Source organism: Dipodomys merriami, unplaced genomic scaffold, assembly GCF_024711535.1.
Source record: "Dipodomys merriami isolate MVZ:Mamm:240054 unplaced genomic scaffold, mDipMer1.0.p SCAF_11, whole genome shotgun sequence".
Classification (NCBI taxonomy): domain Eukaryota; kingdom Metazoa; phylum Chordata; class Mammalia; order Rodentia; family Heteromyidae; genus Dipodomys; species Dipodomys merriami.
Window position 1 is genome coordinate 9,093,755 of NW_027202382.1, and position 232,165 is coordinate 9,325,919.

The following is a 232,165-nucleotide window of genomic DNA, read 5'->3' on the forward strand; positions in this document are numbered from 1 at the left end:
CGTGTGGAACTACAAGTCCCACAATGCCGTGCGCCCGGGCGCGCCGGCCGGCGCGCTGAAGCCGGATCTTCTGCGTGCTGGCAGCTGCGCCACCGGAAGGTTCGTGGAGGGCTGCTGACTCCTTCCTTTTCTTAGGACTTGCCTACCCGGTTTTCTCCGCCTTCATGGGTTCTGGTTCCTTTTTATTTACTGCTGGGAGCTGGTGGCTGACGCCTGTAATCTTAACTACTCTGGCGGTTGAGATCGTAGAATCCCAGTTCAGAAGTTAGCCAGGGCAGGAAAGTCCCTGTGAGACTCACAGCTCCAGGTACCCACCAGCAAATCAGAAGGCACTGTGACTCCAAGTGGCAGGGGAGCAGCCTTGAGCAAAAGAGCTCAAAGGCAGCGCCCAGGCCCCGAGTTCACACCCCGAGACCAAACAGGTAGAAATAGGATTCTCTTTCTAGAAACTAGATCTAATTAGTATTCCTTCATTCAGCCATATCTGACATCTTTCCATTCTTAGAGTGCATCCTGAAGGCCTTTGGCTTCTTAATGTTTTACTAGATGCATCTCCCTTTGGTACCTCACTGTTTCAGCCATGTTGAGTTTCTGACCATTCCCTAGGCATATCATGCTATTTAGGTTTCCTTTTCTTCTTCCTTCTTCCTTCTTCTTTCTCTCCTCCCTTCCCCTCCTCTCCATACAATTCTTCAGCAAGAAGGTGAAATGGCTAACCTGTGCTTCATAGGTAACACTTGTTTAAAGAACAAACAGGCTGGGAATGTGGCTCAGTGGTAGAGTGCCTAGCATGCATGACGCCCTGGCTTCAATTCCTCAGTACCATACAAACAGAAAAAGCCAGAATTGGCGCTGTGGCTCAAGGTGGTAGAGTGCCAAACTTGAGTGAAAGAGCTCTGAGACAGTGCTCAGGCCCTGGGTTCAAGCCCCATGCCTGGCAAAAATAAAAATAAAGAGCAAACAACAAATAATGTTACACTCCTTATCTGTCATATTCCATCAGTTTGTCATCTTGATCCTTCAGTTCTTCTGCGAGACCAATACAATTTTATCTCCTATATACTGTTTACTGGATTCAAAAAGGTTCACATGCATATCTTTCCTGCAAGACAATTTCGTCTTTACCACCTACTTACTGCTTTATAACAGGCCCTCCATGAATGTTTTCCTACTTCATATTTTCACTTACAAAGCAATTTCAACATAGTCGCTCAGTTGTCACTTATAGCCCTCAAAGGTAAGTGGTATTCTCATTTCACAAATAATTTGCCTTAAGTTTTTAATTCAAAAGTCATTAGGCTAAAATGACTCCTACTCTAAAGCCTAATTCATCAGAAAATGGAAACTTAAGTTTAACCAATCAGAATTTGACAAACTATTCTCTGTACTTTCTACTTTAACCAATCAAATATATTTTATCAAACTTTTCCCCTTCACTTCCTAGATACAGAGCACAAATTACTGAAACTCCTAAAACAGCCAAGGCAGAAAAGTCTGTGAGACTAACCTCCAGTTGACCAACAGTAAGCCAGCAGTGGTGTTGTGTCTCAGTGGTAGAGCATTATTCTTGAGCAAAATGTTCAGACAGTGCCCAGGCCCTAAGTTCAAGCCCCAGGAATGGCACAAAAAACAAAATCCAAATAAGCTCCTGATTTTAAGCTTCAGTAGCAGTGCACACGAGGGCACACACACTCACAAACATATGAGGATAAAGTTGAGGACAATTTGGTCTAGAACTTGTAATTTCAGATTTTTAGGTAAACTAAAACAAGGAATCTTAACAAAACTGACATTTGGTATGCGTTAAAGTGATAAGCTGAAAGGAAGATACTCTGACCTTCCTTTGCTTCGCCCCCTATTTACCAGAAGGGTCTGCCAATAGAAAGACAGTTGCCTCCATCTTACTAAAATGGAGCTAACCAGTGAGGAGTAAATAGCAAGTCTGAAGTCTGTCTGGACAGGCTGATTCAGCCAATACCTTCAGATAGTGCCTGGGTCTCTTGTGTAGGGTTGGAGCCTAACATAGGCACCAATTAGCAAAGCTAAATGGGTTGGTTTCACATGGACCAATGCAAGTTTTTCATCATACTTAAGGTTTATTTTATCTGGGCACTGGTGGCTCATGCCTGTAATCCTACTCAGGAAGCTGAGATCTGATGATTGCAGTTCAGAGCCAGCCCATGCAGGAAAGCCCATGAGACCCTTATCTCCAATTAACCACCAGAAAACTGGAAGTGGTGCTGTACTGGGGCTCACAAGGTAGAGCACTAGCCTTGAGCAGAAGAGCTCAGGGACAGGGCCCAGGCCCAGAGTTCAAGCCCCATGATCGAACAAAAGAAAAAGAAAGGTTTATTCTAAAATTATCTTTAATTAGTTGTATAAAGGGGTTTCTGTTCAACATGCATCTTAATTAGGGTCATCCCTTTTGTCCTTCTTCCTCTATGTATCCCCCATTCATCCTTCCATTTCCTAGTTTTCTGGTACTTTTGGGTTGCAATAGCAATAACAAAATACCTTAGACTGAGTGATTTATAAAGAGCAGAAAATTGAGCCACGCATGGTGGTATAGGCTTTAGTCTCCACACTGAGGAGGCTGAAGCAAGTTTTCAAGTTCTAAGTCAGCTTGGACTATGTAGTGAGTTCAAGGTCACCCTGGAGACCCTGATTCTACTGAGCATCTGCTTGCCTTTACTCCCATGTTTATTTTTTCCCATGTTTCTTTTAAAACACCATCACCTGTGTATACTTTTAACTTTTATGGTATCTCTGTTCAAATCAATGTAGATTTCAGTTCCTACTTCACTCTTCCCTCTGCAATGTATTAAAATCTTATATCAAATTCCACCTTTGTCTTTGATAACATGATACCAGAAATTGGGTCCATTGAACTCAGTGCTAATTGACAAATAATGAGAGCAGGGTACTAGACAAAAGAAAATAAAGGCTTGTTAGTTTTGTCAGGCAAAATAAGAAGGGAACAGTCTTCCCTGGGGAAAGTGAAGGGCTTTTTGATGAAAGCTCTCTGGTGTGGGCTTCTGGTTATATATACTGAGACATGACTTCCAATTGTTTGGTGGCCAGAGGCCCTGTTTATTACTTGATGTACTGTATTCCTTGCTGTGCAGAATGTTCCTTCACTCCTGAGATCAGCAAGATAAAGGGATGACTATGGTGACCTTTCCCAGAGCTATACAGACATCCTTCTTGAATTTTCAAACATTGGGAAATGGAAATGGGGAGAGAGAGGAGAGTAAGAAAAGGAAAACTTTCTTTTTAAAACATGTAACTGAAAGCATCCTGGTTAGTTTTTGAACTAAAATACAGTTCTGAACATGTTTAAGTGTCTCTTTTACAAACAAAAGTAAATAAGGATGTATATATATACATACATATATATATATATAATTGGAAGTTACAGTAGGGGTGATATGTAGTGTATTAAAATAAAGAAATGGAGGTCATTAGACTGAGCTCTAATGACCTGGGTTCTTCTATAAGGAAAATAATGCAGTCAGTTACTAGTGGCCAACTAGCCACTAGTTTTATTGTCTTTAACTTTCCATCCAGAACATTACAAGTAAGGCGACTGCTCAAATTTTAGCCATATAATTTTCTTTGTATATGCTGTTCCTGGAACTTGGCCTAGGCATTGTTGCTGAGCTTTTTGCTTAAGGCTAATGTTCTACCACTTGAGCCACAGCTTCATTTCTGGTTTTTGGTGGTTAATTGAAGATTCTCATGGACTTTCCTGTCTGGACTACCTTTGAACCATGATCCTCAGATCTCAGCCTCCTGAGTAGCTAGGATTACAGTCATGAACCATTGGTGCCGACTCCAAATAATTTTTTAGCTTTTTTCTCCTGAGATGAGGTTTTGCTATATTGTTTAGGCTGACCTCAAACTCTTGAACCAAGCACTCCTCCTTGCTTGGGCTTCCTGAGCAGTAGACAGTGGGAATTTGCTATTGTGGCAAGTACAATACATTGTTTGTTTTGCTCTTGCATCCACTTCGACAACCTTCAGACTTGGAGCTGATCTGCTTGAGTTTTAATGTGCCAAAGTTTATCATCCAAAGTGTGTGTGGGGGGGGGGTGCTTGAACTCAGGGTTTTACGCTCTCACTGGGCTTTTTTTTTTTTTGGTCAATAAATCTTCTGTGTCTGTGGACTCATTTTTCGAGACCATCAAGATAAAGGACTAGATCCAGGTGCTAAAGTTTTTCAAATCACTCCTGTTTCAGCATTTTAAATTCAGGATTTACAAGCTTATGCCATCAAGCGCTGCTTCTGTCAGTTCTTAATTGAAAAACTGAAACTATCTGTGGATGATTTTAAAACAGAAAATGAATATAGCTAATGACCACCAAGTGGCTCACAGGATGCTGAAGAAAGAGGCTAGAGGTTCTCCTCTAGACAACATCCTTGCACCAACACACTGATGCTGGACTTGGTTGTTGCTGAAAGACCTCTGAAGTCTTAAACTGGATGTGGCAGCTATGGCTATCACCCTCACTTACAGACTCCCTGAAGTCCTTCCTCGGTTTCACCTCTGTGGCTGGGGAGTATGTCACACAATTAGAGTGAGATGTCTAACAAGCAGAGTATAAGGAAATCTGGGAAAGCTTGTGTTCATCATTTTGATTTCCTATAGAAAGGCTAGAAAAGTAAAGGAGGAGCTATGTCAGACCATAAGGACTGTAACTGTAAGGCTCAAAAGTAGATAATTAAATGAAAAATTACAAACTTTAAGGGATGAACAAAACCACAGGACATTTCATTCTGGAGTGCTTTCTTTCTTCCCTTCCCTTCCATTTGTCGGGGGGGGGGGGGGGGGAGGGGAACCTGACACAGTTTTGCTATGCAGCCCAGGCTGGCCTCCAAGCCTCCAATTCTGGGTCCTCCTGCCTCAGCCTCTTCAGTGTGTTTGTCCCCAGGTCTGGTATGGATTGTGTTATTTTAAACTCCTTGAAAGCAAGCATATGCAGGAGAAATCTGGATGTGAATTTCCTGGATGTGAATGATGTACAAAATAAAATCTCAATTTCTTTACAAACCATTTAAGCTCTCTGTATGAATGGGGGGGGGGTTAGAAGTAAACGCTGTTTTATCAGAGAAGTGGGATTTGAGGTAAACTGTCTCAACGGGGGGGGGGTAGAGGGGAACAACCCCACTAATTCTTTTTGAGTCAGGTGATGTGGAATCTGACTGCAATGCCAGCGCTTAAAGAGACGGAGGCCAGAGGATGACAGTTCCCAGGGCTGTGTAACTGGTAGCCTGGGCTACATACTAACGCCAAATAGTTCCTTAAAGAGCACTTGGCACATCCTTCTTCACACACGAGGGTAAAAAGAAGGCATGGAGAGCTCATTACAAAACTACACGCAGCTCACCAAGGCGGCCGCGAGGTTCCCGGAGACGGAACAAAACCCGCAAGCAGGTTCCTCTCCACCATCCAGACAGCCGAGCTGTGCCGCACACCGATCGCTGCTGTTTTCTGGTCAACCTGCCTTTTCCCGCTTTTCACCGAAAAGAATCGGGGGCGGGGGGTGGAAACCAACTAGGAACATCCCGGAGGCTCCGCGTCTCGCGAGAGCATTTCCCCCCTCCGTTTTAAGGTACCGAGAGCGGAGACTGAGTACGGGCCAATCGGGAGCAGGGACCTGCTAGCCCCGCCCCCGTTGCCCGGATACGCGGCGTCTCTCTGTGGAGGTGGCGAGGCCTGGATGCCCTCGAAAGGCTCTGTGCCCGCAGGTTGGGCAGAAGGGTGGTAGTGGCTTCCTGGAGCCTGCCAAGCCTCAGAGAAGTTCGAGCGCCCGGGGGAGGGAGTGGGGTACCTAGCGACCACCCTCCTTCCGCGCCCGCGGAGGTGAGAAACCAACCCAGGGACGCTCTCTTCTTCCTCCTTTGCCGTGCCCGTTATCTGACCTCGGCGGCCCCGATCGCTCCCGAACCAAACAAATGGGAGCGGTGGGCCCTTGGGTGTTCATCCGGGCCCCTCGCCCCGCTTGGGGGTCGGCTGCCCCCGTGGAGGGGGGCACAGGTGCGCCGCCGCCGCCTCCCCTCCATGGCTCTGAGGAGAGCCACCGGGGTGAGGGATATTCCGGGTTATCAGGTTCCTGGGGGTCAGATGGGTTAGGGCTAACGCTGTCATACGTAGGCCTCGTGGCCACATGCATGCATGTCTGTACACGTGCATGCAGGCCTGAGGGTACTAGGGCTTGAACTCAGGGCCTGAGCGCTGTCTCAGCAGCTTCACTCAAGGCTGGCGCACCACCGCTTGCGACACAGCTCCACTTTTGGCTCCTTTTTGGTAATGAATTGACAGAGAAGTCTCGGGAATCCTAGGATCTCGGCTGTTTGAGTAGCTAGGATTACACCCGGCTCCACACTTCCGTTTCAGAGATAAGAGTGATGTGTCAGGATGTCCAGATTGTACAGCTGGTGGCTGTCAGATGCAGTTGTTTTGTTGTTGTTGTTTATGGTACTAAAGTTTGAACTCAGGGTCTTTTGTTTCCCAGGCAGGTATTGCGACACTGGAGTCATGCCTTCACCCCTGTTTTGCCTTGATTATTTTCAAGGTTGGGTTTCCCATTATGCTTACCCATTTTACGCTGCTGTTTTTCCTTGTAGCTGGATGACAGGCCCACCGCCATGCTTAGCCATTGGTTGAACTTGACTGGTGAACTTTTATGACAGGCCGGTATCAAACTGTCTTCTCCACTTCTCTGCCTCCCAAGTAGCCAAGATTACAGGCTTGAGACACCGGGCAGAAGTAGACCTTTTAATCTTTAATCATTATAGAACCAAAGGATTGTTTAACTCCTTACCCCGTGCCTATTTGGTCGAATAACTGTAGAGTTACTGGTATATGTTTTACTAGTTCCCCCCCCCCCCTTTTCTTAATCCCACTGGGACTGTCAAAGTGCTAACCTTTTTCTACTACACTGAAGCTGTGGCAAAGAAAATCACTTTCTGTATATTGTACATTTTCTCAAAGTTATCAGAGTAACAGTGTTAGGGTGTTAGAGTAACAGTGAGTAACTAACAGTGTTAGAGTAACCAGGATGGATTGTGCTGGACTTTACTAGCTTCTAGGGAAACTTTTTTGAACAGGCCCAATCATCTTTCCAAAAAGTCATTTCATAAAACTCCCTTTTTCATTTAAAATAATCTTATTACTTTGTCTTCAGAGTTGAAGACAGAAATAGAGGCAGGAAGCTACTTGGAATTGGAAGATTCTAAGTTCAGTATGAATTTATTCAGCGTGAAGTTATCATGCTATTTCTGAGTGGAAAATCTAGAAAATGATTGAACAATCAGATTTGGTGCCTGGTTTAAGGAACAGAAACATAGATATTGATGGAAAGAATATAGTATCCAAAAGTGATAGAATCCAAGGGGCAAATTAGAATAGAAATTAATCTAGAATGAGAGAGAGAGAGGATGGCTGTTGAGATTAGAGACCAGGATGGATGTTAGTATGTTTGAATGCTTCCGAGATGATTGAATTTGTGTCTCATCTTTTTTGTTTGTTTGTTTGTTTGTGCCAGTCCTGAGTCTTTTATTTTATATTTTGGTAGTCATGGGGCTTGCACCCTGGGCCTGGGCACTGTCCCTCAGCTCTTCAGTTCAAGGTGAGTCTGCTACCACTTGAGCCACAGCACCACTTCCGATTTTCTGGTAGTTTATTGGAGATAAGAGTCTGATGGAATTTCCTGCCCAGTCTGGCTTTGAATTACAATCCTCAGATCTCAGACTCCTGAGTAGCTAGGATTACAGGCGTGAGCCACCAGTGCCCAGCAGTCCTGAGTCTTGAATGCTGTCCCTGAGCTTTGAACCCACACCTCTACTTTTGGCTTTTTTTTTTTTTTTTGATAGTTAATTGGAGATGAGTCTCATGGACTTCCTCTATCAGGCTGTCTTCAAACAGCAATCCTTAGCTCTCAGCCTCCTGAATAGCTAGGATTACAGGTGTGAGCCACCAGTGCCCAGCTCTTCTAGCTTTTAAAAAAAGCCCGGGGTAGAGGGGTGGTTGGGAATGTGGCTCAGTGGTAGAGTGCTTGCATAGAATGCATGAAGCCCCAGGTTCGATTACTCAGTACCACATACACAGAAGTGGTGCTCTGACTCAAGTGGTAGAGCGCTAGCCTTGAGCAAAAGAAGCTCAGGGACAGTTGCCCAGGTCCTGAGTTCAAGACCCATGACTGGCCAAAAAAGAAAAAAAGAAAAAAAATAGTAGGAGATCAAGTTATTTGCTAATTGAGCAACATCCAAGGAGAAAAAGTTAAATGGACTTGTATTTTGGTAGGATAACAGGGAGATGAGGATGGAATAGTGTGATAGCCAAGTGCATAATTATGAATTAGTGTCAGGTTTGAGGAGGTTAATTCCTGTAATGGTACCTGGAATGGCATTTTACAAGAAATATCATGATTTCAATTTTAAATATCATTTTAAATTTATTTGGTTTTACTGGAGTTTAAACTGAAGGCCTGGCTTTTGCTAGATAGGTACAGTACCACTTGAATTCATGCCACCAGTTCTGAATTAAATGTAAGAGGGAAAGAAAGGTATGATGGGCCAGTAGTGTCTTGTTATACAAGATATAAAAAGAGAATTAAACTTTTTATTCTTTCCAAACAGGTTAAAGCAAACAAACCATGGCCAGTAACCACAAATCTGCAGCACCTCGCCCTATTTCAAGGGGTGGAATTGGGTTAGCGGGAAGGCCTCTTTCTGGAATTCGACCCTCATCGGGAAATGTTCGAGTGGGAACTGGAGTAAGTTTAAACAAGTCTGTTGAATGCTTCTTCACATACTATAGTAGAAGTTAGAATAATCTCTAAAATATTCTAATTTGTTGTTCCTTTGCTCTTTAAACATGTGTTTGAGTGGCTATTTTTTTTGGGGGGGGTCCGGTAGTGGGGCCTGAACTCTGGGCCTGGGCTCTTCAGCTCAACGCTAGCGCTCTACCACTTGAGCCACAGCACCACTTCCGGCTTTTTTCTTTTTGCTTATGTGGTACTGAGGAATCGAACCTAGGGCCTCAGGCATGCAAGGCAAGCGCTGTACCACTGAGCCGCCTTCCCAGCCCATGAGTGGCTATTTTTTAAAATAGCTTTGGGAGACACTATTGTAAGATGGTACCTGTTGTTACTATTAAAACTGTAATAATAATTACTCAAGTAATTAACATTTTACCAATTTTAAAGATAATATATAATTATACTAATGCTGGAAACACTGTATAAAATTAATTATAGCTGGATGCTGGTGGCCCATGCCTATAATCCTACGTACTCAGGAGGCTGAGATCTGATGATCGAAGTTCAGAGCCAGCCTGCAGGAAAATCTATGAGATTCTTTTTTTTTGGTCGGTCGTGGGGCTTGAACTCTGGGCCTGGGCGCTGTCCCTCAGCTCTTCAGCTCAAGGCGAGCGCTCTACCACTTGAGCTACAGCGCCACTTCCGGTTTTCTGGTGGTTTATTGGAGATAGGAGTCTCGTGGTCTCTCCTGCCCAGGCTAGCTTTGAACCTCGATCCTCAGATCTCAGCCTCCTGAGTAGCTAGGATTACAGGCGTGAGCCACCAGCGCCCGGCTGTGAGATTCTTATCTTCAGTAAACTACTAGAAAATCGGAAGTAGCGCTGTGGCTCAGGTGGTAGAGCACTTGCTTTGAGCTGAAGAGCTGAAGGACAGCACCCAGGACCAGAGTTCAAGCCCCATGGATGGCCAAAAAAACCCAAAAACCCCCAACTATATCATTGTGTAGAAAAAAGCAGTTACTTTTGAGATAAGGTCCAGAATGGCCTCAAAATATCAATCCTCTTGCCCTAGCTTTCCAAGTGCTGAAAATATAGATGTGTGTTGTCATATCAGGGCACATTTCTGCTTTTTGATATCCTCCACTTTTAAAAACACAAAAGTGAGAAAAGGGTGACATTGTCTAAAAAGAAATGTACTCTTAGATGGAAAGGGATGGGAAGGGGAAACAAAGGAGGAGGCAACAATGCTTGATAAGAAATGTTCTCATTAGCTTGCCCATGTAATTGTAATCCCTCTGTACGGTATTTTCACAATAAAAAAAAAGTGAAAAAAAAGAAATATACTCTTTACCTTACTTATATAATTGTAACCCCTCCTGTATATCACCTTTATTATAACAATAAAAATAAAATTAAAAAAAAAAACACCAAAAGTGAGCCAGGAGTTGATGGCTTACACCTGTAATCCTAGCTAATCCGGAGGCTAAGATCTGAGATATATCAGTTCAAAGCCAGTCCAGGCAGGAAAGTCTGTGAGATTCTCATCTCCAATGAGCTACAAAAACTCCCCAAACCTGGAAATGTATATAAATAATATATATCAAAATGAACTTCAGAAGCTGGGTGCCGGTGGCTCATGCCTGTAATCCTAGCTACTCAGGAGGTTGGCTTAAAGCCAGCCCAGGCAGGAAAGTCCATGAGACTCTTACCTCCAATAAACCACTCAGAAAACCGGAAGTGGCACTGTGGTTCAGTGGTAGAATGCTAGCCTTCAGCTGAAGAGCTTGGGATAGCACCCAGGCCCAGAGTTCAAGCCCCAGGACCAACCAAAAAAAAAAAAAAAAAAAAGAAAAGAAAAAGAAATAAACTTCAGGAAGTGGAAAACAAGGTTTTTGTCTTAGTTTTTGTTTTCTTTTTGTCTTGTTGGTTTATTTATCTGTCTTTGGGAATGTAATGGGGCCACAGAAATGGTGGGACAGAGGGTGAACAAATAGCAGTTGCTCTCACTAGATACTATGTTGAAAATAAACTCTACAGCTTGTGCACCACCATAGGAGGGAAAAACTGGGAGAGAGTGAGGGAAGGAGTGAAATTGTCCAAAAAGAAATGTACTCTTTACCTGACTTATGTAACTGTAACTCCTTTGTACATCACCTTTATAACAACAACAAAACAAATTTTAAAAACCTGGAAATGGAGCTGTGGCTCAAGGAGTAGAGCACTAACCTTAGGCAAAAATGCTCACAAACAGTGCTAAGGCCCTGAGTTCAAGCCCCATGACTGGCACTGTTAGTTATTGTGCAGTTTGAAGATATTGTAAATAACAACTACAAGTAGATTTAAACTTTTAATTCAATATGTTGTTTAATATTCATAGAATTTTAAATGTTAAAATTATTTATTGAATCATAGTATTAAATATTTCTGATACTAAAAATGTAAGGATTGTGGAAGGAAAGGGAAAAAAACAAATCATTTAAATAGGGATACAGGTGGGACCCATTGCAACAATGAGATGTACAAGTCGCTATGTTGAAATCAAACTTTACAACTTTGATGGGGGGGGGGGTCGGGCGCGGCAGGGGAGGATTAGGTGGGGGGATGGAGGGAGGATGGGAAGGGATGGGAAGGGGAAACAAAGGAGGAGGCTACAATGCTTGATAAGAAATGTACTCATTATCTTGCCCATGTAATTGTAACCCCTCTGTACAGTATTTTCACAATAAAAAAAGAATAAAAATAAAAATGTAAGGAATATTTTACAAATTGTGTAGAATTTTAATTTTTAAAGAAGTTATCTTTCCAGCCTGTTTGTAGTGGAGGCACAATATTTGTGGGTTTTTTCCAGTTTAATGAATGTATAATCTTGCTTATCATTTAGTTGCCACCTGGAACAGCAAGACCTGGTTCTCGTGGTGGCACTCTAGGGACTGGTGGAGTTTTGTCATCTCAAATCAAAGTTGCTGATCGGCCTGTAACTCAACAAGGTTTGAGTGGAATGAAAACTGGGATGAAAGGTATCTTATTTTATGAAGATAAATGCATTTTGTACAAAATTACTATAGTACCACACTACTAAATGAGAAATACAGCATCTTGTTCTTATTCTTTGCTAAAGTTGTAACAGAATGCATGTGAAAATACATTGTAACTAAAAAGTTATATCTACATATGAGCTATTTTGTTATTCATTTTTCTCATCAAGGAGCTTTGTTATCATATGAAGAAATCTGAAATAATTTGAAGAAAAGCCCAGGATTGAACATTAGATTTCTGGAATTGTATAAAAATATTCTGAATTTTTTATTTCCATTTAAAGATGGAAAGGTTGTCTGTTAAAGATGTTAAAGTGTCTATATTTATGAGAAGTGAATCAAAATGCTATTTTTTCTGGTGCACGCGCCAGTCCTGAGGTTCAAAGTTAGAGCCTGGGTGCTGTCCCTGAGCTTTTGTGGTCAGGGCTAGGCACTCTACCTACCACTTGTACCACAGCTCCACTTGCAGCTTCTTTGGTAATTACTTGGAGTCTCATGGTCTATCCTGCCCTGGCTGGATAGATCTCAGATTCTAGATCTGGAACCACAGCTCCATTTCCAGTTCTTTTTTTTTCGGGGGGGGGGGGGGGAGGGTCTGGTCGTGGGGCCTGAACTCTGGGCCTGGGCGCTGTCCCTCAACTCTTCAGCTCAAGGCTAGCACTCTACCACTTGAGCTATAGCACCACTTCCAGCTTTTTTTCCTGCTTATGTGGTGCTGAGGAATCCAACCCAGGGCCTCTCATGCATGCAAGGAAGTGCTCTACCACTGAGCCACCTTCCCAGCCTCCAGTTTTTTTTTTTTTTATGTGTTTTGTTGTTGTTTTAACATTGATGTACAAAGTAGTTACAGATCTCAGATCTCAGCCTCTTGAGTTGCTAGGATGACAGGCATGAGCCACAATGCCTGGCTAATTCAGCATTCTTTATGTAACAATCCTAAGAAAATTAAGATTTCCATTTCAGAAATTGTCCTAGATGTATTGGGATCATCCTGCAAATTTTGAGAATGTTGGCATATAATCTTTGACTGTGCTTTAGATTTGCTAGTTTAGTTGCATTTTGAAATGAAACACTAACATTCACAAATTTTCTTTTAGGTCCCCAGAGACAAATTTTAGACAAATCTTATTATCTTGGACTTCTTAGGTACGTTAAGTAAACATCTCTCTATGCAGAATCATGAATATGGTACTTACTATAGTAGTTAGGTATTTTAAGAACTCCTTTATATCCTAACAATTTCTGTTTAACTTGGTGATAATGCAGTATAGATGTACTGTAATAATATAATTAGATTGAAATTTTTTTTTGTGCCATTACCAGGACTTGGACGCAGGGCCCACTCTCACTCTTTCTTGCTCATGGTTGGCACTTTCCCATTTGAGCCACACCTCAGGCCCAGCATTTTGCAGGGTAATTGGAGACAAGAATTTTGCAGACTTTTTTCTGCCACATCTGGCTTTGAACTGAGATCTTCCAGGTACAGCTTCCTGAGTAGCTAAGGTTTTTATATGTATGAGAACCGTATTTTGTATTCATCTGTGCTACAACAAAATACCTGCGACTGGTTAACATCATAAAAACTTATTTCTCATAGTTTTGGAGGTTGAGAAACCCTCTGTTGAGGTACTAGAAGGTGAGGATTTGTTTCTTATGGATGGAATCATCTTGGTGTCCTTACAGGACAGAAGAGGTCTACCAAACTTCCTCTAGCACTAATCCTGTCCACAAGGGCAGAATCTTCATGGCCTAATTATTACTCTTACAGGTTCCACCTGTTAACACTCTTGAATTGGGGAATTCAGTTTCAAAATTAATTTGGAAGGTGACATAAACTGTCAGACCATAACACATTTAAGGTTAACTTTTTTTAATCTAATGATAAGAAAAGAAAGATATCTGTGTATTTATTTATGACACCTTAATCAGTACAGAGTTCTGCATAAATATGTATTTCATCATTTGCTGTAAACGGCCCAGTTTTAACTAATTCATAAGCTTTGTTGTATGTCTTTAAGTGTACCGCAGTAAATTAAGAAGTTTTTGTTGATGGATGCTGACGTCTCACATCTGTAATTCTAACTACTCAAGTGGCTGAGATGTGAGGGAAGATTGTGGTTCAAAGCTGCCCAGGCAGGAAAACCCATGAGACTCTGATGTCCAGTTAACCACCAAAGTGGCCACAAGTGAAGCTGTAGCTCAAGTGATAGAGTGCAAGTCTTGAGAAGAAAAGCTCAGGGACAGTATTCAAGCCCTGAGTTCCAGTCTGGTGACTGGCACCAAAAAAAAAAAAAAAACAGTTTATGTTACTCATCTCTCTTTTGCCTGCTCAGATAGATGTCTTCCTAACTTGCCTCATTATCTGTATTGTCTCTCTCTCTTATTTCCATTAAATTTTGTCTTTTTTTGTTGTTTCTTAGTCCTACTTCACTTCAGTGATTAGAGAATCTATGTCACTTTCTCATCAGTTGAGTAGAATAGGATGGGATATTCCTCATTCTTAGTCAAATAAATCATTGAAACTTTTCTCTTTTAAAAATGAATTTCACAAATCCATTTGTGTCATTGTTAACATTTATGAAATGTATGTTTTGTTTAGCTAGAAAAGGAGTCTTCTGCCTTAGAAGTACTACTGACTTTCTTTTTCTCCCTTCAATTAGAAGTAAAATAAGTGAACTTACAACTGAAATTAATAAACTTCAGAAGGAAATAGAAATGTACAATCAAGAAAATTCAGTATATTTGTCATATGAAAAGAGGTAAGTAATTTTACAGTTAAAATATATATAATCTTTTTTAAATTTATCATTAAATAATTATTAACTCAATACTCAATATTCTGTACATATAATACTGAATTTATAGTTCTTCATAATGTTCATCTCTTTATTTCTAAATGTATTCCATGCTTGCAGGGCAGAGACGTTAGCTGTTGAAATCAAAGAGTTTCAAGGACAACTAGCAGACTACAACATGGTATTTGCTCTTTTAATATACTTTTAAAATTGTTATTGTAAAGGTCATATACAGAGGGGTTACAGTTACATACAGTCTCACCTCTTTCTTCCTTTTCTACCAATCTGTTATTTTCTTAGAGAATTTCCTTTGAATATTTGTATTTTTTTGCCATTTAAAATACATACTTTAAATACCAAATAATTTAAGGATATATAGTTACTGTGAAAGATTGACACTATAAAAAGTATAGATAATAAGATGTCCCTTTTATTTTTCTTGCTGGTCATTGGGCTTGAAATCTGGGCCTGAGCAATATCCCAGAGATTCTTAGTTCTTACCACTTGACTTGCACTTCCTTACTTCCAGTTTTCTGGTGGTTAATTGGAGATAAGAGTTTCATGGACTTTCCTGCCCAGGCTGGCCTTAAACTATGGTCTGCAAATCTCAGCCTCCTGAGCAGCTAGGATTACAGGAGTGAGCCACTGGCACTTGGCAAGATGCCCCTGTTCTTGTCATACTCCTTTCTCTCACCAGAAATACCTTGCCTTAGTAGATTGATGTGTATTATTCCATTTTTTTTCCTGTGGTAGTGGGGGAGTTGTGGGAGAGGGAGGGACTAGGGCTTGAACTCAGGGCCTGGGCACTGTCCCTGAAATTTTTCTGCTCAAGGCCTGAAGCGTTAGCTCCACTTCTGCTTTTGCGTGGTTAATCAGGGATTAGAATCTTATGGCTTTTGCTGCCCAGGCTGGCTGAAGATCCCAGCCTCCTGAGTAGCTAAGATTACAGGCATGAGTCATTGGCACCTGACCCATTTTTAAAAAAATACATGGGGCCCACTTGCCTTTTTCTCCAGCAATATTAGATAATTAGCAAAAATGTATTGAGTACCAACAATTTAATTGCTTTAGAAATATAGTTATTTCTGTAGAGTGTTGCCATCATGAAATTTAAAAAATTTATGTAGTACAGAGATTACTTTCATCCTTATGTTTAATTCATTGTATATATTCTGTCAAAATGGGGAATATAATACAAACATTGTTCCACAAAGCATGCTCCCCATTGTGGACTTTAAAAAGAAATAGTTAATATGTGGGGGCGCACATCTATTTTCATAGGTTTTAGAGTTTAGTAAGCCAGGAGGATCATGAGTTGGAGGACAGCATAGGTGAATGAGTGAGACCTTGTCTCGAAAAACAGAGGAAGAAAGAAAGAAAGAAAGAAAGAAAGAAAGGAAAGAAAGGAAGGAAGGAAAGGAAAGAAGGAAGAAAGAGAGAAAGAGAAGAAATGATTGTCTTGGCATCCCTGACAGCCGCTTCAGTCTTTGTGGTTATGTTGCCTTCATGAAAATAGAGTTAGAACTGGGTGCCAATGGCTTATGCCTATTATCCTAGCTACTCAGGAAGCTGAGATCTGAGGATCATGGTTCCAAGTCATCCCAGGCAGGAGGAGTCTGTGAGACACTTATCTCCAATTAATCACAGAAAAAGCCAGAAATGTTGTGTGGCTGAAGTGGTAGAGTGATAGCCTTGAGCATAAAGGGATAGCACTCAGGCCCAAAGTTTAAGCCCCAGGACTGTCAAAAAGACAAAACAAACAAACAAACAGAAAAGAAAATAGAATTATAACAGTGTCAGAATCTTCTTCCTCCTTGTAGGCACGTTAGGCATATTAGGCAATAGTGTAATGAAAATGACAAACTATTTGACTATTCATGATTAGGTAAATTATGGTATATCTACTTAGTAATTTTTATTATACTTATTGTAAGATAAATTAAATAGGTAGGTTTAATTAGGTAGCCAATAAAGAGAACACCACAGGGTATTCAGGCAGGAAGAGAAGTTTATTTTACTGAACTGCTGCCCCGCAGTGCATGATGGAGAAGGGCATGGCTGAAGGGGCACCCTAACCCAGGCCAGGACTTATCTAGGCTAGGGATGGGAAGAGATGTGGCCAGGTGGGAGAAAGGTGTGGCCACATAGGATCCAGATGAGACCACAGGGCCCTCATATGGTCAGATGGGAGGCCTGTGACCAGAGGCGGCCCAGGATGTGACCTAGCAGGAGGGGGAAGTGAATACTTCCAGGTTGCCAGTTACCTAGTAATACAGATACTGAGCAGAAACTCAGCCAAGAGACAGGGAGGTGTCTGCCCAGGGCCTGCATGGTCTGAGGCAGACATTACACCATCAGTGACATTTTGCTGCATTATACTTCTTAAATGCACTGAGCAACACAAATATTCTTGATTAAATCCTAAGAAAATGATGTTCCCTTCTAAATATATTCTTAGGGACTCACTTGCCACACAATTTTCAGATCTCAGCCTTCTGAGTAGCTAGGATTACAGACATGAGCCTCTAGTGCCAGGGAATTGCTTAACTTTTTAAAGTGGGGTTGCTAGTATGCTGTTTGTGTCTTGCCGTATTGATTTTCTTTTTAACTTTTAGGAAAAGAAAGTTGTTTCACACTTTAGTGTAAATATATAAATTTAACATTTCTCTAAGGAAAGTAATACTCTGACAGATCTTTCTAAAACATATCTTTTGTATATATTTACTTATAAGCTTAGCTATCTTTTCCAAAGCAGGCAAAGCTCTTTAAGATATGATCTGCAAGATAAGGATTCATTCCTTATCACTTTTCCAAACTAAAAATGTAGTGTTACTGGCCAAATGCATAGGTAGCTTTAATTTTTCATATTGTGTTTATCTTAGCTTTATATATTTTCATATCCTAGAAAATAAAAAACTTGGAAATATTAATTCTTAAATTACTACTCATCATTTGGGAGTTTGAATCCCTATATTGTAATTTAGGCAGACCATTAAGGTTAATGAATTTGTTTTCTTTTTTTGTTTTTAGTTGGTAGATAAACTTAATACCAATACCGAAATGGAAGAAGTAATGAATGATTACAACATGGTAAGAAATATCAATATAAGCAATAGATACATATGAATCATTCTCTTAAACAAAGCAATTATATTTAGAAAGATGTGGGCTTTTGTTTTTTTGGTTCTTTTGGTTTTTTAGTAACCGTACTGGGGCTTAAACTCAAGAGTACTAATTGTTAGTTTTTTTGCGCAAAAGTGAGCCACAGCTCCACTTTTGGTTTTTTGTTGGTTGGTTGGAAATATTAGTCTCATGGACTTTTTTTGTAATCATATTTTTATTAATCATAATTGTAATCATATTAATTTTGTCAGTTGTGGGGATTGAACTCTGAGCCTGGGTACTGTCCCTGAGCTCTTCTACTCAAGGCGAGTGTTCTACCACTTGAGCCACTGCACCACTTCTGGCTTTCTGGTGGTTAATTGGAGATAAGAGTCTCATGGACTTTCCTTCCCAGGATGCCTTTAAACCATGATCCTCAGATCTCAGCCTCCTGAGTAACTAGGGTTATAGGCATGAGTCACAGGCACCCAGCTTATTTATTTATTTTTGCCAGTTCTGGAGCTTGAACTCAGGCCTGGGTACTGCCCCTGAGCTTCTTTTGTTCAAGGCTAGCACTCTATCACTTGAGCCACAGCACTACTTCTGGCTTTTTCTGTTTATGTGGTACTAAGGAATCAAACCTGGGGTTTCATGCATGCTAGGCAAGCACTCTACCATTGAGCCACATTCCCAGCCCCATATTTTTATTATTTTAAGTGATTTTACAAAGGGGTTATAATTCTCATGGTCTCTGACTGGGCTGGCATTGAATTGTTATTCTCAGATCTCAGCCTTTTGAGTAGCATGGATTACAAGCAAGAGCCACTAGGACCCAGCTTGGAGAGAGTTCAGTAAAAGTCTTGTGAACCTTACAGATAGGAATCATTGATTCTAAATTTTTGCTGTTATTGTTGAGCTCCCTTAGTTGCGCTTTTTCTTCCTCTTGATCTCCAAGGTGGATGCTTTAGATCTGTCCATTTAAACTGGTGTTGGACTTAGATATAACTATCTACATTTACTTGCATATACATTAGCTATCAGTATTTCTGGTTTGATTTTTGCACAAATGGAGGTGATGCACAAATGCTCAGTGGGCATAAACAATACATTTTCATAGTTTTATGACAAAGACAAATATGAATGCATATGCTACCAGATACAATATTGACTTTTGACTGATTAATGAGAATTTGTATTCAATGTTCTTAGATTAATTATTTGGTAGAAAACAGTAGAACATGTTAATATCCACTTACTTTGGTTATAAACATGTAGGTAAGAACATACAACATATAACTATGTAGCTTATAATTTATTTACATTTCTGTGAAAAAGATAGAATTTATAAATTGACTTAAATTTAGAGCTCTATAACCCAAATAATTTATTACATTATTATTAACTTCACAACTTATACATTGTATTTTAATGCCAGAAATAAAATATAAGACCTTTTAAAGTATTCTGTTATTCGAGGTAAGTTCAAATTTTAATTTGGATATACATGGATAGAATTGAATAGGTTTAAGAATAAAACTGATGGTTTTGAATTCAGCATGTTATAGTCTTTTTTTTTCTTTCTTTTTTTTTTCTCGTTCTGGGATTTGAACTCAGGTCTTGGGTGCCTTCTCTAAGCTTTTTCATTCTCAAGGCTAGTGCTCTACCACTTGATACACTGCTCCACTCTGGCTTTTTGGTGGTTAGTTTGGAGTTTCTTGCCCAGGCTGGCTTTGAACTATGATTCTCAGATCTCATCCTCCTGAGAAGATAAGATTACAGGTGTGAGCCACTGGTACCCCGCTCAATTTTTTTGAGCACTTGCATTCTTGAAATGCTACTTAAGTAAACTTAATTTACATTGGATCATTGGGAAGAATACTAAAGAACAATGAATATTTTTGGTTTGAGCTTATGCTTGGAAAAGACTACTTGTTAATGAAACAGATACTGTATTTTTTTCTTATTCTCCTTTAGTTCATAATCAGGATAACCTCTATAGAAAAAGTTTGATTTTATGATTACATTTTAAAATCACTAATTTCTTAACTGTTTACTCAGCTTAAAGCTCAAAATGATCGAGAAACACAAAGTATGGATATCATCTTTACAGAAAGACAAGCGTAAGTTCAACCTTTTTAAGTCAGATTCTTAAACTTCAGTAGGTAAACATGAGTAATTTCTTTTATTTTTATTTATTTTTAGAATTCATTTTTAAAATTATTTTTTAAGCAGTTGTACAAAGGAGGTACCATATAAAAGCAGTTTGTGAATACAATGCCTTTTGATCAGTGTCACCCCTTCAACATTCTCACCCCCCTTTAACCCACCCCTTTCTTTACTTTTCTTAGTTTTGTGGTATATACAATGAATTCTTTTTTTTTTCTTAATATATATTTTTTATTGTAAAGATACTGTACAGAGGGGTTACAGTTACTATAATGAATTCTTGACTGCATTTCCCCCCTTCCCTTCTTTATTTGTCTTCCCCTCTGAGCCATTTATTTCTTTGTAAAAATTTTTAACTTTTTCTCCTATTGCCTTTTAAAATTTAAAATAGATGTTTACAATGGAAATTTTATTGTTAATATATGTTTTCTTAATTTATCTCTAAATGGCTAAATTGTATACGGATAAAATGACCAAATTATATACATATGTTCTGTTCCAGCAACTTAATAATCTAAGATAAATAAAGATGTATACCATTTATGATTTTAACTCAAACTAATTTGAGGTATAATATTTTAGTTCCATTTAGTCCATGAAAGACACATTATTAGCAGGCTATTTACATTACCTTATTTGCATTAATAGTTATATTAGTAATCTGTTTCATATCTGTAAATAATGTGTGTTTTGTAAATAACCTGCCTAAAAATAGTGAATGCCAACTAGTTTAGACTGTGTTCATAAATGTTGTGATAATTAGCTTATTTTCAAAATTAAAACTGGATGTTGTGAACTGTGTCTGTAATCCCAGCACTTTGGAGAAAAAAAGGTTCTGGAGTTCAAGGTCAACCTGAACTATACCAGGAATTTGAAGCTAGCCAGAGCTACACGGAGAAATTGTAACCAGGGAGAGAGGGAATGCCTCAGGCTGCCATACATAATTCTAAAACTCCAGTGGTTACTTCCAACAAGATAATGTTCTCCTATGCTGGTGGAGCTCACTCTATATCAAGGTTAAACCTGGAAGGGCAGAGAACATCAAATAAGAAGCGCAAAGATCACCAAATATTCTTGTGTCCACACTCAGGCAGCCTCTGCACAGTTGCCTATCCATTTGAGGAGGACCACCTAGTAACCATACCTAATTGGATAAACCTCCAGGCCCCAACATCTTCCAAGCTAGCACAGCTTGTCTTAAGGGAACTGCCCACCTCACCCCTTAAGAGTAATTCTGCTTTGCTGATAGTCATTCTCTACTAAAAAATAAATTAACAATAAAAAATAGAGACAAACATGAGCCAATTCTGTTTCACAGAATATATGGTATATCAGCTTAAACATAATTTTAATATATTTATATATAGTACTAATTGAGGTGAAGGTCTACTAGCTGTAGTTTTGTTACATTAAAAATCTCCATGTCTAAACTATGAGCAGACTGATAGTACTTTTCAAACTTCAAACAATGAAAGACATTATTTTTGTTCACATAGTTCATGGGTATCTATGTATTTGTCTTCAATAAACCCATCATCATCTATGGCAAATGAATGTAATTGTTCAAATATTACTATGGTGTCATCAGAGTTTATATGTGGTATCTGTGAAGGAGAATTTGTATTTGCACTAAAGCCGTCTTCACAGGTTTCTACTTCACGCTCTTCTAGGCGATGATGATTGTAACTAAGCAGAAACTTGTACCATACTGGGCATTTGACAGCAAGTAAGATGAGGAGGGAAGTCACCAGGACAGTGACAACGACACCAACAAGGAAAGCCCAGCTTTTTCCAAGAGGTTCATGTTCTTAAGTGGAAGAGAGAGATTCTGTTAAATTCACAGAAGTAGAACAATCACAATTCCCGGTCCTGTTAACTGTCCAGTGTTGATATTAGAACATAAACTATAGCTTTACTTAGACAGATGTGACTAACACACTATATAAAAAGTATTTGATAGTGTGGTAAAAGAATACCTTTTTCTCAAATGGTAGAGTGCCAGACTTGAGCATAAAAAAGCTAAGGCTAGGGCTGGGAAGTTGGCTCAGTGGTAGATTGCTTGCCTCACATGCATGAGACCCTGGGTTCGATTCCTCAGCACCATATAAGCAGAAGAAAGCTGGAAGTGGTACTGTGGCTCAAGTGGTAGGGTGCTAGCCTTGAGCTGAAGAGCTGAGGGACAGTGTCCAGGCCCAGAGTTCAGCCCCCACAACCGACAAAAAAAAAAAAAAAAAAGCTAAGGCTAAAGGACAGTGACAGGCCCTGAGTTCAAGCCCCAGTACTGGTTCGTGCACACACACACACACACACACACACACACACACACACGAACACACACACACACACGAACACACACACACACACACACGAATTATGTCTTGGCCCGGTATGGTGGTACTTGCCTTTAAAGTTAGCAAGACCCATCTTTGTATGTAGGTCCTTGGGCTAGACTTGAAGGCTAATGTTCTACCACTTGAGCAACAGCTTTACTTCTGACTTTTTGGTGAATAATTGGAGATAAGGGTTTCTTGGACTTTCCTGCCCAAGCTGGCTTCAAAGTGAGCTCAGATCTCAGTCTTCTGATTACCTAGGATTCTAGGTATGAGCTACCAGCACCTGGCTAGGAATTGTTCTTACTTGTTTATAGATATTCACAAAGGGGAAATAGACATTCATGTTTATGTAGTATGATACCTCTAGCAATATTAACATTCAAAGCCAGTACATTACCTGGATTTCTTGTTGCATTGTTTAAATAACTATTAAAAGTTGAATTGTTAATGGACTGAAAATGAATGTGAAGATCTTCACTTGTAGCTGAAATCAGTTTTGAGTGGCATTCAGGTGTAAATGGCACTGTTTTGATGTTGTAGCTCTTCAGGTTGTCTGGATAGGTACACATAGTGAGGTTCTCATAGTCTAGTAAATAAGAGGAATAAGTTAATATTTATAGAGAATTAGAATGTTTTACAATAGCTTTATTTAGAAGGTTTGCTCTGTCTAAGGTCATTAACAATGAGAAACCCTTGATGTGTTTGCATGGCAACAGAATGAAGGAAGATGCACATTCTTGCTAAATTATTTTATAAATACAGCTGAAATGCAGTATGTGTTACTGTTGTGTTAGTAAAGGTTTTATTATTAAGACTTCAGTTAAGTGAATCTGAAGCAGAATATGATCTGTCATTAACAAAATAAGGCACTTGTCACCTACTCTGACAAGATACCCTGAAAATATACAGGAAGTAGTTATAAGAAAAGAAGTCTTTATTGACTATAGCCTCAATACCTGAAATGACATTGAAATTTCTTTTATTCTGGGATGGGGAAAGAAGAACATCTGTTCGGTATTATTTTTAATGTTTTTTTCTTTTCATGTTTCTGTGTAACCAAAATAATTTCCTAATGGTTGTGAAGGGTTTTGTTTGTTTGTTTGTTTGTGTCGGTCGTGGGGCTTGAACTCTGGGCTTGGGTGCTGTCCCTCAACTCTTCAGCTCAAGGCTAGTGCTCTACCACTTAGCCACAGCGCTGCCTCTGTTTTCTGGTGGTTTATTGGAGGTGAGTCTCATAGACTTTTCTGCCCAGGCTGGCTTTGAGCCACAGTCCTCAGATATCAGCCTCCTGAGTAACTAAGATTATAGGGTATGAACCACTGGCGCCCAGCTTTTTTTGTGTGTGTGTGTGCCAGTATTGGGGCTTGAACTCAAGGCTGGACATTGCCCCTTAGGTTTTGTGCTCAAGGCTGGTGTTCTACCGCTCATCGAGCTACAGTTTCAGCTGTACTTCCTGATTGGTTAATAAGAGATAAGAGTCTCATGAGCTCGCTTGCCTGGGCTGGTTTTAAACAAAGTTCCTTAGGCTTCAGTTTTCTCAGTAGCTAGGATTATAGTCTTGTGCCAGAAGTGGTATTGTGACTCAAGTGGTATAGTGCTACCCTTGAGCAAAAAGAAGCTCAGGGACAGCACCCAGGCCCTGAGTTCAAGCCCCAGGACTAGCAAAAATAAAATAAAAAACATGACATGAGAGATTTTCATGGAGTAAAACACCAAAAACAAATCACATTTTGGTTTTAATGAACTTAAAATGTGGTAGCTTACCTAGTATTACATTTGATGTGTTCAACCAGTTCTGTAAATTGAATAGTCTACAAGTGCAGTTCCATGGATTTCTGTACAAAATTATTAATTCCAGATGAAATAGTTGTGGTCTATCAAAGTAGTTCATCAGATTGTCTTGCAGATTGAGAACTTTCAGGTTGCTTAAAGGTACAAACACTTCTGGGTTCAGTTGTAATATTTTGTTTTGGCACAGATATAACTCTTTTAGCTTATTTAAGCCCATAAATGCATCCTTTTGAATTACATTGATGGAATTTCTACAGATATGTAAGATTTGTAGGCTGGACAGATTGATAAAACTATTATTATGTAAGATACTGATACTGTTCTGATTCAAGTAGAGCTCAATAAGTAAAAAGTACATCTGTAGCACTTTGATGTCTGCTAAGTTCAGAGTAATTTGGTTATAACTGAGGTCAAGTATACTAACATTATTACTGATATCTGCTGGAATCAAAGTGTAATTCTTTTCAGTGAAGTTATACTTGACTTCCTAAAAAAGAAAAAAATTAGAAATGCAGTGATCAGGAAAAATATTAACAGAATTTCTCAAATTTTTATCTAAGCACATAGGTATTAGAAGTCATTTGGGAAAAAAATCTCATCTTTTAGTATTACAGTGTGAAAAGGGTAGAGCACAGATTTTCTTTCCATTGGGGTGAAATTCTGATCCTATTAAGCACAGAGACTTCACTGTATTATGTTCATGTCCTCCAATAGCTATTATGTAATAATTAGCGAAATGCTATTGATGTTTCTTATTTAATTTAATTTTATTTCATTTTTTGTTGTTGGTAGAGCCTGAACTCTGGGTCTGGGCGCTGTCGCTCAGCTCTTCAGCTCAAGGCTAGCTCTCTACCACTTGAGCCATAGCACTATTTCCAGCTTTTTCTGCTTATGTGGTGCTGAGGAATCAGACCCAGGGCCTCATGCAATGCAAAGCAAGCACTCTACCAATGAGCCACCTTCCCAGCCCCAGTGTTTCTTATTTACATACAGAACTATGAGATAAATAATAATTTTGTGAATGTAGTCATATCAATACTCAGGAGGCAGTGAGAGAAGTTTCCAAGTTCAAGATCAGCCTGGGCTTCAGAATTGAGACCTATCTCAAAAAAAAAGTAAAATGCCAACATTTATGGAAAAAATTAATTTAAAATAATAAGGTGGTTGAGAACTAACATAATACCTAGGCCTATTAAATAATTAAAAAATAACACCTTATAAAAACTCTGTTGTATTAATATTAGTAATCCAGAAGTTTAATGGTTTTTTTCTTTTCTTTTTTTTCTGTGCTGTTACTAAGCTGGTTTGCTCAAGGCTAGAGTTTTACCATTTAAGCCACAGTTCTACTTCTGGCTTTTTTTGGCAGTTAATTTGAGATTCGAATCTCAGAGTCTTTCCTATGACTTTCCTGAGCTGGCTTCAAATAGCTATCTTCAGATTTCAGCCTCCTAAACAGCTAGAGTTATAGGCATGAGCCACAGGGTCTGGCTTTTTAAAAAAATATTTAAATAATCGTACAAAGGAGTTGTCATTCAACAAAGCAGTTTATGAATACAATGCATCTTGACCAATGCCATCCCTTTCAGTATTCTTACCCATCTCTCCCAGCCCACCCCTTCCCTCACTTTTCTTAATTTTGTAGGATATACATTGAATTCTTAACTTCATTCAAGTAATTTGGGATGTTTGTGTTTTTAAAGGAAATATTTACTGATATCAGAAATTGAGCCATGATTCAGTGTAATGTACCATACAAAGTGAAGTGCTTTGTTGATATAGATATGAATTCAAAGAAATCATTCTTGTCATGGCTGTCTCTGCAGTTGAAATAATAAAAAAAATAGTTATGTACTCAAACAATTTCTCTCCTAAATAAATGAATTCCTAAAAAGTTTCAATCCTAATAGCAACTCTTATTATTGTTGTTTTGTTGTTATTTTGAAACAGGGTCTTATCATGTACTTTAGACTTGTCTAAAACAGGTGCTTCTCTGCCTCCGTCTTTTTTTTTTTTTTGTCAGTTATGGGGCCTAAACTCTGGGCCTGGGCGCTGTCCCTCAGCTCTTCTGCTTGAGGCTAGAGCTCTACCACTTGAGCTACAGCGCAACTTCTGGCTTTTTCTGCTTATGTGGTGCTGAGGAATCGAACTCAAGGCTTCATGCATGCAAGGCAAGCACTCTACCACTGAGCCACCTTCCCAGTCTTTTAAGTTCTGTATTACAGAAGTGCATTTCCTGTATTTTAAATGTTCTTATGTCTTGTTCTTTAAATATTGTTCTTATGTCTTGGAACTAATCTCTGAACTTCTACTGAAAACTCACACATTTCTTGAATCAGGTCTCTTTTGTTGTTCTTGTTAAGAACTATTGGAGTTAGAACTCAGGTCCTTAGGCTTGCTAGGCCAGCACTACTGCTTGAACCACACCTTTAGCCTTTTTGTTTTTTTGTTTTTTTGATTGTTCAGATTTATCCCATATGGCCCTCTAGACCAAAATTCTCTTACTTATATCTTCCCAGAAGTTGGGATAACAGAATTTAAAGAACTCAGTTAAATTTGTATTTGGTTCAAAGAGTACAGATTTGAATATACTCAGGTAAGTAAAGACTAAATTTACATGGTGGGCTTTATGACTCTGTAAATCCCTTCTACTCTAGAAAAAGAAACCAGATTGGTTCCCCGCCAGCGGATGAAAAAATTAGCCAGACCCTATTTCAGAAAGCAAGCCAACACGGGGTCACATACCGATGTTACCAGCTATTCAGCAGACTTAGGTAGGAGGATGGATTTGAGGCCACCTGAGACAAAATTAGTGAAAAACACTATCCAAAATATTGAAAGCCAAAAAGACAGGGATGTATGGTTTAAGTGGTGGATCCTTGTGGGGCCATAGGTTCAATTTCCACTAAGGAGGGAGGGATTTTATATATATAATATATAGCTCAGTTTCTTAGGGTTTCTGGGTTTTTTTGTTTGTTTTTCAGCTATTTGCCTTTAGATATTTTGCTATATTTGCTTTTGAAAATGTTTTTACCAAATACAAAAAGTTCTTACTACTTATAAAAACTTACTGTTTTAGAAGTCTGGCTTTTGTCAGATAATAGTACAGAGATGGGCCAAAACAAGATCATCATGTATCTGATTTTCATAATGCAGGCCTGAGAGAAAAGAGAATATTTTCATCTAAATAGGCAGCTTGAACCTTAAAAGCTATTGAAGACATTCTGATTTCCTTTTTCCCTTTCAAATCTATTTTTTCTAAGAATAAATTAAATGTGAAATAAGCATGTTGCCTTTTACCATCTGCAATCTGATCTTTTTGTTGTTGTTGTTGGTCATGGGGTCTGAACTCTGGGCCTGAGCGCTGTCCCTCAGCTCTTCAGCTCAAGGCTAGCGCTCTACCACTTGAACTGCAGCATACTAATGGCTTTTTCTGCTTATGTGGTGCTGAGGAATTGAACCCAGGGCCTCATGCATGCAAGGCAAACACTCTACCACCGAGCCATCTTCCCAGCTCCTGCAATCTGACCTTAAACTAAAAAGCCCAGGTGGAAAAATGAGACATGCAAGGGTGGGGAACCTTTTTTTCTGCTAAGGGCCATTGGATAATTAGAACCTTGTCCGTGGCCCATATAAATCATCAAACTGGCACATAGCGCAGAGCAATCGGATGATAGCATACATTTCTGTTCTATCATGGACCAAATGATGAGACAGGAGGTTCCACACCCCTATTAGGGGATCTCATTAGCTCTAGGTCAAATAAAGGGCATACACTAAAGCAATTGAAGTGGGTGTACTTTTTAAACACATGCACGCACACACACAAACCATGAAAACCTAGAGGTGTATATATGTGTGTGTGTGTGTATACACACACACACACACACACATATATATATATATATATATATATACATATATATATATATATATATATATATATATATATAATTTTTTTGTTGGTCTTGGGACTTAAACTCTGGACCTGGGCGCTGTCCCTGTGCTCTTCAGCTCAAGGTGAGTGCTCTACTTCTTGAGCCACAGCACCACTTCTGGTTTTCTGGTGGTTTTTATTGGAGATCAGAGTCTCACAGATTTTTCTGCCCGGGCTGGCTTTTTGAACCATGATCCTCAGATCTCAGCCTTCTGAGTAGCTAGGATTACAGGCATGAGCCACCTGTGCCTGGATGTGTGTGTGTGTGTGTGTGTGTGTGTGTGTGTGTGTGTGTGTGTGTGTGTGTCTGTGTCTGTGTGTGTGTAAGTATGTTTATATTTTTAGGTTTAGCTTTTGGGCTGTTGACATTCATTAGCATATACTTGTAGAAGACGAAAATCTACAAATCTTCAGCTATCTTTCAAACACTTTCTATCTTAATTTCTAATAGCATCTCAAACACTCACTTCCTAACAGTTCACTTACTGTGCTCTATATAGTTTTGTTTTTTTTTTTGGTCGGTCGTGGGGCTTGAACTCTGGGCCTGGGTGTTGTCCCTCAGCTCTTCAACTCAAGGCGAGCGCTCTACCACTTGAGCTACAGCGCCACTAACAGTTCACTTACTGTTTGGTTATCAAAGCTATTGGTTATTGAACCATGTAGCAGTATGCAGTATTTTGGTATTTTTCCCTCTAAATTAATAGGCCTGTTTTTATTTTTGCTTTTTTGTATGTGTGCCAGTCCTGAGACTTGATCTCAGGGTCTGGGTACTGTCCTTAAGCTTTTGTGCTTTACCTTTGAGCACAGCTTCATTTCTGGCTTATTTGTAGTTTCTTGGAGATAAAGAGTCTCACAGACTTACCCAAAACACAATCCCCTGATCTCAGCCTCCTGAGTAGCTAGCTAGGAGCCACAGTGCCCAACTATGGCCTGTTTTTTTGATGTGCTTAGTTTTCAGGGTTTCTCCCCGCCCCCCACTATGTTTTTTTCTGCTTTCTGGATATATCCTCATCTTTGTCTTCAAACTCTTCTTTCAAGTTTTCTATTTCTTTCAATTTTTAATTCTAAAACCTTTTTTTTGCTCACTTAGTGTTTTCTTCTGTAGTAAGTTACTACTTGAGTTTTCTATTATCTATTACACTATTACAATCTACTATAATAGCTATCCCATGATATTGTTTATTTAATTTATTTTTTTGTCAGTCATGGATCTTGAACTCTGAGCCTGGGCACTGCCCCTGAGCTCTTCAGCTCAAGGTGAGCACTCTACCACTTGAGCCACTGCACCACTTCTGGTTTTCTGGTGGCTAATTGGAGATGAGAGCTCACAGACTTTCCTGCCCAGGCTGGCTTTGAACCGTGATCCTCAGATCTCAGCCGCTGAGTAGCTAGGATTACAGGCATGAACCACAGGCACCTGGCTGATATTATTTTTTATATGTAATTTTTGTTGTCCTTTTCCCTCCCTTGACTAGCCTTTCTGTTCTCAGGTTTGTTGGAGGCTTTCTTTACATTTCTATTTATACTTGGTTTTGGGCTTATGTAGAAGAGCAGAAAACTAAAAGCTTCACTGGAAACTTTGTTTAGGTCTTCTTCACTTGACCTTACTGTAGAGTGAACTTGCTAGACTGTTTTGGTGGGTTTATTCTTAAATGTCATTATATGTGAAACTTTTCTCTTGGGTTGGTTAAATTCCATAAAATGGCTTTTCTACTACCTGGATAGACAAGGCCAATAGTCTTCATTATAAACTAAGTGGTCAAAAATGTGTTTATATTTAATATTTAGTGCAGAAAAAAAATTGCACTAATCTCACATAGTGGAGGAACATAATCCGACTAGGCAGAGCCAGGAAAGAATTAGCACCTTTTCTTCTTCCTCTGCTTCCAGAGTATCTGGTAAGGCCAATTTTTGGACCATTCAAGAGTCTCTGAAATGTAAATCAGTTGGCTCTTCAGGTTTTTCAGCTGCTGACTTCGGAAAATATTGCTTTTCTAGTTAGTTTCCATTCATATATCAACTTTATAGTTTCTAAGTTTCATTGCTGCTAACCCCTGAAGCCCTTGTGAGTTTATACTTCTTTTTATCTTTTGTTCTCATTTAGTTCTCAGGGTTTGAGCCAAAGTCATAGTTAATAGGTACATTAAAAATGCCATTTTAAAAAGACATTGACATTTATTGGCGCACACTCCTCTTTGTGAATAGTTAAGATTTGATTTAATGATTTTATTCATTGCTTTGATGTTTTATCATTCTCTTTCTTTCTTTTTTTTTTTTTGTGCCAGTCCTGGGACTTGAACTCAGGGCCTGGGTACTGTCCCGGAGCTTCTTTTTTTTTGGGGGGGGGGTCCGGTCATGGGGCCTGAGCTCTGGGCCTGGGCGCTGTCCCTCAGCTCTTCTTCTCAAGGCTAGTGCTCTACCACTTGAGCCACAGTGCCACTTCCAGTTTTTTCTTTTTTGCTTACATGGTGCTGAGGAATTGAACCCAGGGTCTCATGCATGCAAAGCAAGCGCTCTACCACTGAGCCACCTTCCCAGCCCTCCCCGAGCTTCTTTTGCTAAAGGCTAGCACTCTACCACTTGAGCCACGGTACCACTTCCAGCTTTTTCTGTGTATGTGGTACTGAGGAATTGAACCCAGGGTTTCATGCATGCTAGGCAAGCATTCTACCACTAAGCTACATTTAAAGCCTTATCTTTCTCTTTCTACCTCTGTTTTCTCAATATCAACATCAGAGACTATTCATAAACAAGTCTCTACAAAAGGAATAGCCTGTCATCTTTAGAACCACATTATGGCATTTATTATAATTAATAAATATTTTCTAAAGAAAGTTTATTCCAATTGAACAGGAACCAGAAAAACTAATCAGTGAAGATTGTTTTCAAATTACAGAAGTCTACTGCCTCCTTAGTAGCTAGAATTATTATTATTATTATTATTTTGGGTCTGGACGTGGGGCCTGAACTCTGGGTCTGGGCGCTGTCCCTCAGCTCTTCAGCTCAAGGCTAACGCTCTACCACTTGAGCCACAGCACCACTCTGGCTTTTTTCTTTTTGCTTATGTGGTGCTGAGGAATCCAACCCAGGGCCTCAGGCATGCAAGGCAAGTGCTCTACCACTGAGCCATCTTCCCAGCCCCAGTAGCTAGAATTATTATTTCATTGATTATTCTACTGTATTTCCTCATGGTATTCATATGTTGATCTGTTTAGCCTTATACTTCTACTTTCTCTTTCCATAGTTAAACCACATTTTTGAGAGAAAGCTGCTCTGCTTCCTGGATTTTGTGCAGCTTGAATATAGAACATTTAGAATGAGGTCAGGCTGTCATTTATTCTAGACCATTGTCCAGAAAAGGGAATGCTTAAGTTCTTTACAATGTTCCGAGTTCTTTACAACCCAGGTTGTTTACCTGTGTTTAATGACCTTTGGAAATGGTTGAACAACTTGTTCAGTGACTTATTTTAATGTTTCTCAGCATGTGGTGATGTTCTTACATCTCTGGTGGGATACACAAGTGAGTGAGGATTGGTAAATAGGGAGTACTTTTTCAGACATATATAGGATAGGATGTTTAAAGGAAATATGAAAAATAGTTGGATTTAAATGAAGAATAACTAGAAGTAGATGAGGAAAGAAAGGCAAGATAATGGCTGTTAGCCTACGTAGAAATGGAGACAGAAGATGATCTTCTATTTATCATCTATTATATTTGTTTTTTTGCAATGTACTAAAAGAAATAAAATAAGAATTAGAAAAGAATATTTTTTGCCTTCTATTTGATAAATCTTAGAGTTAAAAGGAGCACATATGAACTCAATGGTCTGTTCAAGAAATCATTGAACAATTGTAAAGCATTACTATCTCTAAACCTCTGAGATACACTCTTTGGTCCACACTATTCATATTTTTTTTCACATATTTGTGTGTCTTTTAATAGAAAAATGATTGAGAGAAGGAATGAATGTTGGCCATCACAACAGTGAATAAATCTCTAGGCAAAAGCACCTATTAGCATTATTGGCCATTTTATAGAAATCATATCTATAAGAGTAGCAAGTAGGTAAATGATGAAGAAATTGACATTTCCTTCAACTGGAAAAAATTGATTTTAAAAGGAAATCAGGTTTTTTTTTCTGTTTTCCTTTTCCCACAATTTGAAACTTATATTGAAATATTTGAGTTTTAATTTTGGTTACTTAGAAACAAAAATAGAGAACAAATTGAATATCAATTTCTTTATAATTATTTTATAAACTTAGAGTCCTTTTTACATAACCTATGATGTATATTACAGGACAAAAAGGCTTTACACACAAAAACAATGTTAAATACTGTGAATACTGTGAATATATATATACATATATATAAAATTTTGTTAAGTACATTCTATATCTAGTTTTTCCCCTTCAACATTTTAGATATTTATGCCAGAATTCAGAATCTTTGGAGCATATGTGTATTTCAAAATAAAAAGCTCTTACACATTTTGTGGGCTAGGTGAAACGTTCTGTTCCAAAGAAAAGAAGTTATTTTGTGTTCCATTTTAACTCTGGGAAATATCCTCTGGAAATTTCCCACATATATATTGTTTCTGAGATTTCTATGAAAAATAGAATCACATTTTCTCCTATTTTATCACTTTTAAAGACAAATATTTTTGAACACTTAATTAACTTAAATATCTTTTTAAGTTTGACAAGACGACCTGTAAATATATCAGATCTTACCTTTTCCTTTTGTAACACAGGTTTGCTAATGAAATTTATTCTGTTCCTTCTTCGCCATTCGAAAAAAGTTTATCATATGATTGCATTTCACTTTGTTCTAACCTTTGTCCCCAGTGACCAAATGATTAAAAAAAAGCTGAGCTTCCTTAGCAAAAGATTGACTAGAATAGTTTCTTAAAGTCATCTCTGACTTTTGTAGTGTAAGAAGGTGATTTGTTCATTTAGGCTCCTTAATTACTATGCAGAAACATTAAAATATTAAGAATTTTACTTTGTGACTTAAATTGTGTAATATTATTGTATACTTTTGTTTCTAAAGTATTATTTGTAGTCATAAAGGTATTTGTGCTTAGAAAGATTCAAATTGAAAAGATACCATTAAGTTTTGTATTCCATTTCCTTTCAGCTTTGTTGTTTGCTTGTTTTATGATACCTTCCTTGGTTGTTTTACTGCCAAGTTGTAACAGGAGCAAAGTATTAAAAGATTTGACAGTTGCCCATTATATGACCTCAGAAAATCAGTTACCTTTCTGTACTGTCATTTCCTCTCTGTAAAATGGAATACTGTACATTAGTTAACATCCAACTCTACTCAACAGTAGTAGGAAGAACGGTGTTGGTAGTGCATAATCATGAGACTGAGAATGAAGTAGTTCCAAAAGATTAACTCTTCTAGGCAGGTTCTACTGTCAATCTACAAAACAGATCAGAATTAATAGTTTTCTGCTTAAAAGTTCTGTAGATGGCCAACTATGGTGATACATGCCTGTCATCTCAGCTACTTAGAAGGCATAGATGGGAAGAATTATGATTTGGGGCAAGGAAGTCATTACCTACTAAGACCCCATCTTTACAAACAAACTGAACAAGTTATTTTTTCCTCTCAGCTATTAGAAGTCATAAATAGGAAGATCACAGTCCAGGCCAGACTGGGCAAAAGCATGAAACCTTATCCAAGAAATAATTAAAGCAGGGGGCTGGGAAGGTGGCTCAGTGGTAGAACGCTTGCCTCGCATGCATGAGGCCCTGGGTTCGATTCCTCAGCACCACATAAGCAGAAAAAAAAAGCTGGAAGTGGCGCTGTGGCTCAAGTGGTAGAGCACTAGCATTGAGCTGAATTGCTGAGGGACAGTGCCCAGGCCCAGAGTTCAGGCCCCATGACTGGACCCCCCCCCAAAAAAAGAAATAATTAAAGCAGGCTAGGAGTATGGCTCAAATGGTGAACTACTATTATCTAGCAAATAAAGGCCCTCAGTTCCAACTACATTGCCAAACAAACAAAAATTCTGTAAGCTCGAATATCCATGTAAATTGTAGCAGCATAAACATGTTTGTTATACTGTCCTATTCAAAGCATACAGGAAGACATCACTGCCTGTACCAATAGTGAAGAAAAACTAAATTGAAATTCTGGTTGTCTGTTTTATCGGGTCCATCTTTTATTTGGTTATTATGGGATAAAGTTTGTAGAATTTCTGAATCTAGATTATGTTGGTTAGGGGTAAAAGTATATAGATGGTGTGAGTATATGTAGAGCCATTGAGTTTAGCTGTAAAAGTTGATATCTATGAGTGAGAGAAAGGAAGGTGTGATAGGTTATTCAGATTTTGAAACCCAAGAAGAAATTTATGATCTTGAGATTGAAAATGTATGTTAAATCAAGTTTTCTAAAGGTAAAACAATTATTTGCATGAAAAGGTGGCAACTTATCTCTATTTTTTTTAGGAAATTCTCTATTGTTGGCTTTGCATAGAAAATAAGGGGCACATCACTGATATTTCTTATTATGTAATATAGTTATTTCTTTTAATAAATTTTACTATTACTGCTTAACAGTGATACTTTTTGGGAAATTAATGTATTATTTTAATGTCAAAATATGGTAATAATTTGTTATTTTAATTAAATCAATAGATAGAAGAATTTAAGTATAATATTATTAATCAAAAGCTATCATTTCTTTAAAAAAACTAAAGTTGTGCTATAGATCTGCCTACCCCAGTTTAGCCAAAAATGCTTTTATGATTTACATGGCAGATTTCTTTTGGGGGGGGGCGGGTCTGGTCGTGGGGCCTGAACTCTGGGCCTGGGCACTGTCCCTCAGCTCTTCACCTCAAGGCTAGCACTCTACCACTTGAGCCACAACGCCACTTCCAGCTTTTTTTCTTTTTGTTTATGTGGTGCTGAAGAATTGAACCCAGGGCCTCATGCATGCAAGGCAAGTGCTCTACTTGAATTCTGTCATTAAAAGAACTTAAGGGAGATGTAGAAGACGTAACGTCGAAAAACGAACTTTACAACTTTGGCTGGGGGTAGGGGGAGGATGGGCAGGGGAGATGGGAAGGGATGGGAAGGGTGGGAAGGGAAAACAAAGGAGGAGGCAACAATGCTTGATAAGAAATGTACTCATTACCTTGCCCATGTAATTATAACCCCTCTGTATGGTATTTTCACAATGAAAAAACAAAAAAGAACTTAAGGGCTGGGAAGGTGGCTCGGTGGTACAGTGCTTGCCTCGCATGCATGAGGCTCTGGCTTCGATTTCTCAGCACAACATAAGCAGAACAAAACCAGAAGTGGCTCGAGCTGAAGAGCTGAGGGACAGCGCCCAGGCCCAGACTTCAGCCCCCATGACTGACAAAAATTAAAAAATAAAAAGGAACTTGAAAACCACTATTTTGCAGCTTATGTATATTATCATTTATGTTTCAGGTATGGTAACCCAAATGTATCTCTATATGTATAAGGCCTTAATAACTTTCTATGATAATCTGTGTTTTCTTAGTAAAGTAAAATGGACAGTAAAGAAATTGGATTTGGGCAGTGAGACAAAGGGTGAGCCAATTCAGCAGTGAAACCCACTAGACACTATGTTGGAAATAAACTATACAACTTGAGGGGAGGGAAATCAGGAGGGGAAAAACTGGGAGAGAATGAGGGAGGGGGTGACACTGTTCAAAAAGGAAATGTACTCATTACCTGACTTTTGTTAAGTATAACCTCTTTGTATATCACCCTTACAATAAAATTTATTTTTAAAAAAAGAGATAGGATTTGGGGATAGAAAAGAGAAAGGTATCAAATAAGTCTATGTTAATGGAGCCAAATTTTGATAGTGTAAGTAGTTTTGCTTGCTTTCTTTGAATCCAACTAGAAAGACCTTTCATTCACACACTATAGTTAAATATCTTATAAGTATTCTATAAAATGAAGACTGACCTAATGGAAATTATTTGCTTTTTCCTCAATATAATAACATGAAAATGTCATGCTTTTGATTTCAGAAAAGAAAAACAAATTAGAAGTGTAGAGGAAGAAATTGAACGAGAAAAACAGGCCGCAGATGGCATTATCAAAAATATGTCTTCTGAAAAACAAGCAAAGTACATAGAAATGAAAAGCACAAACGAGAAATTGTTGCAGGTAATACTGTTTGCTGCTATATACTAGCCATGTAGCAATCACTACACACCACAGCAGCATCAGCATCTCCTGAGGTCTTCACTACACCTACTGCCCAGTATCTGTATTGTAACAAGATCCTCAACTCATTCAAAAGTATTTAAAATTTGAGGAAAGTACTTATATTTGTAGTACTAGGGTTTGAACTCAGCACATTGTACTTGCTTGAAGGTGCTTTACCACTTGAGCCACGCCTCTAGTCCATAGCTTTGTTATAATTATTTACTTGTGTGCATATTTCATTTTTGCATGTCATAGAAATAGATTAAAATGCTTGTAATTTTATAGGCTTTTAATGGAATCATTAAAGAAATGTCATGAATCAGCACCATATGGATTTTTAACTTGTTTTTGTTTTTCTTCCTGCTTAATAAGCAGCAGGCATCTTATCTGCCATCTCCCTGTTTTGAATTATTGTCTCCTGATCATATTGCTTAAATAATCAATTTAAGGGCCTGATGAAGGGTTACTGATAATCCTTCCCCTAGTTCAGCCATGATGGTTCCTTTTATGCCAGATTACCTTTAACCAGAAAGCTGGCAAAGAATTAGGCCTGATAAGAATATTGTTTTAGTTCCTCAGACATTCTTTCACTGACATTTTAGTATCACTTGTTATTTTAGAAAAGGTTTATCTAACACAATGAAATATTAAACACAGTTGCTGCCAAAATACCCCCAGAGTATTTTTAATTTTGAGTGGGGCTGTGAGTAACCAGAGATCTTACCCAATTGGTGAATGTTGTGAGTTGAGTGTGTATGTGTGTGTATGAGAGATGTGTGTGTATGAGAGAGAGAAGAGGGTGAAAAGAGAGAGATAGAGGGGTATGTGTGTATATAGATCCTGGCCCTAAAATAAATTATAAAAAAGACACAAACATTTTGTAAAGATTTTAAATCATGATTTTAAATAATGATACTCAATTTGAAAGTTTTTGATATATAATGTTCTCAAAACACTGCAATGATTCACTATGAAAGGTTCTAGTTACCTTTAACATGCTTATGAAATGTTTTTTGAAGGTAGATGGCAATGATTTTAGGAATAATGAAAGAAATAAACAATGAAATCTTAATAAATTCTAGTTAATATGTAAGATACTAATTAAAGATACTTGCAAAACTTACATTGTCACATCTGTCAAATCCATATTTGAAATGTTGAAAATTCTTACCATAATGGATATTTATATTTTTTTTTCCTTAGGAATTAGATATACTTCAGCAGCAACTAGATTCACTGAGCATGAAAAAAGAAAGCCTGGAAACCGTAAGTATAAATTAAGTAAGACTTCTCATCGCACTTAGCTATGAAAGTTAATTCAGCTATTAATGGAATTCATCCAAATATATTTGCACATATTTACTTAGCAGTTTACTAACAAGAGTGAAATAATTTCCTTCCCATTCTGGACCACTGAGATCCTAGATTATTAATAAATTAGATGCAGTTATTGAATAGGATAAATCTTTCTGCCATCTAGGGCTCTGCCAAAATAACCTTTAAGATTATACAAAAATCTAATGGCAATTTAGATACACGCACAAGAAACTAAAAACAGATTATGAGATTGCCAGATTGTCTCCAAAAACATTGCTCCAGTTTCAACTCCTAAATATAATCCTGATGCAAGGATTATTCACCTTTTTCCTGCTTTAATATATAAAATTCACTTTTTGGTATTTTTTATTTGCTTGTTTTTTGAGATGATTGGTTTTATTTTTGTTTTCTGGATTTTTGCTTTATTCTGATTTTGTTTTGTTTGTCTTGATCTGGAAGGCAGTAACTTACATTCTTGTGCTTGGTAGCCATGTGCTGTATAAATGGAGCCATACTACAGTACCTTTTTTACTGTTGGGTAATTATTTTTCAAATGGAGTGTTACCTTTTTTAACCCTGGCTGGCATGGATCATGATCTTCCTGTTTAGGCCTTCTTTATGAGATGACAGGGGTACATCATCTAACCACCTTATTGAATGTGATGGTCTCACAAACATTTTTTGTTTGTTTAGGGTTTTTTTTTTAACTGTATTTTTTTGTGAGGATCGAACCCAGGACGTTGCACTTGCTAGGCAGGTGCTTTGCCACTGAGCTACATCCCAGCCCTCACTAACTTTTTTGCCCACCTTAACTTTGACCTGAAGTCCTCTTGATCCCTACCTCCTGAGTTGATTTTCATTTCTTTACACAGTCCATTAGCTGCTGTATTTTCATGTCATTGGCACTACACTATACTCACTGTACATCAATGTTCAGTTTGGTGTACTATGCTGCTTAATTTTCCTGATTTCCTATAGATTCAGGTGTAGTTAGGTTGTAGTTTATCTTCTGACTTATGGGAGAATGTGTAATTTGTAGTTCATTTTTTGATAATTTGCTAATAAAGAAATTACCTAATTAAAAATATTAATGTGATTATCTCATTGTCTACCTGCATATACACATACACATATTTCTTTTTCTTGACCCTTTAAAGGTTCATGGAAGAACCACATTTAATATTAATACAGCTGTCTTGTAGAATTTCACTCAGACAGAAGGGAGAGAGGCAAGTCTTTTTTCACTCGCTTAGTTACATAGGAAAAAGTATGAGTTTTAACTTATATTTAGTTTTGTACTGATAGTACTTTTTTTTGGTATCAGTGTATATATACTTAAAATAACAATAATTTTAAACTGGGAAAGTGAAAGAAGGGGTGACATTGTCCAATAAAGAAATCTACTCATTACCTATACTCATGAAGTGGTAACTGTCTGTACAATACCTTGATAATAACAATAAAATGATGGTAAGAAAACAGCATGAGTTTTAAACACAATTTACAATATTCTCAAAGCAACAAAATAAGTCACTATTTCTATTTAACTTTCGCTTAATTTCATTTATTTCGGGTTTATTGCTCAAGAAAACTGCCAATCAGCTAGTGTTTATTGAATATCTAGTTTGTGTTCACTACTCTGCAAAGTATCGTCATGCTTATTTCAGAGAGGTGCAAGAACATTGGCTTGCAAAAAACCTAGTCTTGTATATTTAAGAACAGTTTTATTAAGATACAAGGAAGTGCATATAATTTTAGGCAAAGAGAAGAAGATAGTATGAAAAAGGGAACCTCAAAACATATACATACTGCATTATCATGCCTTTACTTTTTCTTACTTGACCTTCTGCTCTGTTATATAAGCTATTTCTATAACCTATCACTTGTGGACTTTCAATTATTTCCCTTGTCTATTTTTCCATCCCCAGAAAAAAAAAAGAAAAGGAGGAAGAGGAAGAAAGAGGAAGAGAAAGGAATTTAAAAAAGATTTTGTCCTAATTTATGTTGTAGTCTTGATTTCAAATACCATTATTTCCTTGTGTGTATGTGTGCCTATCCTGGGGCTTGAACTCAGTGCTTAAGTTCTGTCCCTGAGCTTTCTTGCTCAGTGCTAGTACTCTACCACTTGAGTCACAGATCCACTGGTGGTTAATTGGAGATGAGTCTCAGACTTTTCTATCTGGGCTAGCTTTGAGCCTTGATCCTCACATCTCAGCCTCCTGTGTAGCTAGGATTACAGGCATGAGCCACCTGTGCTCCACTGTTAACTCTTCTATTTTTGTTAATTTGAAATTTTTTTTACATCTCATATCCCCAGTTCCTTCTTCTGTAAAATGGAGATAATAATATTCTCTCTTGTAGACTAATGTTTTGAGTGTATAATCCTAGTATTTGGCAGAATGACACGGGAAATTCATGAGTTTGAGACTAGACTGTTAAAAATCCAAACCCAAATAATAGTAACAAGACTATAGTGCCTGGCACAGAACAAGTGCTCATTGAATAATGGGTTTAAATGTCAAATTATCACCATTAGTACTACCATTATTCCTAGGTTTTTTTGTTATCAAATAATAGTTTTATCACAATGTCTATTTTAGATATTTTCTTTGTTTGTTTCTTTCTTTCTTTCTTCCTTTTGTTGTTGTTGTTGTTGTTGGTCATGGGCCTGAACTCTGGGCCTGGGCACTGTCCCTCAGCTCTTCAGCTCAAGGCTAGCGCTCTACCACTGGAGCCACCACGCCACTTCCAGCTTTTTCTGCTTATGTGGTGCTAAGGAATCAAACCCAGGGCCTCATGCATGTAAGGCAAGCACTCTGTCACTCTACCACTCTACCACTGAGGCACCTTACCTAGATATTTTCTTTTTGAACCAGAGAGTAGTGGTAAATTCAGAAATGCTCTACTTAATGTTGGCTTACTAATGATGCCATAACAGAGTGTCACAACCAGGTAGCTTAAAGCAACAAAACTAGTCTCCTATAGTTCTGGGGGCTAAAAGTATAATCAAGGTGTCCACAGAGCTTTGCTCCCCTGAGACATCAAAACTCCTTCCTAATGTCTGGTAGTAGTCTTCAGTCTTGGTCTTCCTTGACTTGCAGTTGCATCATGTCAGTCTTTGTGTTATCATTCAAGGTCTCTTGCTCTACCCAATTAATCTTTTTTCTTCTTATAATACTAGTCATGTTGGATTAGGGCCTAATGACCTCACCTTAACTTCCTGACTAAAATGGCAATAATGAGCTTTTCCTTTTTTTAATTTTTTGTTCTCAGGAAATAGCACACTCCCAGGTAAAACAGGAGGCTGTATTGATGCATGAAAAGCTTTATGAGTTAGAATCTCATCGAGATCAAATGGTTGCAGAAGACAAAAGCATGGGATCTCCAATGGAAGAGAGGGAGAGATTACTTAAGCAGGTAGAAGAAAAAATACCTATTTTCATATTCCAGGCTTTGTTGAGCATGTTGAGTTGTTTTATTGAAGTGGTATGAATTGACAAGAAAGCCAGTAAGTTGATTAAAAAGCAGCAAATAATTAGCAATACCTAAATATGAAGTACTTAACAAAAAAACTACAGAAAAGTCATTTTCCCATATAAAGTGTTCTTTACATTAAATCTTCATTTTGTATTATGGTTTTTTATTTGAGCTATTCTTTCATGTTTTGGATCTTTAGTTGAAAAAGTTGAGATTCTTAGCTGGGTACCAGTGGCTCATGCCTGTAATCTTAGATACTCAAGAGGCTGAGATCTGATGATCACAGTTCAAAGTCAGCCCCTGCCCCAGCAGGAAAGTCTGTGAAACTCTTATGTCCAATAAACCACCAGAAAACCAGAAGTGGCCCTGTGGCTCAAGTGTTAGAGTGCTAGCCTTGAGCTGAAGAGCTCAGGGACAGCACCCAGGCTCAGAGTCCAAGCCCCATGACCAAAAAAAAAAAAAAAAAAATAATCTTATAGAAAATAGATTCTGTTATTTGGTTGGGATCAAATTACTTTGCGCAGTTATTAGTATTAGTACCTCCATGAAGGGAATGGAATTACAATGTACTACAAAAATATGTGCCACAAAATCATGTATTTCCAAAGCGTTACTATCTGAAGTTTAGCTTTATAATTAGTATGTCATCTATTTAGAGACCCTTAGGAGAAGAATATATATTTGAATATAGCTGCAATCAGGAACTCTTTTGTGATCTTAGGGCAAGACCATGAACTGGTTCCAAGTGGTTTCCAGTCCCACTGGATTTCTTAGAGCCTTATGCATCCATTTAGGAGCTATTGAAGTGTTAGAATTATTCCTGAGTGATGTTAAAGTTTAGATCTTCTAAAATTTCTTGAAGAGAAATTATATATATGAGGTCAAGAAATGATATATGGTATATAGAAGCCCTAAAAGTTAATCATTACTTACCTGAAATTCAGTTTTAACTAGGCTTGCTAAATCTGGTAGCCTTATAATGGGTGGGTCTCAGATACCTTAGATCTTTCTATCAACTAAGATCCTTGTCTGAATGATAGCCCCTTGAGGATAGATGTGAGTGTATCTATTATTCTTCCTTTGAGAAAGAATAAAGTAATCTGAGTAGTTTCTTAATGATTTTCCCTATAAGGTTGATTTGACATTTTAACATAACTCTACAAGGAAATTCTCCTTTAGATAATCTAATAGTGAATTATCCTTTTTGTTGTGTGCCTGTACTGGGACTTGAACTCCAGGCTTCACACTGTTGCTCACACCTGGTGCTCTACTACTTGAGCCATACCTCCACTTTTAGATTTCTGCTGGTTTATTGGAGATGAGAGTCCCTAGGATTTGTTTGCCTGGGCTGGCTTCCAACTGGAGTCTTTAGATCTCAGCCTCCTGAATAGATAGGATTACAGGTCTGAGCCACCTGTGCTCAGCGTGAGTTACTGTTTAAAGACTTTTCTTTCTATGTTTTATAGGTTAAAGAAGACAACCAGGAAATAGCCAGCATGGAGAGACAGTAAGTACCATTATACTTGAATATTTTCTGTTTGTTTGTCCTCATCTGACACTAATAAGGTAAAAGAGTTCATCTTTTTTTTCTTTTGGGGGGGGGCCTGAACTCTGGGCCTGATTGCTGTCCCTCAGCTCTTCAGCTCAAGGCTAGCGCTCTACCACTTGAGCCACAGCGCCACTTCCGGCTTTTTTTTTTTTTTGCTTATGTGGTACTGAGGAATTGAACCCAGGGCCTCAGGCATGTAAGGCAAGCGCTCGACCACTGAGCCACCTTCCCAGCCCCGAGAGTTCATCTTTTTATAGGTATCTTTTCTGTAGTTCAAATTGATAATAATGATGCAGCTTTCCAATTTACTGCTTTAAACATTTCAGCATATAAGAGCCATTATGTAATATAATCACTTTTTTTTGGTGTTAGTGGAGATGGAATTCAGGACCTCCTGCTTGCAAGGCAGGTGCACTACCACTTGAGCCATGTCTCCAGCATCTTTTTAGTGTTGATTTTTTTTGGTAAACAAGTTGCTTTATTCACAGTAGTACTGATTATTTTTAAAGTAGGATCTTGCCCCAGTGCTATAGTCTTCCTTCTTTTTTTTTCAATTTTCAAAGAAACTATTTAATTATCATACAAAAATGCATAGAAAATATACAAATAAAGTATACATATGCATGTAATTTTCTTTTTTTATTGATTTTTAAAAATTAATATGTTTTTGATGGTGAAAATACCGTGCAGAAGGGTTACAATTACATGAGCAAGGTAATGAGTACATTTCTTATCAAGCATTGTTGCCTCCTCCTTTGTTTCCCCTTACCATCCCTGCTCCCCATATCCACCTTCCCACACCCCCCTGCAAAGCTGTAAAGTTCGTTTTTCCACATAATGCCTTGTACATCTCATTGTTGCAATGGGTCCACCTGTATCCCTATTAAAACAATTTGTTTTTTCCCTTCCCCTCCACAAATACAGTGAAAACAAGGGTTATAACATGGGGGAAGGACATACAAAGCAACAAATAAATTATCTTATAAATATGTTAGAAACAATAGCAAGAAAGAAAAACCATTTGAGTCCTTATCTTGGGGTTCATCAGTCTTCCTTCTTGTGCTTCTCTGTGATGCCTAGGATGACAAGTGCATGCCATTTTACTTTGCCTGTATCTGGGATAACAAGCATGCATCAATGCATATCACCAAGCCCAGCCAACTTTTTTGCCCAAGCTGGCTTTTAGCTGTAATCCCATGATCTTCACCATTCAGGAAGAATTACAGGCTAGAGCTACTATACCTAACATAACCTTTTATTAGTATTTTGTTGCTTTATTAGTATATCATTTATATCATAGAATTCACATATTAAAAGTATGCAATTCACAGCCCTTTAGTTTAGTTGTACAACCATAACCCCAATTTTAAAAGTTTTTTTCACCCCAGTATAATCCCACATTTTAACCCTTCTTGTCTGTTCTCTTAGCTCTTGGACAACAAGTAATGTACTTCATGTCTCTGTAGATTTGCCCTATTCTGGACATTTCTTAGTGGAATCATACAGTATATAGTCCTATGTAGCTGGTTGGTTTCATTTAGTATAATGTTTTCAAGATTCATCTGTGTTGTAGCATTATATCAGTATTTAATTTCTTTTCATTTCTAAGTAGTATCCACTGTATACATATGCCTTATTTTATCCATTCTTCAGTTCATGAACATTTGGCTTACTTCTATTTTCTTGGCTACTATGATCATATTGATGTGAATATCCCTGTGCTGTGTGTGTGTGTGTGTGTGTGTGTGTGTGTGTGTGTGTGTGTGTGTGTGTGTGTGCATGTGCGTGTGTGCGTGTGTGTGTGTGTGTGCGTGCGTGCGTGTGTGCGTGCGTGCGTGCGTGCGTGCGTGCGTGCGTGCGTGCGTGCGTGCGTGCGCCGGTCCTGGGGCTTGAACTCAGGCCCTGAGCCCTGTTTCTGAGGTTTTATGTGCAAGACTAACACTCTACAACTTGAACTACAGCTCTGCTTCTGGCTTTTATTAGTTAATTGGAGTTAAGAGTCTCACAGACTTTCCTACCCAGGCTGCCTTTGAACTGTAATCCTCAGATCTCAGCCTCCTACGTAGCTAGAATTACATGTGAGCCACCAGTGCCCATCCGATGTATAGTTTTACTTATTTTGTGTATGGATGGACTTGCTAGCTCATGTGGTAACTTTGTGGGTTTTTTTTCTTCCTAAGTTGAAGTTCCATCTAGATCAACTGATTGTACAAGACAAACGCAGGGGAAAATTTTAATTTGTATAATATTCTTCTAATGGTAGATTTTTTTCTTCATTTTCTAATTTCTTAGAATTTGGAAAGTAGTATGGAGGTTCCTCAAAAGACTCCACATAGAGCTCCCCTATGACCCAGCAATCCCACTTTTGGGCATTTACCCAAACGTTTACAAACAAGACCACACTAAAGCTACCAGCACGACTATGTTTATTGCAGCATTATTTACTATAGCTAAGATATGGAACCAACCCAGATGCCCCTCAGTAGATGATGAATGGATCAAGAAAATGTGGTGTATATACACAATGGAATTCTATGCCTCCATCAGAAAGAATGACATTGCCCCATTTGTTAGGAAATGGAAAGGCTTGGAAAGAATTATATTAAGTGAAGTAAGCCAGGCCCAAAGAAAAATAGATCCCATGGTTTCCCTTATTTGCAATATCTAGTATATGTCTGAGTCAAGCAGAAAAGGTCAGATAAGGTGATGTTAGGGAAATGAACCCTACTATATGTAGTCAAATGTTTTTTTTTTCTCTCATGCGATTGTTTCTAACACATTTATAAGATTATTTCTTTGGAGGCTGGGAAGGTGGCTCAGTGGTAGAGCACTTGCCTTGCATGCCTGAGGTCCTGGGTTCGATTCCTCAGCACCACATAAGCAAAAAGAAAAAAGCCGGAAGTGGCGCTGTAGCTCAAGTGGTAGAGCGCTAGCCTTGAGCTGAAGAGCTGAGGGGCAGTGCCCAGGCCCAGAGTTCAGGACCCACGACTGGACCCCCCCCCAAAAAAAAGATTATTTCTTGTTTCTTTGTATGTCCCTCCCCCATAGTATAACCCCTGCTTTCACTGTATTTGATGTTGGTATAATTTGTGGAGGGGAAGGGGAAAAACACATGGTTTAAATAGGGATACAGGTGGACCCATTGCAACAATGAGATGTATAAGTCCTTATATGGAAAACGAACTTCACAACTTTGGTGCGGGGGAGGGGAGGGTAGAGGGAGGGGGCCGGGGAGGATTGGGTGGGGGGCAGGGGGAGAATGGGAAGAGATGGGAAGGGGAAACAAAGGAGGAGGCTACAATGCTTGATAAAAAGTGTACTCATTATCTTGCCCATGTAATTGTAACCCCTCTGTACAGTATTTTCACAATAAAAAAGGATATTTTTCAAACTTAATTCTATGCAGACTTACCAAAACGCTGCTATAATTTATTCTCTCTCTGTGTGTTTCTCTCTCTCTCTCTCTCTCTCTCTCTCTCTCTCTCTCTCTCTCTCTCTCTCTCTCTCTCTCTCTCTCTCTCTCTGTTTTTAAATTTCCTTAGTATACAAGTCAAGCTTGAAAGGTTGAAGAAGTGTTTGCCTGACTAGGCAACAAAATGTTCTCTGAGAATACTTGCTCCAAAAAAGAGGAGTAGGAAATCTTTCTCTCTTAAATGTATAATGTGGTTTTCAAAATAGGGCATTTTCTTTTTAGATAAGATTTTTGAAACTTAAAAAAGTTGTCAAATCCTAATTGAGTGTTTTTACTTACTGACTTCTTCACAAATTCATTATGTAACATTTTAACAGGTTAACAGATATAAAAGAGAAAATAAATCATCTTAATGAAGAAATTAGGCAACTCGATCTGGATTTAGAGGAGCACCAAGGTAACAATTTTGGTTTATTTCTACATTTTTATAATGGGCATTAACAGATATATAACAATACAGATATTAACTGGAATCTCAATATCCATTTAAACACTGGAGATTTATTATTTACTTCTTTATGCTAATACTAACTTTAGCTACTGAAGTAGCTAAATTATTATTTTTTTCTTTTCTTTTTTCTTTAGTAGCTAAATTATTATAATTAAGGAAGGTGAGATTAAAATATATTGTAAATATGTCTGCAGATGTAACAATGAAATCCTCTCCTGTATAACTAATATAAACTAATTTAAAAACAAGCCAGTTGCTTGTGGCTTATGCCTGTAATCCTAGGTATTCAGGAGGCTGAGAACTGAGGATCACGGTTCAAAGCCAGCTCGGGCAGGAAAATATATGAGACTCTTATCTCCAATAAAAACCACTAGAAAACCAGAAGTGGGGGCTGGGAAGGTGGCTCAGCGGTAGAGCTCTTGCTTTGCATGCCTGAGGCCTTGGGTTCAATTCCTCAGCACCACATAAGCAAAAAGAAAAAAAGCCGGAAGTGGTGCTGTGGCTCAAGTGGTAGAGCACTAGCCTTGAGGTGAAGAGCTGAGGGACAGTGCCCAGGCCCAGAGTTCAGACCCTGCAACTGGACCCCCCCAAAAAATTAATTAATTAAAAAAAAAGAAAACCAGAAGTGGTGCTGTGGCTCAAGCGGTAGAGTTCTCTTTCTCTCCTTGAGCTGAAATGCACAGGGTGCCTAAGCCCAGAGTTCAAGCCCCACAACCAACCAAAAGAACAAACAAAAAAAAACAAAAAACCAGCCAGGCACTGGTGGCTCTCACCTGTAATCTTAGCTACTCAGGAGGCTGAGAATTGAGGATACAGTTCAAAGCCAGCCCAGGCAGGAAAGTCTGAAATTAATTAACTACCAAAGGTCAGGAGAAGGGGTATGGCTCAAGTCACAGAGCAATATCCTTGAACAAAAAAGCTCAGGGACAGTTCCCAGACCCTGAATTCATGCTCCAGGACTAGCACCTAAAAACAAACTAAAATTAAAACAATTTAATAGTAAGAAACTGAATGCATAAAAATGAAATAAGAGTCATAAGCTATAGTTCCCCAGTGTGGTTAACAATTAATTAAAATTAATTGGTAGAGTTGGAAGAAGACAGGATCAAGTCACAAATGAATACTGACTATCCTGATTGTCCTCTAACTGTAGATTTGAAGGATTGACACAGGGAACGGAACCCCTGAAGGGAACTTGGGTCTATACAAGTGGAAATTCTGTGGTGGGGGCTTAAGAACTGCAGAGTAACCATGGATGTGGGAAAAGGTTTCCTTATAAGCTCCTAGGTTAAGCAGGGAAATGTCAGATTCATAAGGTTCAGTAATCACAGTTTAACTAAAAAAGAGTTAGTACTCTCTAAATTTATAAGAATCTTATGGGTTAGTTGACAGTGTAAGAATCCCTGACCTCCTCATGGTATAAACAATACAGCTAAGGAAATTTCTTTCTTTTTTTTTTCTGTTGGTCATAGAGCCTGAACTCTGGGCACTGTCCCTCAGCTTTTCATCTCAAGGCTAGTGCTCTACCACTTGAGCCACAGCACTACTTCTGGCTTTTTCTGTTTATGTGGTGCTGAGGAATTGAACCTAGGGCCTCATGCATGCAAGGCAAGCACTCTACCACTGAACCACCTTCCCAGCCCCTGCTGTTCCTTCTTTTAAAACAAAATGTGCTCTTTAAAAATAGTTTATACTGCATTTTTAGCTGGCTCTTGAGTCTTTGTATTTATCCACAATGTATATTCTTTCATATGAAGCTATATTTCATTCTAAAAGGTGATACAGCATAGTGGTCAACCTCAAGGTTGTAAAGTACCTGGTACTTTATTAATCATTTGTGATAGCCATTGGCTGCCATTATGGTTATGGCTATGTAATTAGAGTTTGCCATACACATATTGACATTTGGGCTGTTTCTCATTTTTCATTATCAAGAATAAAGCTGCAGTAAATACACTTGTATGCTTACTAATTTGTTAACTGCTTCTGCAGAACAAATTTTTACATGTAAAATTCTGTATAGAGTAGTATTTGAATTTGTAACCTTCATTGATTTTGTAAATTTCTTCTCCGGAAAGGTTGAACCATTTTATAGAATCCGCAGCATTGAATGGAAGTGTTTACTCATCAATGCAGGCAATCTAAATGTCATCTCTTAACAATTGATCTCTCTCAGTTGACATCTCTTGACAGTTCTAAATCTTGAATGTGTAGTTTTCCAGTGAGCCACGGGGTGGGGCTAATTTTCTGGAAATCTGTATACTCATATAGGTCTGACATGTATGTACACTTGGCAAAATACACTCACAGTCACTTCTCTTAGAAGATTTGTGGCCCTAAGTACTTGCTAAAAGTTATTCATTTGTAGAGTACAATATTTTTCCCAAAGTGTATTAGACAATACAGTAAATATCATCTGATTATTAATGTATCACAGACATAAATATTATAGTAACAAATATATATCACAATAGAAGTATATTTAAAGTGTTATAGGAACATTGAATCTATCCTAAGTTCTGAAAGAATTCATTATAATTTACTTCATACGTATCTTTCAAGAGTAAAAATGTAGTATATACTTCTTTTTTCTGCCTATAAGTACATTTCTTTATTAGATTTTGAAGGCCTGTGTTGGGAAACTTTTTGTTTGCTATGTCAGGTAAAATTAAAAATTTTAAGGCAAAATAGTTTGGTTTAAGAGCACAACATTGTTCTGAGAGCAGAATTCCTTGACTCAGATCTAGTCTTTACTACTTTACCCTTTGATCTTAGATGTCTATTTAGCCTTATATTTATCCTAAGTCTTCACATCTTTTAAAAGAACAAATAATAGTGCCTATTTTTTTAGGCTTACTATGAGGCTTAGGTGATGGAGTGCGTTGGGGTGGGAAGAGAGGAGAGAGAAAACAATCAGTTTTAAAAGTTGCAATTAATGCTATCTATAAACTAAAACTTTTATAATTTTTCTGGATATTTTCCCAAGCATATGTTGGGCAAAGTACAAATAATGTACTTATTTTCAAAGTTTTATGTTGTATTTTCTATGATTCCAAATGGCATCTCTCCATTGCTATTCTATAGATTCTCCTACAGCAGAAAAAACCCACACATTTCCACTTAAAGATTGTTTAGTGAGGAATTATTGATCTTATAGCTGTGAACAAGTATTTTTTTTGCCAAAATTTAAAATACTTTTCAGAGCCTATGTGACAAGTTGAGTGATGCCTAAAACCAAAAGTTAGTCTAAATTTTTGTATGTGTTCATTTAACAGCAATTTAAAAGTACTTGGAATACCAATCTATTGCTCATTGCTCTGATGATGTAAAATGTAGGTGGAAAGGAGCAACTAAATATAAGAACAGAGGATTTTCATAAGTTTCTACACTAAAATTGTATTAGGAGCCAGGAACAATTATCTCTGGTTCACTGTGAAAATGCTAGAGAGGTTTAATAGCTCTGTACAAGTTAATACGCAGTCACTCTGGAAACAGCTGAAATCCTAGGTTGCATTGATAAAAATGGTTATATAAACTATGGAAATTGATAGTCTTCTTGGAATCCTGTTTCTTGGCATAATACTTTAAAAAGGATAAAGAAGGGCTAAAGCTCATTCTAAGTAGAACGATAAGAATCTAATAGGAAAATGAAGTCCTACCATATAGAAGGAGTAGAAGAGAGACTTAGCTGGCCTCAGAAGGACCAGTTGTGGAATAGAATCCAAGTGTGCAAAACTCCTCTGCTCTTTTGTTTTTATTCTCCATCTCCCTGCAACAGAAAGTTGCCCTTTCAACTCCAGAACTGACAGTAGATTTTCTGAGCTGGGGGCCTTGAGCCTAGGAAGTTACTAGTGCATGCCATATGTTCGATTAGGTAAGAAGATTGAGGTAAACACCTGTTGTAAAAAATGGTATTTTTCCAGAGACAGAACTACCTTATGAAGTCTGAAATTTAGATAGTTCTAGACTATAAACACTGAGTGAAAAGAATAGCACTTAATACCAGGTGTTCAAATGATGATCAATCCCTTGTGAGGGCCAAAAAGATCTTATCTTCCTTCTCCACTGGCTGTCTATGGCAGAGAGAATCAAAACATAGTGGTGTCTTTTCTGTAATCACCCAAGTGCTTCCCCCGACCTTTTTTTCCTGTCAGTCATAGGTCTTGAACTCAGGGCCTGAGCACTGTCACTGAGCTTTTTAGCTCAAGGCTAGTAGTATTCTACCACTTTGAGCCATATCTGGTCTGGAGCTTGAAATCAGGGCCTGAGTGTATGTTTTTCACCACTAGCCCTCTACCGATTATAGCTCCTCCCTCTCTCTCTCTCTCTCTCTCTCTCTCTCTCTCTCTCTCTCTCTCTCTCTCTCTCTCTCTCTCTCTCTCTCTCTCTCCCCCCTCTCTCTCTCCCCCTCTCTCTCTCTCCCCCTCCCTCTCTCCCTCTGTCTCTGTGTCTCTCTCTCTCCTCTCTCCTCTCTCCCTGTGTTGCAGCTTGAACTCAGGGCCTGCCTCCTTAGTAGCTAGGATTACAGTCATGAGCTACCATTGGTGCCCAGACTGTTTTCTGTTTGTTTTGTTTGGTACCAGAGTTTGAACTTGAAGCTGCACCACTTCAGTCTCTGTGTTATCACTCAGGGCTTCATGTTTGTTAGGCTTAGGTGTTCACCACTTGCACCAAATCTCCAGCCAACCTTTCTGCTGGTTCTTTTAGAGACGGAGTTTGTAGACTGTTCTGCTTGGGATGTCTTTGAATCATTGCTGTTCTGGATCTTTAGCCTCCTGAGTAGCTAGGATTATAGGATTAAGCCACTGGTTTTTGACTCTACTTTAATTTTACTCTACTTTAGGACTTCTCACATCTGATAGACAGCTAAGATACAGATCCTTTACTGAGAAATCCCAATATAGACAGTTTACAGGTGGTCTAGCCAGTTACCAGGTGGTCTAGCCAGTTATCTTAACAGAGGAATTTTTTTTAAGCTTGGCAATCTGCTGAGATATGTGGGAGCTCAGTCCTCTCTTATTCAGATGGCCAACATAAAAAAAGAGAAACATTTCTGCCGTTTATGTTGGCAACTAAGAAGGTGGATTTGAGGAGAGCAGGAGAGAGGAATCACCCAGGCTTTTTTTTTACTTAAATAAGTGGTTAGTAAAGACATTGTTGAAGCATGATAGGGAATAAAGAGAGGGATATTATCTTTGAACTAAATTAGGGATACACCAAATTTGAGGATATCCTGGGACTGTCCAACTAATTAGATAAAAGAGTTTGAAAATCAAGGAAAACTGTTCTTTGGATTTGATAGTTAAGGAATAGTAGGGAAAAGCCTCATTGCATTGTTTTGAAAAAAAAAGTATGACTAAAAACAATGCACAAGGAATTCCCATAGGTTGGAGGAAGAAAAACAAAATGATAATTCAGTTCTTATAAAGGCTAGAATGTAGACTCTCCTCATAACCCCCAATTTCTTGAGCACTAGAAAGTGGAGTTTCTCAGCCTAAAAATAACGATGCTGTTTTTTAGGAACTAAGGCATGACTGGCTCAGAGGTTAACAACTCTGCTATAGGATATTAAGACACGGTTAACAGCCTACTGACTTAAATATTTTTAAAAATATAAATTAATCACTTTATTCTCTTGGTTAAAATCTTTCAGTAATTTTTCTAATTTAAGTTCAAACTATTTATGGGTTTTACAATGTTTTGTTTTTTGTGTTACACTTTATAATGTAGAGTAAGCATTTCTTTCATAAGAAGAATTTCGCAGTCCCTGAACTTGATCATTGTACCTTGTCATTATACTTGTCATTATACCTTTCCATAGCAGGTTTTAGTTTTCATATGCTTTTATTTTAATAATTTGTTAAATCCCTAGACCACAAGCTCAGAGGGATGTAACCCTGCTAGTTTGCTTCTTGTGAACTATTCAGAATTGGAATGGAATTACACTCTTGGAAATTTAGGTTTCCTGTTACTGGTAGGGTCTATGTGTAGTTTGAATGGCTCCAGGTTGGAAATGGGAAGCCAATAAGCCCTTTGCAGTGAGACTAGTTTTCCAAATAGTAAAGTACAAATGCATTGCTGCTCTACAGGATTCTGTAAAGTAATGTAAACGAATCTCATCTAATTGAAAATAAAAAATACTCAGCATCTAATGGCATAAGGAGAGCCCAAGGGATATTACTAACTTAGAATATTATTAGAATTGAAATTTAAAACTTGATGTTATGTTTTGTATTTCTTTTTTTTTTTTTTTTTTTTTTGTCGGTCGTGGGGCTTGAACTCTGGGCCTGGGCGCTGTCCCTCAGCTCTTCAGCTCAAGGTGAGCGCTCTACCACTTGAGCTACAGCGCCACTTCCTGTTTTGTATTTCTTGTAGGTGAAATGAATCAGAAATACAAGGAGCTTAAAAAAAGAGAGGAAAATATGGATGGTAAGTGATAATAATCTTATAAAAATACATTTTCACATTGCTATTCATTTATACCAAATCAAGGATTTTGTTTTGTGATAATACAATGGCTTAAACACAAAAGTATGGACTTTCAAAATATTTTAAGGATAATTAAATGTCATAATTTAGGATTGCTTAGAGAATGTTAAAGAGGTCTGTATGCTTGTATTTGTTTATTGCAGATAGTTTTTAAAACTTGTACTTACATTCATAGTTTACCTAGAAGGAATCCTCAGACCTTTCTTTCTTTTTCTTTTTCTTTTTTTTTTTTTTTGTCAGGTCATGGGGCCTGAACTCTGAGTCTGGGTGCTGTCCCTCAGCTCTTCAGCTCAAGGCTAGCTAGTACTCTATCACTTGAGCCACAGTGCCATTTCTGGCTTTTTCTGCTTATGTGGTGCTGAGGAATCGAACCCAGGGCCTCATGCATGCAAGACAAGCACTCTACGGCTGAGCCAGCCCTTTCTTTTTTTTCTTTTAAACACTCTGTCTATTCAGCTTTAGTTAGTGGCCTGATTGACCTTCAACTTGGGATCCTTCAACTTCTGCTGCCCAAGTGCTGGAATTATAAACATGTACACCCATACCTTGCCCAGTCTACTTATTGACTAACTGTTGAATTTTTGTTAATTACTTCATGGTATTAACCTTTAGTGTCTTAAAATTGTTTTTTAGCTTTTGATAGTACTTACCTTATTGCCTTATTGTTCATTAGCCTTAACATCTTGTTCTTGCTACTTGAGACCATCATCATCTGTAACTTTAGTGGCCTTTGTTAGATTTTTTTTTTTTATATGTTGTGGGGCCTGAACTCTGGGCCTGGGCGCTGTCCCTCAGCTCTTCAGCTCAAGGCTAGTGCTCTACCACTTGAGCCACAGCACCACTTCTGGCTTTTTCTGCTTATGAGGTGCTGAAGAATTGAATCCAGGGCTTCATGCATGTGAGGCAAGCACTCTACCACTGAGCCACCTTCTCAGACTCCTTTGTTAGATTTTTTTCATTTTTTTTCTCAACATTATAAATAGATCCTTATCTAAATATGTTATTCATTTATACTTTTAAAAATTAGCACACATGGGCTGGGAAGGTGGCTCAGTGGTAGAGCGCTTTCCTTGCATGAATGAGGTCCTGGGTTCGATTCCTCAACACCACATAAGCAAAAAGAAAAAAAAGTCGGAAGTGGCGCTGTGGCTCAAGTGGTAGAGTGCTAGCCTTGAGCTGAAGAGCTGAGGGACAGTGCCCAGGCCCAGAGTCAGGCCCCATGACCAGGCCCCCCCCCCAAAAAAAAAATTAGCACACATTATCACTCACCATTTTGCTAGAACCTTAAGTTTTTGTAAGCCTGATGTCAGTTCTCATAGAGGCATGCTATTAAATAATAACTTCCACTTCTTTACAATCTTAGAAGATGACAAAAATTATCTCAAATTGATTCATTAACTTCTCTTTTCAAAACATTAAGTGTGCAGTCATGTAGTTAAGGAATGGTGAGTCATAACTGTACAGAGTTGGAAATAACTACAAAGTACCTACTATAGCATCTGGCATGTAGATGTCCCTTAACAAATGTTCATTTGTGTAATGAATGAATTAAAATAATTCCTAACATTAAGACTGCATGTCTTCCAGATTTTTCCCATTGCTGGTTATGATTCCCTGCAAACATATTTAATAAAAACTCACCCAATATAGTTGCATATACCTTGGAGGTATTAGAAGGCTGAGGTGGGAGAATTTCAATTTAGACTTGCTGGTGCTACATAGTGAGCCTTTGTTTCAAAAAGCAAACAAACAGAAATAAACAAATCAAAAGTGCTTTTTTGAAGACTATTTCAGTTAACAAATGTGTTAAAAGTGCAAGTCAAAAAATATTGAAATGGAAACTGTTAAAGAAGACTGACCACCGGGTGCCAGTGGCTCATGCCTGTAATCCTAGCAACTTAAGAAGCTGAGAAATAAGGATCGCAGTTCAAAGCCAGTCTGGGCAGGAAAGTCTGTGAGACTCTTAAAACAAAACAAAACAAAACAAACATTAAAACCCACCAGAAAACCGGAAGTGGCACTGTAGCTCAAGTAGTAGAGTACTAGCCTTGAGCTGAAGAGCTGAGGGTCAGCACCCAGGCCCAGAGTTCAAGCTCCACGACTGACAAAAACAAACATGTTTATCTCGTACAACAAGTAAAATGTTTATTATGTTTTTATTTTTTGGAAGTAATAATTGAAGAATGTAAATAAGAGCAAAACTATGTACCAGTTCTGTGTTAGACAAAAGAATAATTTTTAAAAATGTATTGATAATCATAATAGACTATTAAATTTATTCTGAGATTAAGCCAGCATTTGAGTTTTATAATTTCTGATGAAAATAGGTATTTAGGAATATTAATTTCAGAAAAAAACTGGTGGCCATAGATGTGTTAACAATTATAGATGTATCAAAGAATTTTTTTTATAAGAACATATCTTTTCTGGTCTGTTTTATTAGCTGTTTCCTTTGGGCAGATAGAATAACTCTCTAGTTCACTCATGTCATGGTCCTGAAAGTATATTGTTACTGAGTAAATTTGTATTTGTTTTCATTTTTTTGTTTTTTGGTCAGTCCTGGGGCTGGAACTCTGGGCCAAGGCACTTTCCTGAGCTTCTTTTGCTCAAGGTGAGCACTCTACCACTTGAGCCAAAGCACCACTTCCAGCTTTTTTTTGAGTAGTTTATTGGATTTAAAAGTCTTACAGACTTTTCCTGCCCTGCTGGCTTTGAACCAAGATCCTCAGATCTCAGCCTCCTGAGTAGCTAGGATTACAGGCGTGAGCCACCGGTGCCTGGCTTTCTTATTTTCAAAATTTAAAAATATTCCTAAGACCTGAGAGTCAGAGTTGATATGGTGTTAACTCTATCAACAGTGGACTGTTTTTCAATTGGCAGCTTTTATAGAGAGTTTTGAGGAAACGAAGAATCAGGAAGTAGAGAGGAAGGCTCAGATAGAAGCCCACATTGTGGCACTTTTGGAGCACTGCAGCAAGGTGAGTCCCCAGCACTGACTTGCTGGCCTCATGGGTGAGTACTGGTCACTAGGCCTGCTGGCCTCACTGATTTTACTGTGGCTGATTGTCCTAATATACCACAAACATGAACAATTCACTTGAACTCTTTTTCTCTAAATTGCCCTATTTGCCACTTTATGTCTTTGAATTCTTGATTTTAATATTGGCTAATTAGGACATAGAGGGAGGATGTCATGTGTAGTGTAAACATTCAGCAGTGAGGATCTTATTGGAATAATTAAGATTATCTTCCACTGCTAACATATCTAAGTTGTAGAAGGTTTACTCAGGAAATTGCACAACCTAGACATTCTGTTAGAAAATGTTAATATACTTATACATTGAATTTGTATCTTAAATAAAAAGATTCTTTTTTTTTCTAGATATGCCTATGATTATCTCCAAATATCTACCACAAAATGTTCTGAGCATCTACTGTGTATAGTATTAATTAATGGAGAGAAATACATGATCTTTTTTGTATATGTACCAGAACTGGGCCTCGGTACTCTCCTTTAGCTTTCTGCCCAAGGCTAGTGTTCTATCACTTGAGCCACAACTCTACTTCTGGGAATTTTTAATTGGAGATAGTCTTACGGATTTTCCTGCCTTAGATCTTAGATCTCAGCCTCTTGAGTATCTAGGATTACAGGTGGTGGATTTTTTTTTTTTTTTTTTTGGTCATGAGGCTTGAACTCTGGGCCTGGGCACTGTCCCTCAGCTCTTCAGCTCAAGGCGAGAGCTCTACCGCTTGAGCCACAGTGACACTTCCTAGGATGACAGGTATAGGCCACCACCAGCACCTGCCTCATAAATCAGTTTTTTTTCTTTTTTTATTTTGATTTCTCTACAAATATAGAATATAAATCATATGAAACAGTTATCCTCGATTACCAACCAGGAGCTAAAGATGATGCAGGAAGACCTCAATTTTAAATCTACTGAAATGCAGAAATCACAAAATACAGCTAGAAGTCTGACCTCAGGTAAGAAAACTGGCCTAGATTTTCATATTCTTTCATTTTTTTTAATTGGAACTTCAAAATTATATCATTATTATTTTTAAAAGGTAGGATCTAACTTCTGATTACCTCATGTCCTATTAGCTTATTAGTTTCTTTGGCATATTTTCATCCATTGAGAAACATTTATTGAGTGCAGATCTCTCTTAACTTATAATGGCTTTGACTTATTTGATTTTACAATGACTTGGAGCAATACCGGGAATTCTGTTTTGAATTTTGAACTAATAATATGTAGTGTATGATTCTCACAATGCCAAGTAGAAGCCATGAACCTAGGCAGTATTGCAATCATGAGGGTAAGCAGTTAATACATAACAGCATACTATATTGCTTAATCTTAACCTTGAGGTATGGTAAGTAAGGTAGGTCAAGTGTATTAAGTACATTTCCCACCAAGGATGTTTTCAACTCCCTATGGATTTGTGAGGACGTTGCCCATCATAACTGAGTATCAGCTGGGCTGGCTCCATGTCTGAACTCATAGTACCTCAGGTATTGTCAGAGATAAAGCTGGGAGCTAAAGCTTACTGAAAAATTTTAACCAGTAATTTAGTAGTGCTGAAGGGAAGGGGGTCCATGTGAACTGAATTCAGCTTCAATTTGTAGAAATGACTGGGGATTTTAGAAGGAGAGTGAGGGGGTCAGCAGGGTGTAAATGCTGATTAGGCTAGCTATCATGGATTTTAGGAAGTTAGGATTCCATCCTCCTACAGGAGTGATTGATTATACTTCAAAGATAAGGCCTTCACTTTATCTATCCATCCATCCATCCATCCATCTATCCATCTATCTATCTATCTATCTATCTATCTATCTATCTATCTATCTATCTATCTATCTATCTATCTATCTGTCTGTCTGTCTGTCTGTCTGTCTGTCTGTCTGTCTGTCTGTCTGTCTGTCTGTCTGTCTGTCTGTCTTTCTGTCTGTCTGTCTGTCTGTCTGTCTGTCTATCTATCTACCTAGCTACCTATGTGCATATACACATACAGAGGGTGGGGGTAGGATTCATAGTTGTGAAAACCTTTTTACTAAATAGTTTCTGAAAGAGTGATCACTAGTCTACTGTCAAGTATTTTCAGGAGGGAAGTTTGGGTCATCCTGGCCTCCTGGAACTGTGTAGGTGTTTGTTTAAATCTTTTAATGTGGATGGAGGGAGAATGAAACCATTTGTGTTAAGAGTCTAGAGTATTTGTAGGCCAGGTTGGGAAGAGGAGCCCTGGTTCTCTCAGGGAGAGAATCTTTATTTATACAGAGGTTTAGAAAAGCAGATCAGTTTTCTCAAGGAACTTTGAGCCTGGTGGTTGACAAACTGGTAATAGAATGAAAGAATGCTGTCATGGAAGTAAGCATAAGGAAGGCTGAGCATGACAGTGCACACCTGTAACCCTAGCTGTTCCCAGGAAAATCACAATTCCAGGCCAGCCTGAGCAAAAAGTTGAGACCCCCACCTCAACACACAAACCTAGGCATGGTGGTGGTCACTTGTAATCCTAGTTACATGAGAAGTATGGGTGGAAGGTTCAGGGTCTGAGGCCAGCTCTGGTCTACAGGTGTGAGACCCTATCCAAAAAATAGCTAAGACAAAAAAGGAATGTCTCACGTGGCAGAGGGCCTGCTTAGCCAGCATGTGCAGCCCTTTCCCCCTGCCCCAGTACCTGGGGAAAAAAAGCACACCAAAGGCCACATATGCACACCAGTCTTAGGTAATTAGTGGATGTCCTTGAGGATATATTTAACTCTAATGAATTCAGCAACACTCACTAGCATGCAAGTAGAGCAGCACTGTTCAAGAAAAATTTAATTCCAAATACATGCATAATGAAAAGGTTTTTTCAGCATGTTTTAAAAAGTAAAAATAGATGAATTTTAGTATATTTATTTAACTCAGGGTATCTGTTACCATTTTAACCTGTAAATGATCAGTGAGACATTTTAATTCAGAGAAGACACAATCCTTTTTTTAAAAAAAATTATTTATTTTTTGTACTAGTTCTGGGGCTTAAACTCAGAGACCTTGGGCGCTGTCCGTGAACTTTTTTTGCTTAGGGCTAATGCTCTATTACTTGGGGTGCAGCTCCACTTCCTGCTTTTTTTTGGGGGGGGGAGATAAGAGTCGTACAGACTTTCCTGCCCAAGCTGGCTTCTAACTGTGATCCTCAGGTCTCAGCCTCCTGAGTAGCTAAGATTACAGGCACAAGCCACCAGAGCCCAGCTAGAACACATTGCTAATGCTCAAAGGCCCTGTATGTGTCTAGTGGCTGCCATTGGGATGATGTAGGTGGAGATTAGAGATACATGTACCATACCAAGTTCAGCATAAGGATGTTAGGATAAAGTCATGTGAACAATTTGTGTGGCTTATAAGCTGATAGATTTTAATTGTGGGTGTTCTTTATGCTTGGTAACTTGAAATCAAGCTGTGTTTTTTTTTTTTTTTTTTGGTCGGTCGTGGGCTTGAACTCTGGACCTGAGCGCTATCCCTCAGCTCTTCAGCTCAAGGCGAGCGCTCTACCACTTGAGCTACAGCACCACTTCCATCAAGCTGTGTTTTAATTTGTGTACTTAGACTTCCTGGCAGTGAGATTATATGAAATGAAGATTTAATTATATTTGCTAATTTAAAATGTCTAAAGATTCATGAAATGTAATAACAATACCTTATCTAGATTCCCCAAATCCAAAAAGATCTTGGCAACAAAACCAAACCTGATTGACTAGTGTGGCTATTCATATTTGTAGTTGTCCAGGTACTTGCCTCCAACCCTGTTGAATAAAGCTATATGATAATAAAATGTACATTCTTCATGTAAAAATCCAAGGATTCTGTAATTGAAAACACAACTGTCCAAAAGTTTCTAAATAAGAGATTGTGGACCTGTAAATACATACTAGGGAATATACTAGGATACCATTGAATGTAGAGTGATGTACAGGTGTACTGCTGCTGTTATCTATGCATTTATGCATATTTTATATTGAGATTTGTTTAGAGATTGTTTGTCCTAGTTGTACTTGTATGTCTGAATTATATGCCAAGCACCAAGAGGAGGTACAGTCTAATTCAGTTTGCATAAACTTTACTGGAACTCTATTTTCTGTCATCATTAAACACACAACAAACTTCACTATTTTAACAATTTTTAACAGGTACAGAATTAGGGTTAGCTGTATAAATTAACATATTTTAACATAGTTGATCTATTGTTAGATAGCAGAAACTTTAGAACTTTTTCATCTTTTAAACTGAAACCTTATTCCCATGGAACAACAACTCACTATTTCCCTGTCTTCTGATCTCAGCAATCAGAATTCTACTTCTGTTACTATGAGTTTGACTACTTTGGTTAGGTCATATCAGTGGAGTCATATATTGTGTATGTGTTTTTTGTTTTTTGCGATTAGGGTCTTTATCATTTATCACGTCGTTAAGGTTCCTCCATGTGGTAGCATGTGACAGGATTTCTTTCTTCTTTGAGGCTGCGGAATTACATTCTATTGGACCAAATTTGTTTTTCCATTCAAAGACATTTAGGTGATTCTTCAGTGACACAAATATTCTTCAAGATCTTAATTTTAGTTCTTGGGACATGTATGCCTAGGGATGTTTTAAAATAGTTCATTCTCTCTCTCTCTGTCTCTCTGTCTCTGTCTCTCTGTCTGTCTGTCTGTCTCTTTCTCTCTCTTTCTCTCTCTCTCTCTTTGCTGGTCCTGGGGCTTGAACTCAGGGTCTGGGTGCTATCCCTGAGCTGCTTTTGCTCAAGGCTAGCACTCTTCCATTTGACCCACAGTGCCACTTCCGGCTTTTTCTGAGTGGTTTATTGGAGATAAGGGTCTCACAGATGTTCCTGCCTAGGCTGGCTTTGAACTGCAATTCTCAAATCTCCTGAGTAGCTAGGATTATAGGCTTGAGCCACTGGTGCCTGGCTTCATTTTTTTCTGTAAAGAATTTTGTGTTTTATTATTCCATCTAGTAAACCTCTCTTTTGTGTTTTGACCACAGTGCTTATGCTTTTTATTTATCTAAGGTTGATATTCAACAGGTCTTTTCCCTCCTATCAGCTATCTTTGTGTAACAGCGACTGAGAAACACTCATTTCTTACAGGCACATATCAATTCCAGGAAACAAATTCACTGATTAGAACTTAGTATTCCTTCCCTGCTTTTATACTATGTGTTTACAGTTCCTTTAAAAATGAGGCATTATGTGTTCTCAGAGATACACAGTTGAAGAGAATGACAAGTAGCTCCAATGGAGATAAAATACAGTTTATTACTATAATCAAGATTTGCCAGGAATTTTTCTTATTTTTTTGAGTTGAATTCTTTGACCCATACAGTTAATTTTATCTATTATTTTTTCTCATTTAAACCAAACCTAGACTTTTTCTTCCTTTTCTTCCCTTTTACCATCCCTTACCCCAAGAGATATCTCCTATGTGAAAATCACCATGGGAGGTTTATAGACATGTTCCTGTGTACCTTTGGAGATACTGAATTTTACATTTTCCCTTGTGATAGCCTTCTTTTTTTACTTTGGGATTGTAGGGACTCACCTGACTTTTTTAGGGTATCACATTTTTTTAATGAGGCAGTGTCACCTCAAGGAAGTAAAATTGCTTTTAGAGGGCAGAGGGTAGAGGAAAGAAATCCTTGGTACTGGTTTTATAATCTGTCACTACACAAATGGGTATCTGTGATATACAAATACGGAGGAGAGAGAGGCAGCTGGGCTAAAAATGTCTATAAAGGAATAAAAGAAAAGAAGCCCTGGTGTACAGCATGGACAGAGGCAAGGAATCTGTCAGGAGTAGCTTTTATTTGTATTTTTGGAAAGAAAACTCCAGGGAATATACAAATGTGCTGATGGTAGCATATTTCAGAAACATTTCTCCAGGTCAAAGTTGCTCCTGAGATTTTGCTGTTCTGTCCACATAGCTTGGTAAACTTTGTAACTTCATAGCATATCAGAAGGAACTAGACTGTATCCTCTTCCTGTCTTTTCCCTTCGAGAAGCATTTAGCTTTTCATAGGGACCTGTTGCTAAAGGAAGATAAACTTTACCCTATACCAACCAACCATTTTATCCTTTTCTCTAGAAAAATTAGTCTATATAGTTCTTAAATGTATTCTCCTAGCACATGTGAAAATTAAACTTGCACTTAAATTTACGTAGCTGTTTATTTCAGGCAAAATATCCATAAACTAAGTACATTTCCTTTTTTGAACATCAAAACACTATAGCCTTAGCGACTTGTCCAGTGCTTTGTTTTGTGTTGCAACTGTTTCCAACCCAAGCAGACATATAAATCCTGATTAAAATTATTTGCAACAGCATTTCAGTCCTGTTACATATGTGTGTATATGCATATTTGATGATATGTCAGTGTGGTTCAGCTTTAAAACTTTTCAGGGGGAGAAAGGAAATGTTCAAGGAATATTAATTTAATTAGACTAACTTAAAAAGATTTGGTTGAGCTGGATGCCAGTGGCTTATGATTGTAATCCTGGCTTCCCAAAAGGCTGAGATCTGAGGATTTCTCAAAGCCAGCCCAGGCAGGGAAGTCCATGAGACCCTTATCTCCATTTAGCCACCAAAAAGCCAGAAGTGGAGCTGTGCCTCAAATGGTAGAGTACTAGCCTTGAACAAAGATCAGGGACAATGTCCAGGCCTTGAATAAAAATCCCAGTCACAGCACAAAATAAAACAACACAAAATAAAACAATAAAAGATTTCGGTGAATAATAAACTTAAAAATCTTTTTTTACTCTTCTCATTTATTTAACTTGAATATTACATAATACTTAATATCACCATAATGTTCATATACAAATAAGATATATCAGGTTAAGTTGGTTCCCAAGAGGATACACTTTTTATTTTCCTTTCAGACAGTCAACGTTTACAGCTGGATCTACAGAAAATGGAGCTCCTGGAAAGTAAGATGACTGAGGAGCAGCATTCTCTGAAAGTCAAAATTAAGCAAATAGAAGCTGATCTGGAGACATACAATGATTTACCAGCCTTAAAATCATCAGGGGAAGAAAAGAAAAAGGTAATGCTCTTATAAAATTATAATAGAATTAGATGGGCTTTTTGGATTTTAATTTATATTTAGCTTAAATTAGTTTAAAGTAGAAATTGTGGGGCAGGGACAGATACAGTAACAGGAATTGAGTTATTGATACAGTTAATATTAATATGACGTAGAAGGATAGTTTTACTAATAGGTCTTTAAACAGTAATGATCTTGATAGAATTTTATCAGACTATGACCATTAAAATTATTTGAACCAAATATGACTTGTATTGACTTACTAGAATTTGTGATAGGCTGTTTATTACTTCTCTCTGGGTCTATCTAGAAATTACATCAGGAAAGAACCATATTGTCAACACGTAGAAATGCTTTTAAAAAAATAATGGAGACGCTAAATGAAGAATATGAGGCACTGAAAACCCAGTTGCAAGAAAATGAGACACATTCTCAGGTAAAAACTCTTACTTGAATTCACTTCTCTTTGTAGTTCATCTTTCCTATACTCATCTGTACTTTTTTCCCCCCAAAACATTTTTTCTTTGCCTATTTTATGTACATTCTAGACAGCCAGATTCTGTCTCATCTTCTGGGAGCACATGAACCATTTTCTTGCCTTTGCTAGGCTAGTTCTATGCATTGTTCTGGGCACAGCCATGATGATTACTAGGTAGTAGCTTTAAAATTTTTCAAAAGTTAAATAGAAACTTTTGTGATGCAGAAACTTTGAAAACCTGTAAAACTCTGAAAACTAATGACTACTATTTTATCAGAGAGAATTCTTGTTTCCATTTGGTCCATTTACATATACATCCCATTTACATATACATATGGTATGCAAACACATTTATATATCTGTACACATGATGTGCATAATTATCTATACATATAATCATATGTACATGTGCATAATTATATATGTAGATATGTTATGTATACAGAAATACTCATTTGTGGAAATGGTATTATAGTGTATGTGTTATTTGAGATCTTTTATTTATTTATTTATTTACTTATTTTTATTTATTTATTTTTTTTTGTCGGTCGTGGGGCTTGAACTCTGGGCCTGGGCGCTGACCCTCAGCTCTTCAGCTCAAGGCGAGTGCTCTACCACTTGAGCTACAGCGCCACTTCCGGTTTTCTGGTGGTTTATTGGAGATAGGAGTCTCACAGTCTCTCCTGCCCGGGCTGTCTTTGAACCGCGATCCTCAGATCTCAGCTCCTGAGTAGCTAAGATTACAGGAGTGAGCCACCAGCGCCCAGCTTAGAGAGATCTTTTATTTTTAACTGTGTTTCACAAGTACTTTACAATGTCAATGTGTATATATACATATATATATATTATATATGAATTTTTCAAATTCTCTCAGTGAGGTGTCCTGGGACTTGAAATTAAGGCCTGGGCACTGTCCCTTAGCTTTTTTGCTCAAGGCTAGTGCTCTACCACTTGAGTCACAGTTCTACTTCCAGCTTATTTTTGCTAGTTAATTGGAGAATAGAGTTCTGGGGACTTCCTTGCCCAAACTGTCTACAAACTGCAATCTTCAGATCCAGCTTGCTGAGTAGCCAGGATTATATGCATAAGCCACCAGCACCTGACTAAAAATGATTCATAATTGCTACATAATATTCTATTACATGATATAATGTATGGAGCCAGATTCCTGTTGTTGGATATTTAGGTCATTTTTAGTTGGATATTTAGGTTACTATGAAGAGCAGTATGATTGTTGAAATTCTTGGATCACGTCATCCTCATTTACATAAGATGCACACATTTGTAACTGTAGCACTTTTTTTTAATCACTCATCTTACTGATAATGATCTGAGTACTATGTAAAGTTTTGGACTGAGCTCAGTCTCTATTGTTCATTTTATCCCTAGCGCTGTCCAGTAACTTGCATAGTGATTGTTCAGTAAGTACTTTACAAATAGTTACTTTACAAATACACCAATTCAATAATTATGATCCAGGAAAGAATGATTATTGGCCTATTCTGTTTAGTCCACATTAGCAATTTGTATATATGACTTAATATATGAAGTACATGAAAATTTTCCTCCTTTTTTTATACAATAATATATTCCTCGGTAGAAAAAACAATGTCATATTAATTTGCCATTATCCACATACTACCAGTGTTTGAACTCAGGGTTTCAAACTTGCTAAGCAGGTGCTTTACCACTTGAGCAACACTTCCAGCCTTTTTTGCTTTGGTTACTTTTTGGACATAGTCTCCCATTTTTATTTTGGGCTAGCCTTAGACTAGGGCCTTATTTATGCTTTTTGATGTAGCTGGAACCACAGATGAGCTCCATTATGCCCAGCTTATGTGTTGAGATGGGGTCATAATTACTTTTTTGTTCAGGCTGGCCTTGAACTATAATCCTCTCGATGTCTACCTCCCAAGTGCTTTGGGTTGTAAATGTGTACCGTACCAGGCTGAGAACCTTTGCAGGATATTTTCCTTTTTGTTCATACACTAATGTTTATTTCACAAGAAGGGAAAGAATCCTGTGAATGCAAACACAATGACATTTGTCTGACATCAGCTTTTTCATTGCCTGGAAACACCATTTTTATAAAGAGACACACTATATATTCTTGAAAGAAGTCTCAGCTCTTCTTAGAAATGACTAATTTGCACAATTTATATTGGTCTGACAGTTATTCTAAAATACAAACTTAGATATAGAGTTGTATGTGCCAAAATTAGTTTGTTTGGAATGCAGCTGAATGGTGGAGAAGAAAAATAGGAAAAATATTATCTTAAATGTTCTTAGAGGGTTGGGATGTAGATCAGTGGCAAAGCACTTGCCTACCAAGCACAACATCCTGGGTTTGATCCCCAGTACAAAAAAAAAGAGAGGAAAAAATAGTTCTTAGGGAAAAAAATACCAATGTTTCTGAGCTGCTGCCCTTTGTCTGCTGCTGAGTGTAAGGTAGAAAGCACTGGACAAACACTATTCTTAATTCAAAAAAAAATTTTTTTTTTAATTTTTGTTGGTCATGGGGCTTGAACTCTGGGCCTGGGTGCTGTCCTTCAGCTCTTCAGCTCAAGGCAAGTGCTCTACCACAGCACCACTTCCAGTTTTCTGGTGGTTTATTGGAGATAAGAATCTCACAGAGGGGCTGGGAAGGTGGCTCAGTGGTATAGCACTTGCCTTGCATGCCTGAGGCCCTGAGTTCGATTCCTCAGCACCACATAAGCAAAAAGAAAAAAGCCGGAAGTGGCACTGTGGCTCAAGTGGTAGAGCGCTAGCCTTGAGCTTAAGAGCTGAGGGACAGCGCCCAGGCCCACGACTGGACCCAAAAAAAAAAAAAAAAAAAAGAATCTCACAGACTTTCCTTCTGGGGCTGGCTGTGAACCATGATCCTCAGATCTCAGCCTCCTGAGTAGCTAGAATTACAGGTGTGAGCCACTGGTGCCTGGCTACAAACACTATATTTAAGAGTTATCACTGGCTACCTTGTCGATTGCACATTAAATCAGCACATTCAATGAGAATTAATCTCCTTACTTCCTTTTATTGAGAACTAGAAATCATAAAATAAGACCCAATTTTAGACTCTTCTCTGTATTTCTTGTTGTCTCCTGTAAATCCTGCCCAGTCAATTGAACTCCTTTTCTCTCAGTCTTTTATCTTCATTTTTACTAAAAACTGGCTTTTGATATCAGTAGGGAATTTCTTAATAACATAATTTAAGGAAGTTATAGTGAAAAAAAAAACCAGATTTTCCAAAGTAGGTTGTGTTTCATTGTTTCTTTCAAGACAAGCCAGTACCATAGATGTATAATATAAAAGGAATTTGCCCTAGTGACACATGTGAGTTTTATATCATTATTTGTGTAGCACCCAAGAGTTCTGTTGCATTGTAAGAAGGCCACCTCTTTGGGTAAAACAAAGAGAAAAATATTTGTTACTTTGACTTTGTAAAAAGTTATTGGAGATTACTAACAAAGAATGCTGACTACTTCTCTGAGACCATCTTAACTTTTAGGATCTATTTGCTCTGGAGATGGATCTGATTTAATAGCATTAATGAACAACACATGTATTGATATCATTAATTAGTTATGAGTCATGCTTCTATCAAATTTCTCTCTTTAGAAGGAAAAATGGGATGGAGGCTACATCTCAACTGAACTTATATACCCTCAAAATAATTTTAAAACGAAAGTAGAAAGAAATATTTTTAATGTTGCTTCAATATCATAATTTTTTAAATGGTCATTGTTTTCAACGTATAAGCAGAACATTATTGTTTCATTTTTTTTAGACAGTCCCTTGCTTAGGGAAAAACTATGTGCATCTTAAAAAAGAAAGACCGTAACCCAGAGTTACAAGGTTAATTAAATCAGAAAAACAATTTAATACTATAACAGTAAAATTGTCTTCTGAGGAAGCAACCATCAATATAATATCCACATTAGCTTCCTGTTGATGCAGAAATTATTGTAACAGTGCCAGCTTTTTACAAACCCGCTTACAATCTTCACACTGCAGCTCTGCTCTTATCACAGTTGTGAAGTTAGACAGGAAATTTAGCCCTGGAAATAAGGAAGTTTTTCCTATGTGGCTGAACCTTTGACAGTGTTAGAATATATATTACTTTTGTGGCATTAGACTTCCAGACTTCAAGGAGAGATTCCCATCATGTCCCATTTTTCTTCTTTAAGTTCTTTTAGGAAAAGGAAAATCATAAATTGTCTTTCAGCTGGCATTTCCATTGGTACAATACACACTTTAAATATTTTCTAATTTAAATAAACATATAGAATAAAACCTGTTCTAGAATTCCCTATTGTATTAATGTATTTACTATTGTTTAATCTTTCCTCAGTTTTGTTTTTATCTACCTTAGCTTTATCTCAACAGAATGCAAGGACTTGATAAGATTTTAAGTTGAGTGTTTTTGTTTCTTATCCTCTGAAAAGAGTATGTAATGTATTTAGAACAAGAGCATCCGTTAACATATTTCTTTTGTGTTTTTAGCTTACAAATTTGGAGAGAAAGTGGCAACACCATGAACAAAATAATTTTGTGATGAAAGAATGTATCCTTTAAAATGGTGCAAATGAGTAATTTTGTTCTAGGAATTCAGCTATTCCCGTAGAATTCATTTCAGCACACATTTGTCTAATATATTCAAAACACTGAGTAATATGTGAGAATAAATCATATTTATTTTCCACTCTACAATAGTTGTGTGTATGCATATATATGTGTGTGAATACATACATAAGTGGTTGCATATGTTTGTGTGTATGTATGTGTATGTATTTACTTTTGTAGTGATTGCCAGAGTAATTGCCAATTTAGAGGGTTGCCACATAAAGCATACAGCCTAGTGATTAAATATAAAGATTTTGAAGTCAGGAGATTTAATTTTATGTATTAATTTTATTCTGTTTAATAGCCTATATTATAAAAGGCATTTCAATTCAACATGTCAATTTATGAGTACACTGCATCTTGATCAGTTCCATTGACAGAAGATTTAATTTTAAATATTGACTCTTACAAGTTGTAGAGTTTGCACAGTTTACATAAACTCTTTGAGCCTCAATTTTATCACTTTTAAAATAGTTATTATTTCCTTCAGATGGAGTTACTGGGAGATTCTGGGTATACTAATACATATTAGTTTGTTGTTGTGATGCTATACCTTGGAAATCTAGCCAGTGAAGGGAGATAACCAAATAGGGCCATGAGAAGTTTGATCTTCAAGTTCTTCATCCAATTCAACTTCACTTTGTTTCTACAAGGTGGTGCTTAAGTCTCATTTTCTGTACCTTCCCATATGATCATAGGGAGGCATCAGCTCTTGAGGACATGTATTTATAACAAACATCTTCGTAGAATTTGTCTCCTGCTCCCTTTGATTCCTTCAGAGAGAATGTTTCTTAGAGAACCAGATCCTGACTCAGTAGTAGCATAGGTCTTCTTTAGGATGCTGGTGAACTTCTGCTACCAGGCAGCATGTACCCAGCTTGCTTCCAGCTAGGATATGCTAGGGACTCTATTCCATTAGTAGTATAACTTAGTTCTTAGTCCCAGAATGTGTGATGTTCAGCACTCTAGTTTTAGGCAAGATAAAGTAGGTGGTTTTGAAACAGGGTGGATGCCAGAATGTTGAAACTTTTGGGCTTCTTTTTGAGTATTTAATTGTGCTGAGACTAGAATTAGATTGACATATCTAACATTAAATAATAAACTATTCACAGGTAAACTTTTTTGAAACAAATTTTGCTTGACCTTTTGGGCTTCAATTTATGCTTACTCTTTTGACTCTGTGCTATACTTTAAAATTTATCTCCTTTCTGATCCACAGATTATTTTATATTTATTTATTATTATTATATTTCATTAACTCCTTAACTTTTGTAATTAGTCATAGCAACCAAGAGTCAGGAGAGTGATTACCAGCCAATTATTAAAAATGTGACCAGGCAGATCGCAGAATACAATAAAACCATCATGGAAGCTCTCCATTCTGCTAGCAGAAACTGAGTCTGAAACAACCAGAGGCCTACAGAGATACTTTGTTGCTAAACTTCTTGGTACAAGCTGACTAAAAAGAAAATAGCTTACTCTTGAAGAGTTATACCTAAAGTTTCTGAATGCCATAATTTTTGTGTCCTCTTTGAAGGGAGCTATATCTTAAATAACACAATAGTTCAATAAAATGTTTGCATATAAAAAAGTGTCATCTCTTTTTCTGTGATGTTTATGTTTGTATAATGGGGTGATTAAAGTGTCTCCAAGAACCAAGAGGGAAAGAAATGGAAAATGATCGTGAAGATTCATGTAGCTTGTATGCCTCTCTGTGGCAGCAGGGATAATTGTTTCATGTGTCAACTCTAGGGTACACAAGGGCAGCATGATTTTATTTAACACTCCTATTAACTTTGTCCGTTATTGCTTCTGGAAAGAGTAAGATACGTGGCCGGTTTTTAGTGTTGAGTTATATTCCTTAAGAACCCTGTGTGTTCAAGCATATAAAGTTCATAAGTAAATATATAACATTTATGTATTATCCCAAAGTTTTAGAATTAAAACCTTTGAATCTTCATATCCTAAGCTTAATATTTTCTCACTTATAAATGTCATGAAGATGTGAGACTTGAAAGCAGTGCTGCATGCATGGTGGGCTTACTTTTTTCATGGATGTGCATCATTCTTGTACTCTTAGGAGAACTTGCAACTAGATTGATTTACAAACATAAATCAAAATGTTTAAAGAAATGCCAGACTGGGTAGAACTGTAGATGTCACAGCTCACGGGAGTCTGGGAGACATCGTAACTACAGATGTATCCTCCCTGGGGCGGGGGGGGGGGGGGGCAGGGATGAGTCACCTTGGCCCGCATAGTCTCTAAAACTGTTTTCCTTTTGTTCGTATTTCTACCTCTACATCTCAGTGTTTCTGAAAGACATGTTGGTTTCTTTTGTGAAAATGTTTTTTAAGGGTTATTATAAAAGTGATATCCAGAGAGGTTACAGTTACATAAGGCAGGTAAAGAGTGCATTTCTTTTTGGACAATGTCACCCCTTCCCTCCCGTCCCTACTCATAAATTGTATAGTTCATTTTCAGCATAGTGTCTTGTGAGTATCACTGTACATTTGTTCACCCTTTGTCCCACCATTTCTATGCCCCACCATAAAAAAACATGTAAATGAATGAGACAAAAAGAAAAGAAACAATCAAGGGGAAAAAAACTTCTTTCCATTTCCTAGAGTTATTTTGATAAATATTTTTTATATGATCAGAGTCACATAAGCATTGCATCTTTGTTTTTCTCCTCTAAAAGTGTCCTTCTTTGGTCTTATTGTGTGTGAAAACCTATAGTCCTATATAATTTATCATGTTCCAGTGTATTTTAGATCTAACTTTCATATATGAGAGATAACATGTACTGTTTGTCTCTCTAAGCTTGGCTTACCTCACTTAACATGATTTTTTCTAAGTCTATCCAACCATTTCCCTGTAAATGACATATTATTTTTTCTAATAGCTGTGCAAAAATTCCATTGTGTATAAGTACCACATTTTTTGGATCCGCTTGTCTACTGTAGGCATTTGGGCTGTTTCCATAACTTGGCTACTGTGAACAGTACAGTAATGAACATGGATGTGCAAGTGTCTTTACAGTATCTTGTGATGTTCTGGGTAGATGCCCAGGAGTGGTATGGTTGGGTTGTAGGGAACATCTATGTTTGTTTGTTTATGTCATGTGTGGGGCTTGAATTCAGGGCGTGGGCACTGTTCCTGAGCCTCTTTGTGCCCAAGGCTAGCATTCTTACCACTTAAGCCACAGCACCACTTATGGCGTTTAAGTAGTTAATTGGAGATAAGAGTCTCAGAGGGACTTTTCTGTCCCCACTGGCTTCGAACCATGATCCTCAGGTATCAGCCTCCTGAGTAGTTAAGATTACAGGCGTGAGCCACCACCACCCAACTTTGTGTTTAATTTTTAAAAATTTCTTTATTCAGATTAAGTGATTACATGAACTTCACAATATTGTGGACTAGTGATACTTAGCTAAAGTCACAAACACATTTTGTTTGTGTTTAATTTCTTGAGGAACCTCTAGATTGCTGTTCAGAGTGGTGGTTTGTATTCCCACCAGCAGTGCTGTGGGTTCCTTTTCCCCCACATCCTCACTAATGTTTGTTGTTGAAATTCACAATGTTGGCCAATCTAACTGGGGTAAGATGGAATCTCAGAGTGGGTCTCTTAAAAAAGAAAATAAAGGACACCAACAAAATGAGCTTTTTCTTGAAATATCATCTACATAGCATAAATTTTATTTACACATACTGATATTTTTTGTTTACTTTTTGTTTTTTGTGCCGGTTCTAGGGCCTGGGTGCTGTTCTTGAACTTTTTCTGCTCAAAGCTAGCATTCTGCCACTTGATCCACAGCTCTGCTCCTGGCTTTTTAGTAGTAAAGTGAAGATGAGAGGGTCACAATTTATCAGCCTGAGGTGGCTTTGAATCATGGTACTCAGATCTCAGCCGCCTGAGTAGCTAGCAAGACAGGCCTGAGCCACCATCACCCAGCTAGTTTCTTCTGTTTCTAAAGTGTTCTTGAACTTTCTTTTACTGTATCCTTTAATTATCAATTTTATGCATATATACTATTAATAAAGTTTTTCTTTTTCCTGAGTGGTAGAATTGTGGATGATTTACTCTTCTTCTAGCTTTTTGACATTTTCAGAATTGTTTCTGATGTACACATAATTAGAAATGCAATGAAAAAAGTTTTAAATATCTACTACTTAGAAGAAGAGGCTAGATGGTAGTAATTTAGATATAGTTTGTTCTCCAAGGCTTTGTGTATTAAAACTTAGCCCCATCATGAGGTATTATTAAAGTGGAAACTTAATATGACTATGGTATGTAGATGGTGGGGGGAGGAGTTAGGAAATCATGAGCGATTAGATTAAGGTCATTAGGGAGGAGCTGCTATTATTGAATCCTAGTAGATTTGCCTATTTCTTAGGGGGATGGGTGTGGGTGTGGGTGTGGGTGTATGTGTTTCTGTTTGCTTGTTTCATTATAACAATAGGAAATTTAACAGGAAAAAAAATTCCTTGTGGGGAGGGGAAGCAAGGTTTCCAACGTCTGCCCTAACTTACTCATCTTATATATGATATTTGGGGAATATAACTGAGCAGGATTTCTTTAAACTAGAACATAGTTTATCTGAGGGAAGTTCTTACGAATGTCTCTTCCTTCCTTTCAGAGCCTTTTAACAAATCCAGCAAGAATATTCTCTGTTGAGCTAGGATTAGAGATTAGTATCTACATGAACCAGCTCTTCCTCAGTTAGTCACATCACTCAGAGAGCTCCATTTGTGCTAAAATCACACCTTGAAAGTCATGTGGGAAGAAGTTGCAGACTGAACAAACATGTTGAGTGTTTTCACAAGTGAAAATCAGCATGGGAAGCCCAGCAAGTCTGTTTTTCCCATCTTTATATCAATAAAGAAATGAAATCTTTAACTTAATTTTTGTGTATTTTTTAAGCTAGGGTCTTAATATATAGTCTAAATAGGCCTGGATTCATAATCATCTACCTCTGCTTCCTGAATGCTGGTATTATAGGTGTATCACTGAATCATTTCTTTTTAATTTTTTATAAACGAATCTGACTCCATTACTACAATTAGAAATTTTATTGTGTTTTAATGAAGAGTATAGTGGATGTGTTTTTATGTACCCACAGTGCTTTTTTAAAGTCTAATTTTAAACTCTCTACTTAAAAATATGCATGATATGCTTTATAATACCCCTATGGAAGTTTTATATTCTAATTTTTTTTGGGTGGTGGGGCTTGAACTCTGGGCCCAGGTGCTGTCCCTGAGCTCTTCAGATCAAGGGGAGCGCAGCGAAACATCCAGTTTTCTGGTGGTTAATTGGAGATAAGAGTCGCACGGACTTTCCTGCTTGGGCTAGCTTTGATCCATGATCCCAGATCTCAGCCTCCTGAGTAGCTAGGATTACAGGTATGGTGCCTGGCTTTGAAGATTTTATACTTTGCTGCCTTACTCTTTCTCTCCTAATTCATTGTCATGAATGACTTCTGAAAATCTTACTGTGTAAAAGGAATAGGGACAGCCTGAGAAGGAATAACCACAGTTCTTCTGCTTGATCGTTTTGTCTTCCTACAAGTGGTTACAAGAGGGGAAAATACCCACTGGGAAGTCTAATATAAAGTAAGCATGAGTCCGGAGTCATGTTGTCATTATCTGAAAGAGATTGAGACACACGAAACAGGGCTGTCATAACAGAGAAAAAAAAACAAACCTAGAATAAGGTTAGCAATATTAATTCAAAGTAATTTTACTTAAAACTAAAGCCAGGTGTAGGTGTCTCACACCTGTAATCCTAGCTACTCAGGAGGCTGGCTGCTGAGGATCAGAGTTTGAAACTTGCTTAGGCAGGAAAAGTCTGTGAGATTCTTATCTTGAATTAAACAAAAATGAAAGAAAAAAGAAAAGGAAGAAAGGAAGAAAAGAAAAAAAAAAGCTACATATTGGAGTGTGGCTTAAATGGTAGGGTGCTAACCTTGAGCCAAAAAGCTCAAGAACAGTGCCCAGGCCCTGACTTGAAGCCTCATCTGCATGGCACACACAAATATACAACACACACACACACACACACACACTTTTGTGAAACATATTCTTGCTGTGAAAATACCATGGAAGAAAGACTTCATCAGCTACGATTATATTTGGCAGAAAGTGAACCAGGAACCATTACTAAGCCATTTAAGATTAGAAGACAATAGTTGAGCTAGCTACCCAAGCTGAAATATATCTCATTTTCTATGTTATCATTTTCAACATTAACTCACCAAGGCAGAAAGCCAAGTCTGACATGTAGGTGAAAATATCTGATAAATCAGAATTCTTTTTCTAATCAAATACATAGTTGGTGTTTGAAAGCCTTTGTCTTTAGCTTCTTGTTAAAATGAGCTTTCCCTGAGCATGCTGCAGCTGGGTAGGCTACCTTAATGATCCACAGCCCAAGCCCTACTCACAGCCTCCCACCCCCAACCAAGGACAAATCCATGTGTCTCAGGATTAGGGGGAAATGGTTAAGAAGGAGAGGAAAAGAAAACTGCTTTTCCAGCTTCTCCAGCTTCCCATGTAGCCTACAGAGAAAAAGCAAGCATCCCTTGGGAGGAAATAACAAAAGTGCCACAGTAGATGGATGGATTTAGGCTTCATCCTGGAGTGTGTTGGAGTTACTGCCTTTGTAAAGTAGAAGGCCAAATGAGATCTTCTCCTAGAGGCCCCTCCTCTCACATTTATTTTTTAACCCTATAATTTCCACTTTGCTCTTTTAAAAATTATTAGCATATATTAGGTATATTAGAGGTCATTTCATTGTGACCTACTTCACCTGCATATATATATATATATATATATATATATATATATATATATATATGTATTCAAACCACTCCCATCAGCCCTTTCTGCCAGCCCAGGAAAAAGCTCATGAGATCCCATCTTAACAGTAGAAGCTGTGCTATTGGTGTGTTCCCATCATCCATAAATGTGAGGAACATGGGAGACCAGAGAACCTATGTAGCAAGTGCAAAGCTCTGAGTTCAAGTCCCAGTATCATCATCCTCTCCCCCCACCAAAAAATGAGTTAAACATTGCCACATGGTGTCATGTATTTGTAATCCTGGGGAGAAGGAAGATCATGAGTTCAAAGCCAGCGTGGGCCGCATAGTGGGCTGGGAGTATGAGAGTGGTTGAGCACTTGCCTCACATGCATAAGGTGCTAAGTTTAGGCCTCAGCACCACAAATACACCACAAAAATAAACACAAAGTTAAGTATCAAGTTATTATAGAGTAGCAATTATATTCCCAAGTACATTCCCAAAAGAGTTGAAAGCATATATTTAGAGCAATTATTTAGAGCATTATTTGCAGCATTATTTGGGGCAAATGAAAAGTGGGAACAACCCAACTGTTCAGTTTTTGAATGGATCAATAACATATGGTATATACCTACAGTGGAATGAATTATTGTCATAGAAAGGAATAGAATATTAATATTATATCATGGTGAACCATGGAAACATGCTAAATAGGAAACCAAAGAATTTCCTGTTATACATTGTCTAAAATATTCACAATATTTAAATCCATACAGTAAATTAGAGTGGTTGCCTATAGAGACGGGGAATGAGAGAGTTGAAGTAGTGATAATCAAAGGTACAATATTTATTTTTAGATGATGAAAATGTTCATTGCACAAATTGAGAAATTTTAAGCTATTGTACACTTTAAGCGGATGAATTTTATAATCCATATTTCAATTTAAAAACCCTAACAAACACAAATCTATTTTCAAAGGTTTTAGTTAATATAGAAGATATTTTTAATAAGATTACTCATTGCCATCTTTTTTTTCACAAGATAGAGTCAAGAACATTGTGAGATGTAGTAATTGAAGAGTGCTTTATTTTATTTTGAGGGGTCTGTGTTGTCGCCACCACCAGTACAAATACTTGATATCTATAAGGAAAAGAATATAATACTTAAGGATCTGAACAAGGAAACATCCTAGTTCTCAGGGTGCTTCATTTCTCCAAGTACTCCATGTCACCTTTAAAAAAATCCCTGCACTATTGAATAGAAAGGTGATGGTTGAGAAATTTGGGGCTTTGGAGGGGAAATGAAATAAATAGTTGGTTCCTGTCTGTCACATTACCTTATTGTATGTTTATTACAAAAAATTCTTTTAAGTAAGGTCTTCCCAACCTTTTTATATCAGTTTAGTTGGTTTTCCACATATGTTCAGTTTATGTTGGATTCCAAAGACAAGTAATAAGCTTCCCTGACTTAAAAAGTTGAAAATTTGGCCATGGGCTGTTGGCTCACACCTGTAATCCTAGCTACAGGAGGCTGAGCTCTGAAGACTGCTGTTCAAAACCAGCTTGGGCACAAACATTTGCTAGATTTATCTCCAATTAAGCACAAAAAAAGCTGGAAATGGAGCCGTGGCTCAAGTGGTAGTGCACTAGCCTGGAGCAGAAGTGCTCAGGGGACAGCACCCAAGCCATGAGTTAAAGCCTGAGTTAAAGCCTAAGGACTGGTACTCCCCCAATATATATGTACATATTTATGTATGTAAACATATTATATATTATGTATATATACACATATAGATGTATATAAAGAGGCATCATGACTCCTCTAAGAAAATATGCAAAGAAGCATAAAAGTGGCAGAGTCGCAACTTAATATAAATTGGAATGTCTGTACAATGTTGGCAACTTCTTTCCAGTGCTGCACATGGAAGGAAGGAGACACAGCTACTCTCTTGGAGAGTTGGTGACTAAATAGATAAGGCTTTGAAACATTTTGAGCTTAATACATTTTAATGCATAAATATGCTTCTAGTCAAACAGCTATTCAGAAATAAAGTTCTCCAATCCTACAGGAAGAAATGCTACACCAATGATTTGCCACATCCCTGGCTAATAGGAAGTTTGTGAGTTACAGATAGGAGCAAAATATGTAAAAAAAAAAAAAAAATTAAAAGGCAAAGCAGACCAAGTTTTTAATTCATTCAACACAGTAGAGTGAAAATATTTCCATTTCAACATGTAATAGACAGAAAATTATTCTTATGTATTTTATGTTATTTTTCATTCTAAATCTCTGATGTACTTTCTATATGCACAGGAAATCTCAGTTCAGATTAGGAATATTTCAAATATTCAAATAGCCACACACTGGACAGCATGGATCTAGAACTGAGTTTTACATTCTCGTAGCAAGGGTATGAGTCCCTGGAGGAAGCTGAACAGCTTTAAATAGAGGAAGTCTGTTTTGGAAGGGAAAAACCTCCAATTTTCCTCTGTGAGATTACAATCTAAAGTAGGACTTTTTTGTATTTCCTTTGATTTTTCTTCATGTATAGCCATATTTTATTGAGGAATAATCTTAATTTACTCAAGAAGAAAAAATATATAATCACACATATGTAGGTAATAATATCTTAGGTATTTTTTTTCTGAATAAGGCCTCTGGAAGAACCTAACAAATGCTGTTTAAATTCTATAATTAAAAATATCAGATCTTCTATGAATTATGTTTGTATTTAATAACGCCTGTATTCAAACACACTTTCAGTCTATATTCATAAATAGGATGCCATTATTAATATTTTTCTCAGTTATCCATGTACACAACTAGAAAACTTTCATTATTAGAGATGGAAAGCTGTGGATTTTAAAGCTGTTCTTAGAAAGCTCTCTATGACCTACTGAATTATGACTTTTTCCCATCTCTCCTTTACTGGTCACTTTGTAGTACTATGATCAATAATTCTTATATATTACTGTCACGAAATAATACATCAAAAATCTATTTGAACATACTGCTTTATTTAAAGTAATGTTTACTTTAGAAACTAATGGGGGTTAGATTAAGTTACATATAGTTCTCAACATACACTTATTTTAATGGCGTGGCTTCTCCTTGTGAGCAGTGACACATCCCCGCCCCTTTCCAGACACGTTCTGACTCCCTGGGTCTTCCTCTCTACCTCATAGATCCCTGGCACTCAGATCAGCAGAGGAAGGAGTGGGGATGAAACTAAGTGGATTAGAACAATGGGGAAGGGAAGAAGTCAGAGTAGGCAAGGTACCTTGTGATCTTAAAATAACAAGCTGTGTTTTCCGTTGTGTCTGGTGAACTGTCTTTAAAGACAATTCCAAAAAAGAAGCTATAAAAACTTGGAGAATAAAAACAACATCCTTGACTTAAGGCTAAGAGCCTGCCCTACCAAATCGACTAGTTTAAAGCAACACACACTTGAATATAACAGAGAAGCAGATTTCATTATGTTTGGAAGGTGAAAATGGGAAGAAGATTAAGAACCAATCTTAAAACTTGAAAATGGTCATGGATAGCTTACAGTGCAACCATTTTAAATACTTGATAGAAGACAAAATATCCTCCAGCCCTCTACCATCTATTATCAAAAAACTTGGATATAAGAGAAATAAATTTCTACCTTTTTGATATATGGTGAAACTTTCCTGACAGCCTCTAAATTTTAAAAACGTTCCAGATTTTTACACTGTAGTGATATCAGTCAATAAATGAGAATTAAAGCTCAATGCAAATAAAATTTCCAAGTGGTGGTGGATAGATAATGAAATTCCCGGAGATGCCCACATCCCTCTAATTGTTAGAGCCTGCAAATAAGTTACCTCCCAAAGAGAGCTTTTGCAAATGTGATTAAATTATGGATCTGCGACAGCTAGATTGTTTTGCATTCCCCAGATAGTTTGAACATAATCATAATAAAAGAGGAAAGGGAATCAAAACCAGAGAGGAGCTGTGACAAGGCAGAGGTTGGGGTAATGTATTTTGAAGTCGAAGAAGGGGCCATGAGCCAAGAAATGCAGGCAGCCTCTAAAACTTGGAGAAGTCAAGGAATAGACTCTCCCCTCGCACTCCTTTCAGACTTCTGATTTCAAAAACTGTAAGATAGGGGGCTGGGAAGGTGGCTCAGTGGTAGAGCGCTTGCCTTGCATGCATGAGGCCCTGGGTTCGATTCCTCAGCACACCATAAGCAAAAAGAAAAAATCCGGAAGTGGCGCTGTGGCTCCAGTGGTAGAGCGCTAGCTTTGAGCTGAAGAGCTGAGGGACAGCGCCCAGGCCCAGAGTTCAGGCCCCACAACCAGACCCCAAAAAAACCCCAAAAAACAAACAAACCAAAAAAGTAAGATACTAATACATTGCTGTTGCTTTCAGCCAGGATATTTGTGGTATTTTCTTACAATAGTGTTAACTAAAAACATGGCAGATACCAGCCAAACATTATTTGGTGTTGGAGTTCATCTCAGCAGGATACAAGAAGAGTACATAATTTTCTTTCCTTGATGACTGAAACGATTAATGAGCCATTCCATGTAGCAACTTTTAAGTGGCATTTAGTGGAAATAGACAGGTAGTTTCATACCAGCTATAGTTTTACTCAACAGAGGCACACTGTTTATAGCTTAAACTCTAAGCAAAAAGTAAGTCTACATGCAAACCAGAATTTGAAATTCAGAGAGATCTTTCAAACCTTTCTTTGTCATATTCTTTACATTCAACTCTCTAGTATCTTGTAAAACTCCATCTCCAAAACATCACCTGATGAATCCATTCAGTTCCAGTTCAGTGATTATAATTCTAATTCAAGACACTGTTGTGTTTTGCTTGATATCTTAACTGATAATTTGTGTCTCTATGAGTCATTCTTTAAGAGCAGTCATGGTAATTAATCCAATCTTGTTGAAGAAAATATTAGAAGTTCAGTCAGTCCCCCCAAAATACAAAATACCAAAAGTCTTTACAGACGCCATTACCCGGAGTTCACAAGTTGCTAATATCTCATCTTTGCAGATATGTGTTATTACAAATATGACAACAGAAATAGACATCACAACTCTGAAAATGTCTTGTCTGTTTCCCTCCCCAAACTTAGACTTAAATTTAGTTTTATCATTGCAAACTGTTTCTTATGCTTTTTGTGGTTGTTGTTGTTGTTGGCTGTGGGGCCTGAACTCTGGGTCTGGGCGCTGTCCTTCAGCTCTTCAGCTCAAAGCAATTGCTCTACCAATTGAGCCACAGCGCCACTTCCAGCTGCTTATGTGGTGCTGAAGAATCGAACCCAGGGCCTCATGCATGCGAGGCAAGCGCTCACACTGAGATACCTTCCCAGCTCCTCTTATGCTTTTTTGTTTGTATACAAAATATAGAATTATTTTATATGCTTTAAATTTTTAAATATAAAGCATCATTCGGTACCTAGATTTTTCGTTTGCATATTATTGTATTGAAAGCAGTCCTTGTTGATTTCTGATTTCCACAGGGTCTCTCTGTATAGCCCAGACTGATCTTAAACTCAAAAAATCCTCCTGCTTCAGCTTCCTAAATGCTAAGATTATAGGCATGTACCACCATGTCTGGTCCATTGTTGACTTTTATAGATTCTGTGCATTTTTAAAATTGCTGTATGTTATGTGCCTCTTATAAATGAACCACAGTTGATTTCCTTCAGTTGTCATAATGGTGGACATTGAGGTTGCTTTATATTTTCCCCTATTTCTGTGTCCCATTGAGCATTTCTGTGTACATGCCTACAACTCTTTTATTTAAATCTCAAGTTGTGAGGTTATCAGGAATGCACATTTTCAAAGTGTCATGTCTAAAAAAGTTGTTCTCATTTATACTATAGTCAACTCTTGAATACGGTATTTTCAAACTTTAAAGGGTTTTGTTGTTTTAATGGTTCTTCCGTGATAACTAGTGAAATCAAATGTCTTTTCATATGATTATTGTTTTCTTCTATGACTTATCTGTTCATATCTGCTGCCCATTTTTTTGTCTTCTATTTTGGGAGTTTTGTTATTACTGTTTTGGATCCTAATCGTTTATATTATTTATGTTGCAACTATCTTCTCTCAGTCTTTTAAATCTTTGTATAGTGTGTTATAGGTCATCTAGAATTTTAATCAAAATAATATTCACTAATTTGATTGCTAAGTTCTAAACTATAAACATTGCTCTTACTATCACAAGTTGTGATATATATTATAGTGTGAATGAATTTGTTCTGAATACTTTATTTATTTATTTTTGCCAGTCCTGGGGCTTGACTTTAGGGCCTGGGAGTTGTCCCTGAGCCTCTTTGTGTTCAAGACTAGCACTCAACCACTTGAGCCACACCACCACTACTGGCTTTTTCTGTGTATGTGGTACTGAGACTTCCCTGTTTGAATTGCCTTTGAACCATGATCCTCAGATCTCAGCCTCCTGAGTAGCTAGGATTATACGCATGAGCCACTGGTACTCCATGATCATTCATTTTTAAGTGGTCTGTGAGGCTTCTCTCTCTCTCTCTGTTTCTCTCTCTCTTTGTTTCTGTCTGTCTCTCTGTCTCTCTCTGTCTCTGTCTCTCTGTCTCTGTCTCTGTCTCTCTGTCCCTCTGTCTCTCTGTCTCTCTGTCTCTCTGTCTCTCTGTCTCTCTCTCTCTCTCTCTCTCTCTCTCTCTCTCATACTCTCTCTGTGTCTTTTGGTAGTCCTAGAGTTTGAACTCAGGGAAGATTCATTTTGTTTCCTTTTTTTGACACTATTGATAGTACCTCAATAAGCATCCTGTATGACTTTATCTAAGCATGTGATTATTTCGTTGTGATTTCCTGGAGTAAGATTGCTAAGGAGGATATTTGCATTTTTAATTTTGCTATTGACAGATCTAGTAGTAGTCAGAGAAATCACTTGTAGCAAGAAATAAGAGAAGATTTTAACGTCTTCTTACAGGAAACATCACTTGTACACAGACCTATATAGATACAAATGTGTTATCTTTTTTTTTTTTTTCAAAAGAGAGGACAATCAACTTCTGGTAAGGAAGTTTCAAACAAAGAAGCATTCCATTGGGATGTGTCCTTTCTTTTAATTACCACAAGTGGGAAGTAGAGTTGGGTAGGAGATGGGGGCAGGGCCAGGAGACTTGAAGAAGAAAGAACACAGAAATAGAAAATTTCCCAAGTTCCCTTTCATCAATAGGTGACTTTCCCCTCTGGAGCACTGCTGTTCTAAAGCAGGATGTCTGAGCATCTTGGTAACGCACAATGATGGGGCTCTTGAGCACTTTTCCTTTCAAGCTCATTGACTTCTCATTGTATTTACTACTTTTGGGTAAATATTTCGTAGCGTGCAGCACGTAGTTGCATGCCACTTAAGTGTTTTTTCACTATTCTGTGAACAAGAGTGGGAGGAAAGGGAAAGAATCGAAGATGAAGACTCTCCATAAAGATACAAGTGATGCTTTCAAATCCTTAGACCAATGTGCAAAAAGACTTAGCGGAGCTAACTGCTCAATTCGCTAAGGTTGCTCGGCATTTTTTGGGGGAGAAAATAAAATACCATAGTTTGAGTTAGAAAGAAAAAAAGCACACACTTCCCCTCTAAATATATTTATCAAATTATTTCTGATAATAAAACACTAGCAGATGCTAGTTAGCCCTTTCTTTCTTTCTTTCTTTCTTTTTATCATCACTAGGACTTAAACTCAAGACCCAATGCTTGCTAGTCAGGCAGTCTACCACTGATCTATCCCTACAGCCCCGTTTTTGCACAGGATATTTTGAGATAGTATCGTAGAAAGTGCCTGGACCCACGCGTGGACTATGATCCACCTATTTTAGCCTTCCAGTCATAGCTGGGATGATGAGAGGAACTACTATGCCTAACTGCTTCCATTTAGATAGAATCTCACAGACTTTTTGCCTGGACTAGCTTGGGCATGCAACCTCCCCTAATTTCAGCCTCCCACATCCTTGGGAAGACAGGAATGTGCCACTATGCCCAGTTATTGGTTGAAAAGGGGTCTCATGTTATGCCTGGGCTGGCCTTGGACCATGATTCTTCTTAAATCAACTTCCCAAATAGCTGAAATTGTAGGCACTATTAGCACCTGGCTTATCAGTTAATGTTTTAAGAATATCACTATTAATAATTTCCATTAGGAAATATAAGTTCTGTACAGAATAAATATTATATATATGTAAAAAAGAAAATCAGCACAGTTATTTAAAAATATGATGGAAAGCTATGCTTTGCACAGTTGTACATACCTGTAATATCAGCTGCTTGGGAGGCTGAGCCAAGACGTTCAAGAGTATGAGGTCCATTTGGGCCACAGAAAAGATTACAGACATAATCTTGTCTCAAAACAAAAGTAGTCAAAAGATGAAAACTGGCCGGGCACTGGTGGCTCGTGCTTGTAATTCTAGCTACTCAGGAGGCTGAGATCTGAGGATTGTGGTTCAAAGCCAGCCTAGGCAGGAAAGTCCATGAGACTCTTATCTCCAATAAACCACTAGAAAACCGGAAGTGGCGCTGTGGCTCAAGTGGTATAGTGCTCGCCTTGAGCTGAAGAGCGCAGGGACAACGGCCAAGCCCCACGACAGACCAAAAAAAAAAAAAGATGAAAACTGGCTAAAATAAGTAAACGGTTCAAAATAAAAACCGAAAACTGGGCTGGGATACGCTCAGTGGCAAAGTGCTTGCCTGGTTTTGATCCCCAGTACCAAAAAAGAAAAGACAACAACACTGAACAGGAAAAGCACCTGATTAATCTGTGGTAAGTGAACTAATTTACACAAAAACATATTTTTCACATAAATTGATCTGCATTCTTACTAGCTTGCTTTGTGAACACTTTGAGAGATGTAGACACAGAGAATGTTTTTTCTTTTTAGTTTTGTTTTCATACTTTTGCATTTGAATTATTGATCTAAGATAAGAACATTCTAGAATATGCATCTATATATGATTTGAAATTTGTCAGCTTTTGAAAGGACTCTTCAGATTTATATTTTAAATAATACTAACTCAAGTGGATGACATACCCATGAGAAGACAGAGAAATTCTTCATCAGTTCCTCAGAAAAGAAAAGATCAGGTTTTAAGCATTCTTTTGCAGTAACACCGGGATTGTGTCTTTTCATCGGCTCTTGGCTTGGATGAGTCCTGGGCCTGGTCTTCATCAGTTTTCCATTGAACTGCAGAGAAGGGGATGAAGGTGGAGACTGGGCATATCTTTCAGTGTGGGCCTGGCTAAGAAGTGCATATCTCTTCTTTTAAGTCAAAATCTTCAAAGCAGGAATGATTAGTGGGTGGTTTAGGCTATGAAGCCAAGGAACTGCACACACCTAATTACCTGTGTCAGGGGGCATCTCACAACTTGGAGGAGAAAAGGAATCTTTGGAAATTATGATAAAGAAACATCTATGCAAATAATTTACAAGATCACCCCAGGATCCAAGTGGTTTCTTCATTATTTGCAGATTTTTCTGAGCTGGGTACCTTGGAAAACCACAGCATATTTAGATTCTGAAATTCAACACAAACGAAACAGAACCATGCTTCTCCCCAATTTGCTCTTCTGGTTTGATTCCTGTTTCTGTAAGACAAACCCTGGTAGCAGTATGCTTGTTAGTGTTTTGCATTGCTAGTCTGTTTGTATTTTAAGAGAAATTGGGATGGAAAAACCTCATGAAAATAACTTTTTCTTTCTTCCTTTTATTAGACCTGAAACTAGGGCTTGAATTTGGTACCTGGTATTTTCCCACTCATTCATTAGTGCTCTACCAACTGAGTCAACCTGTACAACTAGCTCATTAATGATAATTATGTAATATAGCTTTTGCAGACTTCAGTTCCTCATTTGTGAATGAAGAATCAAACCATGTAGGTAGAAACAATACAGAACTAAAAAACCAGAAATCTCTGCTCATGTCCTAACTCTGGCACTTACCATGTGTTTTTGTTCTGGGAATTTTTTAAGTTTTCTAGTTCTCTCTCTCTCTCTCTCTCTCTCTCTCTCTCTCTCTCTCTCTCTCTCTCTCTCTCTCTCTCTCTCTCTCCATGTGTTTTTGTTCTGGGAATTTTTTAAGTTTTCTAGTTCTCTCTCTCTCTCTCTCTCTCTCTCTCTCTCTCTCTCTCTCTCTCTCTCTCTCTCTCTCTCTCTCTCCATGTGTTTTTGTTCTGGGAATTTTTTAAGTTTTCTAGTTCTCTCTCTCTCTCTCTCTCTCTCTCTCTCTCTCTCTCTCTCTCTCTCTCTCTCTCTCTCTCTCTCTCTCTCTCTCTCTCTCTCTCTCTCTCTCTCGTGTGTCACATGTGCACCAGTCCTGGAGCTTGAGCTTAGGGTTTGAGCTTTTGTGCTCAAGGCTAATACTACCACTTGAACCATAGCTTCACTTCTGCTTTTTGGGTAGCTAATTGTTGACAGACTTTATACTGCATGGTCAGGCTCTTACTGGGATCCTCAGGTTTTAGCCTTCTGAGTAGCCAGGATTACATGTATGAGCCACTGGTGCCAAATTCTTACATTCTTTCGCAGTGATTTATCTGATGCTATTTCCATACTTATTTCTATATTAAAGAAAATAAATGTTAACATTAAGAGAGCCACAAAATTAGCAGATATAGATTGTAGAAGTTGCATATGTGACAGGTTTTAAAATAAAGCTGAAGTCTCTTTAGAAGTGCTTCAATTCAATTTCCTCTCTGCACACCATATTCTCCTTGAGTTGCTTGGCCTCTATAGCTACCTCTACCTGATATTGTCTCCTTCCTCCCATCCGTTTATTTACCAATTTGCACCTCAACTTCCCTCCCCAAATTCTCATACACTCTGATGACTTTCCTGAAAATTTTCATGAACGTTGAAAAATAACTGAACTCTCTAAATAAATAATAGCCCAATTAATTATGTATTTCAGCCCATAGCAATTTCTAGAAACTATTTTTTGTGCCATTGCTAGAGCTTTAACTCACTCAGGGCTTTGCACTCTTAAGTTGGCTTTTTTGCTCAAGGGTGGTACTCTACCACCAGAGCCACACTTCAACTTCAATTGGAGACAAGAGTCCCACAGACTTTTCTGTCTAGTCTGGCTCTGAATGATTCTCAGATTTCAGCCTCCTGAGTAACTAGGATTTACAAGCATGAGGTACTAATGCTCAACCAATTAACTGTTCTATATGCATAACTTGGTTTTTAAATGATTTATTCTTTTATTTCCAGTAAATACTAGAAATATATCACATTTTCTTTGATCTCCGACATTATTTATGTAACATTTCTTTCTCAAATGGGAATGGAACTTACCATTTTTTAAGGTTGTGAAAAGACTATATATTAGTGCCTGACTTGGGATATAGCATAAATGTCTGTTTTACTTTCTCTTTTAAAGACATATTCTCCAAAAATGAGTGGAAATAGAGGATGTTTAAGTTCTCCAAAATTAGGGATATGCTTATCTAGACAGTTTGTCTTGTAACACTGTCATCTTTGAATCATATCTTTTAGGATATGATGTTTGCAAAATGTTTCTAATTTTACTAACATTAAGAGAATCCTATGGTCACATGTTTAAAATGAAGTTAAAAAAATAGCAAATGATTTCTTCATTTCTCTCCATTCCCTTAAGTTTTTTTCAGACATTTGTGATGCATTTAGTTTCTCTTGTAATAATCTGTGTTCCATCCTGAGAGTCCCATGGTCTTAATTTGTTTTTAAATTTGCATATTGTAAGGTTTATGCTTTGCAAAGTTCTGTGGCTTGACAATGTATAATGCCATGTGTTTATGACAGCATTGTACAAAATAGTGTTATTGTCCTAAAATTCTACTGTGGTCCACCTACTTAACACTCCCCCCAAACTGGTCAACTTCTCATCTGCCCATTGTCACCATGGCTTTTGCCTTTACATTCAAATATACAACAAGTGTGCTTTCCAGGCTGCCTTTTTCCCTAGAGCAACATGCATTTAATATTCATCCATATTCTTATATCTATATATGGCTTTATATCTCATCCTTTGGAACACTGAATCGTTTTTGTTGTATGAACAGATCTTAATATTTAAAATATACCACCTTCTTGTTTCATGCATGCAGTGCTGTCTCATATATTTCTGCTATCAATTGTAGTTCTTTGGAATGTTGACATGCCTTCTTAATAGTCTCTGTTTCCTCCAGGTTGCTTTTCTTCAGGCTGTTTCTGTTGAGTTCTGTTTTTACATGACTTTCCTCAGTCTCTGCTTCCTGCTATCTGCTTAACAATGACTGGGGCACCAAAAGACTCCCTGGAGGCTGAGTATAAATTCTTTTTCTGGCATGGAGCCTCCCCCTTCCCTCCCCCCCTCCCCTACCACCTCCCCTCCCACCACAGCAAGATAGTCACCGCACCTGGACTGCTCTGATTCCCTGGAGTAGACTTTCTAGTTGGGGATAAACTCTTGCAAGATTTCTAGGAGGCCAAAGGGGAAAGATGACCTACAATTTAAATTTAGTTCACAACGTCAGCCCAATCCTACTGCCCATTACCATAAAAAAGATTACCAGTCTTCTTGGGTAGCTTCATGAAAATGTAATTCACAACACACTTCAAGTATATAATTTGTGCTTAACAAAATATTCACAGGGTTATACACATTTTTGGATGCCCGTATGCTCTGTATCAATCAGTCACTTTCCTCTAATCCTCCAGTGCCCCTTTAACCCAACCCCAAGCAGGCCTGTATTGCTTCTAAGCCTCTCCCCTCCCCTCTCCTGAGCTCCTCCCCTCCCCTTCCCTTCTCTCCTCCTTCTCTCTCTCCCCTTCTCCCTCCTTTTATTATTCCTCCTCCATCTCCTCCTCCGCCTCCTCCTCCTTCTCCACCACCTCCTTTTTTTTTTTTTTTTTTTTTTTGGTGCTGATACTGGTGTTTGAACTTCAGGCCTAGATACTGCTACTGAATTTTTTTTTTTTTTTTCCACTCAGGACTGTTGCTCTACTAGCTTGAGCCACACCTTCATTTCCTACTTTTTGCTCATTAATTGCAGATAGGAGTCTCATTGATTTGTCTACCTGGGCTGGCTTTTAACTTCAGTTTTCAAATCTCATTCTTCCTAGTAGCTACAATTACAAGCGTGAACCACTGGCACTGGGCCTAACCCACTTTCTGACTCCATGGGTTTGTCTAGTCTGGAACTTTTATGTAAATGGAATCATATACTATGTTCTTTTCTACTGGATCTTTAGCAAATATTTTTAAGCTCTTCTTATATTGAAGAATGCATCCGTTTTTTTCATTTTTAATTGCCAAATAATAGTCCATTGCATAGATCTATTTATTCAGTTGTCAGTTGAGGGTTGGGAGCTGTTTCTACTTTGAGCTGCTACAATGTTGCTGTAAACAGTCATGTGTAACTTTTTGTATGGGCATGTTTTAATTTCTCTTGGCTATGTATCTAGGAATAGAATCATTGGATTACATGATCATTTTGTATTTGAATCATTTGAGGAATTCTTGGTGTGTTTTCCAAAGAGCTGCACTGTTTATATTCCCACTAGCCATGTATGAGGACTCCAGTTCACATATCCTATGTGATACTGGTTACCATCTTTTTTTTTTTTTTGTCAGGCTTTATGACAGGGCCTGGATGCTGACCCTGGGCTCATTTTGCTCAAGGCTTGTGCTTTACCACCTGGAGTCACAGCTCCATTTCTGGTTTTTAAGCTGTTAATGAAGATAAGAGTCTCACAAGGACTTTTCTGCCTGGGCTGGCTTTGAACCAGGATCCTCAGATCTCAGCCTTCAACACTCAGCTTTACCATCATTTTTGTTATACTCAGTCTGTTCTATGTGATGTAAGATCTCATTACCTTTCCCTCTCAATTCTAGTTCTAATTTCTCCCTGCTCCACTTTCCCTACCATAAGTCACAAACTTACAACTTTACTGTTCTGCAGTCTATGTTGTCCCACGTGATCGCTTAGTAGGATCATTTCTGTGTCTGCTATATCAGCTAACTCTGGCCCAAACATTGCTAGCTTCCAAATTTTCCTGGTTTGTCTTTTTCTTTATTTTCTTTGTCTTTGGCTGTATGTTCTTAAAAAGTCATTTGTTGCTAGGCATCGTGGCTCACACCTGTAATCTTAGCTCCTCAGGTGGCTGAGATCTGGGTTGGAAAGTCCATGAGACTCTTATCTCCAATAAACCACCAGAAAACTGGAAGTGTTGGTATGACTTAAATGGTAGAGTGCTTGCCTTGAGCTGAAGAGCTGAGGGATAGTGCCCAGGCCCAGAGTTCAGGCCCTACAACTGACAAAAAAAAAGACATTTGTTTTCTTTCAATGAATTTTGATAGAGAGGAGTAGCTAATGTATATGACTAAATTGGAAGTTTATTTTCATTGCATCTGCATTGAGACATCTATATACATATAGATGAAGGAATGAGGCTTAACAAGTTTCTGATTTCTGAAAGAAGTAATTAAGGAGTGATGTTAGGAAAATGAACCCTTAAATATGTATTTTAATGTTTTCGTTTCTTTCATGCATGTGTTTCTAACGCATTTATAAGATTATTTCTTTGTTGCTTTGTATGTCCCTCCCCCACAGTGTAACCCCCGCTTTCACTATATTTGATGTCAGTATAACATGTGGAGGAGATGGGGACAAACAAGTCGTTTAAGGATTCAGGTGGACCTGTTGCAACAATGAGAAGTACAAAATGTCATGTCAAAACCAGCTTTACAATGTCGGTGTGGGGGGGGGGAGGGGGGTATAATTGGGTGGGGGGAGGGGGTAAAATTGGGTGGGGGGAGGGGGGAGGCGGGGAAGGGAAGTGAAGGGTAAACAAAGGAGGAGGCTGCAATGCTTGGTAAGAAATGTATGCATTATCCTGCCCATGTAATTGTAGCCCCTCTGTACAGTATGTTCTCAAATAAAATAAAATACAATTAAAAAAAAAAAGAAAAAAAAAAGAAGTAATTAAGGAATAAGGCATAATAAATTAAACATTACCCTTGAAAATAAATGAAAACAGATGCATACTTGAATTATGCATGGTGGTTCACTTAAAAGTATATGAATGTATCTGTGTGTGTGTGTGTGTGTGTGTGTGTGTGTGTGTGTGTGTGTGTGTGCACGCATGTGTGCCAGTCCTGGGGCTTGAATTCAGGGCCTGAGCACTGTCCCTGAGCTTTTTAAATCAAGACTAGTATTCTACTACTTGAACTACAGCTACACCTCCAGCTTTTGGTAGTTAATTGGAGATAAGAATCTCATGAACTTTCCTACACGTGGTAGCAAACCACAATCCTCAGAGCTTAGCATCCTTAGCTAGGATTACAGATGTGAGCCATTAGCTGCTGACTAAGCTTTGGTCTCTTAATAGCATCTTATACTACACTAAAAGAGATCTAGTTTGTTCAGTGAATAGGCAGACCATAGTAAAAGCACTATGTTTACACATAGTGCAAAAATGTGTAGGTATTATGAAAATGTCTCCATATTGTAAATTCCATTTTAAATTTAACACATAAAACGATTAAGTAAGTTCTTTCTGCTTATAGATTTTTCTGTTCCTTCAGGTTAGTAATTAGAAAATTATCATCAGCTAATTCTATGAACTTAATGCGAGACTGGAACACCATGTTGAGAAATCAGTTCTAATACAGCCTTCCTGGTGTTTTCTTTTGTTTTTAAGTCACAGCACAGATTCCATACTCCTGATTTAGTACTTTGTCAAATTCAGGAGAAAAGACTATCATCCATAAAGTGCTGATTTCTATGTTGAGCTGTCTTGGTTACATGCCTTATTAGAGTTGTTTCATTGTTTCTGCATCTGTCAAGAAGGGCTAACCATTGCACATCTGGTAGGAGCTGTTGGGGAGATGGTGCATAGCCTAACAGTCTTCCCACATTCATTTTGTTCTCTGTCTCTCATCTCTTCCAGGAAGGTTCTCAAGGCAAAGTGGACATGAGAGAAGATTGGTTTGTGGGCTCTGAACTTGGAAAGTACCCTGAACAGTGAAGAGGCCAGCATGCTTGCATTGAAAACAGCAAAGGTTGGTGGGATAGTTTTCCTAAGGCATAGTAGACCCTGTCAGTAGTTTGCAATACAGAGCTACTGAGTAGGCCTGGCATCATCAAGGGAGGGGCCTTCCAGATAGACTGCAATTGAGCACCCACTAATCTATCCCTGGGGAATAGAAGGCAGAGATTTGAGGCCAAGTTTCTAGTATGGGAGTGGCTATCAACACTATTTCACAGTGGTAGTATGGGCTTGTCCCTGTGAAAGAAGCCCATATTTTAAGGTAACAAGCCCATATTGCTGACTAGGTTTGTGGGAATGTCTTCAATATCATTAATAAACATATACACATGGATAGTGTAAATCTTATGTGCAAAAAAAACAGCCTCTCTCAGACATCTTTTCTTGGACATTGAAGCAATCAGTACTAACAGAACTGAACTGATGCAACAACTGTTTATTTCTGACTAGTTGAGCTCCTTTTATTTGAGTTCTTTTTGTTTGTTCATTTGTTTGTTTGTTTGTTTCTTTTTTTTTTTTTTTTTGGTCAGTTGTGGAGCTTGAACTCTGGGGCTGGGCACTGTCCCTGAACTCTTCAGTTCAAGGTGAGTACTCTACCACTCAAACCACAGCTCACTTCCAGTTTTCTGGTGGTTGATTGGAGATAAGAGTCTCACAGACTTTTCTGCCCAGGCTGGTTTTGAACCATGATCCTCAGATCTCAGCCACCTGAGTAAGGATTACAGGTGTGAGCCATGGGTGCCTGGCTTCATTTGGGTTTCTGAGGTAGCAAAATATATTCCCAACCAGAACATCTTCTAAATAGTCCAAAAGTCTCTATTTCATGTTCCAACTTGATTCACTTTTACAGGGATAATGGCTGGAGATACAGAGATATGCTCATAATCATAGCATGTGAGAAAGAAGAAATGGTCCCCAGTAATAGGCCAGGTACTATGAGAGAGGCCTGATTAAGCTTTTTCTTTGGGGACTATAGGAAATTATATAAGGGACTATATGAGTTATATTTGGTGATGTTAATGATTATGATGATGATGACAGTAATCACTATTATCTTTAGGTACTATGTTAGATGTTTTATGCAAATTATACAAAACAGCAACTGAATTTATCTTACTTTTCTCCCTTTGTACCAGCTCCCTTTGCCATTCTTTCTACCTTTGGTGCTGCTATAGTCTGTTTAAAAATGCCTTTTATAATTATTGTTTATTTTGTATATTTGTAAATATTTTAAGTAATATTTATAATATGCAAAATACAATATATTTATGTTACATTTACTTTATATATTTATAAATGTTGCTTAAATAGTATAACAGTAAACAGTACTGTTTAAAACCCATGTCCTGGGTCAAAAAGTACAAATAAAATCAAAAGAAGCAATGTTCTGTTGCATTCACTTCTGCATGAATAACCTTATTAACTTTTAATGAAAATTAGAGCTTTTTGGGGTTCTTTTAACATGATTATTTTTTAATCTTAACACTCTTCAGTGAAGTCATCTTTGAGCAGTTATTACTCTCATCATGTCTGCCAGCTTGACTCCAAAACCTTCCTCTTCTTTTGATCCAAACTCTGACTTTAAAAAGTAGCTTCGAGTTAAGAAAAGGTCATTTTCCCATTGTTCAGTTCTCTGAAAGACTTCATCCACCACTGAAAGACATAGCTGGTAGTGAAGAAATCATGTACTAGAACTTCAGATCCAATTGGAATATCATTGTGAACACTTGCATCAGTTGATCTTATTTAAAATACACAGTCCTAATAAAAAGGTGGCCTCTCTGTGCACAAACAGAATTTTCTAGGTATTGAATTGTTTTCTTTTTCTTTTTGCTCAAGGATGGTGTTCTATTACTCGAGCCACAGCTCCACTTCTAGCTTTCTGCTGGTTAATTGGAGGTAAGAATTTCATGGACCTTTCTGCCCACACTGGCTTCAAACTGTGATCTTTACATCTTGGACTTCTGAATAGCTGGGATTAGATTACAGGCATGAGCCACCAGTGCCAACCTCACATATGGAATTCTTAAAAAGGAGAGGGCAAAGGCAAGGGCTGGGACTTGCTCACCAAAAATCAGCTTGATGAAAACAAATAATAGTGTATAATGAGCACTAGAATTTAATTTCCCAGATACTTTAAAGAGAAGGAGTGCCAGAGTTCAATTTCATTTTGAACATATTAGAGGAAAAAAAATACTTTTTGGGGGTGTTGGTCATGGGGCTTAAACTCTGGGCTTGGGCGCTGTCCCTCAGCACTTCAGCTCAAGGTGAGCGCTCTACCACTTGAGCCACAGCATCATTTCCAGTTTTCTGGTGGGTTATTGGAGATAAGAGTCTCATGGAACCTGTTTCTGTGGGCCTGGCTTACTTCACTTAGTATAATTTTTTTCAAGTCTTTCCATTTCCTAACAAATGGGTCATTCCTTCTGATGGAGGCATAGAATTCCATTGTGTATATATACCACATTTTCTTGATCCATTCATCTACTGAGGGGCATCTGGGTTGGTTCCATATCTTAGCTATGGTAAATAATGCTACAATAAGCATAGTTGTGCTGGTTGCTTTAGTATGGTCTTGTTTGTGACCATTTGGGTAAATACCCAAAAGTGGGATTGCTGGGTCAGAGAGGAACTCTATGTGGAGTTTTTCACTTCTTTTTTTTTTTTTTTTTTTTTGCTGATTGTGGGGCTTGAATTCTGTCCCTCAGCTCTTCAGCTCAAGGTGAGCGCTTTATCACTTGAGCTACAGCGTCACTTCCTTTCTATGTGGAATCTTTTGAAGAACCTCGATACTACTTTCCAAAGTAGTTGAACAAGTTTACACTCCCACCAACAATGCAGTAAGGTTCCCTTCTATCCACATCCCCTCCAGCATCTGTTGTTATTAGAGTTCTTCATTATAGCCATTCTAACTGGGGTGAGGTGGAATCTCAGTGTTGTTTTGATTTGCATTTCTTTTATGGCTATAGAGGTTGAGCATTTCTTCATGTGTCTATTAGCTATCGTTCTTTCCTCTTCAGAGAAGTTTCTCTGTAAGTCTTTGGTCCACTTATTTATAAGGCAGTTGTTTCTTTGAGAATTTGTTGTTGGGGGATTTAATTTTTTGAGTTCCAAGTATATTTTAGATATAAGACCTTTGTCTTTTTTTTTTTTTTTGGGTCCGGTCGTGGGGCCTGAACTCTGGGCCTGGGCACTGTCCCTCAGCTCTTCAGCTCAAGGCTAGCACTCTACCACTTGAGCCACAGCGCCACTTCCGGCTTTTTTTTTATGTGGTGCTGAGGAATCGAACCCAGGGCCTCGAGCATGCAAGGCAAGTGCTCTACCACTGAGCCACCTTCCCAGCCCCGACCTTTGTCTTTTGTATGGCTAGTGAGTGAAGTAAGCCAGTGTCCCTTATTTGCAATAACTAGTATATGTCTGAGACAAGCAGAAACGGTCAGATAAGATGATGCTAGGTGAAATGAACCCCAAGATAAGGACACAAGTGGTTTTTTTCTTTCTTGCTATTGTTTCTAACATATTTATAAGGTGATTGTTTTGTTGCTTTGTATGTCCCTCCCCCACAGTATAACCCTTGTTTTCACTGTATTTGATATTGGTATAAGTTGGGGAGGGGAAGGGAAAAAATTGTTTAAATAGGGATACAGGTGGACCCATTGCAACAATGAGATGTACAAGACATTATGTCGAAAATGAACTTTACAACTTTGGTGCGGGGGTGGGGGAGAGGAGTGGGGGGGGAGCATGGGGGGGAAGTGGGAGGAGTATGGGAAGGGATGGGAAGGGAAACAAAGAGGAGGCAACAATGCTTGATAAGAAATATACTTGTTATCTTGCCCATGTAATTGTAACTCCTCTGTATGGTATTCTCACAATTAAAAAAAAAGACATTGAATTTCATTTGTTTGTTTGCTTGCTTAATTTACTGCCGTGTTAGATATCACACCTAGGCCCTTGTGCATGCTCAGCAAGCACTCTACAAGGAAGTTACATCCCATGCATCACCACATCTACTTCAATATTTGTGTTTAGAAAGTTGGAAAGTTGTTAGCCGGGCATTGGTGGCTCATGCCTGTAGTACTACTACTATAGCAAAGTTACTCAGGAGGCTGAAATCTAAGGATTGTGGTTTGAAGTTAGCTCAGGCAGGCAAGTCCATGAGACTCATCTTCACCAAACTACCAAAAGAGCCAGAAGTGGAGCTGTGGCTCAAGTGGTAGAGAGCTAGCCTTGAGCAAAAAAAAAGCTCAGGGATGGAGTCTAGGCCCTGAGTTCAAGCCCTAGGACTGGCACACAACAAAACAAAACAAAACAAAACAACACCACCAAAAAATATGTGTTACTAATATTTAGGGTAAGTGATTCAATTTACGAAGATGACAAATGTTAATTCTTAAATATGAATAAACCTAAGAATTTGTTTTCTTTTTAAAAAAATCAGTGTTATTGTAGAGTTGATATACAGAGTAGTTATAGTTACATGAGGAGTTATAGTTACAGCTAATGAGTAATGAGTACAATTCTTTTTTAATCATGTCTCCCCTTCCATTGCTCTCTCCTTGTTTTTCCCTCTCATCCCCTCCCATAAGATGTACACTTCATTTTCCAGGTAGTGTCTAGTGAATAGCACTGTTATATTTATTCATCCTTGTTCCACTTTTTACGTGCCCTCTCTTCCCCTCCCAAATACAAACTAACAAGCAAAACAAAAGGAAAAGAAAACAAAAACAGCAACAATGGAAACTAAAAAATGTCTCTTTTTTCCTTTTCTTGGAGTTCATTTCATAGAATATTATCTTATATGATCCCCTGTACATAGCTAGTGAACCTTTGTCTACCACTCGTATGCATATCCTCCTTTGGCCTCAATATGTGAATGACTAGAGTCCTATATAATTTATCATGTCCCAGTGTGGGTGCATACACACACACACACACACACACACACACACACACACACACACACACACACACACTTTCTTAAAAAATCACTCAGTGTGTTTACTTGTAGATTTATAAGTGCATTCTAGCTTCCACAAAAGAGGGAAACCATGAAGCCTCTTTCTTTGGCTCTGGCTAACTTCTCTCAATAGACACATGAAGAAGTGTTCAACATCTCTGGCCATAAAAGAAATGCAAGTCAAAACAACATTAACATTCTATCTCAATACAGTTAGAAGGGCCATTATCAGAAAAACTAACAGTAACAAATGCTGGTGGGGACATAACCAAAAGGGAACACTACTACACTGTTGGTGGGAATGTAAACTAGTTCAACCACTCTGGAAAGTAGTAAGAAGGTGGTTTCTTAAAAGACTAAACATAGAGCTTCCCTATGACCCAGCAATTTTACCCTTGAGCATTTATCCAATGGACCACAGACAAGGCTACACTAAAGCCACAAGCACAACCATGTTCATTGTAGCATTGTTTTTTTTCATTTTTGTTTTTTGTTCTTTGTTTTTCTGTTTTTACCATAGCCAAGATATGGAATCAGCCTACATGTCCCTCAGTGGTTGAATGGATCAGGAAAATATGGTGTATATACACAATGGAAGTCTACATCCAGCAGAAAGAATGATATTGTGCCATTTACCAGGAAATAGAAAGACTTGGAAAAAATTTATTAAGAAGTTGTTTTCAGAATTGATTATTATAGGCCAATTGTGAGAATTTTGCTCCTCAGGAACTGATATAAAATTATAGAAGTCAGTAAAGATAAAAAAGACAAAATTATGACTGAATTGAACATAATTGAAAATTGTAGAACATCCCACCCAATAATAGTAGAATTCACAAAGGCAAAAGAAACATTTACCAAGTTTGGTCACAGTTTGGGACATAAGGAAACTTCAACAAATTTAAAATAACTAAAATCATGCAAAACATGTTCTCTGATCCCAACAGTATTATACTAGAAATCATTTACAGAAAGAGACCTGGAAAATCCCCTAAATTTTTGAAAACAAAGTAACACAACACAAGTGACTCATGGGATAAAGGGAAACTACATGAAGTTTTGAACTAAAAGAAAATAAAATTGCACACTAAAATTTATAGGGTGAAATGAATGTAATCCTTATAGGAAATTTTACAGTATTACATTAAAAAAAAGAAAAATCTCAAATTAATGGTAGTACTTTCTATAAAAACTAGGAAACAGAGAAAATTAAGTTCAGTATTTTCACAATAACAAAAGAAAATTAAGTTCAAAGAATGCAAAAAGATTCAAGGGAACTAGAAAAAATAAATTTTGAAAAAGTAACAAATTCTATGAGGATGTAGATAAAAGGGAAAACCTTTTCAGGTAGGAACCCACTGTTGGTGGAAATATAAATTAGTCTAGCCACTGTGGGAATCAGTAAGATAGTTTCTCAAAAACCTAAAAACAGAGCCTCAGTATGATGCAGCTAGAAATGAAGCTAGCACACAAATGACACTTGCATGTCCATGATTATGTTGTGGCACTTTTCAGTGTGGCTAAGATAATAAATCAATGTAGGTGCCTATCAACAGATGAATAAAGAAAAGTGGTGTAAACTGAGCACTGTAGCCCATGCCTGTAATCCTACCTTCTTTAGGAGATCTGAGAATCATGGTTTAAAGCCAGCTGGGGTAGACAAATCTGTGAAACTCTTATCTCAAATTGGCCAGGAAAAATTCAAAAGTAGAGAGAGCTGTGACTCCAGTAGTAGAGTGCTAGCTTCGAGGTAAAAAGCTGAAGTATTATTTAAGCTTTAAGTATAGCTTCAAGCCCCAATACTGGTACAAAAAAAAAAGAAGGAAGGAAGAAGAAACAGAAATAAAGTAGAAAGCTCCTTCCATAGGAGCGTCTAGGAGAATAAAAATTGGGGTGAGAATTGGTGCTTCATGGCCTGAAGGGCGCCAACACAAAGAACTTGTAAACCTTTTACTGGCTGTTCACTCTTTGGTATTTGAGCACACAATGCTGGTTTTGTTAGTTAACTTTTCCTGTTTTGATGCATTGTTGCTGGGCTTGAGTAAATGTGAGCTTCAAAAGCAGAGACCACACTTTCTATTTTTGTGTCTTTTCCAAGGACTCGGGCAGCATGTGCCATTTCCATGCTTCAAAAGAAAAAGGAAGAAGAAGAGAAGTGAAAGAGAAAAGGAAAGGAGGAGTACAAAAATAGCTGGATGCATTTACAGTAAATGGGCTGGAGTGGGTCTGGTATTTTCCACCTCTAGACCCGAGTGGGTGTTGCCACTTTTAACCGTGGTGTCCAGGCTGAAGGCCAAGACTTAGTTGTTAATGACCCTTCCTTTTCTCTTAGCCACAGAAAAGTTCATGGAAATGCTTAGAGGCCAGCTGTGATGATTGGAGGCTCAGAGGCACAGGGCGCCCAAGCAAGATGCCCAGGCTAAGGTACCTGCCTTGGTGAACACCTGGGCTGTTCGCTCAGATCCTGGAAGGGACTGTTTCCTCACATTTGATTTCTTTCTTTCTTTTTATTTTTTCCTTTGGCCTGTGAGTGTTTTAAAGTAAATCCTGCTGCCCTGGGTCAACTGTCAAGGATATACCCTCTATCTCTTTTGTTTAGATATGCTCATTATTTTAAAAGATCTTGGAACTATAGTATAAAGAAGAAGGTATAAGGAAACTCATGGAAAGTACTAAGTGATGGGTGGGGGGGGTTGTTAGGGGAATGGGGAAAGAATGAGTAATAAATGAGATTAACCTGACCAAATTATAATGGATGCATGTGTGAATTATCATGGCAAAAACACAAAGTAATATAAGACTAAAAATGATACTAGGCAACTATGGTACACACGTGTAATACTAGTTACTCAGGAGGCTGAAATCTGAGGATCCACGGTTCAAATCTAACCTGGGCAGGAAAATCCATGAGACTCTTATCTCTAATAAACTACTCAGAAAAAGCTGAATATAGTGCTTAAGTGGTAGAGTGCTGGCCTTGAAAGAAAAAGCTCTGGGACAGCGATCAGGCACTGACTTCAAACCCCAGGACTCACAGAAAAAAATTAAAATTATTTTACATTTTAAGTAGTTGTACTGGGGAGTTTCAATTCAACAAGTCAGATTATGAATATATTGATAAAATGTCTTTATTCAATATATATTTGTGCTATATCTCTGTCTATCTATATCCTCATCTATATATCTATACCTCATCTATATAAAGGAGAATGCTAATTCAGCATCCTCATTTTTTTTTCAAGTACTGGCCTCATGATTTTTCTGCTTGTTTGGTAGAGCTTGATGTTCTACCACTTGAGCAATGACTCCAACCTGGATTTTTGCTGTTATATTGGAGATGGAATCTTGCAGTCTTTTCTTCCCAGGGCCAAACCACAGTCCTCCAGATTGTTGCTTGGCTAATACCTTCCAATTTTATTAACTATGATAAAGGTAAGATTCAGAGATTTGAATTCAATTGTCTTGGTCATACAGAGAGTAAATTACAAATACATCCCAAGTCTGCCTGACTTCAAAACTCTTTCCTTGACATAAGCATTAATTAGCTATCAATGGCAAATCTTATGAAAAATGGGGCAATCATGAAACTAAGCTGCTTTTCTGAATTACAGGGGAAGTCACCTCTGAAAAGGCAGCAGGTAGCACTTTCTGCCCACAAGATCTAGTCAAAGGCAAGGCTGTAAGCATAGTTTCCTCATGGGACCATCAAGCATAAACAAAGGAAATTTGTGCCTAGAAGGTAGGTACCCTTGAGTTTGTTCCAAGGCCTTGCATTAACATTTGTTTGGCTTGGGGCCAGTGTCCTCAAGTGTAGAATGAAGTATTTAGACTTGGTGTGAGTAATTTCTTTTCCTGTTCTATCATTAAGTCTAAAATGATGAAATAAACTGTCCTCCTCTTAACATCCTCAAGTTGATTTCTCATCTTGGCATTGCAAAGATGATGGTGGCTTTGTGTCTGTGCCACTATGAAAGTCTGGGAGAGCTGGAAATGTGCTCTGTTTTAATAACATGGCAGCTAAGGCTTTGAAAGGACACAGGACTAGAGATGGAAAGTGACTTGCCTAAGGCCTCGCAGGCAGATCACCGCAGAACAGGTACTAGAACTCCGAATGTCTGACCCTTAGGATGGCCCTTTATAATGTCAAACTTAAATCCATCACCCAGGACTAGAAATGGCTTTTATGCAGAAGCTCTTTAGACCTAAAGTAAAATCAGAATGGAAAGATGACAAGACATGAACTTGTTAACATCCACCAAAAGTCTTCAAGAAATTAAGCCACAGTGCCAAACATATTTCTCAATTTTATTTAATTCTGATCTGGGCATAGTGAGATATACATATATATATGTATATATGTGTGTGTGTGTGTGTGTGTGTGTGTGTGTGTGTGTGTGTGTGTACCATTTTTGGTCAGTTGTGGGTCTTGAACTCTGGCCCTGGGAGCTGTCCCTGAGCTTTTCAGCTCGAGGCTAGCACTCTACCACTTAAGCCACAGCACCACTTCCGGTTTTCTGGTGGTTTATTGGAGATTATAGGCTCACAGACTTTCCTACCCAGGTTGTGGCTTTAAACCACAATCCTCAGATCTCAGCTGCCTGAGTAGCTAGGATTACAGGTGTGAGCCACCAGCACCCGGCTTATGGAATCTTAATATTTGAGAGACTGATGGCAAAGGCCACGTCAGCCTGGCCTACGTACTATGACCCTGTCATTAAAAATAAAATAAAACAAGCAAGAACCTATGAAAGAGGTATTCTGATCATTTTAAATATATATGTTGTGGAGTCAGTATTTGACATTAAGTGTGCTTAAAAAGAGTGTCTGGAGTGAGAGGATCGTCCCTTTCATGATAAGCCCTGAACCAGAAATTAGTCTAGACCAAAAGCATCTGCCTCTTCCTGTGGGGTTGGGGAAAGGAGTGGACAATTTTTTCCCCCTCTGTGAAGGCCGGTGATAAAGAATACAGATTTTTCTGAAGTCAGTTCACACAATGAAGAAATAATCATGTGGATAAGTTTAAGGTTTTTGAGCTCATTGTACCTAACATCACTACAGTGGCCTTTGTTTCTTTTGGCCACAGACTCCCTGTATGTATGGTCACTCCTTTTTATTTCCACATAATCATCTTTGTTTGTTTCTTACACCATTTATTTTTAAGATTGTGAACCTAATTTGCTTCTGAAACACTGATGTAACCAATAACTATGAAATTCTTTCTATTACAAAATCTTCCTGTGCCAAGTTCTTCAAGAACTTAGATCACCCTCCGACGAAATGTTAATAAAAATTAAAGCTGTAGCCAGTAGCATGCGTGTGTTTAGGCTCATGGCCAAACAACTGGCCATGTGCGTGAGGGAAGCCAGGCTTGCAGTTTTGGATTGTAGTCCCTTGTGGCTATGTTGAGGGTTGAGCTAGCTGGTGTGCCCTGAAATGAATTGCTTTCCAGGTTGTGTTTTCCCATGACAGGAATCTTCTTTTCCCAATTCAACCCATGTGGGTTACATGCAAAAACAAACAAACAAAAAATCAAAGCAATAACTGTCCCCCCCATTCCCCAAAGCCCCTTCTATCGGGATCTCAAGTGGACCCCAGAGAATTGTTAGAGGTCTGAGAAGGGTTGGACCTCATCGCATACCACACATAGGTGGAGGGCTTGTTATTCACAGTTCCCCCGCCTAGAGAGGACACCCCTATTGTTTCTGAAAAATGCTGACCAGGACTATACTTCCAACAAAAATTCCTCTACCCCTCCAACAGCAGCGAAGGCAGGAGCAGAGGCAACAGATAAGTGTTTTGATGAATTGCAAGATGGATAGGATTTGCAGTGGCCCCAGCCCTGCTGATACCAAATGCCTTTAAGATGCAGCCTTTCCCATCCTAATCTACAAAGGAAACAGGAAAAAGGAACTTAAAACTCCCTGTGCTCAGTCAGAAATGAGACTGTTACAGCCTGCTTCTGTGCTGTTCTTTCTTGCCTCTAACTTGTAAACAAGAGCTAGGAGAACATGCAAGTGGAAAGTAACAAAGCTCTGGGCTTGTGAAAGGATCTTGAGGACCTCATGCACATCTGTGGCCGCTGGATGGGGAGATTTGGGGAAGCATGGACTCTTTAGCTGGCTTAATTCTCTATGGACTCAGCTTTCTCCTTTCTGGTAAGATTTGGCTTTATTTGTGAATTTCATAGTTTTAAAGAGTGTTTGTGACTATTAGGCTGTCTCAACCAAATCCTAGAGCTTCTTCTCCAGGGGTGACTGTAATGATATCGGCACTGTTTCTTGGTGACTCTCAGTTAGCAAATGCAAAGTCCCTGTGGTATGAATTTGATTTTTCTTTTTTTTTTTCTTTGTGATGAATTTGATTTTTCTACGGTTCTCTTCTTGGACCATTGCCTCCTGTGCTGTCTGTCACAGGTTCTCTGAGGGCTGGTTAATTCATCAGTCTGCTTGGTGATTTGAAGAAATCTCATTACTAGTGTGCATTATTTTCTTGTTCCTCTTGTTCTGGAGTGGTTTTTTTTTCTTATTAAGAATAGAAAAAAAACTGGAATTAAACCTGGTTTTACTTGCTTCAAAGAAAACCTCTGTAATTAAAAAAATAAAGTAAAATTCATTTTATTATGCCACTTAAGGCAATATATAGATTCTCATTGTTAAATGAGATCCAAAATGCTTTTCTAGAAAGATTTCATTAACTGTCTAATCAAAGCAGTCATATTCTGGGCTTTTTGTTTTATCTGATAGTTAGGATCAGAGACATTTAGGTTATATACTTTTCCTTTAAAGATGTTTGGCATACAGAAATTCAGTGTTTATTGACCCAAAGAAGCTCAAGCTTTGCCAGGTTACCCCAATTACTGGGCACAAATTATGAAAGGTAGAAGAAGCATTACTGGAGGAATGGTTGACCAGAAGAGCTGGGCTTGGTGTGTGTATTACACAGAGTTTAGGCGGCTGTGGGTCCTAAAGACCAGGCAGTTATCTGACCCAAGGTAAAAGTGGCTTTACAACCTGAGCTTCAAATCAAATTACATGGCTACCACTAATCTCTCTTCTTTGGTTTGAGAACATTCTAACAAAAATTGCAGTGATGATGTTGGAAAAGCATTTGGGAAAATGAGCTTAATTACAGGTTACCTTATAATAAATGACTGTAACTATAGTATAGAATAGTGTGCCATATATAGTTTACTTATAGTATATTTTAAGGTTACTCTATAGTAACTGAAGTTGATCCAAATACATGTAAGTAACTGCTATATTATTTTTGTTTTTCTGGGCCTAACATGTTCTATTAAATGTTCAAAACTTAAATTAATCTGATAAGGTAATGCCATTTCATATGGTTCATTTGATAGATTTTCAGTTTGCTCTCAACCACAAGTGTTTTAAGATTTTTCAATAATATTCTTAAGGGGAAGAAGGTATTCATAAATTACTGGAAATGAGAGATTAGACTCAGAAGGGCTTCAGTATATGTGTAGAAGTTTTTTGTAGCAATGAATAAATTATATTTCTCTAGTAATACTCTTTTTTAAGTGTTCAGATTCTATGTTTTGGTGTGCTTTCAAGTGCTCTATTTACCAATGATATGAAGTCTGGAACTGATTCTGCCTAGGGATTAGAGCAATGCAGAGCCCTGGGGTCTGCAGTTGCTCTACATTTCTTTTACATTAAATAATACACATGCTTTCACCCACATAACGATGTTTAACTTCAGTATTTCCTCTAAAATATTTATGTTAGGGTGCTTTACAATATAAGCTTAGAAAAGCTGTCATAAAATAAAACAAAAAGATTTTCTGGTCCAAACAATCCCTCTGGATCGACTTTAGGTCTCTGAAACAAAACACGGCAAAGCAAAGCACAACAAAACAAAACAAGGCCAATCCCAGGGCCTTGAGGAGAGAAAGGAAAGGAGGGGAAGAATGCTTACGCTTTTGTTAGAAGTCAAGAGTGATGCTCACAGGGCTACTGGTCGGGTGGGTAGGTAGTGTCAAATGGAAACTTTCGCATTTCTAATCTAAACCCCCATGACCATGAATATTCCCAGAATGTGGCACACTGCAGCAGCATGAGTCCAGCTTGCTTAAGTCGCCACCATAGGATCCCATCTTCAAGCCCAACTCCTCTGATGACTACAGTAATAAAAGAAGGGGCTTGTGGCTTCTTGGTTGCTCTTCTAGTCCGATAGTCCCCCTCCCCTTTTTTTCCTAAACAAGCAGAATTAAAAAAACAACAACAAACAAGCCACATTTGCCTTAATCAAGGTGCCTCTGGGTGGTAGAGCTACAGGCTTATAAGAGATTGGAAGAGGGAAGTAATTTTTAGGACTCCTGCTCCCCAGCCTCTCCTAGATTTGTCCCCTGATTGAGAATCATCCCCGTTTCAGCTTACAAACAAGTTCAAGTACACATATTACCCTTTCTCTGCTTCCTCACTCATCCTCACCAGACCAAAACGCTTGCCCTAAAGAGTTGTAAACACAAAGCTGACTTTCTACATTACCATGGCAGGTCTGTTGTGATCAGTGCTGATGCAGTGAGAAGTCTCTCGCAGCGCTCCTTCCTATCACTTCTCTGGATCCTTGGACATCTTACACATCTAGATTTAGAGACAGCAAAAATCTCCCCTGAGATGTTAGAGGAGATGTTATTTGGTCAATACAATGGTTTCAGATGGAATTTCTTCATTAGAGTTGGGCTTGGAAGGTTAAAGTCAAGTCTGCGTAGTGTAGAAGCTGGGATCAGGGACAGCCTTGGAATTATTCTCAAACAGAAGAGCTTGGCTTCCTTTATGGGTGCTTCTTTCTCAACATTGTCTTTGTTGGGAGATCTTAGTACTTCCCCTTCTGTTCTGCTTGAGAGAGATTCTTGGAAGTCTATTTATTTATTTTTTTGTCAGTTGTGGGGCTTTAACTCAGGGCTTGGGCACTGTCCCTGAGCCTTTTTGTGCTCAAGGGTAGTGCTCTACCACTTGAGCCACAGCAACACTTCTGGCAGCTTTTGAGTGGTTAATTGGAGATGAGAGTCTAATGAGGATTTTTCTGTCTATGCTGGCTTTGACCCACCATCCTCAGATCTCAGCCTCCTGAGAAGCTAGGATTACAGGTATGAGCCACCAGTGCATGGCAAGTCTATTTCTTCTAAGCCATGTCCCCAGGAGGGAAAGTATCTTCCAAGTCCATCCAAGACACTGGTATATGCTCTGGGGGACTTACATGGGTGGGTTCTGAATTTTCCTTAAATGATCATTTATCTCCTGAGGCTCCATCCATCAGAAAACATGTGCGGGCCAGGCATCCATGGCTCACACCTATAATCCTAGCTACTCAGGAAGATGGGATCTGAGGATTGTGGTTCAAAACCAGCTTCGGTAGGAAAGTCTGTGAGACTCTTATCTCCTATTAACCACTAAAAAGCCAGAAGTAGAGTTATTCGATTTGTAGAGCGTTGCCTTGAACAAATAGCTAAAGGACAATGTTCAGACTCAGAGTTCAAGCCCAGGACTGGCACCCTCCTCCCCCCAAAAAACAAGTGACATTATGACATCTGCTTATTCCATCTCAGCTGATTGATCTCTGGTTAACATAAAGAATCAGGATCATGATTCTGGTAGATTTCTCTAGACAAGAAAGGCAGTCCAGACTCCAATCAGATAAATTTTAAGTTCTGTGTTTGGATTCACATGACAGATTATGTGTGTTAGTGTAGAAGAGAACTGGTGTACTGAAAAGTCTTGTGACTCACATCTAAGTGATACAGAAAAAAAATTGTGAGAGCCAGCATATGCTATGTTTGCTGAAAAGATAATGTACAACCTGGAATAATGTTGCATTAATAGAAATATAAGGTACAAATCAGAAATAGTAATTACTTCAATCTGCTTAGAGCATATCCACTAGACACTGAAGATCCTGAGAAATTTGACAGCAAACATAATAGACAAGCTAAAGGAGTTAAAGCATAAGTAAGATAACCATTACAATTTACTAAACTTCTTGAAGCCTGTGTTTCCACACTTTTTCTGTATGAAATTCTCATTGCTCAAGATTGTATAACGATTGTTGCTGTGCTTAGCAAGGAAGAACTCTCTCAATAAAAATGACAACAATGTAATTAAAGAAATATTGTTACTAGGACCACTGGGTTAATTGAACTGATCTAATCTTTTCTAGGAGGTAGGCAAGTCTTTTCTTACTCATAGACTGTCTCCTACAGGGCCTGAATATAATCCAGTCCCTCAATTTTTGTGTTATTTATCCCTCATCAACCAACATACCTCACCTAATATTCAGTACCTTCAATGATCCATTTGTCCCTGGTTAGGGCCTGTCTACTTCGACAAGATCCATCTCTATGCTCAGCAGATTCACTCCTCATGCTATCTATCCATCTATTTAGAAGTGGCCTTTTTTTTTTTGAGTTTCCATTTGACTAACGCCATTCAGCTCATCCTGCCTGAGCCAACATTTCCTCCTTATGTTCTTCTAATTCTGTGCAGGCCATGTGGACTGTGTCTTTGAGATTTGGGCATGTATATTTAACCCAATTAGCCTCTAAAATCTTGGACAACAGATCTTATTAAATGAAGTTTATTAAATGAAGTTTTAATAGTTGTCGTAACAAGTTGTTGATACTCTGCAGCTGACCAAAGGAAAAAGGAAATGTTGTAGGAAGAATTTTAGCCCTGTTGAAATAATAATATGAATTATACCACATCAACTTCATATTGCCAGTAATATTCACTCATAAAAGGGTAGTATGTGGTCAATACTTCATGTAAAAAGTCAAAAGAAAATTTCTTTCTTACTTTCAGTGTGAAACATAAAGAATACCCTCATAAAAAGGTATTTAACCAGACCTTTATTTAAGAATAGGTATTGAACAATTGTTGGATATTACTAATAACAGGCATACCTTTTATTCAGCAGATATCTATTAGTCTTGTTTATGCCAATCTTCATTCATTCATTTATTCATTCATCTGTCTATTTTGTCAAAGGTGACTCACTGAGGGCTTACTTGAGGCCATGTTTTACTGTACAGAAACTCAGAATATAAACAAGGATAGCTAATTTCCTCTTTCAATTTGTGTGTGAGTGTGTGTGTGTGTGTGTGTGTGTGTGTGTGTGTGTATGTTGGTCCTGGGTCTTAAACTCAGGGCCTGGGAGGTCCCTAAACTTTTTTGCACAAGGCCAGTGCTCTACCATTTTTGGCACAGCTCTACTTCTGGTTTATTGGTAGTTAATTGGAGATAAAAGTCTCACAGACTTTCCAGACCAATCTGGCTTCAAACTGTGATCCTGAGATCTCAGCCTCCTGAAAAGCTAGGATTACAGATGTGAGCTATAGGGCCTGGCTTCTAAGCTCACATTTAGTGACAATAAATGGGAAATAGCAGGTGAGTTGTATAGTTTTATAATTAAATGATATAACAAGTTATTATACAAAATAGAAACAATTTAGAAAAATCTAAGCTTTTCAAAGACTACAAAAATCCTTATTAGATCTGGTGCTATAAAATACAACTGCAAATCTAAAAATTAGGTATATGTGTATGTGTGAGTGTGTGTGTATGTATCTATCCAGATATATATATATATATATATATATATATATATATATATATATATACACACACACACACACACACATACATATATACATTTTTTGCAGTGCTGGGAGTCTACCCTAGGGCATTATACATGCTAGGCAAATGCTGTCACAATTCCCTATGGTTTTTTTTGTTGTTCTGTCCTGGGGCTTGAACTCAGGGCCTGTTGCTCTCTTTGAGCTTGTTTACTCAAGGCTAGTGCTCTATTACTTGAGTTACAGCTCCACATCTAGTTTTTTTGGGGGGGTAGTTTAGTGGAGATGAGTCTCATAGACTTTTCTGCCTAGACTGGCTTTGAATCATCCTCAGATCTCAGCCTTCTGAGAAGCAAGGATTGTAGGAGTGAGCTACCAATGCCTGGCTAACAATTCTCTAATTCTTAAACACAGTATTTTAGGAGGAGTGGTGATGCATAGAATATGCATGCTCCCTGGCAGAGTGTTTATCTAGCATGTACATGGCCTTGATTCAATCTCTGCAATAAATAAACTGCAATAAATAAATATTAATGTCATATAATGCCAATCTCCTTAATTGCTAACTTTAATATAAATAAAATGAATTACATTTGAAAATTATTTTTAGTTTGGATTTTTCATTCTGTTCAGGAGCTCCTAAACAGTTGTGAATATTGCCAAAAATCACAGCCAATTATAGTCATGTGTTATATGTGATTTCAAAACCAAGATTAAAACAGAGAAACAAGAACTCACCTTAGATTAGGGAAGCAATTTAAAAAGGGGGTCGTGAAGTAGTAGGGCAGGCTGGAAGATTTGTTGAGTGAAGTTGGAATCTTAGGATGAAAGTACTGAATTGATGTTGAGGTCAGATCAAGAAGCACCTTGGGGCTCTTTAAATAGCTTGTACTCACTGTGTCTATGTTGAAAATTATCAGAGTGTATGTCTACCATATTTGTGTTGTGTGTTTGGAAAATTAATAGTGTGGAGGATAGATAACAGTGACAGAAATTGTTAACCAGGGCCAATTCAGCTTTTTCAACATGCCAGGCAAAAAGGATACGGGGTCGAACAGATGACTTTCTCAGGAGCAATATAATATTTTCTCCTCCTTGCTCAGGAGAAGAAAATGCAGTGTTCATTATTTGTTGCATTTGGAGGTTAGTAGGGAGAAACATTCAGTTTGGATAATGGTAGCACCATTTCATGTGTCAAAAAAGAAAGGCAGAAGGAACTGGTCAGAGATGGGCTTGATATTGATTTTAATGTTACATGTAAAGAGATATTTAGTTAATTTGTTTCTCCAATAGGAAGATCAAAAGAAGGGAACTGAGTGAGAGGGATTAAGACATAGATATAAACCAAGAGCTGAATGAAGAGAAGAGAAAGAGGAGATGGCCAAAGGAGAAGCAAAACCAATCAGATTTCTGTCCTGGGAGTTAGAGATTTTGGTGTTATGGTACCCACAGGAAGAGAGAGGTTTTTTTTTTTTTAAAAAATATAATTGTATTGTTATTATTGAGGGGCACAGAGGGGTTACTGTTTCATAACTCTGGTAGTGAGTACATTTCTTTTTGGACAATGTCACTCTTTCCTCCACTTTCCCCATCTGCCCCTCCTTTCGTTGCCCACAAAGGAGGAGAGAGTTGGAAGGAGACAGTAAGATACAGGCATCAGGGTGCACGCCTCCAGACCTGGCATGGAGGACCAGTTTACAGATATGTTATTTTAAGAGCCAGCTTCCCCTGGCGGCATTATGGAACCAGAACTGGGAGGGGTGTCAGCAGATCAGCTGGCGTCACTCCCAGCCTTCAGGAAAGGGAACGTCCACAGTTACCTCCCTTATTTCTGGAATATTTAAACTGATAACCCAATTCCCACCAGTCTGGCCAGACTCTTCCTTAACTCACATCACATGGGAAGAACACATTTTACATCTAGGACCCTCCCCGTGCTTCTCCCCCCTGTTCCTTCCCCAAAGCTATAGGAGCAGGTATGAAGACCAGAACCTGCCAGATGGGTAGAGTCCTGAATCTTCAGCGCCTCTGTCAGCAATGGGGAGTGCATTTCTATGGTCTGGCAGTTTTCACCTCCTGCACGGTGTGGGGAATGACAAAACAGGGGAGGAATTTAAAGACCAGCTTACAGAGGCTAGTTCGGCATCTGAGTGAGGGTGTTGTGGGCCACTGTTCTTTGCCTGCTGCTTCTTACAACCCCTCGTCCAGGACTTGACCAGTGAGGTGGGTGTGATGGGCACACCCAGCCCAGCAGATCTGTCAGCTTTCCCGCTTTTGTTACAGGGTGATATCATGCTTCCTGGGGGGAGCGTTGGAAGACAATGCTTGCCACTTTCCTCCAGATACAATAGGCGGAGTCAGGAAGGCAATATTGACATTGCTGGGGCCAGGGAGGCACTCACTGCTCTGTGGCCGTCAGATGGTGAACCAGCTTAACCTTGGCACACCAGGGCCTGAGTTGTGCAAGGCGTCTGGCTACAGAGCCAAAGGAGACTCCACCCTAGGGACAAGAGTGCTTGAGACATCTGGGAATCTGGGATGGATTTCAAGTATTGATCCCTGTGCCTTAAACAGCCACAAAACAACAACAATGATGAAAACAACTACCATCAAGTGAATGGTGTTTCATATGAGCTTTAATCTGAGCATTCATATGTCATGCCATGCCCATTAAGCATTATTACTCATTGTCTGAAAAGCTGAGATAATCAAGACTCACAAAAGTTACATGACTTGCCCCACGTTAAAATGTAGTGGGAATCCATTGCTTGGAACTGTCTATCTTTCTTCCTTTTCCAAGCCTGCCATGTGATTCTGATAGGACTGCCAGTCAGATCATGGAATGTCTCATTCATCTAATGATAGCAATTGGTTCATGTAGAATAGGTAGGAGGCTCCGGCCATTTAGACTCTTTCCTTGAGGATTCTTGAGGACTTTGAAAGCAACGTCTTCTCTTTCTCAGACACTGTCTGCCAGGAGCTACAGCTTCTCTAGCCACTTGAAGGAAGCTGGTGTTTGGTAGAAAACAATGAGTGCCAAACACAGAACAGAGCGATAACAGGCATTTTCATCATATTTGATCTTTGGGTGAACAGGTTGGAATCAGAGACCTGTCCTCACCTCTTCCAGTTATATGGGACAGTTTCTTTTCTCTGCATGGACTATTTTGTGTGGGTTTCTGCTTCTAGAAGGGGTATCAAGCTGAAAGACCATATACCTCAGTGGAATATGGTTTGACCTGAAAATGACCTGAACCCAAATCTTGAGCACTCTGAAAAACATCACTGTGCTGTCTTCTAACTAGTGTTTCATGGTCACCTCAAGCTGGGTCCTAAAAAAAAAAAAGAGGCTAATAGCACTGATTCATATGGTTTGGGGAAAGATTTTAAAGGAGAAACTATTTTGTCTTTTTTTTTCCAATTAGTCGTGAGGCTTGAACTCAGGGCCTGAGCATTGTCCCTGAGTCTTATCACTCAAGGCTAGAGCTCTACCACTTTGAGCCACAGTGCCACTTCCAATTTTCTTGGGGTTAATTGGAGATAAGAGTCTCACAGACTTTACTGTCCAGGCTGGCTTTGAACTGTAATCCTCAGATCTCAGCCTCCTGAGTAGCTAGGATTATAGGTGTGAGCCACTGGCATCCAGCAGGAGAAAGTATTTTTAACATATTTACTGTGCTACAGCACTCATGCATAGTAAGCATTCACTAAAAACCTGATGGTCTCAATTGTTTGCTTTATACACAAAGCTGGACCCTCTTGTCTTGTGCTAATCCTTTCAATGAATGTCTCTATCTCCAACAGCAAGAAACTCATCTAGGTAGAGGAGCCTCTGGATTTTTTAAAAAATCTTATAAAGTTGGGCTTTACAGCAGGAACAAGGACAGAGAATTGCAGAGATGTCAATTCTTGGGCTTCTGCTAAAAATCTGGATTGTCAGATAGGAGGAATTCCTTTGCATAGCTTAACCAGCTCCAATTTCATTTCTCTGGGTCTTGAATGACCGGGGCTCTGGGATGGTTTATTATCTGTAGGTCTTCACTTCATTTATTCCAAACCTATTGCTTTCTAGTTATTGACAATTAATTGAATCTAAGTGGAATCTGCCTCATTTATGATTAAACTTCTTACTGGATTTTTGGACCCATCCTGGAAAGAGAGAGACTGTGTGAGTTTGTGAGGTTTGGAGAGAGAGGGAGCAAAGGAAAGAGGGAGAAAAAAGGAGGATGTCTCTGCTTCCGTTTCAATACTTTTTTTCTTCTAATCCCTCCTTTTAGTTTGAATTCTTCTTTGTGTCCATAGCCCTTGCATCTGGAAATCACTCATCTTTTGGGGCTGATATAATAAATATCTATCTGTTTTACTCTTTGTGGCTCCCACTTCGGAATCAAAGAGAATGGTGGAGGTAGTTGGTTGTCATCAGCAGCTGTTCAGGAGCCAGTCTTTTCCTACTGATGATTGCACTGGGACCTTGTGACTCAGTTCCTTGTGCTACATTGGGAGGAATTCTAGTCATACTAAATATTTACTTTCAAACCTTTATGATTTTTCCTATGCCATCTTCTCTTCACTTGCCTGCCATATATATTGGATGTTTAAGTCAGATCTCATTTCTTCCAAGAAGTCATTCTTGACCTCCTTGTGTGGGTTAAAGGCAGGTGTGTGTCCTGAGGGCAAAGGCATGTGTGCAGATAGGTTCCCTGGGAAGTGACCCCAGAGCCTGAGTGTGATGCATTTGGAGAATGGACTTATAAAAGGATGCGTGATCAAGGCTGTTAGAACTGTTATCCTGGAACCAGAGGAAAGGCATGCATCCACTGCAGGCCTTTGTTCAAGGGTTAATGGATATGAGATCTTGACAATTTCTGAGGTGAGGAGGTGAAAAATCTTCGAGTGGCTCTAGGAGAGCTACTGTGAGATTGTATGTGTTTGAAGCTCAGAACTGGCCTCTGCAGAAACAATTTCTGGGTTCACACTGGGGCCTCAGAGGTGTCAGTCACGGGCAACCTTGTGTTTGCTTTTGATGTACGACTTAGAACATTGAATTGCAATTCACACTTTATTTGTTGGATTTGCCCACTGGGCTCTGAGTGGTGTTTGGTATGTCACTATTCTTAGCACCAGGCATACCCAGTACCCCAATGCAGGCAGAGAAGTGCTTTAATAAGTTCTCTGGTTAAATGAAATGTGCTTTTCTAGATGCATTATGTGGACTACTGCTGGCCTGAGAGATGAGATTAGGGTGCTTAGAAGAATATTTTAGTTGTAGTATTTACCTGCATAAACTACACTAAATATCTACTAATTTATAGGTAGATTTATAAGTATATATGTATCATAGCTTCCATGTGATTACATGAAGGTAATTTCTAAAGAGACTAAGGAAAAAGTTTAGTTAACGAATAATAGGACTGTTAGAATAAATTGTGTAGGTAGCATATTGGCTTAGGGTGCTATTGATAGACAAAGCAGAGATCTGTCCCCGATATTCTATTTTCTCTGGATATGGTCTCCAAAGTACCTGAATTAAGGAATTATTTTAGGTTCCTAAATGCACTGTAATAGACTGGATATAGGGGCTGGGAAGGTGGCTCAGTGGTAGAGTGCTTGCCTTGCATGACTGAGGCCCTGGGTTCGATTCCCAGCACCACATAAGCAAAAAGAAAAAAGCCGGAAGTGGCGCTATGGCTCAAGTGGTAGAGCGCTAGCCTTGAGCTGAAGAGCTGAGGGACAGCGCCCAGGCCCAGAGTTCAGGCCCCACGACCGGATCCCAAAAAAAAAAATAGACTGGATATATTATATACGTATATATAATATATATGATACATATTATATATCATATATATATATGTATATATATATATAGAGAGAGATGGGGCCATATACTGTTACGTAGAACAGCAGAAGAGTAGGATACTCAACTTCAAAGATTATAATGTCTTCGAAGAATACCAATTCAAAGACAGTCATAAATTCTTTTTGACATTTTTTATTACTTACTATTTTTTTAAAAGATAGGGTCTTCTTATGTTTTAGGCTGGTCCTAACCTCCTGTGCCAAGAGATCCTCCTTGAAGGATCCTCAGCCTCCTGAGCAGCTGTGATGATAGGTGTGACCTACCTGGAGAATCTTTTTCTTTTGAAATGAGATGTCACATGGAACTAATGTTTCACATTAATGTCAAACCTGCTCCTTTCACAGGTGCGGACAGTGAGAGTTCGGCACTTTGCTGAAATACATGCAGCTCATGAAAGGCTAAGTTTCTTCACTATAGTGGAATGTGGAAAGTGATGTAAATTAAAGCCTAAAGCCGGTGTGTGCAGTCACAGTACCAGAGTTTGCAGCTTAGCCTCCTCATTCTTGCATTCGTTAGTTATCACTGTGTAACAAATGACTTCTGGAAATCAGTGCCTAAATCACTAGTAATGATTTATACACTCTGCATCATTCAAAGTCTGGGCCAGTCATTATGGCGCAGATGTATGGATATCCTTCTAGCTTCACAAGCTTAGGTGGCCATGTTTCTTGCTTCAGGTTATGTGGACTGTCTGGATGGCTTTGTTTTCACTTCCTCCTTGAATCAGTAGATTATTTTAGGCATTTGTTATCCTGGTGATGTTAGAAACACTAGAGGGCTGAGTGAACACAGGGAAATGAGTGAGGTTTGTTAAGGCCTAAGCTCAGAATGAACATACTGTTAAACCCAAACTCAAAGGCTAGAAAGTACACTTGGACCCGAGGAGGACAAAGCAAGTATGTGGATACAAGGAGGGTTGATGGAAGGAGGGCAAGATTTAGCCTACAGCAACACTACGGGTTTTTATGGTGAGACAAGTCATTTGGCTTCCTCATGAAATGTGGACGGAAGAATGAGTTAATCCACTAAACCATTAGGAACAATGCTTAAATTTAGAAAACACTAAGTAGATCTTACTATTGTCACTGATTTAGCCATCTAACCATCAATACCCATGTATGATGGAGGCTTCACTATCAGAGGAACTGAGAAAAAAAATTGGCTTCACAAAGTGGCCTAGTATCTATACAATTTCTACCCACAGGACTCCAAGGAGTGACCTCCTGCAGCATCCCAAGTCATTCAAATGTATAGATTCTTATCCTGTCTGTCTTAAGTGCTTCATTGCCAGAGACTCAAGGCCTCTGGTGGCCTGAGCTTGCTGTGTACTGCCTGGCCCCTCCCAGGCCTCTGTGGCCTGTGCATCTCACACCCAGCATCAGCACTGCTTCCACACAAACCACCTGCCAAGAGGTGTGGAACTGGAGCCAAAAACACACAACAGCTGCAGAAGCTTAGCTTCATTCAGAGGCCTGTAGTAATCTCCTACCAGGCCTGGACACAGCCCTGACCACTGAGTGACTCTAGAGAGCATAAGCCATCGGCAAAGTATGATTCCAACATGAGTAATGCATGAGTCCTGCCAGCTGCAGGCCTGGGATCAAACAAAAGTCAGTGTTGTTGCCAGCCAGGAGGAGACTCACCATTAAGTGCATCACTGTTTTCCCACTGAGGCCAAGGAGAGCCAGTGACTTGGACTAGCTTCTATTAGGAGAGCCTTTTCCCTTTTCCTATAGATCACTTTCTACTGAAACTCATGGATTATAAGTGTTACCAAGCATACCTTTGCACCTTCTGGCCAACGGGGTAAGAGGATAGATGCCATGGACAGATAATCTGGGCTGGAGCCCTGTTTGACAATGTGATGTCTGTGTCATTTCGTGTTTATGAAGCATGGGGACAATGATGTTACTTTACATGAACTATGTTGAATGTTGAGCAAAACACAGGCTCCTAACAGTTGCTCAGTGAATATTAGCTGGAATTATTTCCCACGTCTTCCTGTGTGATGGGGGAAATTGCTCCCAAGGGAACTCTGTCTCCAAGACTCTGCATGTAGTAGTCCCCTCTTATCTGTCACTTTGCTTTCCACAGTTTTACTTATCTCTAGTAAACCTCAGGCTAGAGATACTACATGGAGAAGTCCAGAAATAAATAATTCATAAGTTTTAAATTGCCCACAAATCTGACATTAAATCATCTGCTCTTCTCTTCTGTCTACCCAGGATGGGAATTATCCCTTTGGCACATCCAATACTATATATTCTACATGCCCACCATCATCTTGGGAGTCAGTTCGATCGCCACAGCATAATAGTTCTTATGTTCAATGTCTGTCCCTGAATAATGGCCCTAAGTACTAGGGCAGTGGTGCTGGCCATTTGGAGATGTCAGAAAGAAGTCATATGTGAAAAAAAGTATAAGATCTTGGCCTAATAAGGAGAGAAAAGTATGTACTAAGGTTACTAAGAATCTACAATAAGAATGAGTTGTAGGCCAGGTGCTGGTGGCTCATTCCAAGAATCCTAACTACTCAGAATCCTCAGATCTGATTATTCTGATTTGAAGCCAGACAGATAGGAGGGGCACTTATCTCCAGTTAACCAGAAGAAAATCTGGAAGGGGAGAGTGGTAGAGTGCCAGCCTTCAAGGAAAAAGCTAAGGGAGTAGAAGACCCTGAGTTCAAGCCCCAGTAAATACACATACACACACACTCTCTCTCTCTCTCTCTCTCTCTCTCTCTCTCTCTCTCTCTCTCTCTCTCTCTCTCTCTCTCTCTCTCTCTCTCTCTCTCTCACACACACACACACACACACACACACACACAGAGTCCTGCCTGGGGCTTGAACTCAGGGCCTAGGCACTGTCCTTGAGCTTCTTTTGCTCAAGGCTAGCACTCTACCACTTGAACCACAGCCCCACATCCAGCTTTTTCTGTTTATGTGATATTAAGAAATTGAACCCAAGGTTCATGCAAGTGGTAGCATGCTAGGCAAGCACGCTACCACTAGGCCACATTCCCAGCCCAAATTATGTTCTTTTTTTAAATTGTGCACAAGGAAAAAAATTCATGCTAGTTTGGCTCTTGTGTGTCCAATAGCAAAAATTATGTCCTTGAAATGTACTAAGGGGTAATTAAGATGGAAATGGCATTAAATTTGTGTATGCATAGGAAAGAAATAGCATATATATAGGGTCTGATACTGCATCCCTCATGGATAAAAGGACTGCTGTGAATGTCATTCCAGCTCCCCGGACCCCCTTTCAGCACATCTCATTGGTTCCCAACCCTTTCTAGTCTATTGTGCCTAGCACTGGGTCATATTACTTTGCACCCGTACACACAAATAAAACACAGTTTGCGGCTAAGAATGTTGCTGCTCAGATGTGATTTGCAGCTAGACATGCAGTCAATTCCGGCTACTCTTGTGAGTTATATTCTATACATCATAAGCACAAGGCCAGATTCCCGCAAGCCTCTGGTTATAACATTTCCACTAACAGGTAAATATATAACCCTTATAACCCTCTTCATGTGTGTTTTGGTTTAAAGACCAATCATTTAATATATGTGGCTGACTCATTAACATTGAATTCTTGGGTAACACTCCTGCCTGGACAAAGCTTATCTAACTCACATTTTTCTCCTACATTACCCAGCAGGCATCTTGTTCTTTGGATTGATAGATACCATTTTAGCATTACTCTTGGGGACCAATTAAAATGGTAAAATTGTCATCAAAAAGCACAAAAATGCAAAAAAAATGCGACACTACACGTATCATAGAGAGGTTGCTCATTTATAGTATGAGAGATGAGCAGAAAGGTATTTGGTGCACCTCAGCTGGTAAACTGTGTATCGGCAGATTCTGTATGTGTTCAGATGCCTGGGAAAAACTTACTGCCCATATGGATTTTGAAGTCACAAATACATTTTACTGAGTGGGAAAATCCGTAGATATAAGACTTGTGAATAATGAACATAGACTGTGTCTACAAATGACTAGGTGAGTCCAGACTGCCATCAAGTTTCCACCAAGGTCCAGAAAAAACACAGTTCAAGGCTGTATAGGTAGGAGAGACATTGCCTCAGCCAGGGACAATCAGGTTCCACTAGCAGATGCCAGCATTTCCAGACCTAGAAAGGCATTTCTAGTAAGGGAGACACAAGTGATCAAAGGATGGGGCATGAAACTGTGTCAGGTGCAATCAGAAATCCAAGATTGGGTGAGGATGGTAGGGTTTCTTGCCTTGGTCACAGAAGTGAACCTATAGTACCGGTTTGACCGGAAGCGTAGATCTTCTTACTCACATCCATTCCAAACATGATCCAATACTTTATTTTTTTCCAAGTTTTTAATTTTCTAAACTTCAAACGCTTGTACAAGGGGGTTAAAATTTAACATGCCCATAGCTTCTTAATCAAAAGAGTGGCAAGTTTTAACTAGAACTGAGAGGCTGTATTATTTCTTTCATCCTCTTCATGAAGATAGTAAAACAATCAGAAATGATGGTAAATCTCCTATTTATAAAAAAGAATATACTAGTGCTACTACTTGTTAATAACTTATTCATCCCTTTATTGATCTAGTAACTCATTTAATCTGCTCAATGGTTTTCTTTCTTTACAAAATCATTTCTATTGTCATTGTAAGGGTCATGTACAGAAGGGTTACAGTTATATGTCAGGTATTGAGTACATTTTTTTTTTAACAGTGTCACCTCTATCCTCATTTTCTCTGTTTTTCCCTCCCAAACCCCAACAAGTCATATAGTTCATTTTTAACATAGTGACTAGTGAGTATCACTGCTGCATTTGTTCACCCTTTGTACCACCATTTTATTTATTTATTTATTTAGTTAGTTAGTTATTTTTATTGTGAAAATACCATATAGAGGGGTTATAATTACATGGGCAAGATAACTAGTACATTTCTTATCAAGCATTGTTGCCTCCTCCTTTGTTTCCCCTTCCCATCCCTTCCCATCTCTCCTCCCCTGCTTCCCCCTCCTCCCCCTCCAAAGTTGTAACGTTCGTTTTTTGACATAACAACTTGTACATCTCATTGTTGCAATGGGTCCACCTGTATCCCTATTTAAACAATTTGTTTTTTCCCTTCCCCTCCACAAATTTATACCAACATCAAATACAGTGAAAGCAGGGGTTATATCGTGGGGGAGGGACATACAAAGCAACAAAGAAATAATCTTATAAATGTGTTAGAAACAATCACATGAAAGAAAAAACATTTGAATACTTATCTTGGGGTTCATTTCACCTATCATCAACTTATCTGACCTTTTCTGCTTGTCTCAGACATATACTAGTTATTGCAAATAAGGGAAACCATGGGACCTATGTTTCTTTGGGCCTGGCTTACTTCACTTAATATAATTTTTTCCAAGCCTTTCCATTTCTTAACAAATGGGGCAATGTCATTCTTTCTGATGGAGGCATAGAATTCCATTGTGTAATCAAAATTCCAACCTCATTCTTCAAGGAAATAGAAGAGGCAATCCAAAAATTCATATGGAACAATAAAAGACCCCGAATAGCAAAAACGCTCCTCAATGGAAAGAACACTGCTGGAGGACTATCAATACCAAACTTCAAACTCTACTATAAAGCCATAGTAATCAAAACAGCTTGGTATTGGCATAAGAACAGACCTCAGGACCAATGGAATAGAACTGAAAACCCAGAAATGAACCTACAGACCTATAGCCATCTAATCTTCGATAAGGGAGCTAAAACAATAGAATGGAAGAAAGACAACCTCTTCAGTAAATGGTGCTGGCAAAATTGGTTAACTACATGTAGAAAACTTAAGCTAGAGCCTTCTATATCACCCTGCACCAGAATCAACTCCAAATGGATCAAAGACCTTGAACTCAAAGCAGACACTCTGAAAACATTACAGGATGGAATAGGAGAAACCCTAGGTCTCCTTGGCACAGGCCGAAATTTTCTGAATAGAGACCGGGAAACACAACAAATCAAAGAAAGGTTGGACAAATGGGATTGCATAAAGTTGCAGAGCTTCTGCAGGGCAAATGACATAGCTACCAAGATCAATAGAAAGCCCACGGATTGGGAGAAGATCTTTACTAGCCATACAACGGACAAGGGTCTCATATCTAAAATATACTTGGAACTCAAAAAATTAAACCCCCCAACAACAAATCCTCAAAGAAACAACTGCCCAATAAATAAGTGGCGAAAGACTTAAAGAGAAACTTCTCTGAAGAAGAAAGAAGGATGGCCAATAGACACATGAAGAAATGTTCAACATCCCTAGTCATAAAAGAAATGCAAATCAAAACAACATTGAGATATCACCTCACCCCAGTTAGAACGACAAAAATCAAGAACTCTAACAACAACAGATGCTGGAGGGGATGTGGACAGAAAGGAACCTTACTTCATTGTTGGTGGGAATGTAAACTTGTTCAACCACTTTGGAAAGCAGTATGGAGGTTCCTCAAAAGACTTCACATAGAACTCCCCTATGACCCAGCAATCCCACTTTTGGGCATTTACCCAAATGTTTACAAACAAGACCACACTAAAGCTACCAGCACAACTATGTTTATTGCAGCATTATTTACCATAGCTAAGATATGGAACCAACCCAGATGCCCCTCAGTAGATGAATGGATCAAGAAAATGTGGTATATATACACAATGGAATTCTATGCCTCCATCAGAAAGAATGACATTTCCCCATTTGTTAGGAAATGGAAAACTTGGAAAAAATTATATTAAGTGAAGTAAGCCAGGCCCAAAGAAGCATAGGTCCCATGGTTTCCCTTATTTGTAATATCTAGTATATGTATGAGTCAAGCGGAAAAGGTCAGATAATGTGATGTCAGGAAAATGAACCCTTAGATGTGTATTTTAATGTTTTTTTTCTTTCATGCATGTGTTTCTAATGCATTTATAAGATTATCTCTTTGTTGCTTTGTATGTCCCTCCCCCACAGTATAACCCCTGCTTTCACTATATTTGATGTCAGTATAACTTGTGGAGGAGATGGGGAAAAACCAGTTGTTTAAGGATACAGGCGGACCTGTTGCAACAATGAGAAGTACAAGTTGTCATGTCTAAAACGAGCTTTACAACGTCGGTGCGGGGGGGGGGGAGAAGGAGAAGGATTAGGATTGGGGGGGAGGGGGGAGGCTGGGAAGGGATGTGAAGGGTAAACAAAGGAGGAGGCTGCAATGCTTGGTAAGAAATGTATGCATTATCCTGCCCATGTAATTGTAACTCCTCTGTACAGTATGTTCACAAATAAAATAAAATTAAATTAAAAAAAAAAGAATTCCATTGTGTATATATACCACATTTTCTTGATCCATTCATCTACTGAGGGGCATCTGGGTTGGTTCCATATCTTAGCTATGGTAAATAAGCCTGCAATAAACATAGTTGTGCTGGTAGCTTTAGTGTGGTCTTGTTTGTAAACATTTGGGTAAATGCCCAAAAGTGGGATTGCTGGGTCATAGGGGAGCTCTATGTGGTGTCTTTTAAGGAATCTCCATACTGCTTTCCAAAGTGGTTGAACAAATTTACACTCCCACCAACAATGCAGTACCACCATTTCTGTGCTCCCCAAAACAGATAAACTTACATACAAGACAAAGTGTACAGAATTTAAAAACAGCAACAAAGGAAAATCAAAGGCAAAACAAACAAAGATAACAAAAAATCTCTTGTTTCTATTTCTTGGAGCTCATTCCAATAAACATCATTTTATATGATGGTCTAACACTTTAATTCAATACAATCTGACTTCACAGAGTTGGTAGCATGGCATTTTTGATTGGTCAGAGAGGAAGGTGATTGTGCAGGGCAGTGTGTGAAACAGTACGTTCACTATACCATATCTCCACCTCCCATCCTTCTCCTTTGTCCTCTCTCTTCCACCGCCTCTGCTGTTCCAGGCAATGCCACTTTTATAGTCCTCACTGTCCACCCCCGTTTATACACTCTCTGAAAACACAGCCAATCTGAGCAGGACATTGTATTGTTAAACATGCAATGCATGGCTTTCAGCTTTTGCTCCATTTCCAGCTCCAAGTGGCTCATACAAAGATCCACCCCTGTAAAAGATTTTCTCCATAATTTAGGATAAGCAATGAAGAAGTGCAAAGTCCCAGATGACTTGCCATTCCCTCCCTGCCTCGCCAGCGAGTCCTCCCAGCCCAAGTCTTTTCTCATCGTAGAAGCATGATCTCTGGATTCTGTAGTTTCTGATGTGCCTAGCCCTAGCTACACCAGAGATTCAACACATGATTGAATTTCCACAAAACTGATGACTCGGGGAAAAGAGACCTCTTTGTAATGCTTACTTTCACAAAACTGACGTGCACTTTGGTTAGTATTTTCTTACCTATTTCCCAGCAAGGTTTGATCATTTTCATCCCATCTGTTCTAACCATTGCTTCCTAATACTTTTCATTGACCCCTCTCTGCCCCCTGGTATATCAGTTTTGAAACTTAACAGAATAATTATAAGTTTACTATCAAGAAAAAAGGATGTCAGCAGTGGTATTCACAAGACACTATGTTGGAAATGAACTATAGAGATGCAAGCCTAACGTAGTCCTAGCCAACACAGTCCAAGAAAGATAGGACTCAAGGAGTAGAAACTGAGAAAGAAATGCTCTGTGCCAGGTGTCCCCAAAAGATGCCTTCAATGAACTTTACCTTACTTATCAAGCTGGTAACAGAGAGCTCTTTGATTCTTCTTTTGGTGTTTGAAAACACTAGTAAGTATAATTTGTTCAACAAAAATGGTTCAGAACAACTGTAATTTTTCCACCTCCACCCCCAGAAAAAGAAGATGAATTATATAACTTGTGAGTGAGGATTGGGGAAAACTGGGAGAGAGCGAAGGGAAGAGTGACATGTCCAAAAAGAAATGTACTTATTATGAAATAGTAATCTGTTTGCATATCATCTCTATAATAAGAACATATTAATATATATATTATATACTCATATATAATATATATTTAAAACAAAGCTGTAATCTTCAGCAGAAAATTCTGGAAAAGCCCAATAGTATATTAGGAATAGCTCTACAAGGTCTTAAGGCAAAATATAATGTTCTAATAAGAGTGGATGGTAGGGGCAGGGAAGGTGGCTCAGTGGTAGAGTGCTTGCCTTGCATACATGAGGCCCTGGGTTTGATTCCTCAGCACCACATAAAACAGAAAAAGCTGGAAGTGGTGCTGTGGCTCAAGTGGTAGAGTGCTAGCCTTGAGCTGAAGAGCTGAGGGACAGTGCCCAGGCCCAGAGTTCTAGCCCCACAACTGACAAAAAAAAAAAAAAAAGAAGAGTGAGGGTAGCCCCAAGACTTTGTAAACACAAATCAACAGATAGGAAGGCCAGAAGCATACCTGATCTCACAGACCTCTCATTGAATATCTTATAAAGGACCCAAGTCATTGGAGAAAGGAATAGTAATTCTAGGAAAACTGGCCTTCTGTTTGGAAAAAGCATTGTTTAAAAAACAAAAAACACGAAGAGAAAAATACTTGTAAAAGATATGGCAGATAAGGATTAACGTAACATTAAAAATTTAAAAAGCAACAACATTGAGTTGAAGTTGAGCATTGGCAGCTTATGCCTATAATCCTAACTACTCAGAGGGCTGAGATCTGAAGATCATTGTTCCAAGCCAGCCCAGGTAGTCTCTTATTTCAAATTCACCACTACAAAGCCAGAAGTGACGTTATGGCACAAGTGGTAGAATGCTAGCCTTGAGCAAAAAGAAAAAGAAAGGCCCAGAGTCAGAACCAGGTCCTTAGTTCAAGTCCGTGGACTGGCACAAGAAACATCACTACCACTACCACCACCAACAAAAACCTGGTTGAACTCATAGAAATAAAGGAGAAAAAGACTTGGGGGTGTAAAACACTTGCCTAGCCAGGGTGAGGCCCTTAGTTTAAAAGACTCTCTCTCTCTCTCTCCTCTCTCTCTCATACACACACACACACACACACACACACACACACACACACACACACACACACACACACACACACACACACACAGAGAGAGGGGGTGGGGAGGGAGAAAGAAAGAGAAAAGAAATAGAGACTAATTCACAAAAGGAGAAATACAAATTGCTAATAAGCAAATTAAAAGCTTGCTCTGTAAGAAAAAATTAAAATTTAATCAAAATGAGATAACTTTTTTTTATGTCAGACCACAAAGATTTAAAACAAGTGAGAAAGCTCACTAATACATGCCAGTTGAGGTCACTCAACTGCGCTATAGCTTTTTAGAGGAAAAACTTGGCAGACTAGAGCAAGAGCTTTTAAAATGTTATGATAAGATTAAGTAAGCATTCAGGATATGAAAATGTATTCTATTTCAACCTAGGAAAAACTAAATTGGTCTCTGTAGTTTCTCCCTTACATATATTCTGTGGAAAAATAATGAAAGTTCTGTATCAGAATGTTAAGTTCCTAAACTTCTCTTCTCTTTGTGTTTGGATAAAGCTGAAGTGATGTTTTACAATAAGGATAGATAGGTTTTTATATAATGTTTATTCAGAATGCTCTGAAATAGCATTAAATATTTTTGTGATTTTTAAAGATACCTTGATTATTTGTAATCATATTAATATCACCTAATAGTCTACAAATGATTTCACATTCATGAAGATTGTTCTTTATTTTGAGTCTATAAAACATTTATATCTATGTGATACTCATTAATGCAATGTTACTATAGAAATAAACAGATTTCAGAGACAACCTCTCACTTGAACATTTTTACTGGGGTATTTAGATGGCCAACTGAAATAAAAAGAGGCTATGGGAAGTGTTTGTTTCACAGTATTCAGTTGGCTTAGAAGTTGAGAAAAAAACTGAAAATCAGAACTCTGGGTAATTATTTCAAATTATATAGCATCTGTGTGCTTCAGGTTCATAAAAATAGGAATTTTTCTGTTACAAAATAATTCCTGTCTGCAGAAAAACTTGGACATAGAAAAAAGCATTTAAGAAATTTAGCCAATAGAGTTTAACCCATGTATTCCGCCCCCCCCTCTACAAGTGGTCCATGCATTTATTTAAATTTCTTTTTAATCTTTAATAGTTGTACAAAGGAGTTTCTATTCAACCAAAGAGTTTATGAATATAATGAGTCACAATCAACATCATGCTTTCAACATTCTCACCCATCCCTTCCAGCCCAATCAATGTGTTTCTTAGTAATTTAAGAAAATATATCTATTTGTAGAAAGAGGATGAAAGAATAGAAAATTACAGAGACAGGTTCTGTTGTTTGGACTAAACATTTGTTATCTTTTATCTTTAAATAACCTGCAAACATACTTGTACATGCTGTTTTGTATGATAATACCTTAGAGAGAAAAAGAAATGTAGTGGTGTTGATTTACCATGGAATTGTTGACTATAAACTGGAAGAACCCCCATGAAAAGCAAAATCACTGAGCTAATGCCTGGGGCTCATGCTATTGTGTTGTAACTGAGTAAACACTGAAACAAAAGCTTTCCTCCTATTTCTGATCACCCTATCATCTCTTAGACTCTAACCTGAGGAAGAGTAATGGAGTGTGATGGTAAATTCTAGAAATGAGATTATAATGTCATATATATTAATTTTTTAGGAAAGTTGGACAAAACATGATTTGTCTTGAATGGCAACTCCTTTGTACAACTACTTAAAGTTTAAAAAGAAATTTAAATAACTGCATGGACCAGTGTCAGAGAGAGAGAGAGAGAGAGAGAGAGAGAGACAGAGACAGAGACAGAGACAGAGACAGAGACAGAGATAGAGAGACAGAGAGAGAATACATTTGGATAAACTCTATTGGCTGAATTTCTTAAATACTTTTCTCCATGTCCAAGTTTTTCTGCAGCCAGGAATTATTTTCTAGACAGAAAAATTCATGTTTTTATGAACCTAAAGCACACAGATACTATATAATTTGAAATAATTGAAATAGCTGGAAATGTCCAAGAATCGCTAGCATCAAAGGAAGAACACCATGTTCTTGCTCTTTGCTTCTCCATCTGCCTTATAAGCTTAGAAGTCACAGTCAGTTGAGTTTGGCTTAGGTGAGGACTGTATATGGTCACTGTCCTTCACCATTTCCCACTGTACCACATTGACATTACAGTGGCCATGTGACACATCCAACATTGAAATATAATGTCTTCATTTCATTGCTGCCTATTAATGATTAGACCCAAATCAATTACCAAAGCACGTTTCATCTTTCCATAACTCTTCCATTCTAAAGCCTTTCACACTGGCTTTAGAAAGCTCTAATAGCTCCAAGAACATACCTGAGGAGCTGGTGAGGGCAAGGTCTGTCCAGCTGGGAATCTGTCTTTCAGTGATCATGTTTCACTTCAATCAGAACTCACTGGGGAAATGCTGATTGCAGTTGGAAGATTTGTTTAGGAAAATACTCCCCTCCTCCCTGCCCAGCCATCCCTAGAGCTGAAAGTTACAGATGGGCATTCTGCATGTGAGATTATTGCCAAGGCAATGATAGAATACAAGTTTGAAACTGAAATATGAACCATGGAAAGTAGATTTGCATCTTCCATTTGCTATAGGCTGGATGGAAACAAAGTAATCATGGCCTATGTGTAGAAGTGAGTAGTATAATGCCGTGATTGAAAGTTTGACTCTTTTAGAAGGAATGCATTCTAAATAATAGACTTCATGCCACTGATTTTTGTCAGTAGTGTTATGAAGTATTCTTTCTATTAAACTGAGTTTAGGTGGATAAACTGGAAGTAAATTACTATCAATATTTGTACTCAGTATTAAGCATTATCATTATCTTGTTTACTCTGTGAGATTTGTTGGTCACAAACTTGAAGTTTTTAAGGAGTTTGAGGACTTCAGTGCTTGAGCATTGTAATTTCCTTCTAAGTTGACATGTCAGCACTGCTCCCTTTAAACAGTAAAAAATTGACATTAGCCACACAGACCTCAGCCAAGTTTAAATCTCAATCACTTGCAATAGAGCAAACTTTTGGCTTTCCTTGAACACATTCAGCATTACACAATCTAAGTACTAAAATCAACTTAAGCTGGTTTATAATTCCTTGAGAGTCCAAATTGGGAGAATCACAAGGTATATTTGAGACCTAGGGTTCTGGCTAATTAGTCATTAAATTGTGGAATCCAGAGATTTTTAGATTTCAGTTCTTACAATAGATGGTAAATCATGTTTGCCAGTTGTAATCTGAGACTATTACAAATGTGTTCACCTTTAAGTTGAGTCAACTAATCATCTTTAAATAGTCCTCAAAGCTTGTTTCTGAGATCTGTAACTGGAAAGTAAGGTCCAGTTAATACAGAAATACATAAAGAGAACAGAAACTTGAGCAGCACAGCTCAGCATGCCAAGATTTAGGAGGAACACAACTGAGTTTTCAGGAACAGTTATGATGACTGTGCCCCTATAATTTATATTGCTTCTTGCCCATGGTTATAGCGTGCCTCTGCACTATTATTACATGAAAATAGGAATGAAATGAGTATAAAATAAAAATCTGAAAGAATTCTTGTTGTGGCATGCCATTATTAATCTGGGGAGAATTGATAATTGAGCTAGGCAATATTTATTAGCTTGCTCTTTGGATCTCTTCTCTGTAGATTTTTTAAAAATGCTGCATCAAACATTAGCTTTTCCTGGTAATTAATCCTGCAGGCAGACTGCCCCCTCCCCACCATGAGGATCTAGTTGTGGCTAATAAAAATAATTTTATTGTTATTATTAAGGGATTGTACAGAGGGGTAGTTGTGGCTATTTTGCAGAAGACTTCCCCCCTTTTCTCTTTAATGGCCTTCCAACTTTAGAGAATTATAAATCACCATTCCATTTATCATCAGTCATGATTGTAACCATGTATTTTTCTTAAAAAAAGAACATGTATACATATAAGTATGTATATAAAATTGTACATACTTAGGGAGTATTTTGATGTTTTGATGCATGAACTCATTGTATACTGTTCAAAATCAGGGTAAATCTCTCTCTTAATCATTTCTCATCTTTTATAATGAAAAGATCAAAATCCTTTTCTCTGCTTTTTTTGTTTTGTTTTGTTTTTTGGGTCCGGTCGTGGGGCCTGAACTCTGGGCCTGGGCGCTGTCCCTCAGCTCTTCAGCTCAAGGCTAGCGCTCTACCACTTGAGCCATAGCGCCATTTCCGGCTTTTTTCTTTTTGCTTATGTGGTGCTGGGGAATCGAACCCAGGGTCTCAGGCATGCAAAGCAAGCGCTGTACCACTGAGCCACCTTCCCAGCCCCTTTCTCTGCTTTCTTAAAGTCTCCAGTATATTGTTTATCAGTAGTCACTCCACTATGTCCAAGCGCTGTTTCTCCTATCACTCAGTACTCAGTTATCAACCTTTTCTCATCCCTCCCTCCCACTACTCTCCTTGCTCATCCTTCCCACACACTTCACGCAGCATTCATGAAATTTACTAAAACATTTTTGTAAGTATGTGTACATCTTTCCATCCTCAGGGAAATGCTTAAGAGGTAAATATTATCTCCATTTTACAGATAGCCTGAAGAACTTGTTTATGGCCTTGGGTTAAGTAATAGGTGGCAGGTATAGAATTCAATCTCAAGGATGCTGACCTTTGACCAGAGTGCATTGCTGTCAAGAACAGCCATGCTAGGCTTTCTGTGACCTATCCTGACGCATCTGGAGGCAGTGGAGACATCTTCAGGGCAGTTTCACAATGAAGGTGCTAACATAAATCTAAAGCTTAGTGTGCAGAATACCAAGTATCTTGCTTTCTAGCTGGGGAATTCAAATTTTAAAATGTTTATCTTTCAATTTTGTGTATACAATACCACCATCCAGATATAGCCACTGTTAACATTTTCCAGATAAGATTAAATTTTATATCTCTAGCAGAGGAATTCAAATGCCTTCTGTGAAGTTTCCCTTGTGAATTTCCAGGGCACTTACATTCTCATGGAATCTCTGAAGTTGATCTCTGGCTTCAGTTTTTATTTAGTTTCACTCATACACTCTGTGCTCATGCTTACCTATACCTCTCAACTTGGTGATGAAGTTGGTGTAAATGCAGTATTAAATTACCATATTGAGTTGATTAAATGAAGATGTGGTTTATACTGAGGCAAGTTAGCTACTTCATAATCAGTATTAGATAGTGGCTGTATTTGTATGGTATATTACATTGTTTGGCTTTTCTCTTTTCTTCTTTTTCCCTTTCTCATGTTGTTGAATTTTAATTACTGTTATATTATGGTTATCATTAATTTAGAAAGAGTTCTTTTTCCTTTCCTTTCCTTTCCTTTCCTTTCCTTTCCTTTCCTTTGCTTTTTCCTTTCCTTTCCTTTTTCCTTTCCTTTCCTTTTTGTTAATCATGGCAGTCCCTGAGCTTTTTTTGCTCAAGACTAGCACTTTACCACTTGGAGTCACAGTTCCACTTCCAATTTTCAGGTGATTAATTGGAGATGAGAATCTCACTACTTGGGCTGGCTTTGAAGCATGATCCTCAGATCTCAGTCCCCTGAGTAGCTAGGATTGCAGGCATGAACCACCAGTGCCCAGCAAAAGAGTTTTTTTTTTTTTTTCTTTCCAGCATTCTGCCTTTCTAGTTAACACAAAACACCTTTTTGTGTATTTAAATTTTACCTTTTGGTAAAACTTGATAGATTATTTCATATTGACCACATGTATTTCATATTTAGTTGTCATTTACAAATATAATTGCAATATGCTCCTGTATTCTTTTTTTTTTTTTTTTGCCAGTCATGGGGCCTGAACTCTGGTCCTGGGTGCTGTCCCTCAGCTCTTCAGCTCAAGGCTAGCGCTCTACCACTGGAGCCACAGCACCACTTCCGTCTTTTTCTGTTTGTGTGGTGCTGAGGAATCGAACCCAGGGCCTCATGCTTGCAAGGCATGCACTCTACCGCTGAGCTACCTTCCCAGCCCCTGCTCCTGTATTCTTGCCTCTGGATAAATCCCTAGTATCTATGGAAGACAACTCATTTACTCAGTTGCTGAACTTATTTGCCAATAATCAGGATTTTTGCTTTTTTAAAAAATAAGTGAAGAGCAGTTTTAATTTTTCTAGCTATTCATTTGAAGGTAAGTAACAGGACCATTCTGGCTTAAAAGAATTTATACATTTCAGCCAGGCACCTGTAACTCACACCTGTAATCTAGCTTCTCAGCATACTGAGATTTGAGGATTATAACTCAAAACCAGCCCAGACAGGAAAGTCCATGAGACTTTTATCTCTAGTTAACCACCAAAAAGCTGGAAGTAGAGCTGTGGCTCAAGTGTTAGAGCACTAGCCTTGAGCACAAAAGCTCAAGGATAGTGCCCTAAGTTCAAGCCCCAGAACACAAAATTTTTGATAAGATTACTACTTTTTTAAAAATGGTGTCATATTACATAAATTCATTAGCAAAACTGAATTTAAGTAATACAATTCATGCATTTTATGTTTTCTGACTTTAGGAACTTATATTTCCTAATAAAATAATTTAACATGTATTGTAAATTTTATTAGCTGACATTTTTGCATAGGATTTTCATTTAATTTATTTTACTCCTTGTTTTTCTCTAAACATTAAAATAGATGTTAGCTGCTGGCTACTAGGAATTCTATCTTATAAATTAGGCCTATCTCATAAATTTTTTCCCTTATGTAGTTATATTTTTTCTCTGCCATTTTTGAGTCTAAAGTTTTTTTAAAAAATGGTTTTCTAGGAAGAGTTTTTTCTTTTTTTCTTTTTATTATTTTTTTTATTGTGAAAATACTGTACAGAGGGGTTACAATTACATGGGCAAGATAATGAGTACATTTCTTATCAAGCATTGTAGCCACCTCGTTTGTTCCCGCCCTCCCACCAAAGTTGTAAAGTTTGTTTTCAACATAACAACTTATATATCTCATTGTTGCAATGGATCCACCTGTATCCCTATTTAAACAATTTTTTCCCCTTCCCCTCCACAAATTATACCGACATCACATACATCACACACAGTATAACAGAGGTTATACCGTGGGGGAGGGACATACAAAGCAACAAAGAAATAATCTTATAAATGTGTTAAAAACAATTGCATGAAAGAAAAAAAACATTTGAATATATATCTTAGAGTTCATTTCCCTAACATCAACTTATCTGACCTTTTCTGCTTGACTCAGACATATACTAGATATTTCAAATAAGGGAAACCATGGGACCTATGTTTCTTTGGGCCTGGCTTACTTCACTTAATATAATTTTTTCCAAGCCTTTCCATTTCCTAACAAATGGAGCAATGTCATTCTTTCTGATGGAGGCATAGAATTCCATTGTGTATATATACCACATTTTCTTGATCTATTCATCTACTGAGGGGCATCTGGGTTGGTTCCATATCTTAGTTATAGTAAATAATTCTGCAATAAACATAGTTGTGCTGGTAGCTTCAGTGTGGTCTTGTTTGTGAACATTTGGGTAAATGCCCAAAAGTGGGATTACTGGGTCATAAGGGAGCTCTATGTGGAGTCTTTTGAGGAACCTCCATACTACTTTTCAAAGTGGTTGAACAAGTTTACACTCCCACCAACAATGCAATAAGGTTCCCTTCTGTCCACATCCCCCCCAGCATCTGTTGTTATTAGAGTTCTTGATTTTAGCCATTCTAACTGGGGTGAGGTGTAATCTCAATGTTGTTTTGATTTGCATTTCTTTTATGGCTAGGGAGGTTGAGCATTTCTTCATGTGTCTATTGACCATCCTTCTTTCCTCTTAGGAAGAGTTTTTTCATAATAATTAATAAAATATTAAAATGATAACTTTGTCTCTAGACTAGTTTAAATGAGAGAATGGGGTATGGAAAGGAGTTGCATGGGAGAAATAGCACAAAGCTAGAATGAATGTGCTGTGGAGACAATGCTAACTGTGAAGGAGAGTGAGAGAGAATTGCTGGGAATTCAATTTTCAACCACCTGTGACTGGAATGAGGACTTTCAGAAAGGAGCAAGAGAAGGGAAGGTTAAAAGGAAAAAAAACAGAGGCTGAGTTCACTCTGAGCATATGGTATTTAAGATGCCTATCCAGATGTCCATTGGCTTTTTCATAACCTGTGTTTATAGTTGGGAAGAGTTTAGAATGAGAGATCCATATTTGTAATGCCTAGGTGATAACTGAGATTCTGGGAGTTGGTGAGTTTATTATGAAAACAGAAATGAATTCGTCCACACTGATTAGGCCATAATCTCTGGGCTAAGGCCATAGCCCTTCACTGAGTTTTGGCATGGAGGGTGAATGGGAAATGAGATGCAAGAGAAAATCTGCTATTTTTTTTTAGAGCCATAGTCTCACACAAATGCATGGATTGCTTGTATCCTACTGTGCTGATCAAAGAACAGAGGCAAATGGACACTCTATCAAACAATGCATATGGTGAACCCTCTGTGCCAAACTGTCAGGGAACAGGAAAGGCTGTGAATTCTGGACCTTTTAGATCTGAGCTTTCATTTAGATGTCACTGCTCCTATTATGTCTAAGTGAGTTTCTTCATTGTATGAAGATAGAAAATCCAAATCACATTAACGGTTGTGAGACTTAGAAAAATAATACACCTAGGTTATTAAGTACTGTGGTCAGTACTTCATAACTTGTAAATATTATGCTATTTGTAATAATTATAGTAATTGTTCCTGTGCAAGTGAAATACTGCTCTTGACAGTGATGATTTGTGAATGGTGTTCCTTAGGGAAATAGCAGAACTTAGGAAGGTGCCCAAGGGACTTCTTTAAGGTTGGATGCTAAGGGATAGGTACAAAGCCATGTTCCTCCATGTCCCTGCCAATCCACTATTTTGTCTGTTACTGAGTGTTGCTTCAGAAAAGTATGGGCTTGGAGAACTGGGGTTTCTGTAGACTGCTCAGTGGGGAGGGAGTTAGAGGAACAGTTACACAGGCCACACTCTGTTTTACCTTACTCCTTGCATGAGCTACCCTTTGTCTAAAACCAGCAGGACACAGGCAGCCTCCACAGGCTCAAAGTAGATAGCAAAGGGTTAAGAATAATAGGTCATACCATTGCTAAATGACTCCATGTTCTTAACCATATATATGGTAGATATATGCACACAATAGAGGGAAGCCAGGAGGAGGAACAGAGTAAGTGGGAACAGCCCACACAAAGCAAAAGGAAAGAAATGTAAACATCACCCGATGTGGAAAAATAACTTGTACTATCAAAGCTCATAGAATCCACAAACTGTATAGACCATGATAATGACAATTTGCCTTGTGAAGGTTAAAATGTGCTTGTGACTTTAACTAAGTATCACTATTCCACAATACTGTGAAATTTATGTAATCACCTAATCTCAATTAAAGAAAAAAAGTTAGGAAGGGATGGGTTAGGAGAGATGGGTGACAATGTTGTCAGACACTTTGTACTCATATACTGTTTTATAGAATGGGAACTTCTTTGTACAACTGCTTAAAGATAATAAAAAATGATAGGATTAGTAAGGCAAAAAAAAAGAATAATAGGTGGAGAAGGGAATACCTTGGTAAAATGAAGAGAAGAATCCAGGAGGAGCCTGGCATTTTCAAATGAGACTGTTTACAATATGATGTTTAAATCTGTGTACAAGCTGGGCATAAGTGGTTGCATACTTGTGTGTCTGGCTCTCTAGAAGGCTAAAGGGGTGGGTGGTGAGGTGGAGATTGCTTGAGCTCATGAGTTCAGGGCTAGCCTGAGCAACATTAAGATCTTGTCTAAAAAAAAAACCCACAGAAATAAAACTAACAATAGCAACACCAACAAAATCTAGTAACCAAGTTGTGTATTCAATGTGACAGTAAAGTGGTTCCGGCCAATGGCTAGAATAGCTTAGTTATAACATATGATGAAATTGCCTGTCTGGCTTGTCATGTTTGTAGGCAGCTTTCCTTCAAGAGACTGCACAGATAGGCCCTGTCTCTTTGCTGCCAGGAAAATCTACGCAGATCTTACATCATTTTCTTCAGGCGATAAGGAGGAGCTGGCCTCTGGAGACGTTAGCGTGATGAGATGCATGGCAGCTGCTAGGCTTAATTAAGATCATAAGCTGTCACACTGGTGGAATTAGTAGGTATCAAGTCTCTGCAGTTCATAAGATGTGGCCTCTGCTCTGTGCTGTCTGTCTGTCTCTAGGATGCATAGGCAAATGAATCATGTCTTGGGCAAGCAGCTGTGAACCAGAGAGGAGAAATGTTAGAGGGCAGTGCAGGCAGTGCATATTAAAGGTTCTAGTTATGATCTCTAGAGCTTCCAGCCTGTTTGAAATGGTGGTGTTTGCTGTTGGAATAAAAGTGGGCCTGGAGTGGGCCCAAGGATTACCCTAAATATAGTCACCCTTGAGTACTCTCAAGTCATCTCTTAGTCTCTGGAGACATTTGGCTTGAGTTTGATGGGAAAAAACTAACATCAAGTTCAATTTTCACCTGACCAAGGTGCCAGCTTTGGAAGTGCACAGACTTTTTTTTTAAATGGAGACAAGCTTCTTCACAAATAGATAGCTCCTGATCACAGAAATAGCTTGTGTAAGGCTTAAAGGACAATAGATTCTTATAACAGGGAATCTAGAAAGAAACTGTCTGCAAGATCTGAGGCTTCTGCAGATGACTCAGTGGGGAGGGAGTTGGAGGAACAGTCACACAGGCCACACAGAGCCAGATAATACGAATTCAGCGCTCTGCATCCTCTTCCACTATTTAACAAAGGTCATGCTCTTCATACTGAGCCAGAAGGTTTGATGATTCAGATGACTGTGCTAGTATCTTGTTCCCTGGGGAAAAGAAGCACAGTACATTATGGGGAAGAGAAGGGATAATACTTGCAATGTACATTTTATCATTAGGTCTATATTTAACTAATGGAAGATTTTTTTGGCGGGGGGGGGCGGCAAGAATTAGGGCTTAAAAGAGCAGTAGGGTTTCTATTGTTACAAAATTGCAAGAAAATCATTTTAGATCAGGTGGATGGGCTCTATGATATTCAGTTCAAAGTTCCATGGGAAAACCCAGGTTCATTGCTGGGAGCTTTCTTGCCCTGTCTTTCCAAGTCACCACACTGTATGTGGTATTGCTTTTTAAGAATCACTTAAAATGATTGGTCTCCTGTTAAGATCAGTCTTGGAAGAAGGGGACAAGAATCCAAAGGCTTGGGAGGAAACACAGGAGCTCATCTTCCTTATTTCCTTACTCTTGAGGGTGAAGGAGGGTGAGTACACACAGGACACAAAACCATTACTACCAGACTTTCTTCCTAAGGGTGTTTTAGCTTTGAACTTCAAGCAACAACATGGCTTTCTTTCTCATGGGGCTGATACAGCCCTTGATTCCATGCAGATTTACTTGGTTAAACTGGCTTTGTGACATGAGAATTAAATGGCCCCTTATTTAGAAAAATGATTTAGAAGCTGTTATCTTATTTTTACAGATGAAGAAAACGAGGCAGAACTCCAATACCAAAGCTCTTAATAATTACTTTATAGTCCCAGGAGTAGTTGCTTGTGCTAGGCACAAAGAGTCACCTGGATTTGAGATGAATTGCTTTCAAATGCTAAATTCTGTGAACAGTTGGTTACATAGTTGGATCTGTACATATGTTCAGGCTTACTCACATATCTGCAGTTTGGTCTACTGGACTCAAGTGGAATGATTCTTGTCTTCTTCATGTGGTCCCTCACTCTGCAGCGGGTGGTCTGAGGCTTTCATATAGCAACGAGAGAATGCAAACCAGCCAACATCGTTTAAGCCTCAGCTTCAGTCACATTTTCTAATGCTTCATTAATCAAGTCCCACAACCTAGATTTGACTCTTGGGTTTGAGAAACAGACACTACATTTCCATGCATTCCAGCCTACTGTGATTGGCTACTTTTTTGTTCCTCTGTAGATGACCATTGTCTTAGTGATTTATAAATTTTCTTCATATATTACATATATTCAAACTAAGTTTTCAATATGAAATATTTTCCCATTTGATGATTTAGCCTCATTTATGTAATACTCTAAAGTTGTAAGGAAGTTTTGGGTATTTTCTGTAATCAAATATGCCAATGTTTTCTTTTGGGACCTTGAGCATGTATATGCTTTTGAGTGAGCTGACTATACAGAAGTCTGATCATGTTTAATTTTTATTTGCACTCACAGAATGCAGTAGAGAGCCCAGCACTTACTGTCTACTGAATGAGCTAATCTACCAAAGAACGGTCTTACTTATTTTTAACCTTTTGTTACTGCATCAGTGTGGCACAAAGCTATTATGAACTACGCATTGTGCTAATTGTTAGAGATGATCAAAATAGAGTTCTCTGCTGGTGTTTAGACTGGAGCATAATTTTCATTAGTAGAACCAATTAGACATCAGTTCAGATTTCATCTTTTTATTGTGCGAGAATATTCTAATGAACAGGTTCAATGTTTAGTGTTTTTAATTTTTTTGTAATTTGTTTTAGACTAAAAAGCAGAATATAAATACCGTCCTTCGATACTTAAAGTACATAAGACAGCACTGATATAATAATAATAATAATAATAATAATAATAATAATAATAATAAAGTCAGCTTTCTCCTCCACATGCTATAATTGTATACCTGCAGGGAGAGTTAGATTTCTTTTGTCAGTCTCATTTTAGCAAATACCTCAGTCCTGAGTTTCTTTCATTGTAGGTTCAGTCTGTTGGTTTGTTCCTCTTATAGTTCTTAGAAGGTTATTACTTTGAGTGATTCTTGGTTATTTTCTTTTTTGTGCAAGCAAGTCAATCAAATTTCCTTCTCTGTGGGACCTGAGGAACAGGGCAGTGAGGAGCTGGAATATTTTTCAGGTTGTCTTGGCGGGTGTGGGTAAAGCTCTTCTGGGGCAGCATAGGATAATGAGTAATTTGGAGGGTGACTGAGTCAGGAGAAGACCAGGGAATGAGAGTGCTCCCACACTAGACTGATACTGGATAAGCATGGCTCAATTAGAGAGTATCCTTCTGCATTAGTTCTATCATTGCTGAGAAGATGCCTGAGAAAACACAGGGATAATGGGTATATTTTAGCTCATGATTTCAGAGGGTTTTTTAAAAATCTCTAATCCCTGGCTCTACTGATTCTGGCTCTATGGTGAGGCAGAATATCATGGCATCAGGAAAATCTGGCAGAGGCTACTCACCTCCTGATGGGCAGGGCACAGAGAAAGTGGATGGGACCTGGGACCAGTTATAACCTTCAAAAGTGCTTCTTCTCTTCCCTGTGGCCTGTTCCAGCATTGTCCCACTTCTGAAGGTCCCTTATGTTCTAGCTGAAGTCCAAGCACATACACATGGGCCTTTGGGCACATTTCTTACCCAAACCATTATACCTTCTCCTGGGAGAAAGTAGATGAGAGAGTTTATTCACCTCAGGTTTAGGGCTACCTATGAGATAGGCAGAACTCATTTCTGAGTAATTCTATTCTCCTTGTCTTGTATCCTTGCCCTTGTTTCTTCAAGGCTCCAGGATTCTCCAAGTGCCACCTCCCAGGTTTATAAATTTCCCAAATTCTTTCACAGTACATACTGGTCATTTATTTAACACCACTCTAGAGGGAGATCAGAACTCATGTATTGGCTTTACCACTAAGCTTTGTGTGACTTCTGACCAATGTCTTTTCTCTTAGCCTTTATAAAGTGACACTCATACCAGAAAACCTCTGAAGTCCCTTCCAGTGTAGACAGTTCTTAATTGGATGGTATTCCTCCTCCTTTAAATTCAGCCCCTCCCCAAATGGGGTTTGAATGTAAACATATTCAATAAACTTTCACTGCATGGCTGCTCTGTCTAATTCTAGGTCACAACAACAACCAAGAATTCCCATCAGTTGGCCAAGCTTAATTCTAAGTAGAACAATTATTTAGTCTGAATGGAAATTTTCTGGCATTTGATGATAGGGAGAAGATGTTACCCTCTTTAGTAGACAGACCAGGGCCCCCTCTGTCTGGGAAGTAATGGTGAAGAAGTGAACAAGCCCTTGGGGGGAACTGGGCTGGCACAAGTCCTAGGTGAAAACAGTTTGCTGTTGGAGATGCAACTCAGTCACATCCAGAATGCCCTTTCCTGAGCTCTCACAAAAGTTAATAATTTACTTTGTTCTTCCAAGTTTTGTGTACTTTGTTATCTTCTTGTTAATTGGCCTGTACTTTCTTGGAATGAACTTGGAGAATGAAGCTATTGTTCAGAGACTTAATTATATACCTTTAAGCATCACAGAGGACATTTTTTTTAAAAAAAGATCAAAAATCAAACAAGTCTGGGAACTAGATTTCTTCAAGGGAGACAAACAAGCAGAAAAGAGACCAAAAATACTTTACCATAAGATTGGCATAGAGAAACAATGCCAAGAGGTCTTAGGACTCCAAAATACAAATTAATGTCAACTCTAGGATGGATTTTTAAAAATTCCAGAAATGATTCCTAGTAAGTATTCATTCATTTTTTAAAAAACTTGCACCCAAAAACCTATTCTTTCAGACAGGGTTCTATTGTAGCTTTCTTGCTTTGCCTCAGTAACTACAATAATCATTTTAGATTAAATATCCATAGACCTTCTTCCCACTACATCAGTAAAGTCTGATGGAATTTACATTCTTTATTCCATAGTGTTTTGTAGTTTTCTTTCATAGTACCTATCAGTTTTATTTATCAGTGTGATTGATTTCCCACTACTGTCTTTCATATTTGCTTATAAGCTATTGGAAGGTTGAATCACATCTGTTTTATTCATTTCTCTGTCTCTAGGGCCTATTGCTATATCTAGCACATGGAAGGTACTCAATAAATTTGTTTAGTAAATGGATGAATGGACATAAAAATGGCACAATGTTCTTCAGAGAAATTTCCTTTTCTAGGCAGCTGTTTCAAATAACTAAAGTAAAGGTCAAACCCACAAACTATGCTGCATAGCTTTTGGATTGTCTATATTTTTCTGGCTCATTGCCAGGGCCTTGATTCCACAAATGCTTTGGACGAGTACCCATTCAATTCATTGTTAGGACCAGGATTGCTAAAGTGCTTTCTTTTCTTCTTCTTTTTTTTAAATACTTTTTTAATTGTAAAAATAGAGGATAGAGGGGTTACAGTTACATGAGTAAGGTAATAAGTACATTTCCTGTTGAGCGTTGTTACCTCCTCCTTTTTTATCCCCTACCATCCCTTCCCTCCCAACCTCCCCAAGTTGTAAAGTTTATTTTCAACATAGTGTCTTGTACATCTCATTGTTACAATAGGTCAACCTGTATCCCTATTTAAGTATTTTGTTTTTTCCCTTCCCCTCCCCAAATCAGAAAAGTGTATATACAAGATGCAGGGCACCAGAATCAAATACAGTGAAAACAAGGGTTATACCATGGGGGAGGAACATACAAAGCAACAACAAAAAAATCACATGGTACATTATAAATTGTTAGAAACAATAGCAAGAAAGAAAAAAAATTTTGTGTCCCTATCTTGGGGCTCATTTTGCTTAACATCATCTTATATGGTCATATGTACATAGCTTTTGGCCTTTTCTGCTTGTCCTAGACATATACTAGTTATTGCAAATAAGGGAAACCATGGCTTACTTCACTTAATATAATTTTTTACAAGTCTTTCCATAAAGTGCTTTTTGTCAAGTAAAAACAAATTGCCATTCTAGATATTGAAAACTTTAAGATATCTACTTCTGTCATCAGAATGACCATGAACACCTTCAAAAAATGTAAATGATTTCCCAAGCACCATGAACGCAGTTATTCAAAAGATATGATGTATTACTGCAAACACATAATAGTGAAACTCCACCAAGTACAATTATGAGGTAACAAAAAGCACATGGGAATCAACTCACTATGTAATGTTTTAACCTGATTTTTCTTCTTGGCTTGCCAATCAATGTTTCAAGATCAGGGAGCTAGGTTAATTAGAACTTGACTATCTGCAGCTGTGCTGAACTTGGATATGGAAAAAAGCGGATTAATTGGAACAAGCGAGTTGTGCTTCAGTGGAATGTATTTTAATTGATATGCATGTTTAAACTTTCATTTTTTTCATCTGCTAAAAAATGAGTAAAAATGGAAGATCTTTGAGGTTTTATACGTTTTCAATTAAGCTAAATCTTTTTCTTTCTAAATGAATCTAATGTGGAGCTTAAACGTGTGTGTGTGTGTGTGTGTGTGTGTGTGTGTGTGTAAGAGAGAGAGAGAGAAAGAGAGAAAGAGAACCAAACAGAAAGAAAGATGAAAGTTGAGTGGCTCCACAAGAGTATGTATGTATCTGAGTTAATCTCACCTCTTTTACTCTCAGAAACTTCTAGAATGCTGCTGTGGTTTAATGTTTCCCACAGACTCCTATGAGGACTTGGTCTCCAGCTGGTGGAACCATTTTGGGAGGTTCTAGAAACCTTGTCCCTGGCCTCTTGCAGCTTCTCTCTGTGCTCCCTGCCTGCCATGAGGTGAAGAAGCTCTTTGGTCTCACATCTCACCACTATAACGTTCTTACCAAGCACATTGGGCCAAGTAACTATGGACTGAACCCTCTGAAACTGCGCCAATAGATCCTTCCTCTTTTAAGTTGTTTCTGTCATGTATTTGATCACAAAGTATGGCAAGCACAAATACCTTTTCAGAAAAATAAATAATAGTTTCTTGAAATGCAGTTTGAAAGACATGGCTCTGTGTTTAAGTTCTACTTCTCCTGGGTGGTAATTCTGGTCTCAAATCATTTCCATCTCTAAACTTTTAAAAAATATTTTCATGTCCTCGTGAATCATCATTTTAAAAAGCAGTATTAAATCCCAAAAGTTCAAATGCAAAAACAAGAGTTAAATAATTCTGAATTCACTACAAAGATTTGCTGAGAAACATCACTGTGAAGAGTTCCATGTACAGCCTAGCACACAGAAAACTCAGTGACAGAGGCAACTGAGAGCATTGTTAATCAACAGTTATGATGTCAAGTATCTGTTAGCCTGGCAGATGCTGTACCATATAGACATATAAACAAGAATTAACCTCCTGTAAGATATGGTGAAGTACTTAAGAGATCTTTACTACAGAATAGTAGTATTAATCCCCAAATATATAGGATGCATGAAATTTAACATTCATCTTAGAAAACTTTTGCCCTTAATGATACAAATGAAAATGAGACTAATTAGTGTATTTAGTCAGAGGTCCTCAGTCTACAAATACGCCGGGGGCAGGGGAGGGGGGAGGGAAGGTTCAGTAGTAGTCCCTAGTAAGATTTGGAGTATATAAGAAAAGGTGTTAGGTACAGTAATGGATAATGGTATGAGCCTTTATGGGATATGATTTGACAATCATTCTCAGGAAAATGTTCCTTACACCAGAGTTTTTGAGTAGAAGTCAGTGGTGCCAAGAGTGAAGAAAAGCATTCCAGTAGAGTTTCTTTTGAACCAGTAAAGGGCATGGAGTATTTAAAGACCAGCGAACATTTGAATCCCACCTAGGCCTTTGATAGTAGATCAAACAATATACATCAAACAAACCACTAAAGCTTTCAAGCCTCCATATATAAAATGGATACAATGGTGTATACACAGAGAACGGTTGGGAGACTATACAGGGCATTAAATAACATGGCATTAGATTACTTGAATCATTTTACAAAGCTCTTTGAGACTCTTGGTTGGGCCCTCATCACCTAATGCATTTGATAGGTCTGGTCTTTAATCATTTTATACAGACTACAAACTCAACCATCACCACAGCTAGAACACATTTTCTATCCTTGATATTTCCATATTTAGAGAGGAGAGAATAGGCAAGTTCCATTTGCTTATGTTAAAAACTTAAGAAATCAGAAGAGAGAGACAGGGGGAGGGAAAAGGGAAGGTATACAGAGGAGGTAAATGTGTGTGGGGAAGAGGAGAAGAAATACTGAGAAGATACAATAAGAGGATTTTCTTTTTCTTTTCCTTTTCTTTGATTTTTCTCTTGTGGTATTAGAGATTGAACCCAATGTCTCTTACATTGTAAGCAACTGTTCTACTACTGAGACATAACCTCAGCCTGGATTATTTTCTTTTTTTCTTCTTTCCTCCCTTCTTCCGTCCCTTAGTCCCTCCCACACTTCTTTCCTTTCCTATTTCCTTTCCTTTCCTTTCTCTTCCTTCTTCCTTCCTTCCTTCTTCCTCCTTTTTCTTTCCTCTTTCTTCCTTCTTTCCTTCCTTTCTTCTTCTTCTTCTTCCTTTCTTTCCCCTCTCTTTCCTTTCTTCCTTCCCTCTTTTTTTCATTCCCTTCTTTCTTTCTCTCTCCTTCCTCCTTTCCTTTCTTTCATCTTCTCTTTTCTTTTCCTTTTATAGCACTTAAAAATAGTCTACATGAGTTAGACAAAGGAGGATTTCAGTGTTACATTTCTGCATGTGTCTACAATACATTCTAGTAAATCTCACCCCATTGATCACTATCTATTTTCCCTATCCAAAATAATTTTAACAAGTTTCCTTGTTTTAACTTTAGGCTTGAAAAAAATCTGAATTTTCTTATTATAGTGTGCTTCATCATTTATTGAATAAATGCTAGACATCAGAAAGGATTTCTTTTAGTAGTTGGGGGTAAGCTTTGGAGCTCTATCAGAAAACAGAATAATGAGAAATTGAATACAGTCATTGGTTATTTATAGAACACAGTGCATGGCAAATTATAGATTGCAGCTTATTTAATTTTACTGAAAGAAGGTCTTATGAAATATCATTACTAAATAATAATGTGATATTTATTATATTGTTACTTAAGTAATAATGCAATATTTATATTATTTATTATATACTATATATTAAATATTTTATGACAGGTCTTGTTAGCACCATTTTTTATTTTTTTAATTTTTATTTATTTATTTATTTTTGGTTGGCCGTGGGGCTTGAACTCTAGGCCTGGGTGCTGTCCCTCAGCTCTTCAGCTCAAGGCGAGCGCTCTACCACTTGAGCTACAGCACCACTTCTGGTTTTTCTGGTGGTTATTGGAGGTAGGAGTCTCACGGTCTCTCCTGCCTGGGCTGGCTTTGAACCGCGATCCTCAGATCTCAGCCTCCTGAGTAGCTAGGATTACAGGCATGAGCCACCAGCGCCCGGCAAGCACGATTTTTTAAAGATGAGGAAAATGAGACTCAGAGGAAAATGAAGACATTACTTAGTGATGATTTCTCTATTTTCTTTAGAAATTTGGTATTGATGTGGGCAAATTATTCGACAGGGAAACTATAAATTTAGCAAAGTTGATATGCTTCTTTAGAATGCTTTATTTTGTCTGTGCAACATTGGCATCTGTTAAGTGAATAACTAATAATGATTATTATAATAACTAATTATAATGCCATTATCATTCAATTCAACAAACATTGAGTACTTAACTATGACTCAGACAATATAGTGGGCAATAGATATGGCTGGTTTGGAGGTGAATAACAGGCAGTCCCTGGTAAGCTAGGTACTCATTGGGGCAGGGGATGGATGAAGGGCTAGGTGATAGAGGGACTTAATACCTTGATGAGGAGTTTTGGCTTTTGTTCATTGGAAGACAGGCCCATTGTCAGAATGTTTTTTAAAAGACTTTCCACAGAACTCTCTTTAGATAAGGTTTTAGACCAGATGTCCCACCCTGTGAAACCAGATTAATCAGCTTCTTCATACATTTTTCTTCCTGTTTCCTTTCAGGGTTAGTGGAAGGTGCCATGGACCTGATCTTGATCAATTCCCTACCTCTTGTGTCCGATGCTGAAACCTCCCTCACCTGCATTGCCTCTGGATGGCACCCCCATGAGCCCATCACCATAGGGAGAGACTTTGAAGCCTTGATGAATCAGCACCAAGATCCACTGGAAGTTACTCAAGATGTGACCAGAGAATGGGCTAAAAAAGTTGTCTGGAAGAGAGAAAAGGCTAGTAAGATAAATGGTGCCTACTTCTGTGAAGGGCGAGTTCGAGGACAGTCCATAAAGATACGGACCATGAAGATGCGTCAGCAAGGTAACACATCCCTAAGCTATGGGGAGATGAGTCCGACTGGGGCATACTCACACATTTTGTTTTGGCATTTGCTCCCTTAGAGGCTACAGGAGATCCTGTGTGTAGAGCTTGAAGACCTTGTCTATCTCTTCCTAAGTGTTGCTATATCTTTTACATAGAATAAAAAGACCATTCAGTCCAGATCCCTCACTAGAACTGACCATGCAGTCCAAATAGTCAACTCACTAGGCATTGTGCTGTTCATAACATTAAATTAAATATATCACATGTTCTACTTTAGGACATTTATAAAAATATGATTGTTTGTGAATAATTGGATATTTTGAAAGTTGATATTTTTCATTTGATACTTTGTGTGGTTTGACATTAAATATATTAACAGAAGTTAATATATTCAAAAAATGAACATACCTTAAAAATAACAATAAGCTGGGCTCTGGTGGCTCATGCTTATAATTTTAGCTACTCAAGAGATCTGAGAATCTAGTTCAAAGCCAGCCTGAACAAGAAAGTTTGTGAGACTCTTATCTCGAATTAACCACCATAAAACTGGAAGTAGAGATGTGGCTCAGAGTGGTAGAGCACTAACCTTGAGCAAAAAAGCTAAGGGACAGTACTCAGGCCCTGAGTTCAAGCCCATGACCAATAATAATAATAAGCATAAAATATATTTATTAATTCAAAAGTGCAACATCTATCAGTAACTCAACTTAAATGTTGGATTTTATCTTATTATTGTATTATTGTATCTTTATTATGACAGTTCATCTGCTTCAATTAATTAATAGCTAATTAATATATTATGTGATAGTTTTGTTTAACATAAGCAAAAACCACAGTGATATATGGTTTGAGAACATGAGATTTGTGGTTTGAAAGTCTATCATCTGACTCAACTAGATGTCTTGATTAGCCTTGCTGGTGTTGGTTAGCAATGGGCTTATCAGGGGGCCTGAGCTGGGGCCACTTCACTCAATTCCATATGTCTGTTATCCTATTACAAGCTAACCTAGATATGTTCTCATGGAGATGGCAAAGCATAGAGGTCAAAAGCATAGGGATCATAAAATTGAGGCTTAGAATTGTACATGATTACTGTTGCCTCATAAATACTTGATCTCAGAGTCAGAGTGAACAGATACTACAAATCTGAGAGTTTAGGACCTTATTTATTATTATTTTTTTTTTGTCAGTCATGGGGCTTGACCTCTGGGCCTGGGTGCTGTCCCTTAACTCTTCAGCTCAAGGCAAGCACTCTACCTGTTGAGCCACAGTGCTACTTCCTTGGGACCTTTTTAACAGGATTATTTTGGGGAAGAAACCACGATTTCATTGTGGCAGTTGAGTACAAAAGTCTTACTCAGAAAAGAGTAGAATTATGAGACTCCTCTAAAAGATTACGTCTTGCTACCATACCACAAGGAAAGGATGTTACTGAGCTCTTCTCCTAAAATAAGAGGAGGTCATGAGGTAAATCTTTTGGTTAGCTCTTTCATGTGATGGCAGGTGAAGGAGCTGGAATTGCAAATATTATTTAAGGATTGTGTGCTAAGGCTCCCAGCCCCATATAGGCAGGTAGATTTCTGGATGCTATCTTCTGGGAGGAAGGTACAGAATTCCAGCCATGATGACCTCTTTTTTGTCCCACTGGAATGATATGGCCCCTCACCTATCACCCATTTTGGGTGACTTATGCCTAAGATAAAGGAATGTAATCACAAAGGCTCAGAAATTATTGTGTCATGAAATGATATTGTGATCTCTTGAGGAATTTGATTTTTAATTATAAAGCTGATTCAGGGAAATGGTGCTGTGGCTCAAAGTGGTAGAGCACTAGCTTTAAGCAAAAGAGCTGTGGGAGAGTGCCCAGGCCCTAAATCCAAGCACCATGATCAACAAAACAAAACTGATTTAGGTAAGTAGTACACCATTGCTCTAATTTGCAGTTTGTTTGCTCCTTCCTTCCTTCCTTCCTTCCTTCCTTCCTTCCTTCCTTCCTTGTTCTTTCTTTTCTTTGTTGTGAACTCAGAGCCTGGGCCCTGTCTTTAGTTTTTTCATTCAAGGCTCCCACTTTACCACTAAAATCACAGCTTCATTTCTGTCTTTTGGGTGACTAATCGGAGATAAGAGTCTTATGGACTTTCTTGCCTGGTCTGGTTTTGAACCATGATCTTCAGATCTCAGCCTCTTGAGTAACTAGCATTATAGTCTTGAGCCACCAATGCCCAGCTAATTGAAAGTTTCCTATAGAAGAATCTGCAGGATATTTTAGATCAGTGTTTCTCAGAGCAGAATATGTTTAGAAACCTTGTCTATAAATCTTTGATTGGGTGAATTGTTGTCGGAGTGGGTCCTGAGAATCTATCAAAGTGTCACCTTGCCATACCATGGCGGTGTTCAGAGTTAGCTGCTATCTAAGATTCTGTAAAAAAAATCATTGAATTTGCTAGCAGTGGTAAAAGATTTTAAGGCAACAAGCTCATTTTAAGGTCCAAAGTGATAAAATCACTATTCACTACTAATAAAGGAAAGTATTTTCTTAGCAAAACTATAATGCTCACCTTTATATGACACCAGGACAAGTGGGAAAAGTGCTGAACAGGCATTCCCAGGAATGCAGCTCTCCAGTGAGGGAAGGGAGGTTGAACAAAGGGATCTGAGGCGTCCAAAGCCATCAGGGCTGAAAGTCAGCTCTATTATTTTTCACGTGTCATTTTGGATTTGATTCGTATAAAGAGTAATGTCATTGCTGAGTTCCCACCTTCTAAAGGAAGATATGAGAATTATTTCCCAAGGGTTTCATGGGAATCAAATGTGAAGTGTCACCATGTCATTTTGGGGTGACCTAAAGATTATTCTTGACAAGGCATAAATGATAAAAATACAATCTTAATGAACCAGAACATTGTATGTCAAAAAACAACCATAATGATTTCTCCTAACTGAGAGTCCAGGTCATCACAGGTAAAAGGTATCTTCAATTTAATTCAATGAGGTAGACACATTTAGATAATGAACAATAGTGGAGAGAAGATGCAGTGGACTTACACCCTTGACTTTGAACTTTTCCTTACTACACACCAGCTATGTGGTTTTGTGTTTGTGTGTGTGTGCACACATGCACGTGCATATACATATATACATGTGTGTATACACATATACATTGGTCCTGGGGCTTGTACTCAGGGCCTGGTTCTGACCTTCATCATTTTTGGTCAGTGCTATCACTCTACCACTTGAACAACAACTCCACTTCTGGCTCTTTGCTTGTTGATTGCGGTTAAGGGTCTCATAGATTTTCCTGCCTGGGCTGGCTTCCAACCTTGATCCTCAAATCTCAGCCTCCTGACTGCAGGCATAAGCCACCAGTAACTGGCATGCTGTGTGACTTTAAGCAAGTTATTTAACTTTTATTGGTCTCATTTATCATTGTTTGTGAAATGGATGTAATAACAGCTACAGAATTCTGTTTAGATGGTAAGAAATTGTTGATTAGACATATACACAGCTTCTATATGTGCACCGACTTACACAGTAATATGTTCTTAAATGCTTGTATAGAAACACACTTCAAAAGAAGATGTAGAGTGATAAAAACAGTTTGCAATAGGTGGTAAGGGGATTTGAGAATCTGACTTCAGCACTTATCTTGATAATCATAACATTTCCTTTACTTATAAGTCTTGCTGTTAACAATTCTTTCTCTGATTTGAGCACTGGATTTATAAAGTACAATCATTTCATTTGAAACCCTAAAATGTAGCACAGGACACAGAAAAAAGATGTGGGAGTAGAAACCAGCCAGAATGGGTTTGAGTATAGCTCTGTACTGAATAGTCTGATGCAGTGTAAGTTACTTAATTGAAGTCATTTTTTATTCATTTGAACAGGATGGAGATACAGTTTTCTACATTTGAGAGTCAATGAGGTACTTAAGGACTGCAGTGGATGTTCAGCAACCACCACTATGATAGTCCTTTGGAATAATAATTTAGTGGACCTATTCATTTTAAATATCATATATTTCTGAGGTTTATACAAATTAGGAAAATAACTAACACATTTTCCTCTGTATTTGAACAATAACAACATACTAGGTTAGAGAAATGGTTTGGATTTTCTTGTTGACCATCCAGCTGGGGAAACATAGCTTGAGGAGAAGGATTATCCATTATGGTGAACCAGAAAGACCTCCAAAACTATGTCTTCATGATGGCATTAATCGTGTAGTCAAACATCAGGGAATCTCAGAAATGCCTGCCCAGGACACAGCAGGATAGAACAAACATCACTCTATTCCTGCTTGTTGCTGACTCGTACTTCTGGGAAGGAAGTGGAAAATCCATTTGAGATGTGCCAAAGCACAGCTGAAATTGGCTCACACACCTCAAATAACCAAACTGTTGTTTTTATCAATGGCATCATCTAACACGATCAACAGCAATGTGTTCAAACCTCAATGGGAATTTCATTTGGGAGTAGTGAGTTATGAAGTTTGAAACATTCTCAGATCCAAAAATATGTTTCAGAATGATTCATCAAAGACATGTAGGTTTTTGTTTCTTCATGGTTCACTAAGAAATAGCTTTACATTAGAATATGATACTGCCCAAATGTGACTTGTTAGTAAAGAGGAGCCATCTGTAGGTACATAACACAGATGTTATGTAGCTATGTTCTAGATCTTCATGTTAAAAGCATGACGAAAAATAGGAAAAACTGAAACCAGAAGCATTTGTTTATCTTTTCCATCCTACAATTATTCTTGAATCTCTATTTGTAGACTGGAGATTCCAAGATGTTAACATTTCCTGAATACTTAGTATCTGACATCTCCCCTGGCAATTTTATATACACTGCTGTCTCTAATCAGTCTTTACTAAATGTGTATCAGGGGGGCATTCCTAAGACCCATCCATAGACGGGGCCTATCACTCTTGTAATAGTTGCTGTCACTCATAGTGAGTGTTAGACATGGGAGAATTAATTCACACCTGAATCCCACAGGCTAGGCTGTATCCACCAGCCTGTACTACCTTTAAAACAAGATGCAGTCCTGTTCTCCTGGAATGATCTGTCTAGTAGAGGCAAACACCACTTGCAAGGGCATTTGGAGAGTAGCCATGAAGCCAGCTACCCTGTGTTGGGCTGTAGGGTCCACAGAGACCTCCTAGATGGAGACTGATAAAAGGCTAGAAGCTGGTGAGGCCTAGTGGAAAGAGAAGGGGAAACTCATGATTTGGATAGGAGAGCTAGGGATGTGGGCTTGGAAACTGGTCTGGAGAAAAGAAGCTATGGAATGAATGTGGAGGTCTTCAGTTTGTGCTTCAACTTTCAGATGAACTCACTGTTAGGAGGCTTTAAGTAAGGCACTTTGTCATCTATAACTCTATCCCCATTTCAGTAAACTGTGGATATGCTGTCTTGATGGGACTGTTGTGACAGCTACAAAATAGTGACATAAAAACACATTATTGCTGTGCGCCAGTGGCTCACGCCTATAATCCTAGCTACTCAGGAGGCTGAGATCTGAGGATCATGGTTCAAAGCCAGCCCGGGCAGGAAAGTCCATGAGACTCTTATCTCCAATAAACCACTAGAAAACCACTAGTGGCACTGTAGCTCAAGTGGTAGAGCGCTCACCTTTAGCTGAAGAGCTGAGGGACAGTGCCGAGGCCCAGAGTTCAAGCCCCATGACCGACAACACACACACACACACACACACACACACACACACACACACACACGCACACACACACATGCACACACACATACACACACACACATTATTACCCTGAGTACATATCTGACATTAAATTCACGGAGACAACAGAAATTTAGCACAATTGTTTTCATCCATGAGAAACATCTGTAAAATTTTAACTACTGTCTACTTTCTTCCTCTAGACCTTGAAGAATAAGTGAATTCTCTTCTTCAGGTTCTTAATCCATCCCAATAAATTTAAGCAAGTCATATTCCAACCTAGGCTGTGGCAATATGAATATAAAATGACATGGTTGGAGAATTAAAGCTCTGAGTGCTAATGTTAGGTAATCCATGAGACACCATTCCTTGTCCCCCACCCCCCAACACCCAGCCACGTTCCATGGTTCAAATCCTAACTCTTTCAGTACTTGTGTGATCTTACTATTTGGATGAACTTAAGCATTTTGTACTTTTATTTTATTTTTTTTACTTCACATTTGTAAAATCTGGCTAATGATAATACTTATAGAAATACTATGAAAATTAAATCTAAGTGAAGTGCTTGAAATACTGCTTAGTCCCTTAGTAGATACTACTATTTATGATCTAGTTAAGTCACTTGACATTACTACAAGTGCACCAAATACAAGCCCAGCTCAAGTGTCATCAGGAAGGCCAAGGTAGGATATGAAGTTAGAGCATCTTCATTTAAAAGATCATCAGCAGAAGATGATCAACCTAGAGACATTAACGTAGGAGGTAACAGACTAGGTAGCAGTTAAACTCTGCTGTGACCATCCATGTCTCTAAAAAAACAGGCAGCTTACAAGGTTGTGAAGTCTGAAATAATAAAAGAGCCAGAGCATAGGGAAAAAGCTACATTGGAATTGAGCCTGCTGAGGAATCTCAGTTCCTTTCCAGAATACAATGCTGAGTGAGAAGTCCCACGGTCAACTGAACAATCTTCACAACAAAGGGCCCATAAAAATATAAACAAACCACATAGAAAGTAACAAGAGCAGAAATGATCAGAAACAAAAAAGTTCTCATAGGAGCCTAGGAGACAAGAACTTTACACACACACACACACACACACACACACACACACACACACACACACACACACACACACACACACGCACACAGAGTGGCTGAATGAGACATCTTGTCAGTATAAGAAGGAACTCCATGTTGCCATCTTGCTACACACACATACTTTGCCTAGCTTGCCCTGCAAGGTGTATAGGACAGATATCAGCATAGCCATGTGGTCATTTATTTCTCTTTGGAAAGGATACTGCAAGTCCCTGGAGGGGGGGGTCAACATTCATCATTTAATATTCCTAACAACTTAGATGGCAGATATTACTTCTAAATTACAACAAGGACACTGAAATTCCCAGAGGTGAAATAACTCACTCAAATGGTCCAGTGGGTGGCAGAGATTCAAGCCCTGGCTGTTTGATTCTGTTGCTCATGCTCCCTCTGAATTTACCCCATGCTATCTTTCTGTATTCACCTACATGGCACACAAGGAGTCCTGACAGGGTACCATGCCCAAGTAAGCTGGCACAGCCTACAGAAAACAAGTCAACAGCCCAAAGCCCAGGTCCTTCCAAAGGTGGTTTAGAAGCATCTTCTGCCCTCCTAGGGTAGCTGTCTAAGCCAGAAGTACGCACAGCCCTTGATACATTTCTCTCAAGTCCCCTATGCAAAAGACACAGATAAAATAAGAACCTATGCACGGTGACCAGGTGAGTCATTCCAAGTGTTTCAGAAGGAGTGACTCAAAGCTCAGTCCTGGGCTGAAACTTTACAAGAATTCATACCGTAGAGTACAGGGTAGTTTGCTATTAATTTCGAAGTTACGGCATTTATAGTCAGAGAATTTGTTTTTCATGGAGATGGATTCTGTGACCTACTAAGGAGGCAATATACTTGAAAATAACATGTGTCATACAACTAGATGCAGGGCTCCATGAATAGTCAACAGATCTTTAGTGGTATTATTTAAACATTCTACAATTTTCTTGGTAGCTTTCAGTCTGAGTGATCACTCTGTTTCTGAAATTTTCTGCTATGCTTATAGATTTTTTTCAGTTTCTTCCATTACTCATGGTAGTTTTTATTCTATGGGTTTTGAAGCTCTGTTGTACATGTACTTATTCAGGATTATTATCTCTTCCTGAACAAGAAATGTGAATAAAATATTCTAATGAAAATTTTACTAGTTGGTAGGTACTTACTTCTTTTTATCATGTAATGATTATTTTTATCCCTAAAAGATTTTAGCTTTAGAAAATACAAAAAACAGTTTCTTTTAGTTTAGTGCCTTCATTCTCAAGTTGATGTGCCATTTTCTTTAATATGGTTACGATGTAGTCTTTAAAAACTGTTCATGGTTTCATTCACTTTGTGAGTCTATACCTGCACCCCTCCCCACGTTGACCTTTTCAGGAGAAACAAAGGTTTAGTAGGATGCCGTTCAGGGAAAATGACAGGCAGCCATTTCAATATATATTGATCATGTCCTCTGTCATCTTATTCTGCCTTTTCTGTACCTTGGTTTTCGTTAGACCTATTAGTTCTCATCTTCGTCATTTTTAAATTTTTGTTCTCTCTTGACCTTCATATTTAGGAAATTTGTATATATTGTTTCTGTCTGTCTGTCTGTCTGTCTGTCTGTCTCTCTCTCTCTCTCTCAATACTGGCCAAAAGCATGCTAGGCAAGTACTCTCCTACTTTATCCATGTCTCCAGGCCTTTACATTTTTGTTTACTTTTCAAATAGGGCCTTATGTTTTTCCCTGGGACTAACCTTGGTACCATATTTGGCTTTGTTTCCTATTCTTTGAATGGTAATTCTTCCATGGTTAACAGTTGACTTAACTTTAAAAAGCACAAGGTTAATTTTCTTTATTCCACAGAGAGTGATGTTTTGCATATTATGATATAAATTAAATGAATTCAGAAACTGTTTCTGCTGGGAGAATGTTAAGAGAGTTTATTCATAAACCAAGGGACTCAGACAATGTTGCATTCCAGGCATGGCAGAGAGATAGAAGCTCTCAATCACTTGACTTCTGGTTTTATAAGTCAGAGAATAACTCACTGTTTCCTCCTGGTATTTCCCAATTCCCATAACTATGTCAGCTTGTGCATTTTGAATGGTAGAAGGTAAAATATTAGGTTCCTTCATTGTCTTAATTCTTCAATTTTCCAACATTTATACTATCAGTAAGTCAAGCACTGTGCTCATTCCATTTGGGATATGCTTGGAACATTCTAAAACAATTAAAATTATTTTGAGCAACAAAAACTGTCACACAAAGGACCAGGTGAAAAGAGAGTTGGCAGATGCTTTTTTCTTTTCTACTTTGAGGAAACTTTGTATCGAAGAAAGATGGAAGATTCATAGATACTATGGCTTGTAGTTAATATCAAGATCTAGTTTGATAATAGATGCTAATCAGCATAAAACCCCCATTTCCCCATACAATTGCATAGAAAATTGCATTAATACACAATGTATGCACATGTGCCTTTTTTTATAGAAGAAATGACCTTTTTTCTGATTCTTAAGGGGTACATAACTTTAAGCTCTAAAAGCCACCATTGTTTTTCATAGTGGATAAACCAAATGACTTCTGGCAAATTCTGGTATTAAAACTCCTGGGAAATGCTGGCTCTCATCTTTTGAAACCCCACATTAGTTGCTCCTTGGAAACACAAGTGACTTCATTTCTCTCTCTCTCTCTCTTTTTTTAAAGCTTCCTTCCTTCCAGCTACGTTAACTATGACTGTGGATAGGGGTGATAATGTGAATATATCTTTCAAAAAGGTGTTAATTAAAGAAGAAGATGCAGTGATTTACAAAAATGGTGAGTTTATGTTTTATTTTGTTCCATCACTCTGGTGTGAAGTATGTGTGAGGTCTTTGTCCTATTCAAGTTAATGGCAGGTGTTTGAAGTAAAGCTGTTACCATGCAAGTCCATCGAGTTTGGTCTGTGACAGATAGTCACATATGTTTGGTTATTTAGTAAAACTAAATTAAGATAGGGATTTAAATGTACACATGCCACACACGTTGTACGTTCATAAATGTACATGTGTATATATAGGCAATACATGCCCATCGTAGGAAGTTTTCTGATTGTGAGGACAAAGAAAGAAATGGGGTTCGAGTGCAACTTATGGTTCTGTACTTTTCCCTCTGACCAGGTTCCTTCATCCATTCAGTGCCCCGGCATGAAGTACCTGATATTTTAGAAGTGCACCTGCCTCATGCTCAGCCCCAGGACGCTGGAGTGTACTCAGCTCGGTACATAGGAGGAAACCTCTTCACCTCGGCTTTCACCAGGCTGATAGTCCGGAGTAAGTGACTGAGAGGCTGCCATCTGTGGTGGTGTTGTTAGGCGTTTTAGTTGCAAGTAGCAGAAACTGATTTGAGATGCTTCAACAAAAACCAGGGATTAGTTGGAAAGACACTAAGGACTCAGGAAATTGATGGAAAAACCAACAAGCAAGTTCCAGAAGAGATAGAATCCAGGGAAGAACTGAAGAAAGAGGTGACATTGTCTGAAAGGGGTAACATTGTCCAAGAAGCATTGTACTTATAACCTGACTTAGGGAATCGTAACCCTTTCGTACACCTATTTAATAATAATAATCAAAAAGTAAATTAAAAAATGTAAAAATCAAAATAATTCAGGCCCAGTTCTAAATACTTGAAGCTGTACTCTCATTCAGCTGATGACTGATATCACTAATTCATGGTGGTAGCTTATTCCTTCGCATTGTGTTCATTCACTCAACAAAATGCATCCATCATAACTGTATGTTAAGCATAGAACTGGTGTTGAGAACAGACCCCTGAGCCATGGTGAATTCCAAGTCACAGCAGGTGTACATGTAATTGGGTGGACAAATACTGCTCTAAGGCAAACAAGTTTGAACAAGTATGGTTTGTTTAATTTTGCCACATGTTATGCTGTCTGCTCTTTTTGTTGGCATTTGAACTCAGGACCTATGTGCTCTTGCTGAGGTTTTCACTCACAACTGGGGCTCTATCACTTGAGCAACACCTCTAGCTTCATGTCTGCCATCATTTTTTGGCCATGTTGCCTGAATCTCCCCAAATCCACTAATTTGTGCAGAGACTTTCTCCCTTTATATATTAAGGAACGTGAGTATTGGCTCCTTTTGGCACATTTTGTGGCTTTATCTATAACATGGAAGATTGATAGAAGTGGTCTGTGTTGACAGTCTTTCTGATTATTTTAGAGAAAGTATTGATAGCCAGGAGTTCTTGCCAATGAGATTGTAAGTGACATCAACAGTAGGCATAGGTCCAAGCTTAACACTGAGTGAAACCAATGTTCAGAGACAAAGAGCTCCAACCCCTTCAGTCAGAGACAGGAAACCACTCCTGACCTCACCCACCCCCTCCCTGGATTTTATAAAGAAGGTATTCTTGGATATTGTTAACAATTAAAAAGATAACCAAGTATTAGAAAGTAAATAGGAAAGGTGAATCTAAAAACATTGTGTCATTGGTTTTGTGTATCTTGTGTCACTGTTTCTTACACACTTTGCAGCTGAATTATAGTGGATACACTTGGGTGTTCCTTTCTTTTTGGCTTTCTCCCTCCTTCCATCCATACCAAAGGTTCTCAAACTCTAGTTTGGTCATAGACTGTTAGGCCACAACCAGAGTTTCTTATTCATAGGTTGGCGGTTGGGAGTTAGAGCTCCAAGATATACATTTCTATCAGTTTTCTAGGTGATAAAGGGAACTACACCTGGTCAGGGGCCACACATTGAAAACCACTGCTCCAAGTCTCTACCATACTTACAACTCCCCAGACAAGCCAGGTTTTCTTCCCTTGTCTTGTCTTCACCCTAGAGCACATTCTCTGGCCTTATTTTCTTTTCTGCTAAGGTGGTCCTGGACTGTGTGTGTGTGTGTGTGTGTGTGTGTGTGTGTGTGTGTGTGTGTGTGTGTGTGTGTGTGTGTGTGTGTGTGTGTGTGTGTGTGTGTGTGTGTGTGTGTGTGTGTGTGTGTGTGTGTGTGCGCGCGCGCATGTGTGGAGTATTTCAGCTTGAACTCAGGATCTCACACTAAGCTCAAGTTTTATGCTCACGTCTGATTCTCTACCCCTTGAGCTATACCTTCACTTCCAGCTTTTTGCTGGTTCATTGGAGATAGTCTGTCATGGGCTTTTCTGCCCTGGCTGGCTCTGAATAGAGATCCTCAAGTCTCACCCTTCTGAGTAGTTAGGATGATAGGTTTGGATCATGGGTGCGTGGCTAGGGACTATTTTATCTCCATTATCTATCTTATATTCACCAGTGTTCACTAAAGTACTAAATGATTCTTTCATAGTAGTTTCTCAGTAAGGTTTATTGCGTGAATGTGCTATACTCACTAGTTTTGTGGGTTTTTTTTTTCTTAACCAAAGGATGTGAAGCTCAGAAGTGGGGCCCCGAATGTAACTGGGACTGTACTACTTGTATGAACAATGGAGTCTGCCATGAAGATACTGGGGAGTGCATTTGCCCTCCTGGGTTTATGGGGAAGACATGTGAGAAGGGTAAGTGAAGAGTACTGGATGGTCGCCTGTGAATGGATTGATATGCTCACTCATTTGTTTGCTCATCCATGGATCGACTTATTAACTCAGAGGCTCCCTACAGAGCCCAACCTGGCCTCCCACTCTTGCTCTCCCTGCTTTACTCTCTCATATTCTGGGATTACAGGAAAATACCACCATGCCCAGCTCTACGCTGTGGATTAAAAAGTCATTGTTCCTGGATCTAGATTTAAATTTGATCATCGTTGGAAAAAGATTGTTAAATGGTCTCTATTAGGTCACAGGGTACCTCTGTGTGAATTAGAAAAAATGTCCTCTTTCCTAAATGTTCTCTTTTGCCAACCACTGGTAAGTTATAATAAACACACACATTTATAATGCCTGCAATGTGACAATCTCTTCTTAGGTTTGGGCAGGGCCCAACCTACAAACTGTGAGAGGAGGTTGTGTTGTCCTCTGGATGATGTGGTCTCATTTTCTGAGACTGGAGAACACTCATCCTGTCCCTGCTGCAGCTGAGATCAGACTGCTTTCCTTGCTCACTACTCTAGGAGAGACTTATGGAAGAATTGTGAATTTCCAGGGGTTACAACTTGGTTCTGAACAAGCTTTCCCTTTCCTCCCAAAGCCTGTGAACTGCACACATTTGGCAGAACTTGTAAAGAAAGATGCAGCGGACCAGAAGGATGCAAGTCTTACGTTTTCTGTCTCCCAGACCCCTATGGGTGTTCCTGTGCCACAGGCTGGCAAGGCCTGCAGTGCAATCAAGGTAGGCACCCATTATACCCTTGAACCACACCCTTTGCAGGGGAATCACAAAGTGGATACAGCAGGATGCTCCATCTGCTTAGTCTTATTGCTGGGTTACCAGGTTTCAAATCACAGATGCTTCCATCAAAAAGAAGTTCTATTTTCCCAGGAGGAATCTGGTGCTCACAAAGTTTTTCTCATATGTATCACGTGGGGATCTTGTCAAAACACAGATTCTGATTTGCTGGCTCTATCCTGGGACCTGAGATTCTGCATTTCTAACAAACTCCTAGATGGTTCCATTGCTGTTCACTTTCAGAATGCAGTTGGAATAGAAAGACCTTGGAAGGTTTTGTAGTGGGCCATAAAAAATCAGAGTTTAAGGTTCCATCCAGGCAGATTTAAGGCTTGAAAATGATAAAGATCTTTTCAGCTGTGGGCCTTACCTTAAATGCTAAATAAATACCACTCTCAAACTAACTACCCATTACTTTGTAGTCATCTTTTGTGTGTGTAGGGAGAACAAAATTTTCAAGGGCACAGTACATTGCATTACTACTACTACTGCTACTACTATTACAGTGTCTTGCAATGTAGCCCAGACTAGCCTTGTACTCTTGAGTCTCCTATCTCACCCTCTTGAGTGCTGGGATCACAGACATTTACAATTCCTGGCTTCACAATCTAGTGTTATTAACTATAGTTTCCATATCAGGTATGTTCGGTACTTATTTAAACTACATAACCAACACCTTTCATACATTGACCAACATCTTTCTAGTTCCCTCAACCTCTGTGTCCTTGACGGCCATTATTTTCTGCTGCCAGGAGTTGAACATTTTTCATTTTTATATAGGAGATCAATTGTGCAGTATCTGGCCTATGCTGGCTTATTTCACTTAGATGATGTCCTCTAGATTCATCTAGGTTGCCCCAAATTGGGCATTTTCCTCTTTTTTAAGGATAATTGATGTCCACTAGGTGTATGTGTGTGTGTGTGTGTGTGTGTGCGTGTGTTGTACATGTGTATCTATTTTCTTTACCTAAAGTAGTTAGGTAAGGTTGATTACCATAGTTGATTCCATATCTTGGCTGTTGGGAGTAATACTGCAATGAATATGGGAGGAGAGCAGATGTCTGTGGAGATACAGATTTTATTCTTTTGTGTGGGATTCTATTGAAGTTCTGTTTTTATTTTTTTAAGGAACCTCCACATTGATTTCCATATTTACATTCTTCTCACCAATGTACAAGAATTGCCCTTTCTTTAGGTTTTATCTGTCCTGTTTATAACAGGCATTCTAACAGGTATGAGATATATGATTGGTGTTTTGATTTTTCCTTCTTTGTTGGTGAGTTGATACTAAACATAGTTACATATATATTCTGGCCTTTCATGCAACTTCTTTTGAGAAAAGTCTCTTCAAGTTCTTTGCCAATCTTTAAATCAGGAGGTTTGTTTTTCTAGAGTTATGTTTTTATGAATTTTGGACACTAACCCATTCTCAGACTTTCCCCCCTTCTATCATTGTCTCTTTGCACTGTTGTACATAATTTTTGCTGTGCAGAAGAAACTTTTTAATTTGATGCAATCCTATTTGTGTATTTTTGTTATTGTTTCTTGTGAGTTTGGGTCATACCCCAAGGATCTTTGCCCAGACTAAAAGATTTTCTCTGTTTTCTTTTAGTAGTTTTACAATTTTAGGTCTTATGTTTAAGTTTTGAATCAATTTTGGGTTGAGTTCTGTATATGATATAAAATGTCCCACTGGCTTCATTCTTCTGCTATGGTTGTCTAATTTCCCTGTGCCGTGATTTACTCTTAACTAATTGGGTGTTCTCAGTGCCTTTGTTGAGTCAACTGACAGTAAATATATACATTTATTTCTGGGATCTTCATTTCATTGGTCTGTATGTCTGTTTTCAATGTTACTGCCCTATTGTTTTGATTACCATGGCTTGGAAGACTATTTTGAAATCAGGTAGTGGAAAGCACATAGCTTTGATCTTCTTGCTCAATATTTCCTTGACAATTCTGGATCTTTCTTTGTTACAGATGAGTGTTAAATTTGTGTCTTCTGTTTATCTAAAAAAAAAAACTCCCATGAAAACATTGATAGGGATTGCATTGAACCTAGAGATATCTTAGTTGTGATTGATAGCTAAAATGAAGACTGCATCTGGTCTAGGTTATCCAACTACAACAAAAAGCTTGCCTACTGGCAGGCGTTTTGCATCCATTTTGGTAATATTATAGTTGACAAAAATAAGGACAATTAGTCAACAGAATCCATTTGTTATCTACCAAATTGTAAGAATCATCCCAGGAAGTTCAGTGGACCTCAAAGATTAAAGAGTGGCTGTTCCTTCACCTTCCCAGGCGTTTTTGTAGTTCAGAGCCTGTTGAAATGCATTGCTGTGAAGTAAACATTAGAAACAAGTTTGCAAAGACTAACATTTTTGTTTTCAACAGTGTGATCGTGATGTGCTCTGGCATCATTTCCTTTATATTAGTCCTAGTTGGGGGTCTCCTGAACTGGAATTGTGCCAACTTCAACAAATTGAGGATATCCAAGCCACAATTTCTACAAATCATTTTTTTTCTTCCCTTTTCCCTCTGCTTCTTCTTGAACCTCCAATCCCAGGTGTGCTACACCTGATGATATTGTCTCACAGTTCCTTGAGGTTCTAAATCCCTTTTCCCTCTGTTCTCTAGGCGGTCTATTGATTGATCTAGCTGCAAGTTCAAACCTTTTTTTGTCATCCCCATTTTGTTGCCACGGCCACACAATGATAGCTGCAGTTTTCTGTTGTAGAACTTCTCTTTTATACTTTCCATTTCTCTGCTGAAATTTATATTTTTTTGAGAGCTTTTAATTTTTTTATTGTAAAGATGCTGTACACATGGGTTACAGTTACATGAGTAAGATAATGAGCACATTGGATATTGAGATGTTACCTCCTCCTCTGTTTTTCCCTTACTATCCCTTCCCTCCCCACATCCCCAACTGCCCCCCCTAAGTTATAAAGTTCATTTTTCAACATACTGTCTTGTATATCTCATTCTTACAATGGGTCAGCCTGTATCCCTGTTTCTGCATTTTGTTATTTCCTTTCCCCTCACCAAATTAGAAAAATGTACATACAAGATGCAAGGCACCAGAATCAAATACAGTGACAACAGGGGTTATACCATAGGTAGAAGAACAAAAGAAACAACAAAGCCGGGCGCCGGTGGCTCAGGCCTGTAATCCTAGCTACTCAGCAGGCTGAGATCTGAGGATCGAGGTTCAAAGCCAGCCTGGACAGGAAAAGCCATGAAACTCTTATCTCCAATTAACCACCAGAAAGCTGGAAGTGGCGCTGTGGCTCAAGTGGTAGAGCGCTCGCCTTGAGCTGAAGTTCTGAGGGACAGCGCCCAGGCCCAGAGTTCAGACCCCATGACCAACCGAAAGAAAAAAAAAAACTATCAAAACAGTTTCTCAAGTGTGATAGTTTACCATACAAAGCTTATCTGGAATCTGATTCTTTTTTTTTTTTTGAGGGTTTTTTTTTTAATTTAATTTTATTTTATTTGTGAACATACTGTACAGAGGAGTTACAATTACATGGGCAGGATAATGCGTACATTTCTTACCAAGCATTGCAGCCTCCTCCTTTGTTTACCCTTCACATCCCTTCCCAGCCTCCCCCCTCCCCCCCATCCCAATCCTATTCCTTCCCCTGAAATTTATATTTGTTTTGGTTGTTCTGAACATATTTTCTTGTACCTCACTGAGCATACGTACATAGAGTTGCTTTAAGAGTATCTACTCTTTCTTATCTCTAGGCCTTCACGTTTGGTTTCTATTTATTTCCAGTTCTCTTGAGAACAGACCGTAGTTCTCCATTGCATTGTATGTTGAGTATCTTGGACATTGGGAATATTACACTGTGGGGATTCTGGAGTGTGGTATATTCCTTTGAAGAATGCTGATTTTGTTTTGTTTTAGTGTGTTTAGTAGGAGTCCAGCTTCAATTCCGGACACTTAGGCGTCAGGTCAAACTTTGTTCAGTTCTTTTATCTTCATCCGAGGCTCTGAGTGGGTGCTGATTTGTGGGTGCCTTGAGGGCTAAAGCCTTGAATCTGCCTTTTTCTGTTTCTGAGGTTTCTCTCTTACTTTCAAGTGACTGCAGTTGCATCAATTCTTTCTTCTGATGTGACAGACAACTAAGACTACAGGATCTATGTGTCATTTTAACCTCCTCACACAGTGTCAATTGTAGTGAATGATTTCAGGGAAAAGTTAAGGAAATGAGTCTTGGACCAGTCCTTGTTTCCACATTCCACTTCTCCAATAGAAGCCGCTTGCTCCCCTCTGCCCCACAATGCCCCATGCTTTCGGGTTATTGGTGTCTGAATACAGCTGTGTCTTGGGGAGGAATAACTGGAAGGAAGTTATTTAACTCTTAGGAAACAGACACCCCCAGCTTTTAACATTTCTGACAAATCAACTAATTCACAAACTTCCCTATGTGAATGGGCAAAGTTGATAACATGGTGGGAAAATAAAACAGTTCTTTCTAATTAATACTGTTTTGATGTCTGTTTACAGGATGCCAACCTGGTTACTATGGGCCAGATTGTAAACTTAGGTGCAGTTGTTCCAAAGGGGAGATGTGTGATCGCTTCCAGGGATGCCTCTGCTCGCAAGGATGGCAAGGGCTCCGGTGTGAGAGAGAAGGTAAAGCCAGGTAACACTGTCGTGAGGTCCTGTTCACACCTCAGAGCAGGGCTTGCTTGCTGTATTCGGGGCCCAGCATCAAGCTACTTTCGCTTTCCTCTGGAAAAATGTACCTGTTATCTTAAAAAAATACAAAAGTCCCATTCGCCCCTATGGGCTCTCCTTTCAGCCTTTGATTCTCTTTGCAGGACTAGAAAGAAACATGGGCTCCTTATAAATGACAGCTGGCAAGCCAAGAGCTTCTCCTCCCTCTTGCTCTTCCCACTTGAGGCCCAGCCTGTTCCCTGTACCACAGGAAAAGGGTTACTTTGGAGGAATCTGACAAAGATTATTTTCAAAAAGAGATGAAAGAATGAAACAAATAAGAGATTACAAATATAATGATTGTCACTAGAAATTGGACCCAAGGTTTTGTTCTTATTACAAATCTCGACATGGAGTTTTAATTCAATAATTCTGGCTTCAAATACACAGACCAGTATCCAATTCACTATTTTAGAATTAAAAAACTTTCTTGATATATATATATATATACATATATGTATATGTATATATATGTATATGTATGTATATGTATATGTATGTATATATGTATACATATGTGTATATATATACATATATATTAGTGGTGGGGCTTGAACTCAGGACCCAGCCTCCATCCTTGAGCTTTTTTGCTCAAAGCTAGCACTCTACCACTTGAACCACAGCTCCATTTCTGGGTTTTGGGTGGTTAATTGGAGAGAAGAGTCTCACATTCTTGCTCAGGCTGGTTTTGAGCCACAATGCTCAGATCTCAACTTCCTAAGTAGCTAGGATTACAGGTGTGAGCCACTGGCACCTTGCTTTTGAGCTATAATTTTAATATCATAATGTTCATCCCGTTGTAATGTGGAAGTCAAAGGTTTTTAGCATCTTTATGATCTTGTGAAATTATTGTCATAATCTAGTTTTAGATCATTGTCCTCATGCCCAAAGCAACCTTGAACCCATGAGCAGCAACTCTCATCCTTCCCTCCTCCTGAGTCTGGAAATCATTAATTCACTTTCTGACTATCTATTTGCCTATACTTGACCTTTTATACACTGTAAGTGGGATAATATAACAGACAGTCTTTAGTGACTAGCTGCTTTCACTTACCATGCCTATATAAAGGTTTATCTTGGATGCAAGCATGGATTAGCATATTATTTCTGTTGTCAACTATCTGTTATTATAGGGAAGATCTTACTGAAGCACAAGTACACTTAATCATGTACAATATACAGACAGTGGGTGCTTTTGTGAAAACTGGCTTTGCAAAGCTGAAATATGTTTTCTTTACAGAAAAAGTTTACCGATTTGTATCCAAAAATACACTTTTAAAAATTAAAGCAGCACACTTTAATATATTTTCAAATTAAAAGCATATTATTTGGGGCTGGGAAGGTGGCTCAGTGGTAGAGTGCTTGCCTCACAAGCATGAGGCCCTGGGTTTGATTCCTCAGCACCACATAAGCAGAAAAAGCCAGAAGTGGGACTATGGCTTAAGTGGTAGAGCACTAGCCTTAAGCTGAAGAGCTGAGGGACAGCACCCAGGCCCAGAGTTCAGGCCCCATGACCGACAAAAAGACAAAACCAAAAAAACCATATTATTTCTAAAAATTATATAAATATAAAAGTTATGGAATAAAGTGGCTATATTCGTTTCTCTGCTTTTAATATCAGAACACATATGGCAAGACAATACCCACAATTGTTATCTCAAAGGTTTTAGGATTTCTAACTTGTATGTCTTTTCTTCTTCTCCTAAGTCTGGAGTTTGCTCCAGGGCAGGAATTAAGGAGTGGTCAGTAAAGGAAGGAAATACCAACTAGCAAATTTAAGGATTTTTTTTTTTTTTTTTTTTTTTATCAATTGTGGAGCTTGAACTCTGGGCCTGAGCGCTATCCCTCAGCTCTTCAGCTCAAGGCAAGTGCTCAACCACTTGAGTTACGGCACCACTTCCTGTTTTCTGGTGGTTTATTGGAGATAAGAGTCTCACGGAGTTTCCTGCCCCGGCTGGCTTTGAACCATGATCCTCGGATCTCAGCCTCCTGAGTAGCTAGGATTACAGCTGTGAGCCACTAGCGCCCAGCTAAGGATTTGTATTTTGTACCTTACTTCTTCCTTTTAGTTCTAAGCTGTTGATGTGAAAGGCATGTGCTGACAGTAGCTCCCTTTAAATTATTCTATTCTCCACCACGCATCTACCTCCATTCAGAACATATAAGAGGACATCTACAGACATATCAAGGGATTACTTTGGAATTATACCTCCTTCTTTCCTGCTCCACACAATTTTACCCATTTCAGTTTAGACCTGAGACATGGGATACCAGAATCAAACATCACTACAGATATATTTACCTTGACTCTATCTCTTCCTACCACCATGTATAGAAGCCCATAACTTACTGCTGCTCTCAGGGCACTTCTTGTTCTTATATACTTTACTAAGTATTGGATAACTTTGGTCTTGCATTAGTCTGTTTTCTGTTGTTCAGAAGAGATAACAATACTATAGGAAGCCAGAGAAACTCAGGATTTGCTATTTTTAATCAACTTACCTACTTTTGAAGGATTAATCTGGATCCCACAAGAGCTGCATTAATCCTGTCTGAGGGAATTCTCCCTAATGACTTTATATTAGGTCCCACCCTCTCCTCTCTTCTCTTGTTTCTTTTTTCTTTCTTTTCCTTCCCTCCCCCTCCCTCCCAACCTCCCTCCTTCCCTCCCTCCCTTCCTCCCTCCCTCCCTCCCTTCCTTCCTTCCTTCCTTCCTTCCTTCCTTCCTTCCTTCCTTCCTTCCTTCCTTCCTTCCTTCCTTCCTTCTTTCCTTCCTTCCCTCACTCCTTCTCTTTCTTTTCTTCTTTCCTGCCTTCCCTCCTTCCCTCCCTCCCTTTCTCCCTCCCTCCTTTTTTCCCTCCCTCCTTTTCTCCCTCTTCCTTCCTTCCTATAAGGTGCTGGTCCTGGGGTCAGCTGGCAGGGCCTATGTGCTGTCCCTGAACTTTTGTGCTCAAATCTAGCACTCTACTACTTGAGCTACAGCTCCATTTCAACTTTTTTTTTTTCAGTCGTAGGGCTTGAACTCTGGGCTTGGGTGCTGTCCCTGCTCTCTTCAGTTCAAGGCAAGTGCTCTACTGCTTGAGCCACAGCACCACTTCCAGTTTTTGAGTGGTTTATTGGAGATAAGAGTCTCACAGACTTTCCTGTCAGGGCTGGCTTTGAACCATGATCCTCAGATCTCAGCCTCTTGAGTAGCTAGGATTACAGGTGTGAGCCACTGGTGCCCAGCCCATTTCAACTTTCTGAAGTTTAATTGGAAAATTCTAAACCTAAGTTGGCTTTGAACCATAATCCTCAGATCTCCACCTCTTGAGTAGCTAAGATTTTAAGTGTGAGCCACCAGCACCCAGCTTAAATCCCATTTCTTAAAGCCCCTACCACCTTCAACATGGTAACACTGAAGACAGATCTCCTTTGGGGGACACACTTGGATTGCATCCCAACCATTCTTAAATGTCTCTTAATTTCAAATAAGCTGAAGTTCTCTAATTGAGGTTCTCTATATTGGGGTAATTCATTTTCTAGTATGAAGTTATTACCTTCACTCATACTGGAGAAATTTTTTCTTCATTTGATATTAGCGGCACCATTTTGAATTTGACTTTTGCATTAAAAATCGATTTAAAGGAATTGTATTTATCATCACTTCTTTGATTAAGTGTCAGTTTTCTAGATCAGCATGTTACCCTTACTGGCAGGCTTCCCAGTCTCTGACATAGCCCTCATACACCAAACTAAAGCTAATACTGCTAGACAGCAACATTGTGTGTCTGCTGAGTGGAAGAATGAGGTTTTTAAAAATATATTTTTATTATCTTTAAATAGTTGTAAAAGAAGAAGGGTTAACTAGTTTTCACTTGTAATTATACTCTTTAAAAGAAAAATGGGAGCCAGGCACTAGTAGCTCTTCTGTAATCCTTGCTACTTAGGAGGCTGAGATGTGAGGATTGCACTTCAAAGCCAGCCCAGGCAGGAAAGTCTGTTACACTCTTATCTCTAACAAAAAGCCAGAAATAATAGTGTGGCTCAAGTGAGAGAATTCCTCCTTGAGCAAAAAATGCTGAGGATCCCCTGCAAAATAAAGGAAAGATCAAAACTGAACAGGAAGGCAGGGGAGTGGTGTGGCCTGATTTTTGTTTTAATACTGAGCATTTTAGGCCCTCTGAGTGAACTCAGAATTACAGTAAAGAATGTGGACTCTGGGCTCTGAACCTCACTTTTCTCATCTATAAAAAGGAGACAATAACATTCACCTCACAGATTTATGATGTGAGGATAAAACAATATTTTCAAAGTTCTTGCACTGTTCATAACGTGCTAAGGAATCTATTTTTTCTAGCATTGTTGTTACTATGCTGAAAAAGTAGATTTCATGGTAATATTTTCTTTATTCAGGCATGCCAAGGAGGACGCCACAGATAGAAGATTTACCAGATCTCATAGAAGTCAACAGTGGTAAATTTAGCCCCATCTGCAAAGCCTCTGGCTGGCCACTTCCTGCTAATGAAGAAATGACACTGGTGAAACCAGATGGGACAGTGCTCCATGTAAGAGCCATTCTTACTTTGTTCTCCTCAGACAATAAGATGGTGTCAGTGCAAGCTTACATCCCCCCCGACCAGTGTGTTGATGGCTTTGCTAAAATACTATATTCCAGACGATACAGAAGATCCTCACTGCATCCTCTGCCTGGTCAGTGTTGTGGTACAAGGTTGAGAAAATGCTGTTACACTGGATTGATGCCACGGAGTGCCAAGACGGCCCCCATTCCACAGGACGGTCTAGCCGTGGTGTGCTGTGTTTACATGTCAGGCTGGGCAAGGTTTTGGCTTTGCAGTATCTCCACATCTCTGATTCCTCCTAGGAGGAAAAGGAAGATGTCTTACTGGCCAGAGGGACATGGTGTCCATGGCTTGGAAGATCCTGTGCCATCAGCACACAGAGCTTCATGAGTGTCTACTCCGATCATGCTATTCGCCAGTACTTAAGAGATTCTAGAAGAGGAGTGCTCAGCATGATCTGTTTGACTCTACATGGATAGATCTTGCATCTGTTCTTGACGTTTCTAATTCAGAAACATTTACCTACAGAATCCTTTAGGCCTGAGTGTATTCTTTGGGTTTTCCTATACCTCTTCCCTTTGCTTACTTGTGACTCACTAAGGACAAGGGACATATCATGGTGATTCCTTCATGTTATTCAAGATATTCTTCCTTCTTCTGCCTCTCAACTATTACAACTAGAACGCAGCCAGGAGTTTACCCCATATATTTCCATGTTATAAGCGATTCACAAGAAGATCATGTTATTTTTACCTACAGAATTTTAAATAATTATCTTTTTTCCTCAAAAATGACAGAAAATTAATTAAAGACAAGCATGAAAGGTCTCTTGGAGATAGGAACTATATAAAAATGTTCCCCCTTCCATTCAAACTATGCATTCAATGGAAGAAACAATGAGTTTCCAGACATCTTAGTAGCTTTTTCATGAGTTAGTGGAATCAATAACTACGAATGGTAAAAGATAGCTATGCTATACAAAACTTCTTTCTTAGGTATTTACTTTCATTTTTAACTGTTTTTGCTGATACATAAAGGTTATATATGAAAAATATGCAAATGGTGCCTATAGACTGTCATGTGACATTCGCATACATGTATACATTGCATAATGTTTAAATCAGATTAAATGTATCTACCACTTCAAAAATTTATCCTTTCATTAGGATGAAAACACAACCTTTTTCCTACTTCTTTTTTTTTTTCTTCTTTTTTTTTTTTTTTGAGGCAATGTCTTATTGTGTAAGCTAAGCTGTTCTCAAACACCTATGTCTCTTCTCATTTTCTTACCCAATGTGGGCACTGTGGCTTCCCCTGTGGCTTCCTTAGCTCTTGTGTTGGTAGTTTTGTATATGCCTGGTTTTTCAAATTGACTCGTGTGGTGAGAACATTTTGGAGCATTATACTCGGCCATCATCTTGTTCCTTCATCTGTACTTCTCAGAATCACTTGCACCCCCCTCCCATTTTTGAAAAAGGGGAAACTGGCTGAACAAGAATGTGTAACTGAGGAACTGATTGAAAGTACCAAGGGTCCATGTGTCCTCAGAGTTCTGGCTTTGCCCATTCTACTGACAGCCCCTGATAGCCCCTCCAATAGGAAGTCCTATTGTCCTCTCACCCAACCATTTTTGTATCAGACCAGAAAAGAACAAATGCGATCTGGAAGCATTTATAAGAAATTAAACTCCTTGCTTGTAAGTGTTTACCCTGTACTCCCAAACACAAATACAACAGCAGGATCTGAGAGGGCATCAATCCAATGTAAACTTTTGGGGCTACTACAATAGCTTTGGAACTAGGCCAACAATTATAATGGCATTGCACTTAGCTTCTTAATCTTCTGGAAAACTTCTTATTATACAATGAAATGGGGTCAGTGTTATGGACCTTTATGTTTATGCCTCTCTAGAAGTTAAAAAATATTTTTGTTTTGTTTTTGACTGTTCTAGCCAAATGACTTTAATCATACTGACCATGTCTCAGTAGCCATATTCACCATCCACCAAATCCTACCCCCAGACTCAGGAGTTTGGGTCTGCAGTGTGAACACAGTGGCTGGGATGGTGGAAAAGCCATTCAACATTTCTGTTAAAGGTAATGTAAGCTTCATTTCCCCAGGGAAAGCTTGTGTTTCTTATATACTGGGTTCATATATTGCTGGCAAACATGATTGGACTTCTAAAATACTTTTGAGGTACTTTCCAGGTTGTTGAAGTTTGTTGTTATTGTTGTTGTTTTTTGCCTGTCAAAATCATATTCTTGAAAGTAGAATGAAAGACAAGGAGTGCCATCTTTGGGAATAAGGGGTCACACAGCTCTGGGTTTCATTTTGTCTCTAATAGTGTGTCATCTTGTTGATGGCCTTGAGCAAATGACTATCTCTCCTTAAGTCATTCTTTACTAGTGAATGAAGCTTATTTTGTCTGGTATTTTGTAAGGTATTGTGAGAATTTGTCGAATATATAAAATGCTTAATACTATGCCTCCAGTGTCACCAATGAATGGTTGCAGATTCACCCAGATTCTTTGGATTTCCAACAAAAATTGAAGGAAAGCTAAGTAGGGAGTTTAATAGAGAGAAAAAAATACAGTGTTTAGGGAAACAGTGGGCTGGAGCTTGGTGACTCAAGAGCAAATACATGGTTAAGGATTTCAATTTTCTAGGATTTGGAGTGTATGGGAGTTGTTCATGGTAATGAGCCTAGGCTGATCTTCAGGAAAGAAGATCCTAGCCTGGTAAAATTTTGGAAGGGATCTATGTGTCTTTGAAGTAATATACATAGGAGATTATACATCAGAGATACAACCCATATGCCTATAGCTTTAAGTAGGAGTTGGTTGGGCAAAAGCTAGGCTAGAGACTCATACAGTTCCATTGCCCCAGGTGCCTCAGTTTGATCAGAAGTGGTCTGGTGTTTTTCTGTCCTCAGGGAGAAGTCTTGACTGAAAACAGACCCCCTAATTACACCCAAGGAGGGTGGCTCTGGAAAGTACTGGGGAGGAGATAGAACTCAGAGGCATCTCCTAGAGCATGACTAGGAGAGGGGCTTGGGCTTAGCTTCCCCCTCTCCCCTATAAATTAATCTGCCACAGTAGAACATGTCTGATAGTGGCTGTATTTCACTAAATGTTTAGTATCATCATTGTAACTTTTTACTCATTGTAAAGACTGATTTGGAGAAGCTTTATTTGGGGAATCACTCACATAATGCAAAACAATGCTTGATGATTCATTTGAATGATTTTTTCACATTCAGGGTGGGGGCTATATTTACTAGTATATTATGAACTAGTATTTCAAATTTTGAATTAACCCAAGGGGATGAGTAGTCATCTGTGGCTTCAAAGGAAGAAATAAACCAGAGTTAAAATAGAAGTTAACTGGGCTAGTGTATTCATTTAGACACAAGCAGCTAGTTCTCTGGTCTATATTCTATAAAATACACTGAGCTAAATACATCATATACGCTTATCCTGTTGAATCTTTGTAGGTCCTTTGGATAATAGGTATTTTTTACCTCCATTTTGCAGGTGAGGTAACTGAGACAGCAGGGTGCTTAGTTAACATGTAGAAGGTGCTTAGCCGATAGGTAGCAAGTCTTAATTTTGAATCTGACTCTTGACTCCATGGCTAACACCATCCCTGTTTTGCTTCTGAGTCCCTTGGTGTTACAGATGAGGAAGCATATGGCCTATTTAATCACTAATTAATAACCTTTGGGGAGAGCATGGAGGTAAATTCCATAGTTGAACTGGCTCTAAAACGAAGAATGTAGTCTTTTTTTTTTTAAGGCCAAGAGCAGCTGTATCATACATGCAACCTCATAGAGTTGGATTCTCTACTCTGAGAATTTATGTAACTCATGTCAAATTCTTACTATGCTTATCATAATAGGAAAAAAAATCAGAAGTTTTATTCAGTAGAACAATCACATCATCAGAGTAATTTATGACACCTTGTATGTCCTTGGAATATGTGCTTACAAGACAAATTATCTTATTTTTAACCTTCTTGGGATGTTTGCTGCTTATGGATAAGAAACAATAATTCCACATTAAGCCATGCTCCTATCATATAGAATAGGTTCTGCTTTTAATGTGTGTGTGTGTGTGTGTGTGTGTGTGTGTGTGTGTGTGTGTGTGTATAATTGTACTTGGGCTTTAATTCAGGGCCTCATGATTTCTTTTAGCTTTTGTGCTCAAATATGACACTCTACAGCTTGAGCCATACCTCTGCTTCTTACATTTTCTTTTGTAATGAATGACACAGAACACAAGATCAATGTACCAGAACATCTTCAGTCCTGAGGAGTCTTTGCTGTTGTATTGACTAATAACCATGCAGTGGAAATAGGCTTTAGAGAAATTGTGTCTTTTTACTACTGTTCAAAAAATAGGACTTAGCTTTACAATTAAAGCACACATTGGTTCAGTGATTTTGGAAAACTGACATTACAGACTAAAGCTAAACATAGCACCTGCCTCTGACCCAGCAATTCCACTTGTTGGCATAAGCTTGAAAAGATAGGCATGATTTTTTTCCAAAGACATCTAGAATGTTCAGAGCAGTCTAATTGCATAATGACCGCAAATTGAAATGAATGATGGACCCAAGTTTCCATTATAATATTATAACAGATAATAAACTGAATTGATGCATATATACATACATATATATATGTTAGTTTGCCAAGACTGTTGTAACAGAGAACTTTTCTGGCTGGGATAGCTTAAACAGTAGAAATAAAGCTCATTGCAATTTTGGAGATCAAAGTTTAAGATCAAGATGTCGGCAGAATGGATTTCTTCTGAGGCTTCTCTTTTTGGCTTGTATGTGGCCATCTTCATGTCTTCACAGGGTTTCCCCATACTCATATATTCTAATTTAATCTTATAAAGATACCAGCTATCTTGGAGTAGAAAACTGCCTTCGGGGCTTCATTTTTAACGTGGTTGTCTTTTAAAGACATTAACTCCAAATAACTTTACATTCTGAGGTCTTGGAGATCAGACCTAAATGAATTCAGCTTGTAAAGTCATACTTTAGAGTATTAAATTGCAATTAAAAAGAATTAACTCTTGCAATACTGTGGATGAATCTCAGTCATGATGCCATGCAAAAGAAAGTAAATACTTTATCATTTCATTTATATCAAATGAAAGAACAGGTAATGCTAATTTTTCAGTGACAGACATCAAGATAATGGTTATGTCTGGTCAGGAAAGAGCTTTAGGATACCTCCTGGGAGGAGATACACGTTCTCTATCTTTATTATGGATACAGAATACTCAGGCAAAATCACTGAGCTAAATATACTTAAAATTTTACATTTCACAATAGATAAGTTTCATCTCAATAAAAATGAGTAAAAGACTCCCAACATTTAAGTGATTATAAAGTATCTTTTGAAAAAAATTATTTGTTCTTATGAAAGCACTGATAGTTATAATGAAATATCTGTTGATACCATTTGAGGAAGCTCAGGCTCATCAGCGAGAGATCATCAAGGAATAAGGGTCGGAGACCTGATAGTGCTGGCTTTGAAAAGGTTAGGGAGAAACCTTGAGCCAAAGCATGTGCAGATGATCTCAAGAGGCTGGGAAGAGCTTCTCAAGACCAACCTAGATTCTCCCCTAAAATTCCCAGAAAGCAGCATGGCTTTGAAGCTAGTGTAGTTAAACACAAGTCTGATTTGAGACCTTGACAACTGTAAAATAATGTGTGTGTTGCTTTAAATACATGTATAGAGAATATGAAAATGAACATGAGTGAGAAAATGAATGAATGCATACATGGTCTAGTGGGAAGGCCAGAACCAAATAATCACACTAATTTACAAAGAAGAATGACTTAGAAAATTGCAATGAAGGGGAAATCAAAGTTCTCTGAAAGCCAAAGATGTACAATGAAAGTTCTAGGATAGTAAGGGCTTACTGAGAGGATAATGAGAGGAGGAACATTGCTCATAGGAGAAAAAAAATATATAAAGAGAAGAATGGAAGATGGGAAGGAGCTTAATGCTGTGTTAACTGGATGAATCAAAAAGGTAATGGGGACTAGAGAATATTGGATGAGAGGAAGAAAAGGTTGGAGAACAGACAGGGAGCCAATGTACAAGACCTGGTAGGTCTCTTTTATCTACTGAAGAGTTGTGAGCACAGGAGACTTTTAAGCAAGAGGAAAGCAGACTGCTCAGAGACAGGGTGATTACATTGAATCTGAGTGGAGAACTCTGAGAGAACTTTCTGGGAATGGAAAGCTCTCATCGTCTTTCCCTACTGAAGAACAACAAAACCGCCAAGCCTAAGTACTAACCTGGTTGTTAAAATTTGATTTAGTTCTTCCGAAGCCCTTGAATGCTCCAAATGTGATCGACACTGGACATAACTTTGCTGTCATCAACATCAGCTCTGAGCCTTACTTTGGGGATGGACCAATCAAATCCAAGAAACTTCTGTACAAACCCGTTAATCATTATGAGGCTTGGCGACACATTCAAGGTAAAGTTGGGACATAAGAGGCCCCAGCTAAGGATAGGACACTAGGAAAAAATATTCCCCTCTCTTCCAAATACAGAATTTCTCCTTTTCCTACTTCAGCACTCTACACCATGGTGGGGTTATAGTAGAAGATTGTAGTGCTGGGGCCCTCTGAATTCTGGGGCTGATCTTATGGAATTCCCTGTGTGCTGAGTTATACTTAACTAGCTGGTTCCCTGGGTTACAATCCATGTCAGTATCTCCTTCCCAGACTATCTTTGGGATCCTTAATCCTGTCTCCAGTACTTGATCTTGCCTGGTCATGGTGAAAACTTTGTGTTTATACTGGGAATATGCTAACAGAATAGATCAACATCTCTGGGAAAGGCCATGAGAGTTGATCCACGTAAATCCTATGGGTGATTGCATCTTCTGTACAGAAAGTTATAAAAAAGAAAAGGAGTACTTTGGGCTTAATAATGCTACTTGTTGTATGCATTGAATAAAGTCATAGAAGTGTTGATTGATTACTGAGTTCTTTATACTGTCTCAACAAGACAATTCTCTGACTGTAATCTGATTACAACAGCCTTCAACCAAAATGTAGTACATAAAGGAAGTAAGGCTTGTTTGGGAGATTAGAGAGTGGGCTATTTTTGGTCATATAGTGGTAAGAATGAAGGGGGGGTCAGTTGTGGGGCTTGAACTCAGGGCCCAGGTGCTATCCCTGAGCTCTTTTGCTCAAGTCTAGCCCTCTCGCACTTTGAGCGATAGCACTACTTTTGGTTTTCTGGTGGTTAATTGGAGATGAGTTTCATAGACTTTCCTGACCATGCTATATGTTTGAACCCAAGCCTCAGCTCTCAGCCTCCCTCCTGAGTAGCTGGGATTACAGGCATGAGCCACTGGTGCCCAGCAGGGCTACCTTTACCACAATGGGTAGCTACAATGTGGCCTTCTGAAAACTGCTAAACATAGCCAGTGGGTTTTTTTTAACCTATTAGCAGTTTATCATAGGCTATAGTGAACACTTGCCTTTGTAATATCCATGGAGATACAGAAGTTATCTAATGCAAAGAGTTAAGTACAAAAAGAATGCATCCTTTGAAGGAAATTATTTGCAAGCAATTCCAAAGCCCTTCATTATAATGATATGACTGTTAAAAATGAGGTGTGTGGTCTGGGTAAGCAACGCCCCCCCCCCCCCAGAGTCTTTCTCTTGGTAACATGATTGCAATCAGTGTATATGCTTGAATACTGGAGAAACAAAATTATTCAAATTCTTCTAATTGTTTGTTTCTCCAACAAAATCTGGTATTCTATATAGTAAAGTTTTATTTACCAATGAGAAAAAAAACCCACTAGCACAGAAAGGTTTTTTTTTTGTGTTACAAAGATATACAAATGTTCATGTTTGCACTGTACCCTTGAACTTGCCTTTCAAAAGCCTCATTTCCCTTGTAGTTACAAGAGAGGACTTGAAGATGCAATTGCCTCTCTGTTTTACTAAGACATTGGCTTTTTGAAATTCTGGCTTTAGTTCATATTGCTGTAACAACAGTGACACTAGTTTCAAGGTGGTAACAGAATACATATTGAGGTTTCCTGGCCTTTCTCTCTTCTTAGTGACAAACGAGATTGTTACACTCAGCTACTTGGAGCCTCGGACGGAATATGAGCTCTGTGTGCAGCTGGTGCGCCGTGGAGAGGGAGGAGAAGGGCATCCCGGACCAGTGAGACGCTTCACAACAGCTTCCATCGGTGAGCTGAAGCCAACAGGCATTATTCCTGAGCTAGGTGGGAGGGGGAGGAAGGGGAAAGAGGAAGGAAGACCAGGAAGGGTGGTGGTGGGTGAGTGGGTGGGTGGGGATGGAGGTGGAAGGGGTTTGCTTTTGAATGGGTGGGAAAGTGACAGGAAGGTTAGCAGCTTCAAGCCAAACAATTCCTTTATTTGGGCTGGACTCCTGGGGGGAGGGTTCTGGAGGCATCTAGAAGGACAGAAAAGGAAGCAGATGAGCTCTCAGGAAGGCAGGGTCATCCCTTAGGACTTGGTATTTACTTAGCAACAACTGGGCTGAGACTTGGCTCCTGCATTTTACCCCCAACTTCCTGTTTCCATCTGAAGGGTCCAGGCGGGGCTTCTGCCACATCCAGTTTATTTACTTAAAAAATAATCATTTCTAACTTTTCAAAGTATTCATGCACACAGTTAGAACATCAAATAGAAGGAATGGCTTTTATCTACAGAACAGCATTTCCCTACTCCATCCCTCTACCACTCGTCCTGTTTCCTGTTGGCTGCCATTTTTATCTCCTCATACTTTTTTTTTTGGTTGGTCTTGGGGCTTGAATGCAGGGTCTAGGCCCTATCCCTGAGCTCTTTTGCTCAAGGCTATCTCTCTACCACTTTGAGCCACAGCTCCACGTCGTTTTTTTTGGTGATTAATTGGAGATCAGAGTCTCATGGATTCTTCTGCCTGAGCTGGCTTTGAACTTTGATCCTCAGATCTCAGCCTCCTGACTAGCTAGGATTAGAGGCGTGAGCCACCAGCAGTGCCCAGTGTGTAGGTACTTTTTTTAAAATATAATTTTATTTTTATTATCAAGATGTCTACTGTAGATGGGTTACCATTTTGTAAGTCGAGTAATGAGTACAATTAGACTAGAAACGTTTCTTGATTTATCAGGGTGGTGCCATATCTGTTGGCCTTCTACTTTGTCAATGGAGAAGCTCGTGCAGTCTTCTGGGTGCTAAGCTGGGGTCCAGCTTTCTGCTACCATGTAGGAGTTCCTTTGTTCTATTCAGGTGGAAATCAGACAAACAAGGACAAATCTCTCAGGGTTGATAACTTTGAGTTCCAGGGATTCACTTCCTGGGCTTTCAAACCCAGAGGTTTTTACCACTAAATCCTGACAACCATCAGCTTATAGCTGCTAGCTTTTAAAGCTGGAGGTTTGTTGCACAGGGCTTAAAGCCCCAATACCTCATGGCTAGATTTGTGGCTTTTGGGCTTTGAGTGTCAGGACCCCAGTGGCTCTCTGGAGCTGTTCTAGGACTGGGGCCTGCGGTGCTCATAGCTTTGGCTCCAGCTTTAACTCTTCACATTCGTTCATCTTCCATAGTTTCTACTTCTTTACCATCCCTTTCTCCCTCAGCACTCCCACCATCCTTAGCTTCTTGCAGATTCGGCCCTCTGTTGCCCTTGGCTGCTCTCTAGAACTCTTCCACTGCTTCCTTGCTACCCTAGACTTGTCGGTGATTTTGTAAAATATTTTTGTTACTGTAAGGATGATGCACAGACAGGTCACAATTACATAAACAGGTAATGAGTGCATTTTTTTTGGACAATGTCACCACTTACTTTACTCTTTGCTTACTATCCCTATAATCCCTTTTTAGCCCTACTTGTAAGTTGTGTAGTTCATTTTCCACATAGTGTCTACTGAGTATCACTGCTGCATCTGTTCATTCTTTATCCTTCCATTTCTGTGCCCCCCTCACCCTCCAAAAGACAGATAAATGAAAAAACAAGACAAAAAGAAAACAAAAACAACAACAAGGGGAAAAGCTCTGTTTCATTTCCTGGAGTTCATTTTGATAAATACTGTTTTTTATGACCAGAGGTACACAGGCATTGCACCTTTGTGGTCCTCCCTTAAGAATATCCTCCTTTAAGCAGGTGCCAGTGGCTCACACCTGTAATCCTAGCTACTCAGGAGGCTGAGATCTGAGGATCGTGGTTCAAAGCCAGCCCGTGTAGGAAAGTCTGTGAAACTCTTTATCTCCAATAAACCACCAGAAAACTAGAAGTGGCGCTGTGGCTCAAGTGGTAGAGCGCCCACCTTGAGCTGAAGAGCGCAGGGACAGTGCCCAGGCCCAGAGTTCAAAGTCTCATGACCAAAAATAAAGAAAAGAAAAGAAAAGAATGTCCTCCTTTGGTCTCATTGTACGTGAATGCCCAGAGTCCTATGTAAGTTATTGTGTCCTGGTGCATTTTAGAACTAGCTTCTACATATCAGAGAAAAAAATGCACTGTTTGCCATTTGTCTTTCTGAGCTTGGCCTACCTTACATAACATGATCTGTTATAGGTCATCCCTTTCTCTACCAATGACATAGTATTATTCTACTAATAGTTGTGTAAAATTCCATTGTGTATAGGTACCACAGTTTTTTGGATCCACTCATCTATTGTTTTCTTTCATTGTGATATTTTCATATATGTATGTAACATACCTTGATCAAGTTTACCCGCTCTACCACTTTCTTATTTCTCAAACTTCTCTCCCGCTTTTTATTTTACAGTTTTTAGTTTTATTTTGTCAGTCATGGGGCTTGAACTCTGGGTCTGGGTGCTGCCCCCGAGCTCTTTTGCTCAAGGCTATTGCTCTACCACTATTGAGTCACAGCGCCATTTCCAGTTTTCTGGAGAAGAGAGTGTCATGGACTTCCCTGCCTGGGCTGGCTTTGAACTATGATCCTCAGATCTCAGCCTGTTAAGTAGCTAGGATTATAGGCATGAGCCACCAGTACCCTGCTTTTAGTTTTCTTCTTATTTAACCAGCCTATGACAGAGGCCATAAGTAGGCAAAAGACTCTTTGGGAGAAATCTTTATTTATTAGGTTATAATATTGCATCACTGAGGGAGGAGGTGCCTAGCAGATTCCAACGAGGCTAACTGGAGGAGAGTGACAAACAACATATTTATTATATAGCTAGTAGAGGTCCATGGCATGCTTGTGAATGAATTGTTTCCTTATTCACACGATAGCTTTCCAGTTCCACCAGTTGTAAGCCATACTTAAGAGCCAATTATGAGCCTTGTATAAGCGCTGGCCTCTTATCCATCTATTACAATTTTCTTTTTGCTGACTCTCTAAAGGGAAGAGCTCTTCCCCATTCCCAGCTAATTGAGGACTTAACAGAAGGGTCTGTGCAGCCAGTGGGTGGATTTCTTTGGTCCAATTGTAGGCAAGGTTATGTGGAAGTCGCCAGGCTTGCCATGGCTGAAGCAAAGAGTTCTGTGACTTGTTTGACGTTTTCTGATGCTGGCACAAGCTGGAGAAGTTGTAACCGGAACAAGTCCTCCAGAAGCCAAAGTCACGGCTCTGTAGCCAGCCCCAAAAGTTGTAATGTTCCCTGCGGCTGAAATATAGTTTCCTTAAGTGTCTCTGAAGTATTTAAAGCTGCTGGATTGACGTAACAGTACCACCAGTCATTAAAATGGGGGCTGACATCTCAGCTGCTCAAGGCAGCTGTACAAAAAGGAAGAGTCTGATAGCTGTCAGTCAAAGGGGCCACTCAGCCTGGCCCTCAACAACTTAGCTTATTTGAAAGAAAGGTAAACATTAAAGGGCACTTAAAGTAAAGATATCTCATTGACACTAATATTCCTAATAGTGCTGAACAGGGTTTAATTCTTGCCAAAAATCCTCAGGGAGAGTTGGGTTCCTCTGATCTGTCACAGTTGGAGATGTCATTAGGTTGTGGTGTGAAGGCAAAGGATAGTTAATTCTCTCTCAGATCAGTGCTGATGAATCAAAGAGGAAGGTCATCACCTGACTCAGAAAGATTTTGTGGGACAAAAATACAAAACTCTTCACTGACCCATACCATGCTGTCTCCAATTCTTGAAGGGTCTGCTTTCCTCATTATTTGAATTTTGCTGATGCTTCTCTTCTTAACTCATCTGGCATTTGGACTATTTATATGTGTTGTTTGAGGTGATGAAGGCCAGAGAGACCAGAAGAGGAGAAAAGAAAACTAAACATCTTGTAGAATAAAGGGCAGACAGGAGCCAGGGGCCAGTAGCTTACGCTTGTAATCTTAGCAAGTCAGGAGGCTGAGATCTGAGGATGACAGTTCAAAGCCAGTTGGGACAGGAGAGTCGATGAGATGCTCCTCTCCAGTTTAAACCCGAAAAGCTGGAAGTGAAGCTGTGGCTCAAGTGATAAAGCACTAGGTTTGAGTGGAAAACTAAGGGGTAGAACTCAGACCCTGAGTTCAATCTCTAGGACCATTATATAAACACACGCGTGCATGCGTGTGCGTACACACACACATACACACACACACACACACACACACACACACACACACACACACACAGATAAGGCTGGGTGAAAAAGAAAGAAAAAGGAAAAATGGCTATATATAGAATTTAACCTCTCTATGAAACAGAGGCTTATGAGGCTTGCCAGTGTTCTTCCAAACATCACCTCTCCCTCTATATTGTCATTGTAAACTTGAGTCTGGGTGGCTCATTTTGATGGTGTTGCTGTGTGGGTATGTGTGTGTTTGTATGTGTGTGCTGTGTATACGTATAGGTGTGGGTCTGTATATGTACGTATGTGTATGTGTGTATTGTGTAGTTCATGTATATGCATATATGTGTGTATGTGTGTAGTGTGTGTTAATGTGTATATTGTGTGTATGTAGTGTATGTATGAATGGAGTAGATATATAAGTGTGTATATATATGTATATGTGTGGGGGGGTAGTGCTGGGGATTGAACCCAGAGCCTCTACAAGCTAGACAAGTATTTGACACTGGGCTATATCCTCAATCTTTGGGTGGCTCCTTAAACTTTAAATTTTGGCAGAAGGAGTGGGCATCACTTCTCTCCATTTGCCTAGAATCTAAAAGAAGAATTGCAAGAAAATGTGTGCCTGGTTATTCTTTTTCGCTGTTGTTCGCACTGTTGGTGGAACTTCCTGTAGACAAGAACAGGTACTTATTCTCACCTCTGCAACAGTGATTCGCAAACTCATTTATAAAAAGTCCACACCTTAAGGAATCTTAGTGCCCCCCACTTTTTTTTTTTTTTTTTTGGTTGTGGGTCTTGAACTCTGGGCCTGGGTGCTGTCCCTCAGCTCTTCAGCAAAAGGTGAGCACTCTACCACTTGAGCCACAGTGCCACTTCCAGTTTTCTAGTGGTTTATTGGAGGTAAGAGTCTCATGGACTTTCCTGCCCGGGCTGGCTTTGAACCATGATCCTCAGATCTCAGCCTCCTGTGTAGCTAGGATTATAGGCGTGAGCTAAGCCCTCCACTTTTTTGATCTTCATAGACCCTACCCTTCCATGATACTTTTAAAGATACATTTTCTTATCTTTAAGTAGTTGTACAAAGCATTCAACAAAGCAGTTTACGAATACAATACTTCTTGATCAATGTGAACCCTTCTGTCATTTCCCCCAGCTATGATATTTCAACACCACAAATATACTTTATTTGTGTATTATGTCCCTTTCAATACTGGCAGAATCAAATTTGCCCTCTAGTGGTGATAATGAGAAAGCAGGAATGAGAGAAGGTGAGGAATTCATTTTCATAAGACTTTCTATCTGGAATTGATAAATACTAAAAAGTTCCTTTGTTATTCATTGACACAATATAAAAGAGAGAAGGAAGAAAGGTATGATGGAAGAACAGAGCCCCTAATAATCTTCCAAACTATTCCTATTCATCGTCTCATTTATTCATCCTGTATGGACTGAAGGTGAATATTTTTTCCTGTGAACTTAGAGAGGCTATAATTTTATCTATCTATCTATCTATCTATCTATCTATCTATCTATCTATCTATCTATCTATCTATCTATCTATCTATCTATCTATCTGTCTATCTGTCTATCTGTCTATCTGTCTGTCTGTCTGTCTGTCTGTCTATCTATCTATCTATCGTCAGTTGTGGGTCTTGAACTCTGGGCTTGTGCGCTGTCCCTGCACTCTTCAGCTCAAGGCGAGCGCTCTACCACTTGAGCCACAATGCCACTTCCGGTTTTCTAGTACTTTATTGGAGATAAGAGTCTCATGGACTTTCTTCCCAGGCTGGCTTTGAACCCTGCTCCTCAGATCTCATTCTCCTGAGTAGCTAAGATTACAGGCGTGAGACACCAGTGCCCAGGGAGAGGCTATAGATTTTGCCGTGGTTACAAAACTGAAGTAACATGTACCTCTCTGAGTCAGAAACCCATGTTCTTTCCTTTCAATTACATTTTCAGTAGCCCAGGTTCATATGAGTAACAGCAGGTTTGACAAGGTAGTAACTGGGAAATTACTTTAAAATGCAATTCTGAAATGATAACAGTAATGCTAAATACTCATGATCCTCCAAGCTTGGAAAATCCACTGGTTTTTTTTTTTTAATCATTTTCTCTTTTATGTTTTCCAAATTATAGACTTGTCTGTTATCAAGCTACAAAGTTTTTGCTCCTGATATAAATATGTTTATTGGGCTTCCATCCTCTACTTAATGATCTCTTTTAATCCATTGGATGGCTATATCCAACCCATTAAATCAATTCCCTATTTTGAGTATTTAGATTTCTTCTGGTTGTTTGTTGTTATAAGTAATGTTATAACAGACATGTATATAGAATATCCTCTTTCTTTGGAACATTTCTTCAGGATAAATCCCTGTTCATCAAATAGTAGGACTAAAGTAGATGGTCAGTTTTAAGGCTCTTGATGTTTTCCAAAGAATTAAAATAACTCAAACTATACAATACAATTATTTTAAAGATTTAAAAAGTATCTTATGGCTACTTGCTTGTGTTTTTGATAGCTTATAAAGTTGTATATGATGCTAAAAACTATGATTATTCTTTAAGGCTGTCTACTGGGACTGTGGTATTTTGGGGCCAGTACTCAGGGCCTGGGTGCTACCCCCTTAGACTGCAAGTTCCTTCAAGGCTGGTGGGTCTATGATCTGAGCCACCATTCTACTTCCAGATTTTGAATGGTTAATTGAATATAAGAATCTTATAGACTTTCTTGCCTGGGCTGGCTGTAAATGGAGATGCTCAGATCTCAGGTTCCTGAGTAGCTGGGATTACTGACAAGAGCCACTGGTACTCAGCTGTTGTGACTTTTATCTTCTGTGAAAATAATTGTCTTTCCGGTTTCTCCTAGGACTCCCTCCTCCAAGAGGTCTCAGTCTCCTTCCAAAAGATCAGACCACACTAAATTTGACCTGGCAACCAATATTTACAAACTCAGAAGATGAATTTTATGTTGAGGTTGAGAGGAGATCTGTACAAAAAAAAAGTGACCAGCAGAACATTAAAGTGCCAGGCAACCTGACTTCTGTGCTGCTAAACAACTTAAAGCCCAGAGAGCAGTACATAGTCCGGGCCAGAGTCAACACCAAGGCCCAGGGGGAATGGAGCGAGGATCTCACTGCTTGGACCCTCAGCAACAGTAAGTAACTTGTGCTACTTCAGCCTCATCCCACTGGGCAACTTGAACGTTGCTTCCATCATTTCAAGGTTAGTTTTAGGGATCATCAAAGATATTAATTATGAGTAGAAGCTAGCTAATGTCTGCTCACTTGCTTTGGAGCCCTTGGAAAAGTGAGGTGGCTCTTGGTCACCTTTACCCCTTAAGTCAGGATTATGTGCTCCTTGCCAATCCCAATGTCTGATTCTATCTTCTGCAGCTGATGTGATAGAAAGCAAAGGGTTTCTTCAGCCACTCTTTCTTGTACAAGTGACTTGTGAAAGTATGAAGTGTTCTGTCAGCATTTATGGATTCTTTGTTATATAGTATATGTATATATGTATGCACATATAAGTACATATACTGTATATGTATATGTGTATGTATACATACATAAGTATGCATATATTGTATGTGTATTTAAGTGAGATTATAGTTTTAATTTTGTGAAATTTTTTTTTGGGGGGTCCGGTTGTGGGGCCTGAACTCTGGGCCTGGGCACTGTCCCTCAGCTCTTCAGCTCAAGGATAGCACTCTACCACTTGAGCCACAGTGCCACTTCCGGCTTTTTTTCTTTTTGCTTATGTGGTGCTGAGGAATCAAACCCAGGGCCTCATGCTTTGCAAGGCAAACGCTCTACCACTGAGCCACCTTCCCAGCCCAATTTTGTGAAATTTTAAAGTTATAGAACCACGTGGAGAATAACACAAAACATATAGTCTTGCCACCCATGACTAACAACTATTCACTGTCATATTTGCTTTCAACATTTTTGTTCAAATTAGTAACAATTCAAATAGGTTAAAGCCTTCCCTTCTTTTTTGTGCAGTCCTGGGGCTCGAACTCGGGACCTAGGCGCTGTCTCTGAGAGCTTGTTCTCATGGTTATTTCTTTTACCATTTCAGCTATAGCTCTAATTCTGACTTTTGGTAGTTAATTGGAAATAGTCTCATGGACTTGCTTGACTAGGCTGGCTTTGAACCATGAGACTCAGATCTCAGCCTCCTGAGTAGCTATGATTGTGTTAAATCTCCTTTGATCATTATTGTGACTCCATTTTTACTCCCTTCACTCAAGAGATGACCAGAAGTATGAGTTTATGTGTCTTTGTATTCATTGCTGTATAATTTTAGTATGGATCCATAAGTATCAATGGTTCCATTCTTTGCTGAATAAATAAGATTTGTGTGTGTGTATGTGTGTGTGTGTGTGTGTGTGTGTGTGTGTGTGTGTGTGCATGTGCACACACGCACATTATTCCTGGGGCTTGAACTTAGAGCCTTGGTGCTGTCCTTAAGCTTTTATGCTCAAGGTTAGTGCTCTACTACTTGAGCCCACAGCTCTACTTCCAGCTTTTTGGTGATGAATTGCAGATAAGAATCTCACAAACTTTCTGCCCAGGCTGGCTTTGAACCATGATCCTCAGATCCTAAGTAGCTAGGATAATAGGTGTAAGCTAATAATACCTGGATAAGTAAGATGTTTATCTGTTAGTTTGGTATAGCTATGACATATGTCCAAACTTTGTTATAGGCATATTTTATGATTATACCATGTCATTTATTCATTTCCTTTCAGATGGGCATTTGGATGTGTTTTATTTACTATTACATGTAATAATGCATTAGCCATGTGCATGACTGGAGAGCTTTACTAGGGAACATGTCCAAAAGTGAAACTCATGGACGATTTTACTCTAAAGTGGTGCTCAGTGTGCATTGCACAATGTGTGAGTGCTTGTATTTCCAAGCCCACCTCTATATCTCCATCCTTTCTCTGTGTTTGCACCCCCATCCCTTTTTGTTGTTGCCAAGGTTAAAAGTGAAAAAAGATATATCACGACCTCTTCATAACCCATAGCTGAGTGTAGTGGTGTATGCCTATCATCCTAGACTACAAAGCATGCTGAGGTTGGGAAATCACGGTTCTAGGCCAGCCTGGGCCCTTTCTCAAAGAGAGCTGGAGGCTGAAGCATGCACTGGTTATTCTAGCCATGGCAGGAAGCTTAGGAGGAAGGCTAAGAGATGAATTGTTCCCAGGAACTTGTCTAGGCAGGAAGAAAGATCTTATCTTAATACAAACCAGGAAAAAAGGGAGGAGGCTGGAGGTATGTGGCGTAGTGCTGAGTGCTGTCTACCAAGTACAAGGTCCAGAGTTCAAATACCAATACACACAATTATTCATTTCAATTTTCATTGCTTCAGCAAGTAGGAAAGTTGAAACCTCTTACATTCATGGACTATTGGTTTTTTAAAATATACTTATTAATATTATTTGTTTATTTTCTGTAGACTTTTATAAAAATATACAAAAAGCTTGGTAGTAGATATAAAGGAAGTTAAGATATATTGTTAATGAGTTATTGTGATTTGGGAGTAATTTACACCAATGCTAAATGTAGAAAGTAATCCATTTTGAAAACACCAAAATCTAGCATCTAATTCTTATAAGCTGCCATGGTTACCTAAGGGATATGATAGAGGATTCGTTATGATGGAAAGATGAAATTTAGAATCAAGAAGCATCTCTGAGAATTAAGATACAACGAAGATAACTTAAGACATAACTCAAAGTTTCCAGTTTGCTTCAGAGCAAATTTTATATGGAAATTCAATGGTATATACAGAGAACAGCCCAAGTCTATTAATTGCTTGTTGGGCCATATGCAAGTCCTTTAAGTGATAGACACTATAGTTTTCTCATCTCTAAAATTTGTATAATAAAAGCATTAGCTCTGCTTATCTATCTGCCTGTGTAAGTAAAGGGTCTCTATGTAGAATCCCAGCACAAAATAGCCTCAGTTACCTTATAGCCTGAGTCCTTTGGGAAAGGCATCCCAGAGAGATTGTAGGTATGGTTCTGGTTGTGTCATTTTTGTCCCCTGGAAACATCAGAGATCTCTTCCTCTCTCCCTTTCTCATGCTGCCTGTCTCCTGAAGGGGAAGGTGATCACTTCCCTCTACATCCCTGTAGGGCTTTATCTAGTAAGTGCTTTACATTTAGGGACACATTGGCCTTCCTACTGCACATATATGCATTTAGGGAAGACAGGCCAATCGGTATAGTGGCTAAGATGATAGTCTTTAAAGCCAGCCTGTCAGAGTCAAGTATTGTTTCTTCTACTTAACAGCCATGTGACTTTGCCTGGGTCACAATACAGCTCTGTGTCAGTACTTACAGTAAGACTATCAAGAAGAGGAAATGAGTTATACACCTGGTATATTGTAAGCACGATGTAATGGTCAGCTCTTCTGATCTTTTTATTTCATCTGGTGTCTGGAACAGTATACGTAAGTTTGTGTAGCAGGGGATTTCTGAGGTCTTCAAGAAGCCTAGAGCGTCACACATTGCTGTTTCCTTGTCTGTGCTTATCTTTCAATTCTGCAAAGGTTCTGGTACCACTACCAGTGGACTTGGAGTCAGGGAAAACCTATTTTCATCCATGGTATACAAGCTAACATGAATAATCTGAGATGGCAACATTTCTTTTTTTAAATGTGTTTTTATTGTAAAAATACTGTACGAGGGGTTACAGTTACATGAGCAAGGTAATGAGTCTATTTCCTATCGAGCATTGTTACCTCCTCCTTTGTTTTTCCCCTACCATCCCTTCCCTGTCCACCTCTCCCCAACTCCTCCCTCCCCACCAAGTTGTAAAGTTCATTTTCAACACTGTCTTGTACATCTCATTGTTACAATGGGTCAACCTGGATCCTTATTTCAGCATTTTGTCATTTCCCCTCCCCTCCCCAAATTAGAAAAATGTATATAGAAAATACAGGGCACTGACATCAAATACAGTGACAACAAGGGTTATACTGTGGGGAAAGAACATACAAAAGAAACAAAAAATCACATAGTACATTTTAAATACATTAAAAACAATAGCAAGAAAAAAAACCAGTTGTGTCCCTATCTTGGGGTTCATTTTACTAAACATCATCTTATATGGTCATATGTACATAGCTTTTGACCTTTTCTGCTTGTCCTAGATTGCAAATAAGGGAAACCATGGGACCTATGTTTCTTTGGGCCTGGCTTACTTCACTTAATATAATTTTTTTTCAAGTCTTTCCATTTCCTAACAAATGGGCAATGTCATTCTTTCTGATGGAGGCATAGCATTCCAGTGTGTGTATGTGTGTGTGTGTGTGTGTGTGTGTGTGTGTGTGTGTGTGTGTGTGTGTGTGTGTGTGTGTGTGTTACATTTTCTTGATCCATTCATCTACTGAAGGGCAGCTGGGTTGGTTCCATATCTTAGCTATGGTAAATAATGGCAGCGTATCTTAAATGAATTCTTTTTTACCTTTCTAGTTATCCCTCCTCAACCAGAAAACATCAAGATCTCCAACGTTACAGACACCTCAGCTGTGATTTCTTGGACAATATTGGATGGCCACTCTATTTCTTCCATTATCATCCGTTACAAGGTTCAGGGTGAGAATGAAGACCAGCACATCGATGTAAAGATCAAGAATGCCACCATCACTCAGTATCAGCTCAAGGGCCTCGAGCCTGAAACAGCTTACCAGGTAGACATTTTTGCTGAGAACAACATAGGATCAAGCAACCCGACTTTTTCTCACGAACTAATGACCCTCTCAGAATCTCAAGGTTGGTAGACTGGCCAGGTATTTATAAGAATATTTTTAGACAACATAAGAAAATCCTCACTGTTTTGAGATATTTACTGCATGTGTGTGCCAAATATTCATCCTAGTAGGCCTTGCTCTCTCTACATAGGTCCTTGAAATCAAAATGCTCCCCTTAAGAATCCTGTTGATCTGTTTTCTGGTATTAAGCTATAGGAAAAAAATAGCAACATAAGAAAACTCTAGGGTGTGTGACTTTTGCTACTGTGGAGAAAAAAGCATATGGAACCTACTTATGGGAGGCAGGGTGGTGTAAAAGCTTCAGTGGGAGGCCCCAAAGCTGCCTTCCAGTCTTCTCAACATGAAGTCTTTCTTTTCGTTTAATTGATATTATGACAGTCTGAGTTTTCTTCTACTTTTCTATTCAGGTTGTTAGGCCTCCATGTCTACCTCCAACTCCCCACCTTGGAGAAAGGAGCCTCTTTTTTTGGGGGGGGTCAGTCCGGTCATGTGGCCTGAACTCTGGGCTTGCGCACTGTCCCTCAGCTCTTCAGCTCAAGGCTAGCGCTCTACCACCTGAGCCACAGCACCACTTCCAGCTTTTTTCTTTTTGCTTATGTGGTGCTGAGGAATCAAACCCAGGGCCTCATGCATGCAAGGCAAGCGCTCTACCACTGAGCCACCTTCCCAGCCCCAGAAAGGAGCCTCTTTGAGATAGATAAGAGATCTCTCCATAGTTCCTACTGTCATAAAAACTTGTTGATGGTAATTAAGGGAGGCAAGGCCCTGGTATGGCTGAAGCTGCACTGTGAAGGTCAACTTCATAGCCATGCAAATGATTTCTCCTGCAAATGATGCCCTGCAGTGTAGTGTGTGTGCACGGGAATGGAGGTGCGGGAGTATCCTCAGGGTGTTCACAGATTTATTATTTTGACTCCGGTCTACTTTTCAGAAAATTATATAATACTGGAAATTTCTTGCTTCTCTTTGAGGATTACTAACTAGTCAAGAAAAAGACAAACTGTGTTTTTCATTGCTTATTCTGGAAACTTTTTTGAACTATCCAAGGGGCCATGCATTTACCAATTAATTTTAGCGATTTCTCCTTTTAAAACAAGGGAAATAAAACAAACAAGGAAAATATCTTATGGACTCTTAAGCTCTTAGCATCAAAGAACATTAGAGCATTTCTGAAAAGTGAGGGATTAAGATAAGAAAAGGTTTAGTCTCTCAAAGTTATTATACATAATTAGTCATTGTTATTATTCAGTATGTTCATCTACTTGGGCTCATACTTAAAATTAAAGTTGAATAAATGATATCAACAAATGGTTAGCACATTGCCATTTTTAAATCACAGTTGCACGTATTTTTCTTTAATTTTTGAAAATTTTATGTGCGGATTCTGGGGCTTGAACTTGGGGTCTGTGCACTGTCCCTGAAGTTTTGTGCTCACAGCCATTGAGATCACAACTCCACTTCTGGCTTTTTGGTAGCTAGATTGCAGATAAGAGTTTCATTGACTTCCTTGCCTGGGGTGGTTTTGAACTATGATCCTCAGATCTCAGCCTATTAAGGAGCTAAGTTACAGATATGAGCCATTGTCCTGCGCACATTTTTTTTTAAGCTCCTATAATAGCTCTTTGAGCTCAACTCTTTTCCACTGAGTTTCAGAAGAACAAATGAGTAGCCCAAGGTGACTCAATAATTAAGTGGCAGGTCTAGGGCTACTGTCACATTCCCATTACTCTCTGTCTCTTCCTGCAGATGGTCTTTCTTTGCTCATCTGTACCTAAACTAATGCAGCTGCTTCACCTCTGTTCCCCTATACAGCCTCAGCAGACCTTGGAGGAGGGAAGATGCTGCTTATAGCCATCCTTGGCTCAGCGGGAATGACCTGCCTGACGGTGCTGTTGGCCTTTCTGATCATGTTGCAGCTGAAGAGAGCAAATGTCCAAAGGAGAATGGCTCAAGCCTTTCAAAACGTGGTAGTGTCTTATCCACTTATTAACTAAAAAGAGCTAATCCACACAGAAGTAGAGCCTTGCTTTAAAACAGTGAATGCATTTGCAAGGCAAGTAATGTCCCTTATACAATGACAAAGAACAGGACTATGTAATTTTTTATCCAAACAAGAACAAATTTAAGAGTGAAGAGAATATTAATGTGCTCAAGGATGGTGCTCTTCCACTTGAGCCACAGCTCCACTTTTAGCTTTTTGGCTGGCTAATCGGAAATAAGAATCTTAAGGATTTTTCTGTCCGGGCTGGCTTCAAAATCATGATATTGGGATCTCAAGGTAATCTCCTGAGTAACTAGAATTGCAGGCTTGATCCACCAACACTTTGCTCAAAAGTACTCTTAATTATTGTGCAGATAACCAGGTCTAAAACAAAATAACCTCCTCTTTATTCCCAAGATGTGATCTATGCACATCCTGAGAGCATAATCCTTCAGTAGAGTGAATTGAACGTTTTCAGTAAGGAAGAGCAGGAAGGCAGCTGGACTTCAATGTCATAGATAAGATCTATTACACAGATTTCCTTGTATTTCTTATTCTTCCCTCCCTGCCCCCACCACTTTCTATTTCTAAAATCTCTCTTACTCCTCAGCTCTCATGAGGATGGGAGTTATATATTCTCATGAGCCTCTTTGGAACAGCCTGCCATCAAACTTTGTAGCACTGTAGCTTCATTCTTTTATGTAGGAATTCTGACCAGCAACAAATGTCTACAAGACCACACATTGCCAACACCTGAGTCCTTTTGCTATACTAAAGCCTGGATGTTCTGTAGCTTATGCTTTCAAATTCCAGAATTATTTTATACCTAAGTTTGTCAATTCTGTATGTAAAAACACTGAGCACCATGGCCTGTTCCCAATGAGATGTTCCTTCATGCACCTGAGTACCCAAGGTTCCCTTTTATAAGGGAACTTCATTGTCTGGATTCAGGCAAGAGCTGGCTCAACTCAGTCTATCACTGGAGAGAAAGGGCTAACAAGGGCGATAGAAATTCTGGAGCTTATCATTATATTAATGGCTTTTCAGGAGCCATTTGAAGTCAGGAAAACAAGACCTGGTGTGCTAGGTTTTGCTTGTAAACATGAGTCATCCTGATGCAGGGAAGGCATAAGAGACTCTAAACTTTAGGATGGAAGAGCGCTAAAGGGAGGTTGAGAGTTCCAGGAATGGAGGAGGACCACAATACTAGCATGGCTGTTATTTAGACGCTGCCTATGGCTGGTCCACATGGGTTCTTGAAGTTATGTTTCCAAAGCCAGAGCTGGCCACTTGTTCTTTGCACAGTTGAGTAGAAAACTCTACTATAACTAACTTGGGAATGCAAACATGTACCACACATACTGCCATCTTTTCTTTTTCAGTCTTTCCAGTCTTTGCAGGTAGATGGGCTTTCTTGCCAAGAACTAGGCTTAGATCTATGTGTTTTTTAGACATCAGGAGTGGGTTAGTCATTTCCCACACTGTCTCATAGTGTCCTCCACTATTTCTTTACCTGGTTTGGATACAACACCAGAAACTCTTGTACAACATAGAGTAATGATTCAAAAACAAACAAATAAATCCTGACACAAAAAAACAGTGAAAAAAATAAAACAAACTCTTTTTCCAGAGGGAAGAACCAGCTGTGCAGTTCAACTCGGGAACTCTAGCCCTGAACAGGAAAGCCAAAAACAACCCGGATCCCACTATCTACCCAGTGCTTGACTGGAATGACATCAAGTTTCAAGATGTGATTGGTGAGGGCAACTTTGGCCAGGTTCTCAAGGCACGCATCAAGAAGGATGGGTTACGGATGGATGCAGCCATCAAGAGGATGAAAGGTCAGTGCTGAGACAGAGAGCCAGCACATCCGTAGGGTGGGGAGAATATGTGATTCCTGTTGAGATCTTTCCTCTGTGTCTTATGTTCTCTAAGCCAGAAGTCTGGCCTGGTGTCAGATGTGTCTGCTGTGTGTGTGAAGCTGAAGGTGATGCTTCCTTTGTGAGATGGAGTGTATTTAGCATCAGGATATAGATATGAAAGATGAAGGGGGGGTTATTTGAACACCAGTGTCTTGCTTCCTGGGGATTTGGAAATGTTGTTCCTCTTCCATATACTACTAACTTATGGGCAGCATTGTTTCTCATAAGATAGTAGTTCTCAAAATCAACCTGTATCAATATGACCTAGAAAGTTGTTCCAAAACAGAGTACTGGGCCCATACTACTGTTTCTGAGTCAGGAAGTCTGAGCAGGGACACAGAATTTGCATCTCGGCTAACTCCCGAAGATTTAGGGATTTAGTCTGGAGACTACCACCACAGAGTCATAGGTTATGTGCATCAAAATTTCTAGAGAAATTGTTAGACAGGGATGAAACAATAGAAGAAAATCCAACCCAGCTTCCTGACTAGACAACTTTTTATAAAATGTCATTAGAGTGTGACTAGTTTGTTACAAAGAAAGATAATAAATGGGCTTTGGAAGTGGGGAAGGAAAGATGAGGGAGAGTGACTGAGGTAGTGAGTCTGATCAGGATACATTGCATGCCTAGGTGATCATAAAACCCTCTTATACCACTAATTGGTGTTAATAATATGTAGGGGGGGGGAATGCAGAGAGAGTAAATTAATATCATTAAGTAAAGCATGTGCATTATTGATGACATTTTACCAAAATGTCATTTTGGTTCTTCTCTTTATCTATCTGTCTCTAGATAACATGTTTAGCTGAGAGAACTAGAGATTAAAAATGGGTGCAGCTTACCTCTATCAAGTCCTTTCCTGAGTCTATTGAGAGTTAACAAAATGTAAGAGCAGTGGTTCTCATTCCAGGGCAATTTTGCCCCCTAAGGATGTGTGGCAATGTCTGGATATAGACACAGGTTTGGTTGTGGTGCTGGAATCTAGTATGTGGAGATCGTGCCCTACACAATGCGTAGAGCATCCCCCAAATCACCAAGAACCGCCAGCTCCAACTCAGCAGTGCTGAGTTTAAGGAGCCCTCCTGTTTTGGGTATAGTTTCCCAGACTTGATGATGACTGAGTGCACCTGAAGGTCATGGGGAGGATGAGAGGAAAGAAGGTGCAGGGAAGAGAGGTCACAGTCCTTGTCTTCCTTCCTAGAATATGCTTCCAAAGATGACCACAGGGACTTTGCAGGAGAACTGGAAGTTCTTTGTAAACTTGGACACCATCCTAACATCATTAATCTCTTGGGAGCATGTGAACATCGAGGTAAGATGCTTTCTTATTCTTGTTTTCCTTTCCAGATTAAAACAGGCACATTCCACACTGAAAATAAGAAAGATAATGATCTGAAGAATGCTACCTTTGTTTTTTTTATTGTAGTTCCTTTTGGAATGTGTATTTCCTCCCAGTTATGGATGTGCTAAGATTGGCCATCTTTTTGGAAGCAGGTGCTGAAACTGGATCATTTGGCCTTCGAGGTGGTTTAGCCATGGCCGTCCAAGGGTCTTACCCACCCTCATACTCAGTAATGTGGGGATTTCCTCAAGTACTGTTATTACAAGGGGAGTGGTGGGGAAATACTTACCAGTGGGTTCTTCTTTATTATCTGCCTTTTCATTGCTCCTTGAGGCTCCTTGTTAATGCCACAAATCCAAACAGTGTACGGTAATGTGCAAACACTGATGACATTTAAGTAAGTGTCTATATGGTAGATATTTATTTCCATTCAAAGTGCTTCAATGTACAATTATCTTGAAGCTACAACTGCTCTTTGTTACATATGCTTTTAAACAATACATCCAAATCGTTATTGAGCACTTGCTACTGAAGTGTGTGTTAGGAGCTCTGAGTGAAATAGATGCAGTAAAAAATCTTTTATGAGGTTATAACTGCAGGCTATATGAGTTTGCAGTTTGGAATCTATGTTTAAGCTGCATTGCTCATGGAAAAATTTGCTCCCAAATGCACAAAAAAAAGCTCTGTGCAGTAATTATTTATAATGTTGACAACCTTTTGTTGACTTGGCAGCAAAAACATCAACAATACAAAAGAGATGACTTCCATTTCCTCAATTTATTAAACTAAAAATATGAATGCTTTTAAACAATATATCATTCTATGGTCCAATAAAGGTACAGCTCTGAAAGCTAGATCATGTCCTTTAGGCTAATTAATGAAAAAATGACATTTGTTTTTGAGTGAGTTCTTGGAAACAGTCGTCAGTGTGGGAAAGTAGCAAATGAACTCTTTTAAAGTCCACCCACAACAGAAAAACTCACATCCTAAAATTTTGCTCTATTAAAACATTAACACATAATTGTTTGGTCTTTCAAATTTATAACTCAGTAAAGATATGAAAAGTATCTTCCCACTGGAACTTAAACTTGTCTTTCCTTATAATTCAGCACTAGAAGATCTGTTCTCAGACACTGAATTTCGATTTCTTAAAATATCTTCAAGTTCTGATTTATCTGCCATTTTACATGAATGATTTTTCAAAAAGAATTTTCCTATAAAAAAGCAGAAAAATAACTTTTCACTAGCTCGGAATACTTTTTTAAAAATCAGAATGACAAAGAGAAAAAAGAAATACTGCATGCTGTCTCATACTAGGAATGTAGATATTTTCATAATAAAAAAGAATGACAGGAATTGGAATTGGAAGGGGGTGTCAGAAGTGGGGAAGGGGAGTGAATATGATTAAGGTTTCATATACTATATGCATGCATGGAAATGGAAGAAAGAAACCTGCTACATTTGTTTAAAAGTTGGGAGAGACAAAAAGGGTAACAGAGGGAGTGATTTTGATCAAAATCCATTATATGCACATATGAAAATATCACAACGAACCCCCTTTGTACAATTGCTAATTTGTGTAATTTGTACAATTTATACAATTTGTATAATTGTTATTATGCAAAATGCTAATTTAAAAAGAGGAAAACTATTTGGAATTAGACAGTGGACCACAACTACTCTAGAAATAGTTTTTGTAGTTTTACTTCTTAAAATTTGTTTCCTTTTCTCTTTAAGTAAAGTGTCATTTTTGTACTTTTTTATTATAAAAATACTGTACAGAGGAGTTACAGTTACATAAGCAAGGTAATGAGTACATTTCCTTTTGAGCATTGCTGCCTCCTCCTTTGTTTTTCCCCTACCATCCCTTCCTTTCCACCTCTACAACTAATCTCCTCCCACCGCCAAAGTTGTAAAGTTTGTTTTCAACATAGTGTCTTGTAAATCTCATTGTTACAATGGGTCAACCTGTATCCTTATTTAAGCATTTTTTTCCCTTCCCCTCCCCAAATTAGAGAAGTGTATATACAAGATGCAGGGCACCCACTCAAATACAGTGAAAACAGGGTTTATACTGTGGAGGAGGAACATACAAAGAAACAAAAAAAATCACATGGGTTAGAATGGCAAAAATCAAGAACTCTAATAACAACAGATGCTGGAGGGGATGTGGACAGAAGGGAACCTTACTGCATTGTTGGTGGGAGTGTAAACTTGTTCAACCACTTTGGAAAGTACTATGGAAGTTCCTCAAAAGACTCTACATAGAGCTCCCCTATGACCCAGCAATCCCACTTTTGGGCATTTACCCAAATGTTTACAAACAAGAGCACACTAAAGCTACCAGCACAACTATGTTTATTGCAGCATTATTTACTATAGCTAAGATATGGAACCAACCCAGATGCCCCTCAGTAGATGAATGGATCAAGAAAATGTGGTATATATACACAATGGAATTCTATGCCTCCATCAGAAAGAATGACATTGCCCCATTTGTTGGGAAATGGAAAGACTTGGAAAAAATTATATTAAGTGAAGTAAGCCAAGCCCAAAGAAACATAGGTCCCATGGTTTCCCTTATTTGCAATATCTAGTATATGTCTGAGTCAAGCAGAAAAGGTCAGATAAGGTGATGTTAGGGAAATGAACCCTAAGATATGTATTCAAATGTTTTTTTCTTTCATGCGATTGTTTCTAACGCATTTATAAGATTATTTCTTAGTTGCTTTGTATGTCCCTCCCCCACAGTATAACCCCTGCTTTCACTGTATTTGATGTCGGTATAATTTGTGGAGGGGAAGGGGAAAAACAAGTCGTTTAAATAAGGATACAGGTGGACCTGTTGCAACAATGAGAAGTACAAATTGTTATGTCGAAAACGAACTTTAAAACTTTGGTGGAGGGGGGGGGCAGGGAGGATTGAGTAGGAGGGGGAAGGATGGCAAGGGATGAGAAGGGGAAACAAAGGAGGAGGCTACAATGCTCCATAAGAAATGTACTCATTATCTTGCCCATGTAATTGTAACCCCTCTGTACAGTATTTTCACAATAAAAAATAAATAAAAAAATTTAAAAATCACATGGTACATTATAAATATGTTAGAAACAGTAGCAAGAAAGAAAAGAAATATTTGTGTCCCTATCTTGGGGTTCATTTCGCTTAACATCATCTTATATGGTCATATGTACATAGCTTTTGACCTTTTCTGCTTGTCCTACACATGTACTAGCTATTGCAAATAAGGGAAACCATGGGACCTATGTTTCTTTGGGCCTGGCTTACTTCACTTAATATAATTTTTTCCAAGTCTTTCCATTTTCTAACAAATGGGGCAATGTCATTCTTTCTGATGGAGGCATAGAATTCACACACACACACACACACACACACACACACACACACACACACACACACACACCACATTTTCCATTCATCTATTGAGAGGCATCTGCGTTGGTTCCGTATCTTAGCTATGATGAATAATGCTGCAATAAACATAGTTGTGCTTGGATCCTTAGTATGGTCCTGTTTGTGATCATCCGGGTAAATGCCCAAAAGTGGGATTGCTGGGTCATAGGGAGCTCTATGTGGAGTCTTTTGAGGAACCTCCATACTACTTTCCAAAGTGGTTGAACAAGTACAAATCAAAGAAAGGTTGGACAAATGGGATTGCATGACGTTGCAGAGCTTCTGCATGGCAAAGGACACAGCTAGCAAGATCAATAGAAAGCCCATGGATTGGGAGAAGATCTTCACTAGCCATACAATGGACAAGGGTCTCATATCTAAAATATACTTGAAACTGAAAAAATTAAATCCCCCAACAACAAATCCTCAAAGAAACAACTGCCCAATAAATAAGTGGGCTAAAAACTTAAAAGAGAAACTTCTTTGAAGAGGAAATAAGAATGGCCAATAGACACATGAAGAAATGCTCAACCTCTCTATCCATAAAAGAAATGCAAATCAAAACAACATTGAGATACCACCTCACCCCAGTTAGAATGGCTATAATCAAGAACTCTAATAACAACAGATGCTGGAGGAGATGTGGCAAGAAGGAAATCCTACTGCATTGGTGGGAGTGTAAACTTGTTCAATCAAAGTGTCATTTTTAAAGATAGACTCTGCTGGCCAGTGGTCTGATCAGCAATATGATGACTTACTACGGTTTGGGGAAGGAGGAGAGAAAGTCGAGGAGAAATAAGAGAAAGTTGGAGAAAGGAGAGAAAGTTGGGTTGTAGGTCCTTCTACTATGGGTGCTAATCTTTGCTGTTGTTTCTGATGATCTCAAGGAAAGCTAAGAGTAGACTAGAATAACATTCTTGGCCTATATTAAGTTGTTGTTAAATGCTGGGTTAAAAAAATTTTTTTTAAGGAGAAGGAATCTTGGATGTGGACAAGGATGCTCTGAGTTCATGCTAATGAGAATCACTAAGCAAATAAAAGAATTCCAGACGGTTGTTAGTACATGTCTGGTAGGAGCAGAGTAGGAGTTGGAAAGGAGACCAGGAGCTCAAGGTTGGATGGTCACATAAGGATGTCACTCTCTCTGTCCTGCCCTGTCCCCAGCATTACCACTGGATATATATATATATATATATATATATATATATATATATATATATGCAATTTCCAAAGTCTACATAGAACATCTCAAGGATTCCACAGCCATTTAGTCTCTGATAAGGCATGTTGTCTACTTTTCCCACAGGCTACTTATATCTGGCCATTGAGTATGCCCCTCATGGAAACCTCCTGGACTTCCTGCGCAAGAGCCGAGTGCTGGAGACTGACCCTGCTTTTGCCATTGCCAACAGCACCGCATCCACACTTTCCTCACAACAGCTCCTGCACTTTGCTGCAGATGTGGCCCGGGGAATGGACTACCTAAGCCAGAAACAGGTGTGTTGGGATGACCTTGCTCTGGCCAGCTTTCCTGTGGAGCTCTCTCAAGAGACAGTTTCTTTCTTTTTTTCCTTTGAATCATTAAAAAAATGTCTTTAAGTACTTGTACAAAGGAGTTGCCATTTAACGACTGTTTATGAATATACTATATCTTGATCAATGTCACCCCTTTCAATATTCTCACTCATCCCTCCTCTAAACCCTCTCCTTCACTCCTCTTAATGTTGTAGGACTCTTGTCTCCATTTTTCTTCTATTCTCTTCTTCATTAGTCTACCCCCCTCCCTTCTACCCATAGTAGAAGGACCTACAACCCAATCCCTGCCCCTTTTGAGTACCCACTTTCTGGTGTTTTATTTTGTTCCACTCTGATTTTGGCTTTCTAAGGAATTACACTGTTTGAGATCTCCCTTGAATCTCTCCTATTTCATGTAATACATTTGTATATGCTTGCATACCACCCAACATATTCACTTGCCCAGAGAGACTAAAGGTCCATGCTTTCCCTTATTTGTGAGAGGCAGTTTCTATGTTTGCATGTTTTCCCCCACCAACCTCTTTTCCTTAGTTCCTTCTTAGAATTTCTCTAGCTTTAACTTATCCCGTCTATTTATATGGAACTTAATGTTAGTGCAGACAGCATATTTAGCTAGTGAATTTTGTGGCTTGTATCCAGTGTGGTGCCTTAGCTTATTTGAGCATGGTGTGCCTCCAAATAACTCATGATGGCAGAAGAACTCCACTGCAAAAAAAAAATAATAATGACAGCTTTTTCCCCTCCTGAAATGCTTTTCCTAGGATATAGTGGGGCCATGTGGCAGAATCCACTCTCTCAGAGCTGTGGAGAGGTGCTTTCTGGGAACCAGGTGCTAGTGACTTTTTTTTTTGTCGGTCATGGGGCTTGAACTCAGGGCCTGGGTGCTGTCCTGAGCTCTTTTGCTCAAGGCTAGCAATCCACCACTTTGAGCCACAGTGCCACTTCTTGTCCCCCACCCTCACTGCACCCTGTACCCCGCAACCTTCCCCGTGCTAAGGTTTTCTGCTAACAAAATACAGTGAAAACATACGTAGTATGTTGACAATACATGATGTTTTTTTTTTTTTAATTTCAGTTTATCCACAGGGATCTGGCTGCCAGGAACATTTTAGTTGGGGAAAACTATGTAGCCAAAATAGCAGATTTTGGACTGTCCCGAGGTCAAGAAGTTTACGTGAAAAAGACAATGGTAAGTTCAGCCCACTAACATTGATAAGAGTATTTTCTGAGCCAGGAGTTGGTGCTGGTGGCTCACGCCTGTAATCTTAGCTACTCAGATCTGAGGATCACGGATCAAAGCCAGCCTGGGCACAAAAGTCCGTGAGACTCTTATCTCCAATAAACCACTAGAAAACTAGACGTTGTGCTGTGGCTCAAGCAGTAGAGTGCTCTCCTTGAGCTGAAGAGAGCAAGAACAGTGTCCAAGCCCAAAGTTCAAGCCCCATGACTGACAACAAGAAAAAAAAAAGAGTATTTTCCTAGGGACTTTCTCTTAGAGTCCCTTATGACAGCACTGTTCTGAGGGTCAAAGGCATCTCTCTGTATCCTGGCAGATATCAGCTAGGGCAATAAGTGTTCCTTTAGATTTGGTTTCCTAACATCATCCAGTCTTCATGTTTACAATGAAAGGGATGTTGTCACCCATGGCCACAAATTGGATTATTTAAGCATTGGTTAGGATGTCTGGTCTATATCCAGTCTGGACCCTCATGTGTCTTGCTGAGAAACTTTTGACCAGCTCCCAACCCTTCCATACAAATGGCAAACTCAGGAATAAAATAAAAATTTAGCCTCTGTCCCTTAGATCAAAGAAAGAAACAAATGGGTCCTTAAGTCACATAGGGCCCTATAAAAATGTAAAACTTCTGAGAAACCCACATAAAATTTCTTTCTTCATTAAATGTTCATCATTCACTTAGTCCAAAACCAAGCTTACTTTTCCCTAATGATTGCCACTCTCCCAAATAGCAATATTTTATCTTCAAATGCAAGGTTGGAGTAGGACCTAACCAAACAGTCTAAGAGGAAGAGGCAAACAAGTCCTCCTGCTTCTGTGGCCACGCTGGAATCATAACGTCCATTTATGCTTGCTGACAACAAGCCACTACTCTGCCTTTCTGGGGAGGAACTGAACACAGAGCCTTGGGGAGGGGATGTCATAATCCCTGTAGAGTTCCCCTGTGTGGGCCATTCAGTGTACCTTCTCTGTGTTCCCATTCATAGTAGCTTTCCTCCCTCTGAGCCCTTAATCATTATTGTAATTGATAATCATATTTACCTTTGAGCTCTTTGAAAGCAGAGACTGAGTCTGCTATATGCTACAGACTCAGCATACACCTGAAAGAATATAATAATCAATCAATCAACTAATTTCAATGATGAAGGATGGACTCCAAATCATTTAGTATATATTTGCAACAGTAAAAACACCTAAGAGTTCTGAAGGGAAAACCAGAATACTGGATTAGCCATTCCTGACTATTGGAATCAGAGTATATAAATGGTAGAACTCAAGCATTCATATCTTTTTAAAGTTACCAGATGATGCCAAGGTACAATGAGATTGGAAACCTATGATTTAATAATTGGACCAGAGGAAACAGCCACTCTGCCCTCTAGTGGGGAGGCTTCATGGACAGCAGTCTTAGAAAAGGCCTGCAGAAAAGGGCTGAGAAAGATCTTACAGTCTTTCTGAGTCAGCCTCACCCATTGGCTAATGTAGAATAAACTATACTGCCTTTAAAAGTTTGGACAAATATCTGGGAGGGAGGAATTAGTCTCTCAAAGACAAACAATAGGACTCCTGAAGTGAGTAGATAGAAAGGAGCCCAAATCATTGAGGAATCCAGGATCTAGGAAGTCACGCTTCACCCTGTACATTCCTCATTTTATCCAGCTGAGACTATAAAGGGCTCTGGTGTGCTCTTTCAGCCTTGATGATAGATATGCACACTGTTCCTTGTGGTCTGCAATGCTTTCTTTCCCTGATGATGCTCCTTGACAAAGACACAGCAGTCCCTTCTTCTGGAAAAATATCTCTCTTACGCCAGATACACTTGGTCTCTCCAGCTCAAGGTGACCCCGTTCCTTGCCTATATCACAACTCAGTTCTTGGTTCCATTCCTGCCTTCCCCTTGAAGCCCTTGGGTGCCCCTGAGAGCCATAGGTGACTCAGTGGAGTGACTCAGTGGTTGTCAAATGTGCACCCATGCACACGCAGAAATAAATGCACAACAAGCATTGATAAATGCACATTTTTTGGTTCTTTTAGGTACTAGGGATTGAATTCAGGGCTTCTTGCTTGTTTGGCAAGCACTCGACCACTTGAGCTGTGGTATAATTTGTTATAGGGGCTCGCAGAGGTAAGCCTTATATTAGCTTGTCCATGAAAACTTGCTCACTCATAGTGGAGCCATTCACAAAACAATGATCAGATCCCTGAGTCTGTTGTGCCTTATGTCTGGTGAATTCCCTCTGGGTCTCAAGAATGGAGAACGCCCTAGCTTTAGGCACACAGAGAGCCTGTGAAGAGTCCCTATACTGTCCTAACTAGCATCTCATCTTGGTCTCCCCAGGGCAGGCTCCCCGTGCGCTGGATGGCAATTGAGTCACTAAATTACAGCGTCTACACCACCAATAGTGATGTGTGAGTATGTTCCTTCTTGGTAAGGGATTACTTTTCCTTAGAACATACACACCTTTGACAGAGGTTTTAAAGAGAAGTAAGAATATCCTGTGTCTCTACAGAGGAAATAAATTTGTGGAGTAAATGAAGTCACAGAAGGAAGTTTGCAAATCACTGGTGGCAAGTTTTGGAGTTCCTTGGTTTGTCAGAGACAGACTGCTCTATACAGAGAAAGGGCATCCGGGCCTTCCCATGATTCTACACTTTAGAACTAGCTCAGGGGAAGCAGCCCAGAAGAGCTCTGGGCTCATATATAGTGGGTTGAGAATAAGGCCAGACAATGGAGTTCACATCTGCTTGTAGCTACAGTGACAAATCTCTGGCTGGCAGTGACAGGAAGGACTGAGATTGGATTTAGGCCATTTTGCTTTTTCCCATTTTTAGAAAGAAAAATTGAGGCCATGAAGATTTTGGTTACTTGTTTTTGGTTATGAAGGAAAGGAGAGGAGACTGTTAATGACCGTGACCTCAGGGTGTACTAAGTGCTGTGGATGGATTATCTTTGTATAAACTTGAGGTGAAGATTAATGTCCTCACTTTCAGAAAAGAACACTTAGAGGTCCCAAGATATTCAGGAATTTGTCCCAGGTTATACTTGTCTTGAGTGGGAAAGGTAGGAGTTAACTCAGATTCTGTCTGGTTTAGGGTTTCACTTGTTTTCTATGGAGTCACCTTGAAGTGAGTTAAGCAAGCGCTTTGTCAAAGTAAGCCCTGTTTCCCTGTGGTCACCCTCCCACTATCTGGAGAAGAGCAGAGCTGATCCTATGTATGTGGCTCTGTAATAGTTCCTTTCTGACTGAGGATCACTCATCCTGGCTTTGGGGGCAAGATATGGAGTGGTTGATCTGTTCAAGCTGATGATTGGTTGTATCCCTGTCCCTCCTGCAGATGGTCCTATGGTGTGTTGCTCTGGGAGATCGTCAGCTTAGGTGAGTATCTACATTTACCTTTCAGAAGACACTCTGGGCAAAGGACCCTCCAGTGCTCCCTCCTAAGGATGCTCCAGGGCATTTGTGGGTACCGCTGCCAGATGCAGCAAGCTCACAGACTTCCATGATGAGCACAGTTATCTCTACACTTCTCTTTCTGAAAGCTATATACGTCACATCATATTTAATAATAACCTGGTGGCCATGAACATCATTAGAGATTGTTTGTTACTTCTTAAGTACAGATTTTATAAAGCTTTAGTAAGTTTATATCTCCAGTTTTGGAAACATGTTTAGCCAGTGCAAGTTGCATTTCTAAGGCAATTGAAGAACATAATAAAATGCATATGCCAAGAAAATTCCATGTATGGCTTTATATATATTTTTTTTAATCAATGAGGTGCTACCCAGAAATGTGCTAAGAACTATTATGGGTTTTCCCTTCATTTACTATTGCTTTTGTATTACAAGTTTTAAACAATGAATAGATACTACTTTCATCATTAAAACTGTACAATAACTAGTATTAATAAAATAGAAACTGCATAATTGGAACAAGGAAAAAGAGAAAGGAAAAACCCCAGAGACAGGAGCTCTGCTTTGGGAAGAGTCTCAGCACTGCTGGAAATGAGGCCTGAGCTGGGTCTTTGTGGCAGTCTGTGGTGAAGTCCAGCCTGGTGGGCAATGGGATTGCTCAGAGGGAGTCACTGGATGCTTACCCCCTCCATACCCTCCCTCTTCCCATCTTGGCTTTGGAGCTTGGAGCTGGAGACCCAGGCTTCCATATCAAAGGGACTCAGGCCTCACTTCCTGTCTTCCAGGTGGTACCCCCTACTGTGGGATGACGTGTGCAGAGCTCTATGAAAAGCTGCCCCAGGGCTACAGGCTGGAGAAGCCCCTGAACTGTGATGATGAGGTGTAAGTCAGGCCTTGTCCCATGGCCCTCTCTTCACTTTTGTTTGTTTTTTGCATTACGTGGGTTTGAACTTATGGCCTTTCACTTGCTGAGGAGGTACTGAGTCACACTTCCAGCCTATCTCTAGGGCCATCTTATTTTAACCCTTTAATTGCTTGACTTTGATGGGGAAATCATCTGATATACATCCACTCAAATCCCAGACAGCTGAAAAAAATGATGGGCACCTCTTTACTAAGACTGCCATGCAAGAGGCAAGGAGCAGTTGATATCCTGGCATAGAAATCTAGAAGGAATTGAAAGGAACCTTTCAGAAAAATTGAGATGAAGAGGGACAACAAATGCAGAACAATACAAACTGAAGTATGAAATAAACCAATCAATTTGTCCATGAAGAAATAAATGTATGGGACCTTAGGGAGAAAGAAGTCAATGTCTGCTGAGATTTCTATTTGGGAATAAGAATTATTCAGAGAAAAAGAACACTTAGATCTGGTGACCCCCCCCCTCCCCTTACAGAACCAGGCTTGGTAGAAGCTGACTAAGGTCCTTGCAAGAGTGAAGGGCTCTAGGTTATCAAGATGCTGCCACTTCTGAGAGACAGAGACACAGACACACACACACAGAATGTGTGTGTGTTTTATTACTTTATCACTAATACCACTGAGGCTAGGCATGGTACACTTGGGAGCATTTTGGTTTAAGGTCAGCGATTCAAAATGTTAATGAGACCCCATTTCAACACATGAACATGGAAGTATACCACTGCCATTCCCGTTTTGTGGGAGACATACATAGGGGATCATGGTCTGAGGCCAGCCGTGGTCAAACCTCAGACCCTGTCTGAAAAGCCAACTAAAGCTGGGGCTAAGTGGTCGAGCACCTGCCTAACAAGCACAGGGTCTAAGAACCCCAGTACTGTCAAGTAACTGATGATGATGATGATGATGATGATGTCACTGTTACAGGATATCCTTGGATGGTCACTAGACAAAAACCCCTCAAATTTCTCCTGGAATTCATTTCTGAAGGAGATTTTCCATGACTAAGAAATGTTTGGTAGCATGTGTCATCTATGACCCCTAGGCCAAACTCTGATGTCTTAGGTAGAAGTACTTCTTATACATACATACATAAGACTTGTCTGAGGCATCTGGTAAGCATATGAGTCTTAAGTCCACTCCAGACATCCTCTAGGTCTATGGAAGGTCCCAGGAATCTGTATTATCCCAATAACTAAGAATGAGTACTTCTGACCACATTGGTGGAAGTATGGCCACAGACCAGTGTGTTGACCTGATAAGAAACTAAGAAATGACACAGAAGCAAAGGACACTTACTAGGTTCCATACTTCCACCTTTGGCTGCCAGAGTTCATTCGTGTGCATCAAGCTGTTAAGTTTCTCCCCCTTTTCTTGCCTGCCACTAAGACTGACGCAGTCCTGGAGTTAACTCTGTTGTAACTCTTTCCTTTCAAAGGTATGACCTAATGAGACAGTGCTGGAGGGAGAAGCCTTATGAGAGGCCATCATTTGCCCAGATCCTGGTATCCTTAAACAGGATGTTAGAAGAACGAAAGGTAAGCATACATTTCAAGGAGGGGACTCTGAACTGAAATGGAATCCCTGAGATACCCATGGTGGTTCATAACAAATCCTTGATAAGAGTTCCACAAACATTTTTGGACTTGACCTCAGGTATTACAAGGACATAAAGGATGTGTCCCCAACTTGAAGAAACTACAATTTGGAGGAACTAAGATTTCTTTGCAAGATATAATCAAACATAGACCCCCCCCCACATACACAAACATGCACACGCGCACACACACATACATGCAGAGTAAAACATACTTAGAACTCACCTAAGAGAGCTAGAAGGAATCTCAGTCATATACTCTGACCCTTTACTTTTAAAAATGCAACAAACTCAGAGAGGTAAAAATGAGTTGCCCAAGGACACAGCAAGTAGACATACAACCTGCCAACAGCATGCTATGAAGAATCAGGGTTATTAAAGAATCAAAGGTAATTGGCTGTACCAATGTGGGGGTCAACAGAATAATTAATCTAGGTTAAGGAAATGGCATTTTAGTATCATCAAAACCCAACTGGTAATATAACCAGAGATGTAGGTGAGACCACATGGCACAGTGTAAGATTAGAGAGAAGGGAGTCCTAGGAAATCTAACATTGTCGGCAGGGACCAATGAGGGGTAATGAGAGAAAGGAAAGGATTGATGGAGTATCAAAATATTCCTTGCAGTAACCAAGGGATGAATTTCAGGGGGAAAAAAACACAACCATATACGACAAAGTCCACTGTCCCCCAAGGACATAGTATGTGAATTGAGGCAAATTAAAATCCAGGGTATAGACATAACTGCTCACACAGAGGCAGACCCAAGACAATGCATACCTTTAAACCATTCTTGCTCTTCTAGACCTACGTGAACACGACGCTTTATGAGAAGTTTACCTATGCAGGAATTGACTGCTCTGCTGAGGAAGCGGCCTAGAACAGAGCACCTTCCGTATCCTCGACTTCTTTTTCCTGGCATGAGAGATCCTTGAGGGCTGCTAAGCAAATCAGCCAGCCTCTGCCGGATGTGATATAGAAGTGTACATACATGGCGCTACGTCAGGAGCCTTGAACCCCCACACACACACCCTCCCCACCCTGCCTCTGTGTGGATCTAGAGAATGCGCAGACTCTGAGGAGATTGTACATACTGTTTTGAGGAAGAATGTGCTGAAATCAGAATGCCTGTTTGTTGATTTCATATAATATATTTTTCTAAAAATGTGGACTTTGTAGGAAGGCATGAGAATACAGTTACTTAAGACGTAACTCATTTTTGTCCTAGATATTTTTTATATTTACCTGTATACATGAATACTACGAAGTGTGTTGCAGTGCAGAAGTAAAATATTGTTAAGAAACCTAACAATTAGCCTGACAGTAGAGGTAAGAAAAGTGAGGGACAGGGATGAGTTTTAACAGGATGTGGACTAGTATTTAAGAGGCTAACAATTCCAAATGATGTAGCAGAGATTCTCCTGGCTCTCTGTCCTGTCCCTCACCTGTAGCAATGGTTCCAACTTCATCTGGTCACGTGACAACTTTGCCTTGAGTCTCTATAGCCTCCAAGTCAGTCCAGAAGGTTAACATCTAATACATTTCTTGGAAGCTTATAATGCTTTAGAGAAGTATAAATAATGCTAATAGATGTATTAGTGGCATTTTCTTGTACTTCCTCAGGTAATATTGACTTGTGTAGTTTAAGAAATAATATAACTAGAAAGGCAGGAGTGACATTAATGTGTGACATTTATTGAATTAACATCCCAAAGTGTATTGTACTGTGTACAAAGTTTTAGCTTTGATCAGTTGTGAGTTTTATCATTTATACTATAAGCAGATGTTGCACTGGGATCATGCTATAAGTGAATAAAATGTCTTACCTATCCACATTTTGTTCAGAAGTGTGTCTCATGGGCCTTGGAAACTATCTTTATTATACTTTATGAAGAATGTCTTAAATTACCGAACTCTCACTTGTCACTGTTAAGTCTGCAGAGCCGCTGAGGAGTAGACTCCATCAGACATGAGTTTGAAGCTCACAAGACTGGTCAATTCTCCAACCATGGGTACTACCTGTAAGGTGTATTAAATAGGTATATTAAATAGGTAGGTTCCATTAGGTAGCTGATGAAGAGAACACCTCGTGCTATTCAGGCAGGAAAAGAAGTTTATTTACCAAACTGCTGCCGCCACCATGCATAGTGGAGAGGCATGTCTGAAAAAGAAAAGGGGGGCGGGGAACCCACCTCTGGGCCAAGACTTATCTAGGCCAGGGACAGGAAGAAGTGTGGCCAGGTAGGGGAAAGGTGTGGCCACACTGGATCTGGATGTGACCTCAGGGTCTAGGACCCTCCTAAGGTCAGATGGGAGGCATGTGACCAGAGGTGGCCCAGGATGTGACCTAGCAGGAGGGGAAGGTGACTGCTTCCAGGTCTGCTAGTTACCTAAGTAACAGATATTGGGCAGAAAGTTAGCCAAGAGGTAGGGAGGTGTCCCTGTGCAGACCTCTGTACCTAGTTCAGAGTGCCTGTACCTAGTTCATTTTCTTGCCCCAGGCTGGTGTTCCAGTGTGCATTCTGTTAAATGGTAATTTGTGGTGTATAAAGTCCTACATTTCTGCTTTCTTAAATTTTCCTGTCTTATGTATTCAAACATGACTACACATCACATCTCAATTTAGTCCAAACACTGCTGTCACACAGCAGCATATTCAAGAGGAGATCCACAGCCAGCCCAAGACTGGTGGAGTAGCATTTATTTATAAATAGAAACGCAAAGGCAGAGTTATTGAAATAGAGGTCCAGAGTGATACAATCACAGTGGAGGGGTAGAAGATACCAGCCTTCATCTCTCCACAACACACACAAACACACACACAGAGAGAGAGAGAGAGAGAGAGAGAGAGAGAGAGAGAGAGAGAGAGAGAGAGAGAGAGAGAGAGAGAGAGAGAGCTAGTCACAAACCAGAAATGGGTCAGAGGGGGTTCAAGGGCCCATTAAGGAATGCGTCAACGTAGTAGAACAAAACTCCCCAAATAGCTACATGGAGGATGCTGCTGGTGCTAATGGTATAACCGAGATGCCAGAGACAGCGATACAAAGAGAAAAGGCAGAGCATATGGGTGTCAGCCAGTTATGCAATAGGAGCTACTTTGGCTCCCAGAAACTTTTTGTTTGAAGGAAACACTGAAGTATCTTGTGTTGAGATAATCAACAACATTTCCTATCTATTCATTTATCACTTCTTTATGGCAAAAATATTTCAATTCTGTTCTACTATATATATCTATACAGTTCACTCTAAATACCAATGTGTGTGTGGTATATGTATCACCTTATAAATTTGACAGAATGGATTCTATAGTATAGGTTCTGTATGACAGAATGTCATGCAGTTAATATAAATTATGATGTAATAGTTATAAAATTGTCTTAATGGGTTTATAATGCATAAAGGTGTAATTTGTGTGACAATAAGGGTTTTAAAAGAGAAGAAAGGGAATGGAAGATATTGGAACAAAACTTATACATATTATTGAGACTAAGATGGTATTAATCTGAAATAGATTGCTTTAAGATGGTAATGATAATCCTCATGTCAAACACTTTGAAAGGGCTGGCAAATAGAAATCGATTTGTTGACTTACTTCTTGTTCTTGAAGTAGGGAGACCAGGTCTAGCTGGTGCCATATTGACCATGTGGTGTGTGGTAGAGTCTGGCATTCTGTCTTCATGGTGGGGGAAGGAGAAGTCCTGCCTCCCAGGTGATGGCCGTGCCTGTATTTCTAGAGGAAGGGAAGGGCTAGCCCCAAGTGATGGGCTTGGCTGAATTTCTGGAGGCAGGGGCATCTGGCTGATAGGTTACTAGATCTGTTGCCCAGGACTGGGAGTTTCCTGTGATCTTGCCCTCTGACCTAACCCTATTTAGGTACGGACCAGCTCAGGTGCCATTATACCATGCCACCTGTCTCTCTGTTTGTGTCCTGTGTCCTGTCTCCTGGCTGTTCTCTGGACACCATGGCATTCCAGTTCAGCTCTCCATTGGAGCTGAATTGGTTTGTTGGTATTGTTTTGTTCTTTCTTTCCTCTCTGGCCCGTTTCCTGTGTTAAGTGTATTTGCTGGCTGCAGGTCTTTGTAATTAGCCGCCTGCAGACCACTAATGCTCCAATAAAGATTCCTTTGTCACCTTTGTGCCTCTGTGCAGAGATTATTTCAGTTCCCCTAGTTGATGATAAGATACTAAGTACCAAAGTAACTTAAAGCTGGTTATGACAAATTCTGCATTCTTTACAAAATTTTTCTGCCATGAAGAAATAAGGATTAAAATAACTAATGAATTACAAGAAATTAGGCAACTCTGTGTAACTCTTTATTATACCAAAGTACTTCTGTAATAAAAATGTCTTGCTGTCCTTAAACCTAATAGGAATCTATCTATCTATCTATCTATCTATCTATCTATCTATCTATCTATCTATCTATCTATCTTTCTATCTATCTATCTATCTATGTTTGTATATAAATATATTTATATATGCTTACATATAAATATATTTATATATGCTTATATATAAATATATTTATATATGCTTATATATAAATATATAGATACATGTTTATATATAAATAAATAGATATGTATAGATAGATGACTTTAGCATAGTAAAGCAAATACATTACATTTCTTGAAAAGTCACACGAATCTGAGCTACAGAAGATGAGGTAAGTTATTAGGATGAAATTCACAAAAGCACTGAGTTTGAATATGGGGCTGGCTGGGTGATTACCAATGGTCAGTTGCTTTCTCTTAAGTATCATAAATGAGTTGTGCTTTACCTTTGAAACCACCTAAGAGGAAAGGCAGATTCTAGAATCGACATTAACTCTTCTAGACATTATCTTAAACATGGGGTTTGGGGAGAGGTATTGTTCACTAAGTGATCAGTTCTTGGAAGGGAAAAAAAATTAGTGCGTTGGGAGTCACAAACACTTTAATGTTTCTTCCTCCCTGGGAGACTTGGAGGGTTAATTTCAAAGCTTGGAAGCACGTGTGCAGTCTTTCCTGGGGGCTGGGGGGTAGTTGGGTACATCTGGTTTTGATTGGTAATTAATCTGCGTCCCACCCTACCCTTCAGTAGAGGAATCCCTGCCCCCCCCCCCACCTTGAGCACAGAAAAACTCTGACAATCCTTCCTTAATTCTGGGGTTGAAGGCGAGAGGAATGAACCACAGGACACTTCGCACAGGCATCCACGGGCAGCCTTCCCGGGATCCTGGACGCTAGGAGTGGAAGTTTCCTGGACCCCGTGGAGAGACCACACCATATCCCAGCGGCCCAGCTGGACCCCGCGGGGAGCCCAGCAGCCCTGCCGCAGCCAGCGCTGCTTTGGGCACTCTCTCGTGCCAAGACAGGTGGGGATAGGAGGGGTCCCCGGATCCCTACTACCGCCCAATAGCTTCCTGAGCACACTGGACCTGTTCCTGGCCCACCCAAGACATCAAGACCCAACAGGTACATGAGAAACACCCCCAAAAAGGACCCTAGCCCAAGGTAAACCCCTGTTTACACTGTATTTGATGTCGGTGCCCTGCATCTTGTATATACACTTCTCTAATCTGGGGAGGAGAAGGGAAAAAACAAAATGCTTACATAGGGATATAGGTTGAACCCATCGTAACAATGAGATGTACAAGAGACTATGTTGAAAATGAACTTTACAACTTCGTCGGGGGCAGCTGGGGAGGTGGGGAGGGAAAGGGTGGTAGGGGGAAAACAAAGGAGGAGGCAACAATGCTCAATAGGAAATGGACTCATTACCTTGCTCATGTAACTGTACCGCATTTGTATATTAAAAAAAACGTACCAATAAAAAAAAAAATAAAGGCCCCTACCTAGCACTCTCACTGTTCAGCATGTCTTAGTGGGAGTTGCAGCCAGGAGAGAGAAGGTGGAAATAAAGGATGAGGCCCTGTCTTGTTTCTTATCACCTCCTATCTACAGGAACTGGACCTAAGCACCTGAAAAAAAAACAAAAAACAGGCAATAGATAACTCCCAAGATAGAGGGACAAATCCCTTGTCCCACTTTGAGAGCTTGGGAAGTGGCAGATAGTAGTAAGTGAGCAGCTTAGAATGAGGTGGTGCTATATGGAACCAACCCAGATGCCCCTCAGTAGATGAATGGATCAAGAAAATGTGGTATATATACACAATGGAATTCTATGCCTCCATCAGAAAGAATGACATTTCCCCATTTGTTAGGAAATGGAAAGGTTTGGAAAAAATTATATTAAGTGAAGTAAGCCAGGCCCAAAGAAGCATAGGTCCCATGGTTTCCCTTATTTGCAATATCTAGTATAGGTATGAGTCAAGCGGAAAAGGCCAGATAATGTGATGTTAGGAAAATGAACCCTTAAATATGTATTTTAATGTTTTTGTTTCTTTCATGCATGTGTTTCTAATGCATTTATAAGATTATTTCTTTGTTGCTTTGTATGTCCCTCCCCCACAGTGTAACCCCCGCTTTCACTATATTTGATGTCAGTATAACATGTGGAGGAGATGGGGACAAACAAGTCGTTTAAGGATTCAGGGGGACCTGTTGCAACAATGAGAAGTACAAAATGTCATGTCAAAACCAGCTTTACAATTTCGGAGTGGGGGGGAGGGGGGTATAATTGGGTGGGGGGAGGGGGGTAAAATTGGGTGGGGGGAGGGGGGAGGCGGGGAAGGGAAGTGAAGGGTAAACAAAGGAGGAGGCTGCAATGCTTGGTAAGAAATGTATGCATTATCCTGCCCATGTAATTGTAGCCCCTCTGTACAGTATGTTCTCAAATAAAATAAAATACAATTTAAAAAAAAAAAAAAAAAAAAAGAATGAGGTGGTGCTGGTTCACCATGATCTTCAAGAAAAAGCAGGTCAGAGGTCCAGAAGACATGTTGGGGAAATGCAGGTTCAGCGATAACCTTGGAGGACCAGCAGTGGACAAAGACGACCTTTCTCCACCAGCCTGAGCTGTCTGACCTTCTTACTTGCAGACTAGGGCAGACAGTGGGGACCAACAGACAGCCAAAAACACTTGGTGTACCCTCACCCAGTTGCCTTAAAAACAAAGAGCCTTGATTGACTTTCACAATGCATCCTATCTTTTAAGTGTGCCCAGTACATGAGGATGCAGAAGCTATGTTTTGAAATACTGGGAACTCTCTCTCTCTCGGGCCATTTTAGAATGTGACACTCCTTCACTTCCTCCACAGTGTTTCTCAACTAGAAACAAGTTATGGGATTTGAAAGTGAGCCTTCCACCTCTTTCTAATCAAGCAAATTCTTGGTACCTCTCAGGGATGGAATGGTGGCCAGAGAGAAAAGGAAGGCATAATTAGTAGTCATTCTTCATAGGAGTTAGACATTCTTCCCCAGGAGCCCTTGCTCACCCATTGGCTCAACATGACCAGGCTTTGCACCCGGACTGCTTCCAAGCATCTTCAATCATCTGTCTTCAGCAGTCACCACCAAAGCTCTAGGTTCTTGAAAACCACAAGTGCACACATTGGCAGCCTCCTCTAAAAATGTCAAATTGTGTGAGCTGCTGGCAGAGGGGTAGGAGGTGAACTCTGATCACAGTCATTCCCACTGGCTGGGAAACTAGCCACTATTAGCAGAACAACAAAAGGTGAGCCCCTGTTCGACCACCTCTGTTCCCTCAAGGGTAGGATCTTAAATAGTTCTAAATTATGCAGGGACAGATCATTACTTTTTCAACCAATGGTGAGTGAGGCATGCTGGAGAAAATGGTGAGCAAAGGGTTCAAAGGATCCATCAAGAATAGTAGACGTGGCAAGTGAGAAGAGTTTTCTGTCCGAAAGGAAGACCATAAGTACTCCTACCTGCAAGTCCTTTGACTTTAATTGTAAATTTGAGTGTCCAATTTCACAGGTCATGGAGAGAACCTGTTTAGAGGCGTGTGATATATTTGTCCCTTTCAAGCCAGTGGTGTTATGCAAGGTATCTGGTTTATCCCTGCATTCATTTCTTGATTTGTATAAGTTGCCTGTCATAGGACAGTAAGATTCAGTGTGACATTAAAGAGAATAGTCAGTAGATGGAAGCAACAGTGCAGATAGAAATTCCTTCCAAGGCCTCCTCCCTGCAGCCACCCATATCTACAGAAGACCTAAAAACTCTCCACTGCATGAGACAAAGAATCCCTATTTCATTTGCTGTCTTCGTAAATTAGAACACTCAAGGTACAGATAGCCTCAAAGGTCACTAACAAACTTAAGTTCGACTTTGAGGTGCTTTGTTTTTCTTCTTCAAATCTCCCTTTCTAGGAAGTTCCCTGCTGATGTCTGCCCTTTTCTTGTGGAACATCATGTTATCTTAATTGATTCTGGATACTTTGAAAACACACACACACGCACACACACGAGTTACAGTACCATGACTTTGAAATAATTTCTATCAGTTTCTACCACTGATTACTTTTTTTGCTGACAACATAACTATTTATAAAATAAAACATAAGGGCTGGGAAAGTGGCTCAGTGGTAGAGTGCTTGCCTTGTATGCATGAGGCCCTGGGTTCGATTCCTCAGCACCACATAAGCAGAAAAAGCCAGAAGTGGCGCTGTGGCTCAAGTGGTAGAGTGCTAGCCTTGAGCTGAAGAGCTGAGGGACAGCGCCCAGGCTCAGAGCCCCATAACTAGCAAAAAAAATAAAAATAAAAATAAAATAAAATAAAACATTAGATATTCCTTTGTTTTGCTTTGTTTTCCAAGAATAGGTAGTGGGGACTGTCTTTCTTTCTTTCTTTCTTTCTTTCTTTCTTTCTTTCTTTCTTTCTTTCTTTCTTTCTTTCTTTCTTTCTTTCTCTTTCTTTCTTTCTTTTTCTCTTTCTCTTTCTCTTTCTCCTTTGTTTCTTTTTCTCTTTCTCCTTCCTTCCTTCCTTCCTTCCTTTGTTTCTTTCTCTCTCTCCTTCCTTCGTGCCTTTGTTCCTTCCTTCCTTCCTTCTTTTGTTTTTGTTGGCCATGGGGTTTGAACTCTGGGCCTGGATGCTATCCCTCAGCTCTTTAGCTCAAGGTTAGTACTCTACCACTTGAGACACAGCACCACTTCTCACAGATTTTCCTGTCTAGGCTGGCTTTGAACTACAATCCTCAGATCTCAGCCTCCTGAGTAGCTAGAATTAAAGGTGTAAGCCACTGGAGCCCAGCTGGTGATTATCTTTTAAATCCCCAAAATGCTCCTAGAAATATGGAAATGTCCTAATTTAAAACTGAACTACTGTTGTTTGACTAGCTTAAAAAATTGCATGTGTGTGCATATAGGTGCACAAATGTGAACGTGTGTGTGTATGTGTGTGGGGGGTGGGTATCAACCTAAGATTAGGGACATGATAGGCAAGTACCGTGCCACTCACCTCCATTCCTAGCCATGATAAGCTGTTTTTCAGAATTGTTCATATTGAATACATTTTCCATACCTTGTTATTTCTGTGTACATTTTTTTCTTTAAAATAATCCTTATAAATAATAATAATAATCGAGATTATTTTTATTGATTATGTTCTTCTCAAAAGACAGCAGAAAACTTAAATGGCTCATCAGTTGCAAAACCACAATAGTGTTGTAGGACACTAAGATCTTTTTTATGACCTCCAAAAAGAATTAGCTGTCTATTCATCAGTATTGGCTTCCTCACTGTTAAGTAATTCTAATTCTTCATTTAACCCTGTTTCATCGGAGCCTGTGGAAGTATCCATAACTGTTTTAGATTTTGACAATGTGCTTGATTTTTTCATTTCTGAGGAAGTGGTGCCCCAAAATGTGCTGCTGTCTGCGCTCTTAGAAAAAGATGTATCTGATACACCTTCAGATGGATGGAAGTAAGACATTGTGGCCAGCTCTGGGTTTATGGAGTAATGACTCTCTTCTCTTTTCTTACTGGAAAACAAGCAAGCAAACAAACAAACAAAAAAACAAAAAAGAGATCAAGAATTGTTTTTCACAGTACTGAATTTGTAGCAACTTAGAAAAGCAATTGACAAAGCATAAACACATTCTTCCCAACATATTAGCTTAGGAGAGTTACATAAATGTTTTTCTTTCATTGTAAATGTAATATATTTAATACTCAATGTGAGTGTATCACATTCTAAATCTCAGGTCTAGGATTAGAATCCAATTTACTAAAACAGTAAAGATTGCTTTAATAAAGACATGAAACATGTAAAATGCAGTTGAGGGAAGAGGACTAAATATTATTCCTAGGATCAAGGTTTCAATGAAATACACTATTCATCAAAAATATCAAACTCAAAACAAGTGACTTATTGCTAACTGTGAACATTAAGCAGTTCCACAAGGATATTTGAGAGCAGGCTGCTACACTGTTTGTTTTTCAGTGTTTAAATAAACAACCTCCTCACTCAGGTGTGAGTTGAATTTAGTATTTCCATATAAAAGAACAAATGGATGGGCCTCAAGACGCCTATGTGGCAAGAGTAATCTGGTGTTTTTTGAAGGTCTCAGGGAAGGCTAGCATAGAATGGAAAACGTTAGACTCCAACACATGTGTTATTTAGAAAAGAGTATATAGTTGTGTGTGTGTGTGTGTGTGTGTGTGTGTGTGTGTGTGTGTGTGTGTGTGTGTGTAATTGTGCTGTTACTGGGGCTTGATCTCAGAAGGCCTGGGTACTCTCCCTTAGCTTTATCTACTTGAGGCTGGTTGAGCTATACCTCCATGTCTGGCTTTTTGCTGCTTAAATGGAGAAAAGAGTCACATGGACTTTGCTGACTCGACTGGCTTCAAACCATAATTCTTTGCCTCCCGAATAGTTGAGATTACAACATGAGCCACCCAACAAGAATATATAGTTTTGCTCCAAGTCTAGTGACACCCTCCCTGTCCCCCTCCCCGGAAAAAAAAAAGAAAAAACACATGTAGATTCTCTAACCTGTCTCAATTTATAATGATTATTTCTATATCTAAATTACTGAAATATTGAGAGCAAATCCAAATAAGATAATTCTTTGAGAGATACTCTCAGGATCTTTCTGAGGAGGAGCAATGGAATTAAAACTAAGGAGCCTATGGATACAATGATTTGAGAGGGGTCACGTTTTGCTAAGAATGTGCTAAAGCAGGGAGAAATTTTGATACCACAAATGATAAAGACTGCACAGATGAGCCGCCAGCTTACCTCAGTTGCCTTAGTCTGCAGAGTGTGGCAAAACAGAAGATCAAGAGAGGGACTAAAAGGATCAGAGTCATCAGTGTGATGCCCAGCATTAATTTGACCTTGATTTCCTCTAGCTCTGACAGTTTGTCTCCACTTGTAGAATTCAAATCAGAGCCTGAGAGGAAAGAAAAAAAATGCAATGGAAGGCCAGGTGTCAGACATGGTCCCTGGAGGAGTGAGGATGACGGACAAGGGCAGAGAGTCTCCCCACTGTTCATCCTCCCCTGCCCCATTCACTGCAACATGGAAGGCCATTTCCAGGGTCTGAGTACTCTGTTGTTCTCCTTAACCTTCCTAGCAAGGAAGGAGCTGTCCTAAGCAACTTTTGGTAGGATCATGTTGGCTAATAAATATCCCCCACACATGGCTTAGTCACTGGCGAAATCGAGTTTAAAACCAACATGACCAGATGACTCTATAGGTAGCAGGCTTTTCCCCTAACTTTATTAGAAAGCACTTTACCCATGGTCACCAAAGAGATTGCTATCCAAGTGATTGACTTACAGGGAACTAGTTCTTAGGGAGAGAAAGGGGTGTTTCAATTGTTGGTCATAGTTTGATTTTCTTTTATGCTAAAAAGATGCTGTTCTGGAGGCTTTCTTCGTAAGTCATAAGAACTACAGTCACCATTTTGTTACTGAGATTAAACCTAGTGCACTCAACATTAATAAAACAGAAACATTTTTTTAACTTTTCTGAAATACTTGAAATTGTAAAATAACGCCTGGTTCCAAAGACATCAAGAATCATAATCGAATCTACTAATGGAAATGCTTCTTTGCCACCAGATTTTGCTTTTCTGACTATAAATATGACTTAATGAAATTTAGATGACCACATGGTCAATTTTTCCCATTCTCGAGTTTCCTCCACATCCACTTCAAATGTTCCATAGATCTTTATTCCTTTGTAGGAAAATAAGCAGTGACTTTTAAAATTTGGAATTCTCACTGAACACCTGTGGCTAATGCCTGTAATCCTAGCTACTCGGGAGGCTGAGATCTGAAGATTGTGGTTCAAAGCTAGTCTGGACAGGAAAGTCTGTGAGACTTTTATCTCCAATAAACTACACAAAGAGCTAGAAGTGGATCTGTGGCTCAAGTGGTAGAACATTAGCCTTCAGCACAAAAGCTCAGGGACAGTGCCCAGACCCAGATTTCAAGTCCCAAGACTGCTCCACCCCAATAGAGGGGGGGGGATTGTTAAAATGTGGTCTTGAGACCATATGGGATGAAGTAAGCATAGTTGTCAATAACTGCTATCTGTTGTACAGTTATACAGACTAGTATACAGGTTGTTATGCAGACTGGTATACTGCTGTCAATGACCGTTATCAAGCAATTTATGTTAAAATAGACTGTTCTCCTAAATTGCTTTTCTATCTTCCCAAGGGATCTTTTCAAAGAGGTGGGCTCTAGGTATAGTTATCAAAGTCATGGTCAGAATCAAAGAAGAGTTTGGAACTCCTAATCACTAGAAGTGCACAAAAGTTAATTAATTGGGCAGGTTTTTGCTCTAAGACTGAGTTTCTTTATCTGTAAAATTGAGATAACCAAGTCCATAGAGTTGCTGTGAGAATTAACAAAATATGATAGTAACATAGCAGAATTTGGTGTGTAGTATCTGCTCAATAAGTGATAGAAAAATCAGTGAAGCCAAATTTAATTGCTGAAATCTCAGAAACATAGCAAAGTATTTCTAAAATAACCTAATATTTATCATTCTCATATACAACTTTCCTAAACAAAAGGTTAGTTACTCAATTGTCTTGAAGCACCACAAGACAAATTGTTATACAAATAATCCAGTGTAAAATTAGGCTGACAGATCTTAGACATATCACCTGACGTATCTATTTCTTTTCTGTTCTTTCCTTTCCCTTCTTTCCTTCCTTCCTTCCTTCCTTCCTTCCTTCCTTCCTTTCCTTTCCTTTTCTTTCCTTTCTCCAATCCTGGGGCTTGAATTCTGGATTCAGGTGCTGTCCCTGAACTTCTTTTTGCTTAAGGCCAGTGCTACACTACTTGAGCCATAGCACCAATTCCAGCCTTTTTTTAGTAGGTTTTTTTTTTTGGAGATAAGAGTCTCATGGACTTACCTGCCTGGTCTGGCTTTGAACCACAATCATCAGATCTCAGCCTCTTGAGTAGCTAGAGTTACAGGTATAAGCCACTGGTGCCGGCCCTTAATAATCTATTTTTTGCAATGATTTACTTAGACAGGAGTTTGGGGAGAAATCAGTCCATTGTCTTTTCATGCAATTTCTCAATCAAATGAGTTCTTTTATAAATACAATTAATCCATTAATGAAAGCTGTAGTTGGAAAAAGGAATTTTCACTCATTACTAGTGAGAATACAAAACATTACAATCATTTTGGGAAGACAAGTTTGGTATCTTCTTACAAAGCTCAAGTCTCACCATACAACATGGTCATTGCATTCCAAGGTATTTACCCAAATGAGCTGAAAACTTTTGTCGTCACAAAAACCTGCACACAAATGTTTATAAAAGCTTTATTTATGATTGTCAACAATAGCTAGCAAGGAAGATATCCTGGAAAAGCTAATAAACAGGAACATACTCATACAAAGGAATGTCAATGACAGAAAGAAATGAGTAAGCCAAGTCACCAAAAAAGACATGGAGGAACCTTAAATGCATACTGCGAAGTGGGAAAAAATGGCCGTATAAAAAAAGACCACATGGAAATCTGCAAAAAGCAGGGGAGAGAACAATGCAAGGATAAATTTATGGAGGCGATAGGACTCAAACAGTGAAATTTTAATGATATTGTGACGAGAGGTAGGTGATTATGCTTTTGTCAGAACCTTATAGCTGAGCACTGGTGGCTCACACCTGTAATCCTAGCTACTCAACAGGCTGAGATCTGAGGATTGCAGAAGCCATATTGGGCAGGAAAGTTCATGAGACTCTTTAACTAAGCATAAACACACCAAAAAAACCACACATTTTTAAAAGAAAGCTGGAAGTGGAGCTGTGGCTCAAGTGGTAAAGTGCTAGCCTTGAACACTTAAGTTCAGGGACAATGTCCAAGCTTTGAGTTCAAGCCCAGGATCAACACCGAAATTAGATAAACAAACAAACCAACCCTATAGAACTGTACAGTACAAAGTGAGCCCTAATGTCTATGGATCCTACTTCAATGTGTCTATACTTGTTCAGATATTTTAACAAAGGCACCACAGCAATGAAGACGATACTAGCAAGGGAAGTGAAAAAGAGATGGGATTTAGGAACTCTGCTATCTTGCTAATTTTTTCTTTCAACCTGAAACTTCTCTAAAAGTTAAAAAAATGTGCACTGTATAGATTATGCACCCACCCATTGCCTTGTGTCTTTAATCAGTTTCAGGAATAGACACCATGAAAGAGGAGAATGGTACTAGTCTTTGGCCAAAGGATAACTGGAAAACCCTCCTGAAACAGTCCCCCCATCTTCTCTTCTCCTATATTAGCCACCCTACTCCCTCCTACACCTGCCACTTCATGAGGGCTAAAATGTCTAAGACCTTTATGTATCTATTAGTTAAAAAGTACTTTTTGCTTACTTGGAATTGGTTGAAATAACTCATCTTTATCATCCATGCTCACCGTTGTCCCATTTATAGCTGTTAAGACAATAAATTTGTGTTATGGTAAATAGCATTCACTGGATAGAAGTATTGTGTGGATAATATGTGCCACATATCCTTATTATGTGTGAGAGGTATGTTGTAGAAAGTACACCTTACTATAATTAGTGTCTAAACAAATGTTTTTTTGGGGGTCCGGTCGTGGGGCCTGAATGCTGGGCCTGGGCACTGTCCCTCAGCTCTTCAGCTCAAGGCTAGTGCTCTACCACTTGAGCCACAGTGCCACTTCTGTTTCTTTTTTTCTTTTTGCTTATGTGGTGCTGAGGAATCGAACCCTGGGCCTCAAGCATGCAAGACAAACACTCTACCACTGAGCCACCTACCCAGCACTCTGAACAAATTTTAACATGTGTTTTTTGCACAAGACACATCACAGCCCTGTTGCATTTAGGACATGAACTAGCAATTTAACACTATAGTAGAAGGCTAGCTCAGAGTATGGCTGATCATATATATCAGGCTATTAAAAATATTTGAAGCTGTAATAAAATAGTCTATAGTGTCCCAAAAGGACTTGAAGGTGCTGCAAGTATTGATTTGGGGGTCATACAGAATACAAATACAAATATAGATATAAACACAAATATAGACTATTAAGTATGACATCTATTTTGCACTTATAATGCATATGTATGTAATACACATATGACATCTATACCTCTGTATGTACGTGACTAATGTGTATGTGTACCTTGGTATATATGCACATTGCACTGTACATGTGTGCCTATATCATATTTTTATATACACACTAATTTTTCACATTCATGTGTTTTTATATATCTTCACATTTATATATGCATGTTTATGTGTTTACATGCACACTGCTCTAAATACAAAGATGGAGTATACTGGGCAAGAAGCTTACTTTATAATTGTAATGATCAACTAAATTGAACTGTTTTCAAATTTGAATTGTCTGTTTCAAAAATAGAAGCTATAAAATGAGAAGTGATAACTAGAGAGTATTTAGCGACTAGAGAGTATTTAGCCACTGTAACTCCCACGGGAGTAAATGTCTGTGACAATGTCTTTTCTAGATTTTAACAGCCATAGGACATAGGATCTTCAGAAACAGTGTGACTTTATCAGCTTTCTGAGTCAGTATTGAATTTTCTTTAAAATTTATCACATTATTTTTAAGTACTTGTACAAAGGGGTTTAAATTCACTACTATCACTGTATGAGTACAGCGCATCTTGATCAGTGTCACTGCTTCTTAGAACATATGTAATATGTTCTATTACATATGACAGCAAAAAATCAATACTGATTCTTAATATTACAAGTATTTATATATCAATCTTGTCTTTCTAATATAAGATTGTGGAAAACCAAAACATTCCCCCAGCTAACCTCTCTGTATGAATTTACCTTTAACTAACATTGTCCAAAATGCAGGAACATTTGGGGTTGTTTCTGTTAAAAAAAAAAAAAGACAGTAACAACAGGAATGACAGGTTAAGAATCTATTGGCTTAAAGCATTTATTCAAGAGCTTAGAGGTGAACATCATGGGTTGTTATGACTTCACAAATATTTTATAAGGCATGATATTCTTGACAGGAAACTAAAATGGTGATTTATTAATTTTGTAGCCACCCCCGTCCCTCAAATAATATTAGGAAACATTCATGATTGTCACCAGAAACATTTATTCCTCAAACACATTGAACTTTTTACATTATTATCAAAATAAGTTATAGTAAACATACACTCAATGTATTTATATTTGCATAAACACATGCTTATACATACTACACAGTACAAAGTGAACCTTAATGTTTACGGAGTCTAGCTCACAATAATGTATCTATACTGGTTCAGAAATTTTAACAAGGATGCCACAGTAATAAAGACATTACTAGAAGGGGAAATGGAGCATGGAGACAGGATTTAGGAACTCTATTCTTTCTGCTAATTTCTTCTCTTTATTTGTACAATCCATACTAAAAAATAATATAGAAATATAATCAACAGAAATAGACATTTGCATTTCTTTGTGTAAACCTTTTCATATATTTATATAAATACAAATATATTTATAAAGAGGTATTTTTATAGAGACATACATGCGATGCATTTTATTAAAATAAATAAAATTTCTAAGGATCCACTCCTACCCCTCATCAGGTGCATCTGAGAACTATTAGCTAGTCACCATTTCAAATGGTTTAGAGTACAAATTAGCAGTATAAATTCTTTCCGCATGCTATTTCCTTGATGTAACATTCAGGGCAGTGAAACTTAAGTTCTTAAGTCATATAATGATATGCTCCAGATATTAATACACTGTAGTAACTTTAATACTTGGAATTGTCTCGGGTTCATTAGGTGGTTCTTCACTTGTAGTTTCTTGAGATGATGTTGTTGCATTGACAACTTTGTCTAGGAAAAAGGACAAAGAATTATCAGCATATAAAAATATTGACTACATATCTGTGATTAGGCCTATTTTTTAAGCCAGAAATGGAATAAAGACAAGGAGAAGTGAAAGAAAATGACATAAACATTTTCCCAAACTAAGACAGGGAAAGAAGAGACATTGAAGAAGAAGATTGTGGGGCGGGGAGGAGGCTGGGGGGCGCACAATGCCTGTGGTTTATGAAAAGAGGAAGAACATAGAACTTGGAGCCAGGCTCTTCCTTCCTTTCGGGGGAAGGGTGGCCTATTGGCAGACATGGCTGGCTTTCAGGGTTCACTGCACAGATGGAAATGATGCTTGTAACATGGAGCAGTTGGTCACTGGTCAGGGTGACATGGAAAAGGCATGCGTGTCCTTGTAAATTGGGAAGCAATATTTCAAATGTCAAGATGTTGGAGCACACAGCAAGGAATTAGGGGCCTAATTTAGAACATGCTACTGTCTATAATGTGTTTATCTGTCTTTGACAAACGTCAAAGGGCAGGACTTGACTTGTGGGAATATGTGTTAGAGATTAGAATCTCTTCCTGTAGTCTTCATATCCTAAACTAATTGGAGGTGCTTGATTTCGAGTTATATTTTGTTTGGTACAACTCAAGATGTTGATTGCTGAATACAGTACAATCCCATGAAGGATTATCCAAAATTAATATTTCCATGATATAACTATTTCAGGGTTTGGAATAGCTAATATTATTTTATTATTGCCAAGGAATTTTTATTAATAATTAAGCACGAATGAGTCTAGTCTGTCCTATACATTCTTTCTTTGTTGTTTAAGGATTTGGAAGGCAAAACACAGAAAGGTGCAAAAATGAGGGTAGAAGAAACATAAATAATTCTCAAGAGTCCTAAGCTGCATTATTTAATTTTCTTCCCATGCAAAGAAAAAACATAAGATGCTAAAGCTAGACACTGGTGACTTATGCCTATAAATTAAGCTACTCAGGAGGATGAGATATGAGGATCAAGGTTCAAAGCCAGCCTGGCAGAGAAATCCAAAAATGTTAATCTCAATTAATCATCAAGAAGGCAGAAATGGAGGTGTGGCTGAAGTGGTAGGGAACAGCTTTAAGTGAAAAAGCCAAGTGAGAACAAGAGGCCCCGAGTTCAAGCCCTGATACTAGCACAAAAAAAGAAAAGAAAGGAAAAGAGAAAGTGGGTTGGCAATATGTGGATTTCCCGACCTCCGAAATGACTTGTGCAATGGACATGGTACCTCACAGGTGTCATCTAGGAAAAATATGTAGAAGATAACCAAGAACTCAATTAGATCCCCAAATCATTACATCTACTGGAGGGGGAAATGTTTAGATTTGTCTGGGAATGAAGACTTCTCTCCTACCCAATGCCTTTCAGTGTTGTTTCAAATCCTGCGTTCAGTACTTACAGTTCTTTAGCGCGAATCTCAGATCAGTGGTTGCCCTCACAGATATTTCAGATTCAGTACCATTTGGATTTTGTGTGGTGAAAACATCTGAAAATACAAAGTCAAAAGGCATCAGCTACCAACTAGCTAAGTTATTTCTTGATCAACCATTTTCCTTTGTGTATCAACTTACTAGCTAAAAGCAAAAGAATTATAAAAATGAGTAATGTTTTGTCTTAAAAATAAGAAAATGAGTCAAAAGTGAATAAAAAAATTCACAAGAAGAAAGGTTAAATCAAGATGCTTATGGTAAATGACCTGAGAAGCCATTATGGAAGAAATTCATGTAAAAATGTACAAGTATATAAGACATCAAAGCACATTTATAGATGTGCAATTTATAGACATTGTATTGGCATTATCCCAAAACTCCCAAGGCATTTGACAAAATGTTCCCATACAGGTACTCACATTTATACATACACCTGAAGATCTTGCTCCTCAAGAGGCATCTGTCAGGTTGGCTGTAATTTAAAACTAGTGGATTTAGTCACCTACCCAAAGGGTGAAATAACAATTGAGTGGAGCTGGTAGACTAAGCTTAAACATGCATCTCTGTCTCTTCCATCAAATTCTCATGGAATGACAGAAATTATATGTACACATGAATGTGTGTATGTTTAAAACTGACATATGCATTCATTTCTCCCAACACACACCAACAAAAAGTTGTTACTATGAATGTCTTATTCTTTTTGAGGAATTCTTGTGATAGTTCTAAGGAAAAAAAAAACAAAATGAAGTTACAGCCCATGATTTAATGTGATGTGAATTAAGAAAATGTACACTATGTTGGAAATGAATTTTACAACTTGGGGCGGGGAAGGATAGTGGGAGAAAACAAGGAAGGGGGTAACAATGTTCAACAAGAATTGTACTCATTTCCTTATGTAAATGTAATCCCTCTGTACATCATATTTACAATAAAAAGAAAATGCACACATTAAAATATGTGGTATTTTTGTAGCAACAGACATGGTAATAAAAAAGAACTATCAAAGTATAACTGACCCAATTTGGATTATATTAAATGTAAGAATCACATAACTAGATAACCAGTGTACCAGTTTTAGACAGTTAGCTTTCTTCTTTGAAAAATATAGTGCTTTATACAAATTTTATGCCAAAAACCAGAATAAGATTTATGACCTAAGAGAAAAATAGGATATTGTTAGGAAATGTTGGAAAAGCAATTTAGTATTTTGGGTTGAATAAGTCCTGTCTAAGCAAGATACAATAGGTAAAAATCTGAAGGAATTAATCAACAGAATTGGTTTTTATAAAACTTGAAAACTATCTTAGGATTAAAGATACTTGAACTGGTTTAAAGATAAGTAACAGTCTAGGAGAAAATCTCTAATACTATTAATCACAGGAAAAAGATTAATGTACTATATATAAAAAGCTTTTGCAAATCAACAAAAGTCTGATCTAATAAAAATGGGAAAAGAATATGAATAGGTAAGTCATGGAAAAAATGAATAAAAATATAAAGAAAATTTAAAAAATCACAATTAGAATGCCAGTGAATAAATCACATTTATAAATTATATTATATTGTTATATAGTTATTGTTGATATTCACTATAAGTGAAATAGTGGTATTTCCTTTGGGGTTAAATTGGTAAGTAGTTTTTGGAGGGCTATTTGGTGTTATCTATCAATATTTCAAAAGGTTTATATTTTATCCAACAATTTCAATACTTTTATTCTAAACAGAGATACATGTACATGGGAAGAATGCATAGGAAAAATATTAAAGCAGATGTGAAAAGCATTCTACAGTTATTAAATGAAAAAGACAAATCCTTATGATGACCACTTCATGTTATACACACATAAAATTTAGCAGGGATTTTTTTAAAAATCAAAGTAATTAGCAATCACTTTACTTATTGATCTCCTGTGTAATGCAAAATAGAGATACATACTGAATGGGACATGATTTGTAGAGCCAAGCATCAGTCAGTTCCATATCATCCTACCTTTGCATCCTGGTAACTATTGAACTTCTCTATGCACTAGGGATGGCCATCTAAAAATCAAGGATATGAAGCAGGATGCTGGTAGTGCATGCCTATAATCTTACCTTCTTAAGAGCTGAGATCTGAGGATCTGAGGTATGAAGCCAACCTGGGCAGAACAGTTTGTGAGACTCATCTCCAATTAACCACCAAAAAGCCAGAAGTGGTCAAGTGATAGTCAAAAAAGCTCAGGGACAATACTCCCCCCCCCACACACACACAGAGGTGTAGATATGGATTCATCAAAGTAAAACCAGAAGTACAATTTATACATTATAGTTTTCATTTGAGTTATACATCATTGTCACTTTTCTTTTTTAAAAATATTGTTTATAATAATCTCAGGATAGTTAAATTTAAACCTCCCTTTAAAAAATACTAGGATTTAACCCTGAGCTTTATGCCTGCCAGGCAAATACTTTAATACTGAACTTTAATTAATTAATTAATTTTTTGTGCCAGTACTGGGACATGCTTTTGCATAGCCTTTTTGCTCAAGGCTGGTGCCCTGTCACTTGAACCACAACTCTATTTCTGGCTTTTTGCTTACCAATTTAAGATAAGAGTCTCTTGGACTTACCTGCCTAGGCTGACTTCAAATTGCAATCTTAAAATCTTAACCTGCTAAGTAGCTAGGGTTACAGGTGTGAGCTACTAGTTCCTGGCTGTTTTTTTTTTTTTAATTTTTATAAACGTTTCTTCTAAGCTCTTCACCTTTTTGAATGGCACACCTTGTAAGGAAGACATGGAGGGAGGTCCATGAGGAATGACAGGTTATAGACTAAATTTTAATGGAACCTTCCAATTGTGTAGAAGTCGCTTTGTTATTGGTTGAATTGTGTCCACGCCCAAAATTCTTATGTTGAAGTCCTCCCTCAGTATGTCAGAATGTGACAACATTTGGAAATAGGTTTGTCCACTTCATAATTAAGATACAGCTAATCCTAGAACACAGCATTGTGAATGACTAATGTCCTTGTTGGAAATCTAGACCCAGAGAGACAGAGACAGTACCATGTGAACAGAGTGAGGCAGAAACTGAAATGAAGCAGCCCCAGCTGGAAACACCTGTGCTGACAGGCCTGGCAGAGACAAAAGGAAGCCTCCCTCACTGGCTTTCCGGAGGGCCTTTTCTTGATTGGCTCAAACTCTAATTTTTGGACTTCCAGCATCCAGAATGATGGAGGAATAGATTTCTGCTGTTTCAAGCCACCTAATTTGAGATAGTTTCAAAAGCCTTAAGAAACTGATATTTTGTTTTTGTTTTTGTTTTTGTTTTTGTTTTGAGGCCAGGCATGTTGGCTCACACCTGTCATCTCAGGTACTTGGGGAGGTAGAGGTCAGGAGGATCTTGATTCCAGGACAGCCTAAGCAAGATTAGTTAGACCCTATCTCAATTAATAAGCTTGATGCAGTGGCATAGACCTGTGATCTCACCATAGGTGGGACCCATAGCTCCCATCAGAAAGAGTGACACCACCTCATTTGTAAGGAAACAGAAAGACTAGGAAAAAATCATATTAAGTGAAGTAAGCCAGGCCCCCCCCAATAAAGGTCCCATGGTTTCCATTATTTGCAATAATTAGTATACATCTAGGGTAATCTTATCAGATTAGCAGAAAAGCTCAAAAGCTAGGTACATGTGACCACATAAGATGATGCTAAGTGAAATCAACCCCAACATATGGACACAAGAGGTTTTTATTTGTCATTGTTGTTTTTAATGTATTATGTGATTTTTTTCTTTTGTATGTTCTTCCCCCTATGGTATATCCCCTGTTGTCATTGTATTTGATTTTGATACCCTGCATCATATATATATATACATTTGGGGAGGGGAAAAGAAGATCATAATTCCAGATGTCCTGAGCAGAAAATGAGATGCTGTCTCAGAAATAACCACAAACAAAAAGGGCCAGAGGTGTGTCCAGGGGTGGGAAAAAAATTTTTTTTGTATTTTGTTTTTTAAAGAACCACTTAGATATTTAGAAAATAATTCATGGGCCATACAAAATTATCCTGGACAGGTGACAAGAAGAATGTATGTCTGTTCTGTCATGTACCAAATAGTTTCTCTGGCCTTCTGTGACCCTTCAACTGGACATTTTCTACCCTTGTAAGTTCAAACCCCAGTAATATAAATAAATACATAAATAAGTTTTAAAAAAGTAGGCAGGCTTTTGTTCTAGCTACTTCACAAACTAAAGAAAAATGTGTTTTCAGCCTCTGAGACCCAAAGTGAAGGTATGGGAAGACCTATTTCATTTAATTTTGCAAATATGTCTTATAAAATTCTGTGAAGCTAGCTTTAGTTGAGTCCAGGGACCAATATAACTGACTTGGGACATGAATGCTCCATGTGCTTGGTACATGAATGCTCCCTCAGTGCTAATCAATATTAGCAGATAATTTTATAAGAAGACGAATATATTATATGTGCTATAATACATATAATAAGGATTATATATTATATATAATACATGTAATAAGAATTGATAAGATTTAAGAAAATAATTACAAGAAAGTAATATTAACTCTGTATTTGAACCCCAGTACTTTTGAAAACAAAAATAAAACAAAACCAAAAATTTTTTTTGTTAACTCACTCAAAATAGACCAACTTTTACTAGTATGAATAATCACCATGCTGTGATGAACCGTAGTAATTAGAAATAGCTCCTAAGAAAACCTGGCTAAACTTTAGAAATGTCTCCTGAAAAAAGTTTTAGAAAACAAGAATTTCATTTTATACAATGATAAGTCTATAAAATAAATTATAATTTTAAATGGAAATAAAATGGTTATGGGAGAGTATAAAAGACAATTGAGATCTATCCAACCAATACCATCAGCTTTTTGTATCAATATTTTTACATATTGCTGTTAACTTGAAAAACTTACATTGTTTGGTATCTTTGTAATGATTGTCAGTTTTGTGATTTGCAGATGTGTGATCCGGATACGTGTATTCTATTTTGTGAATTAAGTTATTATCCATGTTGATTTCATCTTCAGGTATACCAGAATCGTGTAGAGTAGAATCATGTACAGTAGGATCGTGTACAGTAGGATCAGTAGCCGGATTATCAGGACTGTCATCATCGTGATAATATGGGTAGTCCTCTGGAGACACTGCCTCAGGTATCTCTTAAAAAATTAGGATACACCTTGCATCAGAAATGTTACCTTTACTACCTTTTCTACCTGAACTTTTCTCCCAATTTGAGGCTGAGATTTAAAATCTAAATGGATACCATATCTCCAACAACATATTTCTTTCTTTCCTTCCTTCCTTCCCTTTCCACTTCCCCTCCCTTCCTCCCTCTCTCCCTCCCTCTCTCTCTCCCTATCTGTCTCTTTCTTTCTTTCTCTTCCTTCCTTCCTTCCTTCCTTCCTTCCTTCCTTCCTTTTTTTCTTTCTTTCTTTCTTTCTTTCTTTCTTTCTTTCTTTCTTTCTTTCTTTCTTTCTTTCTTTCTTTCTTTCTTTCTTTCTTTCTTTTCCTTTCTCTCTCTCCCTTCCTTCCTAACTTCCTTTATCCTTTCTTTCTCTTTCTTTCCTTCTTTTTTCTTCTCTTCTTTCCTTTTTCAGTACTGGGGGTTGAAACACATGGTCTGGGTGCTCTCCCTGAGCTTTTTATGCACAAAACTAACACTCCATCACTTGAGCACAACTCCACTTTCTTCTTTTTTGGGTGGTTAATTGGAGATAAGAGTCTTATGGACTTTCCTGCCCAGGCTGGCTTCTAACCATTATCCTCAGATCTCAGCCTCCTGAGTAGCTAGGATTACTGACATGAGTCAGCAGTGCCCAGGAAAATAGACTTTCAATCATTTTGTAGAAAATTCACACATCATTTGTATGTACTGTTTCTTGGAAGTTAAAGTGCTTACCGTCTGTCTGGGTCTTCAAATTGTTAATCTCTGGAAGGAAAACCCCAGATAAAAAAATAAATAATATAAAATTCATTTGGAAATTAATGTGATTTATCCAGTAATATAATAATACAATGTCTCCTCAGGGCTTCCTTCTTGTGGTCCAGTAGGTCCTGAGATGAGCACATTATGACATCACTTCCTGTGGGAAGCAGAATGCTAGGGAGATCCCCCAGGGCTTTGTGACTTCTTCAAGATGATTTCATCTTTGGTACTATAATGTATTTCATATCAGAAAAACAAACCATTATGAAATTTTCCTTGGAAGTGAAAAAATACACTTTCATGAAAGAATATTAATTATTGATTTGTGGATTTTAAAGAATCATTTATTGTGTTGGCAGTAAAAAATGAAAACAGACTTTCATGTTTGAGAAATTGTAATACAAGTTCTTTTGGAAAACTGTGATCATATATCAATTACAAGCTGGATGCTGGTGGCTCACATCTGTTATCCTAGCTACTCAGGATGCTGAGAACGGAGGATCTTCATTCAAAGCCAGTCTGGGCAAGAGTCTCAGACTCATTTAAAAAAATATATCACCGGGGCTGGGAAGGTGGCTCAGTGGTAGAGTGCTTGCCTTGCATGCTCGAGGTCCTGGGTTCGATTCCTCAGCACCACATAAGCAAAAAGAAAAAAGCCGGAAGTAGTGCTGTGGCTCAAGTGGTAGAGTGCTAGCCTTGAGCTGAAGAGCCGAGGGACAGTGCCCAGGCCCAGAGTTCAGGCCCCACGACCGGACCCCCCCCCCAAAAAAATATATCACCTTTGGGCTGGGAAGGTGGCTCAGTGGTAGAGTGGTTGCCTTGCATGCCTGAGGCCCTGGGTTCGATTCCTCAGCACCACATAAGAAAAAAGCCGGAAGTGGCGCTGTGGCTCAAGTGGCTGAAGAGCTGAGGGACAGCGCCCAGGCCCAGAGTTCAGGCCCCACAACCGGACCCAAAAATATATATATATATCACCTTTATTAGTTGTTTTCAAATATATTTTGATTTTACAGACCTGGTCCTTGAGTAATTTTGGATTTCTACATGGACAGCCCATATGGCAATAGATTTTCTGATGATTAGGACACATTTATTCTTTTGACTTGATTATTGTCGCCTGTTCAAGTGAATTTGTACTGCAGCTGAACCCATGTACTTGTCAATAAACTATCTGCAATTTAGTTTTAATTAATTTAATTGCTAAATGCAAAGAACAGCAACATATTATTCAAGTTATATTAGTTAATATTTGGATACAAATGTAACTCAAGCCAGGCAAGGTTGAACACCTGTAATCCCAGCACTGAGAGGTTGAGATAGGAAAATCTTGAATTTGAGGCCAGTCTAAGCTACATAGTGAAAATTTTTCTCAAAAAAAGTAAAACAAAGTAATTCAAAGTAAGCATTCCATCTAAATTTTATGATGCAAATACAAATAATGGGGGTCAGCTAGATAAATACCTCATTAAAATTTTTCTGGTTATATAGATACAATGAAAGTAATCTTGTCCCTAAAGTTATGTAAAAATATTTCAGTGATCCCATAAAGGATCTTCAAAGTGTTTTAAATGAATTCTGACTTACAGTACAGAGAATATTAAATACAAATAAGATAATTATTTATTTATTTTATTTATTATTTATTTATTTTATTATATTATTTATTTATTTATTTATTTATTGTACTGTACAGAGGGGTTACAGTTACATGAGTAAGGCAATGAATACTTTTCTTATGGAGTATTGTTACCCTCTCCCTTATTAAAGGTATGGCATCCTCTATATGCCGTAGTTAGTGGTTCATTAAAGAAGTCCAATTCATTATATCAGTGATGAATGGTTCATTCATACATATAGACAACTGATTCTGTATCTAAAAGCTCTGACATGAAAAGGATAAAGATGCCTGATGTCAAATATTTATTTTTAAAGCTTCCATTTCTTAAATTATGTGTAAAGTTGATAATGGCTGTGCACCCATTTCTGACTCCAAAGTTTACCTAGTTTCTACAGATGCCAGTCTACCTGCTTTCCTTTCAATTCCACAAATATCCACATATAACCTTTTTTATGGGTCAACTGGACTCTCGTATTGATCACAAAGATTCTAACAATTCTGATGACCTGAGACTGAAATAGGGCTACAGAAGCATAACTTTAGCAGCTAAAACCATCATCTGTTACATCTGAAAAAGTAACTGTAAAGAAGCATTATTCCAATATGAAGAGACATGCTTATGGCAAGAAGAAGTTCTTCATCAAGAAATACAAGCCCCATCTGGAGACTGATCTGAATATAATTTATAATCTGAGTCTTTTTTTTGTGTCAACCTGTAAATATAAACTATAAGTACATATAAACAATTTTCTATTAGTCTGAGGTGATCTTTGCTTAATGACCTTGCATTTCTTTTGTTGACCCCAAAACAAAACAAAACAAAAGCACATTTCCTTGAATGGCTTCTTATCAAGTCTGAATATTCTGTTAAAGGATTCCAAGCACTGAACAAGTGTAATTAAGGAGTTCCGTAATAAGTGAACATGCATCACAATAAATCAGATTAACTCCTGCTTCATCCTTGGAGATGGTATATTTTCCACCACACTGGCAATTCAGTGAAGAAAAAACAACCGTTCATCTTCATTCCAAGGATACACTGGATCATCTACTGGTGCCATATTTTGTAGCTGTTATCATCTGCTGCAGGTCATACTCTTCATTTTTTGTCTCTTCATTCCCTAGAATTTTCCATGCCCGTTCAATTTCGGCAAGCTTCTGTATATATTCATCTGCCATTCCTGCTGGCACATCCGTACTTTGTTTTTCTAGATAGCACATTAATACGAGTTTTTGATGTTTTTGTTTTAGATCAGCCATATCAGCAGATGGATCTGCACCCTAAATACTGTACCAGTCCTTTTTTGGTGTCTGCTCAAATGCCATTATTCTTTGAACAAGAAGTGGCCTTCCCAGATCAGCAAACTTCACATCCTCAGGGAGACTCCACTTGTCTGCCACCTATCAGAATTAGGAACAGGGTTCTCCGTGAGACTCTTATCTCCAATTAACCACCTCAAAACAAGAAGTGGAGCTGTGGTTCAAGTGGTAAAGTGCTTCATGTTGAGCTCAGAGACAGTGTCCCAACCCTGAATTCCAGCCCCAACAACAGCAGGCACATACAACAAGACTGTCCAAAGTGCTGGTTCATGGATTATTTAGCTATAATTCTTTTCTTCTCAATTTTTTGTAGAATTCCAATATGTCAGTTTGTGAGTACAATGTGTCTTGATCACTGTTGCTAATTTTCATCATTCCCCCATCTTTTGCAACCTCACCGATCCCCTCAATTAACCTGTTACCATTTTTACATATATACATTGAATATGATGACTGCATTTATAACTATAATTCTTCTTAAATTGTATTTTATTACTTTAAGTACTATTCAACACATGAGTTTATGAGTCTAATGTATATTGATCAATGTCCTCCCCCTTTCATTATATTATCCTGTAACTGTAATTCTTTAGGAAAAGTTTTCTGAAACTCATCCTTTTATTTCAAGATATATTTTTCATGAAATATAAACTATGCATTTGGTTTAATATGTTTTTTTTTAATTTATTATTTTTTTGGTCGGTCGTGGGGCTTTGAACTCTGGGCTTGGGCGCTGTCCCTCAGCTCTTCAGCTCAAGGCGAGCACTCTACCACTTGAGCTACAGCGCCACTTCCGGTTTTCTGGTGGTTTATTGGAGATAGGAGTCTCACGGTCTTTCCTGCCCGGGCTGGCTTTGAACCGCGATCCTCAGATCTCAGCCTCCTGAGTAGCTAGGATTACAGGTGTGAGCCACCAGCGCCCGGCTTGGTTTAATATGTTTTATCAATGAGGTCCATTTTTAGCTCGTGTACAGATCTACTATTTATTGGATTAGAAGGAGATTTGGATATACATAATACTATCCATGTATTATTCATAAATAAGTAATAAGCAATAGACAAGAAATCAATGCAAACTATCATTCCTTATGATATCAAAGCATCATCTAACTTCCTCCTCTTAATTTTGTAATTGTTGATGACAGCCTCCACTTTAGAGGATACTCATGATCAAAA

At 38.7% G+C, this 232,165-nt stretch overlaps 4 protein-coding genes and 1 pseudogene across 8 annotated transcripts; 2 read left to right on the forward strand and 3 right to left on the reverse strand.

Moving 5' to 3' along the window:
- The first annotated feature begins 5,703 nt into the window (after positions 1-5,703).
- Ift74 (intraflagellar transport 74) lies at positions 5,704-69,768 on the forward strand. Its single transcript, XM_070008243.1, has 20 exons — positions 5,704-5,864; positions 8,642-8,778; positions 11,644-11,779; positions 12,895-12,943; positions 14,458-14,556; positions 14,713-14,773; positions 17,623-17,682; positions 19,753-19,814; positions 35,936-36,074; positions 37,320-37,382; positions 40,707-40,850; positions 42,377-42,417; positions 46,249-46,328; positions 52,758-52,811; positions 55,752-55,849; positions 56,730-56,856; positions 62,789-62,952; positions 63,263-63,388; positions 67,934-67,994; positions 69,333-69,768. The coding sequence occupies exons 2-20, from the start codon at positions 8,659-8,661 to the stop codon at positions 69,449-69,451; spliced, it is 1,803 nt and encodes a 600-aa protein (XP_069864344.1). The 5' UTR covers positions 5,704-5,864; positions 8,642-8,658; the 3' UTR covers positions 69,452-69,768.
- Lrrc19 (leucine rich repeat containing 19) lies at positions 18,978-32,747 on the reverse strand. Of its 2 annotated transcripts, none has more exons than XM_070008265.1 (5): positions 32,652-32,747; positions 27,053-27,139; positions 23,958-24,471; positions 22,591-22,779; positions 18,978-19,453 (listed from the first exon to the last, which is right to left on the reverse strand). In XM_070008265.1, the coding sequence occupies exons 2-5, from the start codon at positions 27,128-27,130 to the stop codon at positions 19,446-19,448; spliced, it is 789 nt and encodes a 262-aa protein (XP_069864366.1). In that variant the 5' UTR covers positions 27,131-27,139; positions 32,652-32,747; the 3' UTR covers positions 18,978-19,445. The 2 variants fall into 2 exon arrangements, with proteins under 2 accessions (XP_069864366.1, XP_069864357.1); XM_070008256.1 differs by lacking the exon at positions 18,978-19,453 and adding an exon at positions 19,813-21,667.
- A 31,830-nt stretch (positions 69,769-101,598) lies between the features above and the next one.
- On the forward strand, positions 101,599-205,256 carry Tek (TEK receptor tyrosine kinase). Of its 3 annotated transcripts, none has more exons than XM_070008281.1 (23): positions 101,599-101,986; positions 143,010-143,321; positions 152,798-152,908; positions 153,250-153,402; positions 155,490-155,621; positions 156,250-156,390; positions 160,967-161,095; positions 165,575-165,726; positions 167,693-167,837; positions 172,083-172,244; positions 173,850-173,984; positions 181,141-181,428; positions 185,761-186,060; positions 187,872-188,026; positions 189,671-189,881; positions 191,165-191,275; positions 196,024-196,214; positions 197,329-197,442; positions 199,829-199,899; positions 200,827-200,867; positions 201,689-201,785; positions 203,263-203,362; positions 204,227-205,256. In XM_070008281.1, exons 1-23 carry the CDS (start codon positions 101,935-101,937, stop codon positions 204,299-204,301), a joined length of 3,378 nt encoding a protein of 1,125 aa, XP_069864382.1. In that variant the 5' UTR covers positions 101,599-101,934; the 3' UTR covers positions 204,302-205,256. The 3 variants fall into 3 exon arrangements, with proteins under 3 accessions (XP_069864382.1, XP_069864391.1, XP_069864401.1); XM_070008290.1 differs by having other exon boundaries at positions 187,872-188,023; XM_070008300.1 differs by lacking the exon at positions 152,798-152,908 and having other exon boundaries at positions 101,668-101,986.
- Positions 205,257-212,935: 7,679 nt separating this feature from the next.
- On the reverse strand, positions 212,936-228,210 carry Eqtn (equatorin). Of its 2 annotated transcripts, none has more exons than XM_070005503.1 (8): positions 228,025-228,210; positions 227,036-227,281; positions 222,072-222,158; positions 220,567-220,644; positions 219,632-219,676; positions 218,174-218,233; positions 214,568-214,721; positions 212,936-213,308 (listed from the first exon to the last, which is right to left on the reverse strand). In XM_070005503.1, the coding sequence occupies exons 1-8, from the start codon at positions 228,098-228,100 to the stop codon at positions 213,041-213,043; spliced, it is 1,014 nt and encodes a 337-aa protein (XP_069861604.1). In that variant the 5' UTR covers positions 228,101-228,210; the 3' UTR covers positions 212,936-213,040. The 2 variants fall into 2 exon arrangements, with proteins under 2 accessions (XP_069861604.1, XP_069861613.1); XM_070005512.1 differs by having other exon boundaries at positions 213,176-213,304; positions 228,025-228,209.
- Positions 228,211-230,373: 2,163 nt separating this feature from the next.
- Positions 230,374-232,165, reverse strand: part of LOC138816026 (dnaJ homolog subfamily C member 24-like) — a 2,260-nt pseudogene continuing 468 nt past the window's right edge.

Coding starts and splice junctions, on each gene's coding strand:
- Ift74 (XM_070008243.1), top strand. CDS start 8,659: ATGGCCAGTAACCACAAATCTGCAGCACCTCGCCCTATTTCAAGGGGT. Junction 14,557..14,712: donor TATTTGTCATATGAAAAGAG/GTAAGTAATTTT, acceptor CCATGCTTGCAG/GGCAGAGACGTTAGCTGTTG. Junction 42,418..46,248: donor ATAGCCAGCATGGAGAGACA/GTAAGTACCATT, acceptor ACATTTTAACAG/GTTAACAGATATAAAAGAGA.
- Lrrc19 (XM_070008256.1), bottom strand. CDS start 27,130: ATGAAAATCAGATACATGATGATCTTGTTTTGGCCCATCTCTGTACTA. Junction 22,780..23,957: donor CACATCAAATGTAATACTAG/GTAAGCTACCAC, acceptor CTTATTTACTAG/ACTATGAGAACCTCACTATG. Junction 21,668..22,590: donor CAATGCAACAAGAAATCCAG/GTAATGTACTGG, acceptor CTTCCACTTAAG/AACATGAACCTCTTGGAAAA.
- Tek (XM_070008281.1), top strand. CDS start 101,935: ATGGACTCTTTAGCTGGCTTAATTCTCTATGGACTCAGCTTTCTCCTT. Junction 165,727..167,692: donor CAGATGGGACAGTGCTCCAT/GTAAGAGCCATT, acceptor TGACTGTTCTAG/CCAAATGACTTTAATCATAC. Junction 200,868..201,688: donor CTGGGAGATCGTCAGCTTAG/GTGAGTATCTAC, acceptor CCTGTCTTCCAG/GTGGTACCCCCTACTGTGGG.
- Eqtn (XM_070005503.1), bottom strand. CDS start 228,100: ATGAATTTTATATTATTTATTTTTTTATCTGGGGTTTTCCTTCCAGAG. Junction 227,282..228,024: donor TTTGAAGACCCAGACAGACG/GTAAGCACTTTA, acceptor TAATTTTTTAAG/AGATACCTGAGGCAGTGTCT. Junction 219,677..220,566: donor TGAACCCGAGACAATTCCAA/GTATTAAAGTTA, acceptor TTTTTTTAACAG/AAACAACCCCAAATGTTCCT.